At 38.7% G+C, this 288,358-nt stretch overlaps 4 protein-coding genes, 2 non-coding genes and 1 pseudogene across 14 annotated transcripts in view; 5 read left to right on the forward strand and 2 right to left on the reverse strand.

Moving 5' to 3' along the window:
* Positions 1-29,438: 29,438 nt before the first annotated feature.
* On the reverse strand, positions 29,439-185,464 carry RNF144B (ring finger protein 144B). 4 transcript variants are annotated; one of them, XM_033115530.1, is made up of 8 exons: positions 185,315-185,464; positions 88,225-88,425; positions 59,362-59,466; positions 49,516-49,576; positions 40,017-40,221; positions 37,982-38,126; positions 34,537-34,626; positions 29,440-33,368 (listed from the first exon to the last, which is right to left on the reverse strand). In XM_033115530.1, the coding sequence occupies exons 2-8, from the start codon at positions 88,387-88,389 to the stop codon at positions 33,228-33,230; spliced, it is 912 nt and encodes a 303-aa protein (XP_032971421.1). In that variant the 5' UTR covers positions 88,390-88,425; positions 185,315-185,464; the 3' UTR covers positions 29,440-33,227. The 4 variants fall into 4 exon arrangements, with proteins under 4 accessions (XP_032971423.1, XP_032971421.1, XP_032971422.1 ...); XM_033115531.1 differs by lacking the exon at positions 185,315-185,464 and adding an exon at positions 90,369-90,486; XM_033115529.1 differs by lacking the exon at positions 185,315-185,464 and adding an exon at positions 99,009-99,303 and having other exon boundaries at positions 29,441-33,368.
* Positions 154,413-155,195, forward strand: LOC117027609 (high mobility group protein B1-like; annotated as a pseudogene).
* A 10,852-nt stretch (positions 185,465-196,316) lies between the features above and the next one.
* DEK (DEK proto-oncogene) lies at positions 196,317-224,998 on the forward strand. 2 transcript variants are annotated; one of them, XM_033114798.1, is made up of 11 exons: positions 196,317-196,473; positions 196,835-196,991; positions 199,006-199,107; positions 199,344-199,453; positions 201,644-201,738; positions 202,652-202,772; positions 207,106-207,294; positions 219,021-219,156; positions 219,493-219,641; positions 222,966-223,034; positions 223,493-224,998. In XM_033114798.1, the coding sequence occupies exons 2-11, from the start codon at positions 196,844-196,846 to the stop codon at positions 223,502-223,504; spliced, it is 1,131 nt and encodes a 376-aa protein (XP_032970689.1). In that variant the 5' UTR covers positions 196,317-196,473; positions 196,835-196,843; the 3' UTR covers positions 223,505-224,998. The 2 variants fall into 2 exon arrangements, with proteins under 2 accessions (XP_032970689.1, XP_032970690.1); XM_033114799.1 differs by lacking the exon at positions 196,317-196,473 and adding an exon at positions 196,624-196,763 and having other exon boundaries at positions 223,493-224,941.
* Positions 211,249-211,359, forward strand: LOC117027930 (U6 spliceosomal RNA). The gene has a single exon (XR_004424042.1). It is a non-coding gene; the product is annotated as a U6 spliceosomal RNA (small nuclear RNA).
* Positions 224,999-225,386: 388 nt separating the features above from the next.
* KDM1B (lysine demethylase 1B) lies at positions 225,387-273,488 on the reverse strand. 3 transcript variants are annotated; one of them, XM_033115201.1, is made up of 22 exons: positions 273,329-273,488; positions 272,975-273,018; positions 269,511-269,610; positions 268,531-268,658; positions 267,405-267,494; positions 266,740-266,851; positions 264,403-264,519; positions 255,844-255,882; positions 252,479-252,683; positions 250,719-250,903; positions 247,990-248,166; positions 247,567-247,641; positions 245,209-245,346; positions 244,119-244,290; positions 241,318-241,445; positions 240,173-240,304; positions 238,773-238,847; positions 234,644-234,760; positions 233,815-233,940; positions 232,802-232,924; positions 231,084-231,236; positions 225,387-227,300 (listed from the first exon to the last, which is right to left on the reverse strand). In XM_033115201.1, exons 3-22 carry the CDS (start codon positions 269,595-269,597, stop codon positions 227,217-227,219), a joined length of 2,463 nt encoding a protein of 820 aa, XP_032971092.1. In that variant the 5' UTR covers positions 269,598-269,610; positions 272,975-273,018; positions 273,329-273,488; the 3' UTR covers positions 225,387-227,216. The 3 variants fall into 3 exon arrangements, with proteins under 3 accessions (XP_032971092.1, XP_032971093.1, XP_032971094.1); XM_033115202.1 differs by lacking the exon at positions 233,815-233,940; XM_033115203.1 differs by lacking the exons at positions 232,802-232,924; positions 233,815-233,940.
* Positions 273,489-273,672: 184 nt separating this feature from the next.
* The window catches only part of TPMT (thiopurine S-methyltransferase), a 15,712-nt gene continuing 1,026 nt past the window's right edge, over positions 273,673-288,358 (forward strand). The window contains exons 1-9 of one of the 3 annotated variants that reach the window (XM_033115865.1): positions 273,673-273,781; positions 274,258-274,343; positions 276,062-276,245; positions 277,599-277,691; positions 281,612-281,744; positions 284,576-284,628; positions 285,060-285,134; positions 286,290-286,375; positions 287,755-287,799. In XM_033115865.1, coding sequence (XP_032971756.1) covers positions 276,106-276,245; positions 277,599-277,691; positions 281,612-281,744; positions 284,576-284,628; positions 285,060-285,134; positions 286,290-286,375; positions 287,755-287,799 — 625 coding nt within the window. In that variant the 5' untranslated portion in view covers positions 273,673-273,781; positions 274,258-274,343; positions 276,062-276,105. The remainder of the gene's footprint in view (positions 273,782-274,257; positions 274,344-276,061; positions 276,246-277,598; positions 277,692-281,611; positions 281,745-284,575; positions 284,629-285,059; positions 285,135-286,289; positions 286,376-287,754; positions 287,800-288,358) is intronic. The other 2 variants (XM_033115866.1, XM_033115867.1) reach the window with 2 other exon arrangements.
* LOC117027877 (small nucleolar RNA SNORA40) lies at positions 276,337-276,463 on the forward strand. The gene has a single exon (XR_004424004.1). It is a non-coding gene; the product is annotated as a small nucleolar RNA SNORA40 (small nucleolar RNA).

Below are 288,358 nucleotides of genomic sequence, written 5' to 3' on the forward strand. Positions count from 1 at the left end.
TGGACACTTGTGAAAAGCCTGGTTGCCATGGATTTTATGGGCTGTCACCCTGAGAAGCCCAAGCTAGGCTCCTCACTGGTACAGGAAGTAAAAGAACAATTGTGTGTGGGGGGGGGGAAGCGAGTGTAGGCAGGGGAGGTGAGATTTTGATTTTAAAGAAAACTCCTGAATTGAAATTCCTTTCCCAAACACCGTACCATGTCGCCATGTTGGGGGGGGTGGGAATCTTTGCAAATGATTCTCAAAAGTCATTAAACAGGCAAAATACTATTCTCATTTTAATATACATAGTGGTCAGCCAACATGGAAACCAGCAGACACAGATTTCCTTCCTTCAGGAACTGGGGATGTTGCACAAAATCTTGTGAGTTGATTTTCTTAATTTCTCCAATTACAGGCCAGTTGCTAACTTCAAAATGTCTCTTTTTCATAGCCATACATATTTTTTCCCAACTCTAGTCCTCTGTCTTTATCTTCTAGATCTTACCCATTAAGTCCTGAAAACTCAGTCCTCTTCTTACTCCATTTGTTTCAATTCTTAGAGGAGAAATGGTCAAGTTTGATAAATGAAAGCTAGTATATACATCTACTCAAACAGAAAAAAGCTACATATTTTTAGACTGACTTAAATACAAGAATCAAGCTTGACAAAAGTCTTTTTCTTCTTCATGTTTCTCTAACACTACATCTACTCAAACATCTTAATAATAATGAAAAATATGTTTTTGTTGAATATTTATCTTCTTTAAAACTTTCTGAATATTCTAGTAGTATTCTTTTTATTTGTTTCAATTACAAATTTTTATTCTTTAACTTACAGCATGAGTATAATAGATTTTGGAGGGTTGATTTGAAAACTGATTCATGATTTATAATTTTGTAAATAGGCCGATCCATTTCTTGTTCAAGGACTAAATGCATTTCTGTAATCCCTTAAACATGTAACATGTATTTAACAACAGAGACCCTTAATGAACACATCTTGGCCAACTCACAGATTATCAAATTGAACTGGGTGATTATTTACTTTGCAAAAAGATACTATGCTTTTCAAAAGAACCAACCATAGTTTCCTTTAGTCACATGGAAAAGCATACTTTGACTCACACATTTTCATGCACGCAGCTGTAGCGAAAAGCAAATGTAAAAAACGAAATAGGAACGAAGCATCATCACTCTTATTTGAGGCTTGTAGATTCTGCCTCATGAGATTAACTCCCATTTCCTAACAGAAAGCCTCAAAACCTGTGCTCCTCCATATGGATGCTAGATTGAGCATTAGCAGACACTGCTACACGCCCCCACCGCAGCTCAGCAACAAGTAACCAGTTAAAATCTCGGACTATAGATGTTTGGTGATGCATCACACATAGGGTTACCAAGAGCAAGAATTAAAATATCTATAAAGAGCAAACTATCTGTTTCCAACTCTCTCCTCTGTGGCTCATCCTTAGAGGCGAGTGTGTCTCAGAACACTCTGCCCCAGTGGAAACTATTCTAAAACTAGGATTCATGACTGCCCCATCCCTCAACTAGGGTCCCTGACTCTACTCCTGATTCTGGATATTAAGGATAGGCGTATGTGTGAATTTTTAACCTCTCTGCCGTAAATGCTCTTATCTTTTCATATGTCCTAACTGTCGTTTAAAAACAAACATCCAGCCTTGCTTCTAGAAAAGGACCAGGTTGGTGTTTGTCTCTTAAACACATACTCAGGCCACCTGCCTCCATGGAAATAAGAAAAGAATTTCATAACTCATTCATTATCTGAGAAGACTGCTGGTCAGCAGAGTGTACATCTTCCCCAACCAGATGCCACTGTGCCTGAAATTGCACCATCAGTGCTGGATTGAACACGTATTTACAGGTGCCTACTATGCGGCAGGTGTTTGCTAGGCTAGTGGTATGAAGATGAACGACTTGGTCACTATCCTTAAGGGACTCAGAGTCTGTTAGAGGGATCCCTTCTTTGGGGTTAATTATTGCTCTTTTTCTGTAGCCCTGTTAATATGCAACTACTAGTGGGTGTAATTTATAACACAGCATGCTATGAATTTGTTCATCAGCTCTTTCCTCCTAATCCTAAAGTATCTATGGGAGAAGACAACTTTTAAATAACACAACTCTCACAAACCTCTGGAAATAAATACAATGACTCACAGACCCCAGTTTGAGAAAAACTCAACTCTTGTCTCCTTAAAGATATTTCACAGACCAAGAGCTATTCACTTGCCATTATGTCATTCAAACACTAGATGGCACCAGAAAACTGCCGCATAAGAGTGACTTCACAAGCATCCTTGACTTACATTCCCTTTCTCCTCAAGGAGTCATAGCACTTCAGAGATAGTGTCTCACATTTGCCCTCACAGCTATCATTTTCCTCAGAGAAGAAACAAAAATAAACTGATATTCTAACAAAAGAAGCACCTCCTATTATCATTGTCAACAGTCTGATTTAATGCAGAGGACTGACCAGCAATGTGATTTCGAGGCAACTTCTTGATTTTCCAAGCAATCCCCGACTTCTCATTTACTCATATACTATTTAGAGTCAGAATTTCATCTAGCCCCCTGAGAGGAATGTGTGGGAACCAAATGCCATAATGGATTTGAAAGCCTTTTGTAAACTGCAATGGCTTATTTATTAATTGCCATCAGCACACATTTCCCCCTGAGATCAGAGCTTGTCCTTGGGCAATACAGACTGAGGAAGGAAAAGCAGTTTCTCTGCAGAAGGCAGGAGGTGCCCTGCCAGGGAATGCAGTGTTTCCATTGAGCTCAGCCAACATACTCAATGGCACACAGTGAAGGAACAGAAGTGTTATTCAGTTTCGGGTCACCAGGGATTTGCTCTCCCCACTATCTGGTTAAATTAACACCCCTGACTCAATCCCAGTCTCAGGAAGAAGCCCCGGCACACTTTTTCCCTGTCCTCTCAGCAAACTCCAAGTGAATCTGAAACCCAAGCAAAATGGTGAAGTGAAAAGTGTCTCTCAAGTCCCCCTTTTCTTCCATATTCTGATATGTAGCTTTTCCTCCCCTGACAATCCCGTGCCATCACTTTTACCCAGGCTGCCCCTGTCAGGTAGGAAAATGAACAGAAAAAGGAACAGATGGCTCAACATGTTACCCCTTCCAGAAACATCTATATTTTAAACGACAGTGGTAATAAAAGGGCAGTGGTTCATCCAAAGGAAAAAATGTCTAATGGTTGAAGATGAGGCAGTGGCGGGGTGGGCGGGGGAGGGGGGGGAAGGGGGAGATCTTAAGTTACCATCTCTTCCTACCAGAAAAGTCATCTCTCATAGCTTTTAAAAGGAGGCCCAGACAGCTTTTCCCCCTTTTGGTCCCCAACTTCTTCCCTCTGATTTATGCAACTGACCACACTCTGAAATGTACCTACTATTCTCTTTCCTTCACTCTATACCCCTCAGAAACCACACTTTCAAATTTAGAGGATCTTTCTTTCTGACCCTAAATTCAATGTTGAAGTTGTCTTCCCTCCCCATACACACATGCTCAGCAGAAATCAAGCTAGCCACCATGTAAGCACCAGAACTTAGCAATAATACTTGAACTCTTTGTACTACTTTATAATTAATAAAGTGCTTCCATCTAATGAGTAAAAGGAGGAAAATGAGATGCGATAAATTGCCTGAAGTCACATTCCTAACTGGCAGCAGGATTTGGACCTAAGTGCAGGCCCCTGTTTCGGCAGTCCAAGGACTGTTCTGGAAGCTATGGAAAAGGAGCCTGAGGAACAGAATGATACTACATGGAAATGCCCTCAGGCCCCACAGCTATTGCTCCAAGCCCGCAGACTTAACATGAGGACCAATGGCAAATCACATCTACAGCCAGCGCTGGTGACCTCACTATTTTGGGGGGTAAGGGAAGGAGAATGAAAATAAGTACTATCTCAGCCCCTTGCCACTGTTATGTTCCTCGGAGTCCCTTAAATAGTTAAGGCAAATTCTACCCTGAGCAGAATAGGACCGGGAGTACCATTCCCATATCCATAGTCAACCTTGGACCTTGGGTACCTTGAAAAATTGTGAGATAGGGGAGGAAAGAAAAGGTCTAGAAAGCAAGAAATCGGAACAGTAAAACCATGTTCTTGATTCCAGATTTCTTAATCCTCCCTGAAAATGGCCCGCGTGGAAACTGCATTCTACGCTGTTGTGAAAAAAAAGGGAACCACCACATACTATCTGCGTTTTTGCTGAAATACCCTGCTATGGCTTCACCCAACATCCACCAACACCCTTCCCTCCTATTAAACTGTTCCTACTGGAGCTTCCTCTTTGGCCGACAACAGAACTGCGGGGGCCCCTCCCGGGCTGGCCCCTCCTGACACACACTCAGTAAAGCCTTTGTGAGAGCTGGCATCCTACCACGCAGCAGAGAGCCTAAGGCCTGGGAAGAGATTCCCTGCCCTAAAATCAGGAGTGAAGCACCCAGAACACCTTTCAGTCGGAGTGTTTCAACACAGAGGAGGTAGGCAGGATTAAAAAGAATCCAAGAGAGCTATTGAGAAGGACCACCCACCTTCTGGGAGTGCATTCCTGTCAGTGGCCCTTCTAAAAACTCTTCCATAACCCTAGGAAATGCTTTCATCTGAGAGCTGGGAAAGTGGCCGTGGCTCTCCAGGGCACCCCACTCCCCACGCTACCCTCCATGACCTATCTCGTACGTAGAGGTGATGCCCACAGAAGGCATCCAAGGGCAGAAACAGAGAAAGCCTGGAGCTCATTCGGTCATCCTAAGAACATATCAGGAAGCCTTGTCAGCGCAAAGGTGAGGCTACTGTTGCTGCCGCCCTGGGGCTTCTCAACAACTGTGTTTTGTTGAGCAGTTTCTCTCTGCAAGGCCTAGCACTGCCCTGCACGCTCTTGCTTCCCAAGGCCCAGTGGGGTGGGTGTGTGTGTGTGTGTGTGTGTGTGTGTGTATACACATATATACACACACATATACATATATGTGTATACATGTGTGTGTATATATATATATGTATATGTATGTATTTATACAGCCGACCTTGGACAACATGGGTTTCAAGGGGGCGCGGTCGGCTCATTCGTTGGTTTTCTTCAATAAATATAGTCAGCTTTTCCTAACCACGGGTTTCACATTCGCAGATTCAAACAAATGTGGACGGACAAAAAACAGTATTTTCGCATTCCCAACCACAGATTCCCAACTGCAGGTTGGAAATAACTGTTTTCTATCTGCTGTGAGTTGGATTCACTGATATGAAGGGCATACTGTAGTTAGGATTTTAGGACTCAAAAGTTATACTCAGATTTTCGACTGCATAGGGTCCATGCCCTTAACCCCTGCATTGTTCAAGGGTCCACTCTATGTGTTTCTGTGTGTATATGTATGTACATATATATATATATACATACACAGTCCATGAGTGTGACTAAATGGGGCTACAAAGAAAAAAAACTATAACATATTCTCAACTTCTATTAAACTTTCTAACTTTATCAAAAACTTTTGCATCTATTACTATATTGTTTCATTCCCAACTCATGAGGAAGATTGAGCAGACATTATTATTAGTCATATTTGCCAGATGAGGAAATTAAACTTCCAAAATACAATGTGTTTGTTTGAATCAAAACTAAACTACAGGTTTAATAATGTATCTAAATCACACTGCACATAACAGATATTTCTTAATAATTGTACAAATTGTGCAGTTTGGCATATAAACTTTTAATGTTTTACAAATTTGTCTTACGAATTTTTTTTGACAATGCAGAACACCCCCCACACCCAGATTGCCTCTTATCTCTATAATTAAAATCAAAGTAGAATTGAGCAAAAATTATTTGGATGCTACCTATCTTAAAATAGCTATTTGGTCTATTCTCAGTCCCACCTGCATATTAGGAATCAACTGAGGATATTTTTTAAAACATCAATGCCTCGGCTTCACCCCTGACCAGTTGAAGTAGACTGTCTTGGAGTGGACAGGGCAAAGTAATTTTTGAAGCTACACGCAGGGTTTTAGTGTACAACCACAGTCTTAGATGATATGGAAATACACGATGTCATCCAATGTATCACCTGAGGCCAGATTCTTTTGGACATTTTGTGTGTGCGCATGTTCTATTTCCAAATGTTCCCAAGTTTACCAACTATTTGAATATTCACTAATATTCAAATAAAATGACTCAAGCTACCATCTTATTATAGTGAGAAATCCAATCACCTCACAATACTTTTAAGGAGTCCAGGAAGCTGCCTTGGTTCATCTCATTCCAAATTCCTGCTGTTGCTGCTTTCTCAGTCCTACTTACCATCTTGCTTTCTGCAGGTGCTGACCTGTTTCCTCATCCCATCCCCTCACCTTTGACCACCACTTCCAACCTCCTTCCAACACGCAAAGCAATTCTATCACCACAACTTCAGGGAACAAACTTTTACTAAAAGCTTAGGTTTAATATAAGAAGACTACAGCTCCTAAAGAAAAACTAACCATTGGGTATTGGATATCACTATTGTTGAAGTTTCTCAGTCCTGCACAGGAGATTCCCACTGGCTGCTTTTTTTCTTAGTCATCAACAATTTCCTATGTTACTCTATCCAACTTGACTTTTCTGCCATTCTTCCTTCTCTCCTTGTGCGAGGGGTCCTCACCTCCTTTCTACCAAGAAAGTTCACATGCCCTCAATTTTATTACACAAGGCAATTTAGCACTTTTGTCTCCATCTTCTCCTCTAGATCATTCCAGGAGGCATAACCTTTATTTCTGCCAAAATCCCCCATTCAGTATTTTCTAAACAAAAGATTGATCACCTTTAGAATCTAGCAGAAGTTTTGAAGTTATTGGTTTTCTTTGACTTGCCACAGACTGAGTTCAGAAATTGTCATAATTTCCCTCACCACTTTATTATATAAATATGTATGTATATACATAAATGTATTTGTATATATATGTTGTGCATATATACATATATATGTGTGTGTGTGTGTGTGTGTGTCAAATATTGCCAAAAACTTAGCTGGGTACTTTTATCACAACAAGCTTTCAAAACAGAGAATGAAATAACTCTTTGGGCAAGATGCCTTCCGGAGATCCCACCCATCCCCAAATTACAAAATCTTCCTAATCATTTTTTGGTAGAAGAAGGAAGGCAGCCTCCTACTCATGACTTTTAGGGTGTTGACTAACAATCCTGGCAATTCTGGACTGTATGTATTAGCTTTTATTGCACTGTTTGGCAAAGTACACAACCAAATCAGAATGATTTCAGGAACTTGCCATGAAGGCTGATCTATAATTTGGGACTACAAGAGAACTCAAGAAGTCATCTAATGCAACTCTTTATGACACCGATAAAGAAACTCTGTACCAAGGGATCAATATTACTTGTTGGTTTATCTTGTCTTCTTAGTGACACAACTGGCTTCCTGTCAAGCTAATTTTTGTGAACACACACCTTTCATAAAATGTACCCTTAATTAATCTTTATTTTCCTTATTAGTAAAAGAAACCTTAAGATGTGAAACAGACTATATTTCAATAACAAGACAACGATGGAGAAGAAATGTGTTTCCTAATACAAGTGCCATTTCCTCTCTGGCTATACTGCCCACTTCTTTCTTTCTCCCTAATACCACACCCATCCACCCAACTCCACCCTCACCCGCTACATATCACAGTGCCGGAAGACTGAGCATCTCTTCATACAACTGTGCATTAACACTGCCCAGAAACAGGCAAGTTTTAATGATCTCAGAGTGAATTAATGACAGAATTCAGAGCCCTAAACAAAACATGGCCTTAGTTTTGTTGACTTAAGAGATTTTATCCCAGCATATTTTTTAAACTTTACTTATCACCTCTAGGTCGGCTACTTGCTCTGCTAAAGATGAGAAATCAATGCCAACTTTGTCTATTAAACCATGAGCTTATAAACACCCGACCATTTTGCTAAAATACCAGGCAATCCTCAAAGGAAGTCTATCTCAGCCACAAAAAATACATAGACTTTCAATGTTGGACATCGTGAACAGGACAGTGAATTGAGTGGGAGTCTACATATAACAAGAGGTCTACATATAACGCCAGCTGTTTTTCTGACTTATGCAAGACATGTCCCAGTGGGCCTTGTTTTCCTTCCCTGAAATCAAGAACTCTGGACTAACAATCCCTGAAGATCCTTTATCCACAAGTTCCTATGATTCCATATACTCATATGGATACCTTCTGTGATATCCTACGTGATGTGACTTAGGTTGGATCATCCAGAGGATAGACATGCTCTAATGGGAAACCTTGATAAAGCATTTTAAGAAACTGAATGTTGCTAAGAAAAATTAAAGTTGAAAAAATAGGGTCACCCTACTTGGAATTTGCCCAGGGTGTGCTTTACTTGGAAGAAAGCCTCAGAAGCCCAGTGGCCATGGGTTATTATTGAGGTTGTGGGATTCTTTTCCCCCGACAGCTCAAACATTTGCCCAAAACAACAGGGGCCTCTCCTGATACTGACTCAGAGGACACTCATCCCATCCAACTCCCTACAATCTGTTTTCCTTGGAACTCTCTTTATAAACACTTAACTAGAGCCCAGCCCTGCTTATCTTAAATAAATGTGCCAGGCATGGCTCTTCCTGGTACAGAGTCAGAAAAATATGGATACAAACAACTCGTGGCTACTTTATTGACGTATTTCTGAGCTAGGAAGAAGAGGCAGAGGAGAAGGCTCAAATAGGAAAATGTCATTGAAAATACTGGATGGAAGAACTAAAGGAGGGAAAAAAGTGCCAATAACTTTTAGCTATCACTAAGTCAGGAATAGGTAAGGGACTGAGTTGGGAAGGAACTGAGCAGAGAACTCTACCACCCATATGTTAGATTAATTACAGAAGACGGTAGATAAATTGTAAAATTTGCCTAACAGAGCGTACATTTCTCAAACGCATACATTCAAGAGGCCTTAATACTCTGCATATAATTTGGTGCATAGCACTATGGCAGCCTTCCAATTTAACATTCAGAGCTGGGATTTCAACTCTGACAAAAATGTTGAAATCAGTGTGGCCTTGAAAGTGAACACATGAAATGATAGGAACAGCGTATTTAGGATGCATCGTCTCTAAGCAAAGCTCAAAGTTGGCAGAGAGGGGGAAGCTCTTTTATGGTTTTCTCTTTCTCCCTTTCATCACAAAACTGGAGCATACCAAGTGTTAAGGACTGGATGTTTGCGTCTCCTCAAAATTTATGTACTGAAACCCTAATCCTCAATGTGATCGTATTTGGAGATGGGGCATTTCAGAGATAATTAAGTTTAGATGTGGTCATGAAGGTAGGGCTCCCACCTATAGTGACTGGGATTGGTGTCACTATAAGAAGAGGAAGAGACACAAGAGCTCTCTCAAAGAACAGGTCATGTGAGATGGCAGTAGCCTACAAGCCAAGACAAGAGGCCTCACAATGAAAACTACCTTGCCACCAGCACCTTGATCTTGAACTTTCCAGCCTCCAGAACTGTGAGAAATAAATTTCTAGTGTTTGAGCCACCCAGTCTACAGTATTTTGTTACGGCAGCCCAAGTTGACTAATGCGCTGGGTCTCAAAAATCACAGTCCTTCAAATACGTTCTGTACCAAGGTGTCAAGTGTGTGATACAGTGCATGGGATGTCTTGAAGCCTGAGTTTAATCAACACCACAAAGCAGGTCAAATAAATCCCAAGGGCTGCAGGTTACTGAGTAGAGTTTTCCAGATAAACAGATAAACATTTTACAAACAGGATGAAGAGATTTACTCTTACTCAGCGTGGCGCCTAATAGCAATAATTGCTCGTATTTGTCCAGCCCTTCATAGTACACCTTCAAAAAGATGATTCCTGCAGGTTTCTTCCCACAGATCTGGCAAGCATGATCCGTACATGGGAGCCTCTCAGTGTAGATGGAATCAGAAAGCCTACCTGCTCAAACACCACCTACCTCTCTCCAGTCCTTTCAAACATTAGGTGTGTGAGACCACAAACCTTGCAAAATTTCAATGACTGAAGTAAAAAAACGTGCTATTTTAAAAGTTCTATTTACTCACAGGTAGGAAAAGATGCCCATTCTGCCCTGTAGACAGTGAGCACCTTGAAAGCGTAGACACATCAGCCTTCCCCTGACCTTCATCAGTTACACGTAGGAGTCATAATGGTGAATCTCTACACATGACCTAGACAAGGAAAATAATTTTAAAAAGCAGGCAAGATCAGATTTCTCCCATTCAAAACTCCCCCTTGAGTGAGGGCTGGCTGGAGCACTTCGTCCCTAGGAAGGTACAAGATGCAGACTCAAACTTGAGGTGTGACACTACACACAAGTTTGATTGAAAGGCTCTTGGAGATAGGTAAATAGTTTTACCTATTTCTTTTTTGAACAATAGACCCGGACAGCCTTTATAGAAAGAATAAGTCATAAAAGGCTAACATCATGTCTTTAGCCAGACAGGTGTATGGAAGAGAGAAAAGAGGTTATCAAAGTCCTATCCAAAGCTACAAAGCTTTTTGTTTTTGTTACACCCAATGAATGCTTTCACTATGCAGGCCACCCCCCATTGGAGACTCAAGAGCAGCACTTTTCCTTAACTGAATGAATAGAACAGATTATTTCAATAGAAGAACAGAACACCACACTTAGGCAATGTACGGATTGCTTCATGAAACTTTTGAAATTTTATGTGTAAAACTGTACTGTCTTCATGTCACATATATTTCTCGCTACAGTGATGGACAAAAAAGCTGGGATGAGTTGCGCTGGTGCTAGCAAGGGTGCTGGTGGAGTGGTGTTTGCACTTTCTCCTTTCCTGGTGTTAGCACAATGAAAGAACAGCACTATTTGTTTTCTCAGGAGCAGCAACCGGGATTCCGGCATATGAATCACAGCTGCGTTATTTCTGAGTAGATGGGCCGGGGACTAGTTACTTAACCTCTCACAGTCTTGGTGTCTTCATCCGTCTTGCGGGTTACTGCCTATTAGGTTGGTGCAAAAGTCATTGCAGTTTTTGCATTTGTTCTTAACCTTTTACACCGCAATGACTTTCGCACCAACCTAATACTTCCTTCAGGAGTCTTAAGGACTAAACTATTGCCATCGCCTACAATAGCTTATCCACAGTGCCCGGTGGATAAAGACATTCAATAAATGTGATTTCCTGCCCTGTCTACACCCCCCACCACCCTTTCCGTAGGGTTTGTTTATCAGATTGCCTCTGCATTTTTCCACTTTTATGAGGAGGGACGTTGTCGACCCTGAAAATGCTACCTAACAGAGTCGTCTCCAGAAGCAGTCAGTGAATCAAAATGAGGTGAGTATAAGATTCACTCAAGTTTTCAGAAACACATATCTCAAATAATATATGAAATATAAGGACTGTTCTTTTTCTTGGCTGGCACAGAATAGAGGACTAAGAAAAATACGTTGTTAGGTGAATGATTTCAGCACATTCAGGGTCCCTGAAAAATATCAGTTTCATATGTTAAGCAATAAAAACAACTTCTGTACCTCCTCCGTCTGATTCCACATTCCTTGTGATCAGGGGGTTTTCACAGCATCCGGGAAGGACTCTCAATAAATATTAACTAAGGAATAAAAAAAAAAAAAACAGACCAGGAAAAACTCTACTCTTCTCCTTTTCCAGCTTAACCATTTAATTTTAAAATGTCAGAGACCTTTGGGTTTTGTCTGTTCCTGTGGAAACCCACCCACTGAGGACAGGCCCCTGTTCCAAACTCTCTGTCAGGGTTAAACTGTTCTATGAAAAATCAACTGTCCCAAATTCCAATACTCTGAGGAAAACAAGTTAACCAGAGGTGGTCCCCTGCTGTGTCACCTGCCGTGGCAGACTTTCTGCAGGTACATTTCCTCTCAGAACATTCTAGTTCCTCATCAACAATAATTCTGTCTATTCTCACTGTCTTTCTCTTGCTCTTTCTCCACATCAGTTCTTTCCTGAAACCTTCCCCGTGTTTCTTGTCTGAATATTTCTGTTTGTTTCTGCATTATCTGCTATTTTGTTTACACCTTTCCTGACGCATATAACAACCACTTGAAAAGATGCCCATTCTCCCCCATAGACAGTGAGCACCTCGACAGCGTGGACACATCAGCTGTCCCCTGACCTTCATCAGTTACACAATACCTGGCCCATCGTGAATATTCAATGTAGGTTGTTGAATTGGCTGGATCAGAGCGCTCCTTACCACTTCAGCTGTTCATTTGTGCCTAAAACCAAGTCCCAGGGACTTCCTTCTTTGCCACAATATCAAGAGAGAACCTTTTTAATAGACAGGAAAGGAAAAGAAGGGCCAGAGAAGAAAGGAAGCTGGAGAAAAGACTGAAAAGTGTTCTGAATGACTCATAGCTGTACTTCTCTGGTACTGTACCCACCTGCTTGGCTGGAGCTGCACAACCTATTCAACTATGGCTGGAGGACTGGTTTTACCTGAAAAGTAGCTCATTCATACTGGAGCTTTCAAAGGCTTCCTGGATCTCTCATGAGAATGACACTGCATTTCAATTTAGAATCCTTTTTACCATAATCTCAAAACATTCTCTTACTAAAGAATTCATCTTTATTGAATCATATGTTCAACTAATTGCCTCCCACCCGTAATTCCCTCCACTCAGATCTCTGGAGGCAGGCTGAGTTGAGACCCTGAAGAAGGGGAGGGGGTCCTGCAAAGTTTTGATTGCGCACAACTGCTGTCTCCATGCATCCACCCTTACTGCGTTCAGTCACAAGCTGGCCCAGAGGCTGCTACGGCCACCAATTTAACACTATTTAATGCTATTGCCTGGGAAGCACTGCTGAAAGCCCTTTTGCAGTGGCTGGAACAATGTTTCTGACATATGTCCCCACGCCAGCACAAAGATAAGGCTCCTGTCCATTCTCTTTCTCCCCTGCAGGTTTGGAGAGTGCTCTTTTTGAAGCCTGGCTGAGTCACATGAACACAGGCCGCCCCGCCTCACGTCCCACACCAGGAGGATGCCTCAGGCATTTGCATACAGTGAGCCCTTCTGCCAGGCTCTTTACAACAGAGGCATTTTTCCCTTCGGGGCTGATGGTGGCTTTGATCATTAGAATATGTTCCATCAGTGAGAGCAGCCAGAAGAGATTAGGCAGAAAGACCAGTTTCCCTAACAGCAATTGCACCCAGTAGTTATTTGAAGCGGCTGTGCAGCCAAGGGGCCCTGCAGCTGGTTCTGTGTTCTATCCAGTGCTCTTCACTTCTCAACAACACTAGGAACTAAGACTATACACTGGCTACAGACCCTTACAGACACAACACCCTGACTTGAACAACTAGAATACTGTCTGGGGATTGTGACGTCTAGTCAGGTTCTCCTCTGTGGGGACAGAGCCCCAAAAAGCAGTTTCCAGGCTTTCGGCCTCACATAGAAAGGTGCTGTCTCAGGTAGTAAATGGCCATCGACTGTGATCAAATGGCCATCAGCTGTGGCTAGTTGGCCGTCAGCTGTAACCAGTGAGCCATTGGGCACTAATATAACTGCAGTGGCTAGGCTAGCAAAGAAAGGGGGGAGCTAGCAAGAAGATGGTGGCTGAGTCTGCAAGCGGCACAGTGAGGGTTGAGAATTGTGTTGCTCCTGGTTCCTGTGTCTCCAACCCAGCCGCCAGTGAGAGTATAGTGGTATGACTCCCCTACCTATGGCTCCGTGGGTGTTCCTTTTTGGCCTCACCATGTCCTGCGTTCTTATGTGGGGAGCGGGAACAGAGACCCCGCAGGCCGCCCAGCACGACACATGGCGTAGTCGGCAGGATACCCCGCCTGACACCACGCATGACATCCTCATCCAATATATCTGGAAAAATACAGTGCATCTCAGATTTCCACATACATGTCCTCAAAAACAAAGACTCAGGGATATGTTTATTCACCAGTCCTGGTGTGTGGCTCCACTATGCACCCTGCTGCTGAAATAGAAGCCCAGAAGTCATCCTGGTTACTTCACTTTCCCCCATGTCTCCATAACCCATAACCCATAGTGGGTTAATTCTACATAAATTGCTCTCTTTCTCTCCCCTCTTCTCCATCCTACCATCCTACCAGGTGCCACATCCACCTGATTGTACTAGGTTCATTGCTTTTCTCCCTGCTTCTCACTGAACCGCCTTCCACAAAGCTGTCAGAGTAATTTTTCTAACATTCAAGTCTGATTTCATCATTCCCTTACTCAAAATTCTTCAGCAGTGCCCCATTCATTTTGGAGACAAAAACGGAGCTTCAGGTAGCTCTAGGATTTGGTCCTTCCCTCCCTGTCCATCCATCCTTGTATCCCACCTTCTCCCTAGACTCCAGTGATCCTAAAGGGTTGGGCTTAGCAAACCTGCCAGGCTCTTCTTGCAGGCCTCCAAAAGTGTTCCTTTCCCTAAGATGTATTTAAACTCTGGTTTGTTCCCAGTTTTCGAGACCACCAAATATTCAATTGACTTGCCAAATTTCATTCTGCTCTCCATGCAATCAGGATACATGTCAGTCAAATCTTATCTATGTTAGGTTTCTTTAATCAGCCAAGGTCAGTAGAAGTTTAAGGAAAAGTTTATTTCCCCCAATCCATCATCCCCAAGCCAGAAAACCTTAAGGGGTGTTCCACAGGGTGGAATCTGATAATGAAGATGACCAAGAACAAAGAGGCAAAGAGGAACTGGGTCCTTGGTGATTTTGAGTGACTGAGTCAAGCCTGTCTGGAGCCCACTCTATATCTAGACTTTTCAATGTCATCATCCAACAAATGTCCCCTGTATTGTTTAAGTCTGTTTGATTTGGGTTTTCCACCTCTTGCAACAAAGAGAACTTTATCTGATGCAGCTGAACTTAATAGTATTCTCTCTGAAAGAAGCAGCTTTTCTTAGACTAAATGATAAAATAATATAGAGCTAAGAGGGTTCAGTAAACGCAGCATTGAATAGAGTCAAGTAGTTTGAATTCTAAATGAAAATTTGAAAATTATAAATGAAAACTTCTTGGAGAATAAAGTTTCTCATGCTTTATTCTTCTATCTATAAGTCGAGTCTATTCCTACCAACTCCTTTCTTAATTTATAACACAGGTAATAGTAATAAAGACTGGAAAGATGTCTTAGTCTGTTCAGGCTGCTATAACAAAATACCACAGGCTAGGTGGCTTATAAACCAGCGAAATCTATTTCTCGCTGTTCAGAGACTAGAAGTCCACGATCAGGGTGCCAACATGGTCGGGTCCTGGCAGAAGCTCTCTTCCAGGTTGCCAAATGCCAACTTCTCACTGTGTCCTTACATGGTGAAGTGGCAAGCTAGCTCTTCAGGGCCACTTTTCTAAGGGCATTAATTTCAGTCATGAGGGCAGAGCTCCCAAAGGCCCTACCTCCAATACCAACCATCACCTTGGGCATTAGGTTTCCAATATGTGAATTTCAACGTATAAATTCAGACCATAGCGAAAGAGTTCTGCTGTTTCTTCACAGCACGTTCATGCATTTTAAAAAAACATTTATTGAGCACCTACTGTGTGCTCGGCAGTGGGTGTCATATACATAGAAAAACCTGAGATATCTTCTAGGCAAAGGTTTGGGAAACTATAGCTCACAGGCCAAATCTGGCCCCTTTCCTGTTTTTGTAAATAAAGTTTTATTGGAACACAGCTGCACACATTTGTTTACACACTGCCTATGCCTGCTTTCACATTGCAACAGCAGACTTGAGTAGTGGCCACAGTGACCATATGGCCTGCAAAGCCCAAAATATTTACTGTTTGCCACCACAGAAAAAGTTTGCCAACCTCTGCTCTAGGCTATTCACCACAGCTAAACGTTCTGGTTACAATAAACCTCCCTTTCCTGAGGAGCTGTAGTGAAGTATTCTTCACCAACTTGTGTGTAACACAGTCCCAAACATCAAATTACACTTCTCAAAAATAAGCATGAGGGAGAAACAAAAAAAATTTTAAACAGACACTCATTTAATACATTTTGAGTTTCCACAATTAACTGGTGCCACAAATGAGATGCATGTCCCGTGAGCCATCATGAGGATCCTCGAGAGATGGGCAAAAGCCATCTCAGCTGGTGTCAATGAAAACCCAAGTGCAGACAATATGACTCATTAACAAAGAAGAAAGATTTGTGTGTTTTTTTATCTCTTCCATCCTTTCCACAGGCTCAGTTTACTTCTCCGAACAATGATCAGATTTCAAGAAACTATAGCCTAGGATTAGAAAAGAAAAATAAACACCAGCCCATTTCTAAATATTAATGCAAAAGCTAAAAACTAGAAATTAGGTCCCTGGTCTTATTTTTTCTATATTGGTCTGTGGTGACTCACAGGTAAGCTTCTAGCCTAATATCTCCATTTCTACTGTGTGCTAGAGGCTTTCTCCAAGCTCTTTTCAGGTACTAGAGGAATGAACACCATAATCATTCACATTATTGTACAAGGAGTAGAAATAGCACAGACTGTTAAGCCAACAGATACCGATGGGAATTTGTTTTGACACTTATAATGTACACAATACTATAGAGAAACATATTCTTCATCTCTGAAACATGATTTCCTCAACAAGATGCAGAATGCTAACTCCTATTCTCTAATTGTTAGAGAATCAAATGAGGTCACACATGAAAGCATCTAACACCTTACAGGCACAGAGCTGCTTTTCAATAGATGAGGCTTTCCTCTTCCCTTCATCCTTCCATACCTGAGAAAAGGACGAGCATACCCTAGTATGAACAAGAGAATCACCATCTTATCCTATTTTGAGTCTTCCCTGTGTTAAAGGAAAAACAAAAGTTAAAAATTGAGAGATATAAAGAGATTTAATTGTGTTCTGGGACTTTCTCCTCCCTATTACTTCAACTTCCAAACCCAAGATTAAAGATGAGAATAGGTTTCTACTTCTAAACGAACAGAATGCTGCAGGCTTCCATCAGTAGTAACCACTAATGGAAACTTGGCCACTAGTACCCTCTCTGAGGCTGTCTGACACATTTGGATCTAATTGGCAGTCTGCTTTAGAGCAGCCAAAAAATATAGTGTCATACACATCAGAGATCAAAGCGGAGGCAAACTTGCTGGCCGCCCTGGAGCTTTGATTGCCAAAATTAGGCAGGCAGGTCTGTGGGTTTTGTTTAGGAACAGGTAAGTGCTCACTAGCTTATTTAGAGAACACCTCGACAAGACCCTGATTTAGCTAGTTTGGACCCAAAACATGAAGGAACAAGGAAAAGCATTCAGGGCAGCTGACAGCCTGGGTGGTCAGAAGAGACCAACTTATTTTCATCCTGCCTCCAAAGTATGATGGAAATTAATTAATATTCTCTTCTGGGTTTTGATGTAATGAGTGACATCGGCTTTTCAGTAAGAAATACGCCCCAGCCCTAAGCTCAGAATGACAACTATACCTAAAAACACTCTTAAAGCCATTATTTGTAGGAGAAAACAAAATTTTTCCCTTCAATAAAAACAGACAAAGAGAATGTTGTCTTCTAATGCCAACACTATCCACAAGAATTTAAATGATAAATGTTCTACTGAACACTGTTGGTTTTTTTAGTGTCACATATCCCTGAAAATTATGGAAACCTCTTTTCAGAAAAATACATACGTGACACAATTTTACATATAGTTTCAGTGCTGATGGACTTCCTGAGGACCTCACAGTGATCTCGTTTGGCTCTATAATTCCTAGGTTAAAGATTCTTGTCTTGAATTTATTAAATGGAAGGACAAACCATTTACTAAATAATGGTTTACCTCACAGCCAATTGCCCATTCCTACAGGGACCTCCAGCTCCCCAGTCAAAAATTACTACCGTCATCTAAGATCTTCTAACTCTCAGAACCCCTTGGAACATCTGCTATACAGAACACAAAGGGCTATGGTCCAAACCCCTAAATAATCTTAATGCAAAATGATAAAAAGAAGATAATGGAAAGCATTCAGATATAGGAATTATTCATTCACTCAACAAATATTTATTGCACACCTATGATGTGAAAGGCACTGTTTCAAGCGCTAGGGGTACCAAATGAATAAGACAACTATGATATCTGCCTGCTTACTTACATCCAGATCCAAAACTTTGCGCTGTGTGTATCATATCCATTTATCTGAACTTTATAAGGCTTGGGTTTTTTTCATTAAAAATGATTGCAATTTTCAGCTTGTGAGTAGTGGGAAATACTGTTTTAAATGGTAATACCAAAGCACCTGGCATGTAGTGGACATTCCAACATTATCCATTATTTTTATCATCACTGCTACAGGAAAAATATGATTATGTGGCAAGTATTAATTCTTCAGATTATGTATCACTGCTGATAGGTTTTACAACATCTCTGCTCTTATTGGATTCATCCATATTATCAGAGAATTCCACAATCATTGGAGAGAATGCCAAAGAAGAGGTTTGGGCTTAATGCTACATTTCTGGACTCTCTTCTTTCAGCCTTGGTTGGGTTGCTGTGTCTACAATGTGCTTTCATTATTAGCATTGATCGTTGTTTTAATTGCTTCTTGGTTGCAATGGTTCTTTCAGCATGAATGCTTTTCAAAGGCTGTTTTTTCTCAAAGGCTGCCATTTTCCTCTTCTAAGACAACAATGGCTTAGCCCCAATGTTTGTTGAAGAAAATCCTTTTAATCTAGTTGCCAACTGATTCTCTACTTCCATCTCTCCATAACTGATATTAACAGAAGGAAGGACATAACAAAGGCCAGAGCAGAAATAAATGAAATAGAGACTAAAAAGACGACAGAAAAGATTAATAAGAGCTGTTTTTTAGAAGATAAACAAAATAGACAAAACTTTAGCTAGACTTATCAAGAAACAAAGAGAGAGAACACTAATAAATAAAATTAGAAATGAAAGAGGAACATTACAATTGATATCACACAAATACAAAGGATCATAAGAGACAACTATAAACAATTACATACCAAAAAATTGGACAACCTAAAAGAAATGAATACATTTCTAGAAACATAGAACTATGAAGACTGAATCATAAAGAAGAAAATCTGAATAGACCAATAATGAGAAAAGAGATTAAATCAGTCATCAAAAACACCCCAACAAAAGTCTAGGACCAGATGGCTTTACTGGTGAATGTTAGCAATTATTTAAAGAATACCAAATCCTTCTCAAACTTTTCTAAAAAATCGAAGAGGAGGTAAAATTTCCAAAGTCATATTATGAGATCAGAATAACCCAGATACCAAACCAGACAATGACACTATAAGAAAATTTCAGACCAATATCCCTGATGAACACAGATGTAAAAATCCTTAACAATGTATTAGCAAACTGAATCCAATAATACATTGATCCCATGATCAAATGGGATTTATTCCAAGGATGCAACCATCATTCAAAATCCATAAATCAATCAATCTCATACTCCACATTAACAAAATGAAGGATACAAATCATATGATCATCTTGATACATGCAGAAAAAGCATTTGACAAAATTTAACATGCATTCATGATAAAAATCTGTCAACAAATTGAGTTAAGAGGGAATGTACCTCAACATAATAAAGGCCGTATACGACACACCCATAGCTAACATTCTATTATTCAATGGTTAATAGCTGAAAGCTTTTTCTCTAAGATCAGGAATAAGCAACATAGTACTGGAAGTCCTAACTAGAGCAACTAGACAAGAAAAAGAAATAAAAAGTATCCAAATGGGAAAGAAAGAAGTAAAACTGTTTTTATTTGTAAATGACATATTATTTATAGAAATCCCGAGGGACTCCACCAAAAGCTATTAGAACTAGTCAATATATTCTATAAAGCTGCAGGATACAAAACCAACATACAGAAATCAGTTGCCGGGGTTGTAAAGTGCAGCATAGGGAATATAATCAATAATATTGTAATAACTATGTATGGTGTCAGATGAGTACTAGACTTACTGGGATAGTTACTTCATAAGTTATATAAATGTTTAATCACTATGTTGTACACCTGAATTAATATAATATTATATGTACACTGTAATTAAAAATTTTTTAATTTAAAAAAGAAAGTTGCATTTCTATACACTAACAATGAAATATATAAAAATGGAATAAAACAATCGTATTCTTATTCACAATACCATCAAAAAACAATAAAATACTTAGGAATGAAGTTAAATTGTTAAGCAAGGAAGTGAAAGATCTATATACTGGAAACTATAAGATATTGATAAAAGAAATTGAAGAAGACACAAATAAATGGAAAGATATTCCACGCTTATTGATTGTAAGAGTTAATATTGTTAGAATATTACTAACCCAAACAACCAACATATTCACGCAATCCCTATTAAAATTCCAGTGGCATTTTCAACAAAACTACAGGGAAACATTTCTAAAATTTTATGGAACTACAAAAGACCCCAGATAGCCAAAGCAATCTTGATAAAGAAAAACAAAGCTGTAGGCATTACACTTCCTGATCTAGTTATATAAAGCAATAGTAATCAAAACTATATGATATTGCTATAAAAATAGACACATAGATCCATAGAACAGAATAGAGAGCCAAAAATAAACTTAAATATATACTTGAAAATCTTACAATTTTATTTGTCATTTATGTTTCTATAAAGCTAAAATAAAAATAAACTTTGTACCCATCAGAGAAAATAGTTGTTTTTGAAATATCTTCTAATTTTTTTCCACAAAAAAATTCTCAGTAAACTCTCAAAAGTAGAGATTGTACAGGTTACATGACCCAATGAAAAAGCAAACCAACTTAGAAATTTATCATATTTTTAAGAAAAAAGAAAATATACTTGGAAATCAAAGCCTACCTAACCAAATCCATTATTGAGTGAAAGTAAAAATCGATATGGTGATTATTTTGTAGAAAAACCAACAATGACAACATTATTTATTAAAATTCTTTGGATGCTATCAAAGTTGTATTGAAAGGAAAAGTCATCGTTTTAAATGCTCGTATAACTAAACAAGAAAGAATGAAGACAAGTGAAGCATTCAACTCAAGAAGTAAAAAAAGGCAATTAAAAAAAAACTAAGAAAAGCAGGAGCAAAACTTAATAAATGTTTTTAAAAATTAACGAATTAGAAAACAAAATAAAATTAATAAGTCCAGGAGCTCATTGTTTGAAAAAAACTAAAAAAACAGATAAATATTGGCATTTAAGAAACAACTGAGAGTAAACCAGATAAAAGCATCATTCCAAGAATCAGAGGTTGTTTCTAATTATGAGACTTCTCTATATGACTCAATTCTTCACCTTCTCAATACAACAAAAGTATTAACAAAATTGATAGAGAAATATTTGCATATACCAGGATCTATAGAAGAACTTAATAAAACTGTCCAAACTTTTCTCCAAGTTTCACTTTTCCTCCCTGAGCATCAATTGATCAGCGTACCAGAACTATGGGGGTACTGAGGTCTCCTTCCGCTATTTGTTATAGAAAAGACGTTGGTCTCTGATCATGATATGCAGCTGTTCCTTTTTGCCTCCTAAAATAATGGGTACTAACAGAAAGCCAAATTGGCTAGAATTGAGTATTCCTCTTCTCTTGTCCCTGGTATCTGTGTTCAGCTGTATTATGCATGGCTCCAGCAGCTACTGTGTCAGACTTACAGAGAGCAAATGGTTTCCATGGGCAAAGGGCAAAAGAATATTCTAATGAGAATCATCAATTATACAATAGAATCAGTGAGGTAAGTGATATTGCCACAAGCTTTAGCTCTTCACATACAAAACAGAAATATGTAACATAAGATTACATCAGTTTATCTTATTAGCCGACAGAGTGGCAGCTAAGTAAGGGGAAAGACACACCTCGTTTCACTTTCCAAGGGAATTCCATTCCAAGTAAATGAAAACAACATGGTCAATTAATTTCCTCAAAGCACTTTCAGAACTCAGTCCATTTACGGTCTTTAAGTTGGTTTTGTACTTCAGTGCAACTGGTTCTCCCCAAAATAGGAAAAGGTAGTTGGTTTAAAAGCATTTCTTAAACCCTGATGAATTCATTATTATCAGAAACTCTCCTGAGCCCTCTGCTTTTGTATGAATTGACTAAAGTTATGAAACCAAGTAGAGATACATCTCCCACAAAATTTTTCCGCATTCTATCTGGCTTTTTCATCACGCCCTATCCTGTGAGTAATTCTATTCTTTCTCTGCTTTGTTCCAAAAATGATGTAAGGGTCACTCCTATGAGTAAGCCTCACGGTAACAAAACCCTTTCTAAGCTAGCTCTGGGTAAAGACCAATAGCAATTGTACAGAAACTTTAAGATTCAATACAGTAATATGTTCAAGTAAGAAAACAGTGGAATGGAATACTTTTAAAAAGCACTTGTTCTTTGGGTTATATAACCACCAAAATGCTATTGAATTTTATACACACACATACACCCACACGAGCACACGAGGTCTGATCGTTACATTCCCAAACTTATCCTACAAAAAGTGCTACATACCTCATTGCTGAATATCACTATGGTCACCTTCGAAACACTCCCCCTGAGAAGCTATGCACCAACGCCAGTGCCTAGTCCACCCTTCAAAGCAATTTTGGAATTCTTTTTGAAATGGCCATCAGAGCTATCATCACATTATCCTGAATATTATCAAAATGTCTTCCTTGCAGTATTTCCTTTATCTTTGGATAAAGTTAGAAGTCACTGGGGGTCAGATCAGGAAAGTAGGGAGGGTGTTCCAATACAGTTATTTGTTTACTGGCTAAAAACTCCCTCACAGCGAGTGCCGTGTGAGCTGGTGCATTGTCGTGATGCAAGAGCCATGAATTGTTGGCAAAAAGTTCAGGTCGTCTAACTTTTTCACGCAGCCTTTTCAGCACTGCCAAATAGTAAACTTGGTTAACTGTCCAGTTGGTACAAATTCACAATGAATAATCCCTCTGATATCAAAAAGGTTAGCAACATTGTTGCAACAAATTTGCAAACCTAATTGTCTGACCTTGTATATGTACACACACGTATGTATACACACATGTAAATACACAAACACACACACTTGTAATTCTAAAGCTTGTAGCAAAACCACTTAACTCAGTAATATATATACGTAAATTCTTTTTCATTTGCTTTTTTTTGCCCCTTTCTCTGTAGACACTACTCTGGACCAGGCCTTTATTAAATAATACCGAGACTATTGCACTAGTCCTCTAACTGGTCTTGCTACTTCCAGCTTTCTCCCTTACAATTCAGCCAATGCACTGCTGTCAGATTGATCTCCTATACCTCCCACCTTTGCATCTATCACCCCTCAAGTTCAGAATCCTTAAGTGACTCCCCACTGTAACAAGAACCGCCAGCTCCTAAGCCTGGCAGTTAAGGCTCTCTCTTTCTTTTGTCCTTTTATGGCTCTCCTATGCCCTGCAAGTGTTTTGTTTCAATTTAATTAAGCTGTTTATTGCTCCCCAAGCCAGCCACCTTGCTTTCATCATGTCCCCTTTCTGTAACACCTTTGTCCCCTTCCTTCAATCACAATCCTAAATGTCTGTCAAAGCCCTGATCCCGTATCATTTCTGTAAATCCCTAACCAAAAAGTTTCAGCCATGTCTTTCCTCCTCCACATGCCCGTAACACATGTCTGTGCCACTCTTCTGGCATTTATCAGGCAGGAGCTGCTATCTTTCCATAGCCCAATGTGTTCTTTCTCCTAAACCAGACTGAGCAACTTTAAGCAACTCATTGCCATATATTCGTTTGTACAAAGAAGGCACTGACTACAGTTTCATAATGATAATGTTAACCAAATGACGTGCCTTCTTCACTGTTCAGCTACAGAACCATGTTTCTCAAACAGGCTTTCCCCAGAACCATGTTTCCCCAGAGGTACACTGGGTACTGGAGAAAACAAGATAAAGATGAAGCATTGTTAAGAAGTTAATTTTACTTAGGTAATTTACAATGTTATCTTTAAATAATATGAACTAGATTATAATTTTTAGACAAATTTTAAAGATAAAGTTAGAAAATAAAACAGGAGTTGTCAAGTTAAGTTTCTAGTCCTCAGCAGTTCACTTCGGGCAATATTTCCGGGTCAGGTCATCTTCTCTTCCTTCCAGGGGTGAATTCGTGTTCTTATACTCGTTGAGGATGTTATGTGGAAACGTTTGAGAAATACCCTATAGATTATAAATGGGTAATAGAAAAAAATACAATCATTTCTCTTTTTTTTCATCATTTCCATTTTAAGATGCAATCAACATACATTTTTGTTTTCATTAAAGTGGGTAATAGAAATTAAGGCTAAATATTTTTTCAAGTCTTTGTTTTACTTCCTTGGTTCCGATAGATTTGTGACATCAAACAGAAATACGAATAATGAGTTTTAGCACAACCACTCAAATTAAATGTTTCTCTCAAATGTTAAAAGCCCTAAGTGGAAACATTTTGTCACAAATGGGAACAATTATCTGTAAGAACAGCTTATTGTGGGTTTCAAATAATACATGGAAAAATAAACACATTTTAGTTCAAAAATAAAAACGTTTTTAATGCATTTTTTAAAATATTTAACTTAATTTTTAATTTACTGTTTTTGAAATGCAGAAGTAGTTTTGTGTCCTACTTTTGAAAATAAAACTTATTATTTAAGTCTGAATAAAAATGTCTTCGTACCTAAGTAGATGTGCTTATCTATATACCTATCTACTACTCATTCACACATATACACACACACACATATTCATGAGTGTGTGATATATACATATCCCTCAAGAACAGAAAACTGATTAACTCAAATCCATTGCTTTATTAGTCTGACTTGAACAGCTATAGATGATATAGATAAACCATATATCCCATATACCATCCATTAACACACATATTACCTTAAATTTATTGAAATTCACAGAACATGTAATGTGTACTAGAAACAGAGAAAAATTACTCAACAATAAGTAACTGAATGTTAAAAAGAATCCTCAAACTGACCCAATCAGAAGAAATAGTCCATTGTGTACTTCAGATAAGACATTGAGGTTCTAATGTTTTGAACATAAGTACTAGAGGAAATGTGCCCCTTGAAATTCCCCAAGCAAGTTTTGTCGTAAATCTTTTTCTGCCATTAAGAGCTATAAACCAACCATGAAGTTCAACCATTGTTCTTTGAATTTATTTTAAATAAACTGGTGATGTATTTCACATGTTTCTGATATTATTCATAATTTAGTGCCTAGAGGCTTCTCTGGCAATTACCTGTTCCTTGCCTAAAAGAATTTCCCTTGTGCTAACTATTTTCGTGTATATGGGTCACACCATGGCTGCCGGTATTCTTTTTTTCATCTTACACAGAAGGTTAGATTTGAATTGAACCCAGAAAACAATCACTTTCAAATTTCTAGTTGAGGAACCGGAGACCAAGACAAATTGTAAACTGTCCAAATCCACAAGGGATTACTAGAGTTCTTCTACCTCTTCTAGTCTCCCATTTCTTGTCAGAAGAATGGCCATTCTAGTTCAAAACCTCTAAAGCATCAGTCAGGCTCTGTATTACTGCACTGGGGCAGGAAAGAAAAAGAGGTGATGACTTTGACTTTTGATGCAGGCACCTCAGCAACTGGTTAACTCAAATCCATTGCTTTACTGGTCTGTCTTGAGTGGAAATACTACCCTGTACTTTAAACCAGCTCTTGAAATTTGTCCTTCCTGAATCCAACATGAGATCAATGCAATTCTGAATCTTCTGAAAATGTGTTAAAAAAAATGAGATCAGCACTTCAGAAGGTATAAAATGTCTAATCGCTATGTCATACGCCTGAAACTAATATAATAGTGTAGGTCAACTATAATTGAAAAATACATTTTAAAAAATACCAGACAAAATTAAATTTAAAAAATGAGATCAGGTTTCTTCTAAGTCCATTTGGGAAAATCTGTCTCATGTGAAAACCAAGTGGTCCCCCAAAGGATACCTTCCAGTAGCACGGTTGCTGCTAACACCTTGGTCATGACTGGCTCAATTAAAACTTTAGATCTGTTTCCTTTGTAAGAAGCTAGGTACTATTGCTCCCCCTCTCCCCTGAGTTTGTGATTTCTTCTAGCGGATACTATCACATCTGCAAACTGTTTCTTAGGGCTTCATAGGGCAGGGAGAGAGAGCAGCAAAAAGATAATTTCCTATTGAAAATGACAAACATAAACATGTTCCCGTTAGCCACTGTAAATTTAAAATGATGGAGGTCAGAGAGGTGTGGGAGAAGAGGAAGTCAAAGAGATCTGAAGTCTGAGAAGGGCTTGATGTGGCTTGCAGAGGAAGGAGGCTGCATTAAGATAGGAGAAAGGACTGAATTCTGCCCACAACCAGGGAGATTGCACGAGGACACTGAGCCCCAAATGAGAACACACTTGGCTAACACTTTGATCTTTAGCTTGGTGAGACCCTGAGCAGAGAACTCACCCACATCATGCCAAATTTTTGATGCACAAAAACTAAGGTTAATAAATGCGTTGTTTTAAGCCACTTCAAAATAAAATAAAATAATGCTCAGAGGTCCTGAGTTGGCTCATGCAAGATGTGGGTTCAAATTCTAGCTTTGTCACTAACCCTTTGTATGACCTTGTATTGTGTCATCTAGACCCTGAATCTCATATCCCATCTGTAAGTTGGGGAGGTGCACATTCACATCTACTTTCTAGAGTAGTATAATACGAAGAGCAAAATAAAACGTGTTTGAAAGTACTTCACACACCATATAGCATTATGTACATGCAAGTGTTTTTTATACAGTACACCCAAATCATTGTGTTGATAAGAATTCTGTATTTTCTCTCCAGATAGCCTCCATTTTAATTGAGCATAAAATTAGCTAAATGTTTATTTGTGAAATGCTTCTTTGTGAAAAAAACAACATAATGACATTTTTAAAATCTAAGAAGACAATATATTTACTGAGGTCATTCATCCCTCAATGCACTTTTACAAGTTTGAAATCTACCAGCCCCCCTCTTCTCCTTTGGGATCAGTGTCTGTCTGAAACCTGTTACCCACACTCACAGCTGTAGTACACACAGCACAATGTACTACAGGACGGCAATGGCTCCCCATTCTCTCGCCGGCTAACAAATACTTAGAAGCACTTTGACACTCATGATCTCATCCGCTCCTCCTAAGCCTGAGCTAAGCCAGATAAGATGACGTTGTATGATAAATGGCGGGCCCCGCACCACGCCACCAGGGAAGAGCAAAGTCAGGCCTGGAACTGAATCATCTTATTGCAAGCTGGGTGTCTGTCTCCGCACCCCCACTGCCTGAATTGGCAGAGGGCAGAGAGAACAGAGGACGCTTACTGCTTGTTCTGTGCCTAGGGTGACACTACATTTGCCAACCCTCTCCCAATACTCCATTCATGTGCCCTTGTGGTGCCAAAGTCCCAGGGCCAGGCTGGAATTTGGGACACACCACGCAGGGTGCCAAAGTCCCAGGGCCAGGCTGGAATTTGGGACACTCCACGCAGGGTGATGTGTGGATTTCTGGACTTGTTTGCTTTTAGTTAAATAAATTGGCTTGGCTTTCAAAAATAAGTGCAGGCTGATCAATGATCAGAAGTCTCGTAACTCACCTCAAGAAGACCTTCATGTTCATTTTCTGTGAATGTTTGCAATAGCACTAATATTAACCACCCATGCACTTCTCCAAGAAGAAAATATACCCCTCGAATCATGCCAGGTCATTAAGGAACTACCAGATAAAATGGCCAACATTAGACTTAATTTCCTTCTCATCAACAGCCTAAATTCTAGTTTTAACATACAAAAAAAGGAAAACTGATAAAATTGTACTGATAAATTGAAAAACATAACAGCAGAAAATGGGATTCAAAACACAACTTCTTTATACACATCAGAAGGTCATCCAGTAGGTTCATTATTTAGAGCCTCATTTCTTGTTTTTGAAACTGCCAGTCAGTTCATTTATTTAATGATAGGCCACACGTACACATTGGAGTACAAGCTAGTGATGTTAATAGGAAAGGATTTGGACCTAAGCTAACCATCGCTTTGAGTCTTGATTGTAAACATTAAAAGGAACCTCTGAGAACATACTCTGTATTTGTGTGGAAGAGGCACACACGTTGGCATTTGAAGTAAGTATAATTCTAGGTGCAACATTAGCAAGTCAGATACACACCACCTAGTTATTTAATGAGTCACCTTCCATCACCTGCCCTTCTCCTCCAGTTGAACCTCATGGAATAACTGGGTTTTCTCTCAGGGAATGGCCATCTGCGATAGGTATACTGTCAGACTCACCAAAACAGAGTCAAAACAATTATTTGAAATAAGTTATTCTCTTGCATCTACGGCCACTGATGCAACTAATTGAAAGGGGAGTATATTCTCTTGGAACTCACATATATGGGAGTAAAGGCTCGGATTTGCTGATGAATGAAAGGGCGTTAGAGTACTTTCAAGGAATCTGGCATTCTTTTTGTGGCTGCCACTCATAGTATGACCCTTTGCAAGACATGAACACAAAACCATTGCTTTTTCTATGAAATGGATCTGCTCCATTTATCTCAGGATTGTTCTCAAAGGTCTTTAAAAAGTATGTGTTAAACCTCATTTTAACAGCTCATTTGTAACAGCTTTAAAAAATAAATAAGTATATGTAGACATATATAAACATATCATTGCTGTTACTTGAAATTAATTTCTTTCACATAATGTACAGTTGGATAGTATCTTTAAAGTCGAAAAAAACCTAGATTTATTACCTAACAAAAGGAAATAATTGAATTACTGAACAACCTAATTACAATTCTCCTCCAAATTCACTAGATTCATAATTTACATTGCAATGAGTCTGCTGATTAGGCATTGATTAAAATCACTGCTGTATAAAACTGTTCATTCAATAAGTCTTCGGGAATGCAAATTCAAGTTTAGCAAACAATAAGCACACTTTAAAAATGAAATAATGTTGACATTCTAGGAGACAATTAAGCAAATTAAGAAACCATAACTCAAAATGTTTTCAAATGATCTTACTGATTTCCTCAAAATTGAATTAAAAAATGAAATTTCAATTCATAAGTCAATTATAAACCTCAGCAGTCACGTATTATACTAGAAACATCTAATACTTAATAAAAAGGCATCAACACCAGTATCAGAATGTGAGCTTTCAGTTTTGAAGAAACACAAGTTCTAGTTGTTAACCAACTTCTGGCACTCAGCTTTAGGGGAGGCCTGCCTTGAATACTAATCAAATGGAAATGACCTTAAGTTAACTCTCTAATGTAAATCCTTTTTTAAAATATCGTGACAAGAAAACACATTCCTCTAATAAACTTTTGGAAGGTTAGAACTGACCTTAGAGGGTATATAGTTCAACGCTTATTTTACAGAACTAATGACTGTGATGCCCGGCGGTATTTTTTATTAGAATGATCAAAGACCTAAATTATTAGTTATTTCTCTGGATAAGGATCAATGCCTGTGCACTGGCAGTTTAGAATAGCACACATACAAGAAAGTCTGCAACACCTAAAAGCATTACAGTTACTCCCATTTCTTTTAAGAAAAAAGGTAGCATGAGTTACTTCCATAAATGGAAGATTCCGGTACTTTTTGTCAATTCTGAGCCTAGGATTTAATAGTGACATAGATGATAAAATTGAACGTGTCTGGAAACATGCAGCACAACAAAAGTTAACACACTTGATTTACTGCTCCACATTTATTGGGGCTAGAGAGACTAAAACACCTATTTTCTTCTCAAGTAATTGAAAAAATATGACAGCAATTTCTTAAATACGTAACAACTTTTCAGACCACAAATCAACATTAGATGTAATAGCCTATAGATATCAATTGTAACAGCTTTATAAAACGTCGTTCATCTAAGGCATTCTGAAATTGTCTTTAAAGCTATACACATATATACATGATTCTATATACATAAAGGTATCCATTCATGAACAGAAAGTCCTTTAGAAGCACTGTCTAGGAGAGTCTAAAATAATACGTATTTCGATTCTGAGTAATTTTTAAAGGGACAATTTGGGATTCCAAGAAACAGTGATTTATGTTCAAATACGCATGTAAATGTTCAGACCTGGATAGGTAAGATTTTTGTTATGCAGGCTAAAAGAAAATTCACACTGTGAATTATTCATTTTTCAAAGACCTCCTTCAAAAGAGAGATTTCAAGTCCAGAGCAAACATCCATGGCATGAACAAACAGGATACCTAGGACTCTAAAATGTGTTCCCGCATGGCTTTCCTCCTCACCTCCCTGCCTAAGAACAAGAGAAAAATTCCTAGAAGGAGCAAAAGCTAGATGTTGTGCCATTACATCCAGTAGTGTTTCTAGATGGTGGGTTATTGTATCGATTACATTTTTGGTGAAGGATTTTTAATTTTTATTTCAAATGGACTATACCACTCCAAACACAGAAAGGTTTTTGCCACACATCCAAACATTATAAGGAGATCCAGATTTCTTTCTAGTACAGAACAAGAATCACTAGGAAAGGACAAAGCTCACAGAGGGAGGAGACCAGGTTAAAGTCTTTCACTGGCCAATTATCCAAAATGGCAACATCAGTCTGTTACCAAAATTGTCAGCTCTCTCCTTTTATAAACAAAATCTCTAGATCGGCTTACATCTTACCCTTTGATGCACCAGAGATGTATTTGGGTTTTACCTAACAACCGGTCCCTGTTGATTCTGACAATCTTACACAGGCCAATTTGTTCAGCTACTTAAGAAAGAAGTCACTGTTTTCCAGGTACTTTTCAACACTTAAAAACTTAAATCCAGTTATTTCAAATCTCTGTGACAAACAGCCCCCACAAAACAAAAAAAAAAGTAGCTAACTTTGTTATAGTATCTCTGACAAGTTCCTTCAGTTTTGCTGAGGAAATAACTTAGATGTTTTCTTCCACTTTACTCCAAATTGCGGAGCTCCACTTCTGATAACACAGCCTTTTAGGTTACTTGAAATCAGCCCCCATTTCAAGATTTTGTGTGGAATCAAGTTTGGAGAGTTTACTAATCGAGGAGTACGTTGCCACTACTGACACTCTTGATACAAAACTTCAATTTCAGTTGAGTTCCTGTGATCCCCTGAGCAGTTATAAATGCCCTTTACTATAATGAGGCAGTGTAAGACAAAGCAAATAATTCAAATATATGTACATTTATATTTATACTAATATGAAACACATTGATAGAAGACAGTATTGATTTTTTTCCTGAAGTGTTTAGTGTTTCAAAGGAACATAAAAACACTTAACATTGAAAAATTTCTAATAAATGATTAAAAATGCTTTTGGTTGGCTGCCATTCAAAAGTTTTCCCAGAGTTCTCATCAATGTGCTATACAAACTGTAAAATATACATGACCAAAACAATAAAAATATACATGACCAAAAGTACTATACATATGTCAGACATCAATATGTACATGTGAATTAAAGTTCCTTAAATATACACATCGCCACTTAGAATACATTCCATTACATACGCGTAAGCAAAGCATCATTCTTTACTAATAGGTCCAGGATAGCAGCAATTTAATAATCTAGTTATCTAGTTACCTCAGAGAATGTCACATGTCCTGATAGTTCCTGATGTGGTATCCCTGGCTTCCAGGAGAGTTCTCCATTAACATTTAATACAGTTCTCATGAGGCACCAGGTTACATTACTAATGGCAATTATATCATCCTGTCATTGGAGAAAAAGTTATTGACCTTTCAAAACCATTTATTCAAAATCTGACTAAGGGTATAATGGGAAAAATTAGTTACAATGAGGTGATACAAATCCAAACTATTAAAGATTATAAAGCTTTAACATTTTTTTCTTACATATTTGTGTGGTTTTATCAGGGCCTCGTACATACAGGAAAGTATTCAGATTGCCCTAACAGATACTAAACTCTGCTGACAAGACAGCTGCTCTGAATTGTGTCTGAAAATACTCAGTTTTACAAACTGAGATGGCATGATGTCGTACTAAGCATTGTTTTAAAAGAGTTATGTTTGTGAGTCTATACCTTTGGGTAAGTTAAGAACTTGCAACCAAAATTTACATATATAATATGCAAAAAATCTTCAGGTTGATTTAAAATAAACCATATTAGTCACAGAAGGAAATATACAAATAGAATGCCTTTTACCTACACTTTTATTTTGTGCGTACTATTGTGTGTAATAACACACAATATTATTTTGTGTGTATACCCATGCATGTCCAATGGATAGAAATTCTAGGTAGGCAGCAAGTTATATGGATTCTAAATGTACATGTGGATTTTAACATTCACTCTTGGTGTGTACTTTTTAAGGTCCAATTCTAAATCTACTGGGTGTATGAACACAGAGCTCAAGAAAAGTCCCTGTTATCTCTGATGAAGGTTTTGAACCTCTGCCACTCCACCCATATACTTCATGTAAAACAAGCTCGTAGACTGCAGCTACTGGCTGCAAGAGAAGAGTTTATCACCTTAAACAAGTTATACTTGCCAAGGGAGAGAGACTAAATTAGACCATATTGTTTTACATGCTGAAACCTTTTTACTGGGAGGGGACAACTCCCTCTGCACAGCAGTTTCTCCTGCTTGAAGCTGAGATCACACAAGGAGAAACCTATTGTGTTTCTGCCAAGTCACCGTGGGAAGGCTGGGAAAGTACACCCAGTAGCTGGCAGATGCAGAACCACAATATCGACTTCTAAGATAAGCAGCCTGCTTTATCGCACTTCTGAGAATTTTCCCTGAAACAATTTTATCCATCGGTTTCCCCCCCATGTTTCCCATGGTGGTCAAATCAACACAGAACAGACTCCGGCTTCTCAGTTATCATGTGTGTTGCCAACCATGACAACACCTTTATTTTACTGGATGTTTACTCAGGCTCCTTGAATCTGGCTGGAAGTTGAATAGTCCAGTGGGATCCTTCAGATGATAAAATGATGATGCGTTACTCTCTCCCCAGGAACCTGAAGCTTCTGACATGCTCCATAGACGGAGCCTGGGCTGCAGAGCCCGATTCCCTTTACACAGGAACACACACACCACTGCTTGGCGTTTTCAGATGCCACAGGTGGGCAGGTACGTTTAAAGTCTGGACACAGAGGCACTTCCAAAGTTTGGCAAGAAGAAGGAGGACAGTTCACTAAGTGGGGCTTTATCACTGTGTTGTCTCGTGTGTATAAGACATCTCTGGCACACGGATATAGACAGAGGTCTTTAGGTTGTAGATGGGTCATGCTTTTTCTTCTTGCCCCGACAGGACTTGCAGACACAACAGATTATGCACGGGGACGCCAGGAGCAGCAAGGGGGAGGTCACCAAGGCAACGATGCCCAAACCCACAAGAATCCCAACCACCTGAAAATTTAAGAAAAAACACAAAACCCATTTCAGCAGTTACATTTTCCTATATGTATAGAATACCATCAGCTATGGAAGGAATGCTATGTCGCCTCAAAGTTTATAGAACCCTAATCCCCAATACGATGATGTTTGCAAACGGGGGCCACTGGGAGGTAATTAGGACATGAGGATGAAGCCCTCATGAAGGGATTAGTGCCCTTATAAGAAGAGACACCAGAGAGCTTGCTTCCTCTCTCTCCACCCTCTGCCATGTGAGGACACAGTGAGAAGACGGCCATCTGTAAACCGTGAAGAGAGTCCTCACTGGAACCCCACTCTGCCGGCACCCTGATCTCCAACTCGCAGTCTCCAGAACCGTGAGAAATACATTTCTGTTATTGAAGGCCCCCAGTCTGTGGTAATTTGTTGTAGCAGCCTGAAGTGACTAAGACACCATCTCGGGCACATAAAACAGTTACAATTGTGGGACCTTTCAGCCAGTGCCCAGCAATGCTCTGCACTGAATAAACCAGGAAGATACCAAAGACTAAATCAAAGAGGAGAAGAACAAACCAAATGCAAACTCAGGCTCTGGCACAAGCTCAGTAAAATCATGAAATGTTGGTGTTGGCTCTCTCTCTACCTGAGTTTCCTCAACAGTCTCGTAGCGATGTTAATAATGATTACTAGCCTATTAACACTGACTCCTTCAAAAGGAACAGGGCCTTTAATAAATATGAAATACTATTAAAAATAAACCAGGACTCCCTTTGAACCTGTCACATAAACACACAATGGCATGTACAGAAGGATGGACGTCCCAGCAGGGGCTCACGTGTTTTAGAGCACTGCCTTTCAGAGCAAATATGCCTTAAAGGACTTTAGGAAAGTCATTCCACCATTTTTTTCAGGAAGAAAGAACATCTGCCTTCATTCTGCAGGTCACTGTTAATTACTTGGCTGCTCTGGTGCCCTGCCCCTCCCCTTCTCTCCAACAGTCCTGTGCTCATGAATTAAGTTCAGGCAGCTCCTCCATTACTTTTCCCTAACCCTGCCCCAGGACTCCTCCGAACCTCCTAGAATGGGTAAGCAGGAGTAAAGCGGGGAGGATTCACAGGTAGGCTTTTTAAGCTACCTTAAGTCTGGTTTGGTTTATTTCATACACCTTTTAAGGTCAGGGTACCTGTGTTCGGTTCCACATCACTGAGGCTCTTGAGTGGCCGAGCTTATTCCTGCATGGCCCTTTGTCATAATGTCTGAGGAAAATGTCATTCTGAAAAACAAAGAGAGAGGTTTCTGTAAACATGCAGTTTTGAATAGTGAGCTGGATACTAACCACATCGGATCACCTCAGGGGAAGGCTCTTTCTGGTGATATTAATGACGGCCTGTAGGGATTCCAAACCCATCGTCTTTAGACTATGTCTCAGTAGTTTTATAAATCACCAGTGAAAACAGATCTTATCAGTGAGACTGCTGAATGAGTCTAAAAGAGATCAATGAGCTGACCAATTATCTTTGAAAGGTAGCTCTATCAGAGGTGTGATGTGGAGTGGGAGGAGTGTGAGCAAGACAGCTAAAAGGTGGTGTACAAAGTAAGCAAGGTGATAAATGCCAGTGACTGAGATGGAGAAGAGAAAAATGCAGTCAGGAAATATTAAGAAGGTAACTACCTAGGTGGGGAAACAGTGAGAAAAAATCACAGATGAGGAGAAAATCACTGGTAGAAGGCAGTGTTTTTGTTGAGAGAAACGACAACAGAGATGGATTTTATTGGGAGGTGATGACCACAGTTTGGACATGTTGAACTTGAGAGATACTTGAGACATTCACGGAGTATCGTTCAAAAGGCAGCTGGTTACATAGATGTGGAGAAAAGACTTGGGAATCAGTGGATAGGGGTGAAAGAAAACACAGAAGTAGATGAGATGACACACGGAGAGTGTGGACTGAGAAGCAAAGAGGCTGCTGAACACAAACATGTAAGAATGGGTCAAGGAAGAGCCTGGAAAGAAAACTGAAGTAGCCAGAAATATAGAAGGGAAACCTGAAAAGATGGAATCACTGAATGGCGCCGGTCAAGATGTTAACGGAGAAGAGAATCTCGGTAAGAAGACGACTGAAGTGTTCCTTGGATTTTACCCAAAAGAAATCACTCAAAGCCTTGGAAGAATACAGTCAGGGTGTGACGAGGTGGCAATCTGAGCACACAGCAATGACTGGAGGTAAGTAAGTGTCCACAGCTCAAGGGGATTATGCTATTGAGCTGCTAAAGGAACAAGAGAAATAGAATGGCAGTAAGGGAAGATGTAGGCTTGAGAAAAGTGTTACTTGTTTTTAAATGGGATACAGTTGAATGGGTGGGTAAGTTAGAGACTAGAGAGTGGAGAGTAGAAGTTGAAGTCATGGGAGAGAGAAGAGATAACTGAACGGGACAAGTCACCATGGTTCCCAAAGCAGAAGATTTAAAAATACCTCATGCTCTGAAACAGCAGGGAAGAGGATCAAGGCAGGAACACACTCAATGCCCAAGCAAAATTCAAAATCCCTCTGTTTGGTGTCTGTCTCAGGGTTGGCTTTCAGACAATCACCCTTCTCCTAGATTCATGCTCTAAAACTTTCCTATAAACAAAGATCAACACCACCATCTGACATAGAACACTTAGCTACAGAAAAAAAAAGCCAATGCCAAAAAGCCAATGCCCCTGCCTAAAACCAAGAAAATGAGATCTCAGAAAACAATGACCAGAAAAAGATGCTGGGTATCCAGGCACTTAACATCTGTACCGTTTCATCTCAAGTCCCAGAACAGCACAAGTGACAGAACAGTGTGTTCTTTGCAACACCATACCATAAACACATTTCAGCCAGAGGATGGAGAGATCTGGTGCACATATTTGTTCCCTTACACTCTTGCTTCCTAAGGAGAACCTCATGGGCTCAGCCTCCTTGAGGATCTGAACCCAATTAATATTCTGGTTAAACCGAAGGAAAATTAAAAAAAGATTTCTTGCATTTGTAAAACATGAGGAGTGTACAATCAGTCAAAGCCTCATTCAGAAGATCACTCATTTGGAATTATGAAAGTTCTCGAATATCAAAATAATTATAATTCAAGGGGTTATAACAATTTTTTTAAAAAGAATGAAAACACTTCTTTCAACGTGAGCTGCTGAGCTTCTAGAGTCTAAAGTGTCAATTTTCTTCTCCTCAATTTATACCTGTTCTTGAACACTGACGTCAAGCTGGTTAAGGTTCTTACTCAGAGATGTCATCCTAAACAACTTACTGAATTTTCAGTTAAAAATCAGGCAGGTGGTGGCCAGCATGCGTCCTGTGTTAACTGCACACTCACTCACGGAGTGGTTACGATACTAAAGCACTGCATACATTGCTTATTGAATTGAAGCAAACTAAGCAATTAAAATGGGAAGCTGAGAAAAGAAAGACCACCCAACAATGACTGAGGGCTTACCCTAATATGGACATATTTTATAGGTCCAAATTGCCAACATAGGGAATATGTATCTATAAATAACTTAGGTTACCCCAAGCTTTAAAACACTGTAATTGAAAACAGTACAATTCTCAACAATCCTTCACACCACCTTTTAACTCTGAGCTCACCATTAGCCTTAGCACAGGACTGAATGAAACTACACCTGAATTTGAGAAGACATGCTTCATGAAGGGCGCAGGAAAAGAACAATTACACCAGATCCCTTTATCTGGGAAGGGAGCCCTAAAAACAGTAGTAATACCACTGTCGCGCCAGGGAATGAGATAGCTAAATAATGAGACACAGCACTGATTTAAATGGCTTTTTTTCTTTAAATTCAAAAAGAAAGAAACAACCTATGGTAGGCAGAATAATTGCTCCCCTAAAAGGCCCATGGCCTATTTCCCAGAACTTGTGAACATACTACCTTACGTGGCAAAAGGGATTTTGCAAGTGTGATTAAATTAAGACCTTGAGATGGGGGAGATTATTCTGTTTTATACAGATGGGCCCAATCTAATCACATGGGTTCTTTCCCAGCTGTGATCAGAGGGAATGCCTGCAAGCTCTGACTCTGGAAGAAGGGTCAGAGATGTGATGTTGCTGCTTTTGAAGATGGAGAGAGGCCACAAGCCAAGGAATGCCAGCAGCCTCTAGAAGCTGAAAAAGGTTGAGAAACTGAATCCCCCTTAGAGCCCACCCCCCAAAAAATACAGCCCTAACTACACCCTGATTTTAATCTGTTGACACCGATATCAGACTCCTAACGTTCGAAGTAAAGATAATAAATATGTGCTGTTTTAACACAAAAGTTTGTTGTAATTTGTTACAATAGCAACATCAAATTAATACACTAACAACAGTCTTTTACATAATAGAATGAAAATGCCAAAAAAAGCCAGAAATGTCCCTAAAACAAAAGCTTGCCTTAAAAGCTAAGGTGACACACTAAGGTCATCAAAGAGAGGTTTTGCAGGCTCAGGAAGTCTCATTAAGAAAAATAAATTCTTTGGCAGGACAAGAATAGGTAGGTTAAATATTTTAAAAGGAAAGCCTGTAGGATACTGGCTGTTGCACAGGTACAGAATGGAGAAAGACCATCCGAGAAGAGTCTTCCGCGTGGAACTTACGTCCAGGTTCTGGAGACAGTACCAGCAGAATGTGTGCTTGCAGTTCTTGCACATCATCTGAGCACAGCCTTCGTTGCGTTCGATATAAACCCGGCAAACTGGGCACTGCTTAATGGGGGCATCTGCATCTGTCCCAAAGAGGGCGCTACAAGCAAAGTGGATGAGAAATTACAGGGTGGGTATGGAAAACAATGCCTGATTTTTTTTTTTTTTTTTTTTTTTTTTTAATGCTAGGACCTCAAAGGTGGACACTAACCAGAGGTGTGAGAAGAGTGAGCTGGGTTTAATTAATTAGTTAAATAATGCCCTTCTAGACTCAACTTTTTGGTCATCAATGGAATTCCTAGAGCTCCTGATAGGTAGGTCCTGTACTCTTCCTTATCTGTGCTTAATTCATCCCCAAGGGAAAACGGTAGGGGTGAAAACAGGAGAAACAGACATTAGCTGTTCAGATAACTCAAAATGAAAAAGACCTTAATTTATTTATCTTTGGCTTTGAGTGAATGATATCATCCTATTTTCCATAGCTGATTTAATTCATTGTTTTGCCAAATTATTATTTCGTTCCCTGAGCACAAAGCTCTGAACAAAAAGCTCAAGCAGTCCGCTACACAGCAGAAAAGCTAGCTCAGGATCTAAGGAGGCACAGATAACCTATCTAACGATCTGTTCAAATAAACAAATGGAGGAGGTAGGGGGCGAGACAATAATCAATTCTTTAAATGACTAATGTCATGAAAAAGACCTGCTCCAAACAGATGGCTAGGCCAACACAAGGTCACAGCCTAGAAGGGCACAGAAAATAAGGGAGGGAAGGTGGGGTGAGCCAGAACACTGGGGTGCACTTTAGCTACTGTTCATCAAAAACACCACCTGACACAGAGACATCAAGTTCAGAAAGTACTGTCAAAACTATCATAAAATTCTGTACTCTCAATAACCTTGTATAGCAGTGGGACAATTACTATTTTAATCCCTCCCCCTCTTTTTTTCAAATGGAGAAACTGTCTGTTAGAGGCTGAGTGACTTGCATAAGGTCACACCAATACCACGTGACAATGTCAGAACTCAGTCCTCCCTCTGGGATCTTTACATTGTCCTGTGAGGCCGGGGACCTTACTGCGGTGGTAGTGAAAATGTAGGGCGTATTGTGACACATGCCTGCCATGTCTGTTGGATTCTTTTCTTCTCCTTGATTTATATGGTCTGAGATTCAAGCACAGTACCATAGAGAGGTAGCATGACTGTTCCTGAAGAATAGTTCCACACACTCTGAGGGCGCTGGGTGACTAAGCCAACTGGACTATAACACTGGTATTTCTGTTCTTGCTGATGTGGAACAGCCATAGCCTCAAGCAAAGCAAGGGATCAAACACAAAGGTCTCTCACTCTGGGCCCTGCTGCTGCCATAAAAACCCTCCCTACCGAAAGGTACAGATTTCATTGCTCCTCATCATAACACAATCTCAACGTTGGCACCATCTTTTCAGAGCACAAAGCACTAAGAGATACGCTCTTTTCTTCTAGTACCTATGAGTTTTGCACTGTACTTCACTGAAGGGCTGCTGTTTCTATTGTTGTATTCTCTGATACGATTGGCACACCTCATGAGCTGGCAATTTAATTAGGTAAGAAAATAAACTCTTCGCCACTTTGCAAGTAGGAAGAACGAGATAAATAAATAGTAGGTGGTTATGGTACCCAAGCAAATGGCTGTGGACAAGCCATGACTTCCTATTGAGCACCAGTGGACCGTGTGCCTCTCTACCTAAAGAGAAATCAAAACTCATACAAACTCTAACTTTAACAGTATTGGGAAGATTCTCCAGGGTAAATCACTAAAATCCCCTTAGAAATGCTTTTTCGGTTATTCTTTGTTAACAACTTACCAATCCTGAGACCCTTCTCAGGAAAGTTCTGCGGGTAAATAACAAACTCTAAATTCCATCACTAGATAACTCCTTCCCTGAGCCACGTGTCTGACGTTTCTGAGAAAACTAGTGAATAATCCCAAAGACCAAATTTCCTTTCTTACCCATGCTCTGTTGGCAGGACAGCAGGCTGACTGTCTCTACAGGAGACTTCCGTGTGCCAAGCATCCTTGCAACATGAGCAGAACTTCAGGTGGCAAGAAGGGCACTCCACCAGCACAGGCTGTCCTGGGTCACCTGATGCGACATGGCACACTGTCTGACAGTCTGCGACGGGACACCACGTTCGGTAGGGGTCCAGGTGAACTTCTAAAGCATAAAAAAAAGAATGTGATGGTCTACCTGTCTTTCATTCAAACTTGAGGCTTTCTTCCCTTCATTTACGCTCTTTCATAGTCTAAGATTTATGGAAGCTTAGTACAACCAAGGGTGGTGATTTCTTCCTGGTGGATCCATACCTACAAGGTCATGCAGCACTGCCACATTTCTTAGAGTAGATACTAATGGACTAGATAAGCAGTGTCCTCACTAACCCAAATTTACAACTCTTTTGGAATATGTCTCACCTTTCAGCACTCAAAATAGGCAAAAATCTCAAGTCCCTTCTACAAGTATTTTGGGTACTATCTTGGGAGAAAATTGAACATGAAGAATTGACCACAGCAAAAGAAAAAAATAATCACAAAACAGTTTGCCCTTTTGGGCACTGAAAAATAAGTAGTGAGGTTTCTTCAGTTGTTTAGAGGGAAATTAAAAAATAGGGAAGAATCACATAGTTTAGTGACCAAACAGTGTCAGTGTGGCTTAGCCAAAAAGTCAGATTAGCTGTCAATTTGGATATTCTGCTGCCCTACCAATATACTATTTAGCGACAACTTGTAAAAAAAAAAACTCACATGCTCTAAAAACAAAAGGGAGAGACTTTCACAGACCATAAAATGATGGTTTAGTCATACACCTCATCCGCTAATCCACGTAGTGTGCAGGAAAGAAGATAGGGTTGGGGGATGGATGATTGTATTTCTACTCAAATGTTTACAAATCTTGTTCAGTTTTCCAGTTTCTGTTCAATAACAGTTCCTGTGTTCTTATCATATAATATGACCTTTAAGGGAACATATCACGTGAAATATAATGTTATTTGAGGCGTAGAGTAGCCTCTTTTTCTCTGAACCAATATATTTTGCAAATTTTTAACTGATGAGATTCTAGTTTTAAATCTCCTAAGGTTTGTGATTCTTGGAAATTTCCACACAGGAGGCAAAGAAAACCTAAGGGTGGTGCAAAAGGGAACTGAAGGAATTAAGTATGAGCTTAGTTTTAAAGGTAATAATTTTACAAATTCAGAATCGGGGGGGGGGGGGAGTCAGAAATGTTCCAGTAAACATTCTCCATTAATGTCTCACCTAGAAAATGCAACAATTGGATCTATGCTAATTACGCATTTTCACTCAAAAGGAGCATTCTTAAATATATTTTCTTATCTAATAATATGGGAGGTGGGGACAGGGGTTAGAGAATGATGGGCCAAATAGAATCAGAAAAGGGAAACCTATGATTCACAGATCTTCAGACCCCAAGAGAGATGAACCGTCTCAGATCCCTAAGACTTTAAGACAGGCTGGTTAGAAAGTCAAAGGGACAGAGACACACATATATGCTCCAAGGTCTTGGCCTCTTATTTCCACACCATTTATATTTTCATCCAAACTCTTACAACTGTTTCACAAATACTAAGCCCGAAGAAATGAAGGCTGGTATGGAACTTGGAGCTAAAGCCTCCACATCAAGTATCTACTTACCATCCATTCTAAATCACAGGTCTTTAAAAGTTTGATGATAATGGTAAATCTGTAGGTTAGAACCATGAGTAAGAAGCCAATCAAAAGCTTTCCAACTTTTATCCAACTGATGCAAAAGAAGAGATTTACACATGTAATAAAGCAGTCCAATTTTACAAGGAACTAAGTGAGCAGAGGGGAGAGTCATAGAAGATAATTTGGGAATGGCAGTCAAGGGCCTGATCACGGATTACGATGATAAAGCCTATGTGTGATGAGAAGCCATTGAAGGGGACGGCCACTTTGATCAGGGGTGTGCCATGATATGATTCCCATTTTCAGAAGATGACTCTGGCTACTGTAGAAAGAATAGACGTTAACGGAACAAAGTAGCAGCAGAGAGATCAATTAGGAGGCTATTGTAGTGATCTAATCCAAGGTGATACACTGGATTACATGTTAGAAATGGAAGTATTGAAAATTTGGAGCATAGTTTGAAGGTGAAACTGTCAAGATTTCCTAACTAGAGATGCAGTTAGATGCAGTCATCCCAGTATACAACCAATGACCTAGAAAGATACCTGGAATGTAGTATTCATTGAGTAAATGAATGAAGCGTCATAACAGAAATGTAAGAAATAATATCTGTAGATCAATTCCCTATGGTAATAAAACGGTAAATAATGGTAATAAATGGCAGAGTTCTATATTGCTCAGCCCTGCATTCAGAAACTTCCAGAAAACAGAAACAAACTACCAAGAGAGATTTTTATAGGGCATCTTGGACTCTCTTGGAGAGGAGCTTCCCCTGATGGAACAAGAATCCAGACATACAGGTCTGGCCAGGTTACACTGAAAAGGCACCTGTCCTTCAGATTACCTTTCGGCCCCGCTTCTAGAAGAGCAGCTATAAGCAAAAGTCAACATCGTTCTTTCCCCGAAAATAAGACCTAGCCGGACAATCAGCTCTCATGAATCTTTTGGAGCAAATATTAATATAAGACCCAGTCTTATATTATATTATACTTATTTTACTATAATATAATATATTACTATAATCTTATTTTACCATTATATAAGACCAGGTCTTATATTAATATTTGCTCCAAAAGATGCATGAGAGCTGATTGTCCGGCTAGGTCTTATTTTCAGGGAAGCACGGTAGAAGCTAAAAGAGTTGTTTAAATTTCTTGTTTTAATTATTGTAATTCCAATATGCCATTAAGAGCACAATTTAAAACACTACGACAAGTGGGGCCTACAGGCTAGATTAGTAGAAAATGAAAAAACACTGAGCGGGCATCAGTCCTGGCAGCTAACAGGACTTCGCAAAAGCCAAGCCAAAAGGGAACAGATTGTGGAGACCAGTTGGGGCCAAATCGCTGAGCATGAGCAAGAGCTGTCCTCTGCCCACTCTTTTCTCCACACCAACAAAAGGAAACTGAGGGGCAGGGCAGCGCCACAGGGTTAACGGGAGATTTTTAATATACTTTTTATTACTATTATGGTGAACTCAATTCTACCTTCCGGCTTTTGGCCTAGGTAACACAGTAATTATGGAGATAAACAAAATGCACACTTATCTAACATTTAAGGTTTACTTTCTTCCCCCTTCAAATTTCTTTTCCAAAATTGGAAGAAAATGAACTAATGCATATTCAACTGATTTCTTCTGCATTGACAGTGATGGAAGCTTCACCTCATTTTGAGATGGGGAAAAGTTGAGAAATCTAGAAAAAGAAAACCTTGGGGTCTGTGTAAATCAGCCCCCAACTAACAGTGCCCCAACCCATTAATATGGTTAAAAGTGGTTAAAAGTGCTTCATTATAAATACTTACATCAGAGATAGACAAATTCACAGACTTGCACTGGACTTTACTTATGAAAATTAGAATTGATTACGAAAGTAAAGTCCCGTGACTATTTGATCTTAAGACTGCTTGTTCATGTAATTTTCGCAAGGCAGGAAATGCTATTTAAAACTATTTTCTACTTCTGTATTCTGACAAGTACTGGGAAGTAGAAACATTCTAAGAAAATAAAACTGCCATGAACCTAAAGACCATGTCGGATGCTTATGACTGTTTTGTTTGTAAAAACTTAACTCAAGACCCTTGGTTTTCCCGCCTGGAATTATCAGTATCAAATATGTGGAGTCTGTTATCCTGTAGTGTATTCCCTCCACTCACATGAGTGGTTTTTCTGCCATCCTCTACCATTGTGAGGCTATGCCAAAAAGACATGACATGAATTTTTATTATTGTGGGAAACACCAGGCACCCAAGCTAATTTAATCATCAGCTGAAATAAATCAAACTGTTTTAACTTTTATGAGCCACTGCATTTTTAATTATGCCAAACTTAATTTGCTTTTTGACATCTCAAAGAACAAAGGTCTTCTGCAAATAGTTAAAATGCAATTAAGTTAAACTGATCAGAATTAACATCTGTTACAGTAAATATACTCAAACAGAGATGGCCATCGGCAGAGGAGTTACTCTCAAGATAGTTGAAGAGAATTAAAGAATTTCAAACTTGGAAACAACTTTTGAGGTTATCTATCCTAATACTGCTATATTAGTACCCATAGAAGTTAGGAGTTTGCATAATGGGATTAGTGAGTATACGACGGGATCAGGCCTTTTTTACTCCTAGAATACCATTCTCTATGTAAAAATATAATCATGCTATTAAATAGATTTTACTTTCCACTATCACCATGGAAACCTTTTTCTTCAAAGCAGCAACTTTGAATGCTCCATCTCAGTAAGTCATGACCTCCTTGGAGGAGGTCAGAGAAAGTGGATTCATGCTTATAGTGAGAGTATACTGAAGGAAGGAAACAGACATGATAGGTGATGTAAGGAATCTGCATTGATCATCAAATTTCTATACAACTGTCTAGAATCTAGGAAAACAAGGATGGAAGCATGCTGAAAAAGATTTGAATAAGGACAAAAAGAAAAGAGAAATGATATTATTATGCTATACACTCAGTCTAAAGGATGATCTAGATTCTAAAAGATGCTTTCTTAGTTGAATTTAGAAAACTGAGGAAAAGATAAGATTTAGTGGTGGCAATGATGATTAATAACAACAGTAACAATAATGGCACTGATAATTGACAGAATGCACATTGTGATACACAATGTTAACTAATGTATTCTCTACAGGAGCCCTAGGATAATCATTCCACTATTATACCTAATTTATAGATGAGGAAATGGAACTGCATAAAGGGTGCAGCAAACACTTAATATTGTTCCTCTCATTAGGGTCTCCTTTAGAAATGTCTTGCAGATATTTTAGTTTTCCGAGCAAAGCTGAAACATCTAGAGGGTGCTATTTTAGATTTAAAACTGATCAACAAGAAAGAACTGGCTGGTAAGGTAGAGGAAACTTGAAGCTGAGGAGGAAGTGTTAGCATTTAAAAAGACAGAATAGCTTAGGAAGGAAACTGTAGACGTAGTCATACATGTACCACAAAACAATAGAAAAGCAGGCTCAACCCATTCACAATATTAGTATTTAATACATCCCAAGATCCCCTTCTGAACAGTTTCACAAAAAATGTTTTCATGGCATAGACCTCAAAGTCACCTAGCTGGTAAGTCTATTATGTAAAAATGAGGTATATAATTTAGATAAAGATTACCCTAATCAAGTAAATTCCATTATGTAGCACTGTATTAACTTAAACTTACTCTTACTCAGAATGTTCATTTTCTAGTAATAATTATTTGTAATGGGTAATAAGGAAGAATTACATGATTATAAATTGCCTTCCAAAATCACCTAAGATCAAATGTGTGAGTCTCAGTTTTCTTTTTTATAAAATGAGGGAATTGAATGAAATGGTCACCAAATTTAACATACTTCCAAACTGTACAGTAGTAAACGATATCTAATTAAATTACAGAGTTTTACAGTTTGGTAGTTCCAAAAACTGAACATAGAGGGGGCAGCCGGTTAGCTCCGTTGGTTAGAGCGCGGTGCTCTTGTTAAGGTTGCCGGTTCGATCCCCACATGGGCCACTGTGAGTTGCGCCCTCCACAACTAGATGGAAACAACTACTTGACTTGGAGCTGATGGGTCCTGGAAAAACACACTTAAAATAAATAAAAGTTTAATAAATAAATAAATAAACTGAACATAGAATTACCGTATGACCCAGCAATTTCTCTCCTAGCTACATACCCAAAAGAATTTAAAGAGGGGCCTCAGATAGATACTTTTACCCCAATATTCAGTGCAGCATTATTCATAATAGTCAAAACGTAGACACAACCAAAGCATCCATCAACAGATGAACGGATAAACAAAATGTGGTATATACATACAATGGAATGTTATTCAGCCATAAAACAAAATGAAGTTTTGGTACAAGCTATGACATAGATGAAGCTTCAAAACATTATATTAAGTGAAATAAGCTAGGAAAATAGTGTATGATTCTTATATGAAATATCTAGACTGGGCAAATTCATAGGGACAGAAAGTAGATTAGAAGTTACCAGAGGCTTGGAGAAGAGGGGAATGAGAAGTTATTATTTAATGGTTACAGAGTTGCTACTTGGGGTAATAAAAGTTTTGGAAATAGATGGTGGTGATGGTTGTACAAACACTGTGAATGTTTTTAACGTCACTGAATTACACACCTAAAATGGGTGAAATGGTAAATTTTACATTATATATATAGTACCCCAATACAAAATTATACAATTTAAACATTTTTATAGATGAGGAAGCTTACACACAGTCTATGTGATCCTAGGCAAGTCTCAGCCTCTCCAATTTTCAATTTCTTTATCCACTAAATAAAATAACAAAATCAATTGTCGATTCATGGGAATCTCTTGTGGGCATCTCCCCAAAACTTGTAAGAAAAAATAATTCCATGTATGAGGGAAACTATGTGATCAACTTATAATGAATGTATCAAAGCAGAGATATGCAAGACCACCTATAAAAAACAGTCTGGCTCCAAAACCTGCCCAACTTGATTATAACCAGGCCAAATATATTATCACATTTAATGAAGAAATAAGCCAATCCACAAGTAGGGTTGAACACTACAAGAACATCAAAAGTCCCAGTCACAAAGCAAAGTTGTAGTGACCTCTATCCAAGCACTACTTGGGGAAGAGTGAGAGTCTTGGGCAATGATTTTCCATGTGTACCTCACTTACGGCAAGGCTATTCCTATTGCAAAGGTGGATGTGGCCCTGAAATGCATATTACTAAGTGAAAGAAGCCAATATGAGAAAGCCACATACTGTATGATTCCAACTCTAAGACATCCTGAAAAAGACACAACTGTGGAGACATGAAAAAAAATCATTGCTTGCGAGGGGTTGGGAAGGGAGGAAGGGAAGAACAGACAGAGCACAGAGGAATTTTAGGGCAGTAAACTACTCTGTATGATACTATAATGGTGTATACATATCGTTATAAATTTGCCCAAACCCAAAGAATGTAACACACACACACACACACACACACACACACACGATGGATATGGTCAAGTAACTTCAAACATCCTAATCCTGCTGACAAAAAGACAATAACAATATCTAGTTCAATATGAGGATATTTCCTAGAGAATGTAATGATTATCTAATCTTAGGAAAAAGTATATAGGAGAGGACTGCTGAGTATACTTTAGTGTAAAACGTGCTACTCTGAAGTTACTAGCATTTTTATTACCAATAACTTAATATTTTGAACACTAAGACACAGAAAACACTCATAGAACTATTGTACATGTATTAATTCACTTAATCCTCATTCCAAAACCATGGTGTAGGGATTGCCATTATCCCCATTTTACAGGTGAGGAAATTGAAGTACAGAAACTATGTAACTTGCCCTAGGCCATACAGCTAGTAAGCTGCAGAGCCCACATTCCCACCCAGGCTGTTAGCCACCACTTTTTAAAATAAACTGAAACTTGTTATTTATCAATGACAACCAACCTACAGAAAGTTTTAATTCCTGGAACTATTAGAATTGGTGTAATTACAAAAAGGCATTTTAGCTAATAAGTATGTTCCTAAATGTAAACAAAAGGAATAAGGCCTAACAGATAGGGCAGCGGGGTGGGGTGGGTGTGCAGGAGGTTGGTGGAGCAGTACATATGGGGCAAGGGAGTGCCATAAACAGGCTGAGCCCTGGTTACTGAGGCAAACTAGTGAGCTAACAGGTCTCACCATTTCCAACCTAACTCCTTGGACTTTCTCCAGTCAAGAGGCCCAAAATCATGGCACTCGTTACCAGCCACATCCATCCATGAGTGAATACTTAAAATGTCTCTGTTGCAATAGTCATTTATTTTTATAATGGAGGACATTAGAATAAAGTGGGAGAATGGCAGGGCAGATGTTTGACACCATTCTCATCTGTAGCTATCACATCCAACAAATCAGCCTCTGATGCTATAGTGCTCAATCTAATCATCCCAAGTAGATGGATTAGGGCCAATATAAACTACCCATCATTAATTTCTCTAGTTAGCTCAGAATCTACACAGGACAGATGCATCAGGCTGTGTCTTCATCCATTAAACTTAAAATTCATCTGACTCCGCTGGTTCTGATACCGTGTTTGACAACATTCTATTTGCTAGCCTCCTATCTGCATCTTCCTATAGAGCAAAAATGTAATTCAAGCAATCTACCCCAAGAATTTTTTTAGTGAATTTCACTAAATATATCAGTCTTATAAATTTAGTTAAATGATCTACCCATGAGAAACGAATAAATCCGCTTTTGTCTTCTGAAAAAAATAAGCATAGGAGACCAAACCAGATCTTGGTCCTATATCGTGAATGCCATCTTGTGACTCCCCCGCAAGTATTCCTACCCTTACCCCCTTCATGCTTTACATGGTTTTTTTTCTTTTTTCATGTAAGAATTATATGTCAGGATAGTTGGAAAAATTAAATGAGATAAAGGTAATTGTGTTTGTCAAACCTACTGGCACGTGACAAATAAATGTACATTTTTTTCCCCTATCCTCATCTCTGAACTTTACGGATCCAGATTAAAAAGTTAGCAATCAAAAACTGTATGTTTATTTTATAAACTCAATGAGACACACTGGTCCGAAGAGTTCTAAGGGGAAACAATTCTCTAGTTCTCAGATATGGAAAAACAGACCATTTAGTTCAAGAACATATTAGGGTGTGACGGGAAGAAAAGGGCAACTAAAAAAGATCTATGAGAAGCCAAAAGGAGTGAAACAACAAAATAATTCCTACAGATAAAAAGGCAGTATAAATGTGAAAGCTATATTAATTACCCCAAGTCCAAAGACAGGAAGAAAATTAGTCCAGTACATTGTAAATCACATTAGAATGATACACTCAGCCATCACTATAATTACAAATGTAGTACCAAAAGAACAAATGGTAAATATTATAAGGAGCAGTAAAAATGTTTGGGCTGATTAATGTTTTGAAGTGATCTTCGTGAGTTTGAAAATTGTCAGTAAAACCAATTTTGAGGTCACTTTCCTTTGTAGTAATAGTACTGTTACTGTGAAACTTAGCCAACTTTTGCAGAACCTCTCTCACGTGAGCCAAAGTAAAAATACAAAACAAACAATATAAGGAAAGCTCTATTTCCTGCTAGTCTGTATTTTTTCTGGCTGTGGCTGAGAGAGTTGAAATTTTATGTTGCAATTACAGTTTTCCTCTTTCGGAGTACCTGGTGTCTTTGTTGACAGCCCACAGTGGCCTTCATCTTCCATGCAAGTTAGTGTAAAGATGACACATGTAAAATCACATTCACCATCAGGATAAAAAGAGGACTGCATACATACCTCGTTCAAATTTTAATCGCTGATAAAGTTGAAATTGATCCACAGGTACCAAACAGGCAATCTGAAAACAAAGACAATAGAAAGATGAGCTTTCAGTCATCGGAGCCCTGAGTTACCAGCCTTTTATGATCTCTCCTTCTTGTTTCACTTATTGTATATTCTCTGTATAATTTGTTTGCAAACTTCTTTTTCTCTGCATGGAACACAAGCACCAATCCCCAAATCATCCCCAATCCTCTGTCATGGACAGGAGTCGCTCAAGGCACCCACCAGTTACAGAACTCACTGACCATCTTCCATTCTTTGATCAGTGGCTACTAAGACCAGACAAAGAAATTTTTGGATTTCCTAAATTAGTTGTGTACATATAGAAAAGATGCTCTTTTTCTTGCTAGATTCATTTAAGGCGTTTTTAAAGAGTTATAGTTTGAGCTTTAGGACTCTTAAAAATTAAGGTCAAGTAGATAACGCCTCAGAAATGATAAAAACTTCATTTGTCACCTAGGGAACAGTACCTTGTGAGCAATATAAAAATCATTTCTTCTGACAAAAATCACTTCATGGGGCCCTTGGTTATCATGCATTGCCAAACATGCCTTAGTAGAAAAGAAGTGCCTAAGACATTCCTTGTGGCTAGATTCCCATTTCCAGCTCAGATGTAAATGGGAACCAAAGATTTCCTAGTAAACAACAATGATTCGTATCTAACCAAATGACACTTTAACCATTTTTAAATTGCATTTCACAGTCAGATGCAGGTAAAACTAACTGCTCTTAAACTGGCATTCTAAAAATAATAATTCCATTGATGTCAACATGCAAGTACATTCACATTGCTTAAAAGATTTATAACTGAGAAAAATCAAAGGATTTGATAGTAGGTTTCCAGACATTCAGCAAGTTGATACAGGACACAGTCTTAGCCTTGGCAAATCTGACTCTAAGGCATGACATATTTTTTGGTATACATATATCTCGTGGAAGTTCTTGTAACTAAAGGAAGTCTGCTTTGAGAAAACCGAAGTGAAAAAATGAGGTAGCTAAAATGACACTAAACAAATATAATACATTTTGAAAGGTATTCGACATCTAATCCTCCCCCTCATACACACACACACACAAAAAATCAATGTTTATTTTGCAAATGTATTAAACTAAGTTAGCTAAAATACATGAAGAGCAATAAAACAGGCAAGTTCCATTTTCTCCATTTCAAGTAAAGTGTGGTAAAACAAATCTAATTATAATATTTTTCTCCTGCTGGAAGAATAATGTTCTGGCACCTTAAAAAAACCCTCATTAGCAATTACTATAACAAATATGGTTAATTTTGTTATGTGTATTTTACCGTAATTTTTTAAAAGTATGGTTAGACTTTTATTACAGTGAAAGCCACTTTTGTTTCATCTGTTATAATACTACCTGGACAGGTTCCCTAAAAGACAAAGGTGTCTCAAATAAAATGCAGAGTTGGAGACAGAAGGTGCAGGCAAGTGAAAGCGTGGGAGGCAATCAGGAATCAGAGTTCAGCTCCTGACCTAGACATTGATTCATTTTAGGTGGAAGACAAATAATCTAATACTACTTCAACTTTTGGGCCAAGGTGACTTGGGGGATGATACTATCTGGGCTGAGAGACCTTAGTGATATTATATAAGTCTATTTTTAACACCCCTCGCCCAAAAAAAATCTATTGGAGGTTTTCGATTCTATGGGACATTTCTGTACGCTACTTGACACCACCTAAAATTGTTTCTGGACTGAAGAAGAATTTCTTCAAACCCCTCAAAATCAACCCCTACAAATTCTGATGATTTTCAATGACAAGCTGAGTCAAATACAGTTTATAAAAGACAAAACAAACAGGAGATAAAATATTTTAGACACAGATGAAATGCTAATGAGAAAAAAATGACAGAAATTAATGCAGTAAAAAGTCAACAACAGTAGAGGTGGATGTTTAAGGTTACAGATAAATTTCATCAGAGGACACATTACTGCCAACAGGGAGGTCAGAGGTCTCTAATTCTTTCTGTCTTTCACTCTATTTTGAATCTCCTATTTATTATTATTTTTTAGGTTGAAGGTTTATATGGAATTAAGGCTTACTAAGGTAAATTAATTTTTCTATTGAAATGTGTGACCAAAAAAAATTCTATCATTCCTCACTCTGTTTGATACTTTTGAAATAAAGACAATTCCCCAAACACACCACTCTTTTCCTCATCGCCACCACTTAGACTTGCATCTTCTCCACCGACCCACTGACAGTCTACTATGGGTAAAGCACTAGCTGGAAACCTAGGGATACAAAAGAGGAAGGAGGACAGAAACTGCCCTCAAGGGATTTAAATTACTCCGGAGACAATAAATATCACAAGTATTTAAAAAGATCTACTTCTTGATCTTATTATTTGTTGGATTTCACAGATTAGAGGAATTTGCCACAATATTTCTATCTCACTTTTGGCTTTAGATGAGAGAAAGCTGGATCAGATTTTTAAAAAAAGAAAAAAAAAAGATCCACAGTATAACTAATTCCCGGTTCCATTGTCATTTGGAACTAAGTCCTTATTGCTCAAGGTCTTTTACAATTATAAAATTGGGATGTTTTAGGATGATTATTGAAGGCTCAATCAGGCCACAGGTTAAAGGGCTAAGCCTTTTTTAAAAATATTTTTTAAAAAAAACAACTCACAAGGACTCTAAAATTGATTGTGAAACTGAAAATCCTAGAGAATAAGAGATTGTAAGAGCTGTCTTGTGGTATGCAATTATCCTCTTCCTGCCAACAGAAAAATTCCAAATCATTCAAAATCATACCAGGACATTCGTTTTTTACTTTTTTATTTTGAAATAATTTTAGACTTACAAAAAGTCACAAAAATTGTACAGAGTTCCTAAATCCCATCCCCCCATAGTCTCCTAATGTTAACACCTTACATAACCATAGTTAATAATTAAAATAATGAAATTTTCATTGATACAAAATAATTACTCTGCAGGCCTTATTCAGATTTCACAAATTGCCCGACAATGTTGTTGCTTTTTCAGTCCAAGATCCAGCTGAGAATACCACCCTGCATTCAGTTCCCATGTCTCCTTAGCCTTCTCGAATCTGGGGCAGTTCCACAGTCTGTGTTTGCCTTTCATGGCCTTGACATGTTTGAAGAGTCCAGGCCAGTTATTTTGTACGATGTTCTCCAATCTGGGTTTGTCTGATGTTTCTTCATGATTAGGTTAAGACTGGGCATTTTTGGCAAGAAGATCACAGAAGTAATATTGGGTGATCGGGAGGTACATAAGGGCAACCTGTCTCATCACTGGTGCTGTTAACTTTCTAACTTGGTTAAGGTGGTATTGGCCAGGTTGCTCCACCCTCTGCAATCAACAAGTATCCTGTAGGGAGATATTTTGAGATTCTGCAAATATCCTGTTTTTCATCATACCTTTGCCTGCTACTTTTTGTGTCTATCGATAATTCTTGCCTACGATAATTATTACTGTGTTATTTGCTTAATGATGATTTTCTATATCCATCACTCATTCTGTATGTGTTCATTAGACTTCTACTGTATGGAAGAACTGTCCCTTCTCCCCCATTTATTTGTTTATTCATTTATTTATTTAGGTCAGTATGGACTACTGATATTTACTTTACTCCGTGGTTTCTAACCCAAATCCATATTCAAGCAGTAGAACCAAATCCATATTCAAGCAGTAGAAACAAAGATATTTATATATCTTCTCAACAATCAAAAGACTACTTCCCTCAGTTCAACTACTAAAAAAAATACTTTACTTGATTTAAAGTTGTTTTTTGCTATTTCTCCTTTGAAATTTGGCTAATCTACCTGTTAAACAAAAATTTCTCTCTCCTCCTATCTAAGCATGGAAGACTCTTCCTCGTTATCATTCTAGAAATTCTTTCCAAAAAGAAAAAAAAAAGTTAATTCAACAAGAAAATAAATTCAGTTTCATTTTAATAGAACAAAAGCAATAATATCAGAACAATAACAATGAAAAGTTACTAACTACTGATAATCACCATCTTTTTTTTTTTTTCTGGTGAAAATAAACCTGGGGAAACTTATTAGTACCCAGTTCCTACTCTGCTGAAAGTCTTCACTTTCCATTCCATTCCTCCTGTAGCAGAGCCTAACCAGGGAAGTTAGAATACCTAACAGTGAATTGGATACATCCACAACTGAGAAGAAATCAACAGTGAGGCATACCCTGTTTACCATTATCTACTATGACCATAATATCTGAGCAGACCTCACCTCTGACATTGAAACTAGTCCTAGAAAAATCAAAGAAAAAAAGTGTGCAAACAGGGGAGCCTGCTTGCTAGAGAAGCATTTATGCTGAAAGTGGTATGTGTTCCCACAAGAAATATTGATAAATACAACATATAGTCTTTTAGTTAGGAAAACGAAATGGTTAAATCATAGAAAGAAGCTAGGGATCGGCTTCATGTAAGTATTGCCCCTCAAAGTCTAGAAAGCCAGCACAGAAGACAAGGGTAGGGGAGCAGGGAGAGTGGTGAGAAAACCCAGACTTTACTTGGTTTGGCCCTTTAAATCATACCTCTGCTACAGTTGCTTTTAGAAATTAAAGGACAAGGCTGAACATGAAATACAACAGACCAGTATATCTGGAGATGGAACTAACTACTAGTAGATCATGTCAAGGTTTTGGCAAATCTTGAGCTGCTATGACTTGCAAAAATACTGGCAAGAGAAACAGTACTAGTCTCATGGGTTAAGTGTCCAATCACATTAATACAGAAACTAAGAATGTTTCCTATCTCAACCCAGAAAATAAGAACTGTATTTCCTAACAGAAAAGAAAAAAAAAACCTGGCACATTCACTTAAGTGTAATAAACCAAACTCATCTCCTTACCTACATACTACATATCAAATCCTGGTTGAAGAAACAAGAAAGCATCATTATGTTAGAGTCAGATGGCAGGGTCCACTGGGGAAGCGAAGGGTAGGGCTGAATAGAATTCCAGGGTCAGGAATCTTTTTCACAGTTGCCTGCAGAGGGCTGCTTTTGCTATCCCCTTTTCACCTGTTCTGCAGATGCTTCATTCCCACCTTCCCACATCACCCCCTGCCTTTTCTCCCTCTGCTCATCTAGGGTAAAAGGGATATGCCTGTGTGCACATCCAGGTGACACGTTCAAACCACTGCTGCTCAGTTTTCTTCCACTTGCCTCCAGTTAAAGGAGAAACTAAAAAATATTATTCTCTACTTATATGCAGTTTTAAAACAAAGTTTTTAAAACGTTCTAAAACACAATTCAGCTGAGAATCTCAAAAATATCTATTCACTCTGGCATAAAAGATTCCTTTGTCCTTCGCCCTTCCAAAGTTTTACTCTTCTCCAGCCAACATAAATTGCAGCCAATGGTTATTATTACCGACAGACTCAACCCGTTCACTTCAGATCCTGAAACCCCAGTTACAGAAACATGGCCCGTTGCCTGGGCATCCTCACCTTTCCTGGGGCCCAGCTTCACACTGTGATCAACGGGAAGAGGGTTAAGAGGTGGCAAGTGGAAAAGAGGCAATGCTAAATGGTGATTGGCGGGAACACAGGGAGCTCTATAATTCCAGCAGCCTTTACCAAAGCCATCCTCAAAGAAAGGAGTAAAAACTGTTTCTTTTGCAAATGCAGTTTCAAATTCCCTAGCACTCTACTCCCGCCCTCCACCTCCCCTCTATCCTAGTCCTCCAGAGCGCCCTACACCAATCCCTTCCTAGAATTCTGGACCGCCATTCTCAGCCATCCTTGTCTGGTGCACACTGTGGCACTAGCAGGAAAAGGCAGGCTGGTCACTTCAGGGCTCCAGGGCTTGGAAGGAGGATTGGTGGGTGACAAGCTGCTCCCTGCCTTCCACTGGCAGCAGGAAGAAGTTCAATTTCTCAGGCGATGTCATGGTAGGTACAACTTAAATGGGTTGTGCGCTCACCACTCAAATTTTACACGGTCCAGACCGATGGTTCAGGCTCTCCCAGTAAGTGATGATATGCTATTAGGTTGATGCAAAAGTAATTGTGGTTTAAAAGGTTAAAAATAATTGCAAAAACCGCAGTTATTTTTGCACCAACCTAATACTTCCTAACACTACAAAGGAACTTCTTCAAGTAATCACCTTTTCAACAAGGCTACTGACTTCCAGGAAAGGCCTCGCCTAAACTAATGCTATCAGAACAATCTGTCCTGCCTTTCTTAATTCCATGTTGGGCAAGATCCCTGAATCAAGTACATTAGAAAAATCCCTGCAGAACCAAAGCTGAAAGTACCAGATGACAAAAGGAAGGAAAGTTTTATTTTTCCCTGGCTCCCGGTGGAGCACCTCTAGCCACAAGTCCTCCAGAGGCTCTGCCTCCCAGCAGCTTCCATGACATTGAAGGGGAAGCTGCCTTTCCTACTGTTTTCTGCATAAGCAAACAGCACTTGAACTGGCCATTAAATGCTTTGCTGATGATGCTAAGCCTGATAAATAAGACGCAGAGCCCCAGCTGAGCCAATTTGCAAGTATTAAGAAGGCGGGCAGGACCTAACTCCTGCAGGAGGCAGACAGATGGAGCCCAGCCAACTGTGTGAACTAGACCCACACGCAAGGAAGCACACAGAGGAAAGAGCTTCAGTGCCCAGTGTTCTTTGGAGAGAAGAAATGTTATGTGCAGTTTATAAGACAATGAATGATGAAGAACCATATCTTATAATAGAAATAGCAGCAGGACAAAGGGAACTTGAGCCTTAACCAGAATTATTTTTAACAAGTATATTTACATGTTACCTGTATAATTTTTTTAAAGGCGGAAAAAGTAGCCATGGGGATAGAATCCAGTCAAGCATAATGTGGATAAGCCCCATTGTCATATACTCAAGTAATATTTTGATTAAGAGCTATGTATTATAATAACTATATATGAGGAAACCTTGATGCAAAAGCAAGGCAGAAAGGAAGGTGGTACAACTGAAGTTCACGTGTGTATGGTATTTGCTTTGAAAGGAGTAGTCCCATATAAATTCATGAAGCTACCAATATTCCAATATGGTCGTCTATTCATTTCTCAGTTCAAAATGAGAGATAATCACCACCACCACCACCACTATCGTGTATTTTTATTCTGGGAAAAAAAAAATCTTGGCAAGTTTGTTGAAAACACGATTACTGTACATTCCTGCCCATCTTCAGTCAGGCTCTCAGCAAGACCAATAAGTAAAGAAAGGTCCGTTAATGCCCTGGAGTGTGTCTTCTTACTCATCTAATGGGAAACAGGCTTCGGAAAATTTAACAAATAACATAGTTTCGTTTGGAATATGTTTTTGTTCTGTTTTTTCAAATTCCCTTTTGTAATTTTTAAGAGCCATCCTGTGTTTGTTTGGTTTTAATACAGCCTAAAAAGTAAAATTGTTTTTAGAGTAAAACTGGGTAAATGGAATCAGAACGAGGAAGGCGTGAATGAGAACGGGTACAATGGGAAAAGGGGGATGATTAAAAAGGAGACAAGAATTATGGGGGGATATGAAAAGAAAATGTCTATACTAAGAAAAGCAGAGAAATGAAGCTCTGTTCTAGAGGACGGTGAGACAAACGGTAGCCTTTCTTCACTCACTCGTCTGAACACATTTGCCCTAACGTTTGATATCCAAGGTGTCAGCGGCTAATGGTCACTGAAAGGTCTAGAACAACACTATGCAATCGAACTTTCTGCTATGATGGACATGTCCTATACTGGGCTGTCCAAACTGGTAGCACTAGCTGCATGCGGCTACTGCACACTTGAAATGGGATTAGTGCCACCAAAGAAATGCATTTTTTATCGTATTTAATTTTAATTAATATCATTGTAAATAGCCACACGTAGTTAGTAGCTACCGGATCGGACACCACAAGTCTAGAATGCAGGACTGTGACTAGTTTCAAAGGCTAGTTGTGAAACTTCACCAAACTGTACATTTATGTTTATTAGCTTTCGCATACAGGAATAAGACTTCATCTGAGACACAGTTCCTGTTGCCCACTCCATCTCACGCTTTCCACTTTTATAATTACCCTGTTCCTGCGAAAATAAGACATAGCTGGACCATCATCTCTAATGCGCCTTTTGGAGCAAAAATTAATATAAGACTGGGTGTTATATTATATTATATTATGTAAAACCCAGTCTTATATTAATTTTTGCTCCAAAAGACGTATTAGAGCTGATGGTCCGGTTAGGTCTTATTTTCAGGGAAACACGGTATCTGACTCCTTACCAGTTCAACATGTCTGTGCTCGATCAGAAGCGCCAGGAGGATAGCACTAGGCTTGTTGTATTCAGCTTTCTATCCTGGCCTGGAACAGGGCCCGGCAGACTGTGCACTTTTGTTCACTCTCATGTCTGATCATCAGAGAAGCAAGTCAAAGGAAGCATCTTTCTTAGAAAGAGTAAGCATAGAAAGATGTCCCTGCATACCTGAGCCTCATTTTAAAAACGATTTCTGGGTTGCACAAACCAATAGGATTCTTGGCAGCTAGCCTAATCTTTCCCCACTTTAATTCCCTTCTGCCCATGACTCACAAAAATAAGCAATATCGCTCATCACAGGCTTTACATACTCAAAACTACACTTTTATCAAAAAACCCATTATTTCATGATTTTCCTAAAATGAATCACTTCTAAACCATTATGTATTCCTTTGATTCTTCCCCCCAAAAAAACCACGTAAAGCTCATTTGTACCACTTAGCTGATATTCCATAAGCTGAACACAGGATACCAGAGGCCGGTAGGTCAGAAATGGTCTATAACATCTGACTGCTTTGCTTACAAAGCAAAAGATGTATATGTAAAACCATATATATTTGTAATAAAACATGCATATATACATATACAGGCACGCGCACACACACACACACACACACATACATATGCACACGTATATATCTCTATACACACACACATACTACTGAGCTTCAAGTCCTTTATCCTACTCTTAAAGCGATATAATTATGGTGGTCAAAAAGGATTAAATTCTAGCTCTTCTGCTTTTTTAGATATGCACTTTTGGGAAATTAATTAAATGCTCTAGGCTTCAGTTTTGCAAGTTCATTGAAAGGATTAGATACTATACTGGCTAGGAAAGCAACTGGAAGAGTGCCTGATGCACAGCAGCTGTGATGTGTTTGCTGACTGAAGAACCTATTTCATCTGTTTCTTGAAACCTCTTTGAGACTCTTACCAAGCCCCTAAGAATGGACAAGAGTTGGTTATATTCTGATTTAAAGTGAGCAGGATCTAAAGATTAAAAACAGAATTAAGGGCAAGCTACTGATTGGGGATTGAAGAAACAAAGGAAAGAGATATATCACAGTCTCACGAAAATGGAAGCACTCACTCAACAAGGGCATTTCTGAAGCCTGATAAAGATTAAATGAAAGGCCTTTCTCTGCCTTTGGAAATAGTTCAACTCAGACTACCTTCATAGAATCAAATGTGTAGTTTATTGTCCATACCTGTGGCTAATCTGTTATCTGTTTATCTTTAGAGTATTAAAGATCACAAGACCATTCAGCCTCCAAACCTCACATTTGATAAATTTTATTTCTACACCTTTGCCTATTCTAGAGCTTCTTCAACATTCAGATAGCATTTATAATTAGAACGGAGGGAAATAACAGCTTTAACTTTAGAGAATCTAAAGGTATGTAGCTATAAAGTACTCCTTTAAAACGTTAACCTCTGTCTTTTGTTTCTTGACTCCCTGGGAAGGAAGCACATCAGAGTCAAGATCCTAGGAAACAATGTCAACAGGAAAGAGGGGAAGACACTCGTCCATACCTCAGCTTCCTGCAGCGTACCATGGTTTAGGCACACCATGTCAGGACAAGTGATGGGAGACCCACATCCTTCTCGGATTGCCAGCTGCATATACTGTTTCAGGCACTAGAAGAAGAAAAAAGACAGACAATTACTCACCACATTACAGTAGGGCAAAGGTTACAAAACTATCACTGCCTCTTCTTCGTCACTGGGCAGTCCTGGGGCTCTTGCACTCAGGGAAATATAAGTTATCACACGTGTGGATACTAAGAGCCATCACTGAGGAAAGAATGCAGAGACAGGCAATTAATTATGCATGACTCCATCCTAAGACTATTGAGTTTATTCAAAGCAACAAGCGAAATTCCTGTATGCTCACACATTTTATCCACTATAGATTGGGAAAAGGAGAAACACTCTGTTACATTAATGGCTAAAGCCTTCTTTTTACTTTTTTTTTTTTTTAAACTTACGTGACTGCCCAATTTCATTTTTATCTAGTGGTCCTCTCCCTCAAAGTTTGCCCCAAAGTAGAACTGTGACCCTCGTGCTGAGCTAGCGAAACAAAATCAAAATGAGAGTAAGGCACTGACTTATCCAGGAACACCCGTAACAGCAAATACACCTGGAAAAGATAATTTCCAAGACAATTTAGGAGAATGAGACTTTCCCAAAATTATGGGCCTTGGTATGCTATGATGAGTAGAACCTGGGGAAAGAAAAAATTAGATAGAAAAAAAGAAACCCGGAGAGACGAGGGAGAACACCGAGGACAAACTTGATCCACTCATTGCCTGTTGCACCCGGATCTTGGGCAGTGTGTGGAGATACGAGTCAGAATGAGAAAGCTGGAGACAGAACTGATATCATGGAGACCTCTAACCCCTCCCTTATCCCTCCTAACCCATCCCCACATGCTCATAGGAAACTGAACGCTATAGTTCCAGAAGATAAAACTCTTCAGATATTCAAAAGTTGGCTCCTCAATTTCTACCAACTTGCTCTTAATTGGTCAGCTCTTTTCTATAGCCATGATGAAAAAAATCAACCTCAAATGTTTGAGAAGGACAGCCCCAAAATCCATAAGCTAGTCCATGAATTAATGACTCTCGCAAAGTGATCATTATTTATAATTGGGTTCAGATCTTTCATATTTATACATTTATGTATCAACCTGCTACACGAAAAGTATTGCAAAGCACCAACCTTTTATAAAACCTTAACTATGAAATAAATTCTATGGTCAGACTACTGATGACATAATTTTGAAATCTATTCCTTTCATTGATCATCTTTATTCATTTTCCCCATCTGAAAATAAAAATAATATCACAATTGTATTATTTCAAGAAAACTAATCATGTATTTCTCTGATTGAAATTACTGTTACAATATACTAATGAATCAACGACTAAGGCAAACCATTTAAACCAGATTTGCATCTCTTCAAGTACTTAATAATTCCCTTCTCCAAGGAGTCCATTTTTTTCCTATGATGTTCATCACGAAAAAAAACAAAACAAAACTAGAAAATAACCTAAATATCCAAAGTAGAAGAACACGTAAATAAATTATGCTAAATTCATGTAATGGAATGCTGAAGAATCATGAAAAATATTTTCAAATGATGTTTAAAGACATGAGAAAGTGCTCATGATTTAGTATGAATTGGGGTATAAAAGATACCTGGAAGCAGGGGTCTTCTTAAGTCACTCTTCCCCTACAGTTGACTGCAATATAGATATTATATTTTAACTTTCACTTTCTTGTTCAAGACAAGAGTGAACAATCACTTTTGCTAGGAGTTACGGTGCCAAACACGGTCTTCAGTGCTCAGAAAAGTGGTCAACAGGAGAGAGCAGCAGCAAGGAAATATGGGGAAGAAGTTCAACGGGCAGGCAAAGCCCAAGAGAAACGGCAGGTGGCTCACAAAAAGGAGTGTCATACCAAGGGACATATGAATAAATGATGGGAAGACTTGTCCACCCCACTCTGCTCCTGAGAACCTCTCAGCCTTCCATCTGCCACACAGACTCCAGTGTTACTACCTTGGTCACCCCAGCTGCTACTTGAAATTTAAGTAGAAAAATTCTGAAAATATATGGTCTCTAGGCTCAAGGGGAAGGTATCTGAGGAAAACAAAGTGAACAGTGCTATGTATGACATCAGTCAAATCCTAGTATCTGGGCTATAGCCCCCGCACCACTGTCAGGAGACAATGGTAACGTTACTTAAACTAAGACCCAGACTTGCTTCCCTTAATTTTTAAAATGGGGACAATGATAGCTGTATGGTTACCTCACAGGATTTAAAACATTCACACACACAAACATAGACCTGAAATTTTATATATGGATGCCCTTTGAAAATCTGCCAGTTGCTGAATATTTGGTCATATTTCTATTCCCCTTCACCTGGTGGTCTTAGACTTTCTGTCAAAAACTTTGAGGGGAAATGTTAATCCTTTGACCTTCTCAGATTATCCTTTTTCCACTCCCTGCAGGGGACCAGTTAAGCCACTGATGGTAGAGAAGTTCCAAACAGAACAAATATTTGTGAGAGAACATCCCACACACCTCTATTCAGGCTTCTCCTTAGAATTTTTTTGCTCTATTGAAAAAACTGAGGGTTAAATAGGGACTAAAACGATTATGGGAGTCTTTATAGGCACACACACGCGCACACACACACACACACACACACACACACAAATCATGTCCACTTATATTACAAATTTGTAAAGTTGAAATCTAAGCTTTCCCAAGAGTTTAGATTGGATGTTCTATTTACTAATGTCATGTTTGGAGGTACACTGCACCCACAATACATAAATGCAATGAATTTTTAAACTTCCCACAAGTACTCTCCTGGCCACAACATTACGTGACCCATGATTTTAGGAGAGGAGTTAGAGCTGTGTACACCAACTACAGGGTGTAAGTATATATAACCTATGTACCCTTGTTTTAAATTCTAAGAAACACTGGTTCAAGAGAGAGATTTGTCAGAGCAGGCACATGACATTCCATCACTAGGGGCCTGCATTTCTATTCAAAGGCGAAGAAAGAAAACAACTAGTTCTAGTTATTTCTTCTTACTGAATTTTCAAGTACCTTAGGTTCATAATATGCCTTCATTTAGCTATCACTAAAAATGTAATCTTGAACTCTCCTGCTCTTCTTCAAAAACCTCTGACTAAAGCACAAAAGAACCGAAAACATCCACATGAATCCCCGTGCGTGTTACACGAACCAAACATAAGTAAACGGTTAACAATTCTGGCAGAAACTGGAATCCAGCTTGTAAATAAAGACAGAGAAACACAGAAAGAGAAAAAAACAACAACCATCATTTAGTCACATCGGAAAAAGATTACATTCCAATAAACAATAGCATTAAACAGATGTCTAAATATGCAATTTCTGTAACAGCTAACAAGTTCTAAGGGAAATGTTTCAAATAGAACATTTCAAAAATCCTGATGACCAAAGAAAGAAACAATTTTTCTTTTGAATGGTCAACATTTCACTTAATTAGTTTGGTAGAACACAGAAACATTTTTTGGTCATGCTGTGTCATGCATAGTAATAAGGATTGTTCCTTAAAAATCATTCTATAGCCCTCAAGGATTCAAATGGGATCTAACCAAGGATTTAACCATCAAACACTTGGTGAACCAGATGACTTGTATTCTCTCTCCAACACTGAGAACCAATGAATTATGCACAATGGAACCTTTCCAGAAAGAGTTTTCTCCTAGACCTGTAAGGGGTGTTATTTTTCCAATGTACTAGAAGGTATTCTTCATAGGTGTTTTCATCTATTAGGTGGACAAGGCAAAAGGGGCTACAACATTTAGAAAAAGCTCCTACAGATCCAACAAAGAACAATATACATATGTGTACATATATACATATATATTTACAATATAGTCACTCTTTCTCTGTCACTAAATATAACCTTTCTTAAAATTTTTCTCTAAGAAAAAAAATGCAATGAGTAGTCGGTGGAACTGGATACTAATAATTAAGACTGAAGTACAAGCTCTAAAGTTGCGTCGGCATCTTGGGCAAATTATTTACCTATGCAGGTACAGCACTCTCAATTATAAAATGGGACAATACCACATGCCTAGCCTACTCTCAGGGAAATGGCGAGTCTTTCATGAGGGTAAATACATAAAAATACAATGAAAAGTGAAAAGAAATATGCCAACATAAAGCATAACTGGAAAACGGATAGGCAGGCATGCAGACATGAAAGTCCCCAAACAGATGTGACTCCTGGGGACCTCACAACAGTGGGAAGGGGAGGTAAGAGGAGAACAGGTATTGTTGGGAGGAAGGAGATAATGGGTACTATTAGCTGAAAGTTTAAAATGATCCCCAGGCCCTTGGATGCTTCTGGATGAGGGTTCTGGAGTTCTGAACGAGGTCCAAGAAGGACTGGCAGCCCACCTGGCTTGAAACTGAGTTGGTAAAGTATTGACCTTAGGTTTCCCATCCCTAACTCAGCCATGGGTGGGAAGGAAGGTGATGAAGGGGAAAGTACCTACAGGCCAAAACCGAGACAGGCCTTGAGTTTAAAAGTTTGGTTTTGATCATTCCTGGTACAATGAAGTACACTAAAATGAATACTTAATAAAATGTGGACTAACGCATCTTTGCCTCCATACACAATTACAGCATAATGTCTCAAGAGTGTTCTAAATAACATCTTCTATCGAGGCCAATATTCTGCTTCCTCCACTTCAGACGATGATCTCTACACGTGATCCAAGACTAAAGCCTTCTTTGTTGGATGCTGTTGAGTTAAATTATTAGTAAAGTCAACATGGTATATCTCTCCCAATTCAAAAGACTTTTAACACTCCAAAAGCATCCTGATTTGGAAATGCATAATGGTTTGAAAAACTCAAATAAATCAGTAATCTATAGCTAGGCAGTAAGTTGTATCCCAGTATGGTATGATTCTAAAACTGTTTTTATAAAAAGAACCCTTTCAGAAACCTTGGCTTTTCACAAATATGATATTACCAGTGATGGGATTGACCTTCACGCCCCTCTAACCACATAGGACATCAGAGGATGGATAGGAAAACTTGGCACCAGAGGACTGAAAAGAAGCCTCACATGAAAAAACAAGCTGTAAGCGCCGTGAAAAAGAGATCTTAGTTTTACAGTTCTCATCCTAAACGGCTCTTATTCGAGAACGCCTTCCTTGCTTTGTCCCCAGTCTGGCACAATGCCCAGCCCATCTGCTCTCACAGCACTGTGAGGCCCAGCTAGCGCAGTACTTTTCAAACCAGGTGCAAAGGTGTGTTCTTGGGATCCCAGGCGTTCTTCCTGGCAAAGTAGTTATCCATTTTATGTTGATTTAATCATATTGATAAAAGCATACTTTAGACCACCTCAGGGAATACTCCCTTTCCACTGAATTTTAATGCTCACGTTTGTGTCTGTGGTACAGTCTTGCTTTGCCAGGTAGGAATGCTATCATTGTCACAGGCAGATGGAAATACTATGGAAGTATCTGGGCACAGCAAGAACTGTGTAAGTCAAGATTTTTAGTGATTCCGACACAGAAAAGTGGCTAGATCATTGAATTACCTCTTGTTCATTGGAACATGCCAAGCTCAGAGCCTACCTATGAAAACTGATGGAGTGGAAACTAAATATTAATAGCATCCATTACATCAATAGTCACTTAAATTTTGTTGGTCTACAATTTTGGATAATATGCAGCTTATACATGTTCTCATTTAAGAGATACTAAGTCTACATGCGCTTATACCTTGTGTTATGCTTATATAAGTTTCAGTGAGAGTATAAGAAAAGTAATTTTAAAATAGCTCAGTATTGGGGTTCCAAATATTTTCCCCTTCAAAAAGGAAACCATATAAATCCATCAAAAGGACTAGAACACTGTGATTCTTGATTGGCAGTAGGGCTGGTGGTATGGCATCTTCTCTTGAGGACTTATCAGAACAGCAGACTATCCAAAGAGAATTTTATAAACTATACAATTACACCCCCTCCCCCAATTCTCCAGACGACTCGGCTCTTCCTCCCTACTTTCCAGTATTCTCATCACCACCTTAGGTAACACCAGATGTTAACAATTGAAGTATTTCATTCACGTCAACAGTGCAGCGCGTATCACCCTGCATTGCAGGTGTCTATGTACTAGGTTGTCTCCCCAGTAGTCTATGTTAGGTCATTGGAATTCACCCCTGGTCATTCGCAAAAGGTGAAAAAAATTCACAGACTCAGCCTGAAATGAGGAGAGCAAGGAAGTAAGTTTATTCAAGAAGAAAGATGCTGGCATAGAAGTTGCCGGGGCAGAAAACTGCACCTAACTTCAGGTTAGCTTTTTCTTATGTAGGAAAGGGTAGGTAAGTTTCCTTACAGCAGGAGATGTGACGTATAGACTGAGGTAATTTGATTGACATACGTTAGTTACATAACTAGTTTCTTTCTGCTCATGCTCTTACCCAGAATGCATATAGAAAAACCCACGGTGGAGGCCAAGCCTTAATGTTCATTCCATTCTAATTACATTATAATTAGGCTAGAGTTCAACTAACGGGCAGATTTCAACAGTTTATGAATGTGTGAAGAACCAGTTCACAGCAGTTGGGTCTTATCTCCTCTTTTTATGAGGGTTTAAACATCTTAGATTTATTTCTAGGGGATGAGCCTGGGCAGTTCCTGGGGAGGGGATGCAGGCCTGGGCAGTTCCCCTTCAGGTTCACTTTTATTAACCCTTTTCTGCCTCATCAGTCTAGGAGTTCCGTCAGGGTCTGGATCATATCTTAATCCTCTTCATATCCCCTAGAAACATCTATCACAGGATCTAGCACATGGTAGACACTCAGACGTCTATTGGAGCTGAAAGCCTGAATCTACCACTTAAGAGCTTGGTGGAAAACTCCGTCAACTCCAATCACTGAAACATATAAACCCATCCCACCTGCATCCTTCCTCCCTTCTTCCTTCCTTTGACACAGAGGAGCCAAATCTGCCTTACAGAGCCAAGTCCACTATTTTCTATTTTCTAGTTCCCCATGCCTCCTGCCTTTCAGGAAATGATCTATTTTCTTTCTCATGTCTTGAATTTTTCCCTACCTTTTGGATCTTTCTTAAGCAGTTAAACGTGTTAAAAAAAAAATCCTAATTAAAGAAAAATAATGATAAAACAGCCAAGAAAAACAGCCCTCCCTTACTCCTTTTCCTGGCTAGCTACTTCCTTCTTTATTCTTCTCCTCTTCACCACCAAATATTTGAAAGTGTTGTCTGCCCTCACTTCCCTCATTCCTTCACCCAACGCCATGACTGCTCCTCCCATATAACTTCACAAGTGATTGTCCACAGTTGTCAGTGATCTCCATGTGTCAATGAATCCAACACACATTTGTTTCCTCTCTGACCCCTCAGCCACAGAAGACACACTTAACCACTCCCACTTTCTTGCAATGTTCTCTTCCCTTGCCTCTAGAATTCCATACTTCTCTGATTTTCATTCTTCCTCTCTGGGCATTCTTTCTCAAATTCTTTCATTTTCCTCGACTCAGTTTTTAAAGGCTGAAATTTCAGGATGGGATATAAACTCTCTTCTCTCTTGACACTTCCTTTTTGGTCACCTCATTAACTAGACATAACCACTTGTTCCGACCCACTGCCTACTTACTCTCAGGTCCATTCCCCACTCCCTTGCCCTGCTCTGAAATGCAGAGAATCTATTTCCCAGGTTCCAGGAAGACTTGGCCAATGGGAGGTAGTATGGAAAGAATGGAGGGAATGAGCCAGGGCACCCCACCCCCAACTCTTTCCCATCTCAGTAAATAGAACCAATTACCCAGTTGCTTAGCCAGAAAAAACACCATCATCCTTGATTCCTCTTTTCCTCAAACTCCACAACCAAAACATGTCCCAAATCTAACTACTTCTTACCACTCCCACTGTAATTCAGGTCACTATCACCTCTTTCAAGGACCCCCTGTAGTCACTTTCTCACTGGTCTCTTGGCTTCTACTCCACATAGCAGCCAGGATGCTGTTTGTACATCTTTTAAAAATATAAACCATATTTTATTCTCCTGCCCAAAACCCTCCAATAAATGTGCATCTCATTTAGACTGCCTCTCAAACTCCTTACCGCGTCTCACAAGATCCTAAGGGTTTGGATTACTAGCTACTGCTAGGAGCTCATTTCAAACACATTGCCCCTGTGGACGAAAAAAGCGCCACATACTAAACCTGACAAGCGCAGGGGAGGGCCTGCATGGCAGGCCCTACAAACTCAGAGACTGAAATTAACCACATAGGATGCTCTGAACATAAAAATTCCTAACTAAAAGCTGGTCATGGCAGGTAGTCACATCCCGGGCCTGTAACTCCTTCACAAAGGTCAATCTTTACCTTAAATGAGCCTGCCTTTCTGTCTTTCTTGCATGTAAGATAACATGCCCTTGAAATGTCAGAGTAATCCCTTTTTCCAGATCCCCCAGGGCACAATACACCACACCAGAGCAGGAAACCACAGAATCCCTCATTGTTGTTTTTGTCCCGATTACCATCTCTATGTGCTGTAAAAAGTGAACTATTAACTATCCTGTACCCACCTATGTGAAAGAAGTACCTGGCTCTTCAATTTACTTTTATCCAATCCCAGAGAATTCCCTGCTTTGCTTTCTCCCACCAATGGATTCCTACCACCAATGGATAATCTACTACCAATGGATTCCATGTAACCCTCCTCCTTTGATTCTATGTATAAAATAAGTTGCAAACCGCCATTTTGCAGAGCATTTTCTCAATCCCGTGACATTTTCCTTCCTGGCAATTGTGATCAGTTTGTCTCAAATAAACTCTTGTAAGTTTTCTCTTAGGCTGGAAGCCTTGTCGTCAACATCACCTTACTCAGGGAATACTAGCCTTCTCACCATTTCTTCAACACAATTTCTTTGCTCCTGTTGGAAGGCCTTTCTTTATGCCATTTCCCTTCCCTGGAATGCTCTTCACCCAGACCTCTCAATCTCACGTCATTCAGGGCTCTGCTCAATGCTACCTCCTCGCATAGGACTTCCCTGGCTAAAATGCCAAACTTCGTCCCCTATAGGGCCTCCTTCCCTGGCTTTATTTTTCTCCATAGCACTTACTTCTACCTAATATTACTTGTGGAATGTCTGTTGCCCCACTAGAAGGTCAGCTAGAAGCTGAGACTTTGCCTTGTTCTCTGATGGATTCCAGAAAACGATGTAGAAGGTTCTACGTAATGTATTATTGCATGACTTAATAAATCCCCAAGCCCTATCAATCCCTTCCCTAAATATCGATGAGGACTCTTCATCTCCCTCTCTTCTGCCGTGACCCTAGGCCATCTGCCTTAGCCCATTCACTGGTCTTCCCATGTGTGTTTTTGCCTTCACACTGCAGGCAAAAGGAAATTTTTAAGAATCTATGTCTGATCCCTTCTCTCACCTGCTTAAAACCATTCCATGACTGTAAGCACTCTTTATTTCTCCTTGGTAGTACTTATAATGAGGATTCAAAAATTTGGTGTATGTAATTATGTGCCCCCAATCTCACTCTGTCCACTTGTTCCACCATCAACATTACCAGAAATTTCACCTTTTAGATTTCTTCGATTAAAACCTTGTCTCCAGAATGTTCCTGTTACAATTCACAAGTAATTATGGCAGGAGAATATTAATACAGGTTCATCAGATAGGCCAGTTCCCTAGCAGAGGGCAGTGCTCGGAAGTAAAGAGTACAAGACAAATATGTTTTTTATGGACAAGAAACACTGCAAACTATGGTACACCATTGGGAAGGGCAGCTGTGATATTGTGATTTGTACATAATTAGAAGTACATATTTGGTCGCTGTCCCCATTTTTAGCATGAAGCTTCTAAAACCCTTGGAATTTCCTAAGTGGTGAGAAATACAAAGGTGTCTTTTTTTATGTTAATAAAGTTCCAGGTCACCAAGATAGAGGCTGGTTGCCAGGGGAACCAACCCTGTCTTTAAAAGGTTGTAATTTTCAGTCTCACCCTCAACCTCCTGAGAGGGAAAAGGAGCTAGGAGTTGAAGGGATCACCCTTGGTCAATGATTTAATCAGTCGTGCCTATGTAATAAAACCTCCATAAAATAATGTCAACTATAATTTTTCATATATGTATATATATATATGGTTACAAGAAGTGGAGTACAGAATTAGGAATAGAGACAGTGAAAATGTAATGGCTGTGTGCGATGTCAGAGGGGTAGTAAATGGGGGGAAGGGGGTTATCACTGTGTGAGGGGTATAAATGATAAATATCTAACTATTACATTGTTTTGTACACCTGAAACTAATTTTAAAAAATTAAAATTAAAATAAAAAATAAAATAAATAAATAAAATAAATAAGTAAAACCCAAAGGGACGCAGCCCAGAGAGCTTCCAGGTTGGTGACACGTGGAGATTTGGGGAGAATGGTGTGCCTGAAGTGGGCATGTGAGCTCCTTGCCCCTTCCTCATTCCTTGCCCTATGCATCTCTTCTATCTGGCTGTTCCTGAGTTATACTGTATACTGTGGAGGAAAAAAAGGGGCCACATGTCAAACCAGATAAGCTCAGGAGACCAAAAATAACCACATAGGATAGTTAGAACATAAAATTTCTAGCTAAAATCGGGTCATGGCGAGAAATCACTCCTTGGCCTGTAGCTTCCTTGACAAAGGTAAATCTTTACCTTAAGTGAGCCTGTCTATTGCCTATTTGCATCTATGATAACATGCCCTTGGAATGTCAGTAATCCCTTTTTCTGGACCAGAGCAGGAAACTACAAAATCCCTCATTATTATTCTTGTCCCTTGATTACCATCTCTATGTGCTGTAAAAAGTGAACTATTAACAATCCTGTACCCACCTATGTGAAAGAAGTACCTGGCTCTCCAATTTACTTTTATCCAATCCCAGAGAGTTCCCTACTTTCCTTTCTGCCATCCCCTTAATCTACCACCAATGGATTTCATGTAACCCTCCTCCTTTGATTCTATATATAAAATAAGTTGCAAACCGCCATTTTGCGGAGAATTTTCTCAATCTGTTGAGATTTTGCTTCTCAGCAATTGTCATCAGTCTGGCTCAAATAAACTCTTACAAGCTTTCTCTTAGGCTGGGTGTTTTTTCGTCAATACTCTTATGATAAACCAGTAATCTATTACGTAAAATGTTTCTCTGAGTTCTGTGAACTGCTCTAGCAAATTAATCGAACCCAAAAAGGGGGTTGTGGGAGTCTCTGATTTATAGCCAGTTGGTCAGAAGCACAGATACAAACCTGGATTTATGATAAGCATTGGAAGTAGGGAGCGAACAGAGTCTTTGTAGGACTGAATCCTTAACCTGTGGAATCTGATGCTATCTCCGGATAGATGGTGTCAGAACTAAGTTGAATTCTGGGACACCCTACTGGTATCTGAATCTGAGAATTGTTTGCTGGTATGAGGGGAAGCCCCCCTCTATATACACACACATCAGAACACCATAGGGGTAGCCCTAGGCAGAAGGAAGAGGGGTACTTCAACAGAAGGGTAGTGAACTTCAAAGATAACATTCATTTGCCTTACTCTTCAACTACCTTACTGACAATGCTTCTCAAACTTTAATGTCCATTTGAATCATTTGAGGATCTTGTTAAAAATGTAGATTCTGATTCAGTAGGTCTGGGTCCAATGCCCAGGCATACCACAGACCAATTAATTCAGAATTTCTGAGGGAAGGACCACACGTCAGTATTTTATACACATGCATATGTGTATGTGTGAGAGAGAGAGAGATATATATGTGTGTGTATATATATATATATATAACAGTTTTATTGAGATATTATTCACATACTATATAATTTGCCCATTTAAAGAGTACAATTCAATGGTTTTTAGTATATTCACGGAGTTGCGCTACTATCAACACAGCAATTTTAGACTATTTCATAATCCCAAAAGGAACCCCATGCTCATTAGTAACCACTCCCCATTTCCCCCTCTAATCTCCCCTCCTCCCCAAGGTCTAGGCAACCACCAGTTTACTTTCTGTCTCTATGGATTTGCCTATTCTGGACATTTCATATAAATTGAATCATACAATATGTGGTCCTTTGTGACTGGCTTCTTTCACTAAGTATAATGTTTTCGAGGTTGATTCGTGTTACAGTAAGTATCAGTATTTCTTTTTATTGGTGAATAATATTCCATTGTATGGATATACCACATTTTATTATCCTTTCATCAGCTAATGGACATTAGGGTTATTTCCTTTTTTTGTGTTATTATGAATGCTGCTGCTATGAACATCTATGTACAAGTTTTCCTGTAGATATGTTTTCATTTCTCTTAGGTATATACTTACGAGTAGATGTGGTGTATGATATAACTCTATGTTTGTCTTTTGAAGAACTGCCAGACTATTTTCCAAAGCAGCTGCATCATTTTACATTCCCACCAGCAGTATATGAGGGTTCTAATTTCTTCAAATCCTTACCAGAAATTGTCATTGTCTCTTTTTTATTCTTGCCATCCTAATATGTGTGAAGTGGTATCTTGCTATGGTTTTGATTTGCATTTCCCTGGTGACTAAGGACTTTGAGCATCTTCTTTGGAGAAATGTCTATTCAGATCTTTTGTCCATTTTTTAAGTGAGTTGTTTTTTATTATTGACTTGTAAGAATTCCTTACATATTCTAGATATGTCCCTTATCAGATATGATTTGCTAATATTCTCTCCTGTTCTGTGGGTTATCTTTTCACTTTCTTAATGGTGTCCATTTAAATATAAAGGTTTTTAATTTTGATGAAGTCCAATCTATTTTTTTTTCTTTTGTTGTTCATGTATTGCCTAACCCAAGGTCATGAAATTTTTTCTATTTCCTCTATTTTCTTCTAAGAGTTTATAGTTTCACCTTTTACAGTTAGATCTATAATCCGTTTTGAGTTAATGTTTGTCTGTGCTGGGAGAAAGCAGCCCAACTTCATTCTTTTGCAAATCAATATCCATTTGTCCCTGTGCTATTTACTGAGAAACTATTCTTTTCCCTTTCAATTACCTTAGCATCCTTAATGAAAATCAACTGACAACAAACATGAGAATTTCTTTCTGGATTCTCGGTTCTATTTCACTGATCTGTCTACGCTTATGACAGTATCACATAGTTTTGATTACTACAGCACTATGGCGAGTTTGAATGCAGGAAGTGAGTTCTCCAACTTTGTTCTTTTTTCAAGATGGCTTTGGTTATTCTAGGTCCTGCCAATTTCTATACGAATTTTAGGATCAGCTTGTCAATTTCTGCAAAAAAGACAGTTAGAATTTTGATAAGAATTGTGTTGAATCTGTAAATCCATTTGGGGAATACTGCCACTTTAACAATGTTAAGTCTCCTAATCCATGAACACGGGGTACCTTTGTATTTAGTCTTCTTCCATTTCTTTCAACAATGTTTTGTTGTTTTCAGAATGTAAGCTTTATACTTCCTTTGTTAAATTTATTCCTAAGTATTTTACTCTTTTTGGTATTATAAATGGAATTGTTGTCTTAATGCCACTATCATATCATTCTTTGCTAGCGTATAGAAATACAATTGATTTCTGTATATTGATCCTGCATTCTGCAACCTTATTGAACTGACATCAGTATTTTTAAACTCTCAAAGTGATTCCAATGTGCAACCAAGTCTGAGAACCACTAATTCACTACCATCCATGCTCTCAAGTCTAATCAAAGAAGATATGTCCATCATCATTGTCTTTAAGTCCGTTTGTAGTATTCAGAGTCATGATGTCCATAGAAAGGAAGGATTTCTTTCTATCCAACATCTCCATAGAGAATATATGTATTCAACTAGTTCCAGAAGAAACAGTAAAGGAAGACTTATAAATAAAATGTAAAGTTCTGATTGAGATACTTTACCCAAAGTAGAACTGTACTTTTCCTGGAAAAGGGTACTAGATCCACCTTCTAAGTTTGAGAACAGTCATTTAATATGCAAGATTAAATCTAAGCCCCAATCGAAAGTATTCCAGTTCCCACCAAGCAAGAGTGATCAAACACTTCTATTTTTCTATCAAGTGGTCATGAAACATCTAAATTAAGAAACTCAGTGACAGAAATAGTTCTGAAGAGAAATCCACTGGGAATGCTGCAGCCTGGTCTAGTCCTCACAATGAAGCCAATTAAATCTGCTAAACTGGATGAACGTTTCAATCAGAGCAGGGAGTAGGCACTAGCACTGGAAATATCTGCTTCCAACACGAGTAATTCAATAACACTTCAACTGACCTTTCAGAAGCCTTCCCTTTTGTCTTACTTGTGCTACCTTTCTTAACAGATAGAGGCCCCAGTTCTTAAATCTTATTCTAGTTCCAAACAGATCCATCTGTGCCAGGTGCCATTTTATGACATGGTATACCCCGAAAAACAACAAATGGTTCCCAGAGAAGAAAAACAAGAAGACTTGCCAAGTTTACGTCCTTCTATTTCCTCCAAAGAAACATTAGACCTCAGACCTGCGAGCCCTTGGCTGGCCCTAAGGCCCCAACCAACAGGCCCAGACAGGCAATGAGAATAAGCACACACCGAATCAAGCATCAGCAGATCCCACTGAAGTCATTTATCACTTTCTTCCTCCTCCTCTTATATACCTAAAAAGTCCCTATTTGAACTCTCAAGCAGTTCTTCTGACTCCCAGAACACACATTAGATCTCAGCAACACAAAAAGGAACAAACCCCAAGCCTCAAATTAATACAGGGTCAAGAAACTCCTTCAGCCATGATGTAGGTTTATGCAAGTTACCTGCATAAAATACAACCATCCAACCAATCGAAGGAAACACATTGGAGACTGCAGTTGTTACATTCTGCTACAGAATTCACAGCATTAAAACTATTACCATTCAAAGGATAGAAGTATAAATGGACAGATGTAGAGTAAAAAATTAATGTTAGAATCTACGAGGCGGTGGGAACATAGAGAATCACTGTTAAAATTCTTTCACCTTTTTTCAAAGCCAGCATGAAAAAGAGCTCACATCAATGGCAACTGGACAGCAGTGATGCTGTTCATTTCCTCAAAAGTATAGTGTTTCTCTGCACGGAGTGATGGTTAGGAACCAAGTGCTACCACTTTAGAATAGATGATAGCCATAAGCAAACTTCCTCCTTAGCCACATTTACAAGAGAATTTATTAGATTTAAGAAACGTGAACTCTGAAAAAGTTGGACAATGACGAACAATGACTACATTGAATATAAGCAATCTTGTTCTATTCAAAATTAATTTGAAATGATTTCATTCAATAACTCCATAGCAAAATCAGAATTCTTTCTATTTATAACTTAGATGGTAACACAATTGCAACTATTCCTCATCTCATAATTTTCCCGAGTAGATGTGAATGTTTTTGACATTTCCTATAAAGCAAGTTTCTAGAAATCAGAGGGGAGTTTTATGTGGCGCTTGTTTTTTTTATTCATTTTAATTGCCATAATTTGAACCATTCTTCCTTTTTTTTCTCTTAGTAAATCCAAAGGTATACGTATCTGAGACTGCTCTTGACTCTTGTGAAATCTAACCTAGTTACTGTCCTTGAACTGCCACTTTCCAAATGTTTTTGAGTTAGCACCATATTCTAGCAAATTAGGCTATCAAGGCAGAGATCTTAAGTCAAAGCCATATGACCAGTTCTTCCGGAAATATGTGTCAGTGGTCACAGAAGAGACAGAGGGAGCATATGTATTAATATTTCAAAGCACATGACAGTGAGCAATTCATATGCGTTTCACCAATATAGTGCTCTGCAAATACCGGAGACCCTGGAGATTGAACTCACAGAGTGTAGGACCCAATCCCCACAATTTCTGATTCTGTAGGTCTAGGGTGGGGCATTAGGGGTGTTAGAATGTAATTCTAACAAGTTCACAGCAGTTGATGATGCTGCCAGTATGAAGACCACACTTTGAGAACCACTGGCCTAGAACTAAAATATTCATTATATGAGAGGCAGGGGAAAGGAGGACACGATGAGAATGAGAATATTGGTCAAGCTCCTAGGATAACGATGGTATGCGTCTTAAAATTATTTCATTTAATCTTCATATCAACTCTGAGACCGGTAGTCTTCCCCTTTTCACACAAAACAGTTCAATAATTTGACCTAAGTTCCCACAACTAGTAAACATAGGGACTGAGGTTTAAACCAAGGTCCAACTGAGACACAGTCTTTGCTCGCTTTCTCTCTATCTCAAAATGATTTCCATATTATTAGAACTAAAGCATGAGAAAATATTGGAATCTTTACAACTCGAAATGCTACTGCTTTCCTTCTGAAGGTTATCAACACCAAAAACCACACCATTTTTCAAAGACTAGACACCATTCCATATTAAAACACACTGTATTTAACACACTACCTAGGTAAAGCAGATATTACAGGTATAAAATCGTCTTTTCCAGTTGCAGTAAAGATCTCTGTGCCTTAGAGTCACCCATTCAGTCATTACCCTCAGCACACAAGAATCACTTGGAAACAACTGCCAGACTGAGGGTCCTCTCTGAACACTGGTCACTTTGACAAACATGAAGTATGCAGAGCATGGAAGAACACCAGTCACTGAACCAGGAGGTCTGGGTTTGAACATTTGACTTCTGCTTCAACATCTGAATACACGCTAAGTGCACTGGGAGCTTCCAGGTGTGTAAAGCAGACCTCTTAGTCCCTCCGTCCTTGGTTTCTTCAAGTAACTTGCCCAAAGTCACATAGTGGAAAGTTTACAGCACGTTGCTCAATGCCTTCAATCTGGGGCTGCGTCCACAAGTGTATTCAGATTACATACTCTCTGGTCTCTGGAAAACTCCTTGGATTTTTTTAATCAGTTGCTCCTTACACCTTCTTTGCATTAACTAAACTTTTACGTACATAAAAACCAGTAGTCAGTTTTGCATTATATAGGCCATTGTCAAGCCTTAGAAACTACAGGTAGGATCATAAAAACCTAATGTGAGGCTCATCCATTGTTCATACTAACAAAATGTAGGGAACATATATGATGCACTAAGCAGTACATTATGTATTTTCACAGAGGTTCTTATTTCATCCAAACAACCCTATGATGCAGGAATTAAGAATATGGATCTTGGACAAGTACCTTAATTCTGCACTGGTTTATTTATCTGTAAACCAGAGGGTAAGAGTAAAAGGAAAAAAAACGCCTATTCTTGCATAATACACATTACATGGTAGTATGCAAATGCCCTTACTTGTCCTTCCTGAATTTTTTTAATAGAAGAATAATTGAGGGTCAAAGAAACTGAATAAAAACCCGGCATTCACGTGGCTAATAACTCTTAAACACTTTCCACAAGAGTCCGACCAAAAGGACCTCCTTTTTGGGAGTGCGAATTGATTCAAAACCATTGAGGCTTTCAGTTAACATGGAGCTATTTATATCTATGGAAATGAGGCACTGTCTAGCCTGATTCCAAGAGGTGCTGTGCACATCTGGAATTCACAACATAACCAATCCTTGATGAACTTAAATATTCAAAAAATGGGGCTTTAGAGTTAACTGAATTCTCTAGTTCGTTCACAACTTTTTGGCTTCCACTTGCTTAAATTTTTACACGTTCCTTTTCCTACTTATCTTGTTACTGAACATAAACTTTATGGTAACGTGTCTCCCACCATTAAATTACGAGTATTTTTCCATTCATCCATGTTTCCTACGTGTCACATATTTTTCTAGACATGGCCCATCTTTCTAACTTGACAGTACTGTGAATACCAAGTGCAAAATAAGTTGAAACACTACTGGCCCTGGACATACCATATATTTTTTTAAAGACAGGTTCATGAGATGAGTTTGGTTTGCTACAGTTTGCTTCCTCTTTAAAAGAGGAAGAATGGATTAAACAATGAGATACGTTCTTTTCACGTATCAAATTAGAGAAGATGAAAAATTTGAAAATACCCAGTGTCAAAGAAGGGGGCTTTCCTATTCTATTGGTAGGAAGGCTAAACTGGCACAACAGTAGGGGAAGGCAGTTTATAACATATATTGATTTAAAACGCACATACCTTTTGACTAGGCAATTCCACTTCTCGAAATTTATCCTAGAGATATATTTTCACATTTATATAACCACAAACATTTTCATTTATAATAGAAAAACTGGAAACAACCTTAAAGTCCATTTATGAGGAGGACCCTCGTTAAATAAATGTTGATACAACCATACCACAGAACACAACAGAACACTTACAAAGGAAGATAGGGAAGGTAGGTCTGTAGATACCTCCACAGAAACATGTCCGCAATGCACTGTTAAATTTATTAAACAAATTAAAGTACCTATAAAGATCTCATTTCTCTAGTATTACATATTGTGTAATATATATCCATCCATATGTTTATATGTTTATTTACACACAGAGGAAGAATCTGGAAGGGGGTACAGGTGAACTGTTCTTATCATCAATACTTTGGAGATTTTTGTTTTGTTTTGTTTTAAAACCAGCATGTATTGCATTTATAATTAAAAATTAGTCTTTAAAAGGAAGAGAGCAAGGAAAAAAGGGATAGGAGGGAAACAAGTAAGTCAAGTTTCTAATTAAATTCTCTGCTCCTATCAATGTAAGTGAACCTAGTCGCCAAAAACTTTGCATTCAGCTGAAGTGTCAATGTAGGACTGAAAGCCACTCTGGGTTGGCAGTTGAAGGAAGAGAGGATTGAGCCACGTAGGCTTTCCTTCTGACCCTTTTGTTGGGGACATTTATTTGCCTATTGGCTTCCTATTGCTGCAAAGAGATCCACAGAGGAACTAAAACCCTATGCATCTGCCCTTAAATTACTGCAAACTTTGTAGAAGAGTTGAAGTTAACTGGAGTGGCTACCTGCTTCTGGCAAAGTCATCCCTACCTGTCCCAGGTATTTTTGGAAATTGCCATTTAGGCGAATGATTTGCTTGGGATGGCTGAGTGGGCCTCAAAACATGAGCGCACGTATCCAAAACAATGTTACACTAGCAAATAACTATCTAGTGTATACCTAGTTCATGATCTTTAAAATAGAGATGTTTTTAAGTGACCCATTTGGATCATTATATGGATGAAATAAGTTGAGGCACTTAGAGCAATTCCTCCTACTGAGTATGTTAAATAAATGCTTACGACTATGATGCCGTCAACAATGGTGATTAGTGATGCCTAACTGCTTTTCTGGATTTCTGCCCTCAGTGGACTTCAAGTCTAGGTGAGAAGATAAAATGGATGTCAAACATCTGGAATATAAGGCAATGCAAATATCTGTATGAAATCCATTTAGTTAAATTTTAAATGCTAAATGCTTTCAGAGAAGAGATGACAGGATAGCTCATGCCACCATGGGGGGAACCATGTTTGAGTTTTTCACCAATAAATCCCCCACAAACTAGTGTTCTGCTTGTCAAAATAAATATCTGTTAAACAATGAATGGAAGAATTGAGCAAGTGGAGCAAAAAAGAAAGAAAAGAGGGATATACGAGGAAGAAGGAAAGACATGGAGTATGAGATAACTCAAAGAAGAGATATCAGGAGGTGACCTGGATAGACACTATACGACAGTACAGAGAGGAACTTGAATGTCAGCATTAAGGAATGGGATTCCAACAGGAGCAAATGAATCCTTAATAATGGTAGTGGCGTTTTGACAGCGATATCTTAAGAAAACTGACATTAGTATCCAAGTGGATAGGAAGAAGAAATGAGGGGCATGAAAACAATTTAAATACTCCAAACCTCAAAACGCAGTCCACCATAACAAATGTAGCGTTATGCTGACGAGGGGTTGTGCTCTGAGTTCTCTGAGCTCACCACCGCCCTTCCTTCATCCTACTCCAGTGTTGCCCACTTTCAGATCATTCTCCACCCTACGCCAAAGCCATCCTCTCTACCCCACGCCCAAACAAATCTTTCCAGCGGCTCCAGAACGCTCTTTCGTATGGTATATAAGACTCTTCATCTAGTAGTCTCTGCTTGCCTCTCCAGCCTCACACCCCAGCGCACCCATTCTTCCAACAGTATGTTCCAATGTCCTTCAGTTTGGTTCCTCAGTAAGCCACGCATTGCTGGTTCTATGCCTTCATGCATGGCTGCCTGCTCCCCGTAGCACTCTTCCTATCCACCAATGCTGCCATCAAGCAATCTCCTATACATCTTTTGGTGTCAGCCCCTCAGGAAAATCTTCCTTGACCTCCTCAAGTCTAGTTCAAGTGGGTTCCTATATGCTCCCCCAGCACTCTGTACCTCCTCTATCGGAGGGGCTGCTTCCCAGATGAGAGTCGGACTGGTTATGCGTTATACACAGTCAGCACAGTGGCTGGTACACAGTAGTGCCCAATGGAAGAGCAGAACCAGGACTAAGCTGGGGACAGGCTTAGTGGGAACTGGAATAAAGGTGCAACTTCAAAAGAATAGATAGATAAGCCTTGGTGACTGAGTGGCTGTAAGGGAAAGTTTTCTCATTGTAAGCCCACGTTTGCCTGCTCTCTTGTGATGGTCTGCGTGTTTGGCCAGCCTATCACATTCTGACACGTGGCTTAAAGAATTCAATTAAAATCAAGGTATGCTTTAAAAAAAAAAAGTCTACAACATACACAGATTACCAACATAGCATCTTTTTATAACCTTCTTTGAGAGAAAGAAATTAAGTTTCATTCCTTATTATAGTACCACACACCCCCACCGTGATACCATATGCTTTTCTAAGAGAACACGAAAACCTAAGTATTTGTTCAACCTATGATCAAAGTCAAGAATGTCACACTTATTCCAAAAGAATTATGTCAACAGAAGGGGCAAATGGGGGAAATAAAGTTCTATTTATTAATATTCCCACATTGGACGGAGCACTGTAGGAGAATTTTTAATGAGTAATCTTCTTTCCCTCTAACAGAAAGATAACTTTCATTCAAATAATACAGAGCTAATGAGTAGAAAAAAATTAGATTTTTAACCAATTCTGTTCTAGAGAGAAGAAATGGTACTGCTAGGTAGAATTTATATAGAAGTAGTAGGTTTCAAATAAATGTAGACGATAGCTTAGAACCAGAATTCCCAATAATTGAATAGCCACTGTCATAGTATGTTCCACTCCTGGAAGTTTTCCTGTGAAGTCTAGATGATCGCACTAAAACCAGCAGAGTGACACATGCTAGCTGTATTCCAGGCACTGTACTAAGTGCTTATCTAGATTATCTACTGCAATCTTCTCTATATCCTTATGAGATGATTTATTATTATCCCTACATTACAGAAGAGAAAATGAAGACTTAGACTACCCAAAGACAGTAACAGCTACCAGCTACTGGGCCAATCCACTCTCATCTCTGGCCAGAATTATTATATTTATGCTCTAACTAGTCTCCTTGTTTTCACCCTTGTCCCTTTAGTTCATTTGCAGCAGCCAGGGTGATTGTGATGGCTAATTTTAGATGTCGGCTTGACCAGGCCACAGGCTACCCAGATATTTGGTTTCACATTATTTCTAGTTGTATCTGTGAGGGTGTTTCCAGATGAGATTAGCATTTGAAACAGTAAACTGAGTAAAGCAGACTGTCCCCCCATACGAGTGGGCCTCATCCCCTCAGGGGAGGATATGAATAGAACAAAAAGGCAGAGGACTGGAGAATTCACTCTCTCTGACTTGACTGCACGAGGTAGGAAACTGGTCTACTCCTGCCTTCAGACTTGAACTTATACTAGTGGTTCTCCTCATTCTCAGGCCTTCGGACTCAGACTGGAACTATGCCATTGGTTCTCCTGAGTCTCCATCGTGCAGACCGCAAGTCGTCAGACTTCACCTCAACTGCATGAGCCAATTCATATACATCTCATATTGGAAATATATTACGTATTGGATCTGTTTCTCTGGAGCACCCTAATACAGAGATCCACTTACAACAGTGTTAGATCGTGTCATTCTATGGGTCAAAACTTTCCAAAGGCTCCTGTTCTTACATTAAACTAAGGCCAAAATCTTCACCATAGCCTGCAAGGTCCTACCTAACACCACTACCGAACTTCATCTCCTACTGCTCCGCTTGTGCGCGCGCGCACACACACACATACACACACAGTCATTCACACTGGCCTCCTTGCTATGTCTGAACACACCAAGCATACTCACAGCTTAGGAGCACCACACTGCTCCCCTCTGCCTAAAACTATCTCCTCCCAGATATCTATCCAGCTCGTTCCCCATGTCCTTCAGGTCTCTGCTTCAACAATATCTTGTCAGTGACACTTCCCTGACCGTCTAACATAAAGTGGGAACCCTTCTCCTATAGCCTTCCTTACCCCCCTCCCCCTCTTTGTTTCCCCTCAGAACACGTATCATCATCTGACTTCTGAATTTACTTGCTAGTATGTGCGCCTTGCACTAAAATTTGAGCTATCTGAAAACCAGGCCTTGATCTGAGTGTTCACCACTCTATCTTAACCATCAGAACTGTGCACGGCATAGAAAATGTTTGTTGCCCAGGCAACCAGATTTGAGACCCATTCTCTTAAACGCCAAACCATACTGGCATCCAGGAAAAGGACTTCTTTCATTTGGAGGGTGGGGGTACTAGAAGAGCTATGGTCCCTTCCAATTCTAGAACTCTGATGCTATGACAAAGTCATTTGGCCTTAAGAGTATGGTTTTCTTTTGCTGCTCTTTTCCTCTCTTGCCACATTTTACTACTTTCTTTGAATAAGTAAGTGGTGAGCATTAGGCGTGGATGAGATCATAGGTCCAGGAAGCCAGCTCCTCCTTGAGTCATTTCTAATCCATTCCTCACGCTGTTATAATTTGCTCCTATTTCTCAGAAGCTATTTGACCTGTAACCGCTCAATCATCAGTGGAAAATTATAGTGTCAAAATTTGTATTTTAAACCAGTGACTTGATTATAAATATAAAAGTCATCATAGCATTATCTTTAAAGCTCTTAACAAATGTAAGCAGTGAGTATACTGAAGTCAGTTACAAACAAACAAAGAGAAAGATAAATTCACTGACTCACTGTTGATCACCCAAGGTCAAGTTAAGGGAGAGCGTAAGACTAACCTTGTAAGCCAGTATATTTTGGTACCAGAAACCAACAGAATAAGAGAGGGTTTTGAACTGGCAGAATTTACTGCTCCCCATTTAATAGAACTAGAAGATATGGAATCGAGAGAACCGAAGAATTAAAAGCGTCAGGAAAGTTTGGCAGGTCACATGACCAGAAGAGGGGACAAAAAATTGTTCTGTGACATTGCTGGAGTAAAATGCCTCATTATCTCTCGTAGTTCCAGAGCGCTATCAAAAATAAATAAATAAATAAAATAACCAAAAAACCCCCACACTTTAAATTACACTAGACTAAATATATCAAGCCAACAGTAATTATATTATTATATTCTTACTAGGGGTAAGCAGCTCTTAAATAAATGGTAGCTTGAGATACTCCTCCATCTGAATCTTTTACGTCCATCAGAAATGTGCTCATCTATTCACTTTCAAAGTTGTATTGGTTTTTTTGTGTGTGTGTTTTTCCCTGTAAATCCTACTTCGAGATTTTCAGATGAAACACCCAGCCATTAGCCACTCTTTGGATAAATTCAACAGAGAAATTTCTCTCCACCCTAACTGCTAGTCTGTGGGTGTTGCAGAATAGTAGTAAAGTTGAAATCACCTATATAATTACCTTTTTATATAAAAGACTAATGAGGAAGCCAGGCAAGTTTTTAATAGGATTTTCTTTCTCTAAAACATTTCTGAAAAAAAACAGAACAGCTCAGTATACTAATAGAACTTAGGAAAGAAAGAAGTAACAGCTCGGGGTTTGGCACTGTGCTATTTGCTTTACTGGAACTCTTATTTGATGCCTCCTACAACACTCTGAGACAGGTATTATCATCCCCTACCTCCCTCCATCCTACAGGTAACAAAACTAAGGTTCAAAGAGGCCAAAGATTTTGCCTGAAGTCAAACACCATTAAATGGCTGAACCTGAACTTGAGCCTGGGTCTTCCTGCCTCTGGATCTGCATTCTTAATCATCATGCTACACTGGAAGAGAAGAATGGAGGTAGGAGTAGAAAAATGGCATTCCCCCCCCCCTTATCCTAATACAGGTACCAATTATAATCCAGAAAGAACCATTGAAGATTCTTTGCTTCATTTGAAAGTTACCAACCATGTGGGTGCACAAGTGTGCACATGGACACACACACACACACCACAAATCTTCTCAAACTGAAATATCCCCCAGACCATACGCGGGCTTTTCTTAAAGGTCACCCAACAGGCCCCAAGGAAAAGAAGGGCTTGGTCTAAAAAGTTTTATATTTCCTCTCTCTTTTTTAAACATTGGAAAATCCATTTGGCTCAGAGAAATGAATAGTAAAAGGAGTTCTAACTACTTAGAGCCAATAAAATGTAATGGAGAGAAGGCAAGAATATGGCTGGACTTTATTTTCTTTTTGCTCAGCACATCCTGTCTTTAATCTGAAAGGTAAATAGGCCATGCCCAACATACCAACTCTTTTCAGGTGAAATTATCTAGGTTATAAAAACAAGCAACAACTGTGTTTTCATTATTCTTTAATTCATGGCTGACAGAAATGGCTTCCAAAATAAATCAGAGGCAAATATTGCTCACAAGGGAGTAAACCCACAAATTTGCCCTCCTTTGATAACTGACTTTTGTGAATTTTTCTTCTTTCACTTGAATTATAATTGTGTGGTATTATCTGGAAATGTGTGTTGCAGAAGCCAGAAGAAGAAAATCTGTATTTTCATATTTGTGTTATTTAAATCCACAAGGAAGGAAGACAGAGTGGTAGAGGGAGGGGGAGAGAGAGAGAGAGAGAGAGACTTTTTGCATATCATTCGTTAGTAGACTAACATCCCTCAGAAATACAACCTTCAATTGCAAGAACAAGTAATTTTGCAATACCTCTCTCCATAACCCCAAATAACTTCTCTGGCTCCATAATACACCTATGATCCATGACTTCAGTCATGCCACTATGAGCTGTTCCCATTTTTGTCCTGTAGATTCAGCTTCCCTTGCTTTATACTGCACTTTCTTCTGTATATTAAAGCTGAGCAAATAGTCTGACAGAATCCATCTTCACAAATGGAACATGTTAAATTTCTTTTACCAAGAAATCCAATATTGATGGATTATGTAAAGCAACATCCATCACATTTCCTTTTCTGTATGTCATTTATATCAAGAATTACCTACGTGGAATAATTTAAAGCAGCCTTCTTCAGAGCACTGGTTGTGGGGAAGTTAACAGGTATGCCACGAGAAAAGGTGGTATGGTCAAATGGAAATGCTTCATTAGAAGTTAAGCAGGGTAGTCTTGCTTTCCTCTTAACCACAAGATTTCACAGGGCCTCTAAAATGCAAATATACCTATGTTAAGTCCCTCCAAGAGAAGAACAGAGAACATACCAGTTTCCAACTTAAGTTGACTGTAGAACACTTTACTCAAGGAGCATCTCTGTTTCACAGAGCTGGAGGTCCATGGAACACACTTGGGTTGCGGGAGGGGCACCTATTTAAAAACCATGTCTCCCTAAAAATAAAGAATGAACTGGCTAACATCCAATAGTCAAGGCATACACTCCACATCTGTGCATTCTGCAATCCCAGAGCACACTGATCTCGGAAACAAAAAGAATTCAACCTCACCACAAATGGTCAGGGATACATCTGAGGGAAAAATGGGACAAGGATAGAATATGTAAAAAGCTTGATTAAATCTATGACAATATACCAATATAGCACCATATCTAACAGGAAGACCATTACATTTGGGTATTCCCCTAATGAGGGGGAGAGAGGGACTATCTCAGCAAATATACGGTATACACAAGAAATCCTTCCCGACCAATAACTGGGAGATGACATCCAGTCATATGTAAAGTTGGAAATTAGTAGTATATGGCATAATCAAGTCACACATTTCTTTTCAGCCTTGAAAACACAAAACACACACTTGATATCTTCCATTTGAGTGCAAATTAATGTCTGGGGGGATTAGACACATTTTTAAGTAGTTTTTCTAAAAAGAAGAAAGAAAAGGTCCAACAAGAAAAAGTTGAGTAGTATTTCAGGTGAGTCTTCCATCAGTTGCAAATCTGTGGACAGTAATGCAATCAAACGCGTACAGCTTACTATTCTGGCAGATCACAGGGGATGATGGGGTATCAGGAAGCCAGGGCAGGTTAATGTTTCTAGGTACAAAAAGTTCGAAAGTTGGAAGGATACCAAAAAACCAAGCCATTTGATTTTCTGCTTTTGAGCACTCCCCAACAATAAGGAAGTATGAACCTAGATGACAGAATAATCTAATTGTACTAACTCCCACCCCAAAATGGCTGAAGGAGAAATGAGAAGCAGTTGTGCCATTCTTAACTGGGAAGGAAGATCTATTGAAACAATGTGTCAGTGTCAGCTCCCAGGTGACTATGAAATACAGCCTTCCCACAGCCTTCACTTGTGTACTTGTTACCCAACTTTGACCCACAAACTTGAATTCCGCACTATTAAATCTCATAGCAAAAACTGAATTCCCTATCCTGCTTTTTAAACATCAGTAACCCTTGGACAAAAATTTCCATCCTACCTTTCACCAAATGTTGCTTCTGACTCATTTGTTTCAAGGATTAGCAAGGATCCGAAACACACGTGAAAAAGAGAAATAAGAAACACACGTGAAAAAGAGAAATAATCATTTTTGAAGCACAGCATTCAGAAACAAAGCAACACCAAAGGAAACCGAAGCTGCCCTCGATGACAAGACTATTTCCTCACTTCCTATAAAGCAACACATGAGGAAAAGATGACAAAGAACCAGCACAAACCTCACTTAGGGAGGCCTTCTCCTGACCATCCTACTTGAACTATAACATGCCCTCGCCCTGCACTCTTAACCTCCTGCTCAACGTTTTTTCTAAGCCCTTGTCATGCAATACTGTAACTTATCTATTAATTATATTTGTTTACTGTGTAACTTGCTTTGATAAGAGCAAGGATCTCTGCTGGGTTTTGTTTCTTTAACTGATAAATCCTGGTGCCTAGAATAGTTCCTGGGACACAGATGCTGATCACTAGATTTTGGTCAAAGGGATGGGTAAACAATACTATCACCATCTTTGGAGCCTAGAGTTCAAAATAAGAAAAAAGGATTTTAGTTCCTTTCCTCTAGAAAACATGCTCAGGATTCTCCCTACCCTAATCCTCAATCAAAAAAATTTTTTAAGAAAACTGATATAAACTAGCTTCAAAATGTGCCGTGTTAACAAAGAAATATGAAATGAGCTTTATTTCACCTAATTTATCTTCAAAAACAGAATGCATAGTCAACCTTAGTAAACATGCCTCTTTATAAATGATTCTACTTCCTAAATGACTCCTTTTTCTGTCTGTCCCTTGATTTGACCACTGATCACTGTAACTAAACTATTCAATTTCCCACACAAGTCAGGGCATTAAACCCACATTTGTCTGTTGACTTCTTTACTCATTATATAATAAATATTAACAATCTGCCCATACAAAGCAAAGATAAATGGTTAATATTGTAATGTAGGCATCAGGCCCTCCCCTCTACCATGCTGAGATGCCCACCACTCTTCCTGTCTAACCTCTTCCTTAGTTTTAAAATGTAGTTGATTCAAATACATACCGGAGAGAGGCAGGTACGGTAAACAGAGGAAGGATCATCTATTTCTGGGCCTATAAATACAGTCCCAGAGTAGCTGTATCTTACCACTTTTTCATTGTTTCATGAAAATTTTACAAAATTTGTTGTTTTAAATTTCCCAATTGGGGATCCAAACAAAAATGCGTTGAGGTTAGATGTGGTCCACGGGCATCACTTTGCAGCCTTTTGTTTAAAGCCTCCATTCAGAGATCACTGCCACCAGGAAGCCCACATCCCCAGCCCCAAGTGGGTGAGACGCCCCATGGTATTTTATGTTTGGCCGTCCCTGACTTTCCCAGCCTCTTGTCAATTCCTTCAATGTGTCCATCTTCCCTGTGGGAAGTATCTTACTCATCTTTACATTCCCAACATTCAGCAGAGTGCCTGGCACGTAGTAGAAGCTCAAAAAAATGTTTGAATAAATGAAAATTTGAATAAGACCACCTGGGCTCATACTTCTAGTTGGCACTCTGAACTCAACAGTCTGTTTCCTATCTTTTCACCTTATCCAACCAACCTTCAAGGAGTCATGCAATAAAAGTCACAGGTATTGCTATCAAGTGTCGGACTGAAAAAGACAAGCCCATGCCTGGAGACCTACAGAGTTTCTCTATCATTAAGGAACAAGTAGCCTTCAGTATATTGTGGGGAAAAAAACGGGGGGCAAGGGCTGGCTACAGCAAAGTGAAAAACAGCTGTACAACACGTGCCTTGTAGAAGATAAGCAAGTATATGAAAGAAAAGTCAGTAAATTACTAACTGATTTCTCCATCATCCAAAATACCCAATGAGCTTCTTACGGAGGATAGTTAACTAAGGCACGTTAAAAAGTCTCTATTTTGTTCCTTAGCTGGAACTTTAAGAACAGAAAAACTCTGTTTATTCAACCAATAATGAAATCTCACATACACATTACACTTTTCCTAAAAACCAGTCAATACAAGATTTAGCATTCAAGATACTGTTTGGAAACAGATCCAAATGTGGAATTGCTCTCCGATGCAGGGTCATATTGTAGCAAACTCTGGCTTCTCAGTAAGCCACTAAAATGTACTCTGTACTTGTATAATCCTTCCTTTTGTATTTTCTCATGATGAAAGCATTAAGGAAAACTTACGGCTGTGCAAAAAATGCATTGGCATTCCTGGAGTGTGGTCATCTTGTCCAAAGATTGTTCACACAGGCAGAGTTTGCAAGTGACGAGAGGAGCCAGAGGCAGGTCTCCAGGTGTCGGATTTTCAGCAGTCATGGTGAGACAATGCAGCCTGCCAACTGAGCCCATCAGCCTGTCTTCAGCCTTCTTCACTCTCCTCAATCCCTATAGAAAGGTCGAAAGCAGAAAATATTACATCCATTGATAACAGTTATTGTTTAACATTTGGGCACCAACAGAGCAAATCCTCACGTTCAATGATCTCTAAGTGTACAGTGAATATGCTTTCCGAGAACCATGGGCTAGAGAACTTGCAACCTTGGCAAGGTGTTCCTGGAGTCCTGAAATTTACAGTGACCTCACTGTCCTCCTATCATGTAAACTATGAGAATTAAATGACCACTATGAACAAACATTCAATTTAGGAGTCACACCACTGTAATCAATTCAATAGATGCAAAAAAATACTTAAAAGCAGGTTGTCACTCAAAAATTTAAGCAAAGAATTACCATATGATCCAGCAATTTCACTTCTAGGTGTACACCCAAAAGATCTGAAAATGGACTCAAACAGATATTTGCACACCGATGTTCACAGCAGCATTATTCTCAACAGCTAAAAGGTGAAAACAATCCAAATGTCCATCGACGGATGAATGGATCAACAAAATGTGACATAAACGTAAAATGGAATACTACTCAGCTTTAAAAAGGACTGAAATTCTGACGTATGCTACAACATGGATAAACCTTGAGGACATTGGCTAAGTGAAATAAGCTGGAGACAAAAGGGCAAATATTGTATGATCCTGTTTATAGGAGGTACCTAGAGCAGTCAAGTTCATAAAAACAGAAAGTAGAAAGGTGGTTACCAAGAGCTGGGGGAGAGGGAAATGGAGAATTATTATTTAGTGAGCATAGAGTTTCTGTTTGGGATGATGAAAAAGTTCTAGAAATGTATAGTGCGATGGTTGCACAACATTGTGAATGTACTTAATGTCACTAAATGATACACTTAAAATGGTTGAAATGGTAATTCTCATGCATATTTTACCCCAATAAAAGAAATTTTCAATAAGGTGTTAATGTTGTGTTCCTTCACATACATTGTTTCATTTAATCTTGTGCAACCATGATGATTATTTCCTTCATTTTATAGATGAACTGAGGTTCTGAGAAGTTAAATAATCTTCCAGAGTTCTCAGAGTTTGTATACGACAGAGTAAAATTTAAACCTCCATTTTCCGAGGCCAAGCCCAGTGCCTGGTCCATTATACCAGAGATGCTTCACAAATGAATATTATATAGACGGATGGAGCAAGGAGAGAGAGAAGTCGGAAGGGGGAGGAAGAGAGAGAAAAAAAGAAAGACACATGACTGACGTTCTTCCACTAGATTGTTTTTATTCAGAATATCTTTCAAAGTGGTAAAATAATTGTGAAAATAATCTTCCTGCATATTCACAGTTTATATCATATCAAGAAATTTTATGTTCTGATTAAATAAAAGCAAAATCCTAAAATTCTTACTATTTTAGAAGAGTGTGGCCAATTCTAATAAATTCTGCCATAGAAATAATTGTAAACACACTCTCCCCATACAAGAATCAGACTTTCTTCCTCCCAATATTTGGACAAAAAAATTTACATGTTCAGAATTCGCTACATAGCCCCACAGTGGCTTAATCTCGATACATAGGCATAAAGTACTAAAACAACGGAGGTAAAAACAAATTAGATCAGCTGGAAAGAAAAGAAATCTGAGATCTAACTGCACTGACTTTCTTAATGTTATACCAGAAAACATCGACATTTATTAACTCTAATAACCTGAAGTGTTCAAGGTTTTTCACCTACTCCCCAAGTGGTAATAGAAGACTTGATTAAAAATAAATTAAATAGGAAGCTAAACAGTGGTTGGCTTCCCATATACTTCTTGGGAAAGACCCAGTAAGGTTCAAGACACAGTGTACTTATTCGATTAACTATTTATGAGTTATCATCCAAGAGCAAATTAAATTCAAATCAACCCACATATCAAACTCAAAATTTGAAGTTTAAAAAAATCTCTCTTTAGAGTCAATTAGGGGTAAAAATGAATGATTTTACCTCTTTCCTCTTTGCAGTTTCTGCTTAGACAACTATCACCCATTTGTTTCTCCAAGACTCCCCAGTTCATAGCACAGAGGCTCACCAATCTCTCCCAAATGCTGTCTTCTCGTTTCTATTTTCCCAGCATTCTCACACAATATATCCTAAATTACCTCCCCTCACCCCTCAAAAAAAGAGAAACTCCAAGTCAAACAAGAAGAAATGTACGCTGTAAATGCTTCCTGAGAGGATACGATGGGGAATGACACAGGCTAGAACCATCCCACACCACAGATGTCAATTACGCTTCCTAGCTGATTTGAGGAAAGCTGTTGAAAACAGATAAATCCTATTGTTCCAGCCTAACAAGAGATCTAGGTTTTATTCAAGAAAGTCAATTATTTCTCAGTTTCAACCTATATTAACTTTTAGAAAGAGACATTCAACAGGCCAAATTTTTAATGTACTCGAAAAACGAAGACATAATTCGAAACCTCTTAGGTTTTAATATATCTTAGAAACAGCCTTCTTTTGAAGGCAGAAGTAGAAATTGTGTTAATCAAGGCCATCTAAAACAGAATCTTGTCTCTTGCTATATACATAAGTCTTTACTCATTAGGTTATGAGTTACACGCCTATAGGTTATGAAATCGAAGTTATAAAAATATAAACATATCCATCATCTCCAAAAGTTTCCTCCTGTCCTCTTTATTTATCATTATTTTGTGTGTGCGTCATAAGAACACTTAATACAAGATCTACCCTCTTAACAAAATTTTTAAGTATACAATACTTAACCATAGGCATTATGTTGTTCCACAAGTATATACTTATCTCCAAACTTACCATGTAGTATACATTACATATGTGTAGCTTTTTGGTCTGTCAATCATACTTCAGTAAAGTGGATTAAAATATATATATATAAATTTTAAAAATATATTTTATATATAAAAATATTTGATGACATAAAAACTTTTTATGAAGTACAGATCTATTTTACAAAAAAAGAAAATTCCAAGCATTCCAATCTAGGCAGTACTTGTGACTCAGTGGAATAGAGGAAAACAGTCACATATTTCGTCTCTTTGAAATGGGAACAATCCAAAATGATTTTTCCAAAAAAAGTGATTTGTTAGGATGGCTTTCAAACATTTTGAAAGCAGTGGAATTTTATGAAAACAAAATCTTAAGTAAAATGCCCGTATAAAAGAGATAAGGAAGGTGAGTGCTGGTTGAAGCAATGCTGGGAGGCCCAGGCTAGGTCCTGTTGACCTTTCCCTCAGCAGCCTTCCAAGAGCCATCACAGAAGTAAAGTCTTCACTGTGCACAGTTTGAAAACCAGCCCTTTGGTTTTTCACTCTGGGTAAAATTAATAGTGAATTATTTTTGAAATGAATGACACATAGTGGGCGCTTCATGAAAAAAGAATATTAAACAAAAAAATTCTTTTACCGTTGATTCATTAGAAATCGAACTCCTTGAGCACTAATCAGGAGAATCCTGACATTCTCTAATGAATTCTCCCACACTTGAGATGGCTGTGAATGGCTCCACAGTGCCCTAGTGTTTCTTTATTTATGTCTTAAGATTCACCAGTCTCCACAACATGAAACTACCAATAGTAGAAACTCATCCCCCACTGGAACTACTAGTAAATGGCATGAAATTCAGATGGGGTGCCCACAGGAAGACTGACTGACTACACACTCACAGCCCTTCCTGAACCTTTCATGGGACCACATCCTCACAGGTACACTGACAATTCCCCACAACGTTTCAAACATCTTCCTTACAGAGAGCCTGTAACTCATTCTCGTTCAACTTGTTTTGCCTCATACTTCACGGTTTACCTTAAATAAGAAAGTCACTTGAATGTTCCACCCTACTGCTTGATTTTAAACAATAACAATTATAATTATTTTTACAATTATTACAAATGTGACTGACACTCTTACTGGGTTTCAAGAACCCAATGACAAAAGAATTTTGGCAGAGAAGGCAAGGGGCAAGTTGGAAAGAAAGACACCTGACAGCTGCCTTCAGGTTTAAACTTTCCAAAGTGGTGGCAGGGTTGGGGATGATAGTGACGGCAGACGTCAGCCAAATTACAGAACCACAAAATAGGATAGACCGACTGGGGTATGCAAGGAAGGAAAGCCACTCTAAAGCATCTGATTTTGCACTAAATTACTAGGAAAGGGGAATCGGCAGTTCTATCTACTCGCGGAGTATCTTTTGCGCTCTAAAGTGTTCATTATATGAGAAGCATGTACTATCTGATAGGAAAGAACAGGTAAGTCACTTTTTCTCTCATGTGTTTTCATTAGAATTGCCAAAGAAAGGAATACTTCAGAAGCAGTGCTGGAAGCACAGGATGTATAAGGAATTTTCATAGTCTGCTGGCGGCCTGAAAAAGCAATCTGCTCCAAAAATATAGAGGTTGGGAGAGCCAACATTCAAAGTATTTTTAACTAATGTACTTATGCTTCTCTCACTACCTAAATTCAGAGTATTTATTCCACTGCACAAAAAAATGATATGATTGGAAAGAATGATGTTTTACTAGAATACTTATCTAGTTATTTAGGAATTTTTACACCCTTCTGCAAAAAAACATTAAAATTTAGACAAACTGATAGAACAGGGTTACAGACACTAAGACAAATAAAAAGCTACCGAAAGGAATCAGTTGAATATTACTGGTATAACAGAATATGAATGTACGTAAAAATCCAGTTGACCTGTGCTGAGGTCTTAGTTCCAAGTTATGCTATGAAAGTCTAAGAGTTACTCAAGGAACAGGGACAAAACAGAAGAGGAAACACATGAATATTCTCAAAATGTTTACACGTCCATGCAAGACACTGAGTCACCCCTGTAAGGTAATTGGAATAAAAGATATGAATGTACGACTACGAGAGGGAGCTAACAAAGGTAAGGGCTTTCACAAAGCGTAGGTGGTGGAAAGGCAGGGCTAAGTTGTTGCCTTGTATACTGGAGAGATAGTCTCAGGAAGCCAATATTCTAGCAGAGAAGAAAGAAATAGCATTCAAAAGTCCCATCTCTGCCTTGTTAAGAAAGCTCTCCCAATACCAACTAAGAATGGCAAGCCAGGCAACCAGTTTCCACTCAACACAATCTGCCTTGTGGTGACCTTGGCACCTCAGCCCAATCCAGTGATTTATTTAGCTGCTGGTTCATGTTCTTAACAGAAGCTGTTAGTGACTCCAGGGCAGTCTAGTAAAGTGTTGACCATCATCAGCCATTAGCCGTTTACTGAAGTTCTCCCCTAAATACTGTCTGGACGGGAAGGTAGACCAGCTGGCTGGTAGAGCAGCAAGGGCCATGGGTAGTATTGGTGTCAAGTGAAGCCAGGACTTACAGCAAACCTCCATACTAGAGGTTGGGGTTCTACTCCCCACTTTTATCTGTGACCCACTCTCTGGTCACTGAGGGACTTAGATGAACCAGTGCACATCCAATAACATCAGAAAAACAGTTTTCATATGTGTCCTAAGAAAGAACAAATGGGGACATAGGCAGCCTCACTAGTAATCTGAGAAATGCAATTACTCAAGTATATTTTATATCTATTTAATTACGTTTTAAAAGAACAATGCTCAAGGCCAATGAGTAGATATATGGCATCACACATAGGACACTTCGTCATTATTTGAAAACAGTAAAATGATTAGAAACTATTCTCTAAAATAAACAAACCCAAGAAATACTTAATTCGAAGATATGATGGAAGTAAATCTTCACTTACTCAGGCTTTGTGAGGGAGTAGCATCGTTGTAAAATACTGTTTATCAGTGTGTCTCATGTGATAAAAGGGAAATTTTGTTCTCTTCCCGCTTTTTCAAAACTTATCCAGAGGAAGTCAAATGAAAAAATACTTCAGTCTGTGTAATTCCTTAGTTTTAACATCTTCATCTCATCAGTTTCCAGGATGTTAATAAGATTTTAACTTTGTAATTTGAAGACCATTATCTTCTAAAAATGGAACTGATATGCAAATAAATCTCTATTAACTTGTTTTGTGGATGAAAAGGGCAGACACTCCATTAGGATGAGTACTAGCAAGAACTATTTTCTAGACAGTCTCTGTTATTTGAAATGAATAAATTCTGTTACAACTATTTTAATAAGATCTAATTTTTTCCAGCTGTATTGACATATAATTGATACATAACATTGGGTAAATTTAAAGTGTGCAACCTAGTGATTTAATATACATATTTTGTGAAATGATTACCATAATAAGGTTGGTTAACATATCTGTCCCCTCATACAGTTACATTTTTTTTATGGGGAGAATAATAAGATCCAATTTTAATTTTTTTTCCTACAAAATATTAGGCAAAGTATATGGAAAGAGATATGAGACTATGGCCAACAAAGCACATGACATTATAATAAGTTAACTCTAAACCCTTCAAGTACAGAGCATCTGGGATGTCAAGTTTTAACACTGGCAAAATGCTGGCCCTTTTTCTAAAAATCACATTTCTTTTTTCTTGTCTTCTTTCCACGTTTTCATTACCCCTACAGTGTAAGGTCCAAGAGGAGGAAATCCATTCCCAGCTTTCCTAACAATAAAAATTTATCAAAGGTAGGGCTGAATATGAGAATAACAGCTCAACAATATTTTTGACAGTATAATTTTACATTCATCATGGTAGCTCCCTCCTTTACACCACCATGTCCCCTGCCCACCCCTTTTTTAATCAATGGTTCCCTTGCCTCCCACAATTATTCATACAGCCCTCCTGAGTAATTTTCTACCTCCTGCCTGGCATAACACAGAACTCAGAAGCAGGAAGGATCACCACCTAAAGGCAGGTCAGACAATGATGTAATTAACAGATCAAGGAGGAGTGTTATTTCAGAAAGGTCCATAGAGCAAGAGAAAGGCTGATTTCTTGGGTCATGACATAACCAGGAAACTACACGAATATCTAAATCAAAATTTTTTCTCCCAATGAATAAAGGCATGCGTGACTAATACCCTCTCCTGCAAAAGTTAAAAGTTGCATATAGAAATTTTCATTAGAAGCAAATTTAAAACCACTTTGGGAGAAGAATCTCCTCCATTCTACACGTAAGGTGCATGGTGCGTATTTTTGTACATCTTTGCCAAATCAATTTCTTAAGGAACCAATAATGCAGGAAACAAAGTCAACCCACAAAGAACTGAATTCCACAGATGTTAAGCGCTAGGGCTGTAGAGGTGATTAAGCCCAGTCCCCACTTGTAAAGAGGAAGCTAGTTGAGGATGTTGTCAACAGATAGTTTCATGTACTCACACACAGCACAGTTTGTGGGTTTATGGCTTCAGCCACAAGTCCAGCAAAGAGAGAAATGAGATGTCTTGTACTATCTTCCCAAGAAAGATAAAGAACCAGTTGACTAAAGGTCTGGGACTCAAACTCATGACTGCAGAAGAATTAGAAACCAATGAGACATGGCTTTCCAACTATGTTCTTTAATAGATGTGATCAGCCATGTGATCAGAAGTATCTCCAACTATGAATATGTGTGAGAGAAGTGCATTTCACTTAGGTTGTTGTGTTTTCAATTCAAGGAAGGGCTCGATCATGGATGAGAAGGTTCTCATTCCATGTTGCAAAAGCATTAGTCACTTTAATTCTCTTTAATGTACTGTCTTCCATTTTTTTAATAACTACTACAGTATGCACTGGGTTTAGAAGTGCTCACTGACCAAGTAAATAGCAAATGCCAAAGTTAATAAAAATAAAACATTAGTATAAGACCTCCCACATACATCAAAGGTGAAAAAAACAAATTAAAATTAAAATAATTAAATAAATTAACTTAGATGCTGTTATGACTCTTCAAGTTACTGAATGCTCAGGTGACATCAGAGAAACCATGGTCAAGACGACAAACATCAAAGTATTTTTCTCACTCAGAAACACAACATGAATTAAGAACTACCACTCTAGTTCAAAGTCACTTCCAAGCTTATGTGAATTCCTTCAGGGGACAGAGTCCACCCACATCTTATACATCTTTATATCCTCAGCACCTAGCGTATACCTGGCAAACAATAATCACTCAATACTCCAGTGGATAACTTCTCTGACTGTACATAGAAGAGGGAAATAGTAAAGGCCTGGTTCTCATCTAGTATATGCACTACCACCAGTTCAAATGCTGAAAATATTGATAATTTGCTGTAGCTAAGAACTTCTGTAAATTAAATCAGGCATCCCTGGAAAAAAAAAATCTTAGTACTCAGGAGAAGCTGCTGCAGATACCTATTCCACACAGCTCAAAGTGGAAAGCGTGACTTGTGGGGCAGTTTGGCCCCTTTCCCACATCCAAAATAATCAGTTGCATAAAGTAAGTTTAGTCCCAAAACTGTTTGGACTTTGTTCCTCCATCAACATCTGGGTTCAGCACGATTCCTGACCTCACCTCAAACTGGCTATTTCAAACACTAAGAACCTCACTTAACAAGAAAGTAATGTCCTTAGCCACGCCAGGGGCCACACACAAGCCAGAATGAGCAGAAACACTACAGAGAAATGATTCTGACGTCCTTGTAAACGTTTCTACATATCGAAAATACTGAAACTGCTTTTCAAAAAGGAAAATTTAAATATACTTTCTCAGATTAAATGTATTCATATATTGAAAAGAGAGTTTCCAAGAAGCTAAATTGTCTTGTGCTATAGATAAAATACGCTTTTTCTTTCTAGGTAGAGCATAACTTTTCTCTCTGCTATTGAGTTTGACTCCGAAAACTTGGTTCATAATCTGGGAGATCCAAAAACTAATTATTATTTAAAAAAAAAGAAAGAAAGGAAGGAAGGAAGGAAGGAAGGAAGGAAGGAAGGAAGGAAGGAAGGAAGGAAGAAAGGAAGAAAGAAAGAAAGAAAGAAAGAAAGAAAGAAAGAAAGAAAGAAAGAAAGAAAGAAAGAAAGAAAGAAAAAAGAAAGAAAGAAAGAAAAGACATGTCTTAAACTGACCGAGTTTGGAAGCCTGGCTGCCTTTAATTGCCAATGAACTGAAACCATTCATGACAATGGGATTTTGAATGCTGAGAATGTTCTTGGGGCTCAACACAAAGATATTTGGCATAGATGACTATAAATATTTGTAAAACTCTGGGTAAATGGACAATGTTTGACCACACTCAAAGCTCCCTTCCAGCACAGTTGTGTAGAAGCAAGTTATCTAGAGTGATTGGTTTGGGGGTTTTTTTGGTTGGGTTTTTTGTTTTTGTTTGTTTGTTTTAAATAAAAAGCCAAGCAATCTGATTCTGTGACTCAACATTGTTTTTATACTCTCTATACATATTTACAGTTTCAATTAGTTTTTTTCTTTCCTATTTTTCTCAGTTTATGCCCACCACAAAGAATATGATACCAGTCACAGGTGTGTAAGTGTAAGGCAGGAGTTGGGGAGAAATGAGACCTTGGATTTCCTAATACAATTCTCTCCAAGTGGCTCTGTGGATCTGCTATAGCTATCTTTCTTTTTCTCCCCAGATAGTTTCAGAAATACCTAAGGAACCCAAGAAAAGGACTAGGACTGGGAAGGGAGGACAGAGTAAGGAGGAGGAACCAGCAGAGTAATTAATGTGAAGAACAGGAATCAAGAGGCTCATCTCAGTGAAAGCTGCAGCAGCCAGATACTTTAATTAGCCAGCACCTCTGTGAAGACTGGCTGGGTTCCTTCTGCCTCTTACCCACACCCTAAAAACTGAGTCATCTCAAAGTTCATTACTTTGCTTCTGCTTAGACAACTTCAATGCGCTGCTTCAGAAATGTTAGATACATTTTTATTTAATTCATACCTGGCAATGTTCAAATAAACATCCAGAAATGCCAAGTTAGAAGAACACGGATAGTCCTGCTGGGAGCCCCAGCTAATGTTTTGCTAAGATACATGTGGGGCAGGAAGAAATAAAGTGAGAGGCTGTAGTGGAAACATGGAGACAGAGAACACTTTCCCAGAAAGGAGAATTCATTTCACCTTCAGAGAAACCTGAAGGTGAGAAGTATATGTATCAGGACTAGACTTAGAGCAGAATCCCTGAAACAAATAAGAAAAGCAAAAGGTACCCTGTAAGCGGTAAGCTCAGAATACCTTTTCTGTGCTGAAACAGCAGGAATCAGTTTCACTTTAACTTAAATTTGACAATAGCAGTATAAGATCAGAGTTTCACTGTTATCAGCAATTACCTGGCAAAATAATCAGTATAATGTATGGCCAAGATCTCATGGATAATATAGCATCTTATTCATATCTATGTATGTCAACATATTGCTGTGCATTTCCAAGAAACAGAAGGTAAACATCTGAGGTTATGCCAACTTTCCATCTCCCCTTAAGACACTGGGAGGTTTGATTCAACCTTGAATTTTACAATACATTCTGTAGAGTGTTTTAGTAGAAATAAAACTAGTTTCTTTTTACCTTTACAAAGACATCTATTTTTAAAAGTTAACAGGTGTTTAAGGCATTCAGAACGAATTCGGTTCTGTATGGTTGAAGCACTAGAGGTAGAAAATAAAGCTAAAAACCGTGGTATCCGTTTCCTGTCCTTTTCCTTCTTTTCTTAGTCCAACACTATTCCTGCCTCGCAGTGCCTGCAGCGTTTAGAAAGCTCGCTAAACCTACCTGGCCAGAGAGCTACGTTCCTCCGGCCGCCTGGGGCCGCCGGCGCCGGGCTTCTCAACAGCCTCCCGCGCGCGCTCGCACACCGAGGAGGAGGAGCTGTTTCATCCCCTCTTCCTCCGTACTCTGCGACTGACAGTTTTGCACTCTGCTGGATTTTAACAGGACTCCGGCTCCCACACCTATTGGGCGGGAGGAGGAGGAGGACCTATACCAACCGCCTCCTGCCTTGGGAAGCTGCTGCGGTGCCCCGGATCCTTGCAGAGCTTAGGACGCGGCTCGCCAACTGCAGCGCCGGGAGCCGCGTGTTTATTTATACAGGAAGCTCAGGCGCGGCACTTCCTACTTCCCATCTGGGTCGCACTTTTAACTGCAGGTGATGGTCTTAACCCTGCCCGAACCGGCCGTCAGAGCTCCGGAGCAATTCAGTCCTGCGCTGACTCCACTTGACAGGACCTCTCTCTTATCCTTGTGGGACGGCTGCCGCAGAAATCCAGGGCAGCCCCTAGTGCCCTTCATTCTGCCCAGACAGGCACAGGTCACCTCTTGACCTACACGTGCTTCTCTGCACGTGTCCTCCCAGGGCACTTTTGTCTCCCTCCTTCCCAGCTCTTTAAATTTTTTTCTTCTACTTCCAACAGCCCAGACATGTCTTCCACCTTGCCAGAAAAACTGTTTTATAGAAACACTTCCCATGCACATCTCATCAAAAACACCTTGTACCTGACTTATCCTTTTGTGCCTAGTGATAAAATTAGAAGACAGGCAAATAAAATCAGGAGAGTCTTAGTTTACCTCATAAAAATACAGGTACACCTTTATGAGATGATGATTTACTTGAAGTGTTCTGTCAACAAATTATGTGGGGAACACTTAGGAACCTAGCGGTCCTACGCTCAATTAAAGAAAATATAACAAAGTCATCTGGAAGCTTTGGGGGACCATGATGTGCCTTCCCCACTCCAAAACGTTAGATACTTCATCTGTGTGATACTGACAACAGAGTATATACCTCCTCACTCCCTACACCCCCCAGAGGTCACAATCACAATTCCAAATCTGTTGCAATTTAGAAATGGCCTTACTCTAATACAAGAATCTTTCTGTGCTCACTCTGCAACCTCACTCTACTTTTGCAACTGCAATCAGGAATGTCCTCTTTAAAAGGAAGGGACTCATAAACCTTTTGGGGAAGACATGAGTGTGCCAGTGAAGGAACAGCACACAAGCAAACTGCTCCTCAGCTCTCCGTGTAGAAGAAAACCTTCGGGTCAAAGCCAAGGACTGAAGAATGCAGACAGCGTATCTATGTCTATGTTGGTAGGACAGGCAGGCGGGGGAGGAAGGGAAGGTGGACAAGAGAGGTAAGACAGTAAGAGAACTCACAGTGGGGACCCAAAGTAATAGAATCAGAGGATATTTGAGTTTGAAAGTTCTCCTAGCTAGTTTAGTCCAAATGCTTAATTTTAAAGATGAGGAAAGTGATGTCCAGGGAGATTTAAGTAGTTGGCTAGAGCCAGATAGGACAGAGCTGGAACGAGACATAAATCTGTATCAGATGAAAAAGGTACATGTGAATGAAAACCACCCCAGATGTCTAACCTCAAATTTAGCAGTAGCTGAGATTCTGAGATAATCAACCTCAAGGTATTTTCTTGGTGTAGTGACCACTGATGATGGACAGGAAAAAGGAAAGATAAACAAAGCACCTTCTAAGGGGTGAGTTTATTCATTAGTGTTGATACAAAAGTTTGGCACCTTAACCCAAAGTTCAACAGACTGCACTTTTTAAATTACCATGCAATTGAGTTATAATCGCTTATCAACAGGATAAGGGAAGGAGCCGCTGCCAATATGAATGAAAACATGGGTTAAGCAACAATCATGCTGCCTGTTGTTGTAAATGGCAGGGGGAAGAAAAATATATATTGTATAATTAAAAAACATCAGCATTATTTTCAGCCATGCAAGTTTATAAAAATTGCACTCAAATTTTAGTAGGACTAAATAAACATGTAAAACACTATAGTACCGTGTGACCAGTTCTTTCAGATCTGCCTAACGAGTCCACTGTGTGCATTCATTCATTCCTTCAATCATGTATTGCTCTCCTCCCAGAAAAGCTGCTAGATGTTAGGAAGACAAAGATAAGTTGGATGTGATCCCTATCCTCGAAAAGCTCTCGGGCCAGGGAAGGAGTCAGACAAGCAAATCAGTTCTCAGGGTCCTATGATGAGTGATATGATAGACATGATATGCCACAGGAGCACAGAGAAAAATCATTTAACTGAAGGAAAGAGGTTGATGAACAGAATCAAGGAAGGCATCCCTGGAAAGCGACTTAAAGCTGAGTCTTTAAGTAGCCAGTTGGGGAAGATGGAAAAAGGTGAAACAGTCAGAGGAACAGTCAGTGCAAGACCTAGACTTTAGGTGGGAGACTTTAGGTGACACTTATCATAATTCAGACAGAGTGGATGCATTCAGAATAAAAGCAGGAGGGTCTGAACAGTAGTGACAACTGGCATGAAAAAGGGAACAAATGGAGAGAGATTTCAGAAACAGAATTGTTAGGACTGGATATCTGATTGGATGTAGGGGATAAGGGAAAGAGAAGAGCCCAGGCTGTTGGTGCCACTAACTTAGACTGAGAATAAAATCATAAGGAAAACGATGATTCCATTTTAATCCCGCAGAATCTGAGGTGCCTGTGGGATATACAGGAATACTTGTCTAGCAGGCTGGCAACACAGAGAGAGATTTGGGGTGGAAAGTCTTTTAGGAATTACTGTGTTTCCCCGAAAATAAGACCTAGCCAGACAGTCAGCTCTAATGCGTCTTTTGGAGCAACACCTTCCTCACATTTGTGATGATGCTGGTGTAAACAAACCTACTGCACTGCCAGTCGTATGAAAGTATAACACGTATGATATGCACAATACATACTACTGGATAATGACAATAAACGACTATGTTATTGGTTTATGTATTTACTATGCTAAACTTTTTATTAAGACCTGGTAGTATATCATATCATATCATATCATATCATATCATATCATATCATATCATATTACAAAGACCCGGTCTTATAGTAAAATAAGACCGGGTCTTACGTTAATTTTTGCTCCAAAAGACGAATTAGAGCTGATTGTCTGGCTAGGTCTTATTTTCGGGGAAACACGGTACCATAGATCAGATGACCAAGAGCTGAGATTATCCACAACAGGTGGCATGCTGTTGAGAGAATCAGAGGCTTTGGACCCATACAAACTCTATCACCCACTCGCTATTATGTAAGTTTAAACAAGTTTTCACATACTCGAAACTCAGTTTTCTCATCTATAAAATAGGAATGATGATCTTCATCTCATAGGCTGTTGTGAGGCAAATGAGAGGTTGTGAAGCAGCTAGCACAGGGCCTGAGTGGCACTATCTGAGTCTTGGGGGTGGGGCAGTGACTGTTACCTGCTGGAATTGTGCAGTACACAACCTGCTCACTATAGAGCACAGCCCTGTCACAATAGGAACTCAGTCGGTGTTACTCATCTAAGAAGAAAGGCAAAAGGAAAGCGAGAAGAAAGGGATCCGAAAAGAGAACCCAAAGGAACACCAGGATTTAAAGGGTGAATAAAAGAGGAGTCCTCAAGTAAACCTAAGAAGGAGCTGCTTCTTTTAGACTGCAAAAATAAATGTAACATTTGATACCTCAGACTGAGAAGTAAAATCCAGCCACTACAATCTACAAAGTGCCTTCTATCTTTTTAGCAAAAATAGACATAATACTACAAATTGTTCACCAGAGATTGCAGTCATGTTGACCTGCATCATAATAGAGAATCAGTTCCTAATAAGAATTACAGACCTTCCTAAAGCAAAGGCAAACAAAATCTTGACATGAATGGTAAGTAATCCAAACTGTAGGAATTGTGTTAACTTGTAATATACCTGAAGTTATATAAAGCAAAACCAAAATAAATCCAAAGCATACTTAGTTTTCCCTGCATATGAGGCAAAACCATATAGAAATAGAATTACTAGATTACTAGATATTTATGTGTAAAATACTTATATAATAATATATGCAATAGTATGTAATATATAATAGTTAATAGATATATACTATAAAATGCACTTAGTCCTACATAAGAATCAACAAGTGGAATTTCTTCTTTGGAAAATTACTATCTTTATTATAAATAAACATCAAGACTCATTCCTGTGCTATTGAAATTATTCTTCTAATCTACCTTAATATGTAAGTTAGGAACACATACCTTAGACGTAACATCTTAGTTATATCTTGTGTTAAAACATTAAATTTTTTTTAATGATTTGTTCAGTTTCAAAAAATCAGATGAAAGAACGCAAGTATTGGGAAACCAGATTCTGCAATAGGTGCAATTCTTTCTCCACAGGAAAAGATTTAAGGCAAGGGTCATGGCGTTCTGCCACTGACAACATGGTGATTTCTCATTTCCAAACAGCCACAATTTCATTTGCATTTTTTCTATTGCATCTAATGGTGCTCATCTTATATGTTTAATTCAAGTTTTATTGAGGGTATTGAGTATAGAACTAAGAGTAAGACACAATGAGACTAAGAACATTATAAAATAATGTGATAGAAATTATGCCAGATATGCTTAGGCTGGGATGGAAGTCAAACTACCTGAAATGTCAAAATATGACCCAGAAATGATCATCCAGTTACCTCAGACTTGATAACAAAAGTTTTCAAAAAGCTGGGGCATGTCATTTGGTTCTGTTTCATACATACAAGAGCATCTCAACATTTCACAGAACAAGTCAAAACCAGCTGGGCCCCAACAAGAAAAACCTGACCAGAATATGGGCATGAGCTGCGTAAGACTTTTCGGTCAACAACAGATCGCGTGTGCGACAGTGGTCTCATCAGATTATAATGGAGCTGAAATATTCCTACCACCTTGTGACACCGTGGCCATCGTAACATCATAGTGCAACACGTTCCTCACATTTGTGATGATGCTGGTGTAAACAACCTACTGCACTGCCAGTCGTATAAAAGTATAACACGTACGATATGCACAATACATACTACTGGATAATAACAACAAATGACTATGTTATTGGTTTATGTATTTACTATGCTATACTTTTTGTTGTTACTTTAGAGTATACTCTTTTTGCTTATTAAAAAAAAAAAAAACGTTTGCTGTAAGAGAGTGTGCCATGTTACGCAGACAGCAGCTGCATACCTCTGGTGTTTATCGCATCTCTTGATTGTATCATATGTCTCTTGTGCTTGATTTAATCTTCTGTTGTTTTTTGACAGTAACATGCTGTACAGGCTTGTAGCCTGGGAGCAATAGGCTACACCACATAGCTTGGGTGTGCAGTAGGCTGTACCATTTAGATTTGTGTAAGTGCTCTCTATGATGCTTGCCCAACCATTAAATCGCCTAAAGACCCATCCTCAGAATGGATCCCCATTGTTAAGCAGCGCTTGGCTGTAATCTCAAACTGCCATTGCCATTATGCCACATGAGAACCCACCACGATGCAACATAGAGAGCTGAACAAGAGAGCAAGACTCCAAAGGATTCAGTGGTTCAAGACTCTTAACGTCCGAAATATACCACCACTACCATGTTTCCCTGAAAATAAGACCTAACCGGAAAATAAGCCCTAGCATGATTTTTCAGGATGACATCCCCTGAACATAAGCCCTAATGCATCTTTTGGAGCGAAAATTAATATAACACCTGGTCTTATTTTCAGGGAAACACGGTAGCAAGCTGGGGTTACGGGCCTGATGAGAAAATGGAATTCAGCACTCTTGTTCATCACCTAACTCTGGAAAGAATGACTGCATTAGTCCTGAATTAAGATTCTCCACTAGAAAGTCAGATGAAATAATATTGAGAATCCTTATGTTTGCAAAGTTTCATTTGCATTTTTACTACTAATATAATTACCATCTCCTCCAAATTCCTGTGTATCAATCAGTGGGGAAAAAAATCCCCCCAAACAATGTTCTCGTAAGTCATCATCCCAGACAATGCATTAATTGGCTTACAGAACATGAAGGACTCAGTGCTGTACATCCATACTCTAGCAAGGGTGTCAAAACTGCGGCCCGCAATCCATTGTTAATTGGCCCGCAGCAAATTCCAAAAATATATTTAGTTTACTTAAATAAACCAGGTGAGGCAATACGTACTTCACCTGGACTGAGTGGCCCGGCTGTTTGTGTATTTTACCGCATATGGCCCTTGGTGAAAAACGTTGAAAAAAGTTTGGACATCCCATGCTCTACAGGATACAAAGGACTCAGCTGATAAAAGTCAAACTATTTCCTGGCTTAAATTATGAGGAACTTCATTCTTCAAATTAAGACACCACTATACAGGGACCAAATTACTCATAGGTGGGAATGTTAATTTTCCAGTGGAACTTTAGTTTAAAGGCCCCTTAAAAACTTGTTTTCTCTATATCGTGGATGGCTGATTCCCTTCTTTTCCTGCATTCTCCCTTTCACCCTTCTCATCCCACTTCCTGCAGAATAGTGAATCATCAAGTCCCCAGTGAAACCAAGAGCCAGAGAGAACCAACAAACACTATCATCTGCAACAGATCAAAGAAACCAAAATTAAGGGCATGGAACCCAGGGCGAGATGAATGCTGGATGGAGAAAAGCAGGTACCTTGAAAGAGAGGTACTCTACAAGAGAAAAACAAAAAACACCTATTTCCCTCCCACATCTACCACTTTCATCTGAAGTCCTGCTTATCCTCCTCAGAATGTCAACGGAGGGTATGGTTCAGTATCACTCCTCCCAGCACATGCCACAGGATGGCACCCACAAGGAGCACCACAGGGACTGGCTAGGTATTGACCACTGTAGCAAAAACGATAGAATCTGTGCAGCAATGCTTGCATCACCAACAAAATGGGACATCAGAGAGATCCCTTACAAAGCAGTGTTCCTTAGGTGGAAACTTCTCATTCCCTTTGGCCCCTGGAAAGGAATCATAAGAAGATTCAATATATGAAGATCCACTTAAATAAGCAGTAATTGCAGTCTTGTGATATGTCTTTGCAAAGTGCCTTTTTCCAAGGGCCTCACAATAACCTTTAAACTCATACTATGCCTGACCCTCACAACTATACTTCTCATGGAAGTCACTGTATCACTAGCTGCAAGTAATTAATGATCTCGTATGGCCAGTACTGAAGAAAATAAGTTCCTGCCCAGAGTCCTCTCTACTCAGATACACAGGACTTTCCTTTCTCCTCTAATTCAGCTCTTTCTTTATGCTTCAGCTCTGGTACCTATGCAGCACTCTATATGTCTATCTCCCTGAGTAGTCTGTGAGAACAGTATCATAATTTTTTGTTCACTTTCTACTCACACTGGCCCCTCACTCACCCATGTACCAAAATTAACAGCATATGGTATCTTCTAAGCATTTTTCTCAGTGTTCTTCAGTATACTGGTGTATGCTAACACACACACACACACACACACACACACCATTTATCTTAGCTCTGTGAATTGTCTATTCATATGAGGTATGACAATTAAGTTCACGAACTTATCCTAGAATAAGTGCTACATATCTCATTGCTGAATATCACTATGGTCACCTTCAAAGTACTCCCCTTGGGGAGCTATGTACCGACGCCAGTGCCTAGTCCACCCTTCGAAGCAATTTTTCTAGAACTCTTTTTCTAGAATGGCCATCAGAGCTGTCATCGTGTTACCCTTGATGTCCTGAATGTCATCAAAATGTCTTCCTTTCAATATTTCCTTTATCTTCAGGGAAAGACAGAAGCCACTGGGGGCCAGATCAGGTGAGTAGGGAGGGTGTTCCAATACAGTTATTTGTTCACTGGCTAAAAACTCCTTCCCAGACAGTACCGTGTGAGCTGGTACATCATCGTGATGGAAGATGAATTGTTGGCGAAAAGTTCAGGTCATTTCGTCTAACTTTTTCACTCAGCCTTTTGAGCACTTCCAAATAGTAAACTTGGTTAACTGTTTGTCCAGTTGGTACAAATTCATAACGAATAATCCCGCTGATGTAAAAAAAAAAGGTTAGCAACATCGTTGCAACAAAGTTTGTAAACTTAATTGTCAGAACTTGTATTCTTTGTCCATTTTGCTTCAGAATAGTTTATGTTTTTCCTATTTTTAAGAGCTCTTTATAAATTATAAATATTAACACTTGGCCTACAATATATTTTACAAATACTTTTTCCACACATAGCTGATATCTACTGGTTTATTTTTATGTTACTATTTCCATAAAATGTTTTTTTATTGTACATATTAGATATCCCTTCCTTTTCTTACATAGTTTCTGGGGTTTACATTCTTTTTTGTTTCTTTTTTTTATTTTTATTGGGGAATACTGGGGAACAGTGTGTTTTTCCAGGACCCATCAGTCGTTGTCCTTTAATCTAGCTGTGGAGGGCACAGCTCAGCTCCAAGTCCAGTCGCTGTTTTTAATCTTAGTTGCAGGGGACGCAGCCCACCATCCCATGCGGGAATTGAACCCACAACCTTGTTGAGAGCTCACGCTCTAACCAACTGAGCCATCCAGCCGCCCCTCTGGCAGCTCAGCAGCAGCTCACTGTCTTCAACCTAATTGTGGAGGGCGCAGCTCACTGGCCCATGTGGGAATCAAACCTGCAACCCTGTTGTTAAGAGCTCGCACCTTTGCCATGAGTGGCCAGCAGCCAGCTTGAGCAGCCAGCAGCCAATGAGAGCTGCTGTGAACAGCTGACCAATGACTGGTGACCAACTGCCTCAAGCCGGGAGGGAGCGCAAGTCTCGAATACCAGCATGGGCCAGGAAGCTGTGTCCTACACAACTAGACTGAGAAACAATGGCTTGAACCAGAGTGGGGGGGGGGGAGTGAAAAACGGGGGGGGGGGGGGGAAAGCTCGCGTCCTAACCAAATGAGCCATCCAGCCACACCCTGGGGTTTACATTCTTGATTAAGAAGGTTTCCCAAGCTTCACATTGTACTTGTGTGCTTTCCTGGATATTCTTGTTTAAGATGTTAATTGCTTTATTTTTAATTTGTCTTTAATTCACCAAGGAACTACCTTTAAATGATGAGTAGTTATATTTTATGATGAGGATATATTTCATCTAGGTAGGGAACTATCTATAACAGCACAATATATTAAGTAACCCAGTATTTTTCCACTGAATTAGAGTGCAACATGTATCAAATACTAAGTTTTTTGTATGTTCAATTATCTATTCTGAATGATCTATTTCTGAATCTACTCTGTTCCAATGATCTATTTAATGACTGCTAGGCCAATACTATCTTGATTATAGTGACTTTATAGTATTCTTATTTTTCATGCTTTCCTTGGGTATAATAGGGTATTTCTTTATCAATATAAAACTTTATGATTATTTTATACAATTTTTTAATACCCGTGTTGCTATTCTATGTTTGAACTGCAGGAAATTTATATATTATGTATATTTTTATGGTTTTATTATCTAAGGAAATAATTCCTTCATTTCTTAGTGTTCATTGCTTTGGTTAAATTGAAAAAAAGCTTCCAATTTTACATTTATCAGGCATCCAGCTGTCTCCCCAAATATTTTATTAATTCTATAGAGTGGATTATTTTTTAATTTAGTCTCATGTTTGAGGATGTATATACACAGTCATTTCAGCAACAAGAAAGATATCGTTTATCTCTTCTATTCCGATATATATATCAGCAATATAATTTGTCTTATTGCATTTTATAGAACATTAAAGATAATGATAAATAAAAATGCTGGTCATAGGCACTCTAATCTAGATCCTTATTTAATTGGTTTTAGTATTACACCATTTATAAAGAAGCTTGTTGTTTGTTTTTCACAAGTAGTCTTTATTATATCTAAGTCGTCTTCTGCTATTCCTCCTCATTGCAGAGTTTTATTAGGAATAGTACTGAACTTTATATCAAATGGCTTCTTGGCAGGTACTGATGTGATCATGTTACTTATGTTTTAAATTTTGATACCATGGATTAGGTAGCTGGACTTTCTGATATTCAACAAAATTTTCATTCCTGAAATAGACAATACCTTCCTGATCATATTTTATTGTCTTATATTGATATTAAAGATATGCTGGCTTCATAAAGTGAATTGAAGAGGTACTTATTTTTTCCTATAATCTACAAAAGTTTAAATAACATTTGCAATTAACTGACTCTTAAATACAAAATGACGATAAAATTTCTCATTCAATCAGGACACTTTGAGAACAAAAGAAGATGCTAATAAACAATTAAAATCATGTAATTTTTAAATTTTACACTCATTGACAAAATAATTGGTTTTATTATATTGGTGGACTGAGAAAATAGTTCAATTAAAATTTGTTTTAAAAAATAAAACGTTTTTAAGAAATTACTATGAGCAACTATATGCCAACAAATTTGACAATCTGGAAGAAATGGACAATTTTCTAGAGGCGTACAACCTTCCAAGGCTAACTCAAGAAGAAACAGAAAACCTGAATAGACTGATTATCACCAGGGAAATTGAATCAGTAATCAATAATCTCCCAACAAACAAAAGCCCTGGACCAGATGGCTTTACAGGTGAATTTTACAAAACGTTCAAAAAAGAATTATCACCTATTCTCCTCAAGCTCTTCCAAAAAATCCGGAAGAAGGGAAGACTCCCAAACACTTTTTATGAAGCCACTATCACCCTGATCCCACAATCAGACAAAGACACCACAAAAAAAGAAAACTACAGGCCAATATCTCTAATGAACATAGGTGCAAAAATCCTCAACAAAATATTAGCGAACAGAATTCAGCAATACATTAAAAAGATCATACACCATGATCAAGTGGGATTCATCCCTGGTATGCAAGGGTGGTTCAACATCCGTAAATCAATTAATGTGATACACCACATTAACAAAATGAAAAATAAAAATCACATGATCATATCAATAGATGCAGAAAAAGCATTTGATAAAATCCAACAGCCATTTATGATAAAAACCCTTAAGAAAGTGGGAATAGAGGGATCATATCTCAACATAATAAAGGCCATATATGACAAACCCACAGCTAACATCATACTCAATGGGGAAAAGCTAAAACCATTCCCCCTAAGATCAGGAACAAGGCAAGGTTGCCCACTATCTCCGCTTCTATTCAACATAGTGCTGGAAGTTCTAGCCACAGCAATCAGACAAGAAAAAGAAATAAAAGGCATCCAAATTGGTAAGGAGGAAGTAAAATTATCATTATATGCAGATGATATGATACTATATATAGAGAACCCTAAAGACTCCACCAAGAAGCTATTAGAGCTGATAGATGTATTTAGTAAAGTAGCAGGATACAAAATTAATATTCAGAAATCAGTTGCATTTGTATATGCCAAAAATAAAACATCAGAAGGAGAAATTAAAAAAACAATCCCATTTACAATTGCTCCAAAGACTATAAAATACCTGGGAATAAATTTAACCAAAGAAGTAAAAGATCTGTACTCAGAAAATTATAAGACACTGAAGAAAGGAATGAAAGAAGATATAAATAGATGGAAACACATATCATGTTCATGGATAGGAAGAATTAATATAGTTAAAATGTCCATACTGCCTAAGGCAATATACATATTCAATGCAATTCCTATCAAACTACCAACGACATTTTTCACAGAAATAGAACATATAATTCTAAAATTTATATGGGACCATAAAAGACCCCGAATAGCAAAGGCAATCTTGAGAAATAAGAACAAAGTGGGAGGTATAACAATACCTGACTTCAAATTATACTACAAGGCTACAGTAATCAAAACAGCATGGTACTGGCATAAAAACAGACACATAGATCAATGGAACAGAATAGAGAGTCCAGAAATAAATCCACGCCTATATGGCCATTTAATCTACGACAATGGAAGCAAGAATGTACGATGGGGTAAAGACAGTCTATTCAATAAATGGTGCTGGGAAACCTGGACAGACACATGCAAAAAAATGAAGCTGGACCACCTCCTTACACCATATACAAAAATAAATTCAAAATGGCTTAAAGACTTAAATGTAAGGTCTGAAACCATAAAATACCTAGAAGAAAATATAGGAAGAAACTTCACAGACATTTCCCAGAGTAAGATTTTTTACTGAAATATCCCCTCGCGCGAGGGAAGTAAGAGAAAAAATAAACATGTGGGATTCTATCAAACTAAAAAGTTTTTTCACAGCAAAGGAAACCATCAATAAAACAAAAAGGGATCCTACTGAATGGGAAAAGATATTTGCCAATGATATATCTGATAAGGGATTAATATCACAAATCTATAAAAAACTCACTCAACTCAACTGCAAAAAAACAAACGACCCAATTAAAAAATGAGCAGAGGACTTGAAGAGACATTTTTCTAAAAAGGACATACAGATGGCAAACAGACATATGAAGAAGTGCTCAACCTCACTAACCATCAGAGAAATGCAAATAAAAACCACAATGAGATACCACCTCACCCCAGTCAAAATGGCTATCATCAATAAATCAACAAACAACAAGTGCTGGCGCGTATGTGCAGAAAAGGGAACGCTTGTGCACTGTTGGTGGGATTGCAGATTGGTGCAGCCACTATGGAAAACAGTATGGAGGTATCTCAAAAATCTGAACATGGAACTACCCTATGTTCCAGTAATTCCACTCCTAGGTATCTATCCGGAGAAATCCAAAACTCCAATTCAAAAATCTTTATGCACTCCTATGTTTATTGCAGCACTATACACAATAGCTAAGACATGGAAACAACCGAAATGCCCATCGGTAGATGACTGGATTAAGAAAATGTGGCACATTTATACAATGGAGTATTACGCAGCCATAAAGAAGAAAGAAATCTCACCATTTGCAACAACATGGATGGACCTAGAGAACATTATGTTAAGTGAAATAAGTCAGATAGAGAAAGATAAGTACCATATGATCTCACTTATATGCGGAATCTAAAGAAAAGAATAAGTGAATGAACTAATCAGAAACAGTTTTGGAGACAAAGAGGAAAAACTGAGGGTTGCTAGATGGGTGGGGCAGGTGGGGGTAAGGGGGAAGGTGAGGGGATTGGAAAACAATCAGTAACCACAAGATGGCCACGGGGTTTGAAAATTAATCTGGGGAACGTAATTTAGTGGTTACCAGAGGGTAAGGGGGTTGGGGAGTGGGAGATGAGGGTAAGGGGAATCAAATATATGGTGAGGGAAGGAGAACTGACTCTGGGTGGTGAACACAAAATGTAATTTATAGATGATGTGATACAGAATTGCACACCTGAAATCTATGTAATTTTACTAACAATTGTCACCCCAATAAATTTAAAAAATAATAATAATAAAATTTTAAAAAAATTAAAAAAGTTAAAAAAATAAAATAAAACGTTTGCATTTTTTAAAGGAATTTTTTAAAATTTATATTGATATATCTTAATATTAAAAACATGGCAAGAAAAAATATTCTTGGCACACAGTCAAGTACTTTAATCAGTTTGTCACTAATATTGAGTCAGTACTATTTTTTATTTTTATATTTTTAGTATGATCTTAGTTTATTTTTTTAAATTCCTTCAATCTTCTTCAAATGTACATTTCATAGTTAATTTGAAATTATTGACCCCTTCGATTCACTCTTTTCTGTAGACCATAATATTTCTAATTGAGAAGATACTCTCTCTTCAGTGCTCAAATACCTAGTAAGCTCAGAGAAAATTCTACTAAATGCAGTATATTCTTAATTCTAAATAAAGTATATTTTATATTGAAATATATGAGTATTTAAACCAAAGTATTTTAATACACTAATTTTGCTTGTAATACCTTTCTTTGAGAAATATCTATACAAAGACTCATCAAATAAATTATCTACTCATGATTGTTTTTACCATTTCACCAAAGTTAGATACCTTGAAATCATAGGCCCTCTAAAAGTCAATCCATTTTGAATTCTGGTAGAAAATACAAATTTATCCTATTAAAAATAATATTTCCATCAAAAGATTCTTGCCATCAGTCAGATGTTTCAAGTGCAACTATAAAATTTCAAATTTAAATCCTTTGTACTGTGTTTGCATTCTTAATTATTTTGCTCAGTTCCTACACCTTATAAGTTCAAGTGCCTTCCTGTTTGTAAGCTTTGTTTTCCATAACTGCAATTTATGAAACTTCAAAAGCTGAATATTTTGCTTTCTCCATTAACTGAATACTTTCATTAAAAATTTCCACTTGATTTCAGACAAAATACAACCCAAATTTAGAGGACTCTTTTTTCTTTTGTTTTAGTAATATTAATGATTAACTTTTTTTTTATTAGTTTCAGGTGCACAAAACAATGTAATAGTTAGACATTTATCATTTATATCCCTCACACTGTATCAACCCCCTGCCCCCCATCCACTACCCCTCTGACATCACACACAGCCATTATTACATTTCCACTGTCTCTATTCCTAATGCTGTACTCAGCTTCTTTTAACTATATCCATAATATATATATACATATATACTATATATATGTATACATATATACTATATATATATATAGTATATATGTATACATATATATAGATACACACACACACACACATATATATATATATAAACTTGTAGTTGACATTCATTATTGTTCAGCTTCAGCTTCAGGTGTACAATGCAGTGGTCAGGCATCTACATCATCCCTGAGGTGGTCTCCCTAAAGAGACAAGTGTCCATCGGATACCCTACAAAATCTTTACAACATTATTGATTACATTCCCCAAATTAACTTTCGTAACCCCATAGCAATCTTGTGGTTACTGACTGTGCTTTCTAATCCCCTCATCTTGCCCCTTATCCCCAACCCATCTAGCAACCCTCAGTTTTTCCTCTATGTCTCTGAAATTGTTTCTGATTAGTTCATTCATTTATTCTTTTCTTTAGATTCCACATATAAGTGAGATCGTATGGTATTTGTCTTTCTCTGTCTGACTTATTTTAGAGGACTCTTTTGCAAAAAATGGTCACTGCTATCAATAGGCACTGATTTACAAAATAGCTCTTCAAAGATGCAAAGCATTTCTAAAATCTGATGGATAATGGACTGCAAAGAGAAAATACATACTGCATGCTGAAGGATTTTTTTATATTTAACATCAGCTTCATCACAAAAGTATAGTTCAACTATACTTACTGTATGCAGACAAATATTTGTAAAATTTGGCAATTATTTCTATTTCTCTTGCAGTTTGTTTGAAAGAAATCAGTCACTTTTAGTGGTTGCCTGGGGCTGGATGTAAAAGTGGGGATTGACCACAAAGGAGCAACAAGTAACTTTTGGGGGTGATAGAAGTGTTCTAAAACTGAATGGTAGTGATGGTTGAATGACTGTATAAATTTACCAAGTCTTCCAAGTGAACACTGAAATGGGTAAAATATGCGGTATGTAAATAATACCTCAATAAAGCTATTTAAAGAAAAGTTTTATTTTTGATAAATTTTTTAAACAAATTTGAAATATAATTCACAATATTAAATATTAAAATTTCAGTAGAATGATAGTTATAAAAGTTTTACTTTGATTCCATGAATTAGATGAAAATAATTAAACCATCCAGGTAAAAAAATTCAACTGAATTTCTATCTAGAGAATCTGGTAATATTTATATAAAACTAGGATAATCTATGTGCTAATTTCTCTTCTGCTAATGGAGCCAACAGATTAACAGCTACTACTTCACTTTTCATATACATATAAGAAAACTTAACATTGAAAATGGGTGAAATAGATTTAAAGAGTCGTTTGTCATGCGGCACTGAATGAAATGTAATGATACTTCTGCAGTTGTATATGTTGAATGATGGTCTTTGGGCAAAATATTCTTAAAATAATTACAAACTTTTGAAATAGATATTGATGCTGCTTCAGTAGATGTGTGAGTGACACTTTCATCACCATCTTTCTTGAGAAACAGAAATTCAGTACTCAATTTTTTATTAAACTTTATACTTCTTTAGCTCATTTTCTGCCAAAGGAGGTTATTCCCAAATAAATTTTAAAGTTATTAAATGATAAAATAACTACAAATTCACACCATGCAAAAATGACAAAACCACTGTACCAAGAGCATTCAGACTTCCCACTCTTCCAGCTGACCTCTCCAACAGTCAGCCTGGCAGCTTTGTGCTTGTTGCAGGCCACAGTGGGGGCCATGACAGAACTGCCTGGAATACCAAGACGCTGGCAGCATCAAGTACTTCTCCACCACCTTATTTTATTTTATTTTTATCAGCAAGTGCTTGGCATGCTGTTCTTTAAAGAGAGGTGTACATTAACTAGTATTTGGAGAGAACTGGGGAAAAAAACACAGGGTTATACTCAGCATGTGTTAAAGTAAAAACACTTTTTGCAACTCACTATTGGAGGAGAACATACTAAAACCTGATATTATAAAGGGAAAGACTACTATCCTATCTTATGTTAGTGCATTTTAAAATAATACTTTCTTAAAAATGAAAAAATGTCTAGAACCAATGTCAAATGGGACACAACAACAGGCACAAACCAAACTAGGACTTCCATAGTAATTGATCTGTTTGAATTTCCTACACGAGTCAATATTGATCATTTATATTTTACTTACGAAATTGTCCATTTCTTCCGTATTTCCAAATTTGTTTCTATAGAGTTTTGCCTCTAGTCTGCATGTATAGCTGTTTAATTCTTTCTAACTCTCCTGTTTCTATTGTCCTATTTCCTTATTCCTAATCTTGTATATTTTTACTTTTTCCAGTGTTTTTGTCTAATTCAGTCTTTTTACTTTTTTTTCTATTCCATTAATTCCAACTTGAATTTTATCATTTGCTTGTCATGGAGGGGCAGGTGGTTTGATGGTCTTTTCTTCATGAATAAAAATAAAATGTTTACTGTTATAAATTTTCTCTGAGTAAGGTTTGGGTATATGCCATACCCTAAAGATCTGGGTATAAACTTTTATTGCTTTCTAAAAAACCTATCATTTCTCTTTGATTTGCTCTTTAATCAAAGGTTTATCTGAGAGAGTGTTTCTTAATTTCCAAGATGTTGTTTTTGTGGTCATATTTTTAATATTGATTTCTAATTTAATTGGATTATGTTTAAGGAGTGTGATTTTTTTTAAATCTCTATTTTTTATATTTGTTATAGTTTTGCTTTGTTTTTGGCCAAGTAGGTTAACAATTCTATTATTTCCAGTAATTGGGGTTTGGAAAATTGCACATCTCCAAACGAATGTTCCCTGAAAGGTGTCTTGGTGATGCGATCAGGTAACCTGTTGTGGTCACCTAAAGCTCACCTAAAGCTGCTATGCTCATGTTTAAGTGCCCCATTGCAAAATGCATTCTAACTTGCAAATCTGGAGCCATTATACCTCTAAATAGAAAACAAGGCAATTAATTATTTTTAACAGCCAGATGACTGTATCATCTTGGAATTTAATCAAAACAAATCAAAGCCATGTAATACTACTAAATAGTGTTCAGTAAACACCAGTTTAAGTTTTCATTTTCCAACCTGGCATCTCAGTTCTTGTTCAGCATGAGGCAAACCTACTGCCCACCTACATATCCAAAAGAAAAGCATTTGTCTTGCATGTCAAGAGTGCCTCAGTACGTGATTCGCTGAAACCTTGAGATGAAAGGGGGCTAGAACTATTTTTAAATGCAAGTAACTGCTAAAATATTTAGTCCCACAAAATCCCAGGCTTTGAAGATTCTGTGCTCCAATCAGATCAGCCTTGTGATCTAAGACTCATACAATCATCACATTTAAGAGAGGAAATCTTGTTTAAAATCACCAAGGAAATTCCAAACTCTTACAAAAGAATTAGCAGACATTTCAGCAAAGATACATGTGGAGGCAGGATGTTGTTTTCTTAAAGTTTCTCCTGAAAGTTCATCGAGATAGAGCAGAAGCTTCCTCAGGTTTGGTGAGCTTGAGGAGGAAACATTATATTCTTGAGCCCCTACTGTATGCCAGGCACAGTACTTGGCACTAAGCATTTTGCATACATTCTCTCTTTTAATCTTCACAAAAGTAGTCATTATAAAAGAATCTAAGTTTATCTAATTACAAACTCTTTGTAAGCATCACATTTTTAAATGGTTAGTAACTAATATACCAGGAAAGCCTCGTTAAAACAAAGATTTGGCTATAAAGTTGACTCAAGATACAGACCATTTAGGGTTAAATTAGATCCTGTAAGGAAGAATCCCCTAAAACTTCTAAGATTTCAGTTTGTGATTTCAGAAAACTTTTTGTTTTAAACACAAAAAAATATACACATATATTCACTTTGAAATAATTGTTACATAAAAATTAATTGAATAACTCATCTAATCAAATGACCTCATGAAATCTAATCCCACCTGGCATTATATACTTGATCAGGATATCACAGAGGTTATTCTGGCTAATAACCTAAGTGACTTTTTAACTGGCACAAAATTCAAAACAACATATAACCTGCTTACCTTTTTAGATTCATCTTCTTCCCTTTTTATTTTGTATTTAAGTTCCAGCCATACTAAACTATTTTCAGGCACCCAAATTTCTCATCGATAAATTCGTCTGGTTCCCCATTTGCCCAGGCCATTCTTCCCCATGCTCTTCATCTGACGAATAGCTGCTCATTCCCCAAAATGTCACTGAAGGTATATCTTTTCTGGGACCTCCCCTTCTACTTTCTTTCTCTGCGATGATATGTTTAAATGGCCTTCCTCCTTTATGCTCTTACCCTATTACAGCACTCACTCCTTCATTCCGCAAACATTTATTAAGCTCGTGTTATCTACCAGGTTCTTTATTCAGTGCTGAGAGTACAAAGGTAAATAAAACATAAGATTTTAAGTGGTGTAGGAAAAGACAGACATGAAAGTAAGTCAGAGCAATTATGTACCACCGGATCCAGGAAGGCAGGTTTGTGAACCCCACCCTGCAGGACAGGGAGCATTTAATGGGTAGAATTGTGTGACGCCAACAGGGAGGAAGGCTCAGCAAAAGGAATTGCATGAGCAAAGGTAGAGAGATGGATAACAGGTAAGTTTTGTCAGTGGCAGAAAACAAAATTTCTCCAACGAAGACATTCTATTAAAAAGGAAGAAAAAACTTTACAACTAGTCATTTATAAACCTTTTCAAGCTATGATGAAAGCAAAAGAGAATCAGAGAAAGTCAACCCTAGCTTTATTCCTAATTATTATTAATATCCAGTGCTTTCTTAAACCCAAGGCTCATTAATGATATATTAAAAGGTTCAGATTTTATCTAAAGACAGAAGGAGTATTTATAATTGCTCTGCTAAACATTAGTTCAGTTATATGAGACCTGAAAAATGGGGTGAGGGGGAGAGACTCATTCACCTTCCCAGGTAAGAGTGAGAACAAATCAAAACAAATGATAGAAACTTTGCTGCAAGGTCCCTAGGCGATTCTACAGGGATTAGGGATCCTTACGAGTACCTGTCTTCCTTTCCCATACTACGCATAGGCTGATGGCTCCTCCTCAGTGGTTATCTGGAAAATCGCCAATCCAAAAGAGTATCCTTTTGGACCAAGAGACAAAACTGTTCAGAGTGGCCGAAATTATTACATGTTGTAACTTACATTCTGAAAAAAACAAAAAATGCCATTCTTTTCAGCCTGCAATTTTTACACATACTCCCATAGGACCTTGGACAACATAGATTTTGCAGTATCTACCTATGGCCACAAAAACTGGAGGTAAGAAAAAAACTGGAGGTAAGAAAGCAGAATTCAGATACTATTATCCTCAAAAGAATGCTGTAAACTGGCGCGGGCGGCTGCCCAGTTCGTGCTGATTCTATCAGTGCAACAGTTCAGATTGCTCGAGGTGTTCCTTTGATAGTATATGCCTCTTCCCAAAAAGCATGACGACAGTAAATGCCCCATGTGAGTGGGATGGAGGCACTGTGATCCCACACCATGCCCCAGATTATGCTATGCTTCATTTTATACTGCATCCAAAAAATCAAATCAAGGGGGTTCGGTTTCGGCTCTGCGAACCTGTCATTTGCTTTCATGCAAAATTCCAAATAACTTCATTTGAAGAGAGAAGAGAAGACTGACATGACTTATTGGCAGTTGACAATGCTTTGGGCTCCTTTATTGGGCAGGGAGAGTTGGTAAAGTGATAATACTATTTTTGGAAGATAAGTAACTGCCCTTCAGAGTAAATCAAAAGGCAATAGGAGGAAAGAAGAGTAAATTCTCGGGTGTAGCACAGAACCTTCACCAGCAGAGTATTGGAATGTTCCATTGGCCAAGTGACCCACTAGAATACATAAGGAATTGCAAAAGGCACTGAGCACGGGCAGCCCTATTAAGACAGTGTTGTCCTTGGACCTAGGAGGCCCCAAAGACCTTTTGAGAATACCTATGAGGTGAAAAATTGTCTTAATGAAATTAACACTGAAAGGACAGAAAGGAGAGGCCCATGAGAACCTAGGTGTCTTCTGTCAAAGATATCTAGTTCTGATGTATTTACGAATTACAATAAAGGTGACATTATAAAAAAATCAAATGGAGGATGAAATGACAAAAGCGTGAATATTATTACCCCTATTCTACAAGGATTGAATAAAATGCATTGCACAATAGTCTAGGTTTACAATAAATAAATCTTTAAGTGAATTACTCCTTGCTCATCAATTATTTTGTTATAGAGGAAAGATAGTTCTAACCTCTGACAAGTATTCCAAACCACGTTACTATAGCAATGCTACCTCATTTGAGTGCTGTCACAAACATCACCTCATTGAATACTCACAAAAACCTTTCAGTTGAAGTTTTATCATTCCCTTCTACAGATGAAAAACTGAGCACTGAAAAATGAACTGTCTTTCCTGAGATCAAACAGGCAGTTACTGGCACAACATGGCCTAGAACCTAATAACCAAGTCAAGTGACTTTCTGCTAGAGCACCCTTGCTTCCTAAAATAAACTTATAGGTGAAATCAAGCTCCCCTTGTTTTCACATCAGGACCTTTTTTGGAAGGAAGACAAAAATAGAAAGTTGATACAAAACTTTTAATTCTATTTTTAAACATCGACTTAGGGCAAATGGCCAGGTGTTGTGCCAAAACAAATTAGACACTATTCCTCTCTTAGCAAAAGCCTAATCTTGACCAAAAAGAAAAATATAAAACACACAGTGGGAAGAGTCCAACAAGTCTGAGTACATTAGTTCTCAGCACTAGCCTTCCTCAAGAAGTAAGGGGCACGTTTCTGGGAAGAGTGACCAGTCAAAGAGAGTAACTCAAAGGCTATTTTAGTACAAGATCCTGTTTTAACCTTGCTGATCTGTTTGTTGCGAATGTAAAGTTGTCTGGGTCCAAGTCAGAAAGGGGAACGAAGTCATCAACTAAAGCCACGTATGCAAGGATCCCACAAAGGCATGCTACAATTACATTCCACAGCCATGCGGCTGGAGGCCAGTGCACACCTTTCCGGTACCTCGCCGGACTTCTGTGCAGTCATGGGGCCTCACCCCAGGGAGATGGGTATAGGGATTCAGCTAAACAAATGGGGAATGCTGTAAAATTCATTCTTCATTTACTGCAGGCTAATCTAGGGGAAAGAACCACAGAAGACAAGAAGAGTCCAGACTCCAATTTTAAAGGCAAGGAAATTTCAAGATTATAATTACCATTTCAGCTATGTTGTAGACTGAATGATGATTTGCAGTTTGGCTAGAAACCTAAACTAGCAAGTATAATATTATTTCCATAGTAAAATGAGTTCCACATTCTAAACGATTGAACAAACTTTCGGAACACTTAATGTCTGTAAGTTTGGGTCACCTACAAAAATAAATGTAACCATAAGTCTTTCTCCTTGAGTTTCTTTCTCTTCTCAGCTGCAGGAGAACACAGAAAGTGTACATGTATATAACTGGGTGCTGAGATTTTGACCTCCTTCTGTAGAAGCTGCTTCAACTGAGAAAGAAGTTGGTGACCATCATTTGTTCCTAAGAGCCCTACATGAATTTATTCTTCCCATTGTGCCCAACGAGAGTAACTGTAACTGGACCCACTTCTGGATACATGCTGACTCTTGGGGAAAGGACTCCCAACATTATCATAAAGAGAAAGGAAGGACAACAGGTACGGGGGGGTCTTTTTCACTTTATATGAGCAAAGAGAGTCACTGGAGGGCCGGCCGGTTAGCTCAGTTGGTTAGAGCACGGTGCTCCTAACAACAAGGTTGCCGGTTCCATCCCCACATGGGCCATTGTGAGCTGTGCCCTCCACAACTAGATTGAAACAACTACTTGACTTGGAGCTGATGGGTCCTGGAAAAACACATTTAAATAAATAAAAGTTAAAAAAAAAAGAGAGAGAGAGAGAGAGAGTCAGTGGAGTTGCTGCTACTATGACCCAAGGCAAAAATTGAGGTCCAAGGACACAGGCGGCTTCTTCTGAGCAAATACTTAACGTGTGTGTGTGTGTGTGTGTGTGTGTGTGTGTGTACAGGCAATTGAGCTATAAGAAGATTGGGGGGGACACTGATGATGTATCTCAAAAGGAGAAAATCATGGACATGACAACATATTGGCCAAGTCTGTCCTAGTTTGTTTTCTCTTCAAAGAGCTATAATCATGGGTCAAACCTGACGTGGAATTCTTAGACATCTCTATATAACAATTAGAGTACCCAGAATGGGCTGTAGTCAAACCAGATGAATAAGACAAGAGTCGGACATCCTACCAGTAAAGGACGGTGCCTCCAAATTCCATGGCAGCCATGTTTGGATGATGTAATTCTGCTTCCTTGGCTAAAGATGATTGGACCCAGAATGCATGTTTGTCTGAAACAGAGCTAGTCAAATTTTCTACCAAAAATCTGGAATTGGGATTTAGGGAAAGCTAATCTCTGCTTGGTTGAAGCAGCAGCCATATTCCATCATCTTTATGAGCCCCAGAAAAAGCCAAAGAGAGAACAATAAAGCCAGTATGCAAGAGAGGAAGTAAAATGAGAGTCAGAGAAAGAGAATGATGGTTTTCCTGTTCTCAGTTACAGTTCCTTCCAAAAGCCACCTGCATTCCTATCTTTGAGCTCCTCAAGACATTCCTCATCCTTATAACAAACTTTGTTAAAGCTAGTGCAAATTGATTTCAGTTATTTGAAATCAGAAACACCTTGATTAAACCACATTACCATAAAGTCAATCAGCAGCATGCTACACACAGAGCACAGACTTTTGAATCTGCCAATGCTGGGCTCAAACCTTGGCTCCACAGAATAGAAGCTGTCTCATCTACAGTCAGTTTCCTGGCCTCTCTGAACCTTGGTCTCCTCACTTACAAAATACAGATAATAACTGCCATGCGTAATTGTTGTGAAAATCAGAAAAATATACACAGAGCCTCTGGCACATACTAAGCACAAATTAACTAACTTATAGTAGAATTCACTGGAGCAGTAGTCATGGCGGCTGTAGTGATATCACCATGGGTATCTCAATAGGAGGGTTCTATACAAAACCAGAACTTACACAGAAAGATGTTTTCCTTCAATTCTGTACTTACAAAAATAATTCAACCCAACTTTCTTTACCGAGATTCTCTAATTTATGCAAAGTTATGGCTTGATTGTAAAAGACTTTTTAATATATCATCTACCACAGACTACCTCTGTATTTATGGGGAAAGTCCTAGGGAAATGCCAGCAGCAACTCTAACCACAGGATCATTTCTTCATCAACTCATTGTCCTCCTCCATCAGTGTACACATTACAGCAATGGTTCTAATCCTTATGAAATCATAGACCGTTTGGGGAATATGACAAAACTATGAGCTCTCCCTTCAGGAGACTCACATATATATATAAAGACAAAAGTTTGCACATTTTCCAGTGTGGATGACGTGGCTGAATCTCATCCATGAATCCCCAAGTATTGAACAGTCCAATAAACTTCGTTAGCTAGCAGTTTTTTAAATAAGTCTATGTGTCAGCAGGTCCCTCTAGGTATGACCCACAGATAAGTGAGAACCTGCATTAAGCTCCCCACCTCCGGTCTAACAGCCTTACTAAAATGCAATACAGCAGGTCTGCACTTGTCTGGGAGGGGAACTTGCATGTACTCATATTAAAATATGAATGAGGACAAAAAGTGTGTCTTTCATTTCTAGGACTATGTTTCATATAGAAATAGTCAATGAATGGTAAGAAAATAAGCACAGAATATTTTGTAAATACAAATTCTGATTTATATTTGTCTTTCACTTAGGAAATAGAAAATTCAAGATAGTGTGCAGGCAATAAAAGGATTTTAATCCATTGTAGAACATCCCCCAAAATATAATTTCTATAACAACCTTATCAGGACTGAAGGAAGTCTCTGCTTGGTCAGTTCTAAAGAATTACATTTTTTGGCAATGGAGCTCTACACTGTGGGGACAGAGCCCCAAAAAGCAGTTTCCAGGCTCTCGGCCTCACATAGAAAGGTGCTGGCTCAGGTAGTAAATGGCCATCGACTGTGATCAAATGGCCATCAGCTGTGGCTAGTTGGCCGTCAGCTGTAACCAGTGAGCCATTAGCCATGAATATAACTGCCGTGGCTAGGCTAGCAGAAAAATGGGGGCTAGCAAGAAGATGGTGGCTGAGCCTGCAAGCGGCACAGTGAGGGGTGAGAATTGTGTTGCTCCTGGTTCCTGTGTCTCCAACCCAGCTGCCAGTGAGAGTATAGTGGTGTGACTCCCCTACCTATGGCTCCGTGGGTGTTCCTTTTTGGCCTCACCATATCCTGCGTTCTTGTGTGGGGAGTGGGACCAGAGACCCCGTCTGACACCCCGCACGACACATGGTGCAGCGAGCAGGGTCCCCTGCACGACATACACCATGCACAACTTCTAGTCTTATTTGATTCTCTTCTACTCCAAGACATTTCTAAAATATACACCACCACACACACAAACATGTTAGCGCAAACACGTACACACAACAAATAAGTGTCAGATTTTCATGGAATTGTCTTCTACCACAATTAGCCAAAATATATGCACTTGTTGCTTCTTTATATATGTTAAGGGTAATACTAGTGATGAGAAGGAGAATTAGAGCATAGAAACACTTCAAGGCACATATAATGAATGCCCTCAATAAGATTTTGAATGGTTAACCAAACACAAAGCTGAAACCAGTTAAAAGTAGTTACAGAGGGCAAACTCTAGTCTTATTCTTTATATTATTACTGCTATAATTGATTCATAGGTAATCTAAATACCACCTTCTTACTCAAACATAGCTTTTAATGTATTCATTCAACAAACATTAAATAAATCCTTATTATGTGCAAGGCACAGTGCTAGACCCTAGGGAGACAAAGATAAACAAGAAAGCCAGGGTGCCTGATCTTTCCTTTCTAGCAGGAAAATTTTTTTTAAGTGATAATAATAAAATGTGTGCTCAGAGATGCACAGGTGCTATAGAAACACCTGGCTGGAGCCCAAACTTAGTCTAATCTAGAGCAATGACTGCCAAGTGTGGTCTCCACACCAACGGCATCAGTGTTACCTGGTGATTTTAACAAGCCCTTCAGGTATTCTGATTCACACCCCATCTCACAGCTGTTAAATTGGGTCACTGATATTTTTAAATGTCCCTAGCTGATTCTACAGTGGAGCCAAGGATTTAAGGAATTTACAGAATCCAATAGGGCTGGATTATAGAATGGTTGAGAGAGAGTGCTTTGAGATTAGAGTGAAGGAATTTGATAAAATGATTAGAAGGCATTTGTAAGCTTAGGAGTTGAACTGAAAGACCATGGGAAGCCTCTTAAAGCAACTTGACATTACCAAACCTTTGTTTAAATATCACCCTGGCTGCAGTGTAGAAATAGGTTGACATCTGTTTAACGCAGGTGCTTCTAGGTAAGACTCTGTTTCAGTCCAGGTGAGAAATGATACTGGTGGTAGCAGTGGGGTTGGAGAAAAATAAACAGCTTCACGCATTACTTAAAAGAATTGATAGGACCAGAGGATTAGCAGGATGTTGGAGATAGGAGAGGTCAAGAACTCAGTGTTGACTTCCGTATTTCTTTTTTTTTTTTTTAAAGATTTTATTGGGGAAGGGGAACAGGATTTTATCGGGGAACAGTGTGTACTTCCAGGACTTTTTCCCAAGTCAAGTAGTTGTCCTTTCAGTCTTAGTTGTGGAGGGTGCCGTTCAGCTTCAAATTGTTGTCCTTTCAGTCTTAGCTGTGGAGGGCGCAGCTCAGCTCCAGGTCCAGTTGCCATTGCTAGTTGCAGGGGGCACTGCCCACCATCCCTTGCGGGAGTTGAGGAATCGAACAGGCAACCTTGTGGTTGAGAGCCCACTGGCCCATGTGGGAATCAAACTGGCAGCCTTCGGTGTTAGGAGCATAAGCTCCAACCGCCTGAGCCACCGGGTTGGCCCCAGAAATAGTTTTTAACTGGGCTAAGTTTCTTGCTAAAAGAAAAGGTAAAAATGGGATTCGGGAAGGCAACTAGTAGTCTCTGCCACAGATGAAGGAATCAGCAACACAGCACAGCCTCTCTCCAGTCCATCATGCTCTCGTCCTTGAGTCAATCTCACTGTTGTATGGTGTCCCAAATTGTTACTGGCCTTAGAAGATAAGTATGACAGGTAACATGAAGTTCTAAAACTTGACACCATTACCTCCTGCCATGGTTGAATAAGCTGAAGACACCAAAATACACTCACTAGCAGGATCTATCGTCTATCAAGTCACAATGGACTCAGCTTCAAAGACTGGGCTTAGAATTAAGGGATATTCATTCAGTACACAATCTTCATACCCTTCCTGGGCAAGGTATGCATAAAGCCAGATCTTTTTTAACAACCCTAAGCTAAGAACAGAGACAGAGATTCTTCTACATCACACTGAGCAGCAGGTATACAAAGAGGCAGTCACCACTGTAATATAAATCACCCAATTTTCTTACATATTTGATCTTGAGGCCATTCTTATAGCCTTTGTATATAAGCAAGATGCTCTGTATAAAAGCAAGATGATTTTCAATTATGGGCAGAGCAATCTCGCCCATACTACAAACTTCCTACTTTAGTGTCCCACTACCTTCTTTATGCATTTTGCCCTGAGACTCCTCACTCCTCCCGTATTCATTTAGGTACCCAGTAATATCATGATGCCCCACCTCCACCTGCCGGTGTCTCAAACCATCCTAGAGGAGGTACGCTATTGCCTCACAGCAGTGATCACAGTGTTAGGAAGATTAAACTTCTAATTACTACCTGGTGAAAACATGTATCTAAGACTTCTTTAAGGAGTATTATGGGCTGAATAGTGTCTTCCCAAAATGCATATGTTGAAGTCCTAATCCCCAGTACCTCAGAATGTGAATGTATTTGAAGATAGGGTCTTTAAGGAAGTGATTAAGTTAAAAGGACATCATTTGAGTGGGTCCTAATCCAATAATACTGGTTTTCTTATAAGAAGAGATTAAAACACAAATAAATCCAGAAAGAGAACCGTGTGAAGACACAGGGAGACGGTGGCCATCAACCAGCCAAGGAAAGAGGCCTCAAAAGAATTCAACCATGCTGACCTTGATCTCAGACTTCCAGCCTCTGAACTGTGAGAAAATAAATTTCTGCTGTTTAAGGCTCCCTGTCTGTGATACTTTGTCATGGCAGCTCTAGCAAAGTAATACGAGGAGTAAGTATTGGCACCAGTTTTATAATAGGTGGGAAGCTCCACTGAAATCATACCAGTTAAGCAGTTATCACCTTTGCCTGCATGTAAACCTAGAAGCAGTTATTAGCAAAAGTCGTATATTTCTAATGGACATCAAAAGAAATCTACAATTTGAGTGACTAGTGTTGAATTATAACACAAAGCATAAAACCAGCATTCATGAGTCCATACTACTATAAATAAATGATGGAGAATGAACCACCCTCCCATACAGAAGAATTCCAAATAATTAATGTAGCTACCCCACCTCAAGCCTAACTCCCTGATTTTTAAGTGTGGACGACACATAGTGACTTCCTTCTAAAGAGTACTGAAAGGCAAGCGGTAGAACAGAGTAACTTTACAGTGGAGAAACCTGACAAACACACCTCAGCCAGGTACTCAAGGCCAACATCAACAGTGTCAAGTCATGTGGCTAGTATGTGCCCTTGATATGATGTGATGAGCATGACACTTCACTTCTGTGGTTGTCCTCCTGAAAACCCATAATCCCAGTCTAATCATGAGGAAAAATCAGATAAATCCCAACTGAGGGACCATCTACAAATACCTGACCAGCAGTTCCTCAAAACTGTCAAGGTCATCAAAAACAAGGAAAATCTGAGAAATGTAGGCAAAAGGAAGCTAAGGAGAGATGGTGACTGAACATAATGTGGTATCTTACTTAGATGGGATCCTAGAGAAGAAAAAGGACATTAGGTAAAAACTAAGGAAGTCTGAATAAAGTAGTGAGCTTATTAATTAAAACATGATTATAACAATCCATCAACAAATGTACCCTATAGAACTTCAACAAGCAAGGCTCCTTTCTTCACCAGTGCAAAGACTCTCAGAAACTAAGTCCTAGCTGGCTGCCAAGCTGCTGGATAAAGCATGCTCACGCAGCTGGGAAAGTAGTGCACACTCCAGAATGGATATGAGCTCTGTACAGTTATCTGGGGCGACTTGCAGCGGGTGTCAGTGCTGAAATTAAGAAGCAGTACACAACAAAAAGAGAGGTCACCTGGAGAAGGCCAATGGACCAGCCATTCAACGACATTCCCTTGGTGAATTCACCTCTGCCCAGGGTCAGCTCTGAGCCTTACAGGTTCAGCAACTATTTCATCAATATCTTCAAGTTCATCAAACTCATAGATTCTGACTCATACTAACTAGGCATCAGTGAGGATGATACAGAAAAACAGAATGCCATGCTGTCAGGCAAACCCAACATACTAGGCTTGGTAGGGTGGGGCCTGAGAGTCTGCATTTCAATAAGTTCTTAGGTAATGCCAATCCTGCTGATCCATGGACCACACTTGACATAGCAAGTGTCCAGACAAGCTACATGGAAAACCAAAGTATCAAGTGTATTGGTGGGCTGAATATGAATTAGATCACAAGAGAGGTTGGCCACCTAACTGTTTAGTGCCATCAGGCTTTCATTGCCTAATGTGTCCATCTCCATGATAGAGACAAACCTATTACTAGCACTCAGTGGTGGCTTTATCCTTGGCAGTTCACCCTTTCCCCTGCACAGGGCTCACATGGATACTGCCAATATGCAGTTTCAGAGACTCTTCTAGGTATGGTGCTTCCACACTTAATCTCCTTCCACCTCCAGTGGGAGTAATAGATTATTTATATATGCAAATAAAATGCCTTCAATTAGTTTATGAGCTAATTTTGTAGACCAAGGAGTCATTCCCTCCAAGGGTACCTGATAAATCTCTATACTAATCTAGTGCATATAAATATACTAGATTAGTGCTCTAAAGAAATTATTTCCCTTAGTTTTTTTTTTTATAACTTTTAAAAAATTTTTTAAAAACTTTTATTTATTTAAGTGTGTTTTTCCAGGACCCATCAGCTCCAAGTCAAGGAGTTGTTTCAGTCTAGTTATGGAGGGCGCAGCTCACAATGGCCCATGTGAGGATCGAACCAGCAACCTTGTTGTTATGAGCACCGCGCTCTAACCAACTGAGCTATCCAGCTGCCCCCTATTTCTCTTAGTCTTGATGGAAAGGGGGAAAACACTGCACTTACACTGTTGCAGCAGTAGGAAGGATTCTCATTCCTAAACTATGGACGGAGCCCCAGTTGAGTGCCAAGCATGTGTTAGGCACTAGGGATGCAGTGGTGAGCAAAAGCAGACAAGACTCCAGTCTTCGTGCAAAGTCGCCATCTGGGAAAAGCGGCCTACTTTCTGCCTTTAGAACAGCTACATAAACATTGAATCTTATAAACTTCTACAGTCTTCTCTTAGTCAGTTTCAACTTTTTCAGACCCTTGGTTTGACAGCCGTGAGGACACCCTATACTGAGCTACAACCTGCTCAACGAGTCAACTTAGTTCTACAGCACTTTTCCCTGGTTTCATAAGCTGACCTATGTTCATGTAGTCACGCAAATACCCAAAAATAACTCCGATAAATTTCTGCCAGGTCAAATCAAACCATATTAAAAATTAGACCTATCTAGAAACCTCATACCACTCAAAGAGGAGTGAGTAATGAATTTACAATAGTACGTGAATCAGCATGTTTCTAATAGATTGGTTTAGCAGGAATGGAAACAGTGATTTTTTTTCATTCATTCAGCCACTTTCACACATGCTTACTAAGGGAAAACACAGTTCAGTAGGTAGTTCTCAAAGCACAGCATGCAGAAGAAGCATCCAGAAAGTCTGTTTAGAATGCAGATTCCAGAGTCTCATTCCCCCATCCTCTACCCAAGCCCCTACTACCAGAGAGTGGGATTTCAGTAGACTGGGGTTCAGGCTTATTAATCTGCATTTTTAACACACGCCTTAACTGATTCTGAGAACTACTGACTTAAGTCTGTTTATTTCAGTGGATTTCAACTCTTGCTTACATTACATTCCTGTGAGCAGCTTAAAAAAAGAAAAGTCTTCATGCCTGTACACCAAGATTCCCAAACAATCAAATCAGAATGTCCAGTGTATGAGAACGAAGTATCAGTGTTTTTTCAAACTTCCAGTGGTGGTGTATTTAGCGTTTCCAGGTGGTACTTTGACTGGGTTGTTAGCCATCAGATTCCCAGGCCCTCCCTGAAGATTCTGTATCAGTAATTCTGTCTGCGGCGAAGACTTGCAGTCTGCATGTCTAACAGATGCCCCACGTGATTCTTACAATGGCGTTCGAGAAACGTGTCTGTCTTACTTAGCTGAGTCTGAAACTCCCATCCCCAGCAAGACTGCTCCAGTGGACTTTTTGACCCCAATTTTGGTGTCTCCATTCCATGCCTTCAGTTCCAATCTGACCTGGGTTTTCCCAAAGAGAGAGGGTGGGACTTCACCTTACTTTACACTGTATAGTAATGAAAGCTCACTGCTGTATATCGCACTGACCTCTGGAGCCCCACTTCTATTACTAATATAACAGCATGTTTCTCCCACTTTCTTAGCACCACGAGTATGTACCAAGCACATGGTCTTATCAGCACCTAATGTGTTAACTAATTTAATCTTCACAACATTATGAACAGGAACTCTTAGTGCTAACTCTATCGATAAGGAAACCAAGGCACAGAGGTTAATTTAAGGAAATTGCCTAAGTTATCCAAAGTTACCTAGACGATGAATTTGGACCCAAACAGTGGAGTACCAAGGTCCACTCTCGTACCCATAACACTACAATGGTGCTCACCAAACAAGAGTTGAAGAGCCTGCCTACACAGCGCTTGCTGCCAGAAAAAGAAAACAGAAAGGACCAAGGAAGCCAATTTTATGGTATCCCAGTTTTATGGTGTACCAAGTGCTGGGCTCGGGGCTCTTGCACATGATTTCATCTAATCCAAGAATCAGATATAATCCATATTGTCATGGACACACTATACTTACTGCCTTACACAGTGAGAGAGCTAACAGTTGTAGAGCATTGTGCAAAAAAAAGAAAACAAAACAAAACAAAAAATCTCGCAAGCAGAGGCTTTGGCAGACTGGATACTGAAAAGTCCATTGTGGGGATGCCTGTTGCCACCAGAAGAAGCTGAGCGGAGAGTGGCTGGGGCTGGCTGTGGAAGCGTTCTTGAAGGAGGTAGAGCCATGGAAATCTTTGACTTAGTATAAGGCCAGGGCTTCCTGAGCTCTCAGGAAGGAACAGGAGTTTCATTCAGACATAGAGCTTCTCAGGGCAAATCATAACAAGTCAGGACAAATGGCGGAGGTCCACCCAGTCTGAGGAATGACATGACATGACTCTGCCCTTAAAGAAGAGCTGATGTCTCCCACTTCTGCAGAGAAACACGACAAGCATTCCTTTGGTCCTGATTTAGGCTTCTCCCTGAATAGTGTAAGAAGGGAGAAGGGACTCGCAAAGCCAATGCCTTTAACTCCAAGGACTTTAAGCATTTGGCAAGTGGCCAAGAGAGACTATGTCTTTAGAGAAAACAATGGTGAGCGGCTGCTAAGTGCCACCTTTCCCTGTCTCTCTCTGTTTAGGAACACTGCATTGCCAATCCCAAGTACTGCGTCTTTCTAGGAATGGCCACAAGGCAACCTGCCTGGCCTTCAGGGTTGCAGAAGTCCAACGCTATTTGCCAGGGCACAGGGCACACACTGAGGCTTTAACAGTATGGACACTCTACCCTGAGCAGCTGAACCTTAGGAAGAACCTACAAGAAACCAGGGACTTCGATATACAAACAAGTTCCAGAGATGTTGAAAGGGGACGTGTAGGCTGGCAAAGAACTTGCCCCAGCAGCACAAGCAATTAGGATTTACAGCTCTGATCCTGATCCTAGACTATGAGCTATTCAGTCTTTCCATGTGGGCTCTGGGCAGCTCTATGCCCAAGGGCATTCACTGGAATTGAAAGGCAGGCAAAATTCTGAAGGAGAATCCCAGTCTAAACTGAAGCAGGGGTGGAAAGGTTAGGATTTCTGTGAGAGACGTGTTCCCATACAAGACCAAGAAGAACGGGTGAGCTAGCTACAGGAGAGTGGCAGCATCACAGGGGTGAGAAGAGTAGATAAGGAGGCCAAGTCTAATAAAGTCTAAAAGAAGGGCCAACGAACAAAAGGAAACACATGCAATGATTTTCACTGAAGGCAATAAATAATAATAAGTAAATATTTAAAATTATTCTATACTTCCCTTTTTTACTGCACTCCTACAGAAAAAAAAAAGCCTGATTAAAGCTGATTGAAGAGTTTATTATTTTTAAAACTTTCGACTATGTGTTTTATTCCCCCTGGGCCTGTAGGGCTGAGTAGACCATATGTATGAGGCAAACCAGAATTCATGGTTCAGGAATTTTCACTTCCTCCATGCAAGAAATAGCTGACAACATTTATAATTTAACATTGTTTCCATGCGAACTGCACTCACATTTCCCATCTTTAATACCTTCCATTTAAGAGTTTTCCCTTTGTACATTATAAAGTCATAATCTCCATTATGTGCCACACTGATAATGACTTCTCTGGTTGCAAACAATGCAATACCTGCTTGCAACCCACTGAACCTTCAAAGCGAGTGCCACCAAATGTTTAGCACATTCTCAGGCATACCAAATGGAAAGCAAGCCTATTGTTTCTAAGAATTATCTGATGTGCGTCCATGAGCAACAAACCTGGTGAATTCTCAAAAAGAAAAAAAAAGTTTTGAAAACACCTGTTGGTTTGAGGAAATCAACCTTTCCCCAAATTGGACAAATCCCTGTGAGAGCAAACAGACTGGGTATTTTACAGATCTCTTTGTCTGTGTCTCACTTAATTGTAACCATCACAGGGCAGGGATTTTTGTCTAGTTTTTTCACCCATTGTGTCTAATGCACTGCATGAAACATAATAACTTCTCAATAAACATTGGTTAGAAGAATGGACGTTGCCTAAGGTAAAAAAACAAAACTGTGTATTTATAAAATCTCCGTGGCTAACACCATAAAAAAATGAAAGAATTGGATTTGATCAGGCTCTCAAGCCAACACCTACAAGTCTTTCTATATTATATTCATCTAGTATTTATACACCTTATTTGGTTGAAAGGAAGATACATCAGAGAGCTGTCTCAATGACAGTCACCTAGGAAACCCTGGAGCATGGTATTAGAATTCTAATTGAACATCACTGTGCCTTCGCATACTAGCTGTGGTTTCCTACAAAATTTCTTGACTTTTGTAGTAAGACTCATTCTCCTCATCCGTGTAGTGGGATTACCTTAAAAGCTTCCTATGAGAACTAAATGTTCTGCTAATAGCTAACATTTATTGAGTACTTATTATTTGCTAGAACTTGTGCTAAACTCTTTATATGTAATAATATTTTATATATTTAGGTATCACATAAATATATAACCTTCTTTAATTCTCACAACAGCCCTATGATTATTCTCTCCATTCTACGAATGAGGAAATGGAGTCATTTAGACATTTAGTGACTTGGCCCAGGTCATACAGGTAGCAGCAAATACTAAAACCACGACTGAAATGCAGGTAGTCTGGTTCCAAAGCATGTGCCCACAACCTCTATGCTATACTTGTGTTTTCATCTGAGGGCCTAGATTATCTCCAGGCACAGAAAAAAGTGACAATACTCTTATCTCCCAGGAGAAGAACTAGGTGTCTGGGGTATGGAAGAGGCACTTTTAACTTATACACCCTTATGTATCTCTTGAACTTTATACTTTATGAATGTGTTCCCTATTCAGAAAAATAATATACTGAAAAAAACTGTTTCTTGAGAATAAATTGCTACAAGAGTTGACAAAACCAGCAATACTACTATGCTTTATATAAAGGGTTGGGGAGGTATCATTTCCAGTGTTTAGTACTAAAAGCATTATGAAAGCTTCCAATCACACAAAGGCCCATCCAGGTGCCTGTTTAATACACGCTGAAGCTTTTCTAATGTAATCATTGAATCTAGTTCTTTTCTCCACTTATAAAGGTTTCACTGACTTTGCCAGGAGGGTGTCTATCTCTGCACTTGCTGTTTCCCCAACCAGGTGCCTTCTTCCCCCATGCATCCAGAGGCTCCTCCCTCACCTGCCTCCTTCAGGTATACATTTAAGTGTAATCTTCTCAATCACACCCTAAAAAACTGCAATCCCTTTATTTTTCTCCATAGCACATACTTTCATCTCATGACACACTATGTTTTTCTTTATCTGCTTGTTTTATGGTCCGTCTCCCCACCCCGGCCCCTTCGAGGGTCAGCTCCACGAGGACCAGAATTTTTATCTCTTCAATTCACTGCTGTTTCCCCAACCCCTAGAAGAGTAGACTCTCCTTTAAGTGTTGAATGAATGAATTGACTGTGGCCTACAGCATTCTAAGTTGAACACAAGAATGCAGAGTGACCTATATAGTATTTTAAGAGAGAGAGAAATCCATTTGTCCAAAGTGTCACAGTAAGTAAAGGTCAACTTTTACAAGTTCATTCTTTGGGGTTCCTCTTCTGAAAATGTTTTAAGTTTCTAAAGGGAGTGTATTACAGCAGGATTGCTGATTTGACTGAGCTGGTGAAGTAGAAAGTCCATGGAAGTTGAGTTCAGACTATGGGTTTCCATGTCAACGTCACCAGCAAGTTGTTTAACCTTCTGAGACCTCAGTTTCCTAATCTATAAAAAGTTGATAATTATTACAGTGCTTAAATTATAAACATCTCTTGAGACTTACATTGGTTTAAGTAAGTTTAAGTATAAGTGAAGCATTTGGTATACTGTGAAGATGTAATTATATGCTAAGTGTAAATTCTTGGAAGAAGTAATATAACAGATGTTTCTCTGAAAGTTACCACCAAAATATCTAGTAAAAATTAAGTAAAATTTAAAGAATAGAAGTCATATTTGGTACAAAGCATGAATTTAAAGGTCACCTAAAAATTGGTGCTAGTTTACTGGAGCTATGCATGCTTAAGCTTTATGAAGCAAATTTGTAACAAACCTACAGAAAACAGTGTGGTGTGGCTGCCAGTGGGCACAATTTAAGAATTTCCAGAGAGGAGGGAAAACATTTCTAACACAGCACACATTCTATCAGAGCAAAGCACAACTCTGAGAAACTACCCAGAAAAATTCATCAGAAACCAGCATTTATTTAACTGCAAAGAAGCAGTAGTGACTTGCTGGTTGATGAGAAGAAGAAAAAAAAATGAGTGTAAAATCAAAATTCTCTTGCTGCCTTTTTTTCCCATTTAGAAAAGTTTAAGGAATTTCTTCCCTTGGAATATTAGAAGTACACAATCTTCTAGAGACCAGTCAACCTTCATTTAAACGGTGTGGAGTGAGTGACAGCTGTTCAAGGGTTATTCAATCCTTATGATTTGCATTACAAAGCAGAACATGTGAGCACAGAAGAGGCCTGAGCTCCTGGTCCAACTCCTTCATTTTATAGAGAAGGAAACTGACACATAGGCAAATTAAGTGGCTTAACCAGCTCTCATATTCATTCGTTAAAAATAGACACCAGAGTCCAAGTATTTCATTTAATGTGGACATGACTTTTTTAAGGAAAAAAATAATTTTCCTCCTTAGCCCAAAGAAGTTAAATACACTGAATTAATACATAGCCCAGATGGCCATCTCAGGGTCTTTTATCAAAGGCTACTAAAACTCCTTAATATTTCAATTGGAGGTTTTCATATAAGGGAAATAAGCTTTTTCTCCCTCTCAAGTTGAAAATCCTGAGGCTTATCATTTAATATATATCCAAGCTATAATTGTGTGCCTCTTTGGGGTAATCACTAGACCTGTATATGTAAATGGCAGAGACCCATCCAAAATATTTACCTTTATTCTGACCATGTGTAAAATCATCCCCATATTTATGAGGCAAACTTTGGCCCTCTTTCAGAGAAGCTCCTACCCCCAACTGAATGCCTCATCCCTTTAATCTCCAAATTATTCATTGATCAGCATCACATATACCGGAAGAGACGCCAATAAATTCAAAGGGAGATAATTTAAGAATCAGAAAGCAACATCCAGACTCATAATTCCCAAGTGTCTGGATACCATTTCAATTAAAAGAGTTTTACTATTACCTCTGAGGAAAACCAGTGTTTTATACCAGCTATCCAGGCAGAAACTCACACATAAGGATGAGGCTTCAGAGGAGCCTAAAATGGCCTCAAATATCACAATTACACGCGCCAATTAACAGAGCCCACTATGTGCTAAGCATCACTACCATCCGTTACCCCACCTAATCTAAACAACAACTCCGCAAATTGGAATTCTTATCCCATTTTTGAGATGAGAGAAAACTAAGTCTCAAAGATGTCAGTCATTTGCTCAAGATCAACTACCTAATAGATTAAGGAGATAGGATTTATACCCTAATGTTTCTAATGCTGAAGCCAGAATTCTTTCTCCAGAAATACCATGTGATTTTCCCCCCAACTAGCCTGAAATTAACACCATTGTTTGCTCTCCTTAAATGTCTTCAGGAAATGTTTTTGTTTTATCTGAGACCGGGACACACTCTTTGGCTAATGCATTCACTCAGATAAGCATATCTGATTAACAATTACTGTCATCCAACAAAAAGAAGACTCCTGGGAAGAGGCCAAAGGACAGGGAGGTTTCCCCTGTGCCAAACAAAGCAGGGAAAACTAAAGGATGGTGGGGCTGACTGGCCTGACAGTGTGACAGTGATATCCAGATGGCAAGCCACCTCATCAGAGGTGTCTTTTTCGTGTCTTGAACTAATGAAATGAAGTACAAAGAAATTCAGTCTGAACTGTTCTATTAAAAGAGCGCTTCTGAAAATACATTTGGGAAAACTCACAAGTGAATATATTCAGGCCCATGGATATGAAGGGACTAAAAGAACTTGCTGCTACTCCTTAAGAACAATAAGGGATATTCAGAAATTCCTCATTGATAGTGTCGACTGGCCAAGTAATTCTCCAGATAATCCTCCAAAAGAATGGTTTATTCGGGAAAAGAAAAAAAACAAAGCCACCAAGGAGGGTGTGTATTCACATGTGGTAAAAACCCTGAGACCAAAATGGTGTCCCCCTTTTTTCGCATCCCTGCCCCGGAAGTTACCATGAAGTTTAACAGGAAGTCAGGACTAGAGAGTTAACAATAGGCCCAGCTTCACCCACAGTCCTCCCAGCTTTATGGTTAAGCATCTTAAGATGTCAGTTCACAGAGACAACCAAGATGGCATAGTAGGTAAACGCTGTTTACCTTCTCTCACAACCACATCAAAATTACAACTAATCTACAAAACAATCATTATTGAGAATCACCTAAAATCAAGCTGAACTGAAGCCTTTCAACTAAGGACTTGCAGAAGAAGCCACCTCCAGACTGGTAGGAAGGTCAAAGACGCAGCATGAGCTGGTCCCACACCCACATGTGACTATGAAAGATCAGGAGGGCTATTTCAGCTGTGGGGGTCCCCCATCTCCTATAAGAGAGATACCCACCCCAGCATAGGGTTCCAGTGCTGGGGAGAGAAGTCCCCATAATTTCTGCCTGTGAAAACCAGCGGAGATTGTGACTGAGTGAGACTGAGTGTGGCTGCACCCCCACACCTCCTCGTTAGAGGGACTGCACCTGGACTTACCCACCAGTGGAATCACTCACACTGAGCTCCAGTGCTGGGGCAACAGCTGGAGGGACGGCAGGGACAAATGGTGGAGAATTGAGTTGTCTGGGTTGGGACGGGCTGGAGAAGTGGCTTTCTCCTGAACAGAGGAACTGGAGGAGGCCATTGTTTCTTTGTTGAGCCCCCTCCCCCTTCCCAGTGCAGGAACACAGGCCACTGCCATTTCTGAGTTTCTGCCATTTGTTTGCCCTGCCCAACTTTTAGGCACACCCAGGCCTCTTCCAGAGGCTTTTTCATGCAGACCGCTTGCCTTTGCTCAAGCTGCACTTTGCTAGGGTCTCTAAAGGTTCATGGAACCCAGATAAGCAGCATCTGGCTTGAGTGTGTCCTGTATCTCTGGCTGAGCAGCCTTAAGCCGGCACTAGTGGCAGCTGGCCTTGGTTTGCGGCTTGGCCTCTCAAGGTGCTTCCAACCTGGCTCCTGCTAGGTGGCCCCAGATGGGGCTCGGGCTGTGGCTGAAGTAGACCTACATTGGTTCCCCTCCAAGGTGGTCCTGGGGCTGACACCCCCCAGTGGCCAGCTTCAAAATGAGTTAGAGCATCACCTAGCCATCTCCAAGTATGACACACTCAATAGGTGGATTGGGCAGGCACCAGAGTCCTGATGAGGCAGATCGTACTCCATAGAATCAGCCCCTGCACAACAACTCTTCCACTGTAGTCAAGGCCAGTCCTCACAACCAGTGAGCCCAAGAGTCAGTCCCTCACAATGATGTGCAATTATCAACCAAGGCTTAACTACAAGAAGAGGGCACACACAACCCACACAAGGGACACACCTGGAGCACATGGCTCAGTTAACCAGAAAGACTGCGCCACTGAACCCCACAGCACATCTACTACGTAAGGCCACGCTACTAAGACTGGAAAACATAGCATCCCTACCTGCTACATAGAAACAAACACAGGGAGACAGCCAAAATGAGAAGACAAAAAAATATGTCCCCAAATTAAGGAACAGAACAAAGCTCCAGAAAAAGAACTAGTGAAATAGAGAGAAGCAATCTATCAGACACAGAGTTCCAAACACTGGTATAAGAATGCTCAGTGATCTCATAAAAATGGAGATGGAAACCATGAAAAAGAACCAGTCAGAAATAAAGGATACAATAATAGAAATGAAGAATATATTACAGGGAATCAACAGTAGATTAGATGAAGCAGAGAATCCAACCAGTGAAGTAGAAGATAAGGTAGCAGAAAACACCCAACCAGAACAGCAAAAAGAGAAAAGAATCCAAAAAATTGAGGAGAGTATAAGGGGTCTCCAGGACAATATCAAGCGTACCAACATTCCCATTGTAGGGGTACCAGAAGAAGAGAGAGAGCAAGGAATTGAAAACCTATTTGAAGAAATAATGACAGAAAACTTCCCTAACCTGGTGAAGGAAATGGACATACAAGCCCAGGAAGCACAGAGAGTCCCAAACAAGATAAACCCAAAGAGGCCAACACCAAGACACATCATAATTAAAATGCCAAAGGTTAAATACAAAGAGAGAATATTAAAAGCAGTGAGAAAAGCAGTTAGTTACCTACCATGTTTCCCCCAAAATAAGACGTAGTCGGACCATCAGCTCTAATGCATCTTTTGGAGCAAAAATTAATATAAGACCCAGTATTATATTATATTATACCCAGTAGGATATTATATTATATTATATTATATACTATATTATATATTATACCCAGTCTTATATTATGTTAAAATAAGACCGGGTCTTATATTAATTTTTGCTCCAAAAGACGCGTTGGAGCTGATAGTCTGGCTAGGTCTTATTTTCGGGGAAACATGATACAAGGGAGCGTCCATAAGATTGTCAGAGGATTTCTCAACAGAAACTTTGCAGGCAAGAAGGCAGTGGCAGGAAATATTCCAAATGATGAAAAGCAATGACATACAACTAAGATTGCTCTACCCAGCAAGGCTGTCGTTTAGAATTGAAGGACAGATAAGGAGCTTCCCAGACAAGAAAAAGCTGAAGGAGTTCATCACTACCAAAACAGTATTACAAGGTCTCTTAGAGGGACTTCTTTAAGATGGGAGGGTGGTTAAGGACAGGTGAATAGGGAAGGGATTAATAAGAACACATTGGGTATTATACAGTAGTCATGGGGATGTAGGTTATAGCATAAGGAATATAGTCAACAGTATTGTAATAACTAGGTATGGTGCCAAATACGTACTAGATCTATCAGGGTGACAGATGAGAATAGGGTTGGGGTCAGGATGAAAAAGCTGAAATCATTAAGAAATATAAATTGATAGTTAATATAGTATGGGGAATATAATAAAAAATGTTGTAAAGATCATGTAAGGTGCAAGACGGGCACTGGACTTATCAGGGGGATCACGTCACAGACTGTGTAGATGCCTGACCAATGCGCTATACACCTGAAGAGCTGAAGTAGAATAGTATTGAAATGTAAACTATAACTAAATATATAGGTATATATAGTCACGGGATGTGGAGTACAACATAGGGAAGATAGTTGATAGTATTGTAACAGCTATATAAGATGTCAGAGGGGTCCTAGTTTGGGGGTTGGGTTATCACTTTATGAGGGGTTTAAATGTCTATTATGTTGCTTTGTGCACCTGAAACTAAGAAAAAAAAAAATGCCAGTTCATTTTTATCAATAGTTAAGTCTTGAGGAGCTCATTCATTTAACCAATATATTCAAGTACATATTATGTGCCTGTTCCTAAATATGATTTCCATCTACCATTTTCCCAAGCTATATCAGGAAATCAGAAATGTCTTCATCTTTAACCTGAATCGTTCATGGACTGCCTTTGGCAGGGAACTTTTTGTTGTTTTGGTTCTAGCTGGGTAGGAAGTTGTCCTATGATTTCAGAGTTATGGGAAGTAAGACAAGGGAGGACCCGTGAGGCTGGAACAAAATTGTTTCAGGGCTGAAATGAGCTATGCCTCTCTTAATCAGAGCAAGGAGTAGGATAGGTGGGAGAAGCATCTAACGTTCTCTGTTCAGAACACAGAATATCCCTGTATGGGTGCTTCCAGCTTTTCTTTTAAGAGAAAAAGGGAAAAAAGATAAGTGGATATAAGCATGCTGAAAAGAAAATAGATAACCTGTATGTTCCAAAGAATATATTTTAAATATGTTTTCCAAAGATTCTTAATAATACAGGTTTTTCAGGAATATGTTGTTATATAAAAGCAGTATATACTTATTTAACTAAGTATGGAATACAAGGAAAGTTATTACAGATGGTAAAATTTACATGGAAAATTATTCCGGAAGCAATGCTATACCTAGCAAATTTGGTCTGGAGTAAATCATCTACCACTCTTCCCTACATGACAAAACTATTTTTAGTTATATTTTCAGAAAGAAACAAATAACAACAATGGCCAGAAAAGAAGCATAGGCAGAGACATTTTTATTGTACTTAATATACGATATCATGCCAACAAAAAAATAATAAAGAATAAAAAAAGAAAAGAAAGATTATCATTCAAAAAAGGTAGAAAAGTAATGGATCAATACACTTTAATTACTCTCATATATTTTTTGAAGAGGGAAAACATATCTGTACATTGGCCTAATTTTATTAATAATGAACATTAATTTATCTATATATAATATAGTAACTGAATAGTTAATTTCAATAACAAGGAAATGTCTGAAAAAGTTCTTGTTTAGAGTAACACTAAATCATACTAACGTAATATTGTATTTTCTTGTTCCTTCTTTAGTGTTAAAACAAGAATTTAAAAAGAAAGTTTAATTTTAAGGATATTATTCAAATTCAATAAAATGTAATGTATAAGTTAAAATTTACAGTTACAAATAAAAATTGTACCCCTTGCAATTTGCACCGTTTCAATTTTTAAACACAGAAACTCCAAATGGTCACAAAGAGTGACAGAACTGAAGTAGATTTCTTTATCTGTACAGTCACTGTACTGTCATTGTTTATTTAAAATCTACAGCTTAAACACAGAAGTATATGGTTCCACAAGGGTCAGAGACTCGAACTACACCACTGAAAGTGAGCTCAAACAATTCTGAATCTTTAGGAACTTACTCTCAAAATGAATGTGTGTGGATCACTCACATTGGAGGAATCCAGATTCCATGATGGACAGGCCCATGCAGAGGTCCAAATAGCTAAGAACTGAGGCCTCCAAACAACAGCCAGTGATTGAAGATTGAGCTGGGAAGTAGATCAATCTTCCCAGGCAAGCCTTCAGATGACTGACACTGCAGTCAATACCTTCAGTGCAACCTCATGCAAGAGTCTGACCCAGAACCATGGACTTAAGCTGCTCTCAGATACAAATCCTCAGAAACTGTGTGAGAGAAGAAATGTTCTTTTTTTTAATTTATATATATATATATATATATATATATACAATGATACATATATACAACGGGATATTTATATGATACATACATACAATGGAATATTACTCAGCTGTAAAAAAGAATGAAATCTTGCCATCAGCAACAACACGGATGGACCTAGAGGGTATTGTGCTGAGTGGAGTAATCAGACAGAGAAAGACAAATACCATATGATTTCACTTATATATGGAATCTAAAGAACAAAATAAGTGAACAAATGAAAACAGAAACAAACTGAGATACAGGGAGAATTTTGATGGTTGCCAGATGAGAGGAAGTTGGGGGGATGGGTGAGAAAGGGGAAGAGGTTAAGAAGTACAAATTGGTAATTACAAAATAGTCAACCGGATGTCAAGTATAGCAAAAAGAATGTAAGTCAATAATATTGTGGTGGCTATGTATGGTGTCAGACGAGTACTAAGTTTATCGGAGTGATCACTTCATAAGTTATGTAGATGTCTAATCACTGAGTTGTACACCTGAAATCAATATAATATTGAATCTTACCTGTAATTGAAAAATAAAAAAAATTATTTAAATAAATAAATAAATAAAAGGCAGACCAAATTTTGTTGGTGTTATTTTTGTTTTATAACACACAACGCACCGTTCATTGCATTCACCCACAGCAGGCCGCTCCTACTGTCCCTCTTTGGTGGGCTGTGGCCAAGGAAAAAAGGGTTTTAAGTCAATTCTTGAATAAAATAAGAAAAATAGACTCACTAAATGGAGAGTAAATAATTATGGCAGGTAGAAGAACATAAACTATACTGCCCTCTCAAGAATACCGAAGTACTGGAATGGAATCTACACTTAAACTGCAATCTATGTAACAGATGTGGCAATTACAGTAAATTTTTATACATATATAAAAATGGCTCAAACATAGATATTTTGCATATTTAAATATGTGACTATCAGTGTTATTTTTGACTGCCGCCATACATGGAATAACTTACTCCCATTTTCTTAAAAGGGATACTGAAGGACACAACAGTAAACCTGTGCTTCAACAGAGGCTACAAATAAAGAGAAAACCCTATTGACAGGTTAAAAAACAAGTATTAAGTCTATTCAGTCTCACCTGGAAATCCAAGACATCTGAGCACTATTCCTGAACCTGTATCTGAGCCCTTATTCACTACTGTCATTTTGGCAATCTTTTCTTAATTCCAGTAGAATTAACCACATGCCTGTTCATATCCCAAAGAACAGCCAATCCACTTGTAAAGCCGGAGAAACCTGACATCTGCTGGCAGCTGAATCACACCACACTGTTTGTCTGCAATCACGATTGCAGTCCCTGAGTGGCATCAAATGTGATGTGCAACCTTGTGCTAAGCCAAGACTGGGGTCCTGTAATCAAAAACAAGGCTGTAAAATAAGACACCTCGTGGACTTAGCCAGAAGTCTTTTGAGCTCCAAATATTTTGCATGACCCTGTTTTCTATACAAGTATTTGATTTAATTAAACTCAATCTATTTCAATCCAAGTAATAGTTACCTCTATGACAGGTCCTGTATTAAACGGGGAAGTAGGGTAAGCAAGTATGAATTAAACAATCCCTGTTTCAAAACGCTCACAGCCCAAAGAGGAGACTACAGGAACTCTGAGATAAAGGTAACAACAGAATAATGGCCCTGGTACAAAGGAAACACAGAAGAAAGAGTCATCTGGAGGATTAGGGAAGGTGATAAAGAGCTGGGTTTAAAGGACAAACAGGAGTTCACCAGGCAAGAAGCAGGAAAATTGCCTCCTGCTTCTTGTTAAATCAGTACTCATGAACGTCATGTCAATTTACCCTATCCATGAGTACCTTTAATAGTGAAGACACTACCCATCATTCTTATTTCAACCTAACAGCCATAAAGTAATTTGTAATGTCTATTTCTCTTGGTACACGCATGACAAAATATTTATGAATAAATACATTTATGAATCAATGACCCATTTACTGAGGACTTACCTTGTGCTAGATATCACAATAGGTATGTCAGTCCCACAATATCCCCTAAACATTATGTATTGTTATCTTTACAAATGAACTCCTCAGTTAGATCAAGTTCCCCTAGCTAGTTAATGGCTGAGCCAGATTTTGAACCAGGGTTATCTAATGCCAATGGTTCTAGTCTTAATCATCACTCCAAATTTCCTCTTTTATAAATCATATACATGTCTAAACAAATCCCTAGTTTCTCTCTTTAGTAAAAATCCCCAAGCTGACATGGTTATGTTCTCCTTCAGCTATGTTACAGAACTAGAGCTACCAGTTTCCCTTTCACAATTGCTTAAGCCAGAGGCCCTCCTGTTAGCACTGACCAAATAATAAATCAAATGTTGGGCTTACATGGGGAAGTGGAAGAATGTTTGGTTTGCAGGATGTTGACCTACAGTAGAGATTTTTCAGCTTGGGAAGACCCCATTTTCTGAGTAGCAAAAGGAAGAGAAACTCTCTAGCTGAAATGACTCAAGAAGGAACTTAAGATAATTGAATACTTCTATATGCTTCATTCCACTTCAGGTTTTTCTGATGAATACAGTATGAAAACAAAGCAGAACTAAACGGAACCAGTGGATTGAACCCCCAAAAAAATGGCTCCAAAGCTCAGAGGCATCCAAATATTATCAAAATATTTTTAATGCTTGTATAAAGAAAAAAAATGGAACGAAATAGGTGAGGGAAAAGAGTCCACATAAAAATAAAGACCCACTGAACTGCAAAGATAAAAAATGAAGAATCCCACCCTTGCCAACTCCTCTGAGTTAATCAAGACTCACCCCTCGTTTTCCAATCCTAGTTCTCGCCCACTACATCTGACTCTTAAACAACATGGGTTAGAACTGAGCGGGTCCACTTGTACAGGGATTTTTTTCAATAAATATTTTCTTTTCCTTAAGATTTTCTTAATAACATTTTCTTTTCTCTAGCTTACTTTATTGTAATAACACAGTATATAATACATATAACATACAAAGTATGTGTTAATTGGCTTTATGTATGGCTTCTGGTCAACTGTAGGATATTAGTAGTTAGGTTTTGGGGGAGTCAAAAGTTATATGTGAATTTTTGACGGTATGGGGGGGTCAGCGCCCCCAAACCCCATGTTTTGCCTTCAATTTGCAAAAACACCCCACAACATCTGTGAAGTGCAATAAAGCAAGATATACCTATAGATAGTGATGATGATTGTACAACATTGTTCGAGGGTCAAGTATATGTATAAAAGAAAATAGTACATGGTGGTCCACTGAATTTCCCCCATTATGAGAAACAGGTCCTAAACAACTAAGTCTAGGATCTCTGAATGTGGCACAATTTTCTTGCTTTTTAAGGAAATTACATCAAATTGTGGTTGGAAAAAAACTAGCTAAGCATTCTTTTAAAAGTTCGGAACAATCTAAATTTCGGATTTAGACACACAAGAAAGTTTTATTTTCTTTCAATCCAATTTTAAACTGAATTAGTTGAGGCTGCTGCAAAGACGAACTACATAATTATAGCAATCTACTTAGTTAATACAGCTACAGTAAAGGAACACAGTCAGAGGGAAGGACAGGCACCTAAAATCTTTTTTTCTGCTTTCTCCACTAATTTCTCTTCAGTAATAGGAAAGGAAAACATAAATATTATATTGCATATTTAATGTGCAAAATCCACCTGACATTAAATAAATTTAAAATTATATTTCATACAAAATATAAATTTTATCACTCCTTATAAAATAAATCTATGCTTTTATGGGGGATGGAAAATTGTTCCTTAAAGGGTTACTAAATGCATTTATTTACATTTAATATAGGTTTCACCACATCAATACAGTCATGTGCCACTTAACGATGGGGATACATTCTGAGAAATGGATCATTAGGCGATTTTGTCATTGTGCGAACATCATAGAAAGCACTTAGACAAAACTAGCCTACTACACACCTAGGCTACAAACATGCACAGCATGTTATTGTACAAAACAATAGGAGGATAAATGAAGCACAAGAGAAAATGATGCCATCAAGAGACGCGGTAAACACAAGATGTAGGAGGCTGCTGCCGGCATAACACGGCATACTGCTTTACAGCAAACTTTTTTTAATAAGTAGAAAAAGTACACTCTAAAATAATGATAAAAAGTATAGTATAATAATACATAAACCAGTAACATAGTCGTTTATTATCATTATCAAGTATTATGTACTATGCATAACTATATGTGCTACACTTTTATACGACTGGCAGCACAGTAGGTGTGTTTACACCAGCATCACCACAAACACGTGAGTCATGTGTTGCACGACAAAGTACAATGGCTATGACATCACTAGACAATAGGAATTTTTCAGTTCCATTATAATCGTACGGAACCACCATAGTATATGCAGTCTGTCATTGACTGAAACATTATGCAGTGCATGACAGTAAATCAATCACACTCACAATATATGTAACAGCAAGGGATTGATGCTGCCTTAAGAAGCATCTTTATTGAAATGGCCTGATTATTAAAGAAATTTTTGAGCAATAACATCTTGTTACTAACTATTTTTAAAAGCCATGCTTAATTGAATTACTATTCCCACTTAATTTTTAGGACTGAAGAGAATCTCAAAATTTACTGAATACCAGAAAGGGGATACAAAAATCAAACTTACACAAGATAAGAGTCTTTTATTATGTCATACCAGCAGAAATTGGGCATACTTGAGCAAGTTTTAGAAACAAGAAAGCTATACTGCCCATAAGTTTGAACATTAATTTAGAATGTCTCTCCAGTGTTCAATCTGCCATCAAGATGAGTATCAAAACACAATGAGAACATATTTTTTTAAGCGATTTGTTTAAATGTTTTCATTGAAATCGACACACAAAAAACAATGCCAGCAACTGCAGTACACAATGACTATAACTTTAGGGAATAAATAACTAACTTGTTTAACAAGGAGCCAGATTTCAGAGTTAGTGAAAGAAAGCCAGACCTAGTGACGCACATTTAATCACTCAAGGAAGGAGATTAAAGTAAAAAGATTCAATTGTTACATTAAATATTCAATGCAACATGAAGAGCACAACTCCTTTAAAGACTTGACAACAAACATTAACTTATTCCTCATACCAATTACGTTTAAGACCAGGGTGTTTATGACAACAGAAGCAATGCTGCTGTTCAAATAATAAGCAGGCAATACTGTTCCTACTGGCTTAAAAGAATGAGAAAGAGATTAAGCAGGGAATTTTCAAGTGTATATAAAATGTGGTAAGGAACTAGAAAATGGGACATGGAAAAATTGAAAGTAGTGAAGGTGTAACTCACCAGGAAATGATATAAAAATAATCAACTCATTCAATGAAAACATAAGACAGAATTAGGTCAGCAATGCTGAAAACATAGTACAAAATTAGGTCAACAACACAGACCTAGAAACCTCCTTCCTGTCTCCCGACTCTGCACGTACTTCAGTCAATGCTGGCTACCTTTTCACCGACTAATCCAATGTTAAGCTAAGAAAGAACAGCCCTGAGGTGAAAGGAGGCCAGACCCCCTATGAGAGTGTCAAAGTATGTAAACCCTTGCAGAAGCGTCGGCACCCTGGAGCTGGACGTGAATGTGAGTACAGCTGAATAGAACATAAACTGTCTCCACAAAGAACTTCTGTTATGCACTGCATGACCCAGAGTCAACCCTGGAAACTCCTTCACAGCTCCATCACCAGAGAATCTGCAAAGAGGCAGGGAGGAAGGGAAGCTGTAAAATCCAGCTCTCCCTGTTCCTTTTCAAGACTCCAGGTGGGTTAGGGCCCTTAGATGCTTTAAATGACAGCTGCTGGGTGGGTGAGGGAGGGGTCCCATCTGGTCCCCGTTAAGACTGGCAAGAGCAAGGCTGGCTCCTCTACCCTTCTCCTCTTGATTCCAGGTTCCTCTTTTCGCCTTCCTTCTCCCCAGGTGCTTGGGACTTAGATGGTGTCTGAATAAACTGCCGTACATATGCTCCAAAACTTCAACCTTACTCTACTCCATACTCCAACGCCATAATTTGCTTAGGTAAGCTGGGTGTACTGGAAAATGATCTGAGGGCATTAATTCACATTAAAATGTGAATAATTGACAGGTCTTCCCACCACAACTCCCCACTCTTTCTCACCGTTAAATCAAGTCAATTTCCTAGTCCCTGTATTTTAGGCAGTATAGACAAGGAATCTGGGGATAGGTTGGGGTGAGAAGTTTGCTTTTCTGTTGCCCCATCACTCGCACCACTTGCCAGCCTTGGAAAATGGCAAGGAAGCAGCCAAGTGACAATTTTAACTTCTTGAAAGGCAGGCGGATGGCATCCCTGCTCTGCTTTCTCCCACTGCCACCCATGGAGGGAAAGCCCAGACCATCTCATGCCTCCTCCTCTCCAGTCTTCTAATTTTAACAAAGAAATGAAGTTCTAACACACGCTACGACATGGATGAACCTTGAGCACATTATGCTAAAAGAAAGAAGCCAGTTACAAAAGGACAAATACTGTATGATTCCACTTACATGAGGTACCTAGAAGAGGCAAATTCACTGAGACAGAAAGTAGAATAGATGTTATCAGAGGGCAGGGGGCAAGGAGGAATGGAGAGTTGCTATTTAGAATGATGAAAAAGTTCTAGAAAATAGTCATCCCTCAAAGATATTGCAGGTTTGGTTCCACACCACCGCAATAAAGCAAGTCTATCTTTTTGCTGGTGGAGAGTCTTGCCTTCAACTTGCAGAAAACAACCCGCAACATCTGTAAAGTGCAATAAAACAAGGTATACCTATAGATAATGGTGATGATTGTACAACATTGTGAACGTACTGATGCCACTGAACTGTACACATAAAAATGGTCAGTTTTATGTTATGTACATTTAACCACAATTTTAAAAATTACAATGAAACAAAAAAAATTTAGCAAAGAGATAACCTCACACATACCCCCACCCCCCACCGCCCCACCCCTCACTGAAACCAGTTTAGTCCTGGCACTTCAGTGTCTCTCCATCTTTTCTGGTTCCTGTAGGTGTGGACACCACTGTCCACAGAAGGAGGTCCGGCTCCCAGAGTAGACAGAGAGGCTCGACTGTCTCCTGATTTGGTGTTACACAACAGAGCTGTGCAGGGAGTTCAAGCAATGTCTCTTCCTTGCATTTTACCTATTCTCTCAGGTAGGGGACCCCATTCTTGCTCCCCATGATCCTCTATGCCATCCGTGAGCCCAATTCCCACCAGTTAATTAGTGGGTGGCCTTGAATCCATGGTCACTATTTTCAGGTAAGCCTTGATGTGACCCAGACAAATCCATTCCCCAGCCTGAGTGGATGCCACTGGAGCCTTGGCAGCTGGGTGAAGTCATCAAATAATTGGGCTAGCTGCTGGAAAAAAATATGGAGTCTTCTCTCTTCCTTTCTTTACCACGTGCTTAGTATCTTTGTAACACAAGCTAGTCATTCATTAGACCGTATTCACTAATTATTATACCATGCAAATGTGTTGTACAGCATGATGGTTAAGAGCACATGAGTGAATACAAACTTCTGTGCAGTACTGTGTGACCCAGGGGAGTCTCCTCAACTCCCAGTGCCTCAGTTTCCTCATCCATAAGATAGAGATGACAGTCGTGCCTCTCTCATAGGATTTTCATGAAAATTAAGTGTGATACACATAAAAGGTTTAGGGAAAATACCTAGCACATATTGAGCACTCAAAGTAAAGTGTTGTTCTTGTTATCTGAATCAGTTTATTATCCTCAGTCTTTATTGCTCATTGCTGATGTGTGACATTTTTTATTCCCAATGTTCGACACTTCTGTCCCTCAAAAGTTAAGGAATGGGCTGAAAGAGGATGACTTTACTTGTTATTTTCTAATTTTCTCTACAGTTTCTTCACCACTTGTACTACAGTCGCCAAAACACCAGCCAGCCATCTGGCACATGCTAATCCAACCAAAGTTCTCCACCTCATTAGAATTCTCAGGAGAGATACCCTTTTTTAAAACTGTAGGATCCAAAAGTGTAAACAGAGATGAATAGAGATGAGGGGCATAGAGAAGAAGTACTATGGCAACATTTGAAACTCTGGTCCAGCTATTCCTATGTCCAGCCCCTTAGACTTCCCAATTACGAGACCACAATTTCCTGTTTTTGCATACACTAGTTTGAGTGGAGTTTCAGTCGCTTGCAACTAAGAGTCTTGACTGATAATCTCAAAAACGATCTCTTTAGAAATGATAGTGGAAATACTGATATCCATTTGATCTCTCTCCTCCCCCAGTGTTATTTCTGACATACTTGTAACAAAGAGTAAAATTCACTTTTGGCTAAATGCCTGAGGAAATAACTGTGCTCCTTAATAAATGACGATCATCTGAGGAACAGCAAAAATAGGTTTAGAAAGCAACATCTTGAACTCAAGCCAGCCTGTTCATCAAAGACTTCATGAAGCACTAAAAGAACCGAGAGCTCCATCTCTTACAGGCACTTCTGCCATGCCCCACATGTACCCTCGCCATCCACGGCCACACTGCACAAGGATAGGGCTTCATGCTGCCTCCATCCACACCTAGGAAAGACGGCTGTCCACCTGGGAACCCTTGCCTTCCCTTGAAAAACATTAGGCATTGGGTCCTCAGCGAGGTCTTCTCCCGCCCACATAAACTCCTGAGGTTTCCATGGCACTCCTCTTAGCATTTATGATTTTATGATGGTTTAGTTCTACATCTGTTTTACCTGCTAGTCCTTAAAATGCTCAAGGGAAGAAATTTCCACATTCATTTCATCAATTGTATCACCTGGAACAAACTGGGCACTCAGCACAGGACTGATGAATGGATGGGTTGTCTTCCTGACACTGACCTCCTTACTTAGGCTTCCACTTGTGGTCTCTTGCACATTTGACTGGTTGTTCACCCACCTGCCCACGTTCCCTGGAGTGAGACCCATGAGGACCCCTGCCTTACCCTGCTCTTTGGTTTAGCCTCTGTGTCCTTTCGTCCCCTATTCTGCCTGCTGCTTCCAAGACTCAGTTCAGACATTACAAGTCATGAACAAATTATCATGAGATGACTTGCCCTTTGGGATCTCCTTAATTTTGATTTTACCATCACAGATAGGGAACTATGAAATATGGAGAAACTTTCAAGATCTACACCAAGTCATCATCTGGGAGTTTTAACTACAGTGACTATACTCTTGAAGCATGAGCACACAGAGATACACCTGCAGACACAAGACATGCAAACACATGCACACACATGCACAGACACATACTCACACAAAGACATGCAAAAGATTACTGAAAATTTAGAAATATGCTAAGAATCATTTTTTATGTGTATGTAAGACAGGCGCTATTTTCCTTCCAAGAGATGAATGTTGCTAACATTTTATTTGTCCATGTAAAGAGTACACCACTCAATAATATATTTGTTTTAAAAGCAGAATTCAGTTAAAAATGTCAGAGCATTCTTCAGAAGTTAAAATACTGTGTAGTAACAATATTCAATCAAACATCACTAAACAGTCTGGCCTCAGTTATATGAGGGCAGATGGGGCTTATATCTATCTAGCAAATGTTTATCTCATTCATTTTCATAATATCAGAAATAGACTAATTAGACTTGATTTAAAATCTCAAGTGATTTTTAGCCTTTCACTTTCTGTGTAGTCTGAATCCTAGCAGGAAAGTCAATGAAATATAAACACTTGGCCATAATTTTTGCCTCAAGGGAAGTTTAAAGTTGAGCAGCAGTACCTGTATGAGTATTTTCTAGCAGTTAACAAAAGCTATCTGTTTCTAATGTAAAAATGAGCCATTTTTAAAGAACTTGATGGGCCCCCAAAACAGGGAACCAGCTACCTCCCCACTTTCTCCTGAATCCAGTTACCACAGTGTCACAGACTTCATGATTTGAATTAAAGGTAATTTCCACACACAGCACCTACATGCAAATGTAAATTTAAGAGTAATCAAAGTTAAGTGTAAAAGTCAGGATTAGACAATTTCAGACTTAGAAAAAGACTTAGCAGTGGTTTAGTTCAACCCCATTAGAGAAACTGGCCTAGAAAGATAATATTTGTCCAAAGTCACAGAGGTGAGGACAGAACCAGGGGCTCTAGACCAGATGTCAGGTCAAACATTTTCTTCCACTGTTCACACTGTTGTCCTAAGCACTGGAGTACTTGCCTTAATAATCTACCTTACTTATCAACACTTATGATAAGAACAGTGGGTGCCACATGTATGTAAAACAATATCATTAGGTTCATCTCAAAAGGACAACACTATAGTTGTTTAAATCAATTGTATAGCACTCTTTGCCCCCTACAACCCTCCATGAAAAAAAATCTCAGTTAGTGAGGGCAAACTGCAATCCAATCTTTAACCTTAAGGCTCTCCTGAAGATTTTTTAAAATTCTGAAGTAAAACAAAAATAGGATCATCATAACCTTTAGCATGGGGAGTACGGAGCATATCAAACAATTGTATTGAATTTATGTTCTTAGAATATCAAAATCACCTGATATGAATTTACCCAAATAAGCCACTTACTATTTTATGATTATTTTAAAGGTTTATAAACTATTCACTATTGAAATGTATAACATCAATTTGGTACCTCATGTTACCTTGTGTAAATTAAAGCTGAATTCTTAATTAGTCTAAAGCGCCCTCTAGTGTTCCGATGTAAAAACTTCTTTTAAGAGACGGTGCTGTCCTCCCTAATAGTGGCTAGGGTCCCTTTTTGCCCTGGACAGCCCAGGTTTAGGCCTATTGTCCCGCCATCCTGTTTGGCTGAACATTCGCCTTCGTATTTTCACTTCAATGGAGAATTACTATTAACATTCGCATTAAAAGCTGGGTTGTTTGAGTAGCCCTCCACTTTGTATTTGCAACTTCCTCCATGGTATTTATTGTCCAGGACTATGTGAAGCACATGAGCAGTGGTATGGACTGAACGTTTGTGCCCCCCCACCCCCGCCCCGCGCCAAAAAAAGTTGTATGTTCAAGCCCTAATTCCTGATGTGGTGGTATCTGGAGGTGGGGCTTTGGGGAGGTAACTTGGTGTAGGTCATGAGGGTGGGGTCCTCACAATGGAATTAGTCCCTTTTTAAGAGGAAGAAACCAGAGCACCCCACCACCATCCACTGCACACATTGAGGAAAGGCCATGTGAGGACATAACAATAAACGGCCATTTGCAAACTAGGAAGCGGGCTCTCACCAGACACCAAATCTGCCAGCGCCTTGATCTTGGACTTCCAGACTCCACAACTGTGAGAAATATGTTATCACCAAGTCTGTGGTGTTTTGCTATAGCAGCCTAAGCCAGAACAAGCAGAGAACAGCCATGTCACTCTAACAAAGGATGACCAGCAATGACCCATCTCTATTTTCTCCACCACTTCCCAAACGCAGTGGAACTACCACTTCCTTTTCAGGACCGCGGGGCATTTGCTGATAAAAGAAAATGCACTCAAACAAGAGTTGCTGGGGGCAGCTAAGCCCTCCAGCTTCTGGTGGTGGTAAGAGAACTCTCTGATGCCCTATGCCCTTGGATTTGCCACCTAGTTATGCCATGTCCGTGCTCAGGCCTACAGGACGTATGGAACCGTGAAGGCACAGCTGGTAGGGTCTGTGGGAAAGGTGGGAAATTATGGGTTAGGGGTTTCTAAATATTTGCAGGGAAAAGAGGCCGAGAGTGCTTCCTTAGAGCGTCCAGAGACTGATCGTGACACTCTTAACAAATGATTTGGTCATTTACTGTATGATATATAATTATTAATTATATTATTGTTTGGTGATGCTTTTTTTATTTTACAATAGCCCTTTCAATGACAGTGAGCTCAAAAATGGAAGTTTACATTTAGTAAAATATTAAATGCTGAATTTCCTATTCTCAGATTAATGATGAATGTGAAATTGCACAAAATACCAACATTTGCCACTCCCCACAGCAAGGAGGGACAAAGTGATATCATTAACCGAGTGAAAGCCCCAAAACACAAATCTGCTGAAGCAGCATTATAATAGACATCAAAAATTAGTAGCTATTTTAAGAACCCTGTACTTGCAGTTTATGATTTATCACATGCAGCTGGAGAGGTACTTACATACCATTTAGATCCAGTGCTTGTTCTTCTAAATTGACTTTGCCAATTTTTTATTTCAAGTTATGATGTTCATGTACAAAAAGTGAAGTAAAAGCTATGTGTGTCTGGTAATGAAAACAGAATTTTTATAAACAGTTTAATTGTTGCTAATTTTATATCAGTGTTATCAAGGCTTCACCTACAAAGATCAAATAATTCCAAGAATGGTTTGATTTTTTTTTTTATATCTAATTCACGAAATCGAAGTAATGCTTTTGAAATTTAGTCTGTTTAAGATAAAACATCTGACATTCCTGTAAATTTAGTTGAAAAGTTCAAAATTAAATACAAAATCATTTGTTTTTGCAAGTGATAATAATTTTGGTGGGACACTGTGCCCATGGTAAAAACAATGTTTCACTAATTAAGATGCTAATTTTTGAGAGAGTGAGGAGGCTGTGTCTGGCTCCCGCTCTCACAGCCATTGCAGTACACTGAGCTCCACAGAGACAGTGCCAGGGCAACTGCAAGTCGGACGGGCACTGGGCGACTCTGACGGGCACTGGGCGACTCTGTGCTCGCTGAGAACAAATAATTAAACATGGGCAAAGGAGATCCTAAGAAGCCGAGAGGCAAAATGTCATCATATGCATTCTTTGTGCAATCTTGCCGGGAGGAGCACAAAAAGAAGCACCCAGATGCTTCAGTCAACTTCTCGGAGTTTTCTAAGTGCTCAGAGAGGGGGAAGACCATGTCTGCTAAAGAAAAAGGAAAATTTGAAGACATGGCAAAGGCTGACAATGCCCATTATGAAAGAGAAATGAAAACTTACATCCCTCCTAAAGGGGAAACAAAAAAGAAGTTCAAGGATCCCAATGTACCCAAGAGGCCTTCTTCGGCCTTTTTCTTGTTTTGTTCTGAGTATCGCCCAAAAATCACAGGACAGCATCCCAGCCTATCCACTGGTGATGTTGCAAAGAAGCTGGGAGAGATGAGGAATGACACTGCTGCAGGTGACACGCAGCCTTATGAGAAGAAGGCTACTGAGCTGAAGGAAAAATACGAAAAGGACATTGCTGCATACTGAGCTAAAGGAAAGCCTGATGCGGCACAAAAGGAAGTTGTCAAGGCTGAAAAGAGCAAGAAAAAGAAGGAAGACGAGGAAGACGAGGAAGATGAAGAGGATGAGGAGGACGAAGAAGATGAAGAAGATGAAGATGAAGATGATGATGATGAATAAGCTGGTTCTAGCGCAGTTTTTTTTTTCTTGTCTATAAAGTATTTAACCCCCTGTACACAACTCACTCCTTTTAAAGACAAAAATTGAAATGTAAGGCTGTGTAAGATTTGTTTTTAAACTGTACAGTGTTTTTTTTTGTATAGTTAACACACAACACACTACCGAATGTGTCTTTAGATAGCCCTGTCCTGGTGGTATCTTCAATAGCCACTAACCTTGCATGGTACAGTATGGGGGTTGTAAATGGGCATGGAAATTTAAAGCCGGTCCTTGTTGGTGCACAGCACAAATTAGGTATATATGGGAATGGTAGTTTTTTCATCTTCAGTTATCTCTGATGCAGCTTACACAAAACAATTGTTGTTCTGTTAACTGAATACCACTCTGTAATTGCAAAAAAACAATTGCAGCTGTTTTGTTGACATTGTAAATGCTTCTAAGTAAATACAATTTTTTATGGAAAAAAAAGGATGCTAATTTTTAAATTAAGACATAAAGCGGAAATGGAATTGGAATTGTTTAGTGTAAATGTAAAGTTATAATTTCACCCACAAAAGTTGATTATACCAATTGAAACAGTAGACTATTTCAATTGGTAAAATTGTAAACTATACCAAAATTTTTATGAGGAAGCTGATGTTGAATTAAAACAAAACAAAAACACTTCAGCATGGCCCTGCTAGACTTCTCTCTTTGCTGCCCATCAACTGGAACTGCTTAGTAATTCAATATGTGTCCTATCAATGGTATTAAACTTTTTCATAAATGAATCCTCTAAGTTCAGGATGCATTTGTTCAATATCAGAAATTGTAATCAGAGAATTCAAGGAGCACTAGAAGTCTTCACCTTTTGAAGCTTTTGGAGAATTACAATTATTTAACAATAAAGCTCGCACAAAGGAAGACCCTGAAACATCTCAACCATAGCAAAGAAAGAAGTAAATCAATGAGTACTCAAATCATGTCCAAGATTTAATGGTGAAATTCCATAATTGCTCTTTGGAATATATCTACTGTGGGGAGAAACTTTTATAATGCCCACTGGAATGGAACAAAATTAGGAGGGCCTATGATTTTTTAGCATAAAAAACTGTGATAGTTTAGGGAAACATCAAAAGAATTATATCTGGAGATAATTTATTTGATGAATTTTGTGTTCTAGAAATATTTGTCAAGGAAAGTTACTCTGAATGGAAGCTTCTGGGGAAAAAAAGCAGTATTAAGGATTATATTTTAGCTGATTACTTATACAGTTTAATACAAAAATATTACAATTGAGAATATTCTCCATTTAGCAGAATTCACTCAGGTTTCACTAGATAACTCAGTTCTTATAGAGATATGATGTTTTTCAAGTAAAAATATTATGGTTTACAGAGAAGAATCAACTGAAGGTGTCAATTTCAATTTTATTAACATAAAATATAACTTCAAAAACAATTGTAGAGATTATGAAAAATGAAAAATAAAACTGAGGGTTGCTAGATGGGCGGGGGGTGGGGGTAGGGGGGGTGAGGGGATTGGAGGGCAGTCGGTGACCACAGGATGGCCACGGGGTTTGAAAATTAATCTGGGGAACGTAATTTAGTGGTTACCAGAGGGTAAGGGGGTTGGGGGGTGGGAGATGGGGGTAAGGGGGATCGAATATATGGTGATGGAAGGAGAACTGACTCTGGGTGGTGAACACACAATGTAATTTATAGATGATGTGATACAGAATTGCACACCTGAAATCTATGTAATTTTACTAACAATTGTCACCCCAATAAATTTAAAAAACTAATTTAAAAAAAATAATAATAATGTACTTATTTTTAAAAAGGCATTCTTCAAAAAAAAAAAATGCCAGTGATGGGGCATTACAGCCAGATACGCCTAAAAAGTTGATTAAGTATATGAATATTTAGCAAAAATAATCATTCTATTCATTTGTAATGTTCAAATAAGACAATATAAAGGTTTTTTATTTTGCTTTAATGTACATGGACTTTTTTAAAGAATTTCATTTCCCCAAAATTTTAAATACAACTATTCTGTAGGTCTATTCACATAATAAAATTTTTAAGATATAATTTTAAAATTATGTAATATATACTCATAAATTATATAATACATATCATTTTGCACCCTCTTTCCTTTTTGAAAGTGTACTGGGTTGGACAAACAACTACCATTTACCAAGAGCTTACTATCTATCAGGCACTGGGCTCAAATATTTTTTATCAATGGAAATCTTTACAAACACCCTGAAGAGTAGGAATTACTATCTTCATTTTATCTGATGACAGTAAGAGGCGGTATGAGGATTTGCATCCAGTCACCATGTTCTGCTGCCTCTCCCTAAATTACAGGACACACTACTGGCCCACCACAGAGATAATGTGCTTCTAGTTAATAACTGTGAATTTGGTTCCATCATAACCTCGTGGCCAAGGCAGTGTATTCTTAGGCCACATGTAGGTGGCCAGACTATAGCTGCAAACCCAAGCAATTAACTGCCCCCAAAGAACCTAGGAGAGTCACACCCATCCCATGTCTTTCAAGGTGGGGATAACTTTTGCATGGATACCTGATACACAATAAAATGAGGTGTGTATACGCCCGTATAAAGTACAGTAATCCCCCCCTTATCCACAGTTTCGCTTTCCTCTGTTTGTTATCCAGTGTCAAACGAAGTCTGAAAATACTAAATTTCCCCAACCAACCACACACTGTTCGCTTCTGACATCTAACCATTGACATCAGCATGGCTCCACGATCCGGGATCACTTAAAGCAGACGATCTTCCTTCTGTTGTAACATCAGTAGATCAATAGCAGCCTAACGCTATGTCACAATGGCTATGTCGTTCGCCTCACTCCATCTCATCACGTAGGCATTTTATCACCTTACATCCCAAGAAGCGTGATATTAAGATATTTTGAGAGAGAGAGAGACCATATTCACATAACTTTTATTATCGTATATTGTTATAATTGTTCTATTTGATTATTAGTTGTTGTGAATTTCACTGTGCCTAATTTATAAATTAAACTTTATCATAAGTATGTGTACGTATAGGAAAAACAGTATATATAGGATTCAGTACTACCTGCAGTTTCAGGCATTCACTAGGAGTCTTGGAACGTCCCCCATGAGTAACGGGAGGACTACTGTACCTGTTAAGTGGATTAAACCAAGAATTTTTTTTTCTATCTACCGAGGATAATACATTAAACTATTTCTTGAAGGTAAGAAGTTTGTTTTAGATTAGGTATTCTCCAGTTGGATTTAGTTTGAGACAAAGATTTGATTGCAAATAGTTTATTAGGGAGGTTCAGGTCAGGCATTACTGGTACGGGAGCAGCAGGAAAGGGAGGACAGCTCAAGACTAGGTTGTTCTGCCATGACTAGAACTTAACTCCACCTTACAAGCCACAAGGGATGAGAAAGCTGGAGTAATTACACCCTACCTCCCACTAGCTGCTGACTGAGGGCTTCTGGGGGTTGTTAATTCTCCAGCATTTCCAGGTACTCACAGGGGGGAATCTGAAGCCAATGAAATGATAAGGCCTGAAAGGAAGTGGGCAGGGCACTGACAGTATCATTAAAATATATTCTAACATCAAGGAATTATGCAAATGTAACATACTAACTGCCTGCCCCAACCCACACCAAAACAAATAGTCAAAATATAACAGTAAGAGTTTAAGAATCAATAGACAAGGAAAATAGTTCGAATTTTCAACACCTTTTTTCAAACCAAAAATTTCCTAGAACATCAAATAAGTTAATATCATTATACGAAAAGAACAGAAATAATTTAAACTTCTACTAGGCTTTGGGTTGTGAAGGGACCAAAATGTTGCCACCCTAAAGCTGCCTTTTTGGGATACTGATTGTAAGCTGTTTACTAAGAAACAAGACTCAGAAAGAATGTTTGAGCCTCCCCAACTTTCCTGCCTAAGATATTCAGACAGAAAAACCTACCTGCCCTAGGAAGGCAGCCTTGGCTTAATCACCAAGCCTGTTAGCTGGATACCCCAGGTCCCACTGTTTCTGAGCTACCCAGCATGAATTTTCCTGCCATGTATATTCTGCTCTTCCTCAATCACCTGTAACTTTTGAAACCTACAACCTCTTTCCCCCTTTCTTCTTTGTCCAAAAACACCTTATATACGTACCCAACGTTGCCTCACTGTCTTTGGAATTTTTGTGCTTATGTGAATTTCCCATATCTATGTATCAAAACTTTGATTTTTTTCCTGTCAATCTATCTCTGCTAATTTGATTATTAGCCCAGCTAGAAGAACTTAGAAGGGGGGGTGGGGGGTATTAATTTTTTTTATCCCCCACAGTTGCAAAATATTTTAAGAAAAATTGACGAACTTGATTCTACTAAAATATAACAAGGATTTCTCAGCCTGATCATGTCCCAAAACAGTGTCAGTGAATGGTTTATTTATTGAGCTGGAGGTGAATATAAACAACTAGAAACACAATTCAGCTGCATAGTCAATGCTTCAAAGAAGCAAAGAACATGCTCATGGCCCCCTAATCGATCCAATTTCTTTTTAAGAGAAAAAATTATAGATTTTCATTTGGGCTTTTGTTGGTTGGTTGGTAATTTATATATAGGTTGGAGATGAGCACTGCTACATAGTGTGTGTGTGTGTGTGTGTGTGTGTGTGGTGCATATAGCACTGTTGCCATATACATGTAGCAGGAGAAAGTGGAATTTGTTTGCTTTGTTTGTTTGTGAAACATACTGACTTTACTTGAATCTCCAAAGCACTGGCCATCCCAGGCTGCCCCAAGTTCAGGCAGATGCGAGTTCTGAGAGCTGCTCAAAGGAATGCAGTTTTCTCTAAATATCAGATGGCAAGCTTACAATCTGTTGAAGAATTTTTCACCTAGTTTTCACCTCCATGTTATCACTCACCAGTTTTACATCTACCTCCTCCCCCTCCAAAAAAAAAAAATGGCAAACATCCCCATGGTCACATCCTGGGTGGGTCTTAAAGAGTATTGGAAATAGCACATGCAGCTGTTAGCGTCTCCAAATACACAATCAAAGGCATTTAAATACCCAGTCTGCAAGGCTGGCAGCAAAAGACAAGAATAACAGTTTTTTTTTTTTTTTAACCAATGATAAATGCCAGACGATGCCTGAAAAGGGCAGGATCAGTCTAACTCCTAGGCACAGAAGAGTACCAATGACAATGGGAGGAAAAGGTTTCTGAGGGGGATGCACAGACCTTGAAGTCCTTTTCAGGGCAAAACAACCTGGTTTTGTTAAATTTTGGAAAGAAAAATATTGACTGCTTTTTAAAATTAAGAACAAGATTTTAAATACAGAATAAAAGGTTAGCTCTGGTTTTTGTCTGGGTGATGGAATTTCAGAGATTTTCATTTTCTTCCTTACATACTTAAGTATTACTTAATTTTTTGACAGGGATATGTACTACTTTCATAATCAAAGAAAATTATATAAGCCATTTGAGTTTGGAAAAAAGAAGACAAATTAAATAGAGAAAAGATACAGGGAGAAAAGGGGAAAAATGAGTGTAAACTCATTCCTTCACTCAATCATTTGACAAGGAGTTCTTTAGTCAGACACCATGCTAGAGCACAATAATTATACATTGTGGTGGTTGTTGTTATGGAAACAAATAAAGGGCTTAGACAAAGGACAGAGAGTACTTCGTGTAGAGTGGTCAGAGAAAACCTGTCTGAATAAACACTTAAGCTAAGCTCCTAGAATCAATGCTAACCCTATGAAGAATGGTGGGGAAACAGCACATGCTAAGGCCCTGATGCAGGAAAACCTTGCTGACTTCAAGCTGACCTGTTTGGCAGGAATTCAGAATCAGGCTGAGTGGGATAGAGGTGGGGGAGAGAAGGGAAGGGGAAGGGAGGTGAGGGAAGGGGGAGGGGGGGTAGTGGAGGGGAGGAGAGGGGAAGGTGATGTTAAAGAGATAAACAAGTGTCAATTCCTTCAGGCACCTGAAAACTCTAGATGAAGGATTCTGTATTTTAATCTCAATACAATGAAAGCCATTAAAGGACGTTATTCTGGGAAGAGAAGTTTAAATTGATACTTCTCCCTCCGATCTAGAAGTAGATCGGAGGTGATAGAGGAGCTGGTTGTTGTAAAAGTAATGGTGATGCTCCTGCCACTTTCACCCCTGTATTTACTGACCACCCAATTCCCTGCAGGCTTAGATCCTACCCACCTGGAAACACTGCCCTGCAAAAGTCATTAGACATTTTTAGCTATTTGTTCAGTTCCCAGACACCCCTGCAACCTTCACCCCAAACCCAGGAACCACTGCAAACTAATGCCTCCCCCTTTCTAGAGGTCCTGTCCCACAGACCCCACCTGCTCTTGATCTAAGGCTTCCATCTGCACCCCTCTGGGGGATTAAGCCCGATTTCCATAATCACCATCTCTTTTATTCCTCTTAACTCCTACTTCAAACTCATGCCACTTTCTGTGTTCCTGGTACTAGGTATCATTGTGTTTTCTTTGCACATAATTTTATTTCATGGAATTGTAAAATACCTGCAGTTAAAAAGGACTTTAGAGACACTCAGGTTCAACCTGCGGGTGTTTATGACAAGGAAACAGGTCTGGCATGGTTAAAAGACTTCCAAGTTCTCAAAGGTTAAGATTCCTGACTTCCCATTTAGAGTTCCTTACATAATTTTAAAGCAATATTTTTAAAAAGACCTCTTGCAAAATGCTTCATGTTTTACAAAACGCTTCTGTTAGGCAGAAATTAGAAAGTCTAGGAGAAGGAGGACGGGTGGGAGGGAGTCCATAGTGCCTACAGAAAAAGCTCATAAATAGCTTTAATGAACTGCCTTAGCCACTATCAGTTTCTACAACAACAGATGACAAGAGGTGGTCTGGAGCGAGTTAAGGATCTGAGTCAACAGATCTCCACCCATCTTAGGAGGTCACGCCCTCCTGTGGAAGAGCATGCACCACCTTTCCTGCCAAATCAATATGTAAGGCCCTCACCCTACCCAGCAAGTTATAAGTCCTGAGGACAAGGGCTCTCACTCTCTCTGGCTGCTCTCTTTTGTCATTCATTCTCTCTCTCTCTCTCTCTCTCTCTCTCTCTCTCTCTCTCTCTCTCTCTCTCTCTCTCTCCCCCTCCTCCTCCTCTCCCCCACCTCGGCTAGGCCCATTCTCTTCCCCAAGAATGTATCACTAATATACCCTGCTTGCATATTAATCAGCTTGCTGACCTTTGCTTCTTCACTGCGATGGCAAGAAGAACCGAGACTCCCATAACACTACTATACATACCATCTTATAGAATCATTGCAGCCCCCTAGTAACAGATACAAATTGAACCTGGGAGATGGAGGTCTGAAAGAGTGGCTAAGCCAGGCTTGGCCTCAGGTCTGCTGGCTGCTCCAAGTATGGTGGGCAAAACTACGAAAACATCCTTATAGTTAGATGATATAGATGAAGTTAGTCCAGGAGCATCAAACTTAGAAGTTTCCTCTTTCTGTTATTATTGGTTAATTATACCTTTGTATAATACCTGTGTATTAGTTTTGCATTCCTTCTGAAGATCAGATAGTTTACTGTGGTTAAGGAGGGACTCTGTCCAATACTGGGCACAGGTTTGTTGTGGAAATTATAATAATTTCATAAACCAATAGCATACAAGATAATACCTCTTAAGCCAAATAAAGAAGTAACATACTCCAAAATAAATAACAGATTAATTACACTATTGTTCCAGGAAAAGGGAGATGAGAGGAATAAAGTCCAAATTCAATATGAGGTATATCTTTTTATATGAAGAAGCACTCTGGAGAGTCAGCGACCAACTGATTTCCAGAGGCCAGCACAGAAGTATCTTGTTGCTAGAGCACGTTGCTAGGGAACGAAGACACCAGTGTTGGTAGGGGGACTAATGTCTCACACAGGGCACCTGGGTGGTTTATCACCACAGTCTACCAGGAATATCTAGCTAAAACAGGAGCAAATGTCCCAAAGGTATTCAGAGAGTTTATAGGTTAGTGAAGAGTCACCTCATCCTAACCAAAAGAGTCCAACAGTCCTCACGAAATCTCACTATTTATAGTCTAAATGTCCCCTTGCCATAGTTGCTTCTCCACTTGTTCTTACCAATAAGCTTCTAACTGCTTATTAACGACAACAGAGGTTGGAACAATGAAATCCTGGTGCAGCTTACTTCATACTTAGATCAAAGCAACTTTTTTTTGTCTTTGTCATAAAAAAGTGAAGTAAAACAACTTTACTAAGTTATAAACAAGATTTGAAATCATATTGAACTAATGCACAACAGAACTACATACAAATTGGATTATTTGTACTATATTATTATCAACACATTTGAGGTTTAGAGTTTCAAATCCAGTGTCAAAAAAATTTGAAGTGACAAAAAAATATGTCCTTGGTTGCTTTGCAGGATATGGAAGAGATTACTGCTTCAGAGTAAATATATTTTGGAATGCACTGCATCCTCATGCTACAATTAGTTCTACTCTTGTTCTGAAAGTGGAAGGGGGTCAGGGGCCCCACATAACTGTCACTTAGCAGCAGCAGCTGATGCAAGCTGGGCACCCAACACTCACCCAGGAGAAATATCTCACTCTTGCCTTCAGAGCCCAACAGAGACAGGTTAACAGAACATTTATCCACGGATTATTGCCTCCTTACTCTAAATTGCTTTTTTTTAAGGCTTGATATCCTTAATTTTATTTTTTTTATTTTTTTAAGGAGGGCGCAGCTCACAGTGGCCCATGGGAGAATCGAACCAGCAACCTTGGTGTTATTTAATTTGCTTTTAATTTGATGAGCTCAGAGGTTTTTATCCCCAAATATCAAACCTATTCTTGTCAACCTCCCCTTAGGGAATGTAGGTACAGTTACTTAAGTGTATGGTACAACCTCTCAAGTGTGAATGAAAAAAATCTGCACTTAACTTCAAATACTAAATACCATAAGAATATAGCTCATTCCCTTTGTGAACAGTTGCTGAGCTAAGAGGAATCTTATGGGTTTATTAAATGAAAACACAGAGTAATGTAATTAGAATTTTCTTAATATCCATTGGACTTGGAGAAATGGCTATGAAAACAAATCAAGCAAACAACGCTATTTGTTTTTAGAAAGCTAAGAAAGAATGTCTAAAATAGCAAATGCTCCACCACTGAAAATAGTCATGCAAAATGCACATATCTCTCATACCATCAAATCTGAACACATTTCAGGACATCCTCTGTGTTACTACATTCCATCCAGTTCACACTCCTCACTCACCAATTAAGCCACCCAAGTTGTGACATGCGGAAATCTGGCTTTATTCAGTTGAGTGCAGTGAGTCCGGTGGCACAGACGATCCATAAAATACCTCACCCTGCATACCTCTCATACCTATCCAGAGACCCCAAGATTGTGGTTCACAAATATACAGAAAGCTTACAGTGCATTACCTAGGCCTGAGGGCCTCACGCATTCCTCAGCCTGAACTGAAATCTGGAGGCACTGTCACCTCTTCTAATACTCCACTCCACTGTCAGTAGCCAAATATAAGATGACTAATTGAAGACGATAAGATTGTACTGCACAGATCACCGTTTTCCAGCTTTTTAAAGCACTGAATGGTGCTTTTGCCCATAGGACTTTAAACTCAATAAGAATTCTTGTCACTGTGTAATGTTTGTATTCGTGTTGTTTTCAGTTCTTTGGGTCAATGCACAGAAACTGTCTTTATATTTAAGATTCAGATGAAAGCAGAAAATGAAAATAATATTTTAGGAATACAAAATAAGAAGCACTACCCAAAATGTCACATGTCTGCTTTCTTAAAAATCAAGTTTTATATAAAGAGCATTTATTTGCCATCGAATTAACACAAGGTGCCGGGAGCTCAGTGCAATTCAATAGGCTTATATATTTAGGTAATTTCTGATTCTTAGAAGTATATTTTACATCTGTCAAAAATGATAATTATTATGGGTAACTTTCTCCATCATTAATATCTCTCTAAGATAAAAGAATATATGCTACAATACTAACCATGTTAAACTGGTACAAAAAGTACTAATAAGTAAAAACGAACAATTCAGAACATTGTCTACATAAAAGCAAACAACTAAACTAACTTTCATAGATCACTTAGTCCCTTTACTAATCCATTAGGATGTGACTTAATTTGACTTAGAAGGCACCTCCTGGCTACAGGCATGGCTTTATGCTCTGTGGCCAGCTTACTTTTGGCTCTGAGAAAACAGAAGTCAAAAGTCAGAGCAAGAAACCAGCGACACCACATCTGCCATTCAACAGGCACATGGCAATTGATCCTAAAGGCTTTGTCACTTGAACCTTCCATCCAAATTGACTGCAAACAAAATGTTCTGAAGATTTGATAGTTGAACCTTTAAGCGCTGCCACTGTTGTCCCTCCATCAAATGGAGAGGTTAATGCTGAGCCTGCCAATACTGTCCCAAGGTCTTAGAACTCAGGAAGAAAATGGTAAATTTAGATAAAGTTGACAAATCTCATGAAAAAGTGTTCAAGATCTTGGCATCTCAAAAAGAAATTGAAGAGATTAAAAAAGCAAGTTAAACAAAACAACTTAGTTCCTCTACATCCTTGGGAAACTTTTTCTGAATGGCGAAGGAAAAAGAATGTTCTTAAATACAAGGAAAATACATTGAAATATCAGAGAAAACTGGAAAATACACTTTCAAAAAATCATGGATAGTACTTACAAAAGAAATAGGATTCTAAAAGTATAATATATTGTGTTTCGGGATAGTTCAAGTTTTAGATGACTTAAGCATCAGTTATTCCTTAAATTGTTATACCAAGATATACTTAGACCTGGTTCTTACATTTTAAAATTGTATTTCAGATTGCTAGCCCAAAATAGCTGGCAGCATGTTACTCTGATTTCCTGGAATTACAGATCAACAGAGCTAAAAAGATATTCCAGATGATTTGTTTCAACACCTATTTATAGATGTGTCCTGAGACCCAGACAGCACGAAGATCACGTAGTGGCAATATGCAAACTAGAACTCTGATTCCTTGATCCTTAGGTTAATTTACTGAATCTTAGTTGTGATTTAAAATGACAATAATTCAAAAACTGTTGAGATTGGCTGTAGCAGTCATTCCATGCATAGTTTGCTACCATAAGTGATAAAAAAAAAAATAACGAAAATGGAGAATCAAGATAATGCTTACAGAAACACACCCCTCAAAAAAAGGATAACCTCAATAAGCAAAAAAAAAAAAAAAAATCACATCACTCTTTTTGCCCTAAATTGTCAAATGCGTTGCCTAAATTCTTCATTTCCCTTTAATGCTACAGCCTACATAAGAAGTACTTTCTTCCTTAAAAGAAAACACCTTTTAGCAGTTTTGTAACCTGAGGTTACAGATAAGCCCCAACTCTCAATGGCTTAAAATCAAAAGGGTTTTCTCACTCGTGCTACATGTCTATTTTGGTTCAGCACCGGTGCTGCATATCATTATGGTTCAGGGACCCAGGCCAGTGGAGTAGCTACAATAGACAGATGCCCAGAGAGTCTCATATCATGGATTAAACACTCCCCCTTAGAAGTTACACACAACCCCATCCAACCACATGAGAGTCAAGAAATGCAATATTGAAGGCAAAATGCCAGAAATATATGAAGAACAGATTTACTACACACCCTATATTTCTGAAACATGAAAGACTGGATATTGACCTTCTCTGACTGAATCACAAGTACCTAATTTTTTTTTTTATCATAAGCCAAAAGAAGCCAAAAAGAATGTCACTAAGAATCAAGAACCTTCATCAATAGCCTTTGTTCAACCACCAGATAACCAATGACCCTGGAAAGCCACATCAGTGTCCTCATATATAAATAACATCACTTCTAAGGTCCTGTCTAGCCTCATTAGACCAACAATCCTAACTTACTGAGTTTGAGTATGTATAGGAGGTCTTAGCACTGGTTGTATTAACAATGATAAAGATATATTCTCTTGAAATATAGAAGAGTCTTCATCTCAAAAAAACATATAAAAATGTTTATTACTTCGTTCTTGGTTATTTTTTCTTTTGGTTTTTTTTTTTTGTGTGTGTGTGTGTGTGTGCGTGTGTGCTTTTTTTGTTGTTTTATTTTTTCCAAATAGAAAGAAAGTAGAAAATGTCGCTTTGTTCAAGAATGTAGTTTGCTTTTTTTGTTGTTTTATTTTTTCCAAATAGAAAGAAAGTAGAATATGTCGCTTTGTTCAAGAATGTAGTTTGCATAGGGCTTGCTCCAAAGACTCTTACACCAATATCTAGGAATAGTTTCCCTAACCAAAACAAAAGCCGTCTGTTCATTCTGGACCTATGTTTTACTACGTACGCTTAAATGCACTATCTTTTTGCTATTTACTTCTCTCTGCTTATATTTGTCCCTTTTCTTATAGGGTTGAAAGAATTCCAAATTCTCCAAGGCAATAATGTAACGCTACACTTTTTGATTTTTGGTATACATCAGCCCATGGTATTTTACCTGAACTAAGGTCATTCTGTTCAACCATTTGAGGAGACATGGACAATCATATTTACTCCTAATCATTAAGAATAATCTTAATAGAAAAAAATTTTCATTTTACATATTATGTAAAAAGAACAGTATAAGCTCCTCTTTAAGAAAGGAAAATGTGAAACTAGAAATATGACTCCCTTTAAAAAAGTGAATCTTTTTAATAAAAGATAAATCATAAAGCAAGTCACTTAAACCCAAAATACTTTATTCAGATTCCATTTTATTAAATATCTTGATTTGTGCTATTAAGGAAACTGAATTTGGAGCCTAGTGAATGAAAAGGGAGTCCTGGTTAGTTACTGACAAAGTAAGATAGATGGTCTCAAGGTGATAATTAACTATCCTCTTTCTTCTTCCACAAATGATAGATTCTGGCCATGGGTTTCTTTTCCAATTATCCCATGCAAGGAAAAGACACTTGCTTTCCGGTTATCTTCAGGAGCCTGATTTACCACCTGAAAAGGTAAACTTTTATATTTGCATAAACCTCAAAAATTGTGAAATCATGCTTCAAAGTCATTAAACATGACCACAGTGGGAGACGATGCCAAGGCATAAATCACTTCAGATATATATGAATGTAAAATAAACTTAGTGGGTTTTTCAAAAATTTATTTTCCTGCCTGGAGCTAAGTCTCGGTCTCACGGACACTGTACAAACTTCAGTATAGCTTCCAGCACTGGACCAAGTAGCTCTGTCTGCATTCCCTGTTGCAGCTGTTTGCAACTAACTTGAATTATTATCATTAAAGAGCTTCTCACAATTTCTGAACCCAAAACACAGGACAAAGCATTGTTCATTCATCTACATTATAGAAAAACAGAGATTTGTTTTGAAAATAAAGGTCTACCTAAAGCTCCAAGTCATAAAATCAGAAACTAAATTGCAAGTTGATGGTGGTGAAATAGGAGCTAAGAACTGAAGAAACAAAATCATAAAGACTTCAATTTTCTATCTACCCAAGTTAACCAAGGCAATCTTAAATTGGAAGCATTTTTCTTCCTTTCAAGGAAACTCTTTTACGTATATAATTTTAAGGAGTTAGACTAGAGAAATGATTCTTAACTCGAAAACCACACCAGATTACCTAGGAAACTTTTCCAAACACACATACACATCCACACCTCAGAACTAGTAAATCAGAAGGCACTATGTGTATTTTGAAAATGTTCCACAGGTTTCTGACATACATCTTTAGTTTATAAATTCTAATCTCTGAAGGCCCTTTCAGTGCTAAACTCTACATTAACAAATGGAGCCAATGAGAAAAAAGCTCTACAAGCAATAATGATTTATGGATTACATGCTGGCATTATGGAAAGAACTACATGTGGTCTCCATGTTATAACTATTGAGAAGTCTTTAGTATTTGATTTGCATTTCACAGAGACTCTTATGTAGAGAAGAGAATATGCTTTTGCCTAAATTCAAATTATTGCTTCCTCATTAGTAGCTGAGTAACTAAACTTGCAACTAGTTAATTAAACTTAAATCTTTTTGAGCCTCAGTTTTGTCATGCGTAAAATGAGAATAAAAATCCCTGTCACCTGCGCACAATGCCTCATGCAGAGTTTAACTAATAATAGGTGCTGAGTAAATGTTACTTCCAAACCTATCATACACCCTTGTGCCTATCTCCTCATTTCCTGTGTTTTAAAAGCTTTTCTCATTATAAAATCAATAAAACATTTTGATTTAAAAAGTGTAAACTGTTCATTATTCATGCCAATGAGGAAAAGGTATTGTGGACCCTGAGAAAGAAAACACCTACCAAGGAGGCTAACTGGGCTCAAACTTAAAAGCAGAGCCTAGCAGCCATGTCTAAGTAGGGACCTTTCGTGCAAACCACATTTCTGGGAGAAACCTGCACTGAACTGCCTGCCTGCACTGTGTTCCTGCCATCTGAGCCAACCCTTTGAAAGGAGTTCCTGGAATAGTATTTCAACCAACAGGGCAGAGGATTTCCCCATCCAATCAGAGATGTGCAGCTATATGCCCATCAGCACCTTCCCTGACCAACTGACCAATCAGGACAGTGCCTTTTGGACCAATCAAACTGTGAGGATTTGGAGCCCTCATTTGCACGAGGGCAGACCAATCAGGGACCAGGGGCAGGGAATTCACTCTATGTAAGTCAGCTCTCCTCTGGCTCAGAGAGTGTACTTTCCCTTACCACAAAAGAGTTAAGACTGTGTTTCCCCGGCTGGAGCTGAAACAGAAACACTGAAGATATCTCTCCAGAGCAGAGCAGACGGCACAGAGCAGAATGGAGTGGAGTGAACTGGACCAGGTGGAGCAGAGCTGTCTAGCCAGAGAGGGGCTTCGCCCAGGGACCCTTTACACCAGGTCCTTCTCACAGCCATGCTGTTGCACAGCCATGCTGCTTCCTAATCAAGCTGTTAACACTATTGAGCTGTTCCACTACTTTGCTATTCTCACAGCCATGCTGTATCACAGTTCAGCTGTTTGCACTGAATAAAGTCTCCTTCTTCAACCGCACTCTAAATTAGGGATTCCTGTTGGCATTGAATTGGTGCCATGACCATCAGTTAACAGTATATTGGAGATAGATGAAATATTATACTCAATAATCTATAAATTTCATTTTTATTTATTACTATTTCCTAAGCCACACACCTTACTTTAGGTATTTCTATGTCAAATCCTCCACTTTTCTAAATACAGCAAGTCCTAGGATAATACCATTCAATGTTGCTACATTAAAATGTTGGTGAGTTGCCATAGGAACTTAATTCTTGTTCCTATCAATCACCTATGGTAAAATTGGTTTCTTTAAGTTGCAGAATCTATCAAGGAAGTTGAGTAAGGACTTATTATATAAGGCCTCGGGCAAATCATTTTGTGGGCCTTAGTTGTGTAAAGTAGGAACGCTAATATCTTCACCATCTGCTTCTCACAGGGTTGTTGTGAGATCCAAATGAGAACATCTATCAAAGTTATTTAATGTATATTTAATGTTATGCAAATATAAAGGGAGATTATTATATGGCAACTCTTAGCAGCCTTTCACCAGTCTTCTCAGATGTGACAAATTTGACTTCCTTCCTCTCACTATTTTCTTTCTTCTTCCCATATTATAAGGTAGTTGGTAAAAGCAAAAACCAACCAAATGTGAAGAAGGTATATTTATATGATGAATAAGTTGATTTGTAACCATAATATCATTTACGAGTTCCAACCTCAAAAATGGATACCTATTTGTTGTATATATATTTCACTTAGTAAATCATACTTAGGTTTTTTTATTTCCTACAACCTCTCTAATGTATTAGCAGACTGGTTCTATGGAATCATAACTAAATATGCATATTTAAGACTATATTTTAAATGTTTTCCAATAATTTGAAAACTAAGAAAAATAAATTGCAAAAGAGCAATTTTCTAAATGAGCAAATCTTAATATGGGGGCTATTTAATATAGAGGGCTAAGCATACCAGCATAACTAAAGATAACAGAGAGAATATTGTGGCCCAGAAATCTGTAACCTATTTTAATATTTGACCATTTAGGCTTGGTTGATTTGGAGATGCCTCCTTAGATTATTGTATCACCTGACAAGTCATGCCATACATCTATTTAAAAAAATAAATAAATAAATTTTCACAATAATTTTGCAAAATCCTTTAAGACTGAGGGTGCATGACACCAGAGTAGACAGTTACTATGCTGCCAACAGAGGGTACGGTGCCAGAGTTTCCACTGACAGCTCTATACGGCCTCTTTAGGAACATAACGTTTCTGTTGTGTCTGAGTTGACTTACCATATCCTAGCAATGAAGATCACTCAGCTCACTTAATGTCTGTTGCCTAAAGCTGAGCTTCCCAGTCTAGCAACAGACTTAAGTTCCACAATTTCCTTCTTTCAACCAACTATTTTACAAATCCTGATTCTAGCATGCATCAAGTAACAAAGTCATACATTGAATTTACTTTATTGCTCCGTGGTAATTTCTTTTTTTACTTATGTTTCAAAAAGTTTTATTTATGTGCATTTTGAGTAGTTTTGATAAATGCATATTTTAAATTTCAGAACTATAATATTAAGACTGAACTCATAAATGAAAATGTTAAACAACTGAATCATGTATTCCAGTTAAGTGTGTCACTTTATAATCAGTAAGCAATTGAGTTAAACAATACTTAATTAAACCGTTAAACCAAATGAAACTATAATGATTAATTGGTCATGGTGATTCGACAGGCCAGGAATACCTAGGAATAAAGAATAAAACCTAGAACTAAATTTAACAATAAGTATACAGCACCTATTTTTTATTATTTTTTCCCCTTCCTCCCTCCCCCCGCAACTGAGTCAAGCTGTTGTTTCTCAGTCTAGTTGTGGAGGACACAGCTCACTGGCCCATGTTGGTATTATGATCATTGCGCTCTACCCAGCTGAGCCAGTCAGTCGCTGGCCACCGGCCGGCTGCTCACAGCTGCTCACCGCAGCCCAGCTCCAGGTTGAGCCATTGTTCTTGATCTAGCTGTAGAGGGCACAGCTCACTGGCCCATGTGGGAATAGAACCGGCGACCTTGGTGTTAGGAGCACAGCACTCCAACCATCTGAGCCACCCAGCCACCCCCAGCACCTATTTTTTAATTGCACAATTTCAGTAGGGCATTGAAGAGAAGTCTCAAATAAATGGTGATATACATCAGATTCATAGATGAAAGAGTAAATATCATAAATACATAAATTCTCTCCAAATTATTTGATACATTATATACAATTCCAATAAAAAGTAAAATGGAATTTTGGAGTGGAGAGGTCACAAAATGAATTTAAGGACTTCTAGTCAATAAAGCATACTGAGCTGACTTGGGAAACCAACTCCATTCCCATCCCATCCCATCCCTTTCTCTGCTAACACATAAATCGTACATAAAGTAGAACAAATTATTTTTAAATACGTAATGGGAAGAAAGCAAAAAAGGGATATCTCCCAGAAATGAAAAAGAAACTCAAAACCCACAATGGTGATTAAGAATTGAAGACCTAGTAGGAATATATTAATAAGAATAGGATATTCACCTTGGAGTGTGGAGTTTATCCACCAGGTGGATCTGGAATTAAGCACCTTATATAAAGTCAAGGCGGCGAGGCTGGGGAGAAAGGACAAGAAAAACTCCATCCTCTCAGACAGGACGCAGTCCAAAAGCATGCCACTGGCCCTGGGCTAGAGATGGAAAAAGAGACACCCATGAGAAATTAGAGACTTAAGGCACATAGAAGGAGTTCAAATGTACTCTAACCACACCGGATTGGAAACCAGATTCCAGACTAAGGAAACATGTAGATCTCAACAAATGAAATGGGAAACTGCCTCACAGAAACACTTCCACGACCCAAGACACATGGAACTCAAATGCTGAGCTCACAAAGATAAGGCACATGAGCAAGCAACCCAGCATGAGAAAGATGAAAGTAGCAGATGAATCAAAAAGAATTTACTCCAGCAAAAGGACAGATAATAGAGCACTCTAAGAATTTTAATATTTTAAAAATGTTTGACAAGATAAAGGATTGACTAGAACACAAACATAAAGACCAAAACATTATAAAATGAAAGAACAAGATTTCAAAAAGAACCACATAAAGATCCACAATTTTAAAATTGTTAATGAAAAAAAATAGACCATTTTAATATATTGTAGTGTTGTTTATAATTTTTCTTCTCACCTTCCCCTCAGGAAGAGGCTAGTTCTCCGTGTCATTGATGTTGGGCTTGGCCACTGACTTGTTTTGGTTAATGGCCTAAGCAACACAGCACCAGTTGTAAGCAGAGGCTTTAGGAAGCACATCTAGGCCACCGCTCCTGCACACCGTGAGAGCTTCACATCCCAGACAGGGAATTCTCTCCTCCTTCGGCCTAAGTCTTAGAATGAGAAGGCATGTGGTGTCAACTGAACTTGACCTTGTGGAAGTGACACCCAAGCCACTGAGATTTTAAGGATGTTTGTTACATTGCATTATCAAAGCAAAAGTTGTTCAATGCAACCAGCTGAAGAAAGAATTAGTGAAATTAAAGATGAATCTGAAGAAAGCCTGGGACACAATATAGAGGACAAATTTAATAAAATATATGAAGTTAAGAGACATCAGTATAGAATAAGAATTTCCAGCATATACTTGTAATAACTCAAGGTACAGAGAAAATGGGGAATATATCAGTTTTCTGTAGTCATGAAACAACTTGGCACAAACAGCAACTGCTCTGGGGTCCTAGTCACATGGCCCTTGCTTCTTTAACACTAGCAGGTGAATCTCTCTCGTCTTCCAGAATGTAACGTTGTCATGGGAGTCACTATTCCATCTTCACAGGCTCCAGCCACACTCAAGGGAAAAGGATTTACTGGGGTTTACACCCCGGGGCGGAATTTTAGGGACATCTTAGAATTTTGCCTACCACATGGAAAAGGCACTCTTAGAGGGTATAATAGGCTCTAGGTCACACCACTGCTAGCACTTTTGCTCTTACCACTACTTCAAAGTTAGGGTACATGGTATTGCCCTCAGGATCCTAAGGGCACAGTAGGGTTCCCTCTAGAGCCATAGAAAACTGACTCATGTCCCCATGCCAAGTCATCACTTTTCTTCCATCTTTCAGGTCAATCTAATATCCTACCTGTGGATCCAAAATTCCATTTCTGGGGAATTAACTGCACTGGTTTTCTGTCAATATAAATACTTCATGTGTGTCTCACATGTGTTTTTTCAAGTTGCCTTTTCAACTTTTAGGAACACATTAATAGAAAAGTTATTTAGATTGTCCTCTTGTCACTATTTTACTATTAAAAGACTTTGATTGAATAACATTGCAAATTCTGGGAAGATAATATGGATGCTAATAGTTTAAAGCCCTTTTAAAATTCCCCAAAGCTGAAAAGGGAAATCCATTAGCATTGTTTGTTCTAGAGTTTATTGGCTTATGGGCATCATCTTTATTGTTTTACAGGAACACACACTTTTTTTTAATTGATCAATGACAGAATACAAATGGACAATTAATCTTGGCTGTTTATTGCTTCTACGATTCTTTGGAAACAGAAGGGGGAAAATGTCTTATGTGCTTATTACACAAAGGCAGTAACTCAGCTCATTTCTCCAGCTGTGGAACAGATTGCAAACCTCATTTTAAAATTACCCAATGTATATTTTAATTGATTAAAATTCTCCTAGCATCATTTGAAGATATGAAAATAGTTGTGACACTTCTGTGAATAAGTTTAATTCCTATAATAACCATCTCTACCCTTCCCTTCTCTCCTCTTGTGAATTATGTATCATTGAAAAACTATAGATGGTTTTATATGTGTGACCCTTTTAATGAACAAGCAGAACTCGTGGGATATAATCAGAAAATTACTTTATCTGTTTCCTCCATTGCCTCTTTAAGTTTATTATGTGGGGCTGGTCCTTCCCTTGTCCTTGGGTGTAATTCAGGACAGTGGACATGACTTTTCTAGTCACTCTTAAATAATGAAAATACTTCAAGTCACTCTAAGTCCAAACAATCAATCACAGTTCTGCAATTAATGTGTCCGATCTAATATAGACCTCAAACTCTTCCAACTTCATGTAAACTTTTCACCTACAGTTATGGCCTGCGGAACACTGGCCACCTATACTGGGGAAAGTAGACAGAAACAGATTCTTCTCTCTTTAGCCAGACTGCTAATTTAGGTTACCCCATTTTCTGATACAAAACTGGGGATGAGGTAGGGGAAAGGGGGCAGCAGCAAAGTTCTCCTGCGACTAATACAGATATAATGACCTAATGCGGGTGATCTATGAACTTGGCGAGCATTTAAAGCTTACTTTTTCTCTTGAGCCAAGGATAGGATGGTGGTGAGGGGAATCAGAGGGAGAAGTAGAGAACCTCTACTCCACCCTCATCACTGGGGACCTTTCACCTACAGATCCTTTGTGCAGATGATTACTTAAGGCTCTTCCCTCCTGCTGGGGTCCAGGTGGCCATATATATATGTATATATATATGTGTGTATATATATATGTGTGTATATATATATGTGTGTGTGTGTATATATATATGTGTGTGTGTGTATATATATATATATATATGATGTCTCATTTTTATTTATTTACTTATTTATTGTTATTGGGGAATATTGGGGAACAGTGTGTTTCTCCAGGGCCCATCGGCTCCAAGTCGTTGTCCTTCAATCTAGTTGTGGAGGGCACAGCTCAGCTCCAAGTCCAGTCACCATTTTCAATTTTAGTTCCAGGGAGCGCAGCCCACCATCCCATATGGGAACTGAACTGGCAACCTTGTTGTTAAGAGCTTGCGCTCTAACCAACTGAGCCATCTGGCTGCCACTCCGGCAGCTCAGCGGAAGCTCGTTGTCTTCAATCTAGTTATGGAAGGCGCAGCTCACTGGCCCATGTAGGAATCGAACCAGCAACCCTGTTGTTCAGAGCTCGCACTCTAAACCAACTGAGCTATCCGGCCATCCCCAGGTGGCCCTTTATATATGACCTTAGATGTCACCCAGCCAGCTCACTCTCCAGGGTGGTCTACCTTTGGTCCTTGGGAAACAAACCTGTACTCTGCACTCTGTCAAACTATGGGACAATGCAGCTATAACTCTTTTGATCCACCATCCATCAGAGGAGCTAGCCAGCCAGTCTCTTCTCCTTAGATCTCAGGCATGAATCTCTGATCCACTATGTCTCCCAGTTTGTAGGGGATATACATTAAATACTCCAAATGGTCTGCATGAAACCTCTTTGTGTAGACTTCAAAAGAAGGGACAAATACCTCACTCCCCTCTCTCACAGTAGCCAGCAGAGGGCACTCAAACCCACCACCAGTTGTTTGCAGTTAGATCACCTGCCACCTCCAGCTGATAAAACACGGTGGACCCGCCCAGAAAATGAACTGGTTCTCCTGTGCTTCTTTTCCAAGTCTGCCCTGTGGCCTTACACCTGACTTTGGAAACGTGACCTCTGTTGTCTCGAACCACAGCTAAAACTGAAAACTAAAAAGGTTCTATTTTAACATTCTGTTACATGTGTACTCATAGTTCTATCGATTGTTTCATTTTTATTTTTTTCCAGTAGAAAATATATGGATTCTGTTGGTTCACAAACTCCTGCAAGCAGAATTTGAACTCCCAAGAGTTAAACAGTTGCAGAAACTGAGGTTTAAACACCATGAGAGATGAAATGACAGTGACTGAGGTAAGGTGTTGGGGTGAGGTGAGTGCCTAGTCAGAACCATGACAGTCAAAGAGCTCCAGACCCATAGAGCATATTGCAGAGAGGACAGAGTTCATGAGTGTTTATTCTCCCACCCTGCTCTTCCTCTGTGACAGCACCATGTGGCATAGTCACCCTGGGAGTTATCTTAGATTCCTCCCCCTTCACCTGCCAGATCTAATCAGTCACCGAGTCTTATTAATGCTATTTATAAAACTATCTAGCCCCTCCTCCCATCCACTCTGCCACTGTTTTCATTTAGGTCCTCATTAACTCTTACCTATGTTTTTCTTCAAGATAGGAAAGTGAATCATACGTATATGCTAATGGGAAAAAGTCCATAGAGTAGAAGAGATTGAAAATATTTGAGAAGACCATTGGTGAAGCCAGACCCTCAGAGGAAAAGGAGAGGTGGGACTTTAAACCCAGGAAAAAAGGTAAATCTTGGACAGGAAAAGAAAAACTTCTCTATCTGAGACACTGATGTTCCCATAAAGCTAAATTTATTAAGCTTTTTAATGTTAATATTTTCTTTCTTTTCTGAAACAAGTTAATATTAGATGGTGTATTTTTCATGTCCTTACTCAAAAAAATTTTTAACTTGGCAAGTTTTCAATCCATATGTGTGTATATATATATATATATATATACACATATGGATTGAAAACTTGCCATATGTGTATATGTGTGTGTGTGTGTGTGTGTGTACACACACACACACACACACATATTTTTTTTTTTTTTTTGAAATTTTGCTATTTCTTCAAATCCAAATCCAATTCTGCAATCTGGAGTGTCTAGCTGCGGAATTATCTCTGCTTTCTGATCTTTTCCCTTTCTCCTTAGGGAGAAACTTTTTATTTACTGTTTACACTCTCCTTCTCCCTTACTCTCATTAATCATTTCATTGCAGACTTCCTTCTAGCTGTATTTCTCTACTGAAATTGCCTGACGCTGAGGACACACTAACCTCCAATTGCCAAACACAGTGGTAACTTCTATGTCTTCATGATGCTAATGAAAGTTCTTTCATCTTCAATTACTAAATTCCCTTTGATTCTCCCATGTCTTTCTCTCATGATCTCTGTCCTTCGCTCTGACCACTCCTTCTCAGTGTCCTTTTGTTGGCTTTTCCACTATGTTCAGAGTTTCAATGCTGAAGACTTTGCTCTACACTCTCTAGGGGCCATCTCATCATGTCTTCTACCACCGGCTGTGTTCTGACAATTCCTATATAGTTATCTCATGTAATCTGTGTCACTCTATGAGGTAAACATTACCTTTTCCATGTGAAGGAAATGAAGCTAAGAAAACTAAAGTAATTGGCAAAGTTTCCATTAACAAAAAAACACATTTAACCCACAACCTTATGAATCCAAAAGTATGGCCCTTTGACTCTAAAGCAATAGTGTTAAGGATAAAATAAGATAATGCATAAAGGTGTTAAGAAAACCGATACAAAGGTGTTAGGAAAATTATTTTAATGAATTTCTGGCATTGTATAATAAAATTTTGTAAAGAGCCAAAATTCCCTTCTTTAATACCATCTGTCTCTTGCTCTCTCCCTTCTCTCTGAGGTGGTGAAGTAAATCTCAGCACATTTCAACTTTTTCCTTTTCCTTTCACTGACCATGGACTCAGCCAGGGATCCACACATATGAACAGGACATATCTTAACTCCTGATTCTGGACTAACAGGAATTGCTTCTCCAAGGTAGCACAAACAGACAAGAAATACTAGGTATATGAAAAGACTGCATTTCCAAAGGAGACTCTTCTAATGAATTGCCATAGATGGTAATTATTTCTACTGAAATAAAGTTGCTGCACAGTAGCAACTTCTATAGATTTTCTATTTAGTGGACTCAAAAAGAAGCAAAAGGACATCAGTGCTATGAAGCCAGAGTAGGTAACCATAAAGCAGGAAGGATCTGAGATGTTAAAGACAACTTGGATATCAAAACTATCAATGCCAAATAAAAAGTTGCAATGGAGGTAATGAGTAACAGATTGGAAATGACTGAAAATCTCATCAAAGTAGATGATAAGCTTGAGAAAGTCTGCTAATATTCAGAAAAAAGGCAAAAAGACTAAATTTATTAAATAAAAGATTATATGGGAGATGACTATATAATGTGTGCACACTTCCAAAAAGAAAAAAAATCAATTAAAAATAATTAGAAAAAAATTGAATATTGAGATGATAAAAAGATTTAAGTCTTCAAATCGAAACTACTCAAAGACTGCCAAGAAAAATTAATGAAACAGATTATCACCATGATATAATATGGAGGGGGGGAGAATTTAGTATTTATTAGAAAAAAGAAAACAATGTTTAAGCATCCAGAGAGAAAAACAGGTTATGTGACCCAAGCATTTTATACAAAGTGAGAAAAACAGAAAAGTATTCTTATTTATACAAGACTTCCTGAAAACAATTTCTTAAAAACATTCTCAGCTACACATGTTTTCCTAAAAAAATTACTTGAATATATACTTAAACTTGTGATACGAATTTAAGGATGAAGGAACTGTAATATTATTAAGCTGGTATAAGCAGTAGAACAACTTAACAGAGTTAAGTCTAAATAAACTTAGTCAAGACGGGCATAAACCTTAAAGAAAATGTCAAAATGAATTCTTTAAATAGAAAATGATTTCAGTACTTATTAAAAATAAATTTGATTTTAATAATCCCAGATTATATCAACAAAAAAACTAGGGAACGGAAGAGCTGGAAAAAGAGAGCTAGTAAAAATGTCAAATTTCTCATTTTACAGAAAGAAAGGTAATAAATACCATTTCTTCCTGCCATCAGTTAGGAAAACCAAGTGCACATGTGCACACGCGCACACACATACACACACACCCCCCTCAAAGGTAGCGATAGTTGGGACTTTTAAAATATAATCCATACCTTTTAATCTATCAGAAGAAAAGTAAGCAAATAAAATACAGTCCGGAGAGCTAAAGACAAAGGTTGAATAGCATGAGCAATTCTTATGACATATTGTTTCTTCTTTTAAAGTAAATAAAAAGAATGCATAGTAAAAAATCATAATTCTGTAACAATGACATTCATACACATTGTCCACATGCATAGTTAAAAAACTGGAAAACTTATGCCAAAATGTTAGGTGTGGTTATCTGTGAGTAGTAGGATTAGAGGTAATTCCGATATTTGTCTTTATACGCCTCTGTGTTTTCCAAAACCAAAATATAAAATTACTCAACTGTCTGGCATGCTCTTTAACCTTCATAAACTTAATTTAAACTTAGATATATTTATACAGAAATTTATATGCGATACCCAAATATTCTTACTTCTTTCTGCTCATATGGTTTCTAAGAAAAACATTTAAATAGTGATAAAGTACTGAAGTATATTAATGGAGAGTATGATTTTTAAAAAGAAAAAAAGTCTTTACTAATTAAATATTATGGGAAAGAAGTATTAAGTTATGAGAACTTACAAAATTTAAAGCAGAATTTCATGAGGCACTTCTACACCCTCCAGGAGGGGGCAGAGGTGAGGATGGGGACAAACACTCTGCCTGAGTTGCTCCAAGCAACATTCCCAACTGCAGACAGGAAAGCTGGGCTGGGTCAGGGGTGTGGCTGAGGGACAACTGCTGTACGTATTAGACCTGGCAGTGGAGTCTTTCAAAGTGTTTACAAAGATTTTCTATGATCCAACTAATTCAGAGAATAATCTGTGCCTTCAGGTATAGGAAAGAAACTGCAATGGAAGAATGGTGGTGAAAGAAGAGAAAGACTTCTAAGTGCAAAGACGCTCTTGGAGTAGAAGCTTCAAGACTAAACTTTGAGGCAATTCTCACCTTTTTATGTAAGGCTTAATGTTAGTTGAGTAGAATAAATAATCTGATTAAAATGTACAAAGTCATGGGACTAAAAGTGAAACTTTTACTGCTAAACAGTTATATGTGTGTCAGATTCAGTAAGTAATATTTCTTTATAGGGCAATGACTGACTCTACGCCCTATCAGACTAACGCTCATTTTTTCAAGATATTTTGTAAGTTATCCCTTTTCTGTCCTGAAATGAAATTCATAGAAAATATAGCCTATGTATATACATACTTTCAAAAACAAAAAAAATGTAACATCCTGACTGTAACCTAAAGGAGACATAAAAGGAAGTAAATTTTAATGAAGTAATACACAGTTTAACTCATAACTACTCTGGCAGGATGACATTAGAAGACAAAATTTCTAAAAGCCTGAAGGAGGGGCCGGCCTGGTGGCTCAAGAGGTTGGAGCTCTGTGCTCCTAAGGCCGAAAGCTGCTGGTTGGATTCCCACATGGGCCAGTGGACTCTCAACCACAAGGTTGCAGGTTCAACTCCCACAACGGATGGTGGGCTGTGCCCCGTGAAACTAACGATAGCAACTGGACCTGGAGCTGAGCTGCGCCCTCCACAACTAAGATTGAGAGGACAACAATTTGACTTGGAAAAAGTCCTGGAAATACACACTGTTCCCCAATAAAGTCCTGTACCTCTTCCCCAATAAAATCTTTAAAAAAATAATAATAATAAAAATAAAAGAAATAAAAGCCTGAAGGAGATAGTAGCATGCAATGGAGAATCACTTGTAGAAAGCAATGGAGATTAGTCCATTAGTGGCAAATTAGTCATATTACAGATGTCTTGTGAATCACCAAAATTTCATGAAATTATGAAGAAAATATATTTTTAAAACATTTTGATAGCTGAGGATTAATTCCACTTTGGAATACATATTTAAATGTAGTAACTGTATTTAATCATTAAATCAATGTCAGAATGTTGAGCTCCACACACCAAATACACCTAAACTGAAATATAAACACGTATGAAGACTTTATAAAATCTTTTCAGAATTAGGAAATTTGGCAGATACCCCAAATGAGCATACTATCATCTATAGGTTCAACCAACATCTTGCACTAATTAGGGAAGCAGTGTAGAGTCTTGAAAGTGGTATGTGTCCTTGGTCAAGATGTTTAACTTCTCTGAATCACAGATCTATGTAAACGGCATAATAATGGCTACCTATTAGGGCTGTAAAGAGGTTTTTTTGTTTTGTTTTGTTTTTTAACGTATGTAAAGTACCTCAATAAATAAATGGTGGCAAGTTGTAGCACTAGCAAGACTACTTCCCTAAATTCTATATGGTTCCTTAAGATTGGATGCAATTCTTTGGGTGCCTACTTATCAGGACGAATTCTTTTACAACTGATGACAAAAGAAAAATGTCTCAACCCTATGATCTTGGGAAGATAGATCTTTTAAGATAGAAGATCTTGAAAAACGGAAAGATGAAGAGGGAGTTCCAAAAATCAAGCCTTAGTTCAGTAGGGTGTTGAGAGCTAGAAATTCTAACGATTGTTTCCATTATCTCAGATTAAAATGTCTGGGGAGGGGTCTAAGGCTATTCCTGAAGGAGTCGCTGAAATAATAGGTTATGCTCTTCACCCACCCCACCACTTTACTCGCAGTTCAGAGGGTTCAGAGGGTACGCTTTTCTTCTGTCAGCCAGCTGAAGTAGCCCCCACCTACTGTAAGGAAACCCCTAGGATGCAAGTTAGGATAGTTCGGCACCTTTGTAAGTGACCCACATCCCTTTTAGCATCACACTGAGTTTCATTAGAAATCTGGCTGAGATGTGTGACATACTTCGCTGCCATTCCTACATTATTGAACTCATATACATATATTCATTTAAAATGAGTAAAGTCTTCATTACTACAAGAACTGGAAAGAATATATAATTTAATGGATATTCTCAAAGTGTGGATTATGGCTATAAGTGCTCCAGTATCCACCGGTAAAAAGGATCAGAATCTAGATGACTTCTAAAGTGCTTTCCAATTTTAGTACTCTAGGACTATTATTTCTGCATAGTTGAATCACTGGGAAATTAACAGCACAATTAAATAAGGCAATTTGTGATCTAGGCTACACTAAGACTACTCTCTTCGTGGCCCAAGGTATTTCCTAGAATACTGAGCTAAAAATGTAACTGCATTCTGCAACCAACGCAAACTTGTTCTAATTGATGGGAGGGAAAAAATTCAGTCCAGAGTGCCAGCAATTCCTCTGTGAGCTAGAGTGGCAGGGAGAGTGTGGGGTCAGTGAAGCATCAAGTTACAGACCAAATTAAAGGTCTGGAGAAGAATGGCAGGGTCTAATCATCCACTGTCTGAAGCTGCCAGAATTGGATCTACCACCTTTACTGGTTCACCAAGGACTGCTATAAGTATGCTTAGCACACAGACTAAGGGCTTCAAACATGTTTTATTAAAAAGGCCTTCAGTTCCAAATAGATCTTTATGGAATTATTTCCTTGAAGTTTTTAGTTCTGTCATATTAAAATTTCCATGAAAAAGTAATCAAAACCTAATGCTTACAGTGTTCTGCCACAAAGAAAAATATCGTGGGTTTTGCTCCTATTAAAAACATGTGTTACATATATATACATAATTATGTAAGTCCCGGACCCAGTGTACACACATATACACAAAAAACCTTAGGAAAAAAAAGATAATAATTTTGCCTAAGCCAACAAAATTCAGAACATAATTTGTACCCTGTCCATAACTCCCCTCATTAAGCCAATGCTTTGAAAAGGTCAGCAAACAAGGAATATTTCTGCATATTTTGTGACATAGGCTGCAAACACCAGATCTGTAGGGATGAATTAAGGTCACTTTTAAAATTCAAACAGTATTTTCTGGACCTAGTTAGCTGCTGAATCGTGTGCCTCTGCACTATCTTTTCCTAAGGGAAAGTTAATTTTAGAAAGAAGAAAAAGTTTGCCAGGAAAACAATCACACTGGCTCAATACCTAGACAATGACTCTTCTCTTAAAGTTCAAAATGCTTTACAGACGGTCTCTTGCTTGTCCTAAATATCCTTGAAAGCAGGTACCAAATACCATCCCTATTTCATAACAAGCATCTCATTTTGTTGAAAGTTGTATGATTTAATAGTATACCTACTTCATGGTATTTTAAAAAGTTAGTCCTCCACCTCAATTTTCCAAAAGACAAATAGAAATCTTTATTTTGCCTGGCAGTTATACTCTGAGAGTTTGTTAGGTACTTAAAATGGTTCAGGTACATATACAGATATATATGAAAAGCAGCAGATGTACATCTGTCACAAAGTGTAAGACGGAGAAATATTCAGTTATATGTGTAAATTCAAATACAATATAATTTAGACACTCTTAACCAATTCAGGGTAAAAGAGCTTGGTTCAAATAATTAGGAATGTAAACAGGATCTAAATTTAAATGATAATTCCTCCTTCTGGTTCCTAGAGATAATAGTCCATTTCTGTCTCTAGATTTAAAGTAACCAGCCTGCAAAAATGCTAGTGGTCATTGACAGAAAGTCAGTCGGTGCAAATACAGTGAAGCAAGATTTTCTGATTGCCATGAGTGTAGGCCTCAGCCCTTTCTCATCGCCAAAGTACTTGTCAAGGAATTCTTACATTTTAAAAATTGATGTTTAAAATCGAACTCTTTAACAAGGGTTCTTAGAACTACTGTATTTTCCTCTCTCCACCCTCTAGCTGTTTCCAATGACTCTCCCTTTCCAAAATTGCCATCTCTGAACCAATGGTATCCCACCAAATTTATCAACTAAAAGGGAACCAGCTTATAACTCTGTTTTTATTCTCTCCTGACACACCCATCTTCCAGATGAGACTTCCAAATACCTCCTCTCCCTCCTACGCGGGCCTTACAGATACTTCCAAGTGCTGATGCGGGGAGAACGTATCGCAATCACCTGGAGTGCTTTTTAAATATATACACAGATTTCTGAATCAGGATCTCAGCTCCGGACTAGGACCTTATTGCTTTAGGCTGTTACAAAGTTCTAGCACCGCAGTCACCCAGAAAACCTTCTAAACTTATCACAGTATTTGATTTTCAGGAAAATTAAACCCCGAAGACCCTCAACCTATTGTTTGGTGCAGATACAAAAGATAAGACGATATACCTACCTTGACCAAGGGCGAATATCCCCCTAAAGTTAGAATGATTACAGAAGGCCGGGGGGTGGGCAGGTATATTTTGGAAGGAGAGGATCTGTGATATTTCAGCCTGGAAATCGTGGCATACTGGAGGGGAACCGCGGGTGTTTGCGCCGCACGCACCTGGTGAGATGCTCCCCTAGGGCGTCGGTGTCGGGGAGCTGCCCGGGGCGGGGTGGGGGGAGTGAGGTTGGGAAGGAGACGGGTCCCCCGCACCGCGAAGTAGAAGCCGGGATGACCGAGGGTCCGAGTCCCTGCCGACCGATCGCCCAGGGCTTCCGGGTGCCGAGGAGAACCCGGGAGGGGGCGAGGGAGGAAGAAGGAGGTGACAACCTGAGGAGGCCGAACGGCACCTGGTACGCTAGCCTGGCCGCGCTCCAGGGAGGGCGGCACGCCGCACCCCTCCTTACCTTGCGCGCGAGGTCGGAGTGCGGAGCGGGGGACCCGGGAGCGCAGGGTCCCAGCGAGGGCGCGTGCCGCTGGGTGTCCGCTGGCAGCTCTGCCCGACAGCCGTCCCGGGTCTCCGAGACATTCGGGTGAATTGCTTCCAACCCCCTGAGCGCGTCTCGGCCCGCTTCTCCCGCCCTCCCCCTGCAGCCTGCCTCCTCTCCCCTCCGGCAGCGTTTTGCCGCGCTCCCCTTCTCCCCCTGCTGTTTATTCCGGAGAGCGGTGGCCCCTCTCCGAGCCTGCCCTCCCCCGGCGCGTGCACGCACACACCTCCCCCAGAAACGCGCTCTCTTAGCAAGGAGGCAGCGACTGGAATCCTTGAAATTCTGGGCGATCTCAGAAAATCCTTTAAAATATCTTTGATCTGCCCAGTGAGGTTCAAGACAGGCACGGCTTCCATTCACACACACACACCGTCTCTGTCCTCATCTGTCTTAACCACATCACTTAACACGTAGATTGTGCTCTGAGAATCTCCTGCCAGTCATTTTAATTTTTCCAAAATAACTCCTTCCGTTTTATTGTTTGTAAAAACCTGACGTCCCCACTATTTAAACTTAGGTTGCCAGAATGTTAGATTGGCCTCGGAGAAAATATGTTCAGCTGTACAAGTCTTGGCAAGTCTATTTTGCCATCACTGTCAATGCCTGCCACCTGTCAGGGCTCCCCAGTCTGGGCCAGAGCAGTTAATTACACCTGGCTTTGGTTACTGAGCATGCCCAGAGCCTCTGTTCTCACTTAGAAGAGACGCAATTCCAAAGTCAAAGTTCTGAAAAGGAACAAGTGGATGTACTCAGAGTTTTAACAGCGAGGGAACTAGCAATGAGCAGAGCATACTGAATAACATAAAAGGTAAAAACGATTCGAAGGGATCAATGAAAACACCGTTGTATCACTAAGACTCAGGAGCTGGAGTGACATAATCCCCAGTGGGACTGTGAAGGGATTAGTTAAATGGCAGTCCATTTATTCATTCATTCATTTACCTATCCTTATACTATATATTTGTGGAGTAGGATAGAGGCGGCATAGCATTACTCATAATCGGTCATGCTATAATTTCAAAGATGCTAGGAACTAACATGAGAAGTAAGGTTTCCAGGTGGGGAATTCCCGCCCATTCTCAGGAATTTTTTTCCGCTTTCCCTTTCCCAAATCTCGAGATATAAACTGTTTTCTATTCTCCACAATGAATCGTTTCCACAAAGTGATGGCCAATACTACCAACCACTTGGGTTCAAGGAGCCGATTTTCCTGATTTCCCGACCAATTTTTCTCGGGATTCGGGAACGGGGAAAGCGAAAAAAATTCCTGCGAACGGGAGGGAATTCTCGCCTGGAAACCCTAATGAGAAGCAACCAGTTTATTACAGAGCCCTGATAATGCAAAATACCTATGAGAGACTCCATATTAATCCATTAACCCATTACCTTGATCAGATAATTTTCTAATCTGAGGACTGGAAAAAATTGGATACATACTAGAATTGTCAGGCTTCTATATTGGGCAGGAGGTGGTTATCAGATGATGAACTCATCAAACAAGTTATTGCAACTGAAAGGACCAGCTTGGGTGATATAGGAAGAGGGGTAGTGCAAGGTTAGCACAAAGATTTCTTATTCCTTCCGCCAATACTTATTGAATGCTTGCTAGTTCAAGACACTGCTGGGTGCTAGGGATAAAAAAGTTAACAAGAAAGGCAACTTCCCCAACTTCACCAAACTGAATAGGGGGACAGACAAGTACACAGGCTGTTAAAAGTAGATTCTCTGATGGAGGACGGCACACACAGAAAGCAGTATACATGAAGCCCAGAGGAAGTGACTTTTATGCTGAGACATGAAGAGTGAGAGTCATTTGACCAGGGAAAGGAGACTAGGAGGAGAAAGAGTTTTCCAGTAGGGGTAAAGCATGGAAAGCCAAAGGTAAGAAAGAACAGGGCAATTCAAAAAATTTAAAGAAGTTCTTTATGGCTGGATTTCTTCTTATGGGTGGCAGTGTGAGTGGCTGCGAGGAAGAATAGGAAACAAGGCTGCAGAGGTAAGCAGAGGCAAGATCATGGAGAGCCTTCTAGGCCACGTTTTCAAAACGCACTGTATCCCATAGACAACGGGGTAGCATTGAAATGTTGTAGGCGAGGTAATGGCTCGATCAGATTTTTGCTTGAGAAAGACTACTGGCTGCAGAGGTTGTCTTTCTCAAATGACGATGGGGTTAGGAATGAGAGGGAATCAGGGAGAAGAGCTCTGGGAGGGGCAGATGATCACTGAATACTAGCGTACAGATGCGCCTGTTTGTGGAATCTAAGTTCAGTCCCATGACAAGTCCCTAGAGAGACACACTTTTCCTGAAGAGAGGTGTGGAGGGAGGAGAGTCAATTGTGGTGAACAACTGAGAAACAATAGAAGTACAAATTAGAGATAGAGAGAAAATGGTTTGTTTGGGTTTTTTTAATGAAGTATTTTTTTTTTTTATATAGTAACTATCTCATACAGTTCAAGGGCAAAAAAGAATGTTGATTTATAACAGTAGTGGAATAAATTAAAGAAAAATTTGACACAGAGAAATCACTTTTATATTCTAAATTTCCTACTGTGTAACAGCACACCAGCATGCTCCTACCCCAGCTTTCTTCTCCTTTGGAAAGTTATTTTATTCCTACCATCTTTCACTCCGCCTATCTAATCATTTTCTGACCTTCCTCAATTTGAACCCATCTGTTCAAAAGTGGGTTCAAAGTTCGTGCTCCTTCTAGTTACTAGGCCACGCTCTCTAGCTTCACTAAGTTCTAGACATCTATGGCTGCCACTGGGAGCTGAATTATTTCGCTGTAACCATGGTGGGCTGTAAACAGAAGATCTCATGGAAAGCATGAGTGCCAGGGCAAGGGTGCTCTGAGGTGACAGGGCTCCCCTGCTGGATCCTCCCTTCTGACTGAGACAGATGGGCAGAGGTGAAAGCAAGGGGGAAGGGCTGGCTCAACTTAGGAGAGCAGAGCTAGAGCAGGACAGCCTGGCATTTTACCCCTAGATCATGCTCTTCATGATTCTTTTGTTGTTGTTATTTGTGGCTTTCTCTCTCTCTCATTTCAATTCTATTCGCCTCAATTTTCCTTCGTATTTTTTCATTTCTATTTCTCTTCTCTTTTTATTTTAAAACTGTTCACTTTTCTTTCTCTTTTTCTTTCTCTCTCTCTCTCTTTTTCTTTCTTTCTGTCTTTCTTTCTTTCTGCCTTTCTTTCCTCATTCATTTCACAAATATTTTTGTATCTACTACCCATTTTATATCTATGTCATACTGTCTACCATGTTACTATGGGAAGTGCTGGATATACAAAGATGACCAAGGCAAGGTCCTTACACTTGAATTCAGTCAGTGGACTTAGGAACTCTATGGTTGCAAGTAACAGAAATGCAGTCAAGATAACTTAAGGAGGGGGGAAGGGAATTGCTTAAAAGGTAACAGAACTGTCACCTGGAAGCCAGAGGCATGGACGCAGACAGGCTTCCTCAACAATCTGGAACTGGGAATTAAATACAATCATGAATTTCTGTTCTTCCCTTATCCTAATTCACTTTCATCTTCAATCTATCTAAATTCCAGTTTCCCAGGGAGGGGACTAAGTGGCCTTACTTGGGTCAGCTGCCCAGTCAAGGAGAACAGGGTGTCAGGGTCATGAAGTAAAAACATGCCTACGAGAGTTCGTCATGTAACTATATGGATGGTGGCTAGCATAGGATTGGGGAGGAGGATGGAAGGGTATGTGAGGAGGTTGGGAGGAAGGCAGCTCTTCAGAAAGAGTACTCTAGGCAGACAACTTAACAGATGTTTACTATAAAAGTAAACATGTAAATAAGTAATTACAATATAATTGCTGCCTAAGTACGGTAATAAAGATATGAACAAAGTATTAAGGGAACACAGTGCACAGGGGAGGGGAAGGAGTCTCAACTTCAGAGATACGAGGAATGCTTCATGGAGAAGACGATGTTTTGAGTTTTAAAAGACTAATCTGTGTTGACCACACAAACACACCAGCGAGTCTGTAAGACTTGCAAAATTTTACCTTGTTTGGTGAACTAATTTTTCAGTAAGGATAAGGCTTCAGGGAGAGACCAGTAATGAATCTTTTATAACAGTTATAGAGCGAGGTGATGTGGCCTGAAAGAAAAGATGTGATGAGAGACATTTAGAGACAGGCTTGGAATCCAGGGGATTGGATGTGGGGAGTTGCGAAGAAAGAGAAGCCAGAGATGACTTTAAATATTCAAACTTGAGCAACAAAGTGGACAACAAAGCCATTAAATGAAGGAGTAAAAAGAGGAGAGATTTTCGAGAGAATGGGTTTAGTTTTCAATATGTTGAATTGCAGATATTGATGTGATTATTGAGTGAAGAAATCTAATAGGCAGTTGATAAGAGTATGATACTCAAGGAGAAAGTAAGTTGCTAAATACATTGATTTGGACTTTATTAATCTGGAGGTCACTGATCCCATGGGTGTGGATGAGATCATTCAAAGAAATCATGTGTAAGGAAAGAAGCAAGGGCCTGGGTGGATCTCTGAAGAACATGAACATCTGCGAGGCCAACGGATGCAGGATAGCCAGCAAAGGAAGAGGACTGAGAGAAAGCAATATCATGCAAGGAAAGAAAAAAAGTTTTTGAAGGAAGGGGATGGTAAATAGCGTCAAATACCTGCATAGAAACTAAGGAATATTATAGGAGTATTCAAAAGAAGCCTTTCAATTGCCTTTTTGAGGATCATGGTTGGTGTTTATGAGAGCAGCTTTAGTGAAGTACTATAAAAACAAAGTACATTGCATTATAGCAGGATTTGTCAGTCTCAGCACCATGGATGTTTTGAATCCGACAATTCTTTGTTGTGGGACTATCCTGTGCATTATAGGATGTTTAGCAGCATCCTGGACCTCAGGATGCCAGTAGCCCCTCCCCCACACCGTGACAACTGAGAATGTCTTTGGACATTGACAAATGACCCCTGGGGGCAAAATGCCCCCCACCACTTGAGAACTACTGCATTAAACTGACATGTGGATGGGAAACACAACAAATGTATTTTTCCAAAAAATATTAAGAGATAGTATCACCTTTTAAAAATCTTTTTCTCTTCCTAATTTGCAAACATCTGTTTATTCTAAATTTAATTTTTAAACCCAAGCTGCCTATGAGACAAATATCTACCTAAACCTGTTCTAGTTCACTTAAATAAAAAATACTTTATTTGTAAAACTCCAGATTCAAAATAAGATTTAGAGGACTATTTTAGAGTTAGACATATCTTTTTTCTTTCTATAGTGGCAGAAAGGATATCATTTATTATCCAGGGATAAGGATTGGACAGATGTACCCTCAAAGGGCACAAAAAAACTTTTGGAGGTGATGGGTATGTTCCTCACTTTGATTGTGGTCATGGTTCCATGCTGTACACATATGTCACACTTACCAGATAGTATACTTTCATTGTGTGCATTTTATTTCATACCGATTTATACCTTGATAAATTTTGTAAAAATGAAAAATAGAAATAAAAAAAGATAGGTTGCCTGTATAAATAGCAAGGAAGAATAGATGATGAAGCTAGATAGGGAAGCTAGGGCTCAGCCTGTCATACAATTTGTTGCAGGCTTCAATTCTGTCCTATGTGTAATGGGGAGTCAGTTGAGACCCTAAACTGAGACTGGGTGTGATCTGGACATATCTATTTTGTAAGCTAACACCCCATTTTGATAATCTTGTGACAATGTTGAGGACTTCCAGCCAACTTGTAGTGGAAAACATTTTACTGCCTTTGATGCTATGACTCAGCCAACAGTGATGACATTAAATATAATCTAAGCGCTGAATGTTAGTCCCTAAGCAGAATGTTTCTCTATTTCTTTGGTCTCATATAACATAAGGATATATTAATGAACTGTTACAAATAATACTTGCTAAATTTAGAGCAAAGTTAGGTACTAGGGCCAAAGTTGGTAACCACTTATCCTTTGTTCTCTAACTTTTATAAGTCTTGCCACGATTCCCCTCACTTCCTCCTACTACTCACTTTGAATAATCTTCCCTGGCCATTGTTGGAATTAGAATATCCAGTTTACCTACCAACTGGATATTGCTGAATTCAAATATTTTCAAACCTAATCTCAAATTACTAAACTGTGTACTTTGCCTAACTCTTTCTGCCAAAATAGAGTATGATATCTTGTTTTTAGAAGAATAAAATGTGTCACTATATTTATGACAGGGTTTAAATCAGAACCTGGTCTGCAGCTTAGTCAAACCATGTGCATTTATTGAGTCGATGTTGCTGGAAGGTCTTTAAGTAGCAGCCAGACAACAGACTCAGGCCACTGTCTAAGAACCAAAAGGGGATGCAATTCAATTAAACAAATATGTTTAAATATTTAATATGTGTTAGGCACTGTGCCAAGTACTGAGAGAGAGAAAATAGCATGAACATGGTCTCTGTCCATGAAGCTTAGAGTGTGGGAAAGATAGATATGTGTATGTAAGAGCAAGATAGGTGTACAAGAAAGATAGATCTATATGTACAGTGTCTATAAGAAGCTCTCAAGGCAAAATGAAAAAAACTTTAAGAAACGGGGTTTTAGTATTTCCAAAATAAACCCAAAAGACATTTGCAGGCCCATTCCCTGTTCATCCCAATTGTACTTTATCTGGTTGCAATGATCAGCTCCTTCTGTGCAGAAACAGCAGTGCTCACCAGCTATTCCATATGTCCTCAATATTGCCTAGGTCCTTCGCAGTTAGGTGGGTCATATGACTGATCTGGCTACTGGCCAATGAGCAGAATCATAGAAGAACAGGAATGAGTTCTTCTCCTGCTCTTTTCCCCTATCACCATGAACACAAAGGACCTGTGTTGAGATAGTGGATCTACATCAAAGTAGCCTAGAAAAATGAACAAACCACATGAATGGAAGCCCTGGGGAGCTGGCTGAACTAACAGAAAGCTTTACAGTATAAGAAATAAACGTTTGCTGTTAAACAAAACTGATGAACTGCTGTTAAACAAACTTTTGCCGAAATAACCTTTCCTATCACATCTTATCACCATCTCACACATTAAACGAGAAATGTTCTGAGTCTTCATAATAAGAGTTTCGTTTGCATTCATTCAGCAAATAACTTATTGACCACTTAGTATAGAGGTACTGCTTCAAGTGCTGAGAAAACCATGATGAATAAGACAGAGTCCCTGCAGCTACAAGGAACTTACATTTTACTGGGGAAGACAAACAATAAAATTTTCAGATAGTGGTAAATGTAATAAAGAAATAAAGATCTTGCTTCTTGATCTTGCCGCATTTTCACTATTACCCCTTTCATGCTCCCATGTCCTTACTTTCCTCCCTGTTCAACTCAGATTCTATGCTCCATCATTATATTCCTATCCTCAACTCATTCACCCTTTTCTCCTGTTTTTATACTTGCCTGGCAAAATCCCTACCTGGTTAAATCCAAATTGTGGCCATCTTCACACCTACTCCTGGGTAGCTGAAAATGGCTGGAGGAAAACAATCATCCTGACTGGTCTTCGTCGGACTTCATGGCCACTATTCTCACTCAGTCCTCCTTGCAGCTTCCTGGCAACCATATTACATTCCCTGCTTCATGCATCCCCCGTTTTCCTACAAGAGTAGCTCAGATGTCCTCTCTTCTGAACCTTCCAACAGTCCTCTGCCACACTCACTCACTGTCAATGATTTTGCTCCTGATTTCACTGACAAACTGAAAGGAATACAGACTTCTAAAACGCCCACTATATCTATCAATCCTTACCTAGCACTGGTACCCATATCCTCTATCTTCCCTCCTGTAACTGTATAGAAACTGTCCATTGTCCCATTTAAGGACAACTCCTCTACTTGTGCACTAGATTCCATCACTGCTCATCTCCTGGGGTAGACATGGAGATGTGCCACTCAGATCCCCCTTCAAGGAACGACCCACAGTCAGCAGCCTCCATCTGTCAGTGCCTTCAGGCTCTGCCACAGCTGTGGAGTCACTTCACCTGAGTTCATGCCCTTCGTGGGGCAGCTTGCATGCAGTGACTGAGCAAGGTGGGGGGTATAAAAGCTCAGCCAAGCAGGACACTCTGAAAAGCCGTAGTCACTCCAGAGCTCTCTACAGGGCTGGCTGAGATTCTGGCAGGTCGGATTCACAGCTAGACCTCTTCTTGTGCCCAATCCTGCTTCCTCCCCAGTCCTTTCACAAGTTTTGATTACTAGTGAATGTCTGCCACCCCAAATTCTGCTTCAGCACCTGCTTACAGAGAACTGAACTTGACATACCTTAGGCCGCCTCCCTCTTACATCATCAGTTTTCCCCTCTACTGGTTCATTCCCATCATGACAGAAACATACAGTAATATCTTCCTTCTTAAAAACCAAACTCACTTTGACCTACTACTCCATTTCCCTGCTCCCCTAAACAGCAAAATTCCTGAAGACTGAATTCATTCCTTGCCTACCTGTCTCTCTATATCGCCACTCCTGGCAACTTCATACTCATCACCCCACAGAAGCAGCGGTTGTCAGTGTCGCTAACTCATAATTGCTATATCAGACGGTCAATTCTCAGTTCTCATCTCACTGATTGTTTAGCAGCTTCTGACCCAGTTGATCACTCTGCGTTAGACACTTCTTATTCATTTGGCTTCTGAGAGACAACTGTCACTTGATCCTCCTCCTGCTTCACTGTCTACAGTTGCTCCTTCTCATCTCCTTTGCTGGTTCTTCTTCCTCTCCTAAACCTCTAAACACTGAAGAGCTCCAGGGTACAATTTTGACCCTTTCCTCATCACTACCAATATTCACTGTTAGTGATCTCATCCAGCCTCAGGGCTTTAAATACCATCTACATGTTGACAAATGCTAAATTTACATCTTGAGCTAGAGCTTCTTCCTCTGAATGCCAGATTCTTATATGCAGCTGCTTATTCTGAATCTCCACTTAGATGCTAACAGAAACTCAAACCTAACATGTCCTAAAAAAACAAAACAAAACAAAAACAACTGATCCCCTTCCTCATCACCCATTTCTCTCTCAAAAAGTCCTGTAACCCAACTCCTGAGGTCTTCCTCATCTCAGCAGATAATCTATTTCGTTCTTTTAGTTATTGTACCAAAAATCCAAAGTCATCATTAACTTCTCTATCTCTTATACTCCCCACTCAATTCTTTGGCATATATCCAGTCTTTCTTCACTGCTCTCCTTTACTTAAGAGATGTCATTTTTCAAATGTCATTTTATTAACACGACCTTCCTTAATTATCAAATATGTAAAATGAAATCCCATCCAGCCTACTGGTACTTATCTCCTTTTCCCTGCTTTACTTTTATCACTACTTGACATACAATATATTCCCTTGTTCATTTGTTTGTCTCAACTAGAATGGAAGCTTGAAGATGGCAAGAACTTTGTCCTGCTCTCTAGCTTCCTACTGGTGAACAGAGTAGGTGCTCAATGTATGTTTTGAATAAATAAATGGGTGAAAAAGAACGGACAGGGAATAGTGGTGGTACTGGGGGAGAAGCACTTAAGCATAGAGCTAAACGACATGAAAGTGCAAATCATTTGAAGATTCTGAGGGAAAAGCAGTCCTGGCAGAAAAAAGGAAGTGGAAAGCTCAAAGGTAGGAATGAGCTCCGCAACTAAGTTATGTAGGACCTTATAAACTATTGTATTTTGAATTTTATTCCAAGTGTGATGGGAAGCCATTGCAGAGTTTTAATCAAGAGAGTACCCAGTCTTATAATTTAAAAGAAAAATCACCTTGGCTGCTGTGTGACTAAAAGATGGTGGGGGTGGCAATATGGAAGCCACCTGACCAGTGACAGAGGGTGTGCAGAAATCCAAGCAAGAGGACAGGATTTGAATGGCACCAGTAGAATAGGAAATGGTATAAAATTTGAGGGTAGAAATGACAGGATTTGCTTATGTTTCCGGTAGGGTGTGCAAAAGGAAAAGAGAGAATTCAATGAAGATGTCTAATTTTTGCCCTACACCCGGGCGTCCATTCAGGCAAATTTATTTTTGTATTTAGATGGATCGTATTTAAGTCCATTAAGTAAAAAGGATCCTTTGGGCAACTAGTAGTTGAGGAGTTGGGAAAAAATGAAGAGAATCACATATACAGGGGCAGCATCTTGGCGGGGGGAAGAATACTGCGTTCGGTTTTTGAAAGGTTGAGTTTAAAAGGTATCCCCGAAGCTGGCCTAGAACTCTGGAGAAGTGTCTGTACTGGGCAATACCGTATTTCCTCTATTATCTCTCTCCACACACACAGTCTCTCTCTCTCTCTCTCTCTCTCTCTCTCTCTCCTCTACATCTAAACTCTCTTCTACATCTAAAGGTCTGGAAAACGGAAAACTATTAGTCTCTGGTGACGTTAACTTCCAATGTGGTAGGGTCTTTTTCCTTACGGTGCACCTTACGGGCGATGAGATCCTCAGAAATACAGCAGAATCGGGAGTGATCACCAACATGAACTCTGGGACCTAAATGGGATCGATCATTTCGTACTTCTCCATTTCTATGAAATGCTGTAGACAGCGACTCCAAGGTTTGTAAACTTCTTTACCAACAACGGCGCACACCCTCCCAGGTCCGTGACTGCGCCTCCTCTTTTCCCGGAACGAGCCGTGGAGACAATACCCACGCAGGCCCCCTAGCGTTCTTCCGTCCAGCGCCGCCCTGGACGCCGGCTGCCCGCTTTCCCCGGCCAAGCGCCGAGAATCGGTCAACACGCGCACCCCTGCGAGGCCCCTCCGGCACCGCCCCATCTTGCCGTCCGGGTTTCCCGCGGAGGCGTCCAGTCCACCCCGCCCCGCCTCCTCCATCCCTTTTCCCCCACCCGCGCGCGCTAACTCCCAGCTCGCGGCCCTGATTGGCCGCCGCATTCCCGCTTTCTTGCCCAAACCGCCATTTTGAAAATCTTGTTGATTCTGAGGAGCGGAGAGCGCGGTGCGCGCGTCACGCTAGACCGCGGCCAGCGCGCCTTCTCTTTGGTGCCCACCGCTGCCCTCCCGAGCCTCCTTGTGCCCACGCGCGCCAGGCCCACGGCGGCCCGGACTTGCGGTAAGTACTGCGTCGGGGCAGGGAGGCCGAGAGGGCGCTGCGGGGCTCGCTCGCTCCGCCGCGGCCATTTGGACGGCGGCCTGGGCCGCGGGAGGGGACGCGGCGCGGCCGGGCGGTGGGAGGGGCAGCTGGGCCCCGCGGGTTCCCGCCTCGGGGATGCCCGGACCTCGGGCGGAGCGGGAGGGAAGCTACCTGGGGGGAGGGAGCAGCGCTGTTCCAGCTGCCACAGGAGGCAAATTTGAGGTCGGATTTTCCTCGGCCCCCGGCTTCCTGGAGCTGTTACGGGTCTGGTAAGTGGCTGGTGCCCCCGGTCCTTCCTGCCGGGGGCGAGGGAACCGAGACGTCTGGCTTCCGCCCGCAGGTCCACAGCATGTCCTCCTCGAGTCCTGCTGCGGAGGGAGAGGGAACCCCCGACCAGCCTGCGTCCGAGAAAGAACCCGAAATTCCTGACCCGAGAGAGGAAAGTGAAGAGGAGGACGACGACGACGAGGAGGACGACGACGAGGAGGAAGAAAAAGGTGGGGACCATGTCGTGTCCCTAAGTGATGGATTTAGCACAAAACAGGTTTTATTTTGCACTTTTTGCACTTAGAACACTAAAATCGGAGTGATTTTCAGCAAGAATGTTTGGGAATTTTATCCGTTTTTGTGTTTAGCCATAGCAGAAATTAACTTTGTGAATTCTGTTATTTTTAAAAAGTACTTACTAGCGTTGTTATAACCTATTTTGGAGTACAGTTGATTTCTGATCATTGATATACTTTAATAACCTTTCATCATTTGACAGGAAGTTTGTAAGGTTCAGGTCTGTTTTTAAAAACTCTTAGCTTTTGAAGTTACTAAGGTAATGTTTTAATCTATTGCTCATTTAAGTACACATCTTTTGCGTTTTGAAGTTGTAAGGTGTTTAATGAAATGACACATTCGGTTATTAATGCTAGTCATGGAAATCTTTTAATTTAATATATTTGCTGGACTTCAGCAGAGATTCTTTTAAAAGGCCTATGGGGAGTTTCACAGGGAAACACCTTCTCTGGTGAAAGCTATTGCTACTTGAGAAAGTAGTTAAATGTGAAAGCAGTGAACTGTGAAAGAAAGTTAAATATGAGCTCAGTGCTTTCTCAGTTTTGGTGTTGAAGGAAGCATTATTAACCATTATTTGACTGGAGGCATGAAACAGAAGAACCTTACAGAATTAAACAGTGCTGTATCCGTTTATCCAACATAGATGGGGCAGTGCCTCTTTGAAATGTGCCAGCTTCCTAAGATATTTCCAATCACTCTAAAATCTGTATTAGAGACCTTAACATTCTTTGATATTAGCCCAATCTAGGTTTCCTTAATATAAGGCTAAAATTCAGCTGAACTTGGGAGGAGGTTTGAAGTTTTCTTCCCCAAACCACGGTTAACTGTCAATTTCTTTAAGCCAAAACCAGTCCATGGTCAGGATTTTATACATACAATCTGGGAGATTACATGGTATGCCTTTTGTTTTTTTAAAGTGGTGGGTGCTCTAAGAAGGGAGCATGTCTACATTTAAGTACAAAATGCTTACAAAAAGTATTATTTTTTAATTATTCATAATACAACAACAAAATTGGCTGCAATATCTACTAGCCCAAGACTTTCTCAGCACTTTTCCTCCAATTTTTTTTAAGTCTTTTGAAGACAAGGTTTGGATTCCAGAGATGATGAATTTCGGCATGAAAAATTTAAAAATTCTCCCTGAGCAGTTTTATGGTTGTTCTAATTATTATTCTATTTCACACATTTTAGGTATTAATGGAACAACTGAAATTCTGAATGTTTTTATCCTACTTAGCCTTGAAAATTTTAACTCTACTACTGAAGCATAGGAGAAACAAGACAGTGTGAAGTCTGTGCCAAGTGAAGGGTGGAATTGACTTGGCAGTGGTTGGGGGTGGCCTAGTAAAAGATGACTCCCAGGTGTTTGCCTTTGGCAGCTGAGTGGATAATATTACCATTTTCTGGAAAGTAGAATTCATGGAGGTGAGCGAGTTTACAGATGATTATGACTTGTTTTGTATACATTGAGTTAGGTGCCTATAGGACATCTAGTGGAGCTTTTCAGTTGGCATCCCCATCAGTTGATCTGAAGCTCAGGAAAATACTGGACTGGAGATAGACCAGGACATTTTTCAGCTTATAGATGGTAATCTAAGACAAGCAAATGGTTTAAATCACTCAGTGAAAGAAAGCAGAGTGATAACAGGATGCTTTAGAATGCTTTCTTATCTCTTTAAGACTGGATATTATAGTAAAATAAGACTGGGTCTTATATTAATTTTTGTTTTAAAGACGCATTAGAGCTGATTGTCTGGCTAGGTCTTATTTTGGGGGCAACATGTTACTAACTTAGCAAATATTTTCATCTCTGTTACGTTACTTGCTTCTCAAAATCCTGCTCAGAAGAGTAATGTATTAGGTCTCTGTGCTTTTTGTACATGTTTATCCAATAATGTTAATATAGTCAAGCTTTTTGTTATTTAAGAAGTACTAATTGTTTTCCAGAAAAGAGTCTCATCGTGGAAGGCAAGAGGGAAAAGAAAAAAGTAGAGAGGTTGACAATGCAAGTCTCTTCTTTACAAAGAGAACCATTTACAATTGCACAAGGTAAGTGTTTATTCTATGTTCCTTTCATTTTTAGGGTGAAAATGTCTAAATATACAAAATGATTAGCAGTGTTTAATTTTTAGTCTTTACTAAGTAGTAATATATTATTGGTGTAATATTTAATTTACCCTATTAGAGCAAAAGTTATATGTAAATTATGCTGTAAATGTTAAATTAACATTTAAATGTATTAACACATAATGGGTATTTAATTTTATTATGGTATTTTTTTCTAGGAAAGGGGCAGAAACTTTGTGAAATTGAAAGGATACATTTCTTTCTGAGTAAGAAGAAAACGGATGAACTTAGAAATCTACATAAACTACTTTACAACAGACCGGGCACAGTAAGACCTTTTTTATACTTTTAACCTAGTAACATATTTATGTATTCAAATAGAAGCTTCACACTAGAAACATAATTTTAGTCCTGGAAAGGATTTTAGCAATCAACTAGTTCAATTTCCATACCATACTGAGCCATATATTAATACTTTTTCAATGATGTATCACAAGATACATAGCTGGATAGTACCAATTAGGATTTCAGTATCCAGGGCTCTTTCTACTGTAGTTGTTTTTATGCCAAACTGAAATGTCATATTGTGAAATCCAAATTGTGATGATTTACATGATCTTTAAATATATTAGAAGACATTTATATTTTTTTAGCCATTCAAAATAAATGATAACAGTTAATTGTATGTTATTTTGAGCTAGTATCTGATAAATTAGATGATAATTTGTTAATAGATTTGTTAGAATAAATCAGTGTTTCATTTTTGAATTATGTTATACGTTAGTCTTCTCTTATGTGCGTGGGATACATTCCAAGACCCCCCAGTGCATGCCTGAAACTATGACTAGTACCGAACCCTATATATTTTTTCACACACATACATATATATATACATAACCTATGATAAAGTTTAATTTCTAAATTAGGCACAGTAAGAGATGAACAATAATAACCAATAATAAAATTAAACAAAATGGTATGCTATAGTAAAAGTTATGTGAATGTGGTCTCTTTTCCTCATTGTACTGTACTCATCTTTCCATATCAAGGAAGCACTTTACGGATTCTCTTTGGCATACTGGAATTGCCAGCATCACTACTCTTATGCTTTGGGGCCATTATTAAGTAAAACAAGGGTTCCTTGAACTCAAGATGGAGATACTGCCGCAATTCATCTGAGCAGGCTGCTAAGTGACTAATGGGCAGAGAGCACGTACACTCCCTCCTTACCACGGTTTCCCTTTTCACAGTTTTAGTTATCTGGTCAACCGTAGTCCAAATATATTAAATGGAAAATTCCAGAAATAAATTCATAAGTATTAAATTGCATGCTGAGTAGCATGACAAAATGTCATGCGTGCTGTCCTGCCCAAGATGTGAATCTGTCCAGCGTATCCAGGCTGTATACCCCACCTGCTCATTAGTTAATAGGAGTCTTGGCTGGTTATCAGATTGACTGTGTTGGTCAGTATTGCAGTGCCTATGTTCAAGTAATGCTTATTTTACTTAGTGGCCCCAAAGCCATTCATATTTTTATTACAGTATATTGTTAACAATTGTTCTGTTTTATTATTGGTTATTGTTAATCTCTTACTGTGTCTAATTATATATTAAACTTTATCATATGTATGTACGTATAGGAAAAAATATAGTATATATAGGGTTCGGTGTTAACTCTGGTTGGTTTCAGGCATCCATTGGGGGATTTGGAACGTATCCCCTGAAGATAAGCAGGGGACTATTGTGCAGCGTGGATGCGCTGGACAAAGGGATGATTCACGTTGCAAGTGGGACACCTTAAGATTTCATTCACAGAACAGTGTACAAAACTTATAAATTGTTTATTTTTGGAATTTTCCATGTAATGTTTTCAGATGGCAGTAACCACGGATGGGGGTCTACTGTACTGTACATACAGCTTCAGTATTCCATGTAATTGAGGAAACTTTGCTTTGGGATTGTGCATGGGCAAAGTAAAGTTTCACATTGTTAAGTTAGAATGTCTGAGACATGGTATAATTTATTTTCATGTGTGTTCTCATTTGATCCTCACAGCAGTCTCATTTGCATAAGTCCCATTACTGTTAAATGATACTAACTTTTGGAGATGCTGTGTTCTTTACTTTTCAAAGAGTAAAGTCCCTGACTTTCTGATTTGGAAAGTAAATATTATGTATAACTTGTATTACTGAGAGAAACGATGTCTTTTTAAGCTGTAATGTTCCACATGCCTTCGTACTGTCAGATAACATTTAGTTGTGGTTTCATAATTACCAGTAAGAATTCCCAGATGGAAATTCACTCAAATTGTCATTTTCAAAAAATTAAGTTTGTAAGCTGTTTATAATGTTAATATTTTTGTAATAAATATAGTTTTCAATCATGAGTAAGAAATGTCAAATAAATCAATACCGTAACTTGGGAGACAGATATGAAAATAAAGTTGTTGGCTTTGAATTTTTTCTTGTGTACGTTACTGGGTAATAAGTAACAGTAATACTAAGAGAACCATTTTCAGGTGTCCTCATTAAAGAAGAATGTGGGTCAGTTCAGTGGCTTTCCATTTGAAAAAGGAAGTACCCAGTATAAAAAAAAGGAAGAAATGTTGAAAAAGTAAGTTATTTTTATGTTTTGGTTAAAAACATAAAAAAGAAAAAGTAAGTTAAAATGTCATGTTTTGGGTAATGTGCTTTGAATTTTATTTTTAAACATTTAAGTGTGACCACCCATACATTCTCAATAGACTGCCAATTCTTTGCTTTTAAGTGCCAAGATCTGATTTGTCTTCATAACTATTAACTTGGGAGGTTCATTACTTTCCAATAAATAGTGACTATCAAGATTATTGAAAACTCAAAGATATTTCTATTTCTTATAAGAGTGATACACACAGGTAAATCGTTCACACAGTCCAAATTTCAGAAGGTCTAAAGTGACTAGTAAAAACTCCCACTCGTCCCCTGTCAGCCACTCCATTCCACTTACAGGTAACCATTTAAACTATTTTGAAGATAATCAAATTGATAGAAACAGGGTCTTTAACCATAATGCAAGCGAGATGATATATTCTTAGAGCTGTTATTTATTAAATTTCTTGTCATTTAAGCACTCTAAATATGATTACCTGTTCCTTCACTGAAACATAATCATGGTAGGAATGCTGAGGGGAATATGTAATATTTAATCACAATCAGCCAGAAGAATTATCAAGTCCATGAATTTTATAGTATTGAAAATTTTTACATTATTTTCTATTGAATTAATTTAATTCATTCTTTTACTGCCTATAAAACTTAATTGGTAGATGGTGTTTTCAGTTTTTTAATAATCATATTTGGTTGTATTTTGTACACTAGTCAAGATTATAAAAAATACTTCCACAATTCAGAGAAACATTGGCTGCTTTTTTAATCTTTGTAGCTGAGCCAGTTTGCTTAGCTTTATATTGCTTTAGCCTTTATATTGTGGAGAATGTTGATAAACTTTCTTACATAATCACCTTGGTTTCTTCCATTTTCTGTTTCAGATTTAGAAATGCCATGTTAAAGAGCATCTGTGAGGTTCTTGATTTGGAGAGATCAGGTGTAAATAGTGAACTGGTGAAGAGGATCTTGAATTTCTTAATGCATCCAAAGCCTTCTGGCAAAGTGAGGACCAATTTATACTATTTCAGGAACAAATCCGTTATTTATAGCCTCTCCTTACTTTTTTTTTTGTGTGTGTGGGACAATTTAGTTAGCAGCATTGCTGTCAACATTTATTAATATCTACCTACAAAGAATATGCCTTCCATTGATATATCTGCAATAATTTCATGATAGAAATAACATAGAAGGCATACAGATATGTTCTCCCTTATTAGTTATAAAGAAGATAAGACTAAGAAAAATAACTATTAGATGGGACAGAAATACAAACTAAGAATCCAGAATTATATATCTAGAAGGCACTGGAAGAAAAAACAGGTTGAGTGAGGATGAAGTGTTGGGCTGGTGGGGGAGGGTATGTAACCTGCAATCATGTCAGGAAAGACAAAATACGGGTATATTAGAACTGAATGTTTTCTAGATACTGGAATAAAGTTACATAAAAGTGACATGAAGCTGACTTAAAAGTTTTTTGGATTGGGTTTCCAGAATCCTCAGTAGAGCCCAGAGAATGGACAATGTAAAATGGCCTTATAGTTTACCCTACTCTTCCTAAAATATAGATTAGTTTTCCCTAATTGTTTAACAACATCAAACTAAATGAAAATATCTATTGAAGTGTTATATAATATGACTTCACATTTTTAGTTTAAGTCTGTCAGCAAGTATTTTCATATTCATTCTCATTTTGATAAGAAATTGTGAAGCAGTCTAGAGGGCTAGGAGTTCAGAGGAACTCCATTAGTGAAGGGAGACGGTATAAAAAATAGAAACCAGAAAATAGCTCTGGACTTTGTTTTTGTCTGTTTTTGGTCTGTTCTTGGTCTGGGAAACAGATTGGCTGTTCTCCAGTCTGTCGTGTTTACCATTAGCTGGACAAGGACAGATAAAAGATATTTGTGTCATGCAGTTACAGACCCAAGAGTTATAGTGATTTTTTGGTGTTTCAAATTGGCTTGTTTAATGATAAGAGATTATCTTTCTGTTTTTCTAAACTTTTACTATGGCTATACCTCTACTTTAGAATTTTGTGTGTGACAAGTTGAACACTTCCCCAGGAGCAATTACTAAGTGCCTAAGTTATGAAAGATTGTTTATATTCATCTTTTCCTCAATGATTTTCAAATGTGTTGATTTCAGGACCCCATTACCCTCTTAAAAATTAATGAGGACCCCAAGTGCTTTTGTTTCTGTGGGTTATTTTGATATTTGCTCTATCCTAAATTAAAACTAAAAATTCCAAAATAACAGCCTACATGTTAACAAAAGTAGTATTTTGTATGAAAGATACTTTAAAATTAGCAAGAAGAATGGTATTGTTTTATGTTTTTGCAAATCTGTTCATGTCTGGTTTAAAAAAAGACAACTCTTACTTGCTTTTGCATTTCAATTTGTTGTAATGGAATGGATTGTTTTGCTTGAAGTATGTGAAGAAAATCCAGCCTCACAAAGGTATGTAGTTAGAAAAAGAAGGAATGTTTTAAAAACCCTTTCAGAAAATGTTGCATATCCTCCTTTGATAAAACACAAAAAGTCCATCTGCAGTGGTAGTTTTTTAAAGTTTAATTGTAGTGTGGTATCTGAAACCACGTTAATTAACTTGAACTTCTTACTCGTGTATGATTTTGTAATGTATGCATTCACCATTTGGGACATACAGGTTCTATATATTATGCAGATCTTCCAAATGTTGGCATATTTCATTAAACATTGTCAAAAGGTCACCATCTCATCAGAAAAATCTTTAGGTGTTAAGAGTTCATAGTAGTGAACTTTAATTTGCCAAAATTCCAATTTTTCAATTGCAATTTTAAAATTTATCATTGGAACTAAATAGTCAGTTATTTTCCTTGAAGTGACAGTCTTGTTCTTCATTTTTGAGAACATGTATATCAAAGACCCAAGTCCGAATAGGTATAGTTTTTCAATTCTGTTAAAAATGGTGTTCCATGAAAAAAGTAACCAGCTTAGGTCACAACTTAATTGTGCAAGTGTTTTTCCTTGAGCAAACCAGTGAACTTCAAGGTATACTGTATATTGTACCTTCCATTTTGTTACAAGAATATTCTAAAGACATACAGAAATGTACATGCAATTAATGCAATTTATATATACTGCTTCATGCAGTTAATGCAATTAATATTTATTGCTTCATCAAGGACATTACTAAATGAAACACCTTTTTTCCTTGCTAGTGTGTGATTGTGAGGAATAGGATTGCTAGCACCGTTTGCTGCTTCAACCTTGATTATTACTGAGGTACCAGCAGTTTTATCCACCTTTGCTTTTGCATAATCAGTACAAATGTCAACACACTGAAAGAGCAAATAAATAACGTCTCGTCTTGGTATTACTGTGAAAATAGTTTTGACCTGGAAGGCTTCTGAACAATTATCAGGAAAACCCAGGGTCCATGAACCACACTTTGAGAACCACTTTCTTATCCTTTCTTACAGAATCGAACTTTTACATCCATTTTTCATATTTGATTCTGTGATTTCTGCTTAATCTAATGGTACCATATCTTAAGCTATTTCCTATGCTACCACACACTTCCATCATTTAAGAAAAACACTATAAACTCATTAGGACTAATTTCTCTGTAATAATACTGTTGAATTAACATTGTTTTACTATCTTTTTGTACTTCTACTTGATTATTTATTAATCAAATTTTGTTTCCAAAAAGGGATGATGTTGAGACTGGATTCTGGTTAATAGATATAACTATTTTTAGAACCAATATAGGAAAACTAAAGCATTTGTATATTACTATTTTTTAATTAAACGCTCCTCATTTATTTTTGAAAGTTACGTTTTCTTGATTGGTTACCTGAATGATTTAGCAGCCTTTCATTTTTTTGTATAGCTTTATTCAGCATCCATTCCAGTTGTCATATTACTACTTCCATATACAGATTATATTCTTACTACCTGTGTCCGGTTCCTGAGCTGAAAAAGGGATGTCACATTGTTCTAATAACATTTGAGTCCTAGATTTCATATAGTGAGTAATGAGAGTTTAGACAGAGTTATCTTTCGTCAATGATATCAAAGAATTTATCTAAATGGATTTGTTTCTTGGTAATAGTTTATAATAGTAATAGTGTACATAACAAGGATGTCTATACATTCAAGGAAATTTCTTGTAGAGAACCCTTCTGAGAAATATCTTTGATCCACTAAAAATTTCTGGAGTGACCTACACTTAGATTGGCAGTTTCCCAGTCTGTAGAAGGGTAGGTTGTTTGGGCAAGTTAGAGGCTGTTTTGTGATTGCCTGAGAGCACAAGCAGCCACTTTTTCCTAATTTTTGTGTAGGTGACAGGACCGTTAAGAATGGATGTTCCTGGGACAGAAGAGACCTGTGGTTCTGCTAGTATCATGAAAGACGCTGTTGAAAGTTACTACTAACGTTTATACAATTGTATATCTTAAGGTTATATTACAGAAGTTTTCTTAATGTTTGTTTATGGCAAAAATAAAAACAAAAGATACTCTTATATTTCAGATATAAGTAATTTTAATTCCTTAAGCGTACTTTTCAGATCCTTTATGCAGGGTTATTTTATGGTTTTCAATTTCAGAAGTTAGCAAATTCTCTAAGAAAGGGTTTAAAAATTAAATTTGTTGGTTAGTATAATCAAATCATTTTCTTCACATGATCTAGTCTGCTTTTTAAATATGCATCTTTTAATTGAATATCAGAGTCAGAAAAATGCACTTATTTTGTGGTTCTTAGTTTCATAATTAACATACTCAGTACTTATTGCATATTTACAATCAATGTGAGAATATAATCCTGGCATTATTGAGTATAGAGCCCAGAGGTAATGTGAATATAAACTATATAGTTCATAAATTCAGGACTTGTAAAGATTTTATTTCCTTTATGGATGGATGGTTCCTCCCAGTCCTTTGATTGGAGGGCTCCCTAAAACAAGTTTCTCTGGCAATGACAGTGCTAATGCTTAAAGGAATGAAATAAATTATGAGTCTAACGCAAAAGACTGTCTTGATGAAGTGTACCCAGCTGTCTGAGCTTACATGATGTGTACTTGGGCTTCTAGTCCCCCATGCTAGAACGTAGAATGCATATTTAAACAGTTGTGAAGAGTTTTGCCTAGGTGTTTCGAATACACACGAAGGGTATTTGTTCAGATAAAAAGATTAATTTGACACATTAAGTTAAAGATGCATTATTCTCTCTAAAGCTGCTAAGCTTGGAAATATAATTTCTTGAGACAGGAACAAGAATTGAGAAGTAGTTTTCATAAACAGTTGATTAATTTGGAAATATAATACCTCATTGGTATTATCTTTATTTTATGCAGCCATTGCCAAAATCTAAAAAAACTTCTAGCAAAGGCAACAAAAAGGAACGGAACAGTTCTGGAATGGCAAGGAAAGCTAAGCGAACCAAGTGTCCTGAAATTCTGTCAGATGAATCCAGCAGTGATGAAGATGAAAAGAAAAACAAGGAAGAGACTTCCGAGGATGAAGATAAAGAAAGTGAAGAGGAGGTAAAATGTTGGTTTGTTTCCCCCCACACCCCATTTCTTTCCATGGGGAGAGGTAAATACTCTTGCTACATAATAGGTATAGCCAGAAAACAGATTCTAGGAACTATCAGTACCATATTGGTTGTTTTTAATTCCAAAGACAAAAATAGTTAAGTATAAATTCTTTCCCTTAAGCTTTCAGTTTTGTTACTATATCAGAGTGTAAGAGTTGGAAAAGTGAGATTGATGCGGACTGGATTTGAGCAGGGTCTTGAGTAGGTCAAATGGGAAGGGAAGGGACAGGGAGGAGTGCATATCCTGAACAGGAAGACAAAGGAACAGATTTTTTGAGAAATTTTTCACAGTACAGTAATAATTTGATGGTCTTGAATTATTTTAATCTGTTTTATGCAAAAAGCAAGGGGTTTAAGGACCACCATTTTTTCTCAACTCGGATTATTTAATGAAAATAACAGCATTTGAAGTTTATTTGATTGGTGGGCAAGTTTTGTATCACTAAGGGATGCCTGATGTTTTTTACTTGGGCACATCTTTGTAAAATTGAGAATATTTAATTTCCAAAGTGAAACTTCAGGAAGGGAAGAGCTGCTGAAGCATTTAAAGGGTTAACTTGATTCTTTCCTTGATGGGTGTCTTCAGTCAAGTAGATGGTGAGTACGTACAAGGAAATGATTTCCTATTGTTAACAGTGTTTTGGTAGATTACTTTGCTTTGGTGCCCCCTTCAGTGGTCAGAACTTGCTCTGTAATTTTGGTAATATACTACCTTGTCTTATTTAGGGACTGAATTAATGTGTTTGACATTTTGGGCCAAGATGATTCTTCATTGTAGAGGGTTGTATTGTGCATTGTAGAATGTTCACCCACTAGGTACCAGTAGCATAACCCCCAAACTCCAGTTGTGAAAACCAAAAATATCTCCAGACATTGCCGAATGTCTCCTGGGGAGAGCAAAATCACCTCCAGTTGATAACTACTGGATTTGAGAGTATAAAGATGTGGTAAACTCTGATTTTATATGTGTATATTTTCTGTATATTTGTCTTTAGGTATTTAAAATCCATGCTTGTTTTAATGTCAAATTTGATAAAGACTTCTATAAAGCTAAGTATGAAATGCTTCATAATTGAAAGACTTACAAGTATAGCAGGGTATTTCATAGATATCAATATATTTTTGGTGTAAAGGAAGATGAGTAATCTGAGCATTAAGGTTTTTATGGAATAGATTTTAAGGACATCTGGGAGGTAAATATGTTTACTTATATGTGAATATTTAATAGTGAAAATTTTGCAGTAATAGTATTCTTCATTTCAAGAAATTTTTGGTTATCTACTCTGTGTATTCACTGTGTTTTCTAAAACTTTTCTAGAGGCAGAATTAAAGCATAAAAAGTTGTCATAGAATATAAACACCTGATTTTTTCTTAGAGACAATATGAGTATGAACATGAGCTTTGGAAACTTTCTGGGTTCAGGACGACTTACTTTTAACTCTTATCAGATTCCAATCTGTAAAATGGGGATAATAATAGTACTGGACTCACAGGGTTGTATTCAAAGACTTTATTTAAAGCACTTAGAGCAGTGCTTGGCACAAGTACTATGTAATCATTAGCTGCTCCTATTGCCATTAGTTTTAGGGTGACCTTTTAGCATATATAGGATTTCTAAATCCAGTCATCCTATTATTAATAAAGTACAGAAGATTGGATTTAGAAAGATTATTCATTTTCTTACTTTTCAGATTATTGCGCCATTGTTTTAAGTGGAGTTAGTTGAAGTCTGTGAATATAGACGACCCCTGATTTATAACCATATCGGTTACTGGATAATGATCACAAGTAAAACTGTCAAAGCCTTTTTTCTACAGTGCCATAAATGAGGATCTTTTGCTTGAAACCCAGGTCAAATGATGAAAATAATTGAGGAGAAAGGCAAACAAAAATGCTTTTATGAACATCAAGTATATAAAGTTACACAATATAAAAGCTGTATCATAATGCTTATTTTCTACTTCAGTTTTTCTGCTTGGGCTGATACTGGCAAGACTTCATAAAATACAATGCCAGCAAAACCTGGACTGAGAAATGATTTCCCCCTTCCCCCAAATAAATTTTCCAATAAGCATAGGTATTATACTCTTCATTTCTTTAAAGACTGTTTCATATTTAGGGCTATCCTCAAAAACTACTGCTGATTCCATTTCTATGAAAAGCTCTGATTGCCTTTGAAAGCTAAGTGCTAGCAGGAGAAAAAGTGTTTCTATGGTAACTTTGTTTTTCTTTATGCTTCCATTTTTCAAGACTCAGTTAAGTGGAAACCTCATTAGGGACATCATAAATGGAGGTACTTTGGTCATTACCGTGAAAGAACTTCTTTTCTAAGAGGACATAAGGAAGAGTTGCACATTGATTGGGAAAACGGTGGATTGCCTGTAGATGGAATTTTTTTGCAGATTTTTTTTCACAGAAAATTACTAAGTTAATATTATGTTCATTTACTGAAGTGATTTTTTTCTTTGATAAATAAAAGCCTCTCCCCATTAAGATCAGCTTCTCATTCTATTTTAGGTTCTTGGAGTAAATAACTATGAAGACTAACTTACCTTTTCTTGTTTCCTCTGAAAATTAAGGGCTTTGGACTATATAATTTATACCATATTGCTGAAGTCTAAGAAATCTTACTGAAGCAAAACTCCAGTTCAAGTTTTAGTTGGCCAGTTACGTGAAGTTGAATATTATCATTCACCTGCTAATTTTCATATTTAGCTGAGAAAAAGTAGGATACTTATTTTATAAGTAAATTTATTATTTTTTAAATGTAGAACTGAAATCACTGAAAACTGCATAATTAAAACAACTGGCAGTTTTTTAAAAGTCTTAAGAAAATATCTCATATTTAACATAATTGCTAAGATATTTTGTGTGAAGTTCTCTGTACCTGTATCTTTCTATGATGTGCAGTGAGTGTTTCACAGCAGTTTTTAATTCTCTTTTTCTTTGGAATTAATGCAAATAAGGTTTTCTTCCTGAGAATGAATTGGGTCGTAATTGTTTTATAAAACAGCTGTTTTAAACTTCTTTATCATCTTGTCTTTTGGATATTTTCAGTTGAAGGAGAGCTATTTGGAACCAGGAAGAAACTGGTAGATGAAGTTTCTTTAAAATTAGAGAATAGAAAAATGACAGGTTTAGTTATTTGCTGTCAGCTTACATTGAAAATCATCTGGGTCCCATATTGAATTAGCATCTTTAGGGGAATTCTTCTAAAATGAACCAGTGAGATTAAATCATGTTTTAGGCATGTCATTCGGATACTAGACTTTAGACACACAGAAATTACTGGAGAGTACAGAGAAAAGAAAGGAGAAGCAGTGCTTCCCAGGTTGGAGGAAACAAGTCTAATAATTTTTTAGACCCTTAAAAGCATACTTTTTTTCCTTTTATCTACTACTTCTGTAGTTTTTGTTCCCAGTGTTTTTTATAACACTCTTTTCTCTAGAAAAAGGATAAAACTGGAATTTTACTTTCTGAGTAGAGAATTCTCCTAAATATTCTAATATGTATTGGGAATGTCGCCAGCTGTAAATACTTACAAACCTTACTAATAATGTCCCAAACAAGAGCTCCTTTCTTTCATGAGAAGAAGTCCATAGCCAAGCAGTCTGGGCCAGTATAGCAGCTCACGAAAGGTATCCAGAATTTGGGTACCATCTTTCTTTCTGAGCCACCATCTTTGTATGTGGCATTTAACCTCATGCTCACAAAATGGTTGGTTTATCTTTAGGCGTTGAATCCCTGTTTCAGATAGGAAACAGCAAAGGGCTTTCTTCTAGTGATATTCTTGCCTTTTTCTGCCCTGGAAGGGATGCCTTTTACCAGAGATCTCCATGCATATTGCATTGGCCAGAACTTGGTTGTGTAGTCACCTCTAGCTAAAAGAGAAGCAGTGAGGTACTTGCTTCAGCAGCACATATCCTAAAATTGGAATGATACAGAAGAGAAAGGTTAGCGTGGCCCCTGTGCAAAGATGACACGTGGGTTCATGAAACGTTCCATATTTAAAAAAAAAGCAGTGAGATCCAGTTGTTAGCTTTCCTGCCTGCATACGAGAAGCAAATAAAAAGTTGGATGTTGAGTAGGCTGTTGTACAATGTTTGCCAAATCAGAGAAACTTTCAGTTACAATTTTTGGTAAACATATTTGGACCATTTGGAAAATTATTTGGTAGTGGTAGAAGAGTGACTATGAAAGTTTTATTAGTCCTTAATTATGCTCTAAAAAAATAAAAATTACTCCCATTTCATAATTTGATCAGAGGGATTACAAAACCATATAAACTATTAAACCTTTTGTTGGAAGGCAAAGTTGAATAATCACTATAATAAAATCTATTTACATTTAAACTTGTTTTCATAATCTTTTGTGAAATAAAATGAGGTTTGCACATTCTTTACTCTTGGCACTCCTGAGTTTTCTCAGCCAAGTTGTTATAAGGATAGTGTATTTTAAGCTAATTTTTATTTTCATCTGTTCACCCAGTACAACCTTTCTGCTGTGAGGACAGGATTCTGGCTCTGTGACAGGCGTCTTTTTTGGAGACCCTCCTTCAAAGAGCCCTGCTGCCTATAAAAGATAGGTAAGCCTTCTCTCCCAAGATTTTTTTTTTGCCTTCCTTCAAAAAGTGCTTGTGTCGTTCCTCTGGTTTTATACCTTCATGGTTGTCAGAGACATGAAAAATCCCTTTCAAATTTTAAAACATTTATGTTATTAATCTTTTAAAAATTTAGATTATACTATATTGTACCATCTAAAACTAATGGCAGCTGTCAATTTTCCTTTAAATATATGAAAAATACGATACTGCATGGTCCTGATTGAACCACTCAGCATATTCAAAAATAGCAAGCCAGAATCTTAAAAATAAACCCATGACAATTTGGAAACTAGCCTTTTCTTTATTCTTTTTTTTTTTTGTTGTTGTTACCTAATTTTTTTCCCCATACATTTTGTTAAAAGACTCACGTCTTGGCTCCTGTTTGATTAAATAACAAAGATGTTAACTATCATGTATACATCCAACATTTTTCCTTTATAATTTTACATTACATCATGTGTTGATATAATTACTGACATTTTCAGAATGATTTTAAACGAGACTTAAAATAGGGGACCGGTACTTGGTTTCTAATATGACCACTTTTTTATTGCTCAGTTCAGTAAATTGGGGATGTGCTAAGTGCTCTTGGAATAACAAGATATTTTCTACCCAAAATACCATTTGAGTGACAGTTAATATAGAATTTCAAAAAAGAGAATCTGCCTATCTGTAGATGAGGGAATGCTTTGGGGGGAAATGGAAGCAGTACCAATTGAAGTTGACCTTGGAAATAGAAAGGAAATTTGGACATGTGAACAAAGATGGGGAGCAGGAAAGTACAGGGTAACTTGACAAACACACCTGCTTGTGGTTAGGTAGTGTGTTTAGAAGTAAAGCAGTGAGAGGAAGCTAGAATAATGTACATTGAAGCCAGATGCAGAACCAATGAGCTTGGTTTGGCTTTATTGTTGTGTGAATAAAAATCTTTGGGGATAGATTCATCATTCACATTCATTCAAAACGATTGTCTTATTCCACCTGAGCACTTTGCTATGTGGGGAAAAAAAGAGATGGCCTCTGCCTTCCAGGAACTGACAGACTACTGTGGAGAAGTACCACTTGTTCGTTAAGCACTTATGGGTACACACAAGGAGGAGAAAGAAGCTATTGAGAGTCATGTACTTTGAGGTCTTGCATCTTGTTTAGCCTTGACTCCATGAGAGTCATTTTTGTACTTTGAGGATATAATACATAATGATTTTTTAAAATGTGTTTTTTGAAAAACTTTTTTAATTTCAAAAATGTGTCTACTACTCTTTCCAGAGCTTTTAAATTCATGTAATGTTGTGTTCAGAATTCTCTATGTAGATTTAGATCCAAGTTTGATTTTAAGCAACAGCTTTAGGAAAGTTAGTATGAGTGTAAATTTCTGCTTATAAAAACTTAAAGCTAAAAGCTATTGACATAAACTTTATAACTTGGGAAATTACCTTATTGATTGCTTTATCTGGTTATTGTCTTTTCCTTATATATCTCCAATAATTCATAATCTGGACCAGGAGTTGGCAAGCTGTGGTCTGTATATCAGATTTAGCCTGTAGCCTATTTTTGTATAACCTGCAAGCCGGGAATGGTGTTTCCACTTTAAAGATATTTGTAGAAAACGAAAAATGAAGAACGTGCAATAACAAAACCATATATAGCCAGGAAAGCCTAAAATATTTACTATCTGGCAATTTATAGAAAAAGCTTGGTGACAGATCTAGTCTAAATATATCTCTCATCTTATGTTGGTTTATAGGTAAGTCAGCTGTGGAGCTTTTAAAATATATAGGTGCCAAGGCCCCACCCTTGATGATTTGATCTAATAGTCTTTTTATCTTAAATGTACAATCAGTATATATTGGTAAATTGTGCCAGAAGGCAGTGACATTAAAAATCAAAAAGTTTGTCAAGCAGAGGGATTCTAATGAAATATAGAACCTTGGAGTTGTAATAGATCTTTAAAAGTTATGTAGTCTCCAAGGATCTTTGCCCATCCCAATTTTCCAAATAATTACTTGCAACTAAATGCCAGTTCTAAGCTCTGCACTGGAGATCAAGAAACAAGTAAGACAGGGTCTCTGCCCTTACACAGTTCAGTTTAGTTGGTAGGAGGAGAGAGGTCAAAGATTAGGAGAAAAAAGTACCGTAGAACATAGCTAAAAAGAGGTGTGGACAAGGTAATGTGGAAGCTGAGAAGATGAGGAGTATTTACCTCTTTCTAGGGCAAGTGGGGAGCACAGGTCCAGGCAGGGAACCTTCACAGGAGGTAACCATTTGATCTGAACCTTGAAGGATAAGCAGGAGAAGTTGGCATAGCAAAAAAAAGGTGTTTGCAGAAAACTATTTATACAAAATTAGATTACACCAATTTTAGCGTTAAAAACTTTATTTTTTATTTTTTTTTTAAAGAAAGGATCCTGGAGCCCATACAAAGTTTGGGGGTAAACTCAAAGACAGCCCTAATGCAGAGTTTGGATGTCCTTTGTTTCTATACTATATTCCCTGCCAACATTTTTTTATTTTGTGTTATCACTAGTAACATTTGTATGTAATGGAAAAAGAGTTGAGTTTAACAATATGATGAATAGGTTATGTGTCACTGTCTTATTAGTAGTATTTATTTAGTTCAGTAGTTTCAACTCTGGCTTAAACAAATACACAGGTGGGGTAGTCATTTCTATTAATATAAGAAATTAGTATGAGACACACTGGACTTAATCGAAGTTCTTGGTTCTTAAGCTGTAATGCTTAATGTTAATTCGCTTACTTAACTACTCAGATACATTATCCTCATTCATGAGAAATAATTTGTTTTATCTTTCAGGGTTTTTTGTTTTGCTGGGGGTTTTTTTGTTTCTGTTTTTTTTGTTGTTGTTTTTTCTAACTTATGTAAGATAGATGTGAAAGCAGTACTATACAAATGCATTTTTTTCCTTTTAATTACATTTTTAACCACATCCTGAGTAGAGGTAAACCAGATCCTACGAATGATACAGAAAGGAACATGACAGGAAATATTTAAGTGGCTACTTTATGCCAAACATTTCTAGTTGTTAGGGGACAGATACAGCTAAATAAGATAGATGTTTGTTCTCAAGGAGATTGTCAAATCTGTTCATGGGAAACTTGCAGTGTGGTGAGAAAACAGACATGTAAATAACTAAAGGTTAATAAAAGTGCATACATTAAAAGTTTATTTTCTCTGCTGCCATATATGTATTTACACATTTGATGCTTGAAAAATTCTAGCTATAACCATAGTTCATCAACTCTACAATGCCTGTTTTAATGTAAACTAAAATGTACCCCAATATTAGAGAAATAAAAATGTGGGGGAAAGGGTGTTAAATTTGGCAAAGTCTGGTATTATTACCTATTTTTTACAGATGAGGAAGTAGGCTCAGGGAAGGCATTTGCCTAAGAATGCAGAATTAGTCCATGGTGGAGTCAGGACTTGAACAAAGAAATTAAGCTCTAAAACCTGTGTTCTTATTCACTGCCTCTCAATACCTTCCATAAAGTAGGCATAAATGAATTGTAGGCCACATATTGTAGGACTATGGGTTAATCAAATTGATGGTATGAAAGATTTAGAGAAGGTAAGATTTTCATAAGTAGAGGAGGAGGAGTAAAAGTAATGACGATTTGAAAGTTCATGAACGGTAAGATTTGAGTGGGCATGGTTTAACATCCCTTCTCAGCTCTCCCAGGGCCACTTTCCATTACCTCCAAAAACCATATAACCCATATTTGCCTTACCTGCCAAACATTCTCCATAGTTACCTATTCCTCCTATACCTAATTTACCTTTAGGGCAGCTCATAATGATTTTTTTAATACCTGTAAGACCAAAGCACATAATCAGTTATCTGATTGCCTCTGCTCAAGATGAAACCCCTAGGTGTATGTTTCTACAGTTTAGTTATTTTACTCTGCAGGTTTTGCTATTTCCCTATGCCAGTATTTATGTTTAAAAAAGATACTTTACTGAATTCCTGCCTTTAATTTGTCACAGAATAATTTGTAACTGATAACTAAAGATAAGTAAAATTCAAAGTAAATAACATAATTTGTTATTACAGGGATTTAGATGTTTGTGGGTCCAGTCTTATCTCCCAGACTGTAATGAAATAAACATGATGTATCTTGGTTAACACAGGTGTCATTGAGTTTGTCTAACTGCTTTTAGTCTATGTATCTATTCTGTATATCTGCCTTGCTTTTAAAGAAAACTTATAAACTTCCCAAGTTATCAGAGAAAATTATATTTGCATAATGAAAGAATTTCTTTACAAAAGAAATAGAAATAATAGCAAATAATTGTTTTCTTGTGCTAGGCAGCATTAAAAGTACTTTTGTGTATTAATGCATTTACTCCCCATAAAACCATAATTACTATTATTTTACCTCATTTTGTAAATAAGGAAACTAGGAACCAAAGATGTACTCGGGCTAGAATTTGAAACCAGGCTACTTGTCTCCAAAGCCCACATTCCTACCTATTATGCTGTATCTATAGTGCTTGTAACAGTACGTTTGCAGTTTTTTTGTTAATAGATAAGAGGCTAATTGTCCATTAAAAAATCTATAGAACACTGTTCCCTTCTAGATGGTGATATTAAATATAGAAAGAAGCATAGTTTTAATTTTTTTTAAGTGTTTTTCTAGGCCCCATCAGCTCCAAGTCAAGTTGTTTCAGTCTAGCTCACAGTGGTCCATGTAGGGCTTGAACCAGCAACCTTGTTGTTAAGAGCACCGTGCTCTAAATGCTCTAACCAACTGAGAACAGCTGCCCCGAATTCTTTATGTGTTTGTACAAAGTAACATTTTATGGAGGTGGCTTGATTATCATTTATTTATTACTGCAAATTTCAAACTTACTACTCCCAACTTGGGAGGTTTTTAAATTGTGCCATAATATGTGTGCCTTTAAATATTTTAATGAGAACCTTATACTCAGGCCTTTTAAGTTAAAAGAAAAAAGGCTATGGAAGTATTTTTTAATTACCTGATTTGATTGGGGATCAAGTAATGTTTATAAATAACATTTTTATCCCTTGTTTACCCTCTCCAACCCTTTCTGTAATGACTTAGTTTCTTGTAAAATATTTTAATTTCTTACAAGTCCAGATTTGACTAAAGAGTGATATATAATAGTGATTATTTTATTCTGTATATTAAGTACATCAACAGAACGTATGAATTTTTAATATTCCCTTTTTAATGTAGTGCTTATGAATTAGGTGGATGATTAATAAACTTAAAACTTAGTTTGTTAGTCACAGAAAACTGTGATGAACCATTGATACCTTTCCAGCAAACCCCCCACTATCTAGAACACCTGAGAATTAGGAAATAAGTAAAAATGGCTTCTAAATAGCAAAACTCCATAGGTAAAGCTCATATACTTTGCTTTTAGAAGCATGTCAGCTCCTTGACACCTCTTAAATGCAATTTTTAGTAGCAGTTAAACTAGATAGGTTAGCTAGTTCCCAGCCAACAGTATATTATTGAGGTAGTGCAGGGTGATACTAGGCTTGTATAATCCAAGTATGTACAGTGACGGCAGTGTAGCAAGAGGACAGACAGACACTAAAATCCGATGAACTGCACTTAGAAATAGCCTAAGCCCACTTAACTTTTGGAACAGATTGGTCTGTACACTTTCTCAAGGGTAAATTCGACACAGTGTCTTTTAAAAAAAAAAGGTTGAATTATGATAATCAGAAATTGAATGTAAAACATTTGGAGGAACAGTATATTAAAAGTGAATTTGCAACGCATAGTTCTGAGTTCGCTTGTACTTTCCTCTCAAGTGTGTACTTTCCTTTTTCCTTTTTCTTTTTTTTTTTTTTTATAAAGATTTTATTGGGGAAGGGGAACAGGACTTGATTGGGGAACAGTGTGTACTTCCAGGATTTTTTCCAAGTCAAATTGTTGTCCTTTCCATCATAGTTGTGGAGGCAGTTCAGCTCCAGGTCCAGTTGCCTTTGTTAGTTATAGGGGGCGCGGCCCACCATCCATTGCGGGAGTCGAACCGGCAACCTTATGGTTAAGAAGACGCGCTCCAACCAACTGTGCCATCCGGGAACTCAGTGGCAGCTCAGCTCAAGGTGCCGTGTTCAATCTTAGTTGCAGGGGGCGCTGCCGACCATCTCTTGCGGGACTCGAGGAATCGAACTGGCAACCTTGTAGTTGAGAGCAGGGAGCTCCAACCGCCTGAGCCACCAGGCTGGCCCCTATACTTTGCATTTTCAGTAAATCACTTCGGCTTTTTGGGGGGGGGGCAGTGAATTTGTAGTATTTTTGCTGTATAAAGGTGAGATTTTTAAAGATATCTTGGGATATTTGCTTATTAGGATGCTTTTACCTTTGTAAATGTTAATTAAATGAATTAATGTTTCCTAATTTCATAGACCCTGGTTGAGACAAAGTAGCTAGAAACTAATTTTGCTGTTTTAATCTGTCCATATGTTATATTCCTTGCTTTTGTTTTATCAGCTATGAGTTAGTATTTCAGAGAACTGGTTCTGGAGTCAGATCTATTTGAATCTCAGTTTATTTTATTAATTATTTGACTGGACAAAACCTCTCTGAACGTTAGTTTCCTCATATGTTTATAAATAGTTATTGAGCAACTACTATGCACCATACACTGTTTTAGGAGTGAGGAATACATCAGTGAACACAAGCGTCCAAAAAAATCCCTGTCTTTATGGAATTTACCTACTAGGTGTAAGAGACTGACAGTAAATAACGGAATATTTATACCTGTACCTATATTAAGAGTTTTTCAAGATTAAGTGAGGTAATACATATGTTTTCTATCTAATGTGAAATAAATGTGGGCATCTATTATTTTTAGTGTTTGATTCTTGATTTCACATGACTAATCTTGTGTTGGCATAAAATTAAGTTTGTTGAGCATATTCATCTCAAATTGATAATTAGTAATACCTTTTTATTAGTGATATTGAATACATTACTTTTTTCTCTAATATTGTTGAGGGGTGTAGAGGGAGGAGTAGAGAGATGGCAGTTAATCTCATCAGTGTATGTACTTTGCTTTCCTTTACAACAGCCACCAAAAAAGACATCTAAAAGAGAAAAGCCTAAACAGAAAGCCACTTCTAAAAGTAAAAAATCTGTAAAGAGTGCTAATGTGAAGAAAGCAGATAGCAGCACCACCAAGAAGAATCAAAACAGTTCAAAAAAAGGTATGTTGAAAATTACACATTTTCAGCAATTTAAAGATATAACTTAGATGCTGTAAGTTTTTAAGTGTATAGAAAATAGGTAAACTGCAAAGGACATTGGAAATAAAGTAGTATACTAGTTTTTTATAGTTTATAATTTTCCAAAATTGACAAAAATTCAATGTATGTTTTATAGGTAATTTATAGTGGTGATTTATACTTTTTTTTTTAATCTACTACCCCTTTGAGAATCTGATGAATGCTTATAGAATTCTTCCCAATCTGTCTTGAATGCTAATTTACTTTGCTGTGTAAGAAAATTTTTTATTCTCATATAATAAAATATCTTACTTTTAGAAAGTGAATCTGAGGATAGTTCAGATGATGAACCTTTAATTAAAAAATTGAAGAAACCTCCTACAGATGAAGAGTTAAAGGAAACAGTAAAGAAATTATTGGCCAGTGCTAACTTGGAGGAAGTTACAATGAAGCAGATTTGTAAAAAGGTAATTGGACAGATGCTTAGATCCTTTTGCTTCTATTTGAAAATTTCTCTCACCCATCCCTCAATTTGAAGCCAGATTCTTATATGCATTCATTTATTGAATACATATATACTTACTGAGCTTACTGTATGTCAAGTACTCTTACAGGTGCTGGGAACCATGTTAAATAAAACAGTCAAAGCCTCTGCCCTTTGGAGCTATTTCATAAATAACATTAAATGTATACAGTGAATAAAGTGACACATGCCAAACTATATAGGAAACATTCTTTTCCTGATCTAGAAATTGTTTTTATTGATGCGTCTTTAGATTGTGTTAGTTTAAAAAAGCAGAATCTCATGGACCACCTCATTTTTAGTGTTACTATAATAAATGAGATGTTATAGATTAGGGTCTTAGCTCAAACTTCTGTGAAGTTCTAATACTTCTTGGAAATAAAATGATCTAGTCTTGAATATGGTTCCATAGAGATTCCATACCCTACATTAATACTGGGAGATTTTAAAATCTAGTCTCTCATGGTAAAACGAAATTAAAATTTGAAATGTACCAAAGGTAAAATGTTCTATACTTTTTAAAGACATTAACTATTGTTTTCTTTATTCACTCAGCCCTCACTGAGCCTCTACTACATGTCAGGCCTTAGGATAGATGTTAGAGGTAGAGCTGGAGAAGCCATTACTTGGCATTAGGGGGCTTACAGTCCAGTGGGGTTGATAAAGAGACAACTGTTCTAGTAAGTAGAGTACAATGTGTGAGGACAGAAGAGTGTAGTGTAAAAGCCAAGAGAGGAGACATTTTCAAGGGTTAGTGCCAACTAAGAAAAGGTAATCAACTTAACATGGGACAATGGCTATGGAAAGGCAGTTAGTTCACAGAAAAAAACTTGATGACCTGTAAACAGATGAAAACACTTAAAAACCCTACAAATGAGGAAGATGGAAATTAAAAGGAGATAGTTTTGCTTAGTAGCAAGACAAAATCGTTATAAAGAGTAACGGTTTTCATGGTTGGCAAGGATATAGGGAAACCTTCTCTCATGCGGTAATAACTTAGAATTTAAATTGCAAATACCATTAACCTAGTAATTCTATTTCTAGGTCTATCCTAAAGACATAATTACATCTGCACAAAATGATTTACAGTAATATTTAGCATGTCTGTAATATTGAAAAATCAGATACCTGACCACTGCGCTGTACACCTGAAGCTGAAGATGAATAATATTGAACGTCAACTATAATATACATATAGTCACAGGATGTGGAGTACAGCATAGGGAATAGAGTCAATGGAATTGTAACAGCTATATACGATGTCAGAGGGGTAGTAAATTGGGGGCGGGGGATTATCACTTTGTGAGGGGTAAATGTCTATTGTGTTGTTTTGTACACCTGAAACTAATAACAAAAAAGAAAAAAAGAAAAATCAGAAAGCACCTAAATGGCCATCAATAGGGAAATCATTAAACTGGTGCATCCATATTTTTGGAATATTATGTAGCAGTTCAAAAGAACATGGAAAAACCTTCCAGGTGTTGCCAAAAATTTAAAACATATAGACTATTACCCCATTTATGTAAATACAGAAAAACTATTGCTGATAATAATTTATACACTTATGTATCAACTCATTTTTTAAGGTCTGGAGGAATACACAGAAAATTGATAACTGGTTTCCTCTGAGGGGAGAGGGATGAGCGCAGAATGGAGGGGAAATTGAAGGGAGACTAGTTCTGTCCCTTTGAATGGTTTTGTGAATACATTTATATAATTTTTAAAAGGGATTATTAATGTAGACGTATCAGATGAGGAGGACTTAAGGGATTTTTTTGGACTCAGCAATTAGGAGATAATTGTTCGCATATGAGCCGTTTTGAGGGGCAATAAATGCAAGGATTATTTACCCTTGGATTGAGAATTAATAGTGAGGAAAGTGAATGAATTAACGCTTCTCTTTGAAGCAGCTTGCTTTTAGAAGGGAAATAATAGTTAGATGAAGGAGTGGATACAAGTTGATAAAAATTTTTGGGTCGAGAGAAAGCGCAAGCATGTGTTAGGCTAAGGGATAGTGCTGGGAAAGAAGCATAAGCTGAAGATCCGGGAAGATTGAGGGATGGCTCTCTGCAGAGGTAAAGGAAAGGGAATATTGATGAATCCAGATACAAATAAACTAGAGGAAAAGGTATGTCAGCAAGTTGGAGGAATTCATCATAATGGTTTCTTGGCTGACAGCAGGAGTATGGGACACTTGAGTAAGGGGATGAAATTGCCATTGACAGGAATGGAAAGACCTGATTAGAGATACTTGGGATTGATGGGAAGGCTTTGACATTGAATGTCATGAACTTTAATGGGACCAGTCTTTTCAGAGTTGTTACATTTTCCCACAGCAATCTTTCCTGTGGACTTAACCATAGAAAAGTTGGTAGTTAGACCGGTTCAGGTTTGGAGTTTCGTAGAGAACAAGAGACCAACAATTAGAGTCAATGTAAATGACTGACTATATTTGCAGGGGTTGGCAAACTACAGCCTGTGGGCCAGATCCATCTTACTACCTGTTTTTGTAAATAATTTTTATTGTAACACAGCCATACCCATTCATTGAAGTATTGTCTATGGCAGGTTTCATGCTATAGTTGCATACATAGTTCAGTAGTGGTGACAGAAGCGGTTCACTGTAAAAGCTGAAACCATTTACTAATGTGGTCTGCCAGAGAAAGTTTGCTAACCTTGAACTACACTGCAGAAGGGAAGCCAGCAGGGTGCATATGGTGTCAGGACTAGAAGTGTCTGTGAAATCAGGCAGCAGGTATCAAGTTGACAAAATAGTGGGAAAGTCAGAATAAGATTTTAGGAGTAGAGGGCTCCGGAGACCAACTGGATCGCAGTGATTCAACTTCAGGGAGGGGATTGAGCAAGGAGTGGGGGCTGAAGTTCATTAGAGTTCAAGTTGAGGAATCATAAGTAGCGTTGCATGATGTAAAAAGAAAATAAGAGGATAACTCTAAAAAATATCTGACAGATAACAAAAACTTAGTTCATTTAGCTAAGATCTTTGTAGATGTTTTCCTCACCCATGTTGTTAATTCAGCTGATATTCCCAGTTTTAAACACTGAGAATGTTTGCATGCTAGTTTATTCTCTGCTTTATATACAGTATTATTAAACTACTCATTTGCAATAGAATTTTCTGGTGAACCAGAGTACTGTTAGAACGTACATGCAGCTATTTGTACATACATGCATTTCTTTTTCAACCAAAGATAAAGTGTTACTTGATTTTTAAATCTACTTTTAACATTGTTTTTCCTTTTCACTACAGGTATATGAAAATTATCCTGCTTATGATTTAACTGAAAGAAAGGGCTTCATAAAAACGACTGTTAAAGAGGTAAATATATCCATCCACCTTTTCCAATTTTGATCATTTTTGACATACAAGACAAGTGTATATCAGATACCACATATTCTCAAAATACATGACTAAATGTTACATTTGATCCTCCAGTTTCCTTAAAATACATGGGGAAAGATACTTCTTTTCATTCCCATTTTAGAGCTTAATAGTAAAGCCCTGAACATTAGTGGCAAAATCTGACCTCAGATGAAGAGATGTGGGCTCACAGTCTATATGGGTAGTTGAGCATCTCAGAGGCGCTTATACAACTACTTGAACACGTTTCTGTCTCCCAATCAAAGGCAGGAGAAAATCAACAGTAGCTATAATTTATATCGATCCCAACTGGTTTCCCAAGGTCTCAAAAGTTTAAAATTAAAAGGTCTTTAGACTTATGTTTACCTAATACTGTATGTTGGGTATGGGAAAATAATGTTTCTCTTCTATTACAGCTAATTTCTTGAGGACAGAAACAGATGACTTGTTCCATGGACTTAAAGATCTGATTTATACCATTATACCAGCAAAGAGAATGTATTTCTTTTTCTAAATCCTTGCAAGCATTGTTGATAGAACTTACTGCTAACTTTTTTTATCTTGAGTGTTAACGTATATTTGAGTTTGCCATTTTAAATTGCATTTCTATGCAGTTTTTAGTTTTTAAAATTTTGCATGGCAGTAATTGTTCCTTGCTTTTATAGTTGTATTTTGTACATTTTGGATTTCTTTATATAAGATCATAGATTCTTGAACTGTTGTAGTTTTTAGTGCACTTACTAGCTTAAGGTATACTTTTAATCAAGTAGAACAGAAACTATTATGACTGGCATTTATACATGCAGAGACTATTGCAGTATTTAGTATATGAAATATTTTGAATACACATCTCTGTCAGTGTAAAAACTCAGTGATTGTGTGTTCATCATATTAATAATATACAAGCTTCAGCTGTCCAGATGACTAAATTGGAACTTTTCTCCTGCATGTGTATATGTCAAATTGTCAGCATGACAAAATGACAGATGTTATTTTTGTATTTAAAAAAAAAAAAATGGTTGTATATAAAGTTTTTTAATTTCTTTTGTGCAGATCAATTTTTAAACTCATAGGTAGGTATCTTTACAGCTATAAACTATGAAGTGTCAGTGTTCAGCCAGATGGTATCACGGAGCAGTGAAAGTCAGAATTCAGTGAAAACACTGAAGGAACAGATAGTTCTCTGCTTTACCTTGAAAGTGTCATCAATTTGTAGTTTTAGTGTTAACTCTGCAAGTGTCTTATAGATACATTTTATATTAAGGATAGACTAAAATCAACACATCAAAATTCAGGATTTTGCAGAAGAGTAGGATTATGTACATTTGGCTTATAATAAATGACTGATTTTTATTTACTGCTTTTGCCCATATAAAATGCTGATATTTACAGGGAACCTGGCCATCTTTACAATTATGACAGAAAGTACCAGGAGCAATGCCAGAAGATACTGTGTAGGCAATAGTGGGTATCTCTGACAAAGTATTTCGCAAAAGTGATAACAGACTTATTTTTAACATTAAAGAAATTTAATGTATTGTGGAATTAGAGCTATTGGGTTTTAAGTTTTGGCTAGTCAGGATTCTAGGTGATCAACATATGGACCACCCCTGAATGAGACTAATTTGTCTTTTAAATTGACTGTCTTAATCAGTTTTATTAAATAAGCTCTGAATTTTAAAGTAAACCATGCTGCTTATGAGAGAATTAGGCCTTTGACAAACCAGTTGAGTGTTTAAAATAAAAATCTTTGCATCATAGAACAAAAATATGTTGATTGTTAACAGGGATTTTCAGTTTTGACTTGTTTCTTGATAAAGACATTAGAGAATACAAATGAATGGAATAAACTAAATGAGACCTAAGAATTGGCCTTTGATTTTAAATATTTTGTTCCTATAAACCGTCAATAAAAATAAATCAATGCTCTTGTCTCTATTTGATGTCTTAACTTACAGGTTTCTATAGCATTTTCCCTTTATGTGAGGATTTCAGAACAGTTTTTAAATGTATTTAGCCCCATAGCCTATATAATTTGGAGAGTTCAGTGATAGCTGACCACTTTCAGTTTTAGGTAAGTACACTACAAAGAAATCGCCTGGGAAAACTAGAAGTGATCTCACAAAAGTAAGTTGATCAAGGTCAACAATTGTTTATGACTATTTATTTGAAAGGGAATAGGGTAATGCCTGTGACCTGAAAGGTCTAAAGGGTTTGGAGGTGAGGGGATTGAGTTGGTGTGTGTGAAGTTTGTGATGAAGATGTATTAATACCTATTTAATAAGAGTGTTCATCACTACAATGCAGTGAATTTGCAAAACAAGTCTAGTTTTTATTAGTTTTACACAACCAGCTTTTGACAATCTGCAGTTAAAACACTGTATATTCACTGCTACTCAATTACAAAATCTTCAGAACAATGAAAAAATATTCAAAGTAATTCAAGAATAAAAGAAAAGTACCGTGGTTCCTTGAACAAAATGTCAGATGTAGTCACTTGAGACAGGAAGTGAGGATTTTCTTTTAAATACACATTTACCGTACTTTAAGTAGGTTTTTCTTTAGTTTGTAGCACAAGTTGAAGTGCCCAGGACCAACGTAATAATTTATTGTGAACCATTTTAAACGTAAAATATTTTGCATTTATCACTTAACGCATGCTATTCTTGAAACATTTCAATACATAACACTTGAAAGCAGAATACTTCCCAATCAGTACCAATGAGTCTCATTAGATAGCCTATATGTAAATATTTTCCTGTCTTAACTTTGAAACATACTGTATTTTTCTTATATTTGTATCACACTTTGATGGGGAGGGAGGTGTGTCATTCTTCGCATATGATGCTGTCTACTTATAAGCTGACTTCAAATTTTAAAAATACCTAATACTTTGAAAAGTGGCTTTAAAGTTATTTTTGAGTCCCTTTTTTAAGCAGACCAATATGACTGAAAATATTGTTCAAAAACTTTAAAAGAAAAGCATTTAAGTTAACCATATTTCTAACCTGTACACTGAAATTTCTTGGCAAGATAAGCATCCTGAAGACCCTGAAACCAATGTGTATTTTAAATGACATTTTTTGGCCATGAGTGAAAAAAGTATTTGCCGTGTTCTCAGGCTTTTACAATATGGCTTGTAAAATGTGTCATATTTACCAGGCTGTCACATTTTTCTGCAGTTTTCCAGTGGACCTGCCTATGGAATACTGAAAACAATTCGTAAAAAATATCCCTATAGATTGAATCAGTTATTTTAAAAAGAGGCAATGGGAAGAGGCTTTTATTAAATTACTCTGACCAAAGATATTTTTGCTAGTGGTTGCCCAAATTAAGGCTATTTTAGTGTGCCATCTGCCCAAACTTGGCTCTAAGAAAAATAACCATATTCTATATCTAAAGTATGAAGACCACACATCTACCCCATTTTCAATGATACAAAACTGTTCTGTTTAAGAAACTTAAAATTTTGCTGTTTTGCCAATGAGTGCACAAATCTAAAATGTTTTATCACAAAAGATACCTGAATTTAAATTTCTTTTGAACACCCAGTGGGAAGAAATGTATAATATAAAAGTCTAGAAGCTTCATTTACCTTTGAAGAGTTTGTGCTATATCCAAAAAGGAAAGAGTTCTATCTAAATTTTAAGTAAAAGCACAATATTGAAGCTACATAAAAGTCTTAAGGCTCATTGGCAAAGATAGTGATCAATTGTCATAGAAGAAAAAAACATGGCTTGATCTGTTTTTTTTAATGATTCTGCTTGGTTGACTTGGTTTCTCAATGTGTGAAAACTGATCAGCCAAATAAGTCAAATTTAAAGGGAATCTCCAATCATGGAAGAATCATATCCAAGGTTTTAATTTAAGGTTATATTCTGCCTTATTCTGAAATCCAGAAGATTTAGCACTAGTCAGACTTGTGGAAAATGCAATTAAATATGTAAGTGCTTATAAAAATGACTCTTGGGGTCAGTGCTTTCAGAGTGCTGACATGGGTTTACATTATCAAACCACCTTAGAAACATTTCGGTTTTGCTATCCAGAGGGTTTTGTTTGGTTTTATGAAAGTGAGGTTTAACGTGTTTCAAACTTTCCCACTTGGGGTACAGAAGAAAGCTGGATCCAGACAAATTCTATTTAAAATGCTGCAATCTTGCTTGCTTCTCGAACACCACTCAAATATGCCCCTGTAACAGTTTGTGGAAAATGCCTGTTTGTTGCCTGTAAAAAAATAATTGCATAATTTGAGATCATGTGTAAGGAAATTCAGATGATAATCAAAAGGTAATACAAGCTTATACTTTCTCTGATCCTCCTAAAATAAAGCTTGGTGCCCCTCCTTGAGTGCTCGTTAGCAGTACTCCCCCATCTCAGCACTTGACCTTCTTGTGGTTACTCACTGTGCTGTGCCAAATGCATTCATTTTACAGTATGGTCAGCACTCCTGTGAATACCGTGTGGTATTCACTAAGATACTTACACATGCCAGGTACTGGAATTAAGAACATAACTATGACAGTGCCTCATCACAAGTAACCTAGCTATTAAATGAGCGATACGTGAAACAAGCACAAAAGGTGAATCACAGTTAATCCATGGTTGGAGTTTTTCTAGATGAGCGGAACAAAAAGACCAGTTCAACAGGAAGGGAAAAGTCCAAAGGCTGAGGAATGTCACTGGGAGAACCACTTTCCAGGGGGTTGTAGTGCGGAACAGACTAAGCAAACCCAGAAGGACAGGAAAGTAGCTGAAATGGAGAGAGCAGGTCATAGGAAATGGACAAGAAACAGATGAAGTTCCATCTGAACTACTTTAGGTTCCATGTCACCTTGATGGCTGGGGTGGAAGGGAAAACATCCAGGTTGACAAAGACTTCAGTAAATGGGGGAAGGAGCCAGAGGTCAGCAGGAATACAATTACTGGGAACGAGGGGACAGAAGGGAGAGTGACTTGATAGAAACCGCAAAGAAATGGATTTATAAGAAGGGGAAGTAACATCTGTATCAAAGCAGCAAAGGAAAGCAAAAAATATTCTGCACCTTCTCATGAGCCCAGGGCACATGAGCCTAATACAGCCACCTCTCGGAAGCAGCTGACAGTTGTTGCCTGGCATGCAGCCTTTATGCTCTGTTCCTACAATGTCGGCTCTTCACAGGCCACGGAGTAATCGAAGAAAGCTGGTTTTTAAATGACAGTCGTGTGATCGTTCAAAAATCATGAAGAGACAAAAAAACCACTATTTTAGATAAAGCCAGAAGACCTGTGTAATCCCAAACTATAGCGTACGAAGCATGAAAGCAGATGAACGAGTGCTGAGAATTCACTTTGCTAATTTTTGGGTTAGGGCAGGATGGGGTGATAACAAAAGCCATTTCACCCCAGATAATTCTTTAGATATCTCAGCCACTGGGGACTTCAGGAACCATGGAGGCAGAGGATGGGCATAGGCAAAAACAGGATTAAAGACTGAAGAGTTTTGTCCTTCACCAGGTTCCCTACTCCTACTGCAACCCCAGGGGATGAGGGTGGGGGTGGGGGGAGGTACTAAAGAGAATCTGGATTAAGTAAAGAAAGTCTTCATAACTTAGAGACTTCCAGCTCCCAGAATGCCAGGAGCTGAGCAGATGAGAGAAACTGTGTTCTGAGAAAAGAGCTATAGATACCGGTTTGGGGATCCAACCACTAGTTGATTAGTTTGCTGGAGCTTCAACTGGCTTTTTCAAAATGCATCACTCCAAAAACAAATTTTTTTCCCCTTCCACCTCCCTCTTTCCCAAGCCCTGGTTTCTGAGTCTAGTTGTATAGGACACAGCTCCCTGGCCCATGCTGGTGTTAGGAGCCCTGTGCTCCCCGCAGCTGAGGCAGTCGGTCGCCGATCGGTCGGCCGGCCGGCAACTATCACCAACTCTCACCGGCCGCTGGCCACTCACGCTGGCTGGCCACTGGCCACTCACGGAGGCACACGGTAGCCCGCAGCAGCACTCAGCAGCCCGAGGCAGACCGGCTCCAGGGAGAGCTGTTGTTCACCATCTTAGTTGTAGAGGGCGCAGCTCACTGGCCCATGTGGGATTCAAACCAGCGACCTCAGTGTTAGGAGCATGGCGCTCCAAACACCAGAGCCACCGGGCCAGCTCTCCCGCCCCAATTTTTTTTTTTAAATGAAAATGCCTCATTCAAATCAGAAGACAGTCAAGGACTGGCTATCTGGACAGGCAGAGAAAATAGGAACCCTCAGGAGTCATGCAAGGAACAAATTACAAAGCGAGGCAGCTACCAAAAAGGAACAATCTGAGAACAAGAAACTGCTCATAAAATAAAAGCCGAAATGTTAAGTTCAAAGGTCGGAAGATAAATCTTCCCACCACAAAAGTAGAATAAAAAATCAGAGATGAATAATAGCAAAGAAAAGAAAATTAGATAATATAAGAGTTCCAATATACGTAATAGAAGATCCGAAATAAGAAAAAAAAATGGGGAAAAAATAATCAAGTAAAATCTAGGACTGAAAGACATGAGTTTCTAGATTCGAGGAAACAAAAAAAGGCATAGAAAGGATTACAAATCAAAACAGCAAAACATTTCTCAACAGAAGTAAGAATAAAGGCCACTTTTTTTTAAAGAATAAACACCCATTAGGATGTGTACTATCAAAAAACAAGAGTTACTGAGCATGTGAAGAAATTAGAGCCTTTGTGCACTGCTGGTGGGAAGGTAAACTGGTGCAACTGATATGGAAAACAGTGTACTGGTTCCTCAGAAACCTAAAAATAGAATGAATATATGATCCAGCAATGCCTCTTTGGGTAAATACCCCAAAGAATTGAAAAAGTGTTCTTGAAGAGGTACTTGTATACCCATGGTCATAGCAGCATTATTCAAAATAGCCAAAAGATGGAAGCAACTCAAGTGTCGGTGGATGGGTGAATGCATAAGCAAACTGTGTATACACACAAGGGAATATTATTCAGCAATAAAAAGGAAGGAAATTCCAACACATGCAACAACACGGATGAACATTGAGAACATTCTGCTAAGTGAAATAAGGCAGTCACAAAAGAACAAACATTGTATGATTCCACTTATATGGTGATGTACCTACAACAAATCCATAGAGAAAGTGGTGGCTGGCAGGGAGGCTCTGGGGTGAAGGGGAAATGGGGAGTTGTTTAATGGGTACAGAGTTTCCGTTTTGCAGGCTGAAAAAGTCCTGATGGATGAATGTATTTAATATTACTTGACTGTATACTTAAATAGTTAAGATGGAAAATTTTGTTATGTGTAGTTTACCACAATTAAAAAAATAAATATTAAAAAAGAAGAGAAGGATCTAGAAAATAAAAAGCTCCAACCCCGGAAAGTGGTAAGGAAGAGATGCTCCCAGGAAGACAGCTCTGCAGGAGTCCCAGAGGTCAACCAGGGCAGACTGCATCAGAGGGAGGAGGAGGCCAGGGAGGGGCGTTTCAAAAAATGGATTAACATGGCAGCTCATAGGGATTTAACAATGATTTAGAGATGACTGAGTGTGGGGAGGCTTAAGGAGAGGTACGAAAAGAATTAAGCTAATGAGAAAAAGGGCCATTATGACTGTCAAGAAAACAGAAAGCTGTGTAAAAACAGAACCAGTGAACACCGTGGCTCAGCAGTGGCTCAGCATTACCTAGCCACATCCCATCCACACTGACACCAACTTAATTAAGTGTGCAATAACCACGGTTTGAAGAGACTAAAGGGGCTAAACCTTTAACCTGATAGGAAGTCAGTAGATGATGTCTAACTTGTTAAAAGACACTAAATATTTTTAAACATGCAGTAAATTCCAGAAGAAACAGCAGAGCGAGTTATAAATGTTGCTGGGTTTGAGGAGGACGTTAAGAGGGCATCCGCTGTTTGTCGTCATTAAGACTTAACAGTATTTGACAGTTTTTAAACTCTGGACATAAAGCACTCTAATTAAAAGAAAGTAAGAAAAATAAAAGTAATTGGGTTTGCGATCATGATACACACCTCGCCAGCAAAAAAGATGGTTCCTTGTATTTCTTCAGCAATGATATCATAGGCTTCACCGCTCCCACCTGTCTTCACAAAACTGTATGCCATCTGGATCCAGGGGTCTGTGCTCCACCGAGTGACAAAATACTTTGTGGGATCTGGGACTTCCTGTGTAAAGGGGAAGAAATCATAGAACAGGATCAGGAAGGACTTAGAGATGATGCAACCTCAAGTATGAATATACAGCCCTCCCTCCCGTTAGAAGGTAAGTTAATCCCGGAGGCATTCTGAAACAGCAATTCTCAGTATGTTCCTCCCACCCCCACTGCCAATTCTACCCTGTATCTGGTGCACCGTTCTCTACCTCTGGCCCCAACTCTGCACCCTCCCACCACGCGTGTCTTTCACTTCTACACTTGATCCTCTGCCAGATACACATTCCCTTACTCACCAAGGGCCATCACCACTGGCTAAGAGTTCGGGCATCCCCTTTCCTATCACCTGGCATGTGCTGGAGAGATGGTGGGAAAGGGGTATCCGGACCAGAGTAGTAAGAAAGGGAAGGGTGGAGTTCTAGGACCTTAAGTTGGAATTCTCAACAGGTTCCTCCACAAAACACCTGCCCAAGGATGTGTTTCACACTTGCTAAGTTTCAAATGATTTTGTAGGCTGGCCTCTCACAAGCCACCACCATGAAAAATATTTTTATAGAAACTGTTAAGTTTAGAAGAACTAATATGAAAACGAATTTTTGGACCAAAACCCCAAGCTGGGGACTATTGTGGGATATAATCTTATCATGTAAAACAAGAACACCCCCTGGGTGCCTCTCTTTTTCTAATTCATGTAACTTTTGAATCATTTCACATTTTCTACTTCTGCTTCTTTGTTTGAACAAAGCAGCAAAAAAAAAAAAAAAAAAAAAAAAAAAAAAAATCTCCAGAAATTGAGAGATTTAGTAAATTGGCAAATAAAAAGTCCCTTGAGCTCCTTGGAGAAAAGAAAGAGATTAGCTGCATATGTGGCGTACGAGAAAATTCTGGACAATGTCCCTTTAAAAGGAAAAGTTGTCGCCAAAGCCTGTTAGGGTTTGGGTAAATATAGAAGCTGGAAAATGCCAAGCCTTTTACATCCTTAGGAAAGAAAGGGTGTGTGCATGATGTGAGGAAAAAGGGAGGGAAGACAACAGTGTAAGAGGAGGTATGGGGTACTGTTAATGGGCTGCATTTGTGTCCCCCTAAAACTCATATGTTGAAGCTCTAACCCCCATTACTTTATAATCTGACTATCTGAACAAGGGCCTTTAATGTGGTGGTTGGGGTGGGCCTTAATCCAGTGGTGTTCTTAGAAGAGGAGATTAGGACACAGATAACAGAGAGGCAATTACGTGAGGACAACGCACAAGGCAGCCATCTGTACGCCAAGGAGAGAGACCCTGAAGAAATGAAACCTACTGACAATTTATCTTGGACTTCCAGCCTCCAGGATCGTTAAAAAATAAACTTCCACTGTGTAAACCACACAGGCTGTGGTATTTGTTGTGGCAGCCCTAGCAGACCACTCCAGGCACTTAAGTGCAAAGTTGATATTGGAAGAAAGCATCATGTGGCCCACTGCCTCCATCCCTTCATTCTCGGTAATGATGGCTTGCTTTGGGCTCCACCCACTCTGAAGAGCACACGAAGATAAGAAACAGCAGGCATGTCTTTCTCCTTTCAGAGGGCTGCTCTGACCTGCTCCTTGAACAGCTCCCGGAGCGTGGCCATGCACTGCTGCAGCACCTGCTTGTCATCCAGCTTCCTAATGGATGCTACGGCCTCCCCCGCAACCACCGACATCAACACGCTGTGTTTCTTCTGGACATAGGAAACGGAAAAGCAGTTGATACTTTGTGCTTTGGGTACAGAAGTCTCTAAATGCACGGTTCCAAATAGATCACCTCATTTTCCCAAATTAAATTTCCTACTGCCCCTATCCCCATTTCAATCACCAGTCCATTTTCCTCACACACACTCGTTTTTCATCTATACATTGTATTGTTCCCTGCTGAGAGAACTCAGGAAGCAGTGCAAATATCAAACTGAGGGTTCTCTTGGCTTTTCCCTTAGAGGAATCTTGTTTCAGAAGCAGAACAAGGTTGAGAATGGAAGTCTGTTGATAAAATAATAGAACTCTCTCAAATGGTAAAGAAAATTTGTCCTTGCAACCTTTTAAGATAAACTTCTTGGGACAGAGAGAAAAAAGAAACGACTGGGATTCTTGCGCTTGAGGACAGCACAACCACAGCTTTCAAGTCCCGGGATGCCCGCCCCTCTTCTTTGCTCCCCACCAATCACATCTACCGACAGAGACCTGCCCTCTCCTGCGCCAATCACGTCCTACCCTTCACCAGCTCTCCTGGAGGACCCAGGGAGCGGACTTCCAAGGGAGAGTACTTCCAAGTACCACTCATGGCTATGCTGCCGCTGACTCTCCCCAAGAGGAGCTCCCCTATCAGCCTGAAATAAGTTTCCACAAGCGACTCATTCATTTCCCAGGGAGCAACATTAGTACTTGGAGAAAACGGGCCAGATGTTGGGGCTCCCATCCTACAGGAAAATGTCCCCGTCCAGTATCCTCCCAGAATACAAACACATCCAGTGTCCATCATGTCCATTAGTTTCTGAGCTTGACGCATGAGTAATTACCACCCCAAATTGTAAACTGAAATAAGAGAATTCAAACCACATTTCACCAAGGATTTTACCTGGGGATCCATGTCATAGAATACAGCAAAAAGCCCTCGCTTGCTGGCGCTAGGAGGAACGTGACCGAAAAAGTCAGCCCCTTGAACTTTACTGTCCCAAAATCTATAGGGAAATTGCAAGGCAATCTAGAAAGTGAGCAAAAGAAAGATGGTGAGGTGCTTCTTAAATCAAAAGGTCAGCTCTCTAAGAAGCAACCTATAGCTCAACTAAAACTATGTCCAAAAAAACAAACTTCAATATTTCCTTTCCATTCTCCCGCCCTCCTTTCTTCTCTCCGTGAGCATCTGGCCTTTTATGTCACTCAGTCCTGTTCTCCCACAGGTAATGGTGAGACCCATTGACAACCTCTAGGCTAATCTGAAATTGCAAAGCATTCCTGAGACATGGTCTGAAAGCTTATGTCCATAAGGTACATTCTGACTCCACAGAGTTCTGCCGGTATCTACCGTCAGTGTATCCACTGGCAGATTCTGCTAAAAAAGATTTTAAAGGTAGGGGAAGTAAAAGACACTCCTCATTGGGGCCAATTAATGGAGGGTGGACATGGAAAGCAGGACAAAAAAAAGAACTGTTTATTTATAAACCAAGTTCAAATTTTGAATAAGATTCATCCTCCTAAAGTCAAAATTCAAGACCTCAGCCAGTTCTTCCTGTGTTTTCATAACATCCTTTTATATCCTGCATGAACAATTATTCAAATGAAAAGGAAATCTTCCGAATTTTATTTGGATTCAAAAATTACCCAATACTGCTCAAGGTCAGAAGCAAAGGCGCTCCTGTCATCGGACATTAATCCCTTTAGTTCTGAGGCATAAGTAATCCAGTCACCTTTTCAATGATGCCTGCACCTAAGCTGTTGATAGCCTTCATCTTCTTGTCTGACAGAGGTGGATTGAACTGAATGGCACCTTTCTGCAGTAAGGCCAGTGGTACCGTGACCAACACCTGTGGGAAATAATGAACGGTTAACACACAAACAGCATTGAACCTAATACCACAACTACTCAGGGGGTGCATTTCCAGGAAAATTTCAACACCTAAAGAACATTCCTTGGCATTGCAAATTGATGCTGCCACTATGGAAAACAGTATGGAGGTTCCTCAAAAAATTAAAAATAGAACTACCTTATGACCCAGCAATTCCATTCCTGGGTATCTATCCAAAGAAACCCAAAACAATAATTTGAAAAAATATATGCACCCTGTGTTTACTGCAGCATTATTCACAATAGCCAAGATATGGAAACAACTGAAATGCCCATCAATAGACAATTGGATAAAGACATTGTGGTACATTTATACAATGGAGTATTACTCTGCCATAAAAAAGAATAAAATCTTACCATTTGCAACGACATGGATGGACCTACAGGATATTATGCTAAGTGAAGTAAGTCAGACTAAGAAACACAAATACCATATGATTTCACTTATATGTCGAATGTAAACAACAGAATAAACAAACAAAACAGAACAGACTCATAGATACAGAGAACAAACTGATGGTTGCTGGATGGGCTGAGGGTTAAGGGATGGAGGAGAAGAGGAAGGGATTAGAAAGTACAAATTGGTAGTTACAAAATAGTCATGGGGATGTGAAATACAGTACGGCTAATACAATCAATAATGCTGTCAAGATTATGTAGGGTGTCAGATGGGTACTGGGCTTATCGGGGATCACTTCATAGATTATATAAATGCCTAACCACGGCACTGTCCACCTGAAAGTAATGTAAAATAATACTGAATGTCAACTATAATTAAATATATATAGTCACGGGATGTAAAGTACAAAATAGGGAATATAGTTAATGATATTGTAATAGCTCTGTACAATGTCAGCTGGGTAGTAGACTTGGTGGGGTTATCATTTTGTGAGGGGTGTAAATATCTAATCATTATGTTGTTTTGTACACCTGAAACTAAGTTTTAAAAATTACAAAAAAAGATATGAGTTAAAATAAAAACAAAACAAAACAACAACAAAAATTCCTCTCTATTGCCAGTCATGAGTTGTCAACATCGCATGCTGTTATATTCCTAAGAACTGCACAAGTGGCCTGAATGAGCAGAAAGGTTTTGATGATTTACAATAACCCCAGATAAGAAGAGTGAACAGATCCCAATCCTAAAAAGCAGTGCTCTAAAAGGAAATGGACCTAAATATGGAGTCAGGAGAACTACATTTGTATAATATTCCTGACACTTTCTAATGTTTGGCCAAGGTAATAACCGCCCTCCTAACCTCAGATTGGGATAATGCTTAAAATGAAAACTCTTACAATATACATCAATATGCTTCACAAATGGTAAAGCCTATCACCCACATTATAATCATGTAAAACTGCATGAAATTTCTTTTTAAGGAGGAAGCAATTTATTTCAGGGTCTCGAATGGTTTACAGAATCATTTAATTAACAGATGAAGTAACAGACGCTAACAGAGCCTTCAGCACTGACCCTCAACATCACATCACAGAACCAGGCCTCTAAGAAACCCGCTGTCTCTCCATACAATCAGCAGTATGCCACCACTGCCACAATCAGGAGCCATTACTACTGCTACCAGCTCCACATGATCATGCCCCTCACAGAACAACCTGCACCAGCCAAATGGGGTCCTTGTGCCTCTTGACTCCCTTACCGTTAATGAGTGGACCCTGCGACCCTGTTCCTGCTGCAGAAGAACCCAACACCTTGACCATTAAGCTTGTCAGCAGAGGCAGCGGAAGTGAAGCAAAAGCTGAACCATACCTTCTAAATCATGCAAGTACGCCTGAGTAGCTGAATCATTTCTCATTTAGAACCTCGGCTACACGGGAGTCTGGAAAGGGGTGCGTGTATGTATGTGTTTACTTTGCGTCATCTACAGTGCAGGATAACACAGCAGGATCGAGTGAATGGAGCTGAATGCCAAGGACCGTATCTACCATGGCCCTCATCAAAGATTTAGTGCATTTGGCTTGAACCCCAACTCCAGGATCACAGGAAGTTCAGAGTTCTTCCTGGGATTTTGTCACTATTTTCTGTCAGAAGAAAATTAGAAAATCTTATAAAGTAAAAAAAAAACATGTTCTCTACCCTCCATCTGGTTATAGATAATAGCTATCATGAAACTAAAGCAAAAAAACAAAAAAACAATTTCTCTCTTGGATATATAAATAAAAACTGCAATGCTATAAGATCTAGACGTTTTCTTAACAACAAAAAGGCTCTCAAAAGCACATGAACTTAGGTAAACAAATAGGCACCAGATATAAAAACACCCCAGTAAAGAACTAAAGCTAGATCTCAGTGGAAACAGCCTAGATTGAGTTACAGTTTGTCAAGTGTTTACCGATATGTCCTGTTGGGCTGAAAATCTTTCACTTATAAGCTGGGGAAACTTCCAGGTCAAACTGTGTGATGTGTGCTGACAGCCATAAAAATAAAAATATTTGCTTTAAACTTTTTGCAGGCTTTGAAACACAGCCTAAGGCTGTGTCCTAACATCCCTGGAGAGCCAGAATAGAAAGAAAGAAGAGCAAACATGCCTGATCAGGGTCAGCAGAGGGTAACTCAGCAGGGTGAAGCTAACTAGTGTGTTGTCACAAAATACCTGAGGATGAGCCACTGGCCAACTTGCAATTTTAAAGAGGGATTTTTTAAAAAAAGTTTACCACTAGGAAGAATTTTAGTTATTAGCCTGATTCTCATCTTGGGGTTCGCAGATAACGACACTGTTACTCAGTGTTTTCCACTCTGGCTGTGTGCTGGAATCACTTGGGAAGCGTTCCATACATGGTGAGACCAATTCAGTGAGAATTCCTGCGGGGTGAGGCTTTGTAACTTTTAAGTACCTTCCAGGTGATTCTAATGTGCAGCCAGGACTGGGAAACACTACTACTTCCAAGTCTATAATGCTGCAACTAATTACGCAGTGAGTTAATGGCAGGAATAGTATGAGAACCCAGCTCCTGGACTCATACACTATACCCTGTCTTTCCCATTTGACATTCAATCCTTTATTCCTGTATGAATATCGAGGGCTGTGCATAACTTTTAGATAATAGAAATGTATAAAACATAGCCAGTCTAGGAACTAGTAATAGTTCGTCAATTATGCTTTTTAGTTATCACTTCAGACATAACTAAATTTAAATAAACTTATGGGGTTTATTAATCTCCCACCCCAAGTAAGCACGTTTGTTCTCTAACACTCTAGATATCTCAGTGTGAGTTCACATATTACATTACAGCACCTTTCACTGTCCACCTACCAAAGCTAATCACAAAATGTTCAAATAATATAAAAGTACTTCTGCCAATTTCAAAATGAAAACACAAGAGCCTTCTTGATTTGAAAAATGGTTCCATGGTAGAACAATAACTTCTCCTCCCTCCACCACCAATCTGGAAAGCACTGAATTAAACAAAGTAAAACAGGTTTTTTTAAATGCAGGACTTCTCAGAGCCTTTAATATGCCCATATTTAACCCTAAAAGTAGACTGTAGTATACAATACTTTTCAAACTTATTTGACCAAAAAAATTCTTTTTTTGTTTAATTCTCAGGACTAATGTACCACCGAACCCACTTTAAGAAACATTATTCTGGGGGGCGGCTGGTTAGTTCAGTTGGTTAGAGCGCTGTGCTCTTAACAACAAGGTTGCCGATTCAATCCCCACATGGGCCACTGTGAGCTGCGCCCTCCACAACTAGATTGAAACAACTACTTGGCTTGGAGCTGATGGGTCCTGGAAAAACACATTTAAATAAAAGTTAAAATTTTTTTTTCTTAAACTTCTATTCTGAATTCCATCTTCCATGAATGTATACAGTATTAGATTCATTAAACTGGGTTTGCACATCCACACACAATTATGTGGAGTTTACATAAGGCAAACTTCTTGGTGGAACAGACTCTCTTCCCTTCTTCCCAGGTTCCTGCAGCACCCAGTGAAATCCTAGCACTTACCTTTTGTGCTGTACAGCCTGTCCCATCTGTCATAGTAACTTGCACTTCATCACCAGAATAATCAATACTCTGTACCTGCCCAAGAAAAACAATTATGAAAAACACAATGAGGGATAGAACCATATGATCCAGGATCCTTTCCAATTCTCCTGTTATGTGAGCTTACATCTCCAAGGACCTACAGAGAATCATTTCCTGGCATTCAGAGGTCAGAACAGCAGTGACAGCTTATTTCAGGGAACTATCACTCAGCCATGAAAATTTATAAACACTATGTCAGAACACGTAAAATCTTTACAACACAGTGTAAAGTAAAATATAAATAATTGCCTCTGTGATTATAACAATGTACAATACAAATAGACAGGGACCAGGTGAGGGGATTAGAAAGCACAGTCGGTAACCACAAGATTGCCATGGGGATATGAAAATCAATTTGGGGAATATAATCAATAATGTTGTAAAGATTTTGTAGGGTATCCAATGGACACTTGTCTCGTTAGGGAGACCACCTCAGGGATGATGTAGATGCCTGATCACTGCACTGTACACCTGAAGCTGAAGCTGAACAATAAGGAATGTCAACTACAATTTTATATATATATTTATATATATATTTATATATATACTTACAAGAAGCGGAGTACAGCATTAGGAATAGAGACAGTGGAAATGTAATGGCTGTGTGCGATGTCAGAGGGTAGTGGATAGGGGGAGAGGGGTTGTCACTGTGTGAGGGATATAAATGATAAATGTCTAACCATTACATTGCTTTGTGCACCTGAAACTAATACAAAAAATGTTAAAAGAAAAACAAAAAACAAAAAAAAGAAGAAGCAACAGGGACCAAGATTTCAAGGGAAAATTTAAAAGTGAAAATAACTGCTTTGTGTCAGGGAGCTCCTCAAACACTTTTGAAAAATTAGTGAAAATGCATGTGCACCACTCTTGTTTCTAAACAGCAGCAGCTACGTAACTGACATAGATGATGCTACTGCTCATAGGCTACAGCCGTTTCATAAAAATGTTAACACTTTGGGGCGGCCGGGTGGCTCAGCTGGTTAGAGCACGAGCTCTCAACAACAAGGTTGCCGGTTCAATTCCCGCGTGGGATGGGGGGCTGTGCCCCCTGCAACTAAAGATTGAAAATGGTGACAGGACATGGAACTGAGCTGTGCCCTCCACAACTAGATTGAAGGACAACGACCTGGAGCTGATAGGCCCTGGAGAAACACTGTTCCCCAATATTCCCCAATAAAATAAAAAAATAAAATTAATGCTTGGAGGCACTGGCTGAAGATCACAGCAAGCACCTGTCTCCTGTGTAATCCACATGCCCCAAACTTCACATCCTCCCAAATTAAGGCCGAACCAGAGCCTCCCTCCCTGTCAATACTCACTGGAGATCTGAGCCGAATGTCTAGTCCTTCAGCCAGTTTCTCAATAATGACAGAGTAGCCGGGAGTGAGCAGAGTGTGGTCTCCAGCAAACTGGGCAAAGAATTCGTTGTGGTCCCAGGAGCGAGCAGACACCTGAGAAACAACAGGAGAGGTTGGGTACAGAAGAGGTGATATAAATCCTTAAGACTGAACCTGAGGGACAAGAAAGGAACGCAAGGTGGGCAAAGCCACCTGAGGCAGGAGGGCAGGGCTGCTGAGCATACAGCAGCATGACGGAAGGAGGGGCTGAACAGAGCCACCCAGGAAGGAAATCTCTCCAGAATACACAGGAAAGCTTCTTTTAGCAGAAAAGGTGGATAGGATTTGGGCCTGGGTACCACTCCTTGATAAAAATGAAGGGGTTACATGTCAACAACCCCAGAAAGGAAGAATTCTATGAGACCAAAACTGCATTTCATCAACTCCATATAGTATAAATATGCCAACTATTTGTCTTCATGGAAACTCTATAGAGGTTGCAATGCAGCATGATTTTGGAAAACAGCTCTGTTCCTTCCAATTGCAATGAAGAACCAAATGAAAATGGAGAGGTGCCAAAGAGGACAATTAAGTCAGGGGTCATCTATGGAGCCTCTATTCAAAATACAGAATATTTGAGTATCAAGATCAAAGCTGGTTAAATCAGTCAGGCAAGTTTAAATGTATTTTAGCAAGATAAACAGAGCATAACTGTAAGGCTACTCTCTTTTGGTCTCTTGAGAGCAGTGTTTTCAGACCATGGCATGGTTCCACAGAAATGTCACCAGGGCCTCCCTGAAGGGGCCGGGGAAGAGGAAGTAAAGGGCCCACGATGCTGGGCCCCTCCCGGATTCGGCCCAACGGCCCTATATTCAGTTTACACACTGAGCTCTGTCACAGGCATTATTGGAAAAAAGGTTTCTCTTGCTCTAAAACAAAATTTTTTTCCCCCAAACCAGTGTGGGAGTTAATATGCCCAAATTGTGGTTTTCAAACTTTTAAGCAGCAAAACCATTATTTCCTGTTTATCCAAACCAGCACGAGTTCAATATGCAGATATATAAAATACACACACATGCACAAAAACAAACATCTTTTGAAGCGCGTTTCACAAAACCCAGTCACACCTGGTGGAGGTTGCTGCCACAGGCATATTCCAGGTTACTGAGGTGGAACTGAAGCACCTGCTCTTCCAGTTCACTGAAGTGGATACCAGACTCCTGAATGAAAGCTTTGTAGATCTCCTCTATCTTCTCTGTCATGCGAATGGGTCAAAGCAGAAAACACAGCTTTAACATTTCTCTCAAATTCCTTTCAACCTCCTCCCTCCCACAAAACCCCAAACTTCTGAAGTCCTTTCCCAAGCCAACTCAGGGGGAAATGATATCCTGATAAGGTTGGTTTTTCTCTGGAAGTAAAAGGCTATCTTCACTGGAAACGAAGCTATGGAGGTTCTATACCTTCAATGTTTCATTTCTGCTTAGTTAAGAAACTGTTCTTTTGCTCAACATATAGAAAAAGTACCCCGTGCACACATAGAGACATACACACAGAGAGAGGACTCCTGTTCCCTTCTGGTGCCACTGCCATCACTTAAAGGTTAAGTTCTTATGACATCTCACCTCAACTGAGAGACCTATGATAGACTATTGGTTCTATTCTCCCAAACAAGAATGTCCCATTAAGGACTCTCATCACGCCGGCCCTCGGCCTCCGTACCTTTAATTACTGTTTTCCCCGTTGCCTGTGTAATAAATCCCAAACCCACAGCCAGACCATGCTGGCTCGTTTTCAGCCTTTCCAAAGATGGCGACACTACCTGCCCACCCACTCACAGGCGCTGCTGCAGACTTTCTTCCTAGTAAATGCCAGCCCTGCGAGGCCTGTCACTGCCACTGCCCTCAGCAGAATGCCCGCCCCATCTCGCTCCCAGCCATCCTGGACGGTCCAGCAGCACCCCAACTCTACAAACCTCAGGAATAGCACCTTGTCATCAACCCCAGCACTTATCTATTCCATTCAACTGGAACCTTCAACTACATACACTCGGCGCTGTGACACCGTTCCAATTATTGTCTTAGACTCCTTTTTGGGGGGTTTGGGGGAGGCTCATGCCTGACAAATTGTAAGAATCTTAGTACAGGTTATTTCTTTATAACCCTCCCAGTGATGATGACCATCCAACACATATATTGCAGACTCAGAGTTTCAATAAAGTCCTACACAGTGCTCAACTAGAAACAGAACCGAATATCGGTTAACGGTTTTTTGGGTGTTTTTGACAACTCAAGCTTCTCCTTAGAAATTTCCATTCGTCCACTAGATTGTAATACAGGGATGTCACAGCTCCTCTAGATTTGTGCCAAGCTTTTGGCCCCAAACCACTGGGCCTTTCCTGCCACTTGCAGACCCTTCTTGTAGCAGTCCCATTTCTGCCTCCTGCAGGTTCTAGTTTCCTTTAGGTTTTGCAGCAGTTTGGGAAGAACCAAGATTGCTAGAACAGTGTATAACATTAAGAATAAACAGATTGAGAAAAGCCTTAATGTGATTTTTATGTAAATAATATTTAAGGCTTTGGTATAGATGCTTTATGAAATTAACTCTAGCTTCTTAGTATTTATTTATTTATTTATTTATTTTTTACAGCTAAGTACTAATAAGGTGAGAGCTCACACAACTGAGATACTGCCTGGCAGGATATAACTGTAACCTCATATAGAGATGTGTGAGCTATTATTAAAGCTTTTCCAAAAAGTATTAATATAATGAAACTACTTACACAGTAAGTGTTGCCGATTCCCCCTTAATAACTTTTTTTAAAGTCAGGCCAAGACAAAGCAATATTAACTTTTTAATTTGTTGACCTTGAAAGAAGTGTTAAAAAAAACAACATCCAGCAACTACCACACATGTGCAAAAAACACTAACCATTTTCTGAGAACACCCTGCAACTCAGCCTAATAACGGTCCTCAATTCCAGAAAATTCAACAACCCCCCACTTGGTCTGGACACTGCCACACATGATTACATGATCCCTGACACCCCAGTAAATTTCTGAAATGTTCTGTTGTGGTTTGTCAGCCGACACTCACTAACGGCAATTAGAGTGTAGGTCCATCTCAGAGGTGGCTATGGGGCTGGAGATGGGGGATAAAAAGAAGAGACAGACCCTGCTACTGAGGTGACCCCAAACAGAGATGGAGTATATACTAAGATGAGGAACTGAGAGCCCTTGCAAAGAAACCTATAGTTAAAGAAAATTAGGATCCTGCAAATTGAGTTCAAATGTTCACACTTTAGGAAACTCCAACACGCTTCCAAGGACTACAAGTAAATATATTCAGGTCACAAAATTGTAGATTAAGTAAGTATCAAATTAAGAAGCAATATAGTAAAATTTCAGCTGGCACCCTCATGGAAATGAGTCATGAGAGTCGAGTTTTCCAAAGGGTTGTGGTTAATATTGTCCAAAGGCTAAAGATTTTAAATTAAAATTCTTAAACACAATATGCTGAAAGAATCTTCCCCTACCACCCCCCGCAATAAAAAGGAAAAAAAAGAAATCCTGGCATACAGAAACTTATCTAGAAAAGACATTATGTAGTGACTATTAATTCACATAGGGCTTATCACACTTTCCTTAAAAGTAAGCTCCTCTGGGAAACTGAAAATTAGACATTTCAATGACGTTTTTAGACACCAGCTACTGAGTAAAGATGTGTGTGTGCACACACCAGCATCTAATGTTCCGAGGACACTGTGCTCCCCTCTGTGGAACAGTCCGGAGAACCCATCAGTCCAGAAGGAATGCTCGGAAAGGACTATTCTTATTGCACATCAACCTCACAGATGACTGACGCTACTGCCGACCAAGCTTAGATTAGAATGCGACTCAGATGGAACAATCAGACACCATTCTCCCCATACCTCCTAAAGGGACATCTTGGAGCTGAGTCTTATCCTTCCTCCACTCAGAGACAACATCCAAGAGAGCATTAAAATGAAAATCCATGCGCTTGTCAATAGTGGGGTCAGTAATTCTTCCACCTTCCTGAATTAAGTCACATCTTTCTCCAAATTTATGCATGCTGATGCCAAGCTTCAAAATAATAAGAATAAGAAGGTGAAAATTTGCCCTGGAAAAAATACGTACAGGTTCTCAGCTGAAATCAGACAGAGTTCTCCTGGAGAAAACGGTCTAGTGCCTCTCGAAAACAAAGCTAGGTATGCTTAACAGAAAATGGCAGCAAAGGAAGACAGGGAAAAACTAGCACGAAATCTGTAAGACCTTATTTTATGAGGCTGGGTGGGTGATGGCAAACAGTTTCTGTGCCATGCACTGGACAGCTTATTGGCCCATATTTAGGAATGCTGCAAATGCACAGCTGTGCACTGCCTCTCCTTGCTCTGACTTTCTGGCTCCTCTGTGGACTCTCATGTAAATGAGCACACAAACACTCACAGAAACTGAAACTGAATTTACTGTCAATAAATATTTCAGAAAAAACCTCGGGCCTACCAGGTCTTCAAAGAAACTATGTAGGGTTGCCCAATAAAAGACAGGATGAGGATGCCCAGTTAAATCTGACTCTCAGGGAAACAACAAATAATATTTTTAGTATAAGTATGTCCCAAACATTGCATACATATTTATATCCCATTGTAACATCTGGGACATACTCACACTAAAAAAATTACTTGTTGTTTATCTGAAAATCAAATTGAATTGGGAATTCTGTTATTTTTATTTGCTTAATCTGGCAGCCCTAAAACTGTGAAGTAATTGAATGGCCTGCGAATAACACACAAATATAATTAAAGATTTTAGAAAAAGGAAAAAAAAGTATTTTAAGAACTCTAGTTCCACCTTCGCAGAAAAGAACTATAATCGCCTTTACTTTTCAGAGAAGATGAGGTGGCAAGAAATACATGTTATCTAGCAGCACATTAATATTACACAGGAACAAATTGAGGCGATTTTTTCTTTAGCTATAGTACAGCTCTTAAAGAAACCCACTTGTTCACACATGAGTGCTATTGGGTTGTTAATACAGCCATTGACGATCTGGGCTCCTCTTCCCACTGTGACGCCTTTAAAAGATTTATCATCCCACACTCGGCCTCCAATTCTGTCTTTGGCTTCCAGGACAGTCACCTAAAAGACAGACAATCAGGGAAGCTAAATATGATAGAATAGTCATATCAAATGCAGTACTATAAATGTAGAATGACGCAGTTAAATAAGGTCAGTATTTGATTAATGTATTTATTTTATTGCGAGAGAAATAGCTGAAAAGAGAGCCGTGTGAACAGAAGCCAAAATAGATGTTAAAACAATCCAGATTCTAACAAGGAATATTAGAATCTGCCAGTCAAATCCTCAAATTGTTCCCTCTTGAATCCCATAATAAGACTTGATGAGCTAGCACATGAAATGCACTTTGAAAGCTTTTACTAAACAGTATTCCATAAATTAAAAAGCACTATCAAAAACTAGGTTAAAGAGGAAATTCTGTCCTATGAAATGTTGCAAATATGTAGCAAAATTCCTTTCACATGGCAAACAGGCCCTAACTTCCCTAAGATATGACAATCATTTAAAAAAAGAAAAATCCTATGTCACTCTAATAAGTAGGACCTCATGGTCTTGGCCTAAGCAGGTTGGTCCCATACCTAGGCTATGTTATCGCCTCCAAATTTGTGATGCAATGGCACGAGGAGCTGCTCTCAGATGGACAGCCCTCTGACTCAAAGTGCTACGTTTCCCTGGGCTGCAGTAGCTGGAAATGTGAGTCCTGTTCAGTGCAAGGCCAGTCATTTCCTCTCTGAGTCCTACAGGCACTCCTTCAAATTGCTCAAGGAGGTTCCTCAAGTTACCCATCTCTCAGGTTACTCAGAGAAATCTATTTCTAACTATGGGTAGTGTCCGTGGGGTCTCCCTCACCTCCTGGTGAGAGAAAGGGGAGAATAATAGGAGTCCTCTGAATATTCTTCTTTCTCAGACCTGAATTCCTCATTTTCTCCAACTAGAAAGGCTGCAGCTTGTGCTTCTGCCCTCCCCACCCTCCATCTCTGACTTCGGATTAAAACAGAACCATCGTTTCTAATTTCCTTTCAGCGTGACAAGAAGGCTGACCCTGAAGGACAGTCCCCTAGACTCTGGATATCAACAACCTTCCTGTACCATAATCTATGGGTTTCCCAAAAAATACAAAACAAAAAAAAACAACAAACCCTGGCCCTAATAACTAACACTTATTTCGTTTATTTCACTGAAATAAACGATCAGTGAAAACACCTCACAGTTTAATACCACTAAGAAAATATGTGCAAATGTAAACACACTTCCTATAAATCCAATTCAACTTTTTCTGTTTTGTCAGTAACATAATGTAATTAAAGACAGGTCCTCCATTCAATCAAAAGGAAAATCTCTCAGATACAGCTCCTGAAAACTCTCCTCATCTCTGAAACTCCTCCAGCAGAGAAGATATTTTGAAAAAAAGAAGCCATCATTTCTTTTAGACAGATAGAGAAGAGTAAAAAGAACAATTCAATTCTACCAAATTAATTTTCATTTATGGTTTAACTGAAAACCTAAGTCCTTGCAAAGTAAATTTTTAAAAAGGAGAAATGTGTCAGACTAGGAAGTCACAGAAATCTAGGGGATGGTTAATTTGACTGACTCTAACAGAAATTAGATAGTGAATTGCACAAATGGTTTTTTTCTTAATAGTCTCTATTTTGGCTAATTTTGAACAATTGGAATAAGGCAACATACCAGATAAAAAGAAAAAATATCCTGCCGTGGGGAAGCAGCCTATCTCAAATATGTACAGTACTTTAAAAGTTATGTAACTCTGTCTCAACCACGGATTAACTAATTCAATCTTGCTTCCAAACGCAAAGATTTTTGTTTCCCAAGATGAGATTCAAAGGGTGCCTTTGATTTGCATAAGAAAATTTAACTGGGTATTTCAGAAACTTTTATAAAAGACACAGTGAATTTCCAAGCTGCTATCTATTTTCTCAAACTATTGCAGAAACAAAGGGTTTTTCCCAATGACCCCTCTATTATGTCAGTAACAACCTGTCAAGAATTTCTGCTTTCGTTCCAAGTTAAAATCTCTTCTGACTGCTGATCAGAGTCCAAACCTCTCTCCAAAGCTGTGGGAATTCCTCCGTTCCTCTACCTTTCTTTTATTAAACCAATTTCAAATTGTATATCTTTTCTAGGATCGACTGTAAAGATATAAAGATATCATGTATTTAGCATTCCTCACTGAAGTTAGGAACTAGTTTCAAAGTCTTAGAAAATTTGGACCAGAGGAGCAATTAACCATCTGTTTCCACCTCCATGTGCCAAAAATCTTACCTTAATTCCAAAGTTATGCAGTTGCCTAGCAGCTGCTAATCCTGCTGGACCAGCCCCGATAATGATGACTGATTTCTTAAAAAAAAAAAAAAGAACAAAAATCTAATTAGAGCAATGAAAACAATGTCTGTTTTAGTTGTTCTGGAAGGTACTACCAAGCAATGTTAGCTCATCTACATTTCTCTGGTCCGTAGAAAGTTATTTTCCTAAAGATTACGGTAGTACTTTTCTCAAATAATCCCTTCCTCTTTTCTATAGTCTAAGGAAACATTGCTCGATAGTCTTCTCTCCAGAGAAACACACATTCTAAAAAGTCTTGCTCTCCAACTGTTACGGTGATAACGTGATTTTTATGGTCTTCTAACAACATACTAGCCTTTACCGTGGCCGATAGCGGTATGATAGCCAGAGCTAGTCACCTACATTGTGGTAATCTTTAGGAAGAAGATGCTGGTCAGCACCGACGCTGAGAACGCCTGTGTTGATGAGACCTTTTCTTGTCATAAAATAAAGTATCCTCTCCACTTCCTGCACACATCGAATGCGCACGAGACCCCGGACAATGATGTGGGGAATACATTTATGAGGAGTAAGAGCTTCCTGTGTTTGGAAATAAAACCAGACTGTTAAAGCAAACAGACACAAAGCAACTCTTGGTTCCTCAAAAAGTTAAACATAGAATTACCACATGACCCAACAATTCCACTCCTAGGTACGTATCTGAATTGGAAACAGATGCTTAAACAAAATGTTCACAGCAGCACTATTCAAATAGCCAAAAGGTGGAAACTATCTTACGACCATCAATGGATGAATGGATAATGTGTCCTCTCCATACGTGGAATATTATTCAGGCATTAAAAGCAATGCAGTACTGATCTACGCTACAACATGTATTAACCTTGAAAACCTTATGCTAAGTGAAGAAGCTCATTATAGAAGGCCACCTATTGTAGGATTCCATTTATATGAAATGTCCAAAACAGGCAAATCTATACAGACAGAAAGTAGATTAGTGGCTGCTGGGGTAAAGGGAGGCATAGGGAGTCACTGCTTAACGGGGGTGGGGTTTCCTCTTGGGGTAATGAAAAATTTCTAGAATTAGATAGTTGTGATGGTAAAACCACACTGTATATGTACTTAATGCCATGAACTGTACATTTTAGAATAGTTAAAATGGTAAATTTTGATGTTGTGTGTATTTTATCACAATAAAAAGAAACTCTCAGGGTCATTCAAGTCCATCATTTATCACTAAGATATAGTAAGATCAAAGGGAGGTTTGCTTGGTGAAGGGAAAAAAAGAAGAAAGGGATAAAAAACAGACACAGCAACCTGTCTCTTATCACATAAGTTTCTCCTTGCTGAGAATGATGGCTACAGGGAGTGTGGGAGCACACCACATCACCAATTTATTCCTGACTCTATAAACCATAGAACGAAGGCCAGTGCAGAAACACAGGCTGCTCCGTGTACTGACAGCAGGAAAAGCTGGGTTCTAATCACTGATCAGACACAGGGGGACCGATCTGGGAACTGGAAAAAAAAGAAGACAACGCTGCCTTTTTCTTCTCAGAACAGCTTTGGCAAGGCCTTGGTCCATTTCAAAGGTTCAAGAGTAATGCAGCCTCAGCCTGTCGTGAAGTTAGAACAGGGGGTGTGAGGAGATGGCCCTGGCCTCTCCTCTATTTGTCACCAACCCCCAGCTCCACCAGAACCTGATCAAACACAGGAAAATGACTATATACCTCAAGTATTCAAGAAATAACACATATAACATTGACTTCTATTGTTGCAGATTTTTAAAAAAATGTGTTTGTATTTATGAAGTTAAAAAAAAATCATTTCAAAGTCTTTGAGTCTTTTAAAGCAAACATTTGTGTTTTTCCACTGGAGTATTAAATATATACAATACGTACTCTCTTCTTATTAAAATTTAAAATGGATCCAGACTGACAAGTTCAGGATTTTTTCTGTAAGATTCTTCCCCTGTGTAAGTCAAATTTCAAAGTCAAATAAAGAAAATGTGAAGAAAAATGGGTCCATATGAGGCTGTTTCTTTAAAGTGTATCTTTACAATTTATGCATAGGAAATTCTAACAATTTTGTTCGGTTCAGCAAATGTTTATTGAGCATCTACCTCAAGCCTTCTGGGGAGGAAATGAATAAATGTACCTTGCCCAGCCTACTCACCTGGATATAATTCATATAAATGGCATTAACAGCCATCATTTAATCAGGTCATCTCATACTGAAGTCTAATCCAGTAAAGTAATAGGGTGAAACTGAAATATTTTTCTTTAATCAAGATTACTGTGATAGCCTTGCAAAATGTTCTGCATTGAGCACTCACTCAAATAATTTCAGAAGAAATTAATAAATAAGAAAAATACTAGGGTCAGGAAAGGCTTTAAAAAAAAGGGGGGAGGGGTGCAACCTGTCAGCTCAGTTGGTTAGAGTGCAGTGCTCATAACACCCAGGTTGCCAGTTCAATTCCCACATGGGCCATTGAGCTGCACCCTCCACAACCAGACTGAAAATGACTTGACTTGGAGCTGATGCGTCCTGGCAAAACACTCTGTTCCCCAATAAAAAATTTTTAAAAAGCTTGTATTTCCGTCCACCCCTGTGAACGCAGGTGCTGTGTGAGGCCCCTAACATTTATGCAACTCTAACACAGAGCAGAGCCCTCGTAGTTTGAAGGCAGAGCCCTCGTAGTTTGAGGGTAATGAAGTGAACGAGAAGCCTGCCCTCAAGAGGTTTATAATCCAGCCTTTAGTGTTTTACTTTTTTTTCCCTGGTGTTGCCACTGGAACTCTCTGAACCCAACTTTGTACTTATACTCTCCTACCAGAGGGTCAAGATTTCTGAGGACACATGTTCTAAAGTAGTGGTTCTCAGGAAGGAGACACTTTGCCCCACTGGGAGACATTTTTGATCATCACAAGTAAAGGGTGCTATTGCATCTAGTGGGTAGAGGCCAGGGACGCTGCTACTACACATTATACAATGCACAGGACAACCTCTCACAATAAAGAATCTCTACCCACAATGTCAGCAGCACTGAAGTGGAGAAACCCTGGTTGAAAGGCTCCGTCCACAGATAAAGCAGCTCCTCTGTCTTCGTGCTGTTAGCTAACACGCCCACTTACTTTGCAGTTAGTGTACCATAGTGCCAGGATGAGGTTCCTCAGAGCCAGGTACATGGTGGGGTCTCGGGAATACTCTGGGAACTCATAGAGCTCGTCCAGCTCCATCACGTCCGGCCGCACACACAGGGCTTTGCCACACTCGTTAGGCTGGTAGAAAGGCTGGAAGTACCGGTTCATGCCTGGAACTGACAGAAGCACAAATGGGCAAATCCTACAAGCTATAACCTCCAAATCCAAGCAAAAACAAACCAAAAAGGAGAGCCAAGACAAGCTCCGGTGTGTCCTACATAAGGATTTCTGCTTCCTCCATCCAGTTAGGCAAAACAGGCATGAATTAAACATTATCCCCATTCATTCTTCACAAATTTAATTTCCACGGTATGGAAATGTAAGGTGTGATTGTGATTAAAAAAAACCCGCATGCCACAAGACACCCACCCACTTCACCACGTTTAAGTGCACAGGTCAGCAGGGTTATGTTCACATTGCTGGCAACAGATCTCTGGAACATCTACGTGTTGCAAGAATGAAACTCTGTACCTACTGAACACCAACTCCCCGTGGAAATGTTTCTAAAGTAACTTTCATTGGATTTTTCCCATTATAAAATGAATAGGTTCAAAGAAGTAAATAACCACTAACTCCTGACAATCCTTGAGTGGGGGTTTGCAGTCTATCAGTGTTGTTTCTATGACTAGAGAATATTAACATAATAGATATTTGTTTTATAAAGCCAGGAAAAACCACTAGTTTCTAACCTGCTTTTTAAAATTTATGACATCATGAACACTTTTCCATGTCATTAAAGAGGACTTCAGTGGATATATGTTTTCTTATTTATGATTTAACCATTCCCCTACTGTTGAGCATTTAAACACATCCAATTATTCACCATTATAAGCAATGCCACAAAAATTTCTTTGCGTATAAATTTTTGGGCTTACTTTTGATAACTAACTTTGAAAATTTAGTTAGGATAAATTCCTAGCGTCAAAGGGTAGCTGTTTTAAGGCTTTCAATTCAAACTGCCAAACTGTCCTTCAAAATGTACACACCCACTAATGGTATTTGAGTGTCGGTTTCATTCCAACTTCACCAATACCGGGCTTTTTCACTTCAGCTTTGATTTCAACCATTTTTAGAGGGCCCAGTGTTATTAGTGACAAACCTTAAGAAAGGGCCACAATGTCAAAATCTATTTGCACCATCAAAAATGAAATTTGTTAGTATGCAGGCAGAAGATCTAGAATTCTTGCTTGCACACCAAGAATTCTAATGTAGAATTTTTTGTGTGTGTGAAGTAGAATTTTAAGATCCCTTTAAAGTACATGGTCCACAGCATGCCTGCCCTGACTTGAAGTTCTGAATTTTTTCCAGAGTGGATCATATTGCTGAGATTATCAGTGGCATACTCTGAAGCAGAAAGACTCAAAGAGAAAAAAAAAGGGCTGCTCTTATAGTCAAAACTTTTTTCTGGGATGTTAAAGCTGGCATCATCACCATCAATTTATGCAGCTATCCGATTTCAAATAAATATTCATTAAACTCCAGAGACATGATTCCTGGACAAGTGTTACAGGCCTTCCAAATTATTGAGGGAAAAATTAACTGCACAATACACATAAATCATATGACTGATGCACAGTACAACCAAATCCATGAAATAATGAGGTGGTTTATATCACACGGTGCACACATCAAAAAAAGCTTCCTTTCTGCCCACCCACACATGTCCAGGGAGTGCCAAGACCAGCTCTCACCCAGCACAGAGGGGACCGCCGTGGAGTGCTCCAGCTTCCCGGGGCTGGCGTTGCTGGCTGCACGGTGTGTGCTGGTGCAGGAGGGGCTCATGCCAACACAGTCAGGGTAGTAGGCAGACAGCAGGGGTGCTGCCACGCTGTCTTTCAGCAAAGGAGGTAGAATGAGCATGGAGTACCACCAGTGGTTGGAAACTTCCGACACTCTCTGAAATGGGCAGAGCAACACGAAAGAGGGACAATGCAGGCAGGAAATGTACATGTAGTTTCAGCCAAGCACAGATGATGTTCTTCAAGGCATTCATCCCTAAGCCTTCCACTCTACCTTCTCCCACTCAGCAATCCTACCCCAGAGTTCTCCACACTCACATTTAGAAACAACAGTGGCTGGTGCTACCTGGAGAGCACGTTTCCTAGGCAGAGCTCTTTCAGATATATAGCAACAGCTACCCGCTGTCCCCACACCTTCTTCAAAACCCCCAAATCCAGGTCAGTCTTAAAGCTGCTTCCATAGACTATATTGCAAGTCTAGGTTTAAGTGAGACACAGCAAATTTCTTTCTGTTCACTAATCATGTATCATCCACCCTCCCCTTTGACTTAGGATCTAAGGATAACTGAAATTGCAAAACTGAGCAGAGAAAAATAATTCTCCTAAGCAGTAGGCATGTGTTACATTACTGCTTTTTGCCAGAGGCTACTAAAAAACTTTTAGAGGGAAAGAACCACTACCAAAATAAGATGCTAAATGTGGAACTGAACCAAAAAAGCTATTTTTAGTCTTAAAACTCAATTCCAGAGTTGATGTAACATATGGAGTCACTGGATCAAAGCATCCCCGTGATGACTATTGAAATGAAAATGAGATTTGCTTGGCTTCTAAAGCAACACTGCCATAAATCCCATGTGAGACAGCCTTTTCTAAACGTGATCTTGAATGCATGTCCAAGAATTCTAAGAATCTGATACAGAAGAACCTTGAGCTCAAGGTCTCTCTGATGTTGATTCTCCAGGCTCCCAGCAAATGCCATGTGCCATCAAGCTGGGGTTTGTGAACTTGAGGTCTACAGGGTGAATCCAATTTGGAGACACATTGTGTTTGTTTGCCCTTCAGATTTCACAGAGTCCAAATCTGAGACAAGCATTTTTCAGTTTACTACCAGCCCCAACACCCCCTATAAATGACTCCCAGCTGCTTCACACAATCATTTTACTTGCCCAGCCCGAAGGCATCTCAGTGTGCAATCTTTGTTCTCAAGGCTTGTTTTCGGCTTGGCTACCCTTGACCAGCTTGTGGTGTACCAACAAGAAGGGAAGCCTCAGTCCCTTCCCCAATATACCAGGGCTAACTCTACAGACCCCCTTCTGAGCTCAGCCCCAAGGAGCGAGCAAACTGAGTATTCAGATGCTGACCCTCCGAATGGACCGTGTAGAGGGCAGAATGTAGGTGCCTTAAAAACATTAACCCAAGCTCTTTGTTCTCTTCTACTCTCTGGGTCTTGCAGCTGTGTTGGTAAATTGAGTCAGAACCTAAGAGACCCTGCCATCCTGTTACCTCGCCCTAGTCTTTCCTCCCCGACCTGAGGGACTCCAACCACCCTCTACATTGGAATATGAAAAACTCAAAATGACTAATAAACTAGCACTTGATCTTGTTATTCCAAGTGTGTTCTCTCAACACACATTTCTGGATAGCTTGCTATCATTTTGTCCATATGCCACGAAAAATTCCACTCTCACCTTTAATATATATACCACCGAAGAAATTGTACTTCATATAATGAGTCTACTATCATATTGAATGAAATAGTAACCCCCCCAATTCATGTCCACCCAGAACCTCAGAATGTGACCTTATTTGGGAACAAGGTCTTTGCAGATGTAATTAGTCACACTGGAGTACTGAGCCCTAAATTCACTGTGGCTAGCATCCTTATAAGAAGAGAAGAGACAGGGGAGACACCCAGGAAGAAGGTCAAGTGATGACACAGGCAGAGTGATGCGTCTACAAGCCAAGGAAGGCCAAGCATCGCTGGCAACACCAGAAGCTGGCAGAGGCATGAAGGACCCTCCCCTGGAGCCTTCAGGGGGAGCACGGCCCTGCTAACACCTCGATTTTGGACTTACAGCCTCTGGAACTCGGAGACAATAATCTTCTGTTGCTTTAAGCCACCCAGTTTATGGTAATTTGTTACTGTAGCCCTAGGAAACTAATACAGGCATTCAAAATTTATAGTGCTTTAAAAGTGACCCTAGAATCCACCGGAACAGAAAATAGGTGAGGTAGGTAATATGGTGATAAACCTGCTCTTGATTCTTTCTTAAACAAATGAAAAAATAAATAACTGGCAGATGAACATCTAGGAACTCCTCCAAACTTTTTAAAGTTCTCATATCCCAAGAATACAGCCTCCATCCTAAAGTTCCAATTCTTCTGCATGCAAATGGTCTGAATATTAGAAGACAGATTCATAATGTGTTGTAACTGTGTTTAAAGTTATTTTTTCCTTTCCTTCTATTATCTCATCCTGTCTACCTTAAATCTAGAGATTATTGGACCAGTGCTTTACCATTAAAATGTTTCAGCATGCCACTAATTATTAAAAATGTGTGTGTGTGTCTTTACATAACAATGGATTTAAAGCATTTAAAGGAAATGCTAGATGTCAATTCTTCCTTTGCTTAAAAATCAGGCACAATCCTTGAGTTTCAGACATCTAGAAAAACTTCAAGTTACCAATCCTGACTCACTGAAATGCAGAACAAGTCAGAATGTCAGAGTTTTAGAAATTCAGAATTCAAAAAAGTAATTTTCTGAAACAGCCATTGGATCTGGTCATATGGCCCATGGAGCTGGTCAGCTCAGGAAGCAAAGTTCTGGAAGACAAATGAAACATGAGGAGGCTTTGCCTCCTGGACACGTTGCTTCCCTTCCGTGGCGGGGACAGGACAAAATAGTTATACCGAGATCAGAATTCACAAGGACACTCTCGCAGCTGAATCTGGGCCTCAAATTATGGGCCTCTTGTTCTTTTCTTGGAAGGATTTAAGTGGAGATAAGGTCATAAAGTCACCCATGAAAAACAAGTATAACAAACCTGATCCTTAGAATAAGGCAAGGTAGCAGTTTCTTCCTTTTTATTTCCTTTTAAAGTAAAGCCATGTAACTTTACCTTTTTTTTAAATTGGGGAGTATCACCTACAATAGCACTCCTGCTAGCATGTTCATCATACCGTTATCATGTTAGGCTAAAAAGCCTTTGATCAGCAAACAAAGAGAAACTCATAAAACTGTTATTGTCATTTACGTATAGTACTTATCATCGAAGGCGCAACAAACTCCAATCGAGCACATGTAGAAATACTCACTAGATCCTCTGGGAGGGAACAATGATCTGAGGTCTCGGGCTGCAAAGGAAAACCAAGTGTTAACAGGTTTTTTAAAAATAATTATACTGGCAAAGAAAAAACATGTGATAAAACACTATGAGTGAGGGCGTGGGGAAGACAGCTACTCTCACCGACGACATCCTGGTAGAAATCTAAAGGAGTAACAACTCTAGGGAGCAATTTAACAAAATATGAAACTTTCAAATGCACGACAATTTGGCATTATCTTGTATAACTGAAGACACACACACTACTTGTCCAGCCATTCTAACCTCTCTTATATTTTCTAGAGCCATACATGTGCACCAACAGAAGCATTAGGAAATGTTCAAAGGAGAATTGTTTGTAATAGAAAAAAACTAAACACAACCCTGAAGTCCATCAAGAGTAGAATGGAAAAATAAATTGTATTATAGACAAACAATGGCCCACTACATGGCAATGAGAACTACAACCACACGCTACAACTATGGATGTACCTCACAAACGTAACGGTGAGAGAAAGCAACTAGACTCAAAAGAAAACACACTGTATGTATTTTCCAAAAGCACGCAAATTATCTATAGTGTTGTAAAGTTGGAATAGCAAGTGGGGGAGCAAGGGATGGAGGTTGTCAGTGAAAGGGGGCGTGCCAGGGAGCTTCTGAGGGGCTGGTTAAGTGTTCAATTTCTTTATTGGGAGCTGGCTAACCGGGGACTTTGTGAAAATTCATTGAGCTATGCATTTTGCTTTGTGCATTTTCTGTTTGGATATTCTATTTCAATAAAAAAGTTACTCAAATAAACTGAGGATTGGCATAGCATGTGGCCTGACATTATCTGGCCCTTGGAATATATTTCAGAGAAACTCTTGCATGTGTGCACTTAGGAGAAGCATGCAAGAATGCTCATAGGATCACTGTGTGTAACAGGCCACCGGAAACGACCCTCAAGTCCATGAACACGAGAACAGACACGTGGTGGTAGATTAACACAATGCAATACCACCCAGCAGGGGAAATCAAGGGGTCAGACCTTTGGGTACCAACATGGATGCCTGTGAAAAGCCACCATGTTGAGTGAAAAGAACAAGTTGCAGAAGAATACAAAGAATATGATACAATTTATAACCAGTACAAAGCTGCAAAACTTCACGTTCTTTAGGGTTTCATAAACATTATCCCTCCCTCTGCTTTTTGTTAACTCTGTAACAAAAGCAGCATGAATAATAAATACAAAATTCAGAATATGTTTGTCCTTGCAGGGGACGGGGAGGAAGATAAGGGGCGCACCGGGTGACAGGCATTGGGAACGCTGTTTCTAAAAGTGCGTTCTGGGTACACGAGTGTTTGCTTTAATGCTTTATTCCTTACACACAAATTATAAATCCTATTTGGTGTCTAAGAATTATTTCATATTAAAACAATTGTATATTCTCTTTGACACAGAAATTTCATTTCTAGGAATTGAGCCTATAAATATACGGAAAAAGCGCATAGATATAAAGCTATTCACTGCAGCACTGTCCCTAATGGTGAACATTTAAAAGTCACCTAAATGCTCTCCATCACGCAAAATTTATCATGAAACATCCATTCAGTGGACTATTTATTATACAGTCTTTAAAGAGAAAGAGAACTTTAGGTCCTGAAATGGAAGCATTTTTAAGATACATTAAATGACAAAAGCAAGCTCCAAAAACAGTGTGTGTAGTTTGCTACCATTCTTTTTAATGTTGTTTTTACAAATAAACTTTTCCAGACTTTGTCCCTGACAGAATACCAAACTGAAAACCAAAGGGACTCTGGATCAATAAACACCATTTAAATAAATATTTCAAAAGTTCAGACTACAAATGGTAATCAATTCAGACTAGAGCAGCAGGGTCTCAAAGGAGGATTTCTGAGTGAGTGTGGGGAGAGATGTAAAACGTGACACAACACGTAGAACCTGGAATTTTAGAAGACCATGAAGCCTTCAACTTTCAGATGGTTGGGAGGAGAGAAAGGCAATTAAGTTTTCAAAAGCTTAAGGAATCTGACACCTCTGAGTACTCTCGGAAAAAAGTTCTTGGTGTTAAAATACACCCAACCATGTGATGAATCAAAATAAAGAACCTGGGACAGAAGGAACTGTGGTAAAAGAAATTGTGGGGAGCAGTAAACCTACGTAAATACAGAAGCAAGAGTAAGCAATGAGTGACTATGGTTACAGAAAATAAACGACACATTTACTCTAACAGAGTTAATTAAACTAAAAAACGAAACAACAAAACACTAACAAAAAATTGGGAGAGAGGAAATGGAGATGACATGTGATGTAATTTACTTTTTCCACTTTCATAGCAGGGTGTCAATTAATACATAAAATTGAAACAGGCAATTAAAAAAAAAAGTGATTCCAACCTCTTAGTAGTCTCATCATATATTTTCCTAACATTTTAGGGAGTTTTTCGAAACTACTATTTCCGGAGATGAAGAAATAGTTATCTTATATCCAGCAATTTCTTATTTCCCTTTGGCTTCTTTTTCTGATTTTAAATTTTGCTGTATTAAACTCAATCATTTTACATAAAACCAGCATGTATAGTATTATTCCTTAATATGAAGTTATTTATCAGCCATGCTTTCTTCTTGTATACATGCAGGAATATTACTGAATGAAACTCACTGAATGGTGGTTATTTCATGATGACAACTGCATGAATTTTTTTTTTCTGTCATCTTTGTTCTTTTCTATTAGGTTGGTGCAAAAGCAATTACGGTTTTTGCAATTATTTTTAACCTTTTAAACCGCAATTACTTTTGCACCGATCTAATATATTGCTTGAATTTTTCGGTGATGAACATATATCATTTGTCTAAAAATGAACCCATTCTAAAGAACCTGAGACTTTTCAAAAACTACTCAGACTGAAATTTGAAAAGAACAAATCCCACCCAAAGAAAAATCAAGAAAACAAAAAAGGAACATGGATAATTTGAAAAATTAGTAGAGAAGAAGTCAAGTTGTACTCCACTGTCAGCAGGTAAAAGAGAGAAGAGGTTATGGATAACTCCAATTGATAGTTAAACAAAAGCTAGTCAAAGCACAGCACAAAATGACTTTAATGTAAACTTTTTCTGTGAAATCACATCTAATATTTAGTAACATGTCATCCAAGTATTTAGTAGCAAATCATCCAAGATATCTTTTAATTGTTTAGAATAACTGTTTAGGAACTTGGCAGAAATAGCTTGAGTGAAAACGGCCCAATATTTTTGAGTGCTCTTGGCTGAACTCTCCTTTAAATATTATAATGAAATGCCACTGAGGCCAGGACCCAGGCCTGTCTGTGGTGCTTGCAGAGCGGGCTCTGGCCATGCTTCTACAAGTATGAAGCTGGGCCCATGTACTAGTTAGCTTTAGGAAGAAACATTCAGAACTTGTACATAGATAGTTTGACATTGGCTGTGCCAGTTTCCAGGAGATAGACTTGTATGATCGTGAAATTGTAAGCCCTCCACCTGCCCCGGTGCTACCCCAGCTTCCTATCCCACACCCTGGTCATTGCTGGACACGTGCTGTCCATGTGCTGCCCCAGTTATGCTTGAATACTTCCACTGCCAGGGAACTATCTGGGAAAGTTCACATGCCAAGCTGAATTCTCAGCAGTTCTCTCTCATCATGTCCAGCAGGGACAGCCAGAAGAAAAGCAGTCATTTTAAAATCCCTTCATAGGTAACCATCTCTATGACATGGCAGGTCAATGTGAGAGTTGATCCAGATCTCAACTCCAAGGAGGACATGGCCTTGCCCAGGCCCCTTCCGGAGCAGCCGGAGCCCACAGCCCCACTCCAGTCTTGGTAAACCTGGAGAACGCCCCCCGATGGCTGGTTCTGGGATAGATAACCTCTGCCAGACGACCTGGCAGTGTGCCTACTTCCCTGGTCCTCTTCCGACAACCAGCACCCTGTACACAGCCACCACTTCGCGGGCTCAGCCTGGTTCCTCTAAAGTGAACAGCCATTCTACCACCTGCTCAGAGGGACAGGACATAAATACAGCCAGTCCTAGCCTTTCCTTGCATGGTGCAGTTTCCAGGGAACCAAATTTGCCCAGGTAGTATGGGTTTGGCGTGAGGGACTGAGATGGAACCCCACAGGCTGTCCCCCAACCCTAGTTCTCCCCATCAGTCAGGGGCTCTGGCTAATTTCTGAGCGCTATGGATATTGACCAGAAAAGAACAGACACAGAAGCTGCTTCCATTTCCCTGGCCCTCTGCCCCTGGCACCACATCATTCTGTGCGTGGGGACTGGACAGCTTCTCACCTTTCACTCAGAAGCCAGAAAAACAAAGGAAAGCCCCAAATCTTGCCAGTTACTGGTGAAAGCAGCGGGGGTGTTGAGTTTTCCCGGTACTTAGTTGCCAACATATTTATGACTAATTTATTTTGTTTGATACGCACATCTATTTTCCTATTTTATTTATACCCCCAAAGTGTATTTATGTGTGAACCAGAGTTTGATTTTCTACATTAAAGCAGAGTTTGTATCAAAAAAAAAAGGTGCCTACCAGAAATATAGAATCAGATGCATAAAAAAAAAGTTCTAGTATAATAAATCTTTAAGAGTAGTTACCTATTAGCGTGGCAAGGAGGAAACAGTTAAGCAGGACTTTCATTTTTATTTGTATATTATATGTGTATGTATATACTTACATATGTACATACTTACATATGTAAGTATATACATATATATACATACACATATATAGACATATACATGTCCAATTTACTTTTTTAAACCCTGAGATTATATTCACATAATAATTATGTAAAATTTAAAACAATGAAAATATAATTCCTAAATATTCATACTGTTTCTCACTGTTTCACTTAGCAAAATCTTCCAAATATATTTACAATTATGAGTTGCTTTAATAATATGTATACCTTAAATACCAGGTTTTAAAAACTTGAAAACTTGATCACAAACTTCAAAAAACTTTTCAATCATTCTTTAAAGGTAAGTATTTGCACTAAGAAAGTATTTTGCTAAGTAGCCATCAACCTGGCTAAACCATTCTCCCCACCCTCGTGATTCCCTAAGATCACCACACACACACACACACACACACACACACACACACACACACACACACACACACCCCCAACTTGCTGGACCAAGCCGATTCCAGTGGCTTTTCCATCCAAACAACAGGTCCTGGCTCATGCTGTAGACTTTCCTAAAATCTCTCAAAGGTTCACAAATCCCAAACAAGTAGCATCTGGCCTTAGCATGCCCTGTATCTCTTGCTAGGCAACCCCAAGCCCGACCAATACTAGTGACAGCTGGCCTCAATTGGCAGCTTGACCTCTCCCAGGTACCTGCAAGCACAGCACAGGTAGAAGACATCTGCAGACTGCTTTGTGGCTCATACCAAGTGGCCCTGGGCAGGGCACAGCCTACAGCTAACTTGGCCTGTGGTGAGGTCCCTCCCAGGAGGCCGGCTTCAGACTGCGCCAGTACCACCAGGCCACCTCTACAGGTGACACACCCAAAAGGCACACTGGGCAGGCACCAGAGCCCTGCTCAGGTGAATCCTACTCCATAGGGTAAGACCATGCATAGCAGCAACTTCACCGTAGTCACAGCCGGTCCTCATAGCCCTAGGGTAAATCACTCCCACTGACATGCAAACAGTAACCAAGGCTCAACTACAACAGGAGGGCACACACAACCCACACAAGGGACACACCTGAAGCACCTGGCTCAGGTGACCAAGGAGACTGTGTCACTGGGCCCCACAGCACACCTACTATATAAGGCCACTCTACTAAGAAAGGGAAACTGAGCAGCTCTATCTAATACATAGAAACAAACACAAGGAGGCAGCCAAAGTAGGAAGACAAACATGTCCCAAATGAAAGAACTAAACAAAGCTCCAGAAAAAAAACTAAACAGAATGGAGATAAGCAATCTACTAGATGCAGAGTTCCAAACATTGGTTATAAGGATGCTCAGTGATCTCAGGAAGAACTTCAACAAAGAGATAGAAAACATAAAAGTGAAGATAGAAAACATAAAACGGAGCCATCAGAAATAAAGAATACAGTACGGAAATGAAGAATACATTAGGGGGAATCAACAGTATATTATATGAAGCAGAGGATCAAATTAGCAATTTAGAAGATAAGGTAGCAGAAAACACCCAATCAGAACAGCAAAAAGAAACAGAATGCAAAAAAATGAGGACAGTTCAAGGGGCCTCTGGGACAACATCAAGTGTACCAACATTCACATCATAGGGGTACCAAAAGAGAGAAAGGAATTGAAAACTATTTGAAGAAATAATGACAGAAAATTTCCCTAACCTAGCAAAGGAAGTAGACATACAAGCCCAGGAAACACAGAGTCCCAAACAGGATCAGCCCAAAAAGGCCCACATCAAGACATAATTAAAATGCCAAAGCTTAAAGACAAAGAGACAATCTTAAAAGCAGCAAGAGGAAAGCAGTTAGTCACCTACAAGAGAGCTCCCATAAGACTTTCAGCTGATTTCTCAACAGAAACGTTGCAGGCCAGAAGGGATTGGCACAAAATATTCAAAGTGATGAAAACCAACGACCTACAACCAAGATTACTCTACCCAACAAGGCTATCATTTAGAATCGAAGGACAGATAAAGAACTTCCCAGACACACAGACACACAAAAAAATGCTAAAGGAGTTCAAAACCACCAAACCATTATTATAAGAAATGTTAGAGACCTCTTTAAGAAGAAAAGAGAATCAAAAATATGAATAAAATAGCATTAGCTACATAACTATCAATAATTACTTTGAATGTAAATGGAGTAAATTCTCCAAACAAAAACCACAGGATGGCTGAGTGGATAAGAAAACAAGACCCTTACATATGTTGCCTACAAGAGACTCACTTCAGATTGAAAGACACACACAGATGGAAAGTAAAGGTTTTAAAAAAATTTTTCATGAAAATGGAAACAAACAAAAAAAGCTGAGATAGCAATACTTATACCAGACAAAATAGCTTTAAAACAAAGGCTATAACAAGAGACAAAGAAGGACCCAGTTATCTTACTTCTGGGTATTTATCTGAGAAAACCCAAAATGCTACTTTGAAGGAGTATGTGCATCCATATGTTCACTGCAGCATTATTCACAATAGCCAAGATATGGAGGCAGCCTGGGTGTTCATCGATGGATGAATGAATAAAGAGGAGGTGATACATATACACAATGGAATATTATTTAGCCATAAAAGGAATGAAATCTTGCCATCAGCAACAACGTGGATGGAGCTATAGGGTATTGTGCTGAGTGGAGTAAGTCGGAAGAAAACAAATGCCGTATGATTTCATTTATATGTGGAATCTAAAGAACAAAATAAATGAACTAACCAACAGAAACAAACTCATAGATACAGGTAGCACTGTGATTATTGCCAGATGGCAGGGAAGTTGCGGGGGATGGGTAAAAAGGTGAAGGGATTAAGAAGTACAAATTGGTAGTTACAAAATAGTCATGGGGATGTAAAATATAGCCTAAGGAATATAATTAATAATATTGTGATAGCTATGTATGGTGTCAGATGGGTTCTAGGTTTATTGGGGTGATCACTATGAAAGTTATATGGGTGTCTAATCACTGTGTTGTCAACTGTATATAATACTGTATGTCAACTGTAACAGAAAAATAAAAAAATTTAAAAATTCTTTAAAAAAGTAAATATTTTGCCAGTGATGACTGCATATCGTTGTGACTATACCACAAACCACTGAACTGTATATTTTAAAGGAGTGAATTTTATGGTATGTGAATTGTATCTCAAATTTAAAAACAGAAAGTATTTTATTTCTGAGATTACAATGATTCTTAACATTCTTTAATGTACTGAAGGAAATAGGGACATTTGTGTAGATTAATGCTTTAACACATTAAAAGCAATTACATATTTTAAACTAAGAAATTGGCAAATATCAAAACAGGCACATTATACCAACTATGACAGATTCTTAATTGCCCAAACATATCCAGTCATCCCTTCTTCCTCACTAAAAAGATCCTGGTTTTGTTTGACGTTGCAATATCTTCAATTATAAAATATTTTCCTTTGTCTCTAGTGTTGTTCAGAGCACCTGTATGATCCTGCACTAGCCAATGAGATACAAATAGAAATCTATCATTAGATCTACCCAGAAAGCTCTCTTTCTCCCCATAAAAGAGACTCAGCTGGCACACCCCTCTTGCCCTCTGATGTGATGGCTGTTGGTGCAGCAACCATCTTGTAGGGCTGAATCATTATTTGGAGGAACTAGAAACTAGAAGGAGATTTCGGCAACTCACCCATACTGGACAGCCCATTTCCAAACTGCTCATGAGAAAAATAAAATCCTCAATTGGTTAAGCCATTGAAGTTGTGGTTCTGTTACATGTGGGCCAATATAATCCTGATACAATGACCAATAAATGAAAAATACACACCATTACGATTTACTGAAAACTAAATTAACCTATCAATTAATTCCAAAGGAAAAACAACAGAGATCATACCTTAGCAGCACTATTTGGTTTCATACCACAGAGGAAGGTCTTTGCTATCTGTGGAGTCAGCTGGATTTCCTTGGTAAGCTTCCTCCATTTTCTACACTCAGGTTTTGTACACTGAACCTAGATGGAAAGCAACACATCAAGGTCAATGAGTTGGCGAATCTTGAGCCTGCATTTTTCTCCACCACTCACTCTGCCATATTCTCCACATGATTTGACCAATCTTTTAGTATTTTTAAGTACTTTTTCTCTCCCCCTTTCATGACCACCACTAACATAATCCACTTTTAACCCATTAGGGCAATTTCTGATTCAATACTAGCTCAGGCACCAGGAAAGTATAAAGGGGATCTGACTACTGTTGTCAGAAAGGCTTTCCAGATCTAACCTAAGGAAATAATCAGAATTAAATTTAGTTACAGTTAGTCACAAAGTAAGCCACTAAATGCAATGTGGCGTCCTGGACAGGATCCTGGAACAGTTAAAAGGCACTAGTGAAAAATCTGATGAAATCCAAATAAAATCTGTAATGTAGTTATTTCAATGTTAATTTCTTAGTTTGACAAACATCATGGTGTGTTAGATAATAACATTAGGAGACACTGGGTGAAGTATATATGGGAACCCTCTATGTTATCTTTGCAATTTTTCTGTAAATTTAAAATTATTCCAAAATAGAAAGTTTATTTTTCTTTAAAAGTGTGCACATACCCATATGTAAAAGAATGAAGTTGGATCCCTACTTCAAACATATCCAAAAATTAACTCAAAATGGATTAAACACTTTAATGTAAGAGCTAAGATAATAAAATCTTATAAGAAAACATAGGAGTCAGTCACCGTGACCTCATATTTGGCAATGGATTCTTAGATATGACACCAAAAGCACAAGCAACAAAAGTGGATAAATTGAACTTCATTAAAATTTAAAAACTTTTGCGCATACAAGGACACTATCAAAAACAAAAAAACTCTTACAACTCAACAACAAAAGACAAAAATCCAAAAATGGGCAAAGACTTGAAGAAGACAGACAAATGGACAACAAGCACATGAAAAGACCCATTAGTCATCAGGGAAATGCAAATCAAAACCACAATGAGATAACACATCACATCCACTAGGATAGCTAGAACAAAAAAAAAAAAAGGAAAAAAAGAATTGGTGAGGATATGGAGAAATTTAAATCCTTATACATTGCTGGTGGGAATGAAAGATGGTGCAGCAGTTAGCTTAGCTAAAGAAAATAGCTTGGTGGTTCCTCAAAAAGTAAAATATAGAATGTAACCCAACAATTTTATTTCTAGATATATATTGAAAACAGGTGTTCAAATAAATATTTGTTTTCAAATATTCATAGCAGCACTATCTGCAATAACTAAAAGGTGGAACCTACCCAACTGACCATCAACAGATGAATGGATAAATTAAATGTGACAAATCCAAACAATGGAATATCATTCACCCGTGAAAAGGAACAAAGAACTAATATATGCCACAACATGGATGAACTTCAAAAAATTATGCTAAGTTAAAGAAGACAGTCATTAAAGGCCATATACTGCATGATTCCTTTATATAAAATACCCAAAACAGGTAAATCCATAAAAACAGAAGGCAGGTTAGTGGTCGCCAGGGACTAGGGGGAAGAAGGAATAAAAGGTAACTGCTTAGTGGGCACAGATTTACTCTGTGAATGATGACAACACTTTGGAATTAGAGGTGGTGGTTGCACAACACTGTAAATGTACTAAACGCCATTGAACTGTACACCTTAAAATAGTTAATTTATATTACGTGAATTTCACTTCAATTAAAAAAATGCTTTAAGTGTGCAAGAAAAGCTTGAATCTACCTATGATATTAAAAAACTAGCAAATCACTTACTAAATGATGGTATATTTAACTAATACATGCAATCATTAGAATTTATATTCAAAGAGTGACTAAGTAGAAAAATAATATAAAGTTAAATTAATAAAAAAACTAAGTTACCAAAAAATTAAATGCGAAGTATAATTTTAAACCTAATTAGAATTTGTAGAAAACCATGAAATTGTGTTTAAATATACACATTAAAAATAGGAACAGAAGAAAAGATGAGAAAGACATGTATCAAGCTTAGCAATGGCTATCAGTAGCTGGTAGTGAGTCTTTAGTTTCTTCTTTATATTACGTTGAATTATCTAAGTTTTCTAGAAAAATAAAAAATGTGATTTGCTTTAATAGACATAAAATAAATGTAATAAAAGAAAAATTTCCTAAAAATTGGTATTATCATCCATTCCTCTTGCTTTTAGCTCCCCACTTTGCAGAACAGTAAAGCATTATCCATTTTACCCAGTAGGGAAGCTGCTGGTCTGCCATGAAAGCTTTGGGACTAGGTTCAGTTTTTCCATTACTAGTCCATATTTTTTTCCAGGTAGTATATTTGTCATATCCATCCTTATGGCTGAAAAAGAATAAAAATAAATATATCAAGCTATAAGTCAATCAGGTTTTCAAAACAGGAGGCATGTTAGCAAATTGCATGGAAGGGTCTTAACTAGCCATATTATAGGGAGGGAGAAGTTATTATGGCACCCATAAAACAGGCTGTCAGGAAGGGTGCATTCCTATCAGTTTTAATATATAAAACTGTTAGGAAGGGGGAGCTACCTGTTCAGTTCCCTCTAGTTGTCAGCATCTTCCCCCAAATCTTGGCATCCTTCCCCTCTGCACTGTCACAGAACAGCAAAGCGGCTCCTAGATTTCTCAGAACTTGCAGACTAGAGACTGTCTCATAGCAGATGTTTTTTGAGTCCGAGTGCGTGCACACACAAGCATGCACACACGCAAACTACAGCATCAAAGTTGTGGCACAGTTGCAGCTGGTACAGGCATGGCTGCAGCAGTGGAATAATTCAGTGAGTCTGAGGGCTCAATCTTAACCATCTGACTCCCTCCGCTGCCCCAACCCCGCGCCCTCCACCACCACGGAAACCTCCAACAATTAGCAAACAAACCTTCTGTAGTAATGGTCAAAGCATTCATTACAAAAATGCTCCCCACAGGAGAGGTGATACCATCGGGAGGTGTAGCCATTCTTGGCACACCTGAAAAAAGTAAAACATGTAGCTTTGTAGTGAATAACAATTTTTTCTCACTTTTTAAAGAAACATGTATCAAGTACCTCCTATGAGCCCATTTTGCATTGTCTCCACCTAGAATCCTAACAACTAGGAGCTAATAATAGGGAAAGTGGGATGGTGACTGATAGGTGGTAACACACGGTAAGGGCACAGGGACTTAGACCAGAGCACCTAATCCAGCTGGCTGCACACCAGAAGGGCTTGGGACTTAGGAGTTGCATCAAGTCTCCCTGGAGCCACGATAGGGCTTTATGACCTGAAACAAGCGATGTAACTGTGCTTGCTGCAAGCTGCACGTGTGTGAAGGAGGAAGTGTGGTCTCTAGTAATAACATCTGGTACAATACTGAATAGTGAATGAATCAGGCCAGCTGGAATCTGGCAAATATAACTTGTCAAACAGTCAGTAATGTAGTAAAAGAATGAAATCTAATGCCACGATGAACACTGACACCACCATTTGTGATTAAAAAAAGGGATTTGTATTTCAGGTTTTACAGAATCTTAAGCCTTCATGGAAGATTTTTCTCTGAAGTAAAAGGCATGCTTGCATCACCCCAATAAAATGGCAAGAGCACAGTTAGCCTCATGGTTTCAATGAGACCTGTTTATGTCTACTGGAAGAGGAGGTATGTTATATGAAGGAGAAAAGAAGCCAAGGAATGTAAACACCTGCTTGTCTACAGGGAGCTCCATGGTCCTCTCTACTGGGTTCCCACCCCTGATCCTGCCCGTCCCTCCACCCCCAGGGGAGGGATAGCTCTGGTCAGTGGGATTTGAGGATACTGATGGGCCCCTGGGCAGAGCTCACACGGTTATATCTAACGGGGAATGTATAGGAGGGTATGCCGGGTACAGAGTGTACAGGCAACGTCTCTATTATTAGGTGACTTACAGTATCTATAACTATCTTTAGGAAAACTATCTTTGAGGATAATGTTCCCAGAAGGAACGCTCTCACAAGCAGGAATGTGAGGCCAAGACATGCCATCTAAACAGACCTTTCAGAAGTACTTGCAAAGCACACGGGACACGTTGCTGTACAGCCGGCCTTTTCACATTTCCTGTACTTCTTCTCTGACCCACCGTCTTCATCTTCATCTGTCATCTCTGTTGCTTTTTTCTTTGCCTGAGGAAGAACCAGCTGAAGTTAAGATTTCACCAGAATGGCCAAGGGTGAATGTGGTGGAAGGTTTACTACCGAAATGACTTCCAAGTTAGGAAGAGTTCTAAACATGAAGCTCAACAACGTCCTGGCAGTAGGTTGGGGGCTGACAATACAGCCATTTCCTTGAAACTGTACTGTGCAAATAATTCACTAACTTGCTGGAAATTTAGAAACAGCACTTTAACGATAGGTCTCCAAGAACTAAAATGCATGTGAGCCTTTGTTAGGAAAACACTGTATCAATCAAAATAAAAGACACTCTAAACTTAGGATTTTTTTTTTCTTTACTTAGAGCAGTTACATCCTCTTAGTATTGCACATAAAAAAAATAAAAATTAAAAGAAAAAAATTAGAACGATTCTAGAAAAAGAATTACATCATTCAGGATTTTCTTTAGGAAAAAAAAAAAGCTTTACAAAAGAGATGACAGCAATAACCTGTAAAGAGCACCCACCCAACTACAAACTAAAGTCCAAATTCCTAAGAATTTGAATTCCTATGAATTCCTGGGGCATGATCTGGCCCTTCCTCACATCCTGGAGGCAACCACACAGCAGCAATTTTCTGAACATCCCATTTTGGTCCATATTCTATGCCATTAGCTTGCAGTTCCCTCTGCCAGTACGCTTTTTTTCTACATTCTATCTTTTATCACCTTGTACTGCGATTGTCCTGGGGTGAATTTCTCCACTACACTGCAAGTTCCTTGAGGATTGGAATTACATCTTTTCATTTCTAATTCTTGAGTCCCAATCAGAATAATTCTGTGTGCTCAAAACAGGTGCACTGAATGAACAAATGAATAATACCTACCTGCCTACCGGAACTCCTCAAAGGAAGGCTATCTGGAGAATGATCAAAAGATGCTTTTTTCTTTGCCCTCCCCCGTGGGGTTGCCATTGTATCAGAAAATCTGCAAAAAGAAAAAAGAAAAAGAAAATAATAATAATAATAAATAAACCATTAAATATTAGCATTTGCTAATACTTTCAACATTCTGGATAAAGTTAGGCTGTTTAGTAAGTAACAGTATATGCTCTGAAGTTAAAGACTGCCTGAGTATGAAGCCACTGCTTTCAAGTTCGTTAACCTCTCTAAGACCTCAATGTTCTCATATATAAGATGGGCATAGCAAGAGTGTATCATAGCATCAGTGTGAAGATTAAGTAAAAACGTATTTAAAGCACTAGGCCTGGCATATTATAAGTACTCAATAAACGTTATCTACTAGTAGCATACACATTTAAAAATACAAAAATGAGAAAAACACCACACCAATGACCAATAAATTACACTACTGTCTGTAAAATTTATTAAGTAAAAACACCTAGTTTTTGTCTGTTTCTCTCCATCTTACTGTGTCTTCTTAGCAGTACCTGAATTTTAACCTCTTATTACACTATAAAAAGAAAACTCATTCATTCCTTCTCAGTAAAACCCAACAAATAAATCTCAGTCACACTATCTAGTCACTACTAAATAGAGGAATCTGGGTTAGTTAGTTATTGTATCTTCTCCTGGAAAAATTTTATGAGTTCTCAAACTAGTCTAACAACAGCATGGTTAAACAAACAGTAAGAACCAAAAGTCTACAAAAAAAAATAAAACAATGCACAGGAATCATGAAAGGCTGAGTTATCAAATTAGTATTTTTTTCACTTAAGTTAGATAAGGAATAAAAATGCTTACTTAGCAGAATTACTCAATATATGAATTCTACAATTATCACACATCTCCTTCCTAAATCCACTGTATTTACCACACACATATATACTCACGCAAAATAGCATGAAAAATAAGTAGAATGTACCTATGGATAAGGAATTTGAAAGGGGAAAAGTGTTATCATAAAATACAAATTCCACATACTGGCATACCTCAGAGAAATTGAGGGTTCCATTTCAGACCACCATAATGAAGCAAGTATTGCAATAAAGTGAGTTGCAATTTTTTTCTGGTGAGGGTCTTGCCTTCAATTGGCAAAACAAACCAAAACAAACACCTGTGCAGTATAATAAAATGAAGCCCAACACAAACGAAGTATGCCTATATATAATCTTAAATCTTGGAGAAAAATCTTTGAGGGGCTTGTAATCCTATTGTTTCCCATCTGTGAGTTCTACTAACACTCGTCAAGAGGTTTTTCTCATGGATTATTAACATCATGTGTGAAAACTTTCAGTCTGCCAGCTACACAGACTTTGAGCAATCTTGATACCCATGTTGTGGATGAGTTTCCTTTAACTCACTCTTCACTTTCTCTTAGTTGTGAACACATAAACTCTATACATATTCGGAAATGCATTATAGTTCTTTAAGCATTAAATAAGTTGCCATTTAGTTCTACAGCACTTTGGCTACTGCTGAATAAAACACTAATAATGTTAAAAGTGCTACAGCCTCCCTATAATTGTTAAACCCAAAGGTTTTCTGGATCACATTTATATTTTCAAGCCGCTGTCTAATTTAAAACTCTATATAAAACATATATCCCACATTATTCATAAAATGAACCACAAGTAAGGCATATGTAAAAATAGTGTTTGTGAACGTACAATATATGTGAGTACTGCAGCAAAAATATTTGAGTCTAATGTGGGATTTAGGAACCTAAATATAATCAGCCTAGGTCCATGCAACATTTGACTATCACATAGGAATGCAAGCATTCCCAAGGAAAAGTGTAATTTACAGAAATTTCATCAAACTGATTTAAGTCCAACTGTATACTAGAAAATATGTATGTAATTGCAATAAAGAATGATATAAATCAAGAAATGATTAAGAGGAAATGAAAACATTAGCTATAAAAACCATTATTAAATCTGTTGTCTGGGAAAAACATGATTGAAGATTTTTAGGGTAGTACATTTTCACTTTTAATTATAAAATTAAGTACTTTCATCCTTTTTTGACACTTGCTGTAATTTCTGTTATTTCCTTGACACTTGCTGTAATTTCTGTATTTTCACTGCTGTTGAATTCTTGGGGATTAAAACAGAGGGAAAAAACTTTAAGTTGGAAGGACTATAGGTTTTGTATTTTTAAATATAATCTTAGGTATACTTTAGGTATACTTATCAAAAGTGTCATTAAAACAAATTAGTATACTCAAGGTACTTTTCAACCTAGTTTTTCAAATTAATAACTTTATAAGCATATTTCTTCCTAATTTAAAATTAATCTCTGTGGTTTTGTTTTAATGTCACAAAACAAAGAAAAAAGTGGTTTTGGGGGGGTAAATATATCAATGGATATATCAATGCCTAGATTTTTATTTTAATAATTTCCAGAATTTTTTCTGAAGTAGCTTATTCAAGATTTTTTTAAAAAAAAAACACACTAGTCATAAAAATATAAATCAAAATTGACTCCAGGTTGGAATAAAAATTTATAGTGGCATCAGCATAACTTCTAAAAACAGGATAAACTACTAGAAATTTCTTCAAACGACAGAAACAGGAATTTCCCTCTGGGGCACTTAAAATAAGGTAGGACTAGCACCTTATTGCACCCATACTAATCAAATTTTCCAAAATATAGATCCAGTTCAACTGCTTGAATGCTTTGTTGATTATTTTCCCTGCCTGGAAGATGATTAATTATTGATAGTCATTTTCTTATGTGCCTCCTGAAGAAACAAACCTTCCTTCTCACTCGCCTTTATTCCACTGAAATAGATTACTTTAACAACCATCCAAACAAAACGCAAAAGCCTGGAGTTGCTGTGTGGGTGTGGCGTGACAGAGCCACCCAAACGGACTGGTCTTACGGAGTCCTGCACGCTCACCCAAGGGAAGCCTGGGCCTCTGTCTAGTTTACATATCACTGAACCCCAACTTTCTACAGCTGGGCCCGCCACTTCCTTCCTGTTTCACCTGCCACCTGCCAGCTGCCAGTCTGTTGACTAACAGCTACCATAATCGGGCCGCCCCCTCTGGGTTCCCAGTCCCGAAGGGATTACCCCAGCAACCGGGCAATGCCGATCGTATCTCAACGCGTGGTGGCGGCCGTGCCCATGGAGCATTACTACCACACCTGCAAGGCTGTGGGGCTCCTCGCCGCCACACTCTCGGCTGGGAAGAACAAACGAGGGAGTTCTTACTCCGCACTATGGGTTTTCTCTCACGTAGCACACATTCCCCAGGTGACACGGCTCTAACAGTCCCCAGGAAGGAGCCCCAACGTTCCCTGTGCCAGCTGCAGCCGCCTCGCTTTCCGAAAAGCTTTCTCGTTTGTTCTCCGAAGTCGGAGAAGCAACAGCCTCCGGGGCTCACCTGAGTGCTGAAGAGGTACAAGGAGTCGCGGGGAGAAGGCACCGCTGTACAGAAAGGGAACATTGTGGAGGGTTAGGCGAGACCCGCAACACCGCGACGAATCGGGGTACCCCGTCGCCGCAACACCCCAGCCTGGGAATTCCTCTTCCTTAGACATGGAACCCCACCCCGCACCCCGCTTCAAATTGGGGGAGGGAGGTATCTGTCCCTAGGAATCCCTCCACCTCCCACCCGGCGAGGGGCGCTGCACAGGGGAAGGAGGACTAGCACCCCAGTCAAGCTGCTTTGTGCAGAGCTGTCACCCGAAATCCGAGGCCGCCCCCACGCCCGCCCCGGGAGCCGCGTGCACCCCACCTCCGAGCGTTTGCGAGACGATGCGCGCAGCCCCAGGCTGCGGGCACCTCTCTGGAGCCGCGCGCCGCGCGCACAGGAGTGCAAGATCCGCGCGGCGAGCCGCAGCCCTGGCTCGGCCGCCGCCGCCGCCGCCGCTTCCGCCCCTGTGACGGCGTGACCCGTGGTGGGAGGAGCCGGCGGGAGCAGGGAGGAGTACGGTCTCCGCCTTCCCTTTCGCCGAAGCGCTCGCCCCGCCTTGGCCATTTCCGCCGCTGCGCATTCGGAGCGCCCAGGAAGGGGGAGGGGTCGTGGCGCGGGGGAGGGGGCGGGCCGGGGGCGGGGTCTGGACGCTGGTGAGGGGGCGGGCCAGGGCCGGGACTGAGGCGGGGCGCGGAGCTGGGCTGGGTGTACAGTTCTCTAAGTCCTCGGCCGCGACGGTGCAGAGCCAGATGTAGAAGTCCCGCGGCGCGCGAGGTAAGCTCTCCCGGGCGCAGAGAGGGTGAGGGTGAGAAATGGAACAATTTGCTAGATGAGCGTGTAATAGGATTACGGAATGAGGCAGTCTAACAACATGGACAGTCCAGCCATCGGCGCCCTGAATTGGGGTTCAGGGAGCGGAGTGGGAATTGGGAATAACGACCTCGTTATTCTGTGATTTAAAGTGAAACCAAAGCATTGTTGTGTATTAGTGATTTTTAAGAAAAGAGAAGTACTCGCCAGAATAGTGAGTGATGCACTGGGGCCGGAGGGGGGCCAGGGGAGGAGGAAACTGGGGTGCTGTAAATATTCTGTATGTTGTTGCTCCATGGTGGTTACACAGGTGTATATGTATGTAAAAATTCACAGAGCCAGACTCTTAAATTTGTGCACTTTAGGGAAGTTATTCTTCAATTTAGCAAAGTTTAAAAATAAATCTAAAGCAGAAACATGTTTTTGTTTTGTTTGTAAAGGTAAGAGAGGAAACCATACTTGGAGGTCCACCCACCGAGGACTTTAGCGATCAAACTAGTAGCACATCTTCTATTTCCGTGTATGGGTAGGAATGATAATGAAACTTACCTTTACTGATTCTTATAATTTGCACTTCTGTTATATTATAGAAAGAAACTTTTATCTCTCCAGAAAATGTCATGAACAAGTTTAAAAGCTATTAGAACATCTAAGAAATTATTAAATTATATTCATGACGTTAAGTTATATTTCTTGTTTGTGTGAGAGGGATAGAGTTGTACAATTCCAGGTTGCCCTGCCTCTATGATAAAATTATGCTTCCCCTTTGTTTTAAGTAGAGAACTGCTTTATGAAGAAGGCTCAAGCCTAGGTTCCAAAATTTCTGGCTCAAAATGGAGATGGGAAAACAGCAACTCTCTTTTGCTTTTCTGTACCCAATATAGTCAGGTACTCCCCCCGCCCCAACCTCTCAGAAAACTGAGTCTCCTCCTGACATAATCAGGGCCTTGCAAAAGTCATTTGTTAAGAAATGTTCGCTGAGAAGTGAATATATATTCTAAATTCCAAGGGATGTGCTTCTCCTTAAATCCTAAGCACATTGAAGCCAAATTTTGCAAAAAGGGGAACTTTTCCTGAAATACCTGCTTTTATGCAATGTTTGCTATTCTCATGAATAAATCATGAAATTGGACCCCAAAATAATAGCATGCTTGTATAATTCAAATTTTATAAATGAAAAAGCAAGACAGTTATTAACTACAGAATAAAAATTTTATATGGCAAAGGAAAAGTAATCATAGACTTCTACACGCCTTAGCTGTGAATAGTACTGGTATTTACTGAGTCACAATGTGTGTGCTCCACATTTTAATAAAAAATCTGCTATGTCTCTATTGAAAGGATGGGAAAAATGAGAAGGGTGTGTGTGGTGTGTGTGTGTGTGTGTGTGTGTGTGTGTGTGTGTGTGTTGGGAGGTGGAAAGACAGCTAAATGCTTATCTTCACTAGAAGCTACCTAGAAATGAAAAATCAAGAAGATACAAAATAAGCTTGTTATTTTGAGATACAGAGTTAGATTTTAAGACTTAGCTAAAAAGAATTAAAGATGGTTGCCTTTTTAATTTGGAATGGAGATTGTTCTTTTCTTAACTCTGTTGAACTCTTTAAGTTGTGTACATTATAGCATTAATAAAAAATTAAACATTAAAATAAATTTTTAAAATTAAAGAGTAACTGTGATGCTAGAAAAAATTCTAAGCTTACAAAAGTTATAAAGTATGGAATGCCTGTTTAGTTTTTTCTCCTTTCTTTTTTCAAAATTAAATCAAACCCTTTTACTCTAGTGTTAAGATGTACTTCAGTTTATTTAAAGATCTTTCCTAATGTGTAACATGAGGTATGCCTCTACCATCAGACTTACTGAAAAGTAATTTTTTGTATGGCTTTTCCTTGGATGTTGGAATATTTTTAAAAAGCCATACTGCTATTTCTTTGTGAGGGATAGTAGATTGGGGGAGAGGGGTTATCCCTTTGTGAGGGGTGTAAATGTCTAACTATTACATTGTTTTGTTCACTTGAAATTAATTTTAAAAAACGTCAATGGGACAGATGAATTATTTTGAAATTAAATGAATATCAAATAGTTGGTGTTAAAAAAATAAACTTACATGAAATTGCGAGGATAAATAAAATGTCTAAAACAAACCAAATAAAGCCATACTGCTGAGGATAATGGTTTTTATTTCATTGCTCAATGGAATTGCAATGCCCTTAAATGTCAACTTTGCAAATATTTTTCATTTAGGCATTAGAGACATCTGATTGTGAGACAAAGGTGTCCACAGCGCTATGGATAATACAGGAACTTTACTTGATATGAAAGAGTACCCTGATACAGATGTACAGAAAAACCAAGTCCTAACTCTAGAAGAATGGCAAGAAAAGTGGGTGGACCACCAAATTGGATTTCATAAGGAACAGGGACATGAGTAAGAAATATTTGGTATATAACAGAAATGCTCTATCGGAAACTGACTTTGGAAATAATAATAATATTAATATAGGTACACGTTATTTGACTGATTTTAAGATGTACATTTTTTAATTTGTAGACAAAGACTTACAGACAGGTGCAAAAATAAATCCTCTTTTGCAACCCAGGACTCATCGTTCAGTGTGAGTTTTGATACATATAAGAAGGAACATGATACCTAAAAAAAAAAAAAAAAAAAAAAGATGTACATTTTTAGTTTTTCACATTTTAGCATCTCTGAAAGCACAGTGCATCTGTGGCACGTCATAGGTGAATTGCAATGTTATCTCTTCTCGTGGAGTATAAATAACGGTGTGATTTACAATTGAAGGCATCTTAGATTTATGAAATATGGCTTTTTAAAAAGCCCCCTATAGCATCTATGTATTGGACATGCATATTTGTTCATAACAGCAGATGCTCAAGCAACATTTATACTTATGTCTCTTTATACTGAAAAGTGGTGTTGTCCTGCCTTTGCTTTCCAATAGCATGAATTCAATAGTTAAAGTATTATCTATCTGATAGAAAAAGAGAAGTGGAGAGGAATTAATAAGTAAGCTAGAATGTTGAACCACATATTAGTAGTAGTAGTAGGCTTCAAAGCAGCGGCAATAAATCATGGGCCAGTGCTGAGTAACATGGTCTTGTCAGACGTTTCTTGTTCCAGGCAGCCACCCCTGCCTTCTCTGGGGACACTATTACTATTATTGTTGCATTTGCACACCTAGTGATAGATGGAGCATTGTCCCAGAACCATTGTATGGGTTATCTTTGTCATGTGGATGGCCCTAGAAGAGCCACATCTCTACAGAGGAATTAACTACAAGAATAACTACAACTTTTCAGAGCTACTTCTGAGACCTGAGTACACATTTAGAGAGCTTACCATAAACAATGTTGAAAAACAGTGCACCCAGAGCGTCCCCCACATCCACTTCTCTCTCTCTCTCTCTCTCTCTCTCTCTCTCTCTCTCTCTCTCTCATATTTGGGAGATTAATAAAGATTTTTAAAACATATCAACCAGGAAAAATATTTTTTATTTTAAATTACTAATCAGGAAAGCCCCAGATTTAAATCAAATTAACCATTCACTAGCTGTATGACTGAGCAAGTTACTTAACCTTCCTGTTTCTTTATATGTAAACTGGGGATTATAATAATGAATGTTATCCATCTACTTTGTAAACTTGTTAGGAACAGTAAAGGAGATAATTCATGAAAAGTACTTAGCGTCATACAATTGTTGTCCTTTCCTCTGTACATTGCACTGATTAAAACAAAAAAAATGTTTGTTTTTCTCCCCAGGCTATTAAAGAAGCATTTGGATACTTTCCTTAAAGGCAAGAATGGATTGAGGGTATTTTTTCCTCTTTGTGGAAAAGCAGTTGAGATGAAATGGTATGAGCAGATAAGCATTAACACACTTTCTTGATGATAAATACTTGTAACTGAGAGCATTTGTGAAATAGCTGCTATGGTTTAATATTCTAGTGTGGCCATGAAAGTGAGAACATTTAAACTATACTATTAGACTTTGCCATAACCAACTCACTTAATCAGAAGAAAAAATTACTTTGGAAACTACCTGGAAGAAAAACATTAACTTTATAAACAGATTGGTTTTTTTTGCCATGTCATAAGTGACGACAATCTAACTCTAGCAGAGGTTTTGAGACAAGATTAGGAAACAGCCAATTAAATGTGATTGTTAAATATTTTTGGTCTGAAGCCAGTTATAATAAAAATACCAGAACTGAACTATTATAATTGCATGAAAGTTATTATATTAGAGGATTTTTCATTTATATAGCTAATTTGTATATTGAGGTCTCTGTATATCAGATGTGAATAAACTATGAGCTGATACCCAAAAGCATTAAAAGAAAATGTTTAAGACATTTTCTTAGGTAATTTTTTTAAATTAAAGTTTATTGGGGTGACAATTGTTAGTAAAGTTACATAGATTTCAGGTGTATAATTCTGTAATACATCATATATATATATATATATATGTATATATATATATATATATATATATATATATATATATATATATATATATATATATATATATATATATATATATATATATATATCACATTGTGTGTTCACTACCCAGAGTCAGTTCTCTTTCCATCACCATACATTGGATCCCCTTTACTCTCATGTACCACACCCCTCCACCCTTACCCTCTGGTAACCACTAAACTATTGTGTTTGTCTTTGAGTTTCTGTTTCTTCATTTGTTTGTCTTGTTCTTTTGTTGTTTTCAGTTTTATATACCACTTATCAGTGCAATCATATGGTTCTCTACTTTTTCTGTCTGACTTATTTCACTCAGCATTATAATCTCAAGATCCATCCATGTTGTCACAAATGGTACTATTTCATCTTTTCTTACCTCCAAATAGTATTCCATTGTGTATATATACCACAACTTCTTTATCCATTCATCTGTCAAAAGATGTTTTGGTTGTTTCCATGTCTTGGCCACTGTAAATAAAGCTGTAATGAACATTGGAGCACATAAATCTTTATGGATAAATGTTTTCAGATTTTTTGGGTAAATACTCAGGAGAGGGATTGCTGGGTCATATGGTAATTCTATTATTAATTTTTTGAGGAACCTCCACACTGCCTTCCATAGTGGCTGCACCAGTCTGCATTCCCACCAACAGAGTATGAGGATTCCTTTTTCTCCACAGTCTCTCCAACACTTGTTATTATTTGTCCTATTGATGATAGCCATCCTTACAGTGGAGAGGTGATAGCTCATTGTGGTTTTTATTTGCATTTCTCTGGTGATTAGTGATGTTGAACATTTTTTCATATGTCTATTGGCCATTTGTATGTCTTCTTTGGAGAAATGTCTCTTCAGGTCCTCTGCCCATTTTTTAATTGGATTGTTTGTTTTTTTATTGTTGAGTTGTATATTTTGGATATTAGCCCTTTATTGGAAGCGTTGTTTGCAAAAATCTTCTCCCATTTAGTTGGTTGCCTCTTTATTTTGTCGTTAATTTTTTTTAAGATAATATATTCCAATATAATCCAGCCTGTACCTGTCTATAGTACAGCTGTGCTTGATTTTTCCGTATGTTAAATGAAAATAAAAATCCATGCAGCTGGTTTAGATAACTTTTTTGTTTATATTTTGTAACTTCAGAAATGTATGGAGAATAATATTCTCTGTGTGCTACCTTACAAACTTCCTAGGAAACATGAAAGACACTTTATTAATATGCTTATTTTAGAACTATAAACAGTTCATGCTCTGACCACACTGAAAGTGTGTAGTCTTGTGTGGGTAGTAGGTACAGTCAGTTCTGCTCTAAATGCAAATTTCATTCTAACTCCATTGATAATTTAGGGAATAATTTGAGCCTGACATAAATTTCACATTTGCTTAGTCTGCAAAAAACATGAGGTAAAAGCAGGTGACTGTGCCTAGTGGAACTAAGCTGTGTATGAATAGACAGAACGCACACATGTACACACCTCAAACCTTTCCCAGATACCTCAGTTCACCCTTTGTGCTGTGAGTCACTCCCTTCCACAGCTAGAATTAGGAATCCCCATTTGATTCCCAATAATCCTTTGTCCATCATTCATTCGAAAAGCCGCAGCCCTTCAACGCCCAGTTCTACAGGTAAATGTCAGGTCATTCTCAAGGTAAAGTGCCAGGTTGTAGTACTTATATATTTTATAACCAATTAGCATGTGTAAAACTATGCCACCATTTCTGTTAGGTACCTGTCTCTTTTTAATGTGGCACTGACGAAGTATTTTTTACTTATGTAGTACTCATCCAGTTTATTTCTAACTTTAGTTTAATTGTATATTATTGAGAAAATCCTGATTCACAGAGATTAGTTATGGCAAATGTGTAACAGCTTTTTTTTAAAAAACATTTTTACATTAAGGTATAATTGACATACAACATTATACTAGTTTCAGATGTACAACATAATTATTTTATATTTGTATATTTTGCAAAGTAATCCCCACAATAAATCTAGTTAACATCTGTCACAATACATAGTCACAAATTTTCTTTTCTTGTGATGAGAACTTTTATGATCTACTCTCTTAGCAACTTTCAAATATGCAATACAGTGTTATTAACTACAGTCGCCATGCTGCAAATTACATCCCCACGACTTACTGTATATCTGGAAGTTTGTACTTTTTGATCCCCTTCACCCGTTTTGCCCAACCCCAGCCTCTGACAACTATCAATCTGTTCTCTGTATCTGTGAGCTTTTTTGTTTGTTTGTTTGTTTTTAGATACCACCTAAGTGAAATTATAAGGTATTTGTCTTTTTCCTCTGACTTATTTCTCTTAGCCTAATATCCTCAAGTTTCATCCATGTTGTCACAAATGACAACAATTCTTTCTTTTTTATGGCTGAATAATGTTCCATTGTGAAAATGTTTTTAATGTTGTGCCTCAACCCTCATCTTTTCCATGAGCCTTGTGATTTTTATCACATACTTTTGCAGAGTGCAGTGATTTTTTGGTAGCCCTATGTTGCATTACAGCAGAACTAACTGTATGTGTTAATTTAATAAAATTGATACTGTGCTAAGTGTTTGTGCCACGGTATTGTTTTCTCTAGAGTCCAAGATCCTAAGTCTGAATTCTGAAACTATAATGCTCACCAGGAAAATACTCACCAGGAAAATACTAGTTATTGGCATATGGTAATTAAATATACTTCTGGAGAATGTGTATTGTAAGTGGGTAGAAATTATAAGATTATTATAGTCATGAATGCTAGTGTTCTAGAGCTGTGTGCTCCAGTGCAGTAGCTACTAGCCACATGTGGCTGTTTAAATTTAAACTAAATCGCACATAGCTATTATACATCTCAAGTGCTCAATAGCCAATGTGGTTAGTGGCTGCTGGATTGGGTAGCACAGATGTAGGCATTTCCTTCATCACTGAAAGTTTTAATGGACCAAGCTAGATGGAGCTGAATTAGAGAAATTGAAAAGCATTCCTAGTCCATAGGATGTTTTTAAATTAGCAGCGCTTCTAACCAAATCCACTTGTAGTAAATCAACATTTTTAAGGTCTTATTTTGCAAGTTCTTCCATTTTATTCCTAAGTTCATATAAATCAGTTTTTCAGAATTCTATATAGCATAAGGTTTTAGAATTTAGAGATTCACTTTCTATGGACCTCCATGTTGTAAGAAACCCTATGAACCTGAATTCATATACATTCCTTAAAATTAAGGAAATTATATGCTTATTGAGGCATCCTTTTATTTAGTACTGTATTTGAAATTAAAATTTAAATGTATGGTTTCATGCAGGTTCGCAGACCGAGGACACAATGTAGTTGGTGTGGAGATCAGTGAACTTGGGATCCGAGAATTTTTTACAGAGCAGAATCTATCTTATTCAGAAGAACCAATCATGGAGATTCCTGGAGCCAAAGTATTCAAGGTTTGTTTTGCTTTTGGTAAGTGATTATATCCGTATCCACCCCCAAAAGGTTTTCTTCAGCATGGGTAAGTGAGGATACTATACAAGTGCTTATAAGATTTTACCTAGATATTACATAATGCAAGGAGCTAAGGTTTAAAAAGATAAATGATAGTTAGATGTAGACAAATATATATAAAAGCCGAGGTGTACTCATGCTTTTGGTTTGGGTTGGTGTGATTGTTTTAAATTTATAAATAGGCATTTCTGAAAACCTGTCCTGTACCACACCCTGCATGAGACATTGAAGAGAAGAAAACACTGTCCCTTCCCCAAAGAATCCCTTACCTTAGGAGAGAGAAGAAAAATGCAGAGAAAGCTGTTTGTCATACACACAGCTAAGTGTAATGTCGCAGGGTATGAAGGGAACAGAGGAAAGTTACCCGACCCAGTCTGGAGGAAGCTTCCTGATGCATGGCGACTAATCGGGCTGGGAAAGGCAGGGAGTCAGGTCCACGGTCTTAGATGCCCTGTGAAACTGGTACTTCAGCCTGCACTGCAAGGTTTTAAGTGGGAGCATGACATGGCCAGATTTTCTTTTGAGACAAGTGACCCTTGTGGCCTTAAGGGAAGTACATTTGAAGGGAAGGAGCCTCCTGTCAGACTGATCGTAGGAGGCTGTGAGCAGTAGTCTAGGAAAGAGATCGCGAAGGCCCGAACTAGGAGAGTGATAGGGGTGCTTAGACAAATGGGTAGGTTAAAGCAACATTTAAGATGTCAAACTGGGTGGATTTAGTGATTCACTGCGGGACCTAGGGGGTAATGAGTTCTCATTTCCAGCTCAGATGACTGGTTGGATGGCAGAGAATAAAGGAGAGGCAAGTTGAAGAGCAGAGATAATGAGTTTTGTTCTGGAGATGATGAGTGTAAGAGACCTGTGGAATGGCAAAAGTGTAGCTGACAAATGGTTTAATGTCTCTGAAGCACAGGGCAGCACTTGGGCTGGAAATGATAGATTTGAGAGTTGTCATCCTATGACCAGAATGACCCGGGGGAACTGCTTCACCAGCTTGGGGTAATTGTGTAGAAATAAACAAAGACCACCCAAATGACAACAAGCAGAGGCTATATATTCAGACCGGGTCTGCCACTTGTGATTGACAGAAGCTCAAAGGCAGGCCAGGAAGTGGCAGAGCTTTATAGTAAAAAAGACAAAGGCTTCAGGTCTACCGTGATGGGGTTATTGGCCTGGGGAAGCTGGAGGGAGGCTGACTAGACGGAGCATCCCATGTGATGGCTTTGGGGAGTGTATTTGTCTTTCTCTGGTTGGTCTTGAGTAGGAGGGGGTGGGTAAAAATTAGGGAGACCAGCAATCATTGACCACAGAGGCTGTGGTTTGGCTTTCCAGGCTGGTTGCTGCAGTGGTTATGGGTCTGAGTTCTCTTGTCATACATGGTCTGGCCATTCAGTCTCTCGCAAAGTACTCTCTTTTCTAAATACTAAAATTAATTGCTCAGGTCACTAGGAGCCTTGATAGTACTTTATTTTACAGTTCCTCCCACTCCATTCTCGGTCATCTAAGAATTGCAGATTATTCAGTCCAAACAGGCTAATCCTGCTTCCAGACTCCTTGGAGCAATGGTCCTCAGCCCTAGTGGCACATTTGAAATCACCTGGGGATCTTTTAAAATTCCCAGTCTAAGGTCTCACCTCAGCTCCGTTACATCAGAATCTCTAGGGATGGGAGTGGCATCAGTACTATTTAAAGCTCCCCAGTGATTCCAATCTGCAGCCAAAGTTAAGATTTACTGGCTGATCTCACTGCCTTCAGGCCCAGGCCTCTCTGGGCTGCCACCAAGGTGATTCCAGACTGGTCTTCAAAGACTCCTCACCCCCGCCCCCCGCCCCATTTGTAAGCCTCTCATTTCAGAATAAAATCCAGGAGTTTCACTTCCTGATGCACTGTTGCTACCATTATCCTTCCCCCTCCCATCCCCACCTCCTACTTTTATGCCCCAGACTTGTCACATCCCCCGGACATGACAGAGTCCGTGTCACGTTACTCCCTGTGGACTTCACTCCCCACTCACTCACTCCCTGTAATGTTAGCGGATGGCATCAATACCCTTTCAGAGGCTGCCTCGTGTTTGGCCTTTCCTGGCGCACCCAGGCAGTTCCCTGCTCTGTCCTCTGTATTCCCGTAGTTCCTTGGGCACACAACTAGAATAGTACAGGCCATTCCACAGTATGTTGCTTTTCTGTCCTCATGCCTCTCTGCTCCACCATGCTGTCCCCACTGTGCTCAGAGACTATGTCAAATTCACATCCACTGTCTGGAACCAGGACAGTCCTGTCCATGAGCTGCCCAGGAACTAAACGCTCATTAGCCAAATGAATGAAAGAGAGAAAAGGGGAAGTCAGCCCAACTGCACTTTTCATGAATAACTTAGAATATCTGATCTTTGTCTCTCAGTCATTGATTGACCTGTGTATTTCTCTTTAGCAGAGTCAAAATTAGGACTCTGCTAAAATAAACATTGCTGAAATTCAGCAGGCTCTGAAATGAATAATAGCTAACTCCTCTCCAAGCTTAACCTCTGTATGATTTTCCTGTTGGAATTGATTCAAAAGAACAGGTTTGGAAAAAACAAACAAACGGTGCCTTTAAAAAATTATTTTCAGTAAAATTTTATTTTCAGTGAAAAAGTTACTTACAATAAAATTATACCCTTTATGTTTAAGTACACATTCGCTCTCCATCACCTTTGCTTTGTCCCTTTTTCCTTTGCGTGACTACTCAGGTAGCTCTTGATTAAGTAGAATTTTTTTTTTTCTTGACTTTTTCATTACAGAGCTCTTCGGGGAACATTGCATTGTACTGTTGCGACCTTTTTGATCTTCCCAGGTAGGACTGAATACTACCTCTTCACTTTGAAGAACTTGAGTGCTCACTGGCCCTGCTGTGGATGGGGACAGGGTCTTTCACCACCCCCACCCACTTGCACGAGCACCCACAAAGCACTGATTTGAGTCTGTTCTTCAGTTATTTTTACTGCAGCCTACGTGTCTGACAAAAAATTAGGGAGACCAGCAGTCATTAAACATGTCCTGGCCTCCCCAATATCTTTGTTTTTGGATAGCTTCCAAACTATGGAAAACATTATTATGACCCTAGACAGGTAAGGAAAAAGGAGAGCAAGATGGTGTCACCTTCACATCTGGGTCTGTAACACCTGGTGAACAACCACATGCACCTAGGGGAACACTGTTCGTCATGTTAAAGATTTGATTTTTCTTACATAAAATGTTGTATGTTTTTCTTTTTGTTCCTAATAGAGCAAATATTGGAAAATTTGACAGGATTTGGGATAGAGGAGCATTAGTTGCTATTAACCCATGTGATCGTCAACGGTTAGTAATTTGGTTTCTTTAATTATGCTGGCCTTTTTTTTTTTTAGCCTTCTTAACTTAGTATGCTGTATTCTTTCTGGATTCCAGAAAATTAGCTATATTTTTTATGGAATTGAGGTACCTTATGGTATTTGAATTAGAAGACCTAAATCCAATAACATCTTTGTCTAAAAAGTATAGGATTTGGCCATAGGGACCTGGGTACAAAGAGTGGCTACTTCTGTCACTTCCAAGCTGTGTTACTTTAATCAAGGTTCTCATCTTCTCTAAGTCTCAGTTTACTCCTCAGCAAAATGGTAATATTTCTACTAATCCTGCCATCACTATGTCCACTAATATCACCAGGTGACATTTGTTGGGCGTTTGACTGGTGCAACTCATCGTTCTGTACCGAGTCCAGTCCTGGCTCCTGATCAGTCTGCTGATGGACCCATTAGGCTCAGGTGCCCACTCTGAACCAATCAAGACATGGCTGTGAAGTGGTGCCACCTGCTCCCCAAGGCACCTACTACGTCATGGTTTATGCCATACTTGCGTAGGTACTGCATACTTGGTTTATGCAGTACCTTGAATTTTTGCCTTAGTCTTGTCTCTCCCCAACTGAAATAAAGACAAGAGATTGTCTTGTCCCTCTTACATATGCCCCTAGAGAGGTCCCAGCCACCTGCCGCATCCCAGGCCCCACAGCAAACTTACTGAATCAGCCTGTGGGGAAGGAGCTGAAGCAGTTTTTCTTTCAGCAAGTGCCCAGGTGACTTTCGTACCAGCCCAACCTGGGAACCACTGCCCCAGAGCACAGGGAAGCACGGTGGCCCTTGGGGAGGTATGTGTTCAAAGTGGACAGGCCTCTGAGCACATCAGGCTGGAAGGAGCCTCTGCTCATCTTTTTGTGAAGTCTTCTGGTCTGAGAGGCTCTGGAAGCAGGCCTCATTTTGACTCTCATCTTCAGTCTTTTCCAGCTTAGGCGACGTTAGTTTCTGAACATATTTGTGACTTTTAGAATGAGAATGGGCTTCACGGGATTGTTAGAATTAAACTCAGTAATGGACATGAAAGTAAGTGCTGCTTTCCCTCGCTGCCTCTCATCCCCTCCAGGCTTTGCCTATATCGAGAGATGCAACATACACTTTTTCATGCGTTTTTTTTTCTTTTTAGTTATGCAGACATAATGCTGTCCCTAATGAGAAAAGGGTTTCAATACCTCTTGTGTGTTCTTTGTTATGATCCAACTAAACATTCAGGTAAAGTCATTTTGTTTTGCTTTTTCTAGTTGCCTCATTTCCTGATTTCATTCTGTGACATGGATAGCATTATTTTCTCCTAATTTATCCCACAAGAAGCGTACTGCTCATATAGGTACATGAAGATAAGTCTATTTTTGGTTCATGGAAACTATAAACATTTTTTTCTCTTCCCAGTCCAAATATGTTTTTCTTATATTCCATTCCCATTTTATTCATCATTCATAGCTCAAACTATAAAACAGGGAGAAATGGATGGCCTTAAGATAAAAGAGAAATCTCGAGCCCTGGATTAGGAAGAAGAAAAATTTGGTTGCCCTGCTATGGGTAGAGCATATCTGTGTCATCCATGGGGTGAGAATGATTTGGGCAGATGCCTATGAATACACACAAACACACCCTCGTTGGAGGATAGGGTGAGAAGTGGACATGGGGAGGTGGGAGGTGCGCAGGAAAATCACTGAACTATTGCTGTTTTTTTGATTTCTGAAATTTTATAATTTGTCAATTGTATTCTTTTATAACTACCTTTGTTTTGCATTTGTAAAAGTGATGTTTTCTTCTGGACTCATTTTGATGTGTTTGAACATTAAACCTTAACCTTTGTTTTGGCTGAACTTTTAGTTTCAGAAAGATTTGAAAACCAAATACATAGACTTTTAATTATAAAAATTCCTTTTGATTTTTAATCGAGCCTTTTAAAAAGTGCCAGTGTTTTATAAACGTTTACATATGTTAATCTTTTTTTTCCGTTTGAATAAATCATCTTAAAAACTCATTAAAAGATGAGATCTTGTGTCCGTAATTAAGTCTGGGACAATCAGATGGAAATAGAAATTAATGGAGACAGACATCAGCTCTGCTAATCTGATTTAATTGTCATTCCTGAACTGGAGGCTTAGGGCAGGGCCTGTGGGAAGAAAACACAACAAGCTCTGTTTGGGGCTGGAGCCCAAGAAGAAAGCTCTAGAAAGGGGAAGAACCTAAGTTTCCTTTAAAGTTAGTGGCCCTCAGCAAAGTGGGAAGGTGTATAGAATATGAGTGAGTGTGGGAGCCTTAGAAAATGAATAGCCCAGAAAATGACAGAGACCCCAAGAGAATTTCTTAATGAACTCCATTCTGATTTCAGTGTTCCCAAGTCCCGTAGCTGGCTCAACCATCTTACCTAACATTGCCATTCCCTCAGTAATCCAGTCTTTGGTAGGAGATGGTACAAAGAAGAACCTGTCACATCCTCATCTATTTGGATAATTAAGTTGTGTGTAGAGTAATCATATGGAGTAGTTAGAAATAAGCTGAAAAGTGGGCCCTGAGAATTTATTTCTCTTTAGAATTTGATCTAAAGAAGTTATTCTTTACCATGTTTCTCTTTTACCTAGGCCCACCATTTTATGTTCCAGATGCTGAAATTAAAAGATTATTTGGTAAGTTATGGATGTGTGCCGTTAACTGTTTTGAGCTTATTATCAAACTATTGCTATCTAGAAGTACATAAAATTTAAGTCAGAAACCATTTTATTGAAGACTCTTATCCTAGAAAAGGGAAAGACGTCTGTAATATACCTTTTTAACTAAGTGGTATGCTTCTGTTGGAGACATTTGAATTCTTCTAGAGACAGTATGTTGATTTTGGCTCTTAGGAGTTATAAGTGATAACAATTTAGAGTTCACAAAATTTGCCTTAGTATTTCCCATTTCCATTTAAAAGAAAAAGAAAAATCTCCAATACACAGTTTTTAAAATCATTTGATGTGTTTTTTTGTTTTGTTTTTTAAGATTTTATTGGGGAAGGGGAACAGGGCTTTATTGGGGAACAGTGTGTACTTCCAGGACTTTTTTTTTTTTCCAAGTCAAGTTGTTGTCCTTTCAATCTTAGTTGTGGAGGGCGCAGCTCAGCTCCAGGTCCAGTTGCCGCTGCTAGTTGCAAGGGGGGCGCAGCCCACCATCCCTTGCGGGACTCAAGGAATCTAACTGGCAACCTTG

Source organism: Rhinolophus ferrumequinum, chromosome 9, assembly GCF_004115265.2.
Source record: "Rhinolophus ferrumequinum isolate MPI-CBG mRhiFer1 chromosome 9, mRhiFer1_v1.p, whole genome shotgun sequence".
Lineage (NCBI taxonomy): Eukaryota > Metazoa > Chordata > Mammalia > Chiroptera > Rhinolophidae > Rhinolophus > Rhinolophus ferrumequinum.

Bases quoted from the DNA above. Each gene is read 5' to 3' on its own strand.
- DEK (XM_033114798.1), top strand. From the start codon at position 196,844: ATGTCCTCCTCGAGTCCTGCTGCGGAGGGAGAGGGAACCCCCGACCAG. The intron at 199,454-201,643 runs GTAAGACCTTTT...AACCATTTTCAG, and splicing joins TTTACAACAGACCGGGCACA to GTGTCCTCATTAAAGAAGAA. The intron at 219,157-219,492 runs GTATGTTGAAAA...TCTTACTTTTAG, and splicing joins TCAAAACAGTTCAAAAAAAG to AAAGTGAATCTGAGGATAGT.
- RNF144B (XM_033115530.1), bottom strand. From the start codon at position 88,389: ATGGGCTCAGTTGGCAGGCTGCATTGTCTCACCATGACTGCTGAAAAT. The intron at 59,467-88,224 runs GTAAGTTTTCCT...TTCTTCTTCTAG, and splicing joins AATGCATTTTTTGCACAGCC to TGCCTGAAACAGTATATGCA. The intron at 34,627-37,981 runs GTAAGTTCCACG...TTTGTTTTTCAG, and splicing joins ACTGTCTCCAGAACCTGGAC to AATGACATTTTCCTCAGACA.
- KDM1B (XM_033115201.1), bottom strand. From the start codon at position 269,597: ATGGCAACCCCACGGGGGAGGGCAAAGAAAAAAGCATCTTTTGATCAT. The intron at 255,883-264,402 runs GTATGATCTCTG...TTTCCTTTGCAG, and splicing joins AACCAAATAGTGCTGCTAAG to CCCGAGACCTCAGATCATTG. The intron at 234,761-238,772 runs GTAAGTGCTAGG...TATTTCCCACAG, and splicing joins CAGGCTGTACAGCACAAAAG to GTGTTGGTCACGGTACCACT.